At 39.0% G+C, this 288,358-nt stretch overlaps 3 protein-coding genes and 1 pseudogene across 17 annotated transcripts; 1 reads left to right on the forward strand and 3 right to left on the reverse strand.

Annotated features, from left to right (window-relative positions):
* Positions 1-79,153: 79,153 nt before the first annotated feature.
* Positions 79,154-140,629, reverse strand: ZCWPW2 (zinc finger CW-type and PWWP domain containing 2). 3 transcript variants are annotated; one of them, XM_054729688.1, is made up of 9 exons: positions 140,288-140,629; positions 131,796-131,955; positions 117,678-117,795; positions 111,061-111,107; positions 95,826-95,884; positions 94,420-94,487; positions 86,697-86,821; positions 82,495-82,679; positions 79,154-79,219 (listed from the first exon to the last, which is right to left on the reverse strand). In XM_054729688.1, exons 1-8 carry the CDS (start codon positions 140,620-140,622, stop codon positions 82,518-82,520), a joined length of 1,074 nt encoding a protein of 357 aa, XP_054585663.1. In that variant the 5' UTR covers positions 140,623-140,629; the 3' UTR covers positions 79,154-79,219; positions 82,495-82,517. The 3 variants fall into 3 exon arrangements, with proteins under 3 accessions (XP_054585663.1, XP_008155042.2, XP_054585664.1); XM_008156820.3 differs by lacking the exon at positions 79,154-79,219 and having other exon boundaries at positions 82,177-82,679; XM_054729689.1 differs by lacking the exons at positions 79,154-79,219; positions 94,420-94,487; positions 117,678-117,795 and having other exon boundaries at positions 82,177-82,679.
* Positions 140,630-153,119: 12,490 nt separating this feature from the next.
* LOC114228568 (SIN3-HDAC complex-associated factor-like) lies at positions 153,120-157,288 on the reverse strand (annotated as a pseudogene).
* A 1,510-nt stretch (positions 157,289-158,798) lies between these two features.
* Positions 158,799-180,493, forward strand: AZI2 (5-azacytidine induced 2). 6 transcript variants are annotated; one of them, XM_008153768.3, is made up of 8 exons: positions 158,799-159,260; positions 164,785-165,002; positions 167,234-167,359; positions 168,538-168,637; positions 169,735-169,883; positions 173,919-173,977; positions 177,473-177,591; positions 179,825-180,493. In XM_008153768.3, the coding sequence occupies exons 2-8, from the start codon at positions 164,790-164,792 to the stop codon at positions 180,235-180,237; spliced, it is 1,179 nt and encodes a 392-aa protein (XP_008151990.1). In that variant the 5' UTR covers positions 158,799-159,260; positions 164,785-164,789; the 3' UTR covers positions 180,238-180,493. The 6 variants fall into 6 exon arrangements, 4 of the variants coding, with proteins under 4 accessions (XP_008151990.1, XP_054564115.1, XP_054564116.1 ...); XM_054708140.1 differs by lacking the exon at positions 158,799-159,260 and adding an exon at positions 159,290-159,603; XM_054708141.1 differs by lacking the exon at positions 158,799-159,260 and adding an exon at positions 159,675-159,694.
* Positions 159,644-235,810, reverse strand: CMC1 (C-X9-C motif containing 1). Of its 8 annotated transcripts, none has more exons than XM_054708143.1 (6): positions 235,613-235,810; positions 215,793-215,882; positions 186,806-186,896; positions 184,193-184,309; positions 181,539-181,632; positions 159,644-159,725 (listed from the first exon to the last, which is right to left on the reverse strand). In XM_054708143.1, the coding sequence occupies exons 1-5, from the start codon at positions 235,629-235,631 to the stop codon at positions 181,539-181,541; spliced, it is 411 nt and encodes a 136-aa protein (XP_054564118.1). In that variant the 5' UTR covers positions 235,632-235,810; the 3' UTR covers positions 159,644-159,725. The 8 variants fall into 8 exon arrangements, with proteins under 8 accessions (XP_054564118.1, XP_054564117.1, XP_054564119.1 ...); XM_054708142.1 differs by lacking the exon at positions 159,644-159,725 and adding an exon at positions 164,908-164,969; XM_054708144.1 differs by lacking the exon at positions 159,644-159,725 and adding an exon at positions 172,720-172,814.
* Between the last annotated feature and the right edge of the window lie 52,548 nt (positions 235,811-288,358).

Genomic DNA, 288,358 nt, shown 5'->3' on the forward strand with positions numbered 1-288,358 from the left:
GTTTTTTTAAATAAGTATTTACAACAAATGATCTTTAGTTAATTATAACACAATGACCTCATTTTCAGAAGCACACAGCACCTCTTGCCCCCCCGCAAAAAAAGAATTAGCAGGCTCCCAAGTGTTTCCAGGGTTCCCACTGACAGAACAGGGAACATCCAACACAGAGGCAATAACCATGGCAGCACAGCTGGGCCCAAGAGCAAAGAAGAATGGAATATTTATAAAATTGTTTTTACTTGCCTATCCATGGGCTCAACTCCAGGTTGATCACCCTAAAGCCAAAATTAAATATGATCATGAACTCACTCCAGTATGCCTATCAGAGATATAAAATGGCCTGTTTCCATGGCTTAGGGTCGTGGGTGGGAGGGAGGGCATCTGACATCTATTATATATTTATCATAGAGACTAAAACTAAACATGTATATTCAAGTATACGATTTCCTAAGAGTTCTGGGATTTGGTATAGGGAATTTTGCTTTTTAGTGTGGGAAGCACAGCTCACTAAAAGAGAAACCAGTTCACTAAAAGAAGAACCAATTTTTTAATCAACAGGCCTGAGTCTTGATTATCAATTAAACAGATTCTAAAAACATCTAAATAGATGCTAAACATATCTATGCAGATGGTCTCATTCAGTCCACAAATCTCAAGAGAGAAAACTCTCGCTCATTCATGGAAATTTTATCTCCTACAAAGTGAGAGAGACATGGCAGTAAATGAAATTGGTCTTAGAAAAAAATCACACCGATATTTTAAGAACATTAAGAACATTTAAGTAATTTAAGAACATTAAGTTATGATGGTGGCAAATTGGAATGGGGGTGCTGCAATAAGATTTTGAAATAAACAAAATTCGACAGTCTTTTATTGGCAAAAATCCACAGTATCCTTTGGGTAAGTACAAAATATTCAACACTATCTTCAGAACTGCAGTCCTTCCCAAGCAAGATTCCTATTGACCTCAATGGAACTTCTAAAATTGAAGTAACTTTAGGGATGGTACCATATATGTATGATTTAACTTAGTAACTAAAGATTACCAAGCCTTCAAAAACGTCTTCCTGATTGTATCACCAACATATGTTCACAGCAATTTTCTCTTTCAGGGGTCCTTATTATGGAGGAGTCTTGGAAAGTGTCTTTTTAATCATTCATAAGATTTCATATTTGAATTACACTAAAATCTTCCATTTTAAGACCATACCAAAAACTGTTCCAAAATGGTAAGGAATATTCTTTGAAATGTAAAATGTCATTGGCCAAATTAAACAGGTAATCTGTAAATATATAAATGATTAAAACATATTTCCAATAAATGTCTTGATTTTAAACAAATGTGGACTAGTTTGCATAGTAATGAATATTTTTCCTTCGAGTTCTGTATCTGTAAAGTTTGACATGTGGGACAAGATGTGAATTTGGTTATGGACTAATGCCAGACATTGGGCACTATTTAATGCCAGTGGGTCTTGATCCGGCATCTAGAAGGGTTCTGGAATCTGGAGAAGGACTGTGCGAAAATTAATAAAGAGTCCAGAGACGAAACATAATTTTGAAAGGCATATTGGGGGCGCAGAGGAGCCTGGAAGAAGAAACCAGGTTCTCTTGTCTCAGGACCCCTTGCTATTTATTAACACAAATTGTCCTAAGGCAAGGTGGAGATATACACATCAAAGGGTAGGGTTCCATCTACAGAGTCCATTGTCAGAATGGGAAATAGCCTATGGCTGTTCAGGTGTTTGGCCAGGAGGAGGCAATAACATGTGGATTAAGATGCCCTGAGCTGTCTGGCAGCAAGCAATCATCCTTTTCAGGTTTGGGGAAATGTCTTTCAGCCATCCCAGATGATTCAGCCCTTGCTGACATGCTGGAATTGGCTTCCGGCAATGGACTATTCCAGAGCATTTACAAAATAGCTTCCCATGTTTGACTGGCCAATATTTCCTACATCAATAGGTGTTACAGTAGGAGGGATTTGGGAAAGAAGAAATGGGACTGTCATATAATTATAGAACTTTGTTTTTTGGTGCTACCTCCAAGGACCACAGAACTCTACAAGCAGGGAACATTAGCTCTTTCTTTACTGTTTTCCTAAACCTTCACGTTTACTTCCTCCCTTCCCCATGCGGAAGTTGGCTGACATAAGGTCAACAAGAGAGACTTTTTCTATTATTAGAGTCTCATCTTATACCACACACCCAAATAACTTCCAAATAGATTGGAGAAATAATGTAGATATGGTAGAACACAGGGAAATATTTAACTTTTGGAGAGAAAAGGTTTTCTATGAAAAATTGCAAAGAAACAGGTAGGAGGAAAAAAATCTTAAATTATTTTCTTAGAGAATGCAATCCTAGAGTTCTTTTACTACTAAGGTATAACTACAATTAAGATCATTTTTCTACATATAAAAATTTTACACTCTCCTACCTGAAAATTTAGAAGTCACAAAAAGAATGAAACAACCAAAAAAAAAGTTTAAACCACCTACAATGCCACTCCAAGAGACAGCCACTATTAATGTTTCGTTATGTCCTATTATTTTCTCTGTGTTGCATTAAAAGGGGTGCCATGTATACAGTGTGCCAATAGAAATGTCCTTGGAGGTAGCTTAAGAGGGCATGCAAGCCCAAACTCCAGGCATGCAGCACATAACCCAGAGCCCTAGCCAACTGAGATTGATATTCACTTTGGCCACAATGAATCATCCAGTGAAGGATGCATGACCCAGCCAATCAGAGCCAGTGCGACTGCTGGGACTTCCTTAAAGGAACTCACTCCTCTTAACAGGATTGGTGCCATGTGTGGCAGCCATCTGTGACCCGAAAGGGTGGTGCTGTATGAGAATGGAGCAAATGCACTAAAAGCAGAGCCTAGAAATAAAAGAGAAACTAAATTCTAATTTGAGTCCTCAAGTCAACTGAGCCTAAAGTTAACAACCCCAGAACTTCTGAGACGTGTGAGCCAATATATTTCATTTCTCTAGAGTTGGTTATGTTGGGTTTTCTATCATTAGCAACTGAAAGAGAGCTATCAGATTCATTTGCAGGTAGGGGACTAAAATAACCTCCATGAAGTTAGGTCTCCAATAATTAATCTCTTTTTCACAGGTGGTTTCAGTTTTCTTAGTTTAAACCCATCAGTGCCCCATTTCTGGAAATGTGGATTCACACACTCATGTCTGAAAAATAGAACAAGTTACCTGAAGAAAAAAATCACGAGGAAAGATAAACAGATGATGGACTGTTAAAACCACAGCCATGCCCTAAAAGTTACTGATAAAAGTTGGGGACATATGCAGGAATTTCTGTTGCAGTTTAGAATTTGGCCTGTTTCTTTGGAATATAGGCCCATTTGGGCCTGACACTATAACAGAACTTATGTCTTCTAGAGTTTGCCCCATATTCTTACTCTGAGAACCTCCTACAACCTGCAGCTATGGCTAAATGGCAATGTCCTCCAAAGGAAAAGAATCAAAGGAACAAACTCGGACACACTGGTGGTATTTCACAACTTCTATTACCAGCTAATTATTGTCTTAAAGGATGAATAATTATGGACTACAGGTCAATCAATCAGTAACATGAAATTATTGACCTGCTATTATGTGGCTAGCTTTACGCATAATGCTCTCTGAATTGTAATGTGTATTGACACTATATTAAAATGTCAGTTATCTTTGCAGCACCTCCAAGAGCTGTGTGGAAAGCACCATGCAGGCCTCTCCACTGTATCCATTAACCATACAATCCTGTTTGACACCACCCATGACATTGACTTACAATGACACTGAGCATATTTCCTTGGAGAAAAATAAATCACCTCAATGACAGTTTCATAAACATTCCACTATGTATGTGTGCATGTATGGGTTTTGTTTGTTTGTGGGGTTTTTTTTTTAATCCTCACCTGAGGATATTTTTTTTCATTGATTCTAGAGAGAGAGGAAGGTAGAGGAAGAAAGAGAGAAACATTGCTGTGAGAGAGAAACATTGACCAGTTGCCTCCTGCACTCACCCCGACTCGGAATCAAACCCACAACCTGGGTATGTGCCCTGACCGGGAATCAAATCCTCGACCCTTCTGTGCACAGGATGATTCTCTAACCAATGAGCCACACCAGCCAGGGCTGTGCATGTGTGTGTTAACAGCAGTTTTCAAATGCAGGAAATAAGAAAAGACGGATAAGACAAAGATACTAACCGCCAACAGAAGCTCCAAGCATACGTAAAGGCCATTATGATTTGTGTTTTGTTTTGTTCTTTTTTTTTTTTAATATATTTTATTGATTTTTTACAGAGAGGAAGAGAGAGGGATAGAGAGTTAGAAACATCGATGAGAGAGAAACATCGATCAGCTGCCTCTTGCACACCCCCTACTGGGGATGTGCCCGCAACCAAGGTACATGCCCTTGAACGGAATCGAACCTGGGACCCTTCAGTCTGCAGGCCGACGCTCTATCCACTGAGCCAAACCGGTTTCGGCTTGTTTTGTTCTTACAAAACTGAAGGTACTTTGCTCTTCCTGTCTCTCTTCTTGCTTTTTGGGCATATAAGAGATAGAGAATAGAAAAACTAATAAGAAAAATAGCACCATCCACTGAGAAGTTTTCAACAGCTGCTGAGATGGTGGCCTACCACAGAAGGTCAAAGCTTTGGAACGTGAAGCACCGGAAACATGGCAGTTGACTATGCCAAAGAACTTCTGATCCTATGCAAAGAAGCAAGGTGAATGAGAACGTCAGGATGATTGAGAGCTACAGGAAAGTTAGGCTATAGGGAAGCAGCTGTTAATAACAGTGGTCCCTAAATAAAAACTGCATCTGTGGTGGCCATTTATGGATTGACGTTTTGGCTACTCACCATCCAGATGTGCTCTTCAGTCCTAGTAGAATTATAAAGCAGGCATATTCCAACCCATTCCAAGGGGCAGTCATGTAATCCAAGCTTCAGTCATTGGACTCTCTACTATAAGGTCCAATCTTGAGCAAAATGGGACAAGATCATAAATGATGAAACTTTTAGCTAGATCCTGTTGGGGGATGCCAAGAGCTGCCTGTTCCTAATCCACAGCCAAGCATCATCCTTCAGTTTACTATCCAGGTTGCCCATCTACTCAGGATACATTCTCTAAGTGCCCTTTTTATTCCCTAACTTAGATTTGAGATCTGTGTTTGCACCAAAGGCGCTTAACTGATAAATATTCAACTGCACCTCAGTGTTTGCATTTCTTTGGCTCTCACTCTAGAATGCATATCATACTTTTAAAGGTATTTGGTAGCCATTCCAAAGAGCTCAATAAAAGATGTGAATTAAGATTAGGAGTAATTAATGCACCCATTATCCAGACCTTGGGTAACTCAAAATAATGGCTATGGGGATATTTCTTCCATAAAAATATCCCCATAGCCATAATCCACACAAAACACCATGATCTGTAAATTAAATTTTTATAGTAAAAAAACTTCCTTTTCCATACACAAAACCTCAAGCCCAAACCTCAAAACAGATTAACCCATTTCCTTCTAAGAAAGGAAGGAAGGAAAGAGAAAGAAAAGAAAAGAAAAGAAAAGAAAGAGGCAAAAGAAAAGAAAGAAAATAAGAGATCACAGTATCTTTTAACACTATTTTGCAAGGAAAATATATACATGTTCTTGGGTTTTTAGCAATCTTCCTACTCCTCTGATATCAAAAAGTTCTAGTTTTTATCCAATATAATTCTGCATAATTAGTATCACCTTTATTTTAATTAATTCTGGTTATTTCCCAATTCATTCTTTTTCTAAGAAAGGTTCTATTGTGTTTCTAACAGCACAAGCTATATAGTGGGATCATGACCTTGAGTACTAGAAGACAGTCTTTGTTAACAGCAAGCCATAAATGTTAATAATTATGATTTTATGGGAAGAAAAGTATAACCAACTCAAAAAGATATCCAATCGATTCTATTAGTAATGATGATTGCTGATATTTATAGATTACTTACTCTCTGCCGGGCACAAAGCTGACGCTTTACATAGTTCTCATTAGTTCTTCATGACAATCACAGGTAGGAGGGACCATTTTCTCATGTTACTGATAAGAAAATGACGAGAGGTCATTGCAAACCTAAATTCTAATGTCTGTCTTCTTCCCAAAATGCTACACAATTCACAGCTGTCCTTGCTTCAAGGAAACCAGGCCACGCCACTCAAGAACCACTCTCCACTATATGGCAGGTTTCCCAGATGGCAATCGTAGTAACCAGCTAGTAATGAAAGCTCTACAAACCCTTGCATGTGATGTCATCACTTCCCAGAGAGCTTCAAAAGAATCTGGAACATTCTCCCAAAAAGATATGACCAGTCACCGACTGATGACATTCAGTCTGATTCATACCTTATTATTAAACACGATGAAGTACACTATTCAATAAAAAAATTCTATAAATTTAATCCATTAAATCTTGCTAGCAGGTACTGCAAGAAGATGAGAATCTGGGCTCTGCCTGTGCTTCTGTGCTTCTGGTAACTTGGTGTAACTCTACAGAGTATAAACATCATCAGAAATCCTGGAACCAGTCATCCAGAAATGTTAAGCTTCTACACTGCATTACACTCAGATGCTGAGAAGCTGAAAAGGTCTTTGGTTTGCGTCTTAGTGCCTTTCAAGTTCTATACCGAAATGTAAAGGACAGGAAGCATGGCAAAAAGACAGCAACTAAAGGATTCACAGAATTTGACAATCCATTAATACAGATGTTCAGACTCTGTATCACCAAGATGTGGCCATATTAGCCACAGTGCTGATAGACCCTTTGTATGCAAAAACAAAGCTTTCATAATTACCCTGAGAGCAGCCAGAGGGAACCACGGTTAGAATTTCTGATCTACCTGATGGTGTCTAATAAGGTTTTCTTAATTGAGTATGGTTTGTGTAAATTCTTCCTATTCTTTCGGAACCAATGTAGGAGGTGGTGGTTAAGACCTGGGTCTCTAGAGCTATCTGTCCAAACCAGCGGTCGTGAACCTTTCGGACCTTAGGGACCACCACCGGTTGCCGACCGCTGGTCCAAACTACTAGCCATGTGTGGCTACTGAACACTTGAAATGTGGCTACCTGCAAACTGAAAAGCACGAGAAGTATAAAAAGCCCACTGAATTTCAAGGGGTAGATAACAAAAAAAATAAAAGAATATAAAATATCTTGATAACTTTCATATTGATTACATATTAAAATAATTTTTGGATATAGTACATTAAGTAAAACACATTCTTAAAAATATCTTTGCCTATTTCTTTTTACTTTTTAAAAGGTGGCTACTAGTGCGTGGCCAGTGTTGCTCAGTGGTTGAGCATTGACCCATGAACCTGGAGGTTATGGGTTGGATTCCCAGTCAGGGCATTTGCCTGGGTTGTAGGAGGCAACCAATCCATGTTTCTCTCTCATTGATGTTTCTATGTCTCTACCTACCGCCCTTCCTCTCTCTTTAAAATCAATAAAAACATTTTTTTTTAAATCCAGGTAAATTACCTCCCTAGCCTGAACAAAAAAAAATCTGCCCAAGGGCTTTAAAATTAATTGATTGATTGATTAGCAGGTGGCTACTAGAAAAGTTAAAATTACGTTATCTTGCCTTTGGAATTGCTCTCCTGCTCTACTATCCAGGTTTGAATTTGGGGCCTGTCATTCACCAGCAGGGCTGCCACATACACTAGGGCAGTGGTTGGCAAACTGTGGCTCTCGAGCCACATGCAGCTCTTTGGCCCCTTGAGTTTTTAGCAAAGGCCAGCTTAGGAGAACCCGAATTAAGTTAATAACAATGTACCTACCTATATAGTTTAAGTTTAAAAAATTTGACTCTCAAAAGAAATTTCAATTGTCGTACTGTTGATATTTGGCTCTGTTGACTAATGAGTTTGCCGACCACTGCCCTAGGGCACCGGGCAGAGGCTATATCAGGGGCTGAAGTCCATCCTGTGCTCAGCCAGCCAAGCCATCACCAGAGTGAGAGCCTTTTCCTAAATTTCGCACAGCGCCACATGGGCAAGGCGCAGCCCTGCTGAATGGCTGCCTGACTGAGTGACTTACCCTCTCTTTCCCATTTACCTCCTCTATAAAATGGGGAGACAGACCCTCTGGCCCTCACAGGGTCCTTGCAAAGATTAAATGAGTTAATTCATGTCAAAGGCCTAGTCCAGGGTTTAGCACATAGTAAATACTCAATAAATGTTAGTTATTAGTTCTGTATAAATTCCCCCAAAATTTTGAGTCTTCTACAGACTGTTGAAAGTCCTCAGTAACATTTTTATTCTGATACTAGTCCTTTAAGCAGGTGACTGTTCTCTCACTCAGAATTCCATGGTTTAAAGGAACATAGAGTGAGTGGCCAAGCATCCTTTTCCGATAGTTGACTGATGAAAAGGAATCCCTCCCAAGAAGCTGCAAGCTTGGATTTCACCAGAATAAACATTACCACAACAATTGGGAAAGAAGTAAAATGAATGGGGAAAATTTTAACTGAGTAAAATGGAAATCTGAGGAAGGAGAAGGACTACCAAATAAATTATTTCTCATCGATTCCCGGTGACTATATCTTTCCTTCTCAAAAATGAATGCCAGGTGTATAAGAAGGATAAAATTTCAATTAAGCTGCTACATAAAGATTAAATGACCTTTACAACAACTAGGATACTTGAAAAGGCTATTAATCTTCATTAGGGTATGTGTCAACCTACCATCCAAAAGCAAGAGGCCTCAGACTGGGCATACCATTTCCAAGGTGCTAATATTCCACTTCCAAGTGCAAAGTGACAAAGGTCCACGAGACGAAGCAGGAGCCCGAGTTCCCATCAGGGAGGCCCGGTACCTCCGCCTGCTTTCCCACCATGTGGAAATGAGTTACCGGACACAGAGTTCATTAAGCTGTAAGCCCAATTACTATCACATGGCGTCAACCGTATTGCAATTACAGTCCTTCCGAGAGACAGCCAGCCGCCGTTTTCAGGAGAGAAACACTGGTTTGGACAAGGTTTATAAATGGTTTTCATTAACTATCATTTACCATTAGAGCAAATAAAAGCACTAAATGCCCACTTTGCTGTAGAGAACGACCTTTGGCCCAGATCCTCTCGCTAACCGATGAAGGCTAAATGCATTGTGACAGCTCCTAATCATGTTTAGTGCCGCCCGCGATCTGATGGCGCTGGGTGTCCCATCAACAATAGACAGCTCAGGCGAGGCCATTAGATTCCATTTCCTTTCAGAGACATGCATATTAATATCCCCGGGAATCGAGAAATATAAGCCTTCTCCAATCATCCGGAGTATATTTCAATAGCTTCAAAAACTCATAGTTACACCATTACCTCCACAGCATTGCTTGCAATGAGAACATATTTCTCTTCTTTATAATGCAGGTTTATATGCCTAAAAATGTATTAATCCGATCAGCCCAACTCTAGTACTACAGAGAAAAACCTCGTCGTCATAACTCACCAGTCAGAAACAATCCTCTCCAAAGTCCACGCATAAATGTTTTGCGGCTCAGCTTCATCGCATAAAAAAGTTAATGCAGCTGTGTGATATTTAATACCGAGGCATCGGTGCCTGATTCGGTACTAATCCAGGATAACACATTTCACAGAAACATCAAGGGGAACACTGGGACGTCCAGGCTCATAACAGGAAAATGATTTACTTTGAAACTCTAACTCCTGGGTTTGAATGAAAACGTAAATGGCCACCAAACGTTCAAAATAAAGTACTAAATTATGAGTCCGACGCCACATTACCATCGGTGATAGGTTTCCTTTCCCTGAAAGAGACTGGATCAGACATTTCCCCAGCAAAATGCCTGACCCCGAGCGGGATAATGGTTTCTAAGTGCACGGTGTGAGGCAGGAGGGGTAAGAGGTAGAAGATTTACAGGGGATGCAAAGGCTGTTTTCTGTAATAAAAAGCTGAAGCTAAGAGGCAGCTGACTTAAATATTGCCCATGCTGGTGTGGTTATCAAGCAGGTGTCAGTGATTATCACTTGTCTCTGGAACGGGAAGGCTCACTTGTCCTCCCCTCTGTGTTCCCTGCAAACGAATTCTTCACTGTCAGGGGGGAAGCAGCCAGCTCACGCCTGCCCTCTGTTCCATTCCATAGGAAAGAGAAAGTGTTTGGGGGGGTGGGGACAGAAAAGGCGATGCTTTTATTTCCACACAAATATTTCAAGGGGGAAAAATAACAGCTAAGGATATTTTAGTTTTTTGGAAGTTAAATAGATGATTTATTATAGACAGGTCCCCCTTCTACAGACTTTTGGCAGAATGCTTTGTTTTGTATCAACACCAAAAGAGCCTAAATAATTTTTAACTTGGCTACGTGGGCAGCCTTTTAAAAAGCCCCGTTATCATTGTTCTCTTTGCTTGGAACCTATGAGGACTTAGAAGCCAGAGAAAATGTTTTCCTCTGTTGAGTTAAACTTGTAAAATCAGAGCAGGGCAAAGTCACTTTAAAGAAATAGAATAACTTTGGTGTGAAGAATGACTTTGTTGGGCAATGGAAGCACAAATGGACTAGAACAGGGGTGGGGAACCTTTTTTCTGCCAAGGGCCATTTGGATATTTATAACATCATTCATGGGCCATACAGAATTATCAACTTAAAAATTAGCCTGCTGCCCTGGCTGGTTTGGCTTAGTGGATAGAGCGTCGGCCTGCGGACTGGGGGGTCCCGGGTTCGATTCCGGCCAAGGGCACATGCCCAGGTTGTGGGCTCGGTCCCCGGTCGGGGGCATGCGGGAGGCAGCCAATCAATGATTCTCTCTCGTCATCAATGTTTCTATCTCTCTCTCCCTCTCCCTTCCTCTCTGAAATCAATAAAATATATATATTTTTAAAAATTAGCCTGCTATATTTGGTCAGACATTTAATTAACTAACCTCTAATGCCTTGGCAGGGCCAGACCAAATGATTTCGTGGGCCTTATACAGCCTTCGGGCCGGACGTTCCACACCCCTGGATAGAAGATGATGGTTTCTCATGGGCCGAGTATTCTGCTAAACCCTCACTCATACATTTTTATACACTAGGGACTTGACACACAGTGAGGCAGGTAACGTGCCGAGGTCACACAGAGCAATTCCGGTTGACATTGCCACACAACTGCTATTTAAGGTATCTGGTCCTGATGGCAGTGTCACTTTGGCAGAAGTGATGTAACCAACTATCTCAGCCTCGTGCCACTGAATATCTGAATCATGTGACCCCTCCTCATCGTCGCTGATTACAGCTGACTATCATTTGTTGTCTATGTTTTCAAAGCCATGATGGGTTGGCTGATGGCATGGGCTAGTCTTTTGACAAGAAAGGCTTGCTGTATGCCCATCAATTGGCTTTCTGGCTTTAAATATTAGGGTCAGGAGTTTGTGACTTTACGAGTCCACACCTAAGAGAAGAAACCACTGAGAAATGAGTGTTCTGAGCCTGTTGGGAGTGGATCCACAATGTGACACATTCACAAAATATCATGCTATCTTGTGATGAGATCCCCAGTATGTTTGGGGGCCACTGAATGAGTTAGACTAGTGGTCGGCAAACTCATTAGTCAACAGAGCCAAATATCAACGGTACAACGATTGAAATTTCTTTTGAGAGCCAAATTTTTTAAACTTAAACTTTTTCTAATGCCACTTCTTTAAAACAGACTCGCCCAGGCCGTGGTATTTTGTGGAAGAGCCACACTCAAGGGGCCAAAGACCCACATGTGGCTCGCGAGCCGCAGTTTGCCGACCACGGAGTTAGACCCTTTTCCTTTTAGTTACTAAATGTACACAATTATACAACTCATGCTCTCTGGTATCCCACGATTTCCCAAAAATGTTTTAAAAAGAAAAAAAAATACAGAAAACAAAAGCCTAAGGTTATATAGTTAACCTATAAAGAGCTCATTACATATCCTTTTAATACTACCCTTAAAGCTATTCCCCTGAATATAGCAATTCAGGACATGCTTTATTTGTACTTCTTCATGCTCTTCTGCACTTTGGATATGGATTATAGAACCTATTGTGCTGCTGCTTTTTTTTTTTTTTAACTTCAAAGTCACTAAAACTAAAAGCTCTGTTCCCTTCCTTAATGTCATGCATTTACGAACAAGCCACCATTGGAAATAAGATATTCTAAATGCTTCTTCAAATAGACGGTGCATGTTTTAGCCAAACAGAGCATTTTCACTTAATCCAGTTCCCTTTGAAGACAAAGTGCTTTTAAATTCGATCTTTAAAAATGGGTCACCTGCAACTGTGTCAATTTCCTAATTTATTCATTGCCTTAACCTTGACTTGCCCAGGCACACCAGGCACCCACTTCATAGACAATCCATGCTGGAGTTGAAATCACAGAAAAAAGCATCCTGAATAATCCTCAGAAAACAGAGTTGTGAGGCCAAACCCCAGGAAGGCATTACAGCAGAAGGCTTAAGAGCCAAGAATGAGGTTTGAAGCTCATTGATATTAGAATCCCAGATTTGCTACATTATATATATGTGTATATATATGACATATATACGTATATATGACATATACATGTAGCCCTAGGCTAGTTACTCAAATTGGAATAAGATAACATTCAAGCAATTAATATGTTCTCAGCATTATTCTGATTAGCAATTTAAGCATCACCACCTTATGATGAAGGTGGTATTATTGTTGCCATTTTATACACAGGCAGCTGGAGTTTCAGCGAAATTAAAAGACTTGCGAAGGACACCCAGCTGTACTGTTATATGGTAGAGCTGGGATTAGAACCCAGACAGTCTGACCCTGACTTGCCTCCTTCACCATCTTACTTAATGACTCCTAGGGTTGATAATAGAATTAAATGAGATGACACATCTCATTTAAGTCCTCAGAAACTGTGGTTGTTACTTTATTAGTAGTTTATTTGATACCGAGGTGAAAAGAAATGTAGGACCTTAAGGTTACATGTTACTCTTTGCATCAGTAATACTCCCCCATTTATTGAGTAAAAATACTATAACACTATAATAGTAGCAGCAATAATGCCATAGTAGAAACAGAGTAGTTCAAAGCATGGCTCCAAGCTCAGAAGGTCTGGGTTCAAAATTCAGGCTGTAAGCTGTGTCCCCCCCAAATCCATATGTTGAAGTCCTAACCTCTAATGTGATGGTATTTGGAGGTGGGGCCTTTGGGAGGTAATTAGGCTTAGATGAGATCATGAGAGTAGGATGAGTGTCCTGATTAAAAACAAACAAACAAACAAACAGAAGGAAGTCTCTCTTCATGCTTAAGCACTGAGGAAAAGCAATGTGAGGACACAGCAAGAAGGTGGCTGTCTTCAAGTCAGGAAGTGGGCCCTCACCAGGAACCAAGTCAGCCAGCACCTTGATCTTGGACTTCCCAGCCTCCAGAACTGTGAGAAATAAATATCTGTTGTTGAGGTCACCCAGTGGGTGGTATTTGCTAGAGTCCCAACTTTCTAAGACTGTAGTGAGAATTAAATGAGATGATACACCAAAAGCACTTAGGACAGTGCCTGGCCCAGCGTAGGGACTCTAAATGTCAGCTATTATTTTGGGTATGACCCCCTTCTCTCAACAGACTCCAAGTCTTTCTGTGTAAATAAATCAAATATAGATGCTCCTTGACTTATGATGGGGTTATATCCCAATATACCCACCGTACACTGAAAATATCGTAAGTTAAAATGCATTTAATACACCTAAACTTGCCAAACATTACAGCTAACCTAGTCTACTACAAACATGTTCAGAACACTTACATTAACCTACAGCTGGGCAAAATCAACTCGCTGCCACGGCCCAGCATCACAAGAGAATATCATACTACATATCACCAGTCTGGGGGGGAAAAATAAGATTCAAAACTCAAAGCATGGTTTCTACTCAATGCATATCTCTTTCACACCATCGTGAAGTTGAAAAATCCTAAATAGAACCATCATATGTCAGGGACCATCTGTATGTCCATTGATATGTTTGCTCATTTGGGGGGGGTCATATACTAACAGATGCTTCTAAAAACTATCTTAGGAGGTATTACTTATAAATCCCCAGAATGTTTCCTCTTATAAGCCCATTCACTACCATTATCCTAGCAGTGTTCACAAATACAACGTAAGAGCCACATAAGGCTTTTCTGCTTTCCCATTTTGCTTCCCAGGTCCTTTGACTAAGCACTTTTTCATTTTCACAAACTCCTTACTAGATGTAGATTTCTTGGATTGTTCATTTAAAAAAAAAATTTCTAAAACGTTTCTCTGTGCTTCTTCCTATACAACTTCCATGCATAATGCTCCCACCATGAGTGCAGGCTGCATAAAGTTGTCCCTTGACAACACTCAGCAAACACTGAGTGCCTGCTCTTAGGAGCACAGCTCTGAGATTTTCTTTGGTTCCTCACTTGACAATGATTCCATCCCTTCTCCTTTGCCCATCCCTGGCCTGTGATGAAGTCCATGTCATGGCCTGGAGATTACATATTTCCCTAACCCTATAATAAACATCTTAAGTCAAAGATGCCAAATTATAGTTATATTTTGCAAAAGGAAGGAGAAAAGGATGATTTAGAGAAGGTTATTTGCTTTGGCGCAGAAAGAAACAACCTAACATTTAGGCGAAATTTTTCAACCAGTTGAGTCAATATGGTTTAAAAGCCTTAAAACTGTCTTTATTTTCCCTAGCTATTTCAGATTATTAAAAAGTCTTTACTATCCCATTTTCTTTTTGCCCTGTAGTCTTTGGGCCTCATTAGAAACGTTTATCCTGGAGAATGTCAGCTTTTGCCATACAGTCAAAAAATACTGAACTCCGCTCCTTTAATCACCAATTAGCTTTTTTTGTTTTGTTTTGTTTTGTTTCGTGTCTCTTTTCTGTTGTTTATGCACTTTGGGAGTTAGACTCTTATTTCTCTGAAATGAGGCTAAGCCCTTTCACACCAATTTCAAATGGAGAAAATGAAAGGGGAACATTTCAGCTTTCTCCTTCCCTGTCGCTTTTTAAATATTTAAGACACAAGCACCAGTCCATTACAAAGGCATTTTATCACATGCTATCCTCTCTCCCAGAAAAGTAAGAGCATTATGCACCTTCTAACCACAACACCTCGACAACAAAACTACACGTTCCATACTGGGTGAGGATGGGTCCTCGGGAGGAAGAGAATGAGAACGATTTCATGCTCCAAATGCTTCCTAGAGAGCAAATGCTGGTCCCAGCCTGTGGACTTGCCACACCTACGGCTCCCTGCTGAGGGGGCTGCGTACTTAGGTCAAAGACAATGATGTTCCCAACTGATGTGTCCCCATCTCCCCTTCGCCCCATTTCGAATGTGGACTCAAAGTCATTGCTCTCTTCAGGTGCCACTCCACCAAGTGTTACTCAGAAGAGTCACATTTATTTCCTAATTGTTTAAAGCAAATCACTTTGTCCCCAGTGGTGAGGAGGGCATTCGAAGGCATGTACATTTTGCCTTTAGAGACTGTTAGCTCTTCTGTGCTTTGTTGGTAAAGGTTGACTCTAAAAATGGAAAACTAACAAAGAGTCCTTATAATGTTTATAAATGCGTAGATATTATACACTTTAGAAGCAGGAAGAGTGATCCATAAGGAATCATCCATAAATCACTTCCAGTTGGAGGTGAGGATTTCAGGTGCTCACTCCAACTGACCTCTGGCCTTCCTTGAATTCTCTTACGCCTTATTCCTTTCTCATATTGCTGAAATACTTCCTACTGCCATCTTTTCACAAGCTTCCTAAATTGTTGTGCATCCAAAAGCCTTCATGCTTGATTGGCAGTTGGTGACATATAGAATTCTAGCTTCAAGAACTTCCCCTGCCCTCCCAGCATTATTCTGATACTGCTCCCTCCTTTTCCACCATCCAGGGCTGCTGACAGAAGGTAGGATGTCACTCTAATCCTTATACCTTGATAAGGAATTTGTTTTCCCTCGTCTCTGGAAGCTTTTAAAATCATCTCTTTATCCTTGGAGTACTAGAATTCCCCTATATATTAGTATATTATTATGATTTTTGTGACAAAACCCAACTCAACCTATTCTGTTCTTAATGGAAAGCCCAAAGGGTAGTGCTAAAATCAGATGTGGCCACACAGATGGTTTAAACAATGTTATTAGGTCTGGATCCCTTTCTTCCTACCTCTCAGACCTGGCGTCTTATGTGTTGGATTCTATCTCAGGCTGACACTCTCCTTAAAAATGGTCCCTTGCTGTTTCACCATCACTGGATCCTTAAGCACTAGAGACCTCAAAAGGAGTAAGGGTCAATCTCTCCCAACTTCAACAATGATTCCCCGAGAAGCATTAATTGGCCAATTGTAGCATACGGTAGAGGACATCTTAGTGACTAAAACGGCCCCAAAAAAGCTGAACAGACAAACAACAAAAGTCCACTAGGCTAACAGTGGGTTTCCTTTTCTTTCATTCTGTTTGGCAACTACTAGAAGCTGTCAACCTAAAGAGTTATATTTATTTTGCTAAAGAAAATTTTCTTCTAGTATATTTTAGCTATGTCCTCTCTCTTATTCTTCCTTATTCTTTCCTTCTGGAACTCCCATTAAAATCATGTTGGATGCCTAGACATCTGCTTCTTTTTCTACCACTGTTTCCCAATTGCCTGACTTTTTTTACTGTACATGTGGAAAGTTACCTTGACTCTATTTTCAAGAACACCAACATGGTCTTCCGTTCCATTCCATTTATTATTTAGCCCATCCATTGTTTTTTAATGTCGTGACCTACTTTTTGGTTTTCAGAAACTCTGGCCTTATTTTATGAATGAAAGCTCTTGATTTACTCTGAGAACACATTTGACTTTTCCCCCCATTACTTAAATTATTTCTATTTAATTTAGATGCATGGTTCTGATTATCTTTGTTCTCAGGCTTTTCCTCATGGTTTTCATCACATATCTGCTAAAACTTTGTCCATTTATATTTTGAATATATGGTTTAAGAGAGGCACTGTGGATTAATATTTTAGGAGAGTCAGTGTGTATTTACTCTAAAGTCTTCAAGTTAGCTTACACAAGCATCTTTTCCTTAGATGGGAAGGTTGAGTACAGGTTCTTAGTAGATCATTAGTGAACAGGCATGAATCCTGGATATGGGATCATTCATGATTACTGTAGGGATAGTTTGCTATACTTCCTTCCTGGCACCATAGTGGTAGTTTACTATACTTCCTTCCTTTCTTTCCTTTTTTCAATGTCTGTTGTGGAGATCTGGATTTCCTGCACACACTTCTCCACTTCACCCTCAGATGCCTATATTCTCCTTGGAATCTTTTCCAATATAAATCACTTTAATTAGGAAAGTTCTTTAGTTTTAGTTCAAGGGCTAAAGCCCATTTCTCTAAGCTGTTCCGATGAAGGACTAGGGGGAGTGACCAAATGTGAAGGCTGTGAGAAACACTGGTCTATACAGGAACAACTTTGATTATGCTCCACGGGCCACTCTAGCTCCTGATGTTGACCCCAGGCTTAGAATTGCTCTGGATTGTGGTTTCTATTGAGCTCTCTCCATCAGTTCAATCACATATGTTCTCTGTCCCCGACAAATTCTTCAAAAGTTCTGGCCACTGACAGTGCCTTTACTTGCTCTCTTTACAATTTCATTCTTTTTAGAACTTTTTCCTATAACTTTAATGGATGAGAGAACAGTTAGATGCATATCATCAGTCTACCATTTTGAGCCCAATGCCTCTAGACACCAAGAAAAGCTTATTGGACTGACACAAATTAAAATGATTAATCATGTTGGGTGATGACAAATGTGTGAGAAATGGGCACTCTGCTCTTAGAGGAAAGGAGGCTGGGGCATCCTTTTTGGAGGGGACTTGACAGTCACTATCAACATGTTAAATGTCCACAATCCATGACTCTGTAATTTCACATTTATAACCTACCCCCACTGAAGCACTGGCATGACTACTTAAAGATATAATGTGCAATTGTGTTCACCAAAGCCTTCTACCCAAACACAAATAGGTGACGGCATAATGTAACTATGACGGGTTGGACAAATTGTTGTCTATCCATAAAATGGGTAAAGAATGAGGCAAGTCTATTTGTGATGGCCTGGTGACTTGGAAAGATGCCCACAATGTATGATTAACAAAAGCAAGGTACATAAGAGCATATTTTTTGATGATCCCAATTTTTACAAAATCAATATGTTTATTATGTGCCTTGCTACTATCCTAAATATTTTTAAATGCTTCTAACATATTTCTTTTCTATTCCTACTTTTTTTTAGAATTTGCAATCTCTGAATAAATCAGACATAGTTAATGGCTATTGTCAATTAAAATCAAGCAGCCATGATGCATGAAATGCAAGCTTTCTCAGGAAAAAGATGTGAATACAACATACTGACCAAAAAAGTGTTGCAAATCGTAAGTAAAATATTTTGGTATTTTAAAACATTTTATTTCTTGTCATTTTCATAGTCACACCTCCCCGATTTTAGCTATCCAGATTCTATGGCTAATGTCAGAATCCTTCACGCCAAAATCTGAATTTTTCTTCATTATAGTAAAAATATATTTCACCGAATAATTTCCCCACTGCACATCTTGTATCCAAAGTCACTATGCTATGCTCTCTTCTCCTTCCTATTGCTTCATAAGCAATCTTCCTTGGACATTGCAGACTTCAAGAACATCATAACCAGGTCTGAAATATATTAGGTAAAAAGCCAGGTTTTTCACAGAAACAATAACGTTTGGACTTGTTTATAATTTCAAAAGTGACATTTGAATGCACTCATAACATTTAGACTCACTTAGGCAAGTTTTCCCTAATGAGTCCATCAAAGGCATCTTCATTTGTGTCAATGTTTTTGATTTGTAGCATTTCTTAGTGGATTCTTCCTTAGGATTTCCATCTCCCTGCTTACATTACCCATCTGTTCTTGTATGTTGTCTACTTTTTCCCATTAGAGCCCTTAGAATATTAATCATAGTTATGATTCCCAGTCTGATAATTCCAACACCCTGCCAAGTCTGAGTCTGATTCTGATGTTTGCCCTCTCTTCAAACTGTTTTGTTTTGTTTTTGTTTTCTGGCTTACAGTATGCCTTGTCATTTTTTGGTGAAAGGTGGACATGATGCACAAGGTAAAAGGAACTGCAGTAAATAGTCCTTTGGTGATGAGGTGGGGAGGGGGGGGGAAGGGGAAAAATTCTAGAGTTCTATGAGTAGGTCTCAGCCTTCAGTGAGCCTGTGTCCCTGACTGTGACCTTTACACATGCTTCTCAGTCCTCACCCCACCCCTCAGGTGAGGCAGAAAGGCAAGAGGGGCTTCCCTTCCCCCAGGTAAGCGAGGCTTTGAGAAATGGTTTCTCTTGAGGGCAGGCCTTGCTAAGAAGAACAAAGGTGACATATTTTATGTGTATTTTCAAGGACAACATAATTAGAGTAGATGCCTATGTGGAAGAGGAGAGTTGAAAAGGGTTAAGGTGTGTCCAGGATTAAAGGTGGAAAATGAACAAAAAACAAGAGGGAGGCCTAACATGGGGAAAGAAGAACACTCACACACTCTAAAATAGTCTACATTTCACCCAAATTTTCGACTTTCCCTGAACCTGCCAACTCCCTGCAGATAGGGGCCCTACCCCTAATTTTCTGCCTCTCACAGCTTCGTTGTTCCCACATGCCCCATGTCTACCTGCTGCGTCCTCAACCAAGTAAGTATTTGCTTCCTATGAGTTGGTCTCTGAGTGATTCAGTTAAAAATGCAGAATTGTAGTAATCATTAACTCCCACTTCCTCATTTCACAACTTTGGACTTATTTCACGGTTTCAGAAGTGACACTAAATACACTCAGCCAATTTAGGGGCCTTTAAGACAATTTTATATCCTGATACTAAATGCTTACTTGAGTGTGTCTGTAATTTGGAAGTATGCATTCCGATTATTACCTAGGAGAAAATGACAGGAGTCTTGCTGAGGCAGATGGATCCAGTAAATTAGCCGCAGGCCATAACTGAGAAGTTAGGACCCCTGACCCTCAGACTAGCTCCTCCACTAACAGGGGGAACCCAGGATGAGGAAGAGTCACCTAAGGCCTCAGAGCTCCTTCCAGGCAGTCAGGAGCCCCATGGGGTTCCAATGTCCCAGGTCAATGGGCTTTCTTCTTTCGTCATCCTGCATATTTGCACGGATTCCAATTGACCAACCAGGTTGTTCCCACCATGGTCTCTTTCTGGTGAAACCAGTATTTTTATTTTAAGTGAGGGTATGTAGCCCTCTGATGCCCTTTGTAAATTTTCAAGGGAAGAACACCACAAACTCACCTATCAGTGTTGGAAAAGGATACAGTCAAGGGACAAGAAATTAGGGACTTGGTGGGGGTGGAGGGGGGGGGCGGAGAGGATTGGCAGTTGCATACTTCCGTATTTTTCACATGAAATCCAAAAAGACAGAAGAACTTAGTTACCTTTTAAACATTTTTTCACATCTAAATAAAGGCTTCAGTCCTGAAAACCCCACATGAGATGGTCATATTTCCCTGAATTAAAACCCCTATCTTCATGTGTTAATCTCACTCTGTCATCGTTGTAGCATTAGAAAATTAAATTAGTTCTCACTGACAAAATACTGAAAGGATAGGAAGAGGAGGCTCACAGAGGACCCCCCAAAAGTAAAACTGTCCCAGAAGAGTGAATAAAAATGCTCGTTTTACTTTTGCTGAGGTCTAAATCTCCCGAGGCACCTTCTGTGATCTTTTATTTAGAGGAAAAAAATATTCCGCTGGCTGCCTATACTTTCTCCTTCAGGCATTTAGCCCGAAAGAAAGAGGAAACAGGAAAATATTTCTAAAGAAAGCCCCAAATATAAAAAATGAAGAAACAGATGAGAATCGAAGTGAGTTTTGCAGGAGGTTGAAAATGGTGTCATTTAGAGTAACCCTGGACGTACAGCTTACATGTGACTAAATCTGATCTTTCATAAAGAACTGGAATCTGTATTGATAGAAAAAGCTTCCAGCTATAAGAAAACAAAAGTAGCAACAATAAACAACACTGATCTCTTTTCTCACAGAAGCACTATTCGTGGACAAAAGAATTGAAGTGGAAAAATAACTTCAGATTTCAATCTACTCTATGGAATGAGTCGCACAAAACATACACCCGGGCTTAAATGATAATCACTTGAACAAAGTACAATAAACCTTGGGTAATGGCACATCTCCCAGGTTGAAGAGTGACTTCATACACTTAGCAATCGCCCAGAGAGGTCACCGAGGGGAGCATCTCATTCTAACACAAGTTCACTTACCCACTTCTGCCAAAAGAGATTCTGAAAATGCTTAAGGATCTCCAGATAAGACTCTGAAGTCACAACCAGGAACGCATTTCAAAGCTCAAGAGCCTACACTCCCAGGAAATGATTTCATCCAGGTAACTTAAGATATTTCACCTCTTTCTGTTGTTGTTGTTGTTGTTGTTGGTATTGTTTATTTCAGAGGCTAACTACTGATCCTGCTTCAGTGAGGAGCTCATCCCTTATTAGAAATGTATTAGCAAGTTGCTCTTGGGGATGAGCCACTGTTCTGTTTGTTGCTTCTGGTTCTCCCTTCACAACACTCCAAACCCTGGTGACTCCTCAGGGAACCCGCTGTAGCATGAGAATAAGTCACGTGCAGAGAAGTGCAAAGAGATGTCTTTGTAGTAACTGTAAGGAGACTAGGAAAAGTCCACCATGAGCCTCCGAGATAGCCCTGTGCAGAGTGGGAGGAAACTGAGACCACGTCTCAAAAGGATTTCGAGAGACCCAGTGATTCCTTTCTAAGCATTTATCCTAAAGATGCTTCCTAACATTGACATTCATCTACTAAAGTGTCCAAGCATGTATCTGCGAGGATGTTCACTGCAGTCCTGTTTATAATAGGGTACAACTAGGAACAACCTAAACATCCAACTTTAAGGGAATAATTGTTTAAAATTACATGTACAATGAGTGGACTCTTATTCATCCACAGAAAGTAATGCTGTTAGATGCGTATTAACACAGAAATATTTTTATGATACAGTATATTGTGTTATTTAAGAAAGTAGGCTACAATACTACTTTATTAATTTACAGGGTATTTTAATTTATGTTGAATTGTGTGTTTGCGTGTGTGTCTAACAATACTGGTCTATAAAAATACATACCAGGATCCTGGTTGTGGTGATTGCTTGGTGGTGGGATTGTGAGAGTATTGCTCTTTTTACTTTCTGTCTATCAGTATTTTCTAACTTTTCTAACAATGCGCATATATTGCTTTTGCAGTAGAAAAAAAAATCTAGTCGTTACTTCAGTTTTGAAAACTGTCTTAAAGAAGATTGCTACTTTATACAAAACTACAAAGAAAGGTGCAGCACCTCAGATAACAAAGAATTAGGGTTTAGACAAGGGTACCTTCCAAAATGGGGGACATGTCAGACACATGGCAAGTGAAAAGTTAGACGAGGGCTGAGAATCCCTTCTGCTCTGTATGACTTCTCTAAAGCATTTGGCTCCTCTGGAATGCCACTCCCTCTCAGTTTCTTCCATCTGATTTTTCACTTTCGGTTTTCACCACTGTATATGTTGCCTTAAGCTAATCTCATGTATCACTCTGTAACTTCATCTTCCTGACCTTCAGAATTAAGTGTCCCATCTCCAGAAGTCATACAGAACCTTTCAATTCTATACAGTACATCTAAGACCAAAGTCATTATTACCCTCTGCCCTCCAGCCTGCTCTTTTCCCAGGATTCCTCCTCTTTATTCAATGGCATCATCATGTACCCAAGCTAGACTTTTCAACTCCTCCCTCTCTGTCAGTCTTCAAGCAATTCAGGAAAAGTTGTGTCATGTCCACCACACAAATACTTCTGCTATCTGCTATCGCCTCATTTTTCCTTACAGCCTTAACTCAATGTGCCACCACTGCTAATCTGCATCTAATATTTCTTCATTCCAGTTCAAAACGTAAGTTCATTATCACATCCTTATGAAAAGCCATCTAGTGTACACCCCACCTGCAGGATCAAGTCCAAACTGATTTTCATTAGGCACAAGGCCCTTTAAAGTCTAGTGCCAACTTATGCTCCAGTCTTAATACAATATTTCCCACCACCACAACCATCTCTCTCTCTCTCTCTCTCTCTCTCTCTCTCTCTCTCTCTCTCTCTCTCTCTCTCTCTCTCTCTCTCTCTCTCTCCCCTCACCACCAACTTTCTACCAAGTCCCAAACATGAAGCACATGCAATGCCCATGTATCACTGCATCCCATTTCATTTCTACTGCCTAGAAATTCCTTTTCCCTGCCCATTATCCATTCTCTAGCATCTTTCTCAAACACTCTTTTCTCTCTAATTAAGCCTCAAGCTCCAGTCCTATGTAATCACTTTTTCTACCATGTTTTCACAACATCACACACATTCCTCTTTTATACTCCTTATACCCCATTCCCATGCTACCCCTACCCCCAAATGAGGCTACAAATAGGGTTCTTGTCCAAGTCCTCTGTTGGAGCTGAGAAAGCTAAATAGTCCCTTCCCCAATCTCTCTTGCAGCTAGAGATGCTCATTTGGCACAGCCTGGCCTATGAGATGTCAGAGCAAAATTGCTACGGAATCTCTGCACAGCTTTTGTGTTTTCCTAACAGTAGAAAAAAGCATAGCTGACACCTCCCTCTTCCCCTGACCTCACACAGGGATATGACGTCTAGAGCTGCAGCCGCTATCTTGCCAACATGAGGTCTGAGCCAAGAGAATCACAGAGATTCCAGCCCTGAGATCCTGCCTTAACATCTCTAGCAGCCACCAATCTCCAGAATTATTAGGTGAGAAAAATCAACCCTGGTTTTTCTAGCTATTTTTCACACTGTCTGTTGCTACATTCTAACTGCTATTTTTATGAAAAAGTTAATGTAGCAATAACTATCCGGGGACCTACCAGTCTCCTGAAACTGTACTGAGTATTTTTATTTCTTTTGCCTTATTTAATCTTTAGGCATCATCATTTCTATTTGCAGAATTGAAGACCGATGTACTGAAAAATTAAGTAATTTCTCAAACATCACACACAGCTATGAAGTTTCTGAGCCAGAATTCCAAGTCAGAGCTGAGTTGAAAGTTTGTTCTTTTCACCACTTTTGAAGACTGACTCAATAAGGCTAGACTGAGAAAAAAAGCTGTTGAAGACACCTTGGGCTTGAAAACCCAACAAATGAGAAAATCCGTATCAACTGCATCCATTTGCCAGTTTACTGAAGAGTGGGTAGTGCGGGATAGAATAAAAAGCCTTGGGAAAGGTGGTAATAGATGAAGTCTTTCTAAACTGACAAGAGTTATCCATCCTTCACTCTTTGTTACAGGAGATTGGAGTCTCCTCTCTAAAGCCAAAGTGGTTACTGTCCAATACTCCATTTTCCTCAAGACGCTTGCAAATTCATTTCTAAAAGGAGACCCACGTTCAAAAAAAGGAAAAGTTTGCTTAATGTATCTGTGAGTTTGCAAAGACATCACACGAAATAAAATGCCTCTGTTTGAAAGTGAAGAGGCCAAGTTTGGGATCACAGATGATTGCAAAAGATAGGAAAATACCTCCAGTGTGTGATTTAAGGATCAAGAAACATGTCATTTAATTAAGCCTCAAGATATGAGACCAAAAGTCAAATGTACTTATATGACTCTAGTCTGATGTACATCATATTGTGGAAGAAAGGGCAAGAGCCATGTACCAGATAGAATATATTTAAATCTCAGTTCCACCATTAACTGTCTCTGAAACTCATTTAGCTTAATTATCAAATGAGGGTAATATACTTACTTTATAAGGTTTTGTGAGTATTATTAAATGAGATAAGAGAAAAGCAAAACACTTAGGTCACTGCCTGGCCCCAGTAAGTGCTGGGTAAGTGGTGTTGCTGATGATGACAATGACAATTAGAAAAGCAGTGTCGACAACAATGGCTCAGAAGTCCCTCAACTAGATGCTGACCATTTCACATTGGGGTCAAAAGAAGTGGTTGAGATAAACAAGCCAGAAGATTAGAAGGGGCAGTACCATGAATATAAGTCCAAGAACACTTTAGGTAAAAGAGGCTGATTGTGTCTTAAGATAATGTTGGTATCTCCAAGACCTCACATTATTCTAGAATGATCCTGAAAAAAAATGGTGGGCATTTATGTTGATCAGTGCAAAGTGGTGCCCACCCATTCATCAATAGTGTAAACAGTTTACAATGCACTTGGCCACCAAGTGTGAAATTGTGTGCCTCTTGTTGAAAAAAAAATTTAATATATTTTTATTGATTACAGAGAGGAAGGGAAGAGAGAGAGAGATAGAAACACCAATGATGAATGAGAATCATTGGTCAACTACCTCCTGCATGCCCCCCTCTGGGGATCGAGCCAGCAACCCAGGCATGTGCCCTTGACCGGAATTGAACCAGGGACCTTTCACTTGAGCCAAACCATCTAGGGCTCTTGTTGAAAATTTTACTATGGGAATTGGTTCACATTATTTTAACTTTTACTTATCAGGTGAAGTCATTTTGACTTTTGTCACAAAATTTCACATCCTGCATAATTTCAGTTCTCATAAAATGTCAGTCCCCAGGAGCATGAAAATCTCAAGTACAGATGGTTGCCTCTTTATCAAAATCCATTTTGACCCCAGACCCCCCTCCTTCAAGAGAATAAACTTGTATCTGGGAAACAGCCGCCGCACAAGGGATCACATTTCTCAGTCACCTTGGACTAGTCGATGCCTTGTGACAAGCTCGCTCCGCAGAACATAAGTGGCGTTGTCATCTCCACACTCTAACCCCTTCCTCAAGCTGCATGCAAGTGGTAACTTGGCCACCAGGGATGGCAGACCACATGATGGAAGGAGTCTAGGTCCCTGGCTCAGCGCAGGAAGGAAAGCCACCACTGATCCGGAAACATAGAGCTTCCACTGTCACGTGAGTGAGAAATGAAGTGGTATTGTGTTTGAGACATTATACATCTTTAGCTCTTTTTTCCCTTTTAATAGCAGTTCAGCTTCTCCTTACTAAAACAGATTCCACAGAGGAAAGTTACATGAAAAATATAAGTCAGTAAGACCTTGGGATACTTAAGCAAGAGATGAAAAGAAAAGCAAGATACATGTAAGTATAACCCTTTAGGAGAATTTTTTTTAAATTGGACAACCAGCATCCACTGAAACATCCAGAGAATGTATCTGAAAGATGTTATTAATAGAAAAATAAATAAAACTAAATAAACATACGAGCCCATCAGATATTTGCTAAGTTTAACATCTCTGTTTTTGTGAAAAGCCTAGCTTAATTATGGCCTCCACAGGTTTAAAAAGGAAGTTTGCTGGAGTTTCTATCTCCATGCTCATAAAAACGAAGGACAGGTACTAAATCGAAGAATCTTTTCAAACCACTGGATATAGAAGCTCACCTCCAAGATTCTCACCTCTTGGTATGCACACCCATGTTGTCTCCTGCCACACTGAACAAGGCTGACCTGTGTAACAGTAGGGTACTGCAAACATGACAGAGTGTGACTTCCCAGGCAAACTCAGAGAGACATGTGGCTTCTACCTTCCTTTCTCTTGGATCACTTGTTCCGGGAGAAATCAGCTGCCACATCAAAAGGAGAGATTCAAATGGCAAGGGACTAAAGCCACCTACCAACAACCAACACCAACTTGGCGGCCACATGACGGGACCACATTAGAATATGATCATCCGGCCCCAGTCCAGCCTTCAGATCACTGCAGCCCCGGCTGACATCTGTGGACTGCGAATTCATGAGAGCCCCTCATGTGGAACCACGCACATATGCTGTTTGAATCCCTGACCTACAAAAATGTGTGAAATAATAATTTATTGTTTTTTAAGCTGCTAAATTTGGGGGTAATTTGTTACATAGCGATAGATGATTAATTCACTAGCTTGTTTTGTGTGAGTTTATCTATTTAATTATATGACTTATATATAGTTGGGGAAGGGAAGGAAATGGAAGAGAAGAGAAAGTCAGCTCTACCTGAGGCTGAAAAGCTTTGTCTATTTTTCATGCTTCCTGGAAATAGGAGACTGGACTGCACCAGACATGTAAGCATTATATTGAGTTTTCCTCAAACAAGTCTGATGAAATTAGTTCTTTATGCATAACAGGCTCTTTTTAATTAGACGGGAAAGCTTTTACTCATGAACTTGTCACTGGATCGTGTGAAAAGCAAATTTTTAACGTTGCTTTCTTTGTGTAACGTGTGTGTGTGTGTGTGTGTGTGTGTGTGTGTGTGTGTGTTGACTGGTAGAATTGAAGAAAACCTGGCTAATTGAACATAGGAACATAGTGACTATTTCATTCAAGAAATCAGAGACTATTTCTTAAGAGCCTCACATTTCACATAAAATGAAGACTTCGGGGCAATTTTACGCTTGTGCTTTCCACGGCACACTGCGCCTCCTGCCCCGTGATTGAGAACTCTCACACAAAACTACTTCGGTTTTATCTTTCTTGACTGAGGGCACTTAAGAGGGGGGGGAAACCTCTCATTGCCTCCACATCGTGACTGTCTGGCTTGTTGGAAGTGTCACAGTGTTTGATCACAGTGGCGTGATTACTGAGGAACAGAGAGCAAGGAACTCCTTCTGGTGGCTCATTTCTCTCTTTACAGTTTGTGCGAACTGTCGCTCCCTCTTACATTACATTAGCTGACACATTGACAGGGCCTAATAACAGAACCCACATTAGAAAAGCTATATCAGGAGGACCCAGAATACAGGGAATGAGACAGTGCCATACTTATCATATGCTACCAAGGTCAGAGCCAAGCAACGTCTGATGACTGTGGAGTGAGACCCACTCCTCTGACCAGCCCACCGCGCAGTCCAGCCTGCAGGGACCCCGTGTTTCTGCACCAATTCTGAAATCTAGCAAATATTTAAAATGATGTAGTAGCCCTGGCCAGTTGCTCAGTGGTTAGAGCATCAACCCACAGACGAAAGGGTCACAGGTTTTATTCCCAGTCAAGGGCATGGACCTGGGTTGCAGGCTCAATCCCCCAACCCTGGTCAGGGAGCATGCAAGAGGCAATCAATCGATGTGTGTCTGTCACATTGATGTCTCTCTCTCTCTCTCTCTCTCTCTCTCTCTGCTCCCTTCCTAACTCCCCTCCACTCTCTCTAAAATAATCAATGGAAAAAATACCTTCGGTAAGGATAAAAAAATAATAAAATAAAAAATCACTGGTATGTTTATAATAAACTAACAGAACCTGTTAGACAATTTCCATGAACACTGCTGCACTTTTCAACAAAATCCATTTGTGAGGGGGACAGGGGGGAAGCAGTCTTCTCTGCCTATTATGTTGTTGAGGGTGTATGGACCAACACATAAGTGCATCCTGCAGTCATTCCCAACCTAGAGGCTTTGAAGATCGTATTGGGCTTCCATAAATACTCCTCACCATTGCAAAAGATGGAACAGGAATGATACCTTTGCCCATGATAAAACTGCCTGGGTTCAAGCAAGCAGAGGTGGGGACACTAGGGCTTGAGGGCCAAAATGGGACCAATGCCTGTTTTTATAAAGAAATGTTATTGGCATGCAACCACATCGACTCATGTGTGGATTGTCTACAGCTGCTTTCACACTGCAACAGCCAAGCTGAGTAGTGGAGACAGAAGCCGTATGGCTCACAAAGCTGAACTGTTTACTATCTGGCCCTCTGCATTAAAAGTTTGCCAACTCCTGAAAGAAAGTATTACACTTTTTGTTCTGAGCTCAGAATGTGGAGACTGATGTGGGACCTTTCTTTCCCTGGCCATCTCATGCAGACACAGTTAATTTCTTGTTTCAATAAAGTTAAAAGAACAAATTCGGTAGATGAAATCTTGCAAGATTTGGAGTGGAGTAAACAGAATGTTCCTTCTTAAGCAAGTATGTCCTTTAAAAAAATGACTTTGGACTGCGTGTACCTTTGTTTAACAGTTTTTAAACCCATTGGGTGGGTTTAAGTAGTCATCTCTCTTTCAACATGATTTATTTAGTTGGTCAATGATACTTTACAGGGATAAATATTCTTAGCCTTATTTTTTTTAAAATGTGTAAACTACTTGAAATACAATGTTTTTCTTGATTTGAAAAGTCATGAGCATGGATTAATCCATATTGTACAAGATAAGAACACGCTTGTAGCAAAATTTAATAAGAGTATAACAGCTATAGGATTTGGATTCACTGATTTGGAAACATGAAGCGTATATATTTTGGCACTGAGAGAGAAAATCTTTTTTATAGTCTAAGAAAATTATGTTTAGGGAGGAGAATTCCCATCGTCTACCTTCAAGGCAACAGAAAGAGTCTAAGTGAGTGTCCATTTTGTTAAAAGCAAAGACAATGCTTGGAATTTTGGCTGCAAAGAACTTTCTTCTCAGACTCATCTTTTCAAATCAGATCTGGTGAAAGGATGAATTCACAGATTTGGGGGTCCTGAAAACTCCTTAACAAGAAAAAGCCTTAGATATTTTCTGCTTAACCCTTCCCCTCAAAATATTATCCTCATGAAGTATATGCAAACCTTCTAGACCCACAGATCTAGAACATTCTCTAAACGTGGGTTTTTCAACCTTGGCACTACTGACATTTGGGGGCCTGACGACTCATTGTTGTAGGAGGCTGTCTCGTGCATTGCAAGATATGTAGCAGCATCCATGGCCTCGAGCCACTAGATGCCAGGAGACCTCACTCCTGGTTAACAACCAAAAATGTCTACAGATATTACTGAATGTCCCCAGGGGTGGTGGGGGACAACATTGGCCCCAGTTGAGAAACACTGCTCTGGAGAGCAGTAGACCTTAAACTTGCCAAAGGCAGTTATTTCATTCAACCTCTGCAAACCAACTATCCATACGATTGGAAGCTAAATCTGGTCCCTTCCACGATGAAGTGGCTACATGTCCCTGTCACAGTTATCACTGCCACGCTGGAAAGGAGACCCATCCTCTCCTCAGAAAACTCATCTGTGCTGGTTTCTCTGATTGCCATCTTGTGCTGTCGTACCCCGATTTCCTTCCCAGAATCTAATCAGCATGTAGAAGGCATCTCAGGCATCTCCAGGGAGACATGCTTTTCAACTCGATATTTTCCAACCCTGCTTTGATTCAGCAGCAATGATGGACAGCCTCTTGTAACTGATCAGGACGAAAAACTAAGTAGCCTGCACTGGCTAAAGAGACCACTGCAATGGAGGACTGCCTTACCTACTGCACATTAACAGAATTTCTTACGGCAGCGCCAGCAGTTGAACGCAGTTGTTTTCCTGTGATCCTTTTAAGTCCCCAATTCAATTACCATGCTCATTTTTCTGATGAATCATCAGCAGAAAGCCAGACAATTTTTCAGAGAGTGGTATGACCCTCAGCTGGAACATCACTTTGTAGGACTCTGCTGTACCTACTTGGCACTAAACAGATACCCAGTCTAGCCCCGAAGAGGGTTAGGTCTCAGTACTTAACGCAGCATGAAATTAACCCTTTATAGATATTTCAGTTTTTTGAAGATAGCTGTAACACAAGGGACACAAAAGGGGAAAATGAAACTAAATAATGAAGTGTGTGGTGCTACTTTATTGTTGTAGCTCTATAGTTGATAGCCTCAGAGATGCAAATCTCAGCTCTAGGCCATCATTAAACTGATGCATCGAAATAATGAAGACTTCACGTATATTTTCAACATCACAGAAGCAGTGAAACGTTAGATCTTCGATATTGCTTTTTCCTCAAGGATTTCCTTTTTTCTCTACCTCATCTTCCTTCACTAGAGGGATACACACCAGCAAAGCAACAGCTGACACATTGACATTGCCCCAGATACCAAATCCCCGCAGAATTCGGGGAATGTGCCATAAGTGAGGAGCTTCCTTTGAATTCCAAAATTGCCTGGAAGCTGAAAGTAGAAGAGGAAATGGACAAGTGACTGTCCAGCATTTCGGCTGGGACCCTGAGCTAGCATGGATGCCGTTGTAATAACCTGGTTATTATTTAACAGGAAAGGAGTGAAAGGGGAGACCAAAAGATACAGACATGCCATTTACATAGCTTTGCCCAAAAGTCCCATTAAACATTCTCCAAGTTTATCCCCCATCTGCCCCCCCTACCCCTACCCCTCCTCACCCCCTCTGATTAATGGGGGAAGGAACTAGACAAAGGCAGTTTAGACACATGCCCAGTAAGGTCTGAGTGACCTGGGAAATGCTTTCATGTCAATCACTCCTGGAAACAGGTAATTGACCAGGATGGGCATGGCCACTGCAAGAGTGCAAAATCTAAATATATAAACTTCTAGACCAGTGGTCGGCAAACTCATTAGTCAACAGAGCCAAATATCAACAGTACAACGATTGAAATTTCTTTTGAGAGCCAAATTTTTTAAACTTAAACTTCTTCTAACGCCACTTCTTCAAAATAGACTCGCCCAGGCCGTGGTATTTTGTGGAAGAGCCACACTCAAGGGGCCAAAGAGCCGCATGTGGCTCGCGAGCCGTGGTTTGCCAACCAATGTTCTAGACGAAGAAGCCACTATCTCTCTCTTGGCTCCAGGGCACCTGGCTTCTGTGACCCCTGCTTGACCCCTGCTGCAGGAACCCAAGAAATATAACCCTATGCCAATAAAGGCTTCTTCCACATTTCATCCTCCCATGGGGGCTTCTGAAAATTCTTATTTCAGCTGCACCCCAAGAACCTTGCTTCCCCCAAATGACAGGCGAGTTTCATCCTCTGACAGCAGCATGAGCTGAGTGCCTTTGTTAGCTCAACAGACAGGCAATGCATCCACATTTCTGACTAGTGAGAATGGGAAGATCCAATGGTTAAGGCAAGGAGGTCCCCAGGGATTAAAAGCCCATTTGTACTCTTACTCTTTGTACATGCACCTTTCTAGGTTTCGGGTTGCTTGAAGCTGTTGACATCACAAACACCACAATTCCATCTTTTTTAAAAAAAAAAATATGTCTTTATTAATTTCAGAGAGCGGAAGCGAGAGTGACAGAAGCATCAATGAAGAGAGAGAATCATTGATCGGCTTGCCTGCTACACACCCTCTCCTGGGTATCCAGCCCACAACCTGGGCATGTGAGCTGAGGGGGAATGGAACCATGATCTCCTGATTCATAGGTTGACACTTAACCCTTTGCACTCGCTTGCTTTTTTCTCGATTCCTTTATTCTAATGCTAACCGTGTCGAGTCACACTTGACATCCGAGTGCAAAAGTTTAAATACTGAGCCACACCAGCCAGGCCACAATCCCATCTTTTCACCCGCAACATCTCAGTGGTGAAAAGTGAACTCTCCCTGATTCCCAAGCCTCTGAAATGAACTCCAGCTTCATGTACTTAGCTCAAACATGAAGAAGAAAAAAAAAAAGGGTAATGACTAATGGGCAATTGTGGTTGCCTTGGCTACAATTCTAATTTTTGGCTAATGTACCTCTGTGTGCTTAATATTTCTTTAAATGGTACATAAAAAGACCAAAAGGGGTGTCATTATTATAGGCTTGGCCATATGCCTTTTTCTCTCTTGGTTACTGTTCTCTTCTATCACCTGCATTCTCACACCCTGGTCCAGATTACCTGCCACAGCTGGGATGGAGGAAGGTGAGCTCACATCTTTCACTCTCATCTTTCCCATGCATTGCTACATTCTGAATGTGATGCCTAGGGGCCTTCCAGCTAACTGGATGTGTAAATTAAAGAGTTTTAAATCACTTCAAGGTGTCATTCAAATTTTCATCCCAGCTAACAGGGAGGAAATTCGCCAAATCCACCCTGGGGCCATTTTCCCATCTCTTTCCCTACTGACACTCATGTAAAGTGCTAGACAAAGGCACAGCAAATCCCATATTAGAATCTTTTAGGACTAACTCTCAGTCCTTCCTCCTGCCTTAACAAAGATCACTTTTCTCACTCGTGAAGTAAAAAAAGAAATATATAAAGGGCGGAAAGGTAGTTTTCATTATCAGACTTTTGCTTTTTCACATCCTCTCTTTTTCTTATTTATCCAGATGTGAAACCAATAGTAACCAAAATGTTCTTGGAAATTTATTGAGTGCGATATAATAGAAAACCTTAAGGGTAGAACTTAGTACTCTTTATCCATTACATACTTTTTAAAAATGTAATTCTTTTGTTTGTTTGTTTTTTTAGAGAAAGAGGATGGGAAAGGGAGAGAGAGAAAGATCGATAGGTTGCCTCCTGCAGGGGCCCCACCAGGGATCGAAAATGCAACCTGGGTATTTGCCCTGGTTGGGAATTGAACAGATGACCTGTCGGTGCATGGGACAATGCTCCAACCAGCTGAGCCACACAGACCAAGGCTATTCATTACTATGTGATTTTAAAATTATTCCCTGTGTTGTTACAAGCATAGGGGCTCTGTGATGATATCCAATTTGGGCTTTCAGCAAGATTCTCTGCCTGTGAACGCTGACAAGTGCCATCATAGTGATCCCCAGGGTGTGAAGGCAATCATCAGTAAATGGCAAAGGGGAGGAGTCAATGGCCCTTCAGCCTGTGGTTCAACCGCCCACTAATGAAGACTCTGAACTAGGATAACAGAAAAGCCATCTCTTGAACCACTTTACCAGAGACTATTTTCTGGAATGGTCAAACACAAATACCAAGATTCAGTGGAACACCTAAGGAAAAATAGCAACACCACTAGCCAAAGTTTTTGAATGAGAGCTTGCTCTACACAGCCTGTATACACAATATGGGTCATTCAAAAACAATTTGTAAGTAATTCACCAAGAACCTAAAAGCAAACCCCCAGGAATTTGGAAATGCTCCATCCCCGTCAACGGATTAGTTTCAGAGCATCTCAGAGAGATTTCAATCAGCAATGGCTGGGGCAGACAGGAGAGGTGACTTCCCAGTCTGGAACACTGTTGTTCAGTAGAATTGTCCTCAATGATAGGACTGTTCCATATCTGCACCACCCAACATGGGAGCCATTAAACTAAGGGCTTTTGAACATTTGAAGTATGGCTAGTTCAAGTGAAGAGCTTAATTTTTAATTTCATTTAATTTTATTGACATTTAAATAGCCACACGTGTCCACTGACTACATACTGAGTAATACAAGTCTAGAAATGGAAGCGGGGAGTGCTGAGGACTGAATGTCTGGCCCAGGCATTGCCAGGAAAGCTGTATGCTCAGAGCAAGAATGGCACCACAGTTTCATCTTGCAGGCCATCTGACTGTTAATGAAAACCTGCTTCCAAAGCTAAGGCTAACTCGTTGGGAAAGAGTGCTGTGATTAATTAGCAATGTCTGAGTTGGTGGCATATGTGTTGTGATTTCTCAATGCCAATATGGTGAGCAGAACTTCAATTCTGTAGAGAATGTAGAGGAAAGTAGAGGAGGCGACCAGGTTCAAGGCCATGAGATAGATGGTAATTCAAGAAACTGGATTATGGTTATTTATTTACTGCACTGAATTCATGCTCTCATATAAATATGGCTAGGCAGTGGTTTTAAATGTATGCCTGCAAACAGACAACCAAGGGGCTACTGATGTCAGATTATTTATTTGGTTGTTTATTTATACGTTGCATTTATTTAGTTGTTTACTTATTTAGTATGTCTCCCCCACTAGAATGTGAGATATATAAGGTCATGGACCATCCTGGGCCAGAAAGTAGGTACCAGATAAAAGATTGTCAAATGAGTATATTCATACCAAAATTTATTCTCCAGAAATATATTTGAAGGTCTACTACATGTAAAGTACTATGTTAAGGTTGGAAATTAGCCAGGAAAAGGCGGACCCAGTCCCTATCCTCATGGCTTATATTAAACAGCTAATTACACAATTTAGAATGTATGATACGTAGCAGCAAAGACCTAACGTAAGGGCTAGGCAGGGAAAGGTCCAAGGAAAAGCTTCCTTGAGGTGTGGAACTGAATTTTGAAGCTAAGTAGGAATTAACAGAGTAAGATGGAAGCGAAGGGGTAAAGAGGAAGAGCAAAGGAAATGGATTGGGCAAAAGCTCTGGGCAGAGTGAGCTCCAAAAACTTAAAAAAAAAAAGACCAGTATCACTGTCATCCAAAGAGCAAGCAAGGCAGAGGGGCTGGAGAACAGGTCATCAGGGTCAGTCAGTGATGTAATGACCACCTTTAAGTCTATTGAGATACTTGTTTGCTCGTTTTCTTAAAAAGGATATAGAAGACCATGGGAGAAAACTCATTTATCCAATAAAACCAAAGAAACTTAGACACAAACACACACACACACACACTCAGCCTTTTGTAAGAGTTTACAAAAAGGCTTTGCCCATGTACTACTGAATTTGAACTTCCAGTCTAGACAGTTCTTAGAAAGGTAAAAATATTATCCCCATTTTACAGTTGACAACTCTGAGGCTCAAAGAAAATGTGACTCATCCAAGACTTCAGTTAGACAGGACACAGCCACGATTCAAAGTCACACCACCCAAGTCCCATTACCTCCTCTACAGTAGCAGTTTCTTCTCAATTGAGGGTCCCATGGGAAATATTGAGTCTGATCAGCAGACCCTACCAACTAGGCAATTTTCAAAAAATTATTTATTGAGGCCATTTTTGTCCTGCAGGTGCAGGCACTCTCCCAAAGCACCTTCCCTTCTCCAGCGAGGGAGGCTCAGCTAGCGGTCTAGAGCACACTTACTTCATGGTTGGAGGCCTTGGGGTGCTACCTTGGAAAGTTCTACAGCCACTTCTTCAGAAAGGTAATGCTATTTGTCCAATTCAACTCCAGGGCTTTGCTCTGAACTATTTTTTAAGTCAATTCGGAGAACCTGGAATCATTCACAGAGCCTCATTAGTTCTGAAATGCTATGAGTCATTTTCAGACTCAGGGATCAAATGCCCCAGAGCACTTTCAACAGTGACAGCTCTCATATCCTGAGAGTCTGTAATGGTCCAGATACTGTCCATGTATCTTGTAATTAGGGTGACCAACTGTTCCGGTTCATCTGGGACCCAGGGTTTCCCGGGACTGAAGGAGTTGGTTACCTTACTGATAAGAGAATCCAAATCAGAGTGTTCGCATGGTTTGCCCAAGGTCCTCACAGACTGTAGGAAAAAACTGGAGTTTGCACTCAGATCTTATTCCCAGGGGTTAGCCCTACCCTGGCCCTCTGGGTAACCATAGCACTGCAATTTAGCTGAGAAAGATGGACATCTTGTGTACTGAAATGTAAATGAACACCTCAAACCTTCTACTTCTCTGGAGAATTCCGCCTTTTCTACCTTATAAAGTGGATCAGATTTTTTTCAGGACTGAAATAAAACTGGGAGCACTCTTTTTTTTCCCCCCAATTTTTACAGGTATGCATGCTTTATTCTTTTTTAAAATGGCAAATGTCTTTGTTTTAAAACTGAATTTCTTGGGGTGGCATTGCTTAATAAAGCCATACAGGTTTCAAGTGTACAACACTGTAACCCATCTCTGCATGCTTCACGGTGTGCTCACCACCCAAAGTCAAGTCTCTCTGCCGTCATTTATCACTCTTTTGCCTTAAGCTCAATGTCCTGATTTGCATGTCAATGCCAGCAGTGCTATTTCACCCGAGGGCTGCTTTTAAAACACCCAAAGCAGTGCAAGCAGTTTGGGCTGGGAAACTAAGCAGTGAGTGGTGGAGAACAGGACTTGAGTCACGCCTGAAGAAGTGGAAATAGTAGGAGTAGGGCAGACTTAAGTGGAAATCCTTCCTCTGCCATAGACCAGCTGTGTGATCTCATGGCTAATAACAGTTATTTCGAAGGTTTACTGTGGAGCACAAAATGAGATCACTCAATGTGAACCTACCCGGCTCCATGATTGGCACATGATAAGTGCCCAATAAATGTTAGTTCACCAACAGGCCCCCAAAGAAAGGAAACTCAAAATGTTCCTTGCTTCCTAAGCTCCTCAAACTTCCACCAGAGTTTCTGAAACCTAAACCTATAATAGATTGCATCATAAGAATACAAACAGCCCGATTTTGTTTAAAATAAGAATGGGTCCAATATTTGAGCAGACATTTCACCAAAGAAATACAAATGGCAACTAGGCACATGAAAAGGTCTTCAACCTTATGAGTTAATACAGATTAAAGCCACAATGAGATACCATCACACACCTACTAGAATGACGAGAATTAAAAATACTGACAATACCAAGTGTTGACAGTGATGTGGGGCAACTGGAAACTGCATGCACTGACAGTGGGAATGTACCAGTATGACAGGTACATTTTGAACAGCTGCTTTTGAAAGTAAATTGACAGCTTCTTATAAACTTATCATAAAACTCAGCTGTCCCATTCCTAGGAATTCATCTAAGAGAAATGAAATGTATGTCCACAAAAAAAAAGAAAAGAAAAAGTTTATAGAAGCTTTATTTATAAAAGCCAAAAACCTGTAAACAATCCAAACGTTCATCAACAGGCAAATGAATAGATAATGTGTGGTACATCCATACAAAGAGATTCTACTCGGTAAGAAAAAGGAACTACTGAGACCCCAAAATGAGTGAATATTAAATACATGTGTTAAGCAAAAGAAGTCAGATGCAAAAGATATACTTTTTACTCCATTTATATGAAATTTTGGAGCAGGCTGCGGTGGGGTGAGGGGATGGTCTACAGAGACATAAGGAACTCTATGGAAGTGACGGAAACATTCCACTTCCTGTTTGGGGTGTAGTTACACAGGCATACACATTTGTCAAAACTCACTAAACTGTACACTGTAGAAGGATGAATTTTACTGCCAGTAAATTATATGCCTGTAGATCTTCCTTTAAAAAGAAAAATAGGCCCTGACTGCTTTGGCTCAGTGGATGGAGCGTCGGCCTGCGGACTCAAGGGTCCCGGGTTCGATTCCGGTCAAGGGCATGTGCCTTGGTTGCGGGCGCATCCCCGGTGGGGAGGTGTGCAGGAGGCAGCTGATTGGTGTTTCTCTCTCATCGATGTTTCTGACTCTCTATCCCTCTCCCTTCCCCTCTGTAAAAAAAAATCAATAAAATATATTTTTAAAAAAGAAAGAAAAATAGATTATAATAAATACCATATGACTTCTCTTATATGTGGAATCTAAAGAACAAAATAAGCAAACAAAATTGAAACAGACTCATAGATACAAAAACAGACTGATGTTTGCTAGAGTTCAGCGGGGGTAGGGGGACTGGGGAAAAAGGTGAAGGGATTAAGAAGTACAGATTGGTAGTTTCAAAATAGTCAGAGATGTAAAGTACAGGTTAGATAATACAGTCAATATAGCTTGAAATATAGCGGAAGGGACCACCTTGTAAAGTATATAATTGTCTAACCACTATGCTATACACCTGAAACGAATACAAAATAATACTGAATATAAACTGGAATTGAAAAAAAGGGTTTTTAAAAACTTTAAGACATATAACGTGATGGAATTGTGCCACTGACTTTCAAATCTATGACTGCTATATAGGAGTTCTTCTGAATATTTTTATAAATATTACAAACTGTGCGTAACTATTGTTTAAATAACTACATGATTTAAAAAAAAGAAAATAGATGGTAAAATATAGGGAGTCTAGTCTGGGAAGGGGATGCAATTCTGGGAAAGAGATGGAGGTGGAAGCTTGGGAGGGTGGGTGGATAGGGCAGATCCCGCCACTAGTCGTAGTGAATGGGACATGACCTGTGCCTTTGGTTACTGGGTGAGCAAACCAAGAAAAAGGGAGACACTCATTGGCCAGTGTCCCCATGGTTCCCACAGTATCATTTCACTTGGCTACTTCTAATGCTTGTTAAATAGGTCAGCATTTTACCTTTAAAAATGTGTTAAGTGGCCCCACCTATGAAGAACACGCTAGCAGAGGCACTACTCCTGCTGCTGCTCCCAGTTACATTTCCTGCTGAGCTTAAGACTGCTTTAAAAAATTTACTAGACAACAGCCTAGTCCAGTGGTCGGCAAACTCATTAGTCAACAGAGCCAAATATCAACAGTACAACGACTGAAATTTCTTTTGAGAGCCAAATTTTTTAAACTTAAACTTCTTCTAACGCCACTTCTTCAAAATAGACTCGCCCAGGCCATGGCATTTTGTGGAAGAGCCACACTCAAGGGGCCAAAGAGCCGCATGTGGCTCGCGAGCCGCAGTTTGCCGACCCCGGGCCTACTCTAAGAAAACAGATCTTTCTTCCAACTGATTTCACATCTGCCAAAGCTGCACCCATGAGAACAGGAAGACAATCTCAAAGTTGATGCACGGGGGCCCACAGCAGTTCCCAGAGCCCAATGCATAAGTCCACAGAGGTCCACAGATGGGATGGGATGGGATGGGATGGGAACATGACAAGAGTGTGGGGTGTGTAAGGGAGTGTTGGGTAAAGGCTGCAACCTATTCTTTCTCAAGAAAGGCTACTTTATTCAGAAAAAATATTTATTTATTTGTTTGTTTGTTTGTTTGTTTTTTCTTTTCTTGTGCTTAAATGGCTACACTTAAGCAGATATCTGACCAATAAGAAGATATCTGATCCAAGCAAGGCCAATTAGATATCCTTTCCATGGACTCTGACACTTGAGCAGAGTGACATGAAGGCAAAAAATGGTTGGAATGTATTCTTCTGTCAGAGCACTTGAGAGACCATCCATCACTTTCTACTACTTACATCTAGATTCCCTGGCTTCCTTATAACCAGTTGCACCTTTTTTCCTTTGATTCTGAAATTACCTTACTACTTTACAAGAAAATACTTTCTTGCTCAAATTAAAGTCAGTTTCTGTTGCTTGCGATCAAAGAGGCCTACAGGATACAATTGTCTAGCCACTACGCTCTACACCTGAAACTAATACAAAATGATATTGAATATAAACTGTAACTGAAAACATGTAGCTCAATCATTTTTAAGTGTTAAACGTTGCTTCCCACTCCTCTTGAGAAGCCATAAATGTGATGTGTAAAAAAGCAGGTCAATTCACTGGCTTTAATAATGTCTTGCGTGTACTCCAGGGGCCTAGGCTGGGACCCAGGGGCCTTCCATCCTGGTCCTCTTGGTTTTCCTGATGAGAGAGGAGCAGTCTATTGACAAGTCAGAATAAAGGATAACCCTTTCCTAACCTCCTGTCCACCAGGAAACGACACGGGAACATCTCAAGGCCAGCAGGGCAAAATTGGATCCCTGTACACCAGCTTGGTTTGATAGTAGAACAATGCGTTTGTATCGTTTCCAGCCCCATGACCTACCGGAGCAATGAAAAGTCTAGGTCAGTGGTCAGCAAACTGCGGCTCGCGAGCCAAATGCGGCTCTTTGGCCCCTTGACTGTGGCTCTTCCACAAAATACCACGGCCTGGGTGAGTCTATTTTGAAGAAGTGGCATTAGAAGAAGTTTAAGTTTAAAATATTTGGCTCTCAAAAGAAATTTCAATCGTTGTACTGTTGATATTTGGCTCTGTTGACTAATGAGTTTGCCGACCACTGTTCTAGGTGAACTTAGAGCCCCAACTCATTCTCCTTTTCAGGACCCTGGGCCACAACAGTAATAACAATAAACACAATTATTATTAACAGTTACTGAGCAGTCAATCACTGTGAAGCACTGAATCAAGAACTTTACATGTTGTGTCTCATTCAAGCCATACCTACAACAACCGTAAGTGGTAGGCACCATAATTATTCTTATTTTACAGAAACAACAAACTGAGGTTAAAAAAGGTTAGATCCTTATCTGAGGGTAGCAGCTGGTGAAAGAGCCAAGATCAAATGCAGGTCGTTCTGATTTCACCCTTAATCAGAAAGCCCAACACGCTTAATCACAAATGGCATCCTATCTGATATGGGCAAGTCTCTGCTGCTGTGCTGGAAATCAGAGTTGTCCTGGCTAACACAATGCAAAAACAAAAGGGCTTCCATTATTTGTCATGCCAGGAACGAACACCCAAGGGGTTAGGCATCAAAGTGAACTGTCTTGATTTTATCAATTGCCTTTTCTCCTCTACTTGCCACATGAGACTTGGCTGTCCTCTGCGTGCTGACAAACCCTATCCTACCTGGAACAGGAATGTTTCTCAGGATAAAATAAAAAAGAAGACTAAAAAAGAAGACTCCCCATAAGTTAACAACACTGAAGAGCATTGCCAAAGTTGTCGTTCTCATAGGGCTCACTGCAGTGCGATGAGGAGCTCCAGGGACCTCAACTTTTGTACCTCGCAAGCTGTGTCTGCCCACCAGGAAAAGTGGAGGGGAAAGTTAACCCAAAGTTAAATTTGGCTCTTAAATATCCTCTCATAGAGCCTTTCAGGTGTGAATAAAGTGTTAAGTCCTAAGAAGATAGAAATGGAAAACATCAATAGGTTACACATTCACTCAACAAAAACTGACTGGACAAGTTTAGTGATATACGAACGATAATGTCTTCATTGTCATATACATACAATGATTATGTAGGATATTAACATTAAGGGAAGTGGGGTAAAGGACATATGGGAAGTCTCTGTCTTTATCTTGCAACTCTTCTATAAATCTGAAGTTATTTCACAATAAAAGGCTTCTACAGATGTGCTGGGCAGGCTGGGTAAGAAATTCCCTACAGCATCCTCGGTACAACTGACAGGACAGCATCACTGAGGGAATGCAGTTGAGGTGAGAACCTGGAGTCTAGTTCATCAATGAAGTACCATTGGTAGCAAAGGCACAGGGTCTCTCTCATCCCAAACCACCAGAATAACACATCTTGCAAACCAAGGCTTAAATGAGAGCTAAACGAAAAAGAGAGGTTATTCATGATACCCCACATCTGGGCCATAAACACACGGATAATACACATAAAACATCATGGTAAATGGTAGGAGAGGGGTGGGCAATGAGTGTCTGTGTGTGTGTGTGTGTGTGTGTGTGTGTGTGTGTGTGTGAAACATACAGACAAACAGAGAGGAAGAAAATGAAAAAATATATGAATGAATGAAGGTAAAGCAGACAAGAAAGGATCATTTATGTCACTCATCTGAGATCCAGGGAGGAACTCACATTTGTATAAGTAACTTGGTAACATAAATGAAGTAGATACTGGGGTGCTGGTCCTCAACACAAGGAACTTTTTTTCAACTTTTCCAAACAAAGTTTCAGAACTACCCACCTAAGAATTATTTCCCATAAGCAAAGTATTTCAGAAGGGTTTTAAGTGGCCCAGAAAGAATTAGATGTTTAAGGCCTACAGAAAACTCTGCAAGAAAGTTTTAAGGAAGATCAAACCCAGGGTCGAGAAGACTTCCCAGAATTTGAAGGTCTCTTATTCAGTGGCCATTCAATCTTCACCTGTAAGATTAGAAGAAAAGAATTTGTCCAGTTTAGACAACCTCTTTTCAGATGTGAGGAAGGCGTTCCTGGGGTAATGGGTGAGGAAATATCCCCTGAGGTGCCCCAAGGGGTTACACACTGTCTTTGGATGTCATTGCAAGATCAGGAGACTGCTTTCGTAAGGGTTTAATATAAACCTGCCTTAAAGTGCAGAGGACGAACAAATGATCGATTTCAGATCTTCTCTAGTTCGTGGAATCACAGCATACTAGGTGTACCGGTTAATAATGCGGATTTTTTTTTTCAATAGATGGAGTTACACATATACTTATATATATGCAATTTGATATGTATGCTATTTTGTTGTATTGATAACGAGCTTCAAAACTTCATATGTCAAATTTTCTGAAGGTGTTAACATCATAGATATTTTTACGCTTAAAAGTGTCGAATTTCGTGCCAAAAAAAAGAGCAGTTGCAGGAAGTTTTAATTCATTACTTTATTTTGAAGAAAAGTGCTGCTGAAAGTTATCGTATACTTCGGGAAGCTTATGGTGAACATGCTCCATCTCAAGATACTTGTGAACACTGGTTTAAACGCTTTAAAAGTGATGATTTCAATGTGAAAGACAAAGAACATCCAGGTCGACCGAAAAAGTTTGAAGACCAACAATTACAAGCATAATTGGATGAAAATGGATGTCAAACTCAAAAACAACTTGCAGAAAGATTAACCGTTGCTCAGTAAACAATTTCCAATCATTTACAAGCAATGGGAAAGATTTTAAAGGAAGGAAAATGGGTGCCACATCAACTGAATGAAAGACAAATGGAAAACCGAAAAGTCATCAGTAAAATGTTGCTTCAATGGCATGAAAGAAAGTCTTTTTTGCATGGAATCGTGACTGGCGATGAAAAGTGGATTTACTTTAGAATCCCAAATGCACAAAATCATGGGTTGATCCAGGTCAACCATCAACCTCGACTGCAAGGCCAAATTGCTTTGGAAAGAAGACAATGCTCTGCGTTTGGTGGGATCAGGAAGGTGTGTTGCATTATGAGCTTCTAAAACCAGGTGAAACCATTAATAGTGATCGATACAGACAACAAATAATCAATTTGAGCCATGTTTTGATTGTGAAACGACCAGAATAGGCCAGAAGACACGGCAAAGTAATTTTGCTTCATGATGACACACCATCACACACTTCAAAACCAGTTAAAGACACGTTAAAAGATCTTGCCTGGGAAGTATTAACCCACCCGCTGTATTCACCAGACCTTGCTCCTTCAGATTACCACTTGTTCCGATCCATGGCACACGCACTTTCTGAGTAGCACTTCAAAACGTACGAAGAAATGGAAAATTGGGTCTCTGAATGGTCTGCCTCAAAACAAGAAAAGTTCTATTGGGACGGTATCCACAAATTACCTGAAAGATGGGAGAAATATGTAGCTAGTGATGGACATTACTTTGAATAAAGCACTTTTGATATTTCTCTTGAAATTATCGTGTTTTCTTTGATTACAAAATCTGCATTTTAACCAGTACTGGTTAAAAATTAGGATTGACCCTTAACGGGTTAAAAATGTGGATACTGGTTAATAATGAGGATTGACCCTTTACCAGGTCAATGACATATGAAGTTTTGAAGCTTGTTGTCAATACAACAAAATAGCATACATATCAAATCGCATATATATCAACATATGTGTAACCCCATCTATTGAAAAAAATCTGCATTACTAACTGGTACACCTCATACATAGCATGTGGCTGCTTTAATATGTCTCTGAAGAGTACTTGCTAGAGAGGAATCGGGCATCGTCATTCTAGGAACAGAAAGTGCCAGTCACGTCACAAAACTCTGGCGTAAAAAAATCCCCTGACTGATCCAGTTTTCTAACCTTTCTTCCCATTTCAGAGACTTTCTGAAGACGTATGACCGTGAACCTGTGATTCAGGAGACAAGTGGATCGGGCACTAAGCTCTGATTTCTTTTCCAATAAGACAACTGGGATAAATTCATGAGAAAATAAATCATGGCCCCAAACCCGAGTCGGAAAAATTAAATAAATAAATGCCATTACTCCCCTGACACTTGCAGCAGGAAAGGGTATTCATATCCACTGACATCCTATTTACAGTGCCCTGCGTGGGGAAGATTTAAGACAAATAATACAGTATTCAAAATTCACGTTATTTTACTATCATGAGTGAAAAGAACATAATGGTTCAATACATCACATTCATACATTACTGTGTTGAAATGCGACGGTGATAATCTCCCAACCTCACCCCAAACAGCTTGGTAAAAACCACATTTCACTTTATCCCAATTTGTCTCCCACTTATATTTTAGTAGAATCATTTGGTTAGACACCCATAGGCCTCTCTCGTAATGAAATCAGCAATTGCTAAAGAACATCAGTTTATAACCTGCCTTAGTACCCATCCAAGACAAAAGGAGTTATTAAAATCCGAAACACAGTAACCGCCCTCAAACTCTTAGAAGAACCAGTGGGAGCAAACCAGAGACAAGCAAAGGAAGGGTTAAGCACAGCTGATTTCTGGGTGAAGAGAGGGATGCAAGATCATTTTCTAAGGCAAACACCTGGAGGGGAAAAAGTAGTATTTTGTTTCCACCTCAAGAAATTGCAGACAAACATAAAGCAAATCACATCAGTGGAATACTCAATTATCTGAACATGCTAATTAACGAACTGTAATCAACCGGCTTTCAGTCCTCCCTTCACCTGCTGTAATATTTGTAGTGCATTGCCTTCCTTATTCCTCACAACCGGTAGAACATTAGACAGTCTGCATGGTGCATCCAAGGGAAACAAATAAGCACAGATTTTTGCTGATGGCAGGAATTTCTCATGCTCAGGGCATATGAACCAATATTACGGAAATGGCAGCGCTGGCTGTATATTTTAATTATTCCCCACACCTACTTTGCAAAGGAGACTTATAGTCCAATTAGGTAATATGATGCTCAGTTATGGTTATTTCCGAAAACTAAGCACAGACAGTCACTTAAAGTAGTAAATATGCAGTCATGACAGAATTAAATATTCATGAAATCAAGAGCGACTGGGAAAGCTGAGGGTATCAGAATATTAAAATCCATCATAGCTTTTACAATGTAAATCTTGTATGCATTTGTAAGGCACCCGGTCAGGTCTAGAATGTGTTGGAATTCCAGTTCCTTGGTAGACTGCCATTAAAATTACAATATTGATTTTGGTAGATAAACAACAATCTCAATCCTGAGCTCAGTTTCAATTCGCAAAACAATTTTGAACATTTGCAAACACCAACTTGTGAAGTGAGCCTGTCTCCAAATACAGAACAACAGCATTCGATGTGATCCCAACACGTTTCCGATCTTTGTTCAGTCCACCAGTACCTCTCTTGGAAGAACCAGTAGACCAAGGCAATCGCCTACTAGGGACATCTCCTGACACGCGGTCCTTTCCCCGGGGGGAGACGGGACTGTGTGCTTGTACCCTCTCCCTTACGTGAGCAAAAGGGAGAGAGTCTATTGACCGACCCTTCTTTGGTTCCAATATTCTGATTTGTTGAACCAACTTTTCCCCCAACCTGAGCAGCACGTTTCAAAATGTATCCACAAACACGTGTGTCCACTTGATACAGACACAGCTCTGAGCACTAGCTTCCATCCACAAAACTGAACTCGGAGTTTGCATGGAGAAGCAAGACTGTACTTGGACACAAAGCTGTCATGAATACACTCTAATCATATTGCCAAGGCATTCTTTTCCATGGCATTAGCACCTACTTGACAATTTCCTCAAGCCCAGAAGCACCAGCACCATTTCTTACTGGGATCCAGTGACCCTGGAGAGCTCTCTCTCCACAGGCAGCAGTAGCTGTCCCCTGGTCTACAATGACACAGCAGGGCTCACCTGCGGCCAGTGCACTGGGTCCCCACCCTCCCCCTCCGAGGTAGGAGGGGGGTGCCGGGTGAGGAGTTTGGAGCTGGGCTCAGCAGTGACCTGCATTCTACAAAGGAGCCAAACTTCGCTCCCATGGTGGTCCTCTTTAGGTGGATGTCACATTCCTCCGAGGAGTCTCAGAAGCCACTGGGCAACTCCTGAAGACATGTGTCTCCCCCTGACCTAGATCGTCCACATTAGCTTGGTCTGCTGTGCGGAAGCAAAGGTCTCTGGGCACTGCTCTCCCGAGGTGTGGGCTCTGCCCTGGCATCACAGCGCACGAACCAGAAGACTTTCCCCTGCACACACCGCTCAGTGGGGAAACCGGGGCAGACTTCGGCTCACGCCTTCCAGTTCAGAAAGTCGCTACCGCCCGGCGATTCCCTGAAACCTCACGCCTTCCCCGCAGCTGCAGCCCCCACCACCACACAAACGAGGGGAGGGGGTGGGGGAAGCGGAGGGTTTAAAGTGACAGCCACTACTAGAGCTCCTCGGTTTTGTTCAAAAGGTGTCACAGCGCCAACACTGTGGACCTACCTTGCTCTCTCCTTTCTCGCCGCGGGGTCTCGCCTCGGGGTCGTCGCTGTCCTCGGGTCGCGCACTCTCGCCGGGCAGTTCATCCTGAGCCAGCGGCTGCGGCTGGGGCTGGGGCTGGGGCTGGAGCTGGGGCGGCTGTGGCGGCGCCTGGCAGGCTCCGCCAGCCCCCTGGGGCCGGGGGATGGGCTCCGGGCGCGGAGAAACTCCCTCAACATCCATCTCCATCTTCCCATTCACTGGAGGGCAAGACAAAAGCGGAGCGGGGACTTGGCAGCGGCGCGCGGCGGCTCCTCAGCTGCCCGCGGCACGCATGGCTCGCCGAGGAGGGGCCGCCTCCCGCGCGCCCTCCCTTCGCCCGCGCTCCCCGCAGCTCCGCTCGCCGGCTCGGCTCCCGGCACTGGCGGCGCCGGGGCCGTGGAGCGCGAGCGCGGGCGGCCGCGTGTCCTTGGAGCGGTGGCCTTCAGGCGCCCCCGGCAGTCCCGCTAAGCAGAGCGCATCCGGCGGCGGCGACGGCAGCGGCGGCGGCGACGCCTCCCAGCCGCGCGCCCAGCCCGGGGGCACTCGGGGACTTGCTCTCCAGCCTGGCCTCCCGGTCCTCGTCGCTTTTCCAGTCGCTCTCCCGGGGCCCCTTGGCGCTTCCCTTCCCCTCCAACCTTCTGAACAAAGTTACGGGAAGAACAAACCAGATGGCCGGGTTTTGCCAGGCGAGACGGGCGGCAATAAGGGAATGTCAGGTGCAAGTGCAATCTGCCGTCCCCGCCCGCTGACCAAGCGCCAACCCCTCACCTCTGCCCTCTCCCCGACGCGAAGGAGCCGAGGAGAGGAGGGTTCTCCGACCCGTGCTAGGCGGCGGCGGCGAGGATTGGAAGAAGAGCATACGGAGGGCTGGTGACTGGTGCGCCCACCCCCCGCCGCAGGCGACCCCCACCTCCACTCTGGCCCGGGTCTTCCTCGAGCGTGTCTCGGGGTCAGCCCCTCCGGTGCGCGCGTGTGGGAGCCTGAGCTCCAGCTCCTCGGTCTGCTCCGCCGCCGGCCGCGCGCCCCGCAGCCCCGCACCAGAACCGGAGTAAAGAGGGGCGAGCCGTCAATTCCCGGCAGGAAATCGACCTCCCCTCACCTCCGGCCCCCGACGCGGGCTGGAGCCGGGAAGGGGTGGGGCCCCGCGTGGATGGCGTGGACGCGAGTCTCGCAGCGCGCCCGAGTTTGGCGTCAAGGTTGGCAGCGGAGGGTCGATGGGGGAGGCGGAGGGAAAAGCGAGAAGTCAGCGCCAGGCATTGACTGCAATGTCCCCCGGGGTGGGCGCCAGCTGGGCGCCGCTGCTCCGGAGTGGCCGGCTCTCAGGGGCGGGAAGGGCGTCCTCAGCAGGCCAGCTCTCCAGGAGGTTCCCGAGGTGACCCCCAGGCCAGGCGGTGAGCCGCGTCTATAAATACAGATATAGGGTGATGACAGAGGGAGACTTGGAAATTCTGAAATCGGGGCTCACCGACAGTCAGGTGATTGGGATGACTTCTAAATTTAACACCACTTGGTCCTGGGAGTCGCTTCCAACTTCACGGGAACTGTTCCTGCAACTCTGCCTGTCCTGGGGAAACCCAGCAGCCACGGAGAGGAAGAGCGAGTTATTAAGAACCTGTTCAATATTAAATAAAGCCTATTGTTCTGGGCTTTGAGTTCCATAATGCCCCCAAATGGATCAGGAGATAAATGAACAATTCATGCATTTCTTAGCAGAGGGTGGCTGTTTTCCCCCTAGCATACAATGTATCACAGATAACACTTGCCTAATGAAATTAGAAAATTGCATTGTTCATCTCGTGACTGCTTTGCATGAACGTACAACTTTTACACATCAAGACATACCCCCTTCCCCACCCTCCCCCAATAAACGCAGTCCCACAAGAACACATCATTAGGTCTTGTCCTTCAATGCAATCTCTCACTCTGCCTGTATGACAGAAATTAATTGCCACTTTAATTTAATCAGCATAGACAGCCAATCTGGATAATGCAATGTGAACATGCTTTTAGAAAGAAAAAAGTTTGGGGATGGAATTAGTTGCTTTTTCTTCGGATTTTCTAAAAAACTAGACTCCAAGCTCATTGTCAAAGTCTACACTTTTAAAATAATATTATGACCCTTTATGTTTATGCATGAAAACAGAAAATAGAGGTAGGTGCCTTTAAAGAAGTTACTTAATCTCTAGTTCCTCCTCAGTACATTGTACTAAATAAATTCTTATAGTATTTTTACAATGGTAAATTAGATTATCTGTATAAAGGGCTTAGCAAAGTACCCTAGTGCATAGTGAGTTCTCAACAGTCACTGCCTGCTACGCTGAAAACAGTAAGATAATACAGATTCACATGAGCACTCATCTGAGGACCTGGATTTAGGAAAAAGAAATTGCCAGCTTAATTAATCGTTTTATATAAATTATTCTAAAAGATACTTGGCATCTTCAAAGAATGAAGCTTCTGAAGGCAGAAAGAAAGTCAATAGTGTTTTGCCCAATAAAGTTTTGAATTTGACAGATTTTCTTTCTACAGTGTAGGAATAAAAATTACATGTCAGTTTCCACAGGAGCTAGAACAGCTGACTGGTAAGTTACCATTCTTCCATGCTTCTTACTTCCAAAATGTGTTTGTGAACTTAAAGCTTAAATGAAGATTAAATCAAAATAAAGATGCAATGCTTCAGCTATATTTGTTCTAAATTTAGGCATATGCTTGTAAAAACTCCCATTGTTAAATGAAAATATTTTTTCCTTTCTCTGCCCTTCTATTTTTTGGGGACATTGAATTTTTTTTGCATCTGCCATAAGTAAATATGGGCTCAGAAAATATATTACATTTCAAAACTGTTGATTGCACCTAATTATGCATGCAAATTGCTACTTCAAGCATGCAGACAGCTTGCAACATTTTCAAAATTTTGCCCCAGTAGTCATTTGAGGTATTTGTGTTACTAGTTTGCTTTTGCCTTAAATCACTTCATTTCCCAATTAGCTTTCAATTAATGACGGGTCTGTGAGTAATTTTGACCTTTTGATGTCCATGGTTTAGGTGATTCCAATGAACAAATCAGCACTTTCAAGAAAATCATCCTTCTTAATTTTTGAGTCATTGAGATGAGTGTTTACACAAAGGTGTCCTGGAGGAGTCATCTAACTCAAAATATGGTCAATGGACCAACAGCATCACAACACTTGTACTGTAGAAATACAGTCTCAGGCCTCACCCCAGACTTCATTCCTCAGAGTCTGCATTTTAACGAGGGCTGCAAGTGCTTTCAATCACATTCGAGCTTGAGAAGCACTGCTCCGTCCCATCACATACTAGTTGGCCTATATTTGGGACTGTACCCCTAAAATAAATACTCAGAGAGACTTACTTGGAAAATACAATCTAAGAAACTTTGTGTGTGTGTGTGTGAAGAAAAAGTCCCTCTCCATCACCCCCCCGCCTCAGGATCTTAGTGTTGCATAATGAAAACTTACATAAATTAAGAATGCATCTGTGTTGGAATCTCTGTAATGAATGAGAAGCATACAGTTTTCAAAAAATCAAAAGGCATTAACCTAAAAATGGAATAGTGCTTTATCTTGAGTAATAAGTTTTATGCTGGGATTTTTGATGCCTTCTGTGACAATGCAAGCAGAAACTGCCAAATTTGTGTCTGTGCAATGACAAGTATAATAAACCTTCAATGATTTGACATAAGTATGGTCTCAATGATATGACCTAATATTTTTAGGAACTAGCAGAACCTATTACTTTTGAAGAATTTCTGGGAAACACACATAAATCAATAAATTATTACTTTAAAGGGCTATCTATCTAGTAGCAGTTCTCACCTTAAATGTATAAGAACTCACCTGGGGAATGTTGAGGAAATGCAGATTGGGCCTGAGTCCCTGCATTTCTAACTAACACACTTCCAGATGAAGCCAGTGCTTCTGGTCCTCAGATTTCATAAACTTGCTTTATCACCGTCTGTGGTTCTCAAGTAGCAATCACTTGGGGAGCTTTTAAAAATCTTTAATGCCCAGACTGCACCTCAGGCAAATTAAATCCAAATCTCTGCAGGGGAGATCCAGGCATCAGTAGTTTTTAAACCTCTCCAGGTGATTACTATGTGGAGCCAAGATTGGGGGATAGTGCTGCACATCATTGATTCCCCAAGTGTGGTCCTCAGAACAGCATCAGCAGCTTCACCTGGGAGCCAGGTATGAATGCTGACTGTCAGGCCCAACCCAGACCTACCGAATCCATATCTGCAGTCTGAGATCTCCAGGTGATATGTATACACATTTAAAGATTGAGAAGCATAGCTCTGGGGTATCCTCATGAGATGGGGAGGTGGCACTCAATCAGCAGCAACCTGGCCCTAACCCCTGCAGCTCTTGGCTTTCTACCCATCTACACCCAATTCTGAGAGGTTCTACAAACCCTTGTGGATAAAGTTCCAGTTGGTAAGAGGAATCTACATGCATCCCTAGCTCTATTTTAATACCACGTGGTTAGCAGCACTGTCTGATAGAACTTTCTCCGATGGGAATGTCCTATATCTGAACTCTTCTGTTAGTAGCCACTAGCCACATGTGGCTATTGAACACATGAATCATGGCGAATATGACTGAAAAACTTTTAATTTTAATTTTAGTTCATTTTAACTGATGTAAATTTAAGTAGCTTCATGTGGTTATTGGTTCCCCTGTTGGACGGAGCAGCTCCAGAGTCATCCTCCTTCCTGTTGCTCATCCCTTATTCATGTTTCCAGGTTGAACACCTCCCACTCGGTTTCTGTGTGTATTAATCCCCAGTGAGTGCACCGGGACGAAAAACATCTGCCATGCCACTTCATTTACATAAGAAGCAACATTGTGCTTAATATTTTGAATGAGAGGAGTTTCACTTGAATTAAGAACCACCAAGAGTTGTCAAAACCTTTTTCATAGCATTCATGACTATGTAGCTTTAATTTTACAGACTTCTCAGACATCACACACAAGGGGTAAGTTTAGAACTGTCTTAAGAAGAGACAAAAGACTACAAATGAATTCTGGGTAGAAAACAAAAAGACAGCTCCTTCCCCAGCATCTTACTGATGCACAATGGAAAGTTGAATAAGTTAAGTGTGTATCTATGTGGGAAATAAATATAAAAACTTGAAGATTCCTCTCAAAATGGAAGATGAGACACAAAACAAAGGAGGGATCAAGGAGCTAAGATGCCAGAAGATAGCAAATAAAATTCAAAATTAAAAAATGTACTCATTAATTGCCTTGAAAGAAAATATCTGTGGAACCAATGAATGGAATGGGATAGGAAATGTTGGGATGGGATGGGATGGGATGGGATGGGATGGGATGGGATGGGATGGGATAGGATATGTTGGGATGGGATGAGATAGGATATGTTGGGATGGGATGGGATAGGATATGTTGGGATGGGATGGGATGAGATAGGATATGTTGGGATGGGATGAGATAGGATATGTTGGGATGGGTGGGGTGGGATGGGGTGGATGAGATGAGGTGAGATGAGATGAGTGGGAAAGGAAAGGATGGGAGGGGAGGGGTGGAATGAAACAAAAATACTAATGATATAAAGACAGGCACCCGCCCCCTTGAGTCTTCCGTTCCCTGGGTTGGGAACAACAGCAACCATGATTACAATAGCAGAGCCACCATACATCACCTCCTGCATTGCTCCCAACAACCTCGAGGTGCGAATGATCAGGAAAGAGATTATTTGAGGGACATTATTTAACAGGTACACCTCAGAATAAAAATAAGCAAATTTCTGCTGGAGAGGGAAGAGGACAGTGTTAAAATAGAATCAGCCATTTTCTTTGATTGAAAGAGATGTGTGTCATTTCTAAGCTGAATTAACCACAACCTGTCTTAGAAAAGGAGGCTACCACCAGGGAACTATTTCTGCAGGGCCGGTGCCTTGCCCAGCTGCTGCTGATCTGCTACTGTGTGATACAAGATTGTGCCCACAAAGAAATGTGTAGCTAAGGGAAACAGCCTCACTTCTGAGGATGGTCACTTCATAGCAACAGAATCCAATAAATAGACTGCCTTTGTTGTCCTCGGGAAAGAAACTCCAAGGGACTTCAGACAATACAATTTCAGGGTTGTGAGCTCAAAGGCCATTCAGAACTCATCCTGACTCTCATGCAGGCGTCTTAAGACTCTCTTACCCATGCTCTCCTTTTCTTCAGAAAGTGAGGGCAAGTTTTTTCACAATCCACGTGAACCCATCTCAGAAGGCAGGGGGCAAAGTGACCAGGAAAGAAGAAGAAAAGATTTACTCCCCTGGGGATGGACAGAAAAGGCAGAACCCAGTTCTATCCTATATAATAAAAGGCTAATATGCAAATTGTCCCCTTGGGAGTTCAACAACCAGGAGTTCGACCACTCGCTGTGACATGTGCTGACCACTAGGGGGCGGTGTGAAACAAAAGAAGGCCCTGGCCAGCAGCTGGGGGAAGGAAGGCCCCGATCAGCCCTGATCGCCTAGGGACCTTACCTGTGCACGACTTTCGTGCACTGGGCCTCTAGTGTTTATATAACCTTGCTGATCTCATGTCTAACAACACAGCTTATTAATTAAACCATAAGCCCTAATTGTTGTTCTAGGCAATGTTTGAAGGACCCTCCCACCCTACACTTGTTCAAATATACCCATGATTTGTAGCTAAAGTTATAGGTGTAGTTTACAGACACAGGATTCCCAGGGTTTCTGAACTTTACCTTCTGAGGCACCTGAAAATATTCCAGGACCCTGCAGTTTCACAAGCAGCCCCATTCTGCCCCGACAATATTGGAGCAATTCTACCTAGTGGCTTCCTGAATCTTGTACAGAATGCCAGATTTGCTGAGCTGTTTGTAGACTTGAACAGTGCCAAAACATCACCTTTATTACTGATAAAGTCTAGGTTGGAGGAAGTAGGTTGAATCGGTAGGCAAATGGTCTTCCTATTTTATTTTTTTATTTCAGAGAGAGAGAAAGAAAGAGAAGCATCAATGATGAGAATCATGGATCAGCTGCCTCACGCACACCCCACACTGGGAATGGAGCCCACAACCTGGACATGTGCCCTGACCGGGAATCGAACCGTGACCTCCTGGTTCATAGGTCGATACTCAACCACTGAGCCATGCCAACCGGGCTGGTCTTCCTATTTTTGAACACTTGGATCAGGCACACAGATCCACTCAGTCACAGCCCCATGGGGCTGATGCAGCTTTGCCTGCAGGCACCCTATAGGCAATTAGCTCCCATAGGGTACAAGCAAAGAGGCCAGGAAGCTCGGTTCATTTTCCCCAAATTCACTAGGCCGGTAAGACACCTCTCCTGGGGAGAGGGAGTGAAAGAGTAGAAAGATGCCAAAAGTGTTATGTTACTTGAACTTGCTACACATGGAAAGAAACGTTTATCAGATGTTTTGGGGGAAAGTGTTAATCCCCCCAAATGAATTCTGCTTCAACATCAGCAGATCCCATGTCCCTTCTCTCAATGCCCCTCACTGCCTGGCTCCCCCTTCGGAGCATTCCATTTCCTGCCTCTTGTATCTGCTCATTGGTCCTGTGCTGTCACCAGGCCACCATCAACTCTACAGGCCGCACTCTCCTCAATTATAGAACTAACTTACTGGGTCTTAGACGGGGTTGGTGAATTAACATCCCTCCTACAAAGCTGTCAAGAATTAAACTCCTGACCTGGCTCTCGTTAGCATCATACTTGTATCACCTGAGCCAACCTGAAATTGTAAGGAGGCGTGAGGCTTGCAGAGGGGAAGCCTTTTATCTTACAAATGCCTAATAAATATTGCATTTTCATAATTTGGCTTTTTAAACCAGAAATTACCTTTCATCCCCGCGTATAGTATATTTTAGAAGACCCACTGAATGCAGTGCCTCCCACATGGTGGGAACTAAATAAATGTTTGAGGATGAATATTAAAAACCTTTTATGGGAAGACTTAGAAATGACTTTGCATCTCATCTTGGAAAGTAAAACAAGAATAGGCTATTTGGGCCATGTCTAAAAGCAGCCATCTTTCTGCAGGATTATGTGGAATTATAGTGTGAGGGGGGAAGAAGCAGAGAAAAGTAAGAAATGTTAAATGCCCCTGTTTTGTCCATTCTGGATGAATAGGATTTTCTATCAGATATGAGAAATTGTAGCTCTGATATCTAGCTGCAGCCTCCTTGATCTGCTGATTACATTGTTTTGATTTGCTTTTGTGGAAAAGCATTTTTGCTTAAAAAAATATATACAGACTTTTCCCTTTCTATCTAGCAGTATAGGATAGCTTTGTGCCATGCAGCGTTTGAAGACTGGGTTTTTAAAATTACTAATCTGTGGCTGACTTTATTGTGTCAATTCCTATTTCAATAGCCATTTCTCTTAATTCAGGATATAATTTCTTGTGTACATTTCCACACACCATTTTTTTTTGTGTGATATGGGGTGGATGGGGGAAAAACACAGCTTTTTAATTTTTTAAAATAGATCTTCTGCCTGTTCCATTTTGTGCTCTTAACCAATTAAAGAAGCCAATGGCATTTTCAGCTTCTTTTTTTAAAGAATAGACTATTTGGAAACTAGGTTTTCACCATGAATTACGGTGATCACGTTTGTATCAGTTTTACGGAACTGCTGTAAGAAGAGAAATAACTGTACCTTTGCACAAGTATGTTTTCTGAGTCTCTGTCTCCTTTTTTATGAATTGAAGAACCTGTAATTCCTTTCAGCTCCAAGACACTGAGATAACAACATTATAGCTATTTTCTGACCAGTTAAGTGCACGCTGAAAGGATTCAATAATCAAGCGAGGGTAGGAAACTCTGTAGTTTGTAATGGCATGCTTTCATTTTCATCTATTAAACAGCAAATCTCTTCTATTTCTAGATGTGGCCTTTGGTCTCCTGGTCATTGTGTCCTTTACCTGTACACTTTGCTTTCCATTTTGGAACCAGAATCTAAGCGACATGTGCAACTGCAGCAATAATTTGGCAAGACATTTTGGGAAACCAGGAATTTAAATGTAAATATGAAACATACAATCCACAGAGACAGTGATAAACATAATAAATGAGCTCATAGGGAGAACCAGAGCGTGTGGGTGATGAGTGGCAAAATTCACCTGGATATATTTCTAGAGAAAAGAGAGGGACCACTGTAGTGGGGAAAGTGACAATTCAATGGGTAATATATACCTTTTCTCTCATGTCACTTAAGAATATCGTAGATGCTTAGAAATGAAGGCACATGTGAATACCAACTGTTGATGTCCCTCAGCATGCAGACTCCCAGCCCTCTGCTCTGTTGACCCTATTGTGTTATGTGTCACTTGTCACTTCCCCACTGCTGAAGGCAATGCCTTTTTCCACTCTTGATCCCAGCGGGCCTTCCATCCTGTATTTCACTTCAAGCTCCCCAAGAAGCTACTCAGACTTGATTTCCTCCTCATCCTCTGACTAGTCCCTCACCACTGGTTTTTTTGTTTGTTTTTACTCTTCTTTTCTTATCCATCTCCAAGTGACTTGTTGTAGTCTATGTATACTCTTTATTCAAGGAACTCACAAAACTTCCACCTCCTCATCTTGGGAATGGTGCTCACTATCAACCACCAGAGAGATTAAGCATTAGGTATTTACATATAGCATCTCTTTTCATTATCACAATAATTCTCTGCAGTAGCCATTGCTAGCATCATTTTATACATGAGGAAACAAGGTTCTGATTGGCTAGGTGACATGACTAAGGACACAGAATCAGAGATTTGAACCCAGTACTTTCTGACTCAATTTGCATCATCCTTTCATCCACCTATGTATATCAATTACTGTGCAACAAACCACCACAGAACTCAAAGCCCTAAAACAATAATAAGCATGTATTTTACTTCACGTACCTGTGACACAGACAGAGCTTAGTGGATCTGACATGCCTCTGCTCCATGTGGCATCAGCCAGAGCAGCTCAGCTGGGCTGGAGGCTGCACTTGGCAGAGGCTCACCCACAGGGCTGGCAAGCAGGTATTGGCTGTTGGCTGGGAGCTTAGGGGCCTCAGTTCCTCCCTATATGGGCCTCAATAAAGGCTGCATGGGCTTCATCACAGCATGGTGGCTGGGTTCCAAGAGCAAAGGACCCAATAGACGGAGGTAGAAGTACAAGGTGTTATGACTTAGTCACACGGTGTCATTTCTGCTATATTCTGTTGATTGGGGCAATCAACCAAAGGCCCACCCAGGTTCAAGGGGAGATGACATAGACTCCACTTCTTCTTTTTTTTTTTTTTAATATATTTTTATTGATTTCAGAGAAGGGAGAAGGAGAGATAGAAACATCAATGATGAGAGAGAATCATTGATCTGCTGCCTCCTGCACACCCACACTGGGGATCGAGCCCACAACCCAGGCATGTGCCCTGACTGGGGCGGGAATCGTACTGTGACCTCCTGGTTCATAGGTCAGCTCTCAACCACTGAGCCACACTGGCCGGGCTGGACTCCACTTCTTGATGGGAAAGGAGCAAGGTACTAGAGAGCACGTAGGACAGCAGGAAGCATTGTTGCAGCCATCACTGGGAGAAAGAAGCTGCCACATCATTTTCCTCTATAAAGCCCATCTATAAAGATGACTTTTTTTTAAGATGACTTTTACATCTTTTTTTTTTTTTTTTACTTTTAAATCTTTACCTCCACGCCCTGACTTCCCCTCTGAAGCCAGTTCCACAGTTCTGATGGTCTATTAGAATGTTTCAAAATCCGAATTCACCGAGTTCTTTGTCAACATCAAGCCTTCCCTTACTCTTCATTATTTACATTATCAGCAATGTTCTTCCCAATCCCAACACTCGGCAGCTCACATGCAGATCTGCTCCTCTTGTTCCAATCTCTTCACATTCATAAAACCTACTACTTCTACTTCAGCTCATACACATTTAGCATTGAGTACCTACTTTGTAATTGGCCTTATATTGGTTATTGTCAGTTATTAATGATGGCGATACAATAGTATGTTCACACACACAAATATGTATGAAAAAATACATACCTTTGCTCTCAAATAGTTTACAGGCTCATGCAGAAAGAAAAGACAAATCATCTGCAGAAAGAAAAGACAAATCATCAAAAAGTTATCATTGTTTCAAGTATCATATTCCAAAGAAACCCAGGATGCTGAGGTTGCAAAGAAAAGAGCACTAACCTAGATTTGGGTGAGTGAAGAGAGAAGGAAGTGAACTCTGATCCAAGTTTAAAGGCACAGTAGAGTTTTATTCCATCTGAGCTCACACATTACAAACAGCAGCCAAGCCCAAATTGAACAGAATCCCATTTAGCTCAGGACGGCTTTTGGTGGGTCGGCCAAGCGATTGTCTCTGAAGCATTGAATGATACCCAAAGGTACACCTCTGTTCAAACACATTTCTCTATACTCTTTGAATGTGGCCAACGTATAGAAGGTAATTAATCTAGCTGAGATTAACCAGTTTTGCTAAGCATGTAATGTTTAAAAATCACCTATATAATTTTATTAAACAATGTCACCCCAATACATTCAATACAATTTTTAAAAAAGAAATGAGCCAGGCACGAAAGGATGAATACATAATTTCATTTAAATGAGGTACCTAAAATAGGCAAATTCATAAAGACAGAAAAATAGAATGGTGGTTCCCATCAGTGGAGGAGAGGGAGGAATGGGGAGTTAGTGTTCAATGGGTACAGAGTTTCTGTTAGGGAAGAGAAAAAAGTTCTGGAGATGGATGCTGGTGATGGTTATATAACATTATGAATGTACTTCATGTCAGTGAAATGGTAACATTTATGTTAAATATATTTTACCACAGTAAAAGCCAAAAAAAAAAAAAGAGTCAATGTAGAGTACTTTTAAACATTATTTAAAGGAATTCGCGAGAGCTTTTTAACTGACAGGGAAAGGAATTTTACATGGCCCCAGGTGCTGGTGTTTTGCCAGCTTGTGGTCACACGTATGACCATATGTTTGTGGTGTCCTCTGTCCCTTGTTCTGCTCTGCGTCTCTGGACTCTGTATTCCTGGGCTCCTTGCACACTTGTCTCTGGCTAGTTGAAGTCCCTGGAAGGCACTGGTGGAAAACAGGAGGGTACAAGGAAGGGAGAGGTGGGGTTACAGTTGCAGCCTTCCCTCTCTTGGCTGCAACTGGAACCTACAGCCGCAGCATCCCCTCCTGTCAGGTGTGCCCAGCTGTCCTGTTGGGCAGGGATACACCAGGGATGGGACCAGCCTCCTGCTCTTGTTAACCTCTCGTGGTCTCTTCATCTTCTGGCTACCATCATAGGCATAACCGGTTTGATCACAGCCCTTTCCATTTGAAATAGTAGAGTGGTGTCTGTGACTGGACCCTGAATGATACACCTAGCTAACTCATTTTTTAAATTATTTTCAACTGTGGCAAAATACACATAAAATTTATCAACACAATCATATTTAATGTGCAATTAAGTACATTCACATTGTTGTGCAATCTCCACCACCATACATCTCTGGACTGTTCTCATTTGCAAAACTGAAACTCTAAACCCACTAAACAACTCCTCCTTTGCCCCAACCCAAGCCCCTGAAAACTACCATTACATTTTCTGTCTATAAGATTGACTATTCCTCATATTAGGTGGAATCATACATTATTTATTGCTTTTTTTGTAAAAGGTTTATTTCACTTAATGCCCACAAGGTTCATCCATGTTGTAGACATGTCAAATTTCCTTCCTTTCAAATACTAAATATGATCCATTATATCTACACACCAGATTTTGTTTACCCATTAATCTGCTGATGGACCCTTAGCTATTGTAAATAATATTGCTGGGAACACGGGTATACAACCATCTCTTTGAGTTCCTAATTTTGGTTCTTTGTGGCATATACTCAGAAGTTGAATTGCTGGATCACATAGTACTTCTATTTTAAGTTTTTGGAAGAACTACCAGATTATTCTCCTTTGTGACTACACCATTTTACATTCTCACCAATAGCACAGCAGGGTTCTAAACTCTCCACATCTGTGCCAACACTTGTTATTTTCTGTGTTTTTTTATGGTGGCCATTATAATGGGTAGGAGGTGATAGCTCATTGTGGTTTTTAGCTCATTTTAATACCAGAGCAGTTGACTTTGAGTGGCAAAAATCATTGACCCAACCTTGTCTTCTAGTCATAAGCAGGGTGTCTTCTAGTCATAAGTTTACTGCTCTTTGTTTCTATGACAAGTTTAAGAGCTTTAACAGTGCCCACCAATGGAGGCCCAAAGAGGATATCAGAGTAAGATGGCTCTTCTTCAAATCCTACCTCAGCCACTCTATGACCTTGGACACCTCAGCCCAACTCTTTCTCTGATCTGAGTTTTTTCATCATTACATTGTGAATAATAATCCATGCTTTATTCAGATAGAATTATATCTCCTCTATATATTTACTTATATTTCAGATTCTTGGTTTTAAATATTTGATGCTTTGTACCTTGCTAGCTTGTTTGCATAGTTAAAACATCAGATGCTTTTGTTGACACCGTATCAATAAAAAGAACTGAAACTGTGCACACGTTGCTTTCCCTGGTGGCGGAGCTTCGCCAAGGTGATTAATTAAGTGTACAACTCCATGTCATCTGACAGCAGGACTTCAAATCCTGACTCCACCACCAGGAAATGTGTGACTTTCAAACTTACCTAAGTTATTCAATTTCTCTAAGCCTCAATTTTCCCATCTGTAAAACAGGTATAATAATAGTTCCTCCACCTTTGGGTTGTTGTGGGGATTAAATGATAAAATTACCTCAAGTGCTTGCTTATCACATTTATAAATATACATTATGCATTACTAGACTGCATTTTAATTTAAATGGATCTATTCTTAAAAGATCCTTTGAAATATTTTAATCGCATACAGGGGACTCTAGTTTGGGTATATTAGGACACATTGAAAAAGAATACTTCTGCCTCAATTTGCAGCCCTCACTTGCCTTTCCCACACTCCAGGGTGCGATGTAACTTTGTATTAAGTTAGGTAACCTGCCTGCATAGGGAGGGCAAGTTCTAGGGGCCTGGTCTTCTTTCAACATGCTTGACTAGTGGAACTCCATGCCAATGAGCTTTTTATGTGGTACAGGAAGTCAGAAGTCTAGATTTTTATTAAAAAAATCAACAGGGCCAACTATGGTCTTCTTACAAGAGTATAATGAGCCTGTTATAATAAACCTGAGTATAATGAGCCTGTGTAAAATGAGCCTGACTCATTCACGTCTTCCCTAGGAGAAAATAAAGCATAACATCTACCTCATTCATTCATCCATTCATTTCAGCAACCTTTCTGGAGGACTTGTGCAAGGCCCTAAGAAATACAGAAACATGAGACCCAGATCCAGCCCTCCAAGATCAGGAGACTGACAACCAGCACACGATGCTGTGGGAACCCATAGGGAATCTATCTCAGTCTGAGAGATCTCGGGGTGAGGCGGGGTAATAGAGGGCTAAATCTGGAAGGATGAGGAGATGTTAACAAGGAAGACTAAGAGGGAGGGAGGGTGCTGTTCAAGGTAGAACGAACAACAGGTACAGGGCATGGAGAATGAGAGTAACGTAGCACATTGAGAGAACACGTGTACAAAGAGATGAGAGGTTGATGCAAAGGTTGGCTGGATCCAGATTAGGAAGGAGTTAGATAGCAGACTATGCACACTATGGAGGAATGATGGTGGTATTTTAAGTTGGAAATAAGAAGAGATAGGAGAGTTCTATGACAGCTATGTGGAGAAGAACCAGACTAGAGGGCAAGGAAATGAAGGAGTTCATCATAGCAGGAACCAAAGCAAGAAATAAGATCCCAAATAAGTCAGTGGCCACAGGAAGAAAGAAAAGCACTGGATTGTAAATTATTAGAATGAGAAAGCATGATCAAGAGGACAGGGTGAGTCATTAGATGTACCTGTTAATTCTAAATTAAAAGTTCCAAGAATATTGAGCAAACTATAAGTATCCTCTGACCATGTATGAGAATACCACGCAAGATTTCAAAAGATGGACAAAATAAGAGAAAAACCTATGTGCAATGTAGTTGTCAGACTTCAACCAAAAGCTGACCTATTTTCCTATCCACTATACACTGGAATATCAAGGGCCAACAAAGTCTATGAAATTATTGTTGAGAGGAAAAAAAGAAACTTCAACATGCTGCAAATGTTTGCTTCTACGTTTACAGTGTTTCTTACTCTGAAGGTCCTCATGAGTCTTTTGTCATAAAACTAAGTATGTACTTCTCTGTGTCGAGCATCAAACATCCAAAGATTATTATTTTGCACTATCTTCACTTAACAATGTCTAACCAATGAGAATCTATTGGTTCTATTTTTGAGGATATCTAAATGAGTACGTTCCCTAACCTCCAGTTCTAAAAACGCTTCCCATGATGAAAACCCTGCTCACTTACTATTGTAACTCTCTCATAGGGCCAGGTAAGTCTCTTTCCTCTCATACTATTTGGATTGCATTGAAGAAGAGCTGTTGTGCCAAAGGCAAAGATCTGCATTTCACTAGATCTTATGAATGGAATTGACTTCTTCCTCAGAGATCAATGCCAGGTGAGCTACACTAAATATGACCTGCTGAAAATTACACTTCCTAGGTTCCATAGCTAATCACTCACCATTTATGAATAACTGAATTTGGGTTGCAGTGAGAGTAATAACAACCCTGAACACCACTTTCAGAACTAAGCTTACCTTCAATTTTTTCTTGGCTCAAGGTTTGTATATATATTTAAAACAAGGCAACCATTTTGGAGCAAATACCTGAAAGACACTCACTATTACAGTATGTTATTATCATGCTTTGTAGTAATTGCCCATGCCTCAGAAGGTCTTAGTAAGCTGGATCACTGGCTCTTTTTATGGCCAAGTATTGGCCACATTTTGAGAAGATATTGGCAGGCTGGGCCATGGGTTTTAGATGACTAGAATCCAGAGTTGGAACCCAGTGAAACAAAAAGGGGATCAGGAGCCAAAGAGAGGGTCAATGCAAGAATGCACAAGAAAGGAAGTATGAGCTATCTGTTTCAGTGAAGATGTTTGGGGCTACAAGTAACAAAAACAACAACAACAACAAAACAACCCTAAAACTATTTTAACAACAAAGGGGTTTATTGGTTTGTGGAAACAAAATGTCTCATTTCAGGCACAGATTGAACTGGGCTTTGGCTTTATTTCACTACTGTTCTCTTAGATCTGTCTTTATCATATCATCTATGTCCTCAGGCTGCCTCCACACTTATTAGACTAAATTATTCTACATACCCTCCCATGAAGTAATCACCGTGGCTAACAAAATACAATAATCTGATTGATATAAACCAATCCTGTCCTGTCCCTGGATCTGGGTGAGGATCGGGGTGGGGAGTTAATCCCACCAAACCATATGCCTGCTACAACAGAAGAACAGGAGTGGGAGAGATGCTACAGAGTTATAGTGCCCACTGAATCAGTGGTCAATGAGAGCAGGGGGTGAAGGCAGAGAAGAGGGCAGCAAAAGCACTTGAGAGTAGAATAGTCATGGCACCAGCGTCAGACTCAATCCATTAGGCTCAGGACAACCCTGGAGCAAAGCTAGCCTCCTATGTAGGCTGTTGTATTCTTCCTGTTCTCGTGGAAGAGAACAATTCAGGGAGGACTGAAGCCAAGACCTAAGAATAATTCAGGGAGGACTGAAGCCAAGACCTGTATTCATGACGGTCACTTTCTGATTTTAATGATTAAGAAAAGAACAATGATGGTTATAATGCCAGATAGCTCATGGCAGTAAATCGCCACTCTAGAATAAGAAAAAAGAGGTATTCATTCTTTCAAGCAACTAATGGGCTATTTAGTAAATGTCTGCTCTTAAGGACAGAGTAGAACTCTGAAACACTAAGCATTTCATTAAATAAAACAGCTTGTTTCCTAAGAACTGTACAGTGACAGGATGTTCTAGGACTGACTGATTCCTTTGATAGGAACAAGAAGTTTACAAGCTAATATTGAAGAGGGAAGGGGGAAGGGTCACAGCCTCTGGGAAAGGATTTTATAATTAACCAAGATTTGTGTTTAAATACCCCTTGTTTTGTTTTTGTTTATGTCAAGAAAGTCTGTCCAAGGATAAATCAATTAGTAAATGTATCTTACACATTCCTGGGTAAGTGGTAGGTACCCAACAAATGTTCTCTGAATTTAAGTATTTATTGAGCACTTCATAAGTTTTTGACAGGCACTGATGATGGTCCTTTAGCAGACCCTGTACATAATCCTGGGGACTCACCATGGCCTAGTACCTGGGTGGCTTTTTTATCTCAAGCACCTGAGGCTCTGCTTGAGGGAGATGCTTTGTTCATCCAGATAGGCTGGAGGTGGTAGGCAGTTACTGTGCCTGGGAGGAGCTCCCAACTTCTTTGCCTCTCAGGTGGGATAGTTCTGAGGCACGTTCTATGCTGTTTCACAGAGGGCTTGAGTAGGACTGAGCCCCAGTTTCCTGGAGCACTAACCTGCTCATTGATAGACATTGCATTGGCTTCCTTCCATTCCTTTTCTCACTTTTCCATTCTCCTGCTAATGCTTCCTAGGATCACCTCCTAAATAAACCAGTTTGCTTACAACCTTATCTCATGATCAGCTTCTGGAGGAACAATAGCCTAGGACAACAGCCCTCTTAACATCCATTCTCCCTTTCTTCCTTGCTGTCAGATCCCTCCTACTTTGGGGAGAGGCAGTAAACTGAGTTCCAGGAGATGGATTATTATTGGGATATGCCAAACATGACAATCCAATTTTTAGCTACAGATGGTGGCATGATCACTTTAGCCAATGAGATGTAAGCAAACAGATGATGGGAATTTTCTGGAGAAGCTGTTGTTGTCTTGATAAAATGTTATAGATTCTACTTCCGTCTTCCTACTTTGAATGTGATCATGGTGCCACTTGACAGTTGCTGCAGCAAAGAGATCCATAGGAAAGATTTTGTTGGCCCAACATCATTCACCCACTGAACCAATAAGAGCAATAGCCATCTATAAGACTCCTTGTTATGGGAGAAGATAGAGCCCTATTTGTTTAAGTCAACTTCCAATTTTCTGCAGCCAAAAGCAGTCCTAACCAATATGAACACTTAGCAGTATGTTAAGGGTTAAAAAAGTCCAAGAAGGAACAACTCAGGACTGCTTCACTGTGGAGTGAAAAACTAAGTTATAAGATAATTGGAACCATCTTTATTAACTCTAAGCTAATGGGTACGATGTAATCGTTTGTTCAAGCAGAAGTTGAACAACTAGTTGGCCCAGATTTGAGTAATGTAGATTGTTTGAGGCAAGAGAATCCTTCAGGTCCCTTCTAATCTCAAGTTTCTATCACTCTTTTATGGGAGGAAAGGGAAAAGTCATAGTGGTATTTCCAGAAAGGCTCAGGGAAGAAGAGAAGAAAAAGATGAGCCTTGAAAGGTGGATAGGACATGAATAAAGTGAAATAAAGAGCATTGCAATTAAAGCAAAGGGGTGGATATACCTATTGCTGAAATACCACTTACAACTTGGAAATTTCATAGCTGAGAGCCCTAAATTTGGATCACTCCCCCCGCCCCGCCCAAAAAATAACCACAACAGTGAAAGGGGAAATGCAGCCACAGTTGGTGAATTTCAATGCAGATATAAATGTAGACACCAGCCATTTCAGAAGAGCATGTTTCAGCTGAAATATTTGCCATGACTGCATCCAGATGATCTTGCTTTTAAGTCCTCTGAAGAATCTCAAAATCAGCTCAATGGATAATGACAAAAGTGCTAACTTCTGCTACACCACTCTCTGAAGATGAGACTGCATGTCATCAGGTGTGGCATTAAATGCCAAGATGAAAAGGAAGTGGAAGAGACTGATGTGATGGAATTCAATGACACCGGACCCCTGAGAGAAGCCTGTCATTGCTTGACATTTATAGCATCTGTAATTCATTAGCTATTCTTTAGCAGAATCCTGTGAACTAGAAAATTTTTAAATGAAGAAACAGAAAGAGGATCAATGGATAAGTAGCTAAAATATCTTTTCCAGTAGTAATGTAAACACACGTTACCATGAGTCTGAAAGCTAGAGAGTTCTATGTGGGAAGAAATATATGGTCTCTGCTAATTCTAACCAGGATCATTGACTGTGTATTACAATAATAATAAAAACTAATGGTGTCTACATTTTACAAAATGTTTCCCTGGCCAGTGTGGCTCAGTTGGTGGGAGCGTCATCCCATACATCAAAGATAATGGGTTTGATTTTGGTCAGGGTACATACCTAGGTTGTGGATTCAGTCCCTGGTTGACGTGTGTACAAGAGGCAACCAATTGATTTTTCTCCCTCTCTTTCTCTCTCTCCCTTCTTCTCACTAAAGTCAATGAACATGTCCTCAGGCAAGGATTAAAAAATAATAATTAAAAATAAATTAAATTAAATTAAAAAAATAAAATTTACAAGGTGTTAACATAGACACCACAGCATTCAAACTTCATTTTTAAAAACCCAAGCTGTAGATAAGTCAAAAATTAAATCCCTGTTTTATAGAGGAGGAAACAGGCTCATAAAAGTTAAGCAATCAAGGTCACCTAGATGGTAAGGGACTAGAATTCAAGCTTTTGAATGAAAATTCCCACTCTGTTTGTTACTCCACCCTGCCATCTAGCTTTCAGCTATGTGAAACCAGCTTAATGGTCAAATCGGATTAGTTTTAGAGTGTCCAAGGTACGGGCCAACACAGAAATGTAATTTTTTTGGAATCTCTATAGATAAAAGAATTGATTCACTTGCTCATTGAACAATTATTAAATGATGCCCATGTGCCAGGCACCATGCTACGTGCTGTGGCTATTTACAGAAGGAATTTCCAAGTCCTTCCAAAGGCCCTAAGCACCTTCGAATTACACTCCTCAAACTGGAGGCAGAATGCCTTTCCCAGAGACACCTTTTCAGCTGGCCTTGGGGTTGAGGGCAAGACCTGCTATGGTTTGCTAACTAAATCATCAAAAACAAGGAGGTGAATAGAAGTGAACAAAAGAGAATGGTGAGAGAGGTCTAGGGACCCAGAGAAAAGGATACGTCAGAAGCGATAAGATACCCCTGGCTCACGGCTCCTTTGGGTCTATTTCTTACTACTGCTATCTCCCTAATGGCTTTTATTCCTGTGGTTTAAATTTAGTTAGAATCGTTTTATCAAACAACTGAAAATTTAACTGAAAAACAGATATTCACACATTTATATAAGTAGATGGTCATTAATATTTTTCATGAGCATAAAAAGATGTTTGCTATTATGAACAACTAAAACAATAGGAAATTATTACATAAGTTATAGTGTAGCCATTAATCTATATTTTTTAATGATATGAGGGAAAGTTTATCATATAATATTAAATGGAAAAACATGTGTCACTGTGTGTGTGAATAACCCAATGGCAAAAATTTTATAAAATTGTTCACACACAGAAAAATGGTTAAAAGGGGGTTTACCAAAACCCAAGTGTGTGTGTGGAGGGGGATGATTTTTATTTTCTTCTTCCTTTATTTTTTTCTGAGTGATTACATAGTCTAACTTTAACTTGTTTAGTGTGTGCCATACATTTATATAGTCTCTTTTTGTTGTTGTTTATTTGCTGATGTGTGTATGTGTTCTGTCTTATTACATAAGACATTGACAATTAAAATTTCTGGCCCAAATCCCTATTTTTAAAAATATTAGGTTGACTAACTTATTAAAGAACTAAAGAGGAAAATTTTAAATCTTTGTTCATTGTCTCAAATGAGATGAAGGAGCTTGGAGTTTGGAGGTCACAGCTGATCCCCTGTTCATACCCTCAGTAATGCAACAAAAGGGGCCAGGACAGTTCTGCTCTTGGAGTGGTCAACCATGGTGCTGTTTCAACTTCAGGTAGGAAGCACCAATGCCTTCTATTCCTCTCTCCCCTGCCCTCCCCACCCAACCCTTGCAGGCAACAATGAGTGAACCAAGACAATCTTGAGGTTCTGGAACATTCTCACCTTCTATTGGGTCATGTTTGAGTGTGGGTTGGCATTGCTTTTTCAGGGAACAAAGAATGACCAGTCTCTCACCTTCAACTCTGGCTCTATCCTGGTGTCCTAAAATTCCACTTCATTTCACCAAAAGGAATTCATTGGGTTTTTCTAAGTCTGATGTCCATTATGTTGGTGGCCGTGAGAGAGCAGTTTGATGTGCAGCAGGCAGATATTGTGGAATGACAGCCTAGTTATACAAACTGGGAAGTGCCAATGGGTGGCTCCCACATTGGTTCACTGGGGAGGTGACATGTGGAAGGTGCCTAGGAATGCAGGGAAAAAAGCAGAAGACTCAAGCAATCAAGCAGAGTTTTATCAACATTGGTCAAAGCCCTGACCTCCCTTCTTTGCCCACTGCTGCATCCATGCTACGTGTGAGGAAGCTGTATGAAAGTGGTATGTGCTTAGAACTCTTTCCCCGTGTAGTCTGATTCCTACACATTTCGTTGACCTGAAGGTTTTAGTTCTCCCTCAATAAGGTCCTCATCCAATTTCAGAGTCTCTGCCCAATGCCAGCTCAGTTGCTCACTTGGGCATCTTGGAATAACACACATTTGGCGCAATCGGCTAAATCATTTTCATCTTCTTATCAGCAGGTTCCAATCATGGCAACCTAATCAATCTTCTGGCCATCTACATTAATCCCCAAAATGACCCAGATAATCTGATTGGCTGCAGTGCAGCCCAGTCACAATTTACATCAGACCATCTGGTGACTCTGTCTCCTCCAAGGGTAGCCCAGAAGGACCATCTGCTTCGATGCTCCGTATATCCTGCTGAAGAGGCAAAGGTTGAAACTGACCACACACCAGCAAGCCATTCTCCTCCTGCCTTTGACTGAACCAAAGAAAGCCTGAAATGCACTGTAATTTAGCTGCTCACATCCTGCAGAGCCTGCTTTGCATTCTCAGTGAACACAATGTAATATTCAGAATGCAAATTAAACTTTATGGGTGCCATAACCTTGGCCATTTATTGCAGCAGATTCGGTAATTGCCTGATGCTGCTAATAAAGCCAAGACTATTTTGGCTTTAAAAAAAAAAAAACTTTTGCAGATAGAACTTCCATGTTAATTAAGCAATCCCGGTGTTTCTTTACATTATTTCTTAGACTAATGAATTAGTTAAGGTCCTTTTGCATACAAGCACTCAGCTAGAGATGGACAGTAAAACTTAAGATTAAATATATTAGTATGCTCCAATTCTAGTGGTACTTGGAAAATGAGTAGAGTTAACATTGTGAGGAAAAATAAGTTTGCACCAAAATACAAGGAGCATTAAAAAGAGAAAGACAAAGGTCACCTGAAGACCAACTGGTGGCTACAAGTTATACTAGAAGGTGAAAGTTGGTTCTTTGCATAATTTTAAAGGCATCTATGGTTTGCACTAACTTGGAAGAAAATTACTCAGCATTAAGATTATCACCGAATAAAAATTAAGAAAGCCAGAGCTACTGTTGACTTATGTTGACACCTGTGTGTTAATTAGAAAACGGTTCCCATTTTTCCTGACAGGTAAATCTGATCCTGACTAGGTATATTCCATTGTTATCTTCTGCTGTGGGGAAGCCACCACCAAAGAAAATGTCTCAGGACAGCAAACGGCCCCCCCCATATTTTAATGACCTGGCAATATGAGGAGGTGGATATAAAAGCCTAATTTAGAAATGAAAGTAGACAGCATTTCTGGAATGTCCTGGGGTATGGGCTTCCATAGGGAAAATAACAGGCAGAAACTTGGGTAGAGTTAAAGGAAGAATTGGGAGATTTGAATAAAAACTGAACTCCAAGCATGTGTTTGGGGATGTCCTGGGTTAAGGAGACCTACTGCTCCTCCCCTGTCCCAGCGGACTGCCATTATAAATACATCGGAGTTGGGTTCATTGGCTTTTGCCTCCTCTATGCAATGTCATTGCCATGGAACTGTTTCTTTAACCAGGTTATAGTAGAGCTTGCTCCTTTGGCCATGCTTATGGGCTTAATTGGGAATGCAGCAATCTCAAATGTGCTTCCTACTGGTTACTTGTGAGGCAAGGAAAAGAAGTAATGCATGGAACAGGTATGGGGGCTAAACAATCAATATAACCCATATTCTGCCACAGCATGGCAGACTGTGAGAGGCCCCAATGCTTTACCTCTCCTGTGTCACATGAACTTGTCATTCCTCTCACTAAAAAGGCAGAGTCCATTTTCCCACCTTTATATCTGTGCTCAGCCGTGTAACTTGTTTGGGCCAAATAGAATGAGATGGAAACAGAAGTGTGCCTATTCAAAGCCTACACCTGCATGTTTCTGCTTGCTCTCTTGCACTGTGCCATTGCCATGACAAGAACATGCACGAGCTAGTCCTCTGTCCCATGAGTGGATAAGAAACAAGGAGCAGAGTTGTCCCAGCCAAGATCAGAGCCTCCAGCCAACCCTAAGATGCAGGAGTGAGCCTAGTAGAGGTCAAACAACTCATAAATGTGTGCATTATAGGAATAAGTGATGTTTTAAGCGACTGAGTTTACACTATTACAAATATCCCCACCCTACCCGCCTCTTTTGTCCACTTCCACCCTGCCCTCACACTCCCTTCCCTGTGGCCAACCACACTGTATCTATGGGTTATGCATACATATTCTTTGGCTAATCCCTTCACCTTCTTTCACCCAGTCTCCACCTCTGACAGTTGTCAGTCTGTTTCATGTATCCATGCTTCTGTTTCTATTTTGTTCATCAGTTTATTCATTAGATTCTACATATAAGTGAGATCTATTATAGGGTATTTTTCTCTGACTGATTTCAGTGTAGTAATTTCCAGGCCCATCATGCTGCTGCAAAAGGTAAGAGTTCCTTCTTTTTTATGGCTGTGTAGTATTCCATTGTGTAAATGTACCACAGCTGTTTTACCTACTCACCTACTGATGGGCACTTGGGCTGTTCCCAGATCTTGGCTATTGTAAATAACACTGCTATGAATATAGGGGTACATACGTACTTTTAAATTTGTGTTTTGGGATTCTTAGGATATATTCCCAGAAGTGGGATCACTGGATCAAATGGCAGTTCCACTTTTAATTTTTTAAGAAACCCCATACTGTTTTCCATAGTGGCTGCACCAGTCTGCATCCCAACCAGCAGTGTACTAGGGCTTCCTTTTCTCCACATCCTCTCCAGCACTTGTTGATTTATTGAGGGCAGCCATTCTGACTGGTATGAGGTGATATCTCATTGGGGTTTTAATTTGCATCTCTCTGATGACTAATGCCTTTGAGCATTTTTTCGTATGCCTATTGGCCATTTGTATGTCTTCTTTGGAGAAGTGTCTTTTCAGCTCCTTTGCCTATTTTTCAATTGGATTGTTTGTTTTCCTGGTATTGAGTTGTATAAGTTCTTTAAATATGTGTTTTAAAACGTACTTGCCTCCAAATAAAAAAATTATTAAAGCACGCACCAAGCAAATTCAAAAAATTCCAACTTACTCCACTTTGTGTATAATTTGTTTGAGGCCTTAGATATTTAATGATTTTAGAAATTTTTACTTCTTTTCAATATATTTGGCTCAGAAATGCTGTCACCCAGTGACCATTTCTACCCTTTATTTTAATCTCATTTGAGCAGGAAGAATGGCTTTGACTTTATTTAGGGTCACTTGAACTCTGTGAGCTCCAAACTAACGTTTTCTCCTGCACCCGAGATCCATTTAGTGCCAACAAAACATGATTCCCTAGTTCAAATCAAAATACCTTTGAAAAAGCTTATAAAAAGGTGCATAAAATGTGTTGGTATTTGAAATGGCTCTGAGATACATAAGTGAATCAGGCACACAAAGATGAACTTTCCCTTGAAATACAGAATTTCCGAAAGAAAAAAGTCCTTTGGAGGAAACATTTATGAGGACTTACTGTTTTGTTTTGTTTGTTGTTTTGTTTTGTTTCAACATCAGGATTGTTGAGATTTTCTCTTCAATAAAATTACCCCCTGAATTCTCTTGAAATTAATGTTAATAGATCATTTTTCTGGGGAATGAATATTTTAAGTTCTTGTTAGAGAACAAAAATGTTGATGTTCTGTCAATTTGGAAAAAGTTGTTTTAATGTCCTTAAATAAAATATCTTTAAGGATTGTGTGATTTAACATGAATGGACTTCAGCATGTGTTTACATTTATGCCAAATTTATAAGGATACCAAGATTACAATCCTGGAAAAATGATTTGAAAATTGTCTACATTTGCAAATTCATTTGCTTGTTTTCCATCAAAGTTTAATTTTTTTTCTTTTTGGTAAATTTTTATCATATCCAGGAGTCTGTATGTTTTAAATAGTTCATATTAATTAAATATGCACCAAAGTAATATTTTTTAAAAAATGTTTGCCTATGCATGACTAAGCTGATAAATAAAAATTCTGTTCATACTTAAAGAACTAATTGTTTTCCTAACCTATACAATATATATCAAAGGCATTTAGAGCTGAAAAACAAATTATAAATGATACTATACATGGCTGGTCCTTATATATTTTAAACTAGGGGCCCAGTGCACGAATTTATGCACCTTGAAAGGAACTGTGGGCTGCAAGGCTGCAGTGGGCACAGGTGCGGGTCTCAGCCCACCCTCTGCACCCCTGCCCAGCCCCTCCTGCTACGGTCCCCTGTCCCCTATCTGCCAGCAGCCCCACTCCCGCCATTGCTGCTCCCATGCACTGATGGTGTCAGCCCCGCTTGCACCTGCTGACGGTGTGAGCAGGGACAGAGTCATCAGTAGGTGCGAGTGGCGGCTGCTGCCCCGATCACTCCTCAGGTGCAGGGAGAGGTGGAGAAGCCCGCAGTGGCGATTGGGGCTGGCAGCCACTGCTCACACCTGCTGACGGTCTGAGTGATTGGGACCGGCGCCAGGCGCTGACAGCAGGTGCGAGCAGGGCTGTCGCCGGCAGCAGGTGCAAGTGCCTGGTTGGACTGTGGCGCACAGGAGCAAAGAATTTTCAGTAACTACCAGAGGCTCACCCTGATGACAGTGACCGGTGCCCAACCTTGGTCTGGTGCCCCCACTCACCTGCTCCACCATCTAGCCGTGGCCGATGCCCACCATGTTCTGCGCTCTACTGCCTGCTGCCAATGCCCACCATGTTCCATGTGCGCCCCTGGTGGTCAGCGCACATCATAGCGACTGGTTGTTCGGTTGTTCTGCAGTTCAGTCTATTTGCATATTAGGGTTTTATATATACATATTAACATGCTTTAATAGAAAGGTACAGTAGTAGGTTTCCAGGTGAATTATTTATTAAGTATATTTCTTTTTAGTTATTTCAAATATTTTGCCTCAATTTAAAATACCTCTTATTTTTATTTGAGAAAAATACATACAATAATTAGTTTTTTAGGACTAATCTTTTTTAAAATAATATATTCTTCTCTCCTATAAACAAATCCTAGTATTTAAATAGTTGTTCTTTTTCCTTTCTGGTTGTATCTCAGTGGTGATCTCTCCACTCTCTTTACTTAGACACACACACACTATAGACTTTATCTCTCTTTACATCTCAATGTCTGTGTCTCTCTCTGATTTTCGCTCTGATTAATTCCAGCTATGCTACTCCCCACTCCCCCCATGTCTCCCTCTTTATGAAATCTACTCCTCAGAATTAAAGCACAAAGAAAACAATTCATTAATTTGCCAAGATTATGTTCATAAAAGGGAGCAAGCAAGCAAGCAAATCACTCAGCTTTATAGAGAGAACACCAGCTGCTGCCATGGAGAGCCATGCAGGAACCCTTGTGCCACGATAGTTTACAATGTTAAATGTGAGCTTAGGTTCTGTGTTGTGCCTCTCAGAGGGGCTTTTACATATTAAAGTAAGCATAAACTGGTTTATCTGAGGTGAAATGCAAGATTAAAAAATTCAGATGTCTATGAAATTCAAACACAATCTCACTTATGATCAGCAACATGCTATAATCAAGGCTGAACTCATTTTTCAGTGATCATTCAGTTCATTGTGACATGTGTTTCTTTCAGCAAGAGAGGGAAGAGGTGAAATCCACAGCACGGAATGACAGAACAGTTAGGAAACAGAATTTTATTTGTTCTTCTGTTGGGAGAGCTAATTACTCATCGATTTGAGACCTTATGTCTTGATAAACATATATTGATTGAGCCTGATTATTTCCTGCCATGTCAGAAACATTCAAACATATCTGTGTTAGTCCAAATGCTGTATAATTTATTGGTGGGCACTAATAGCTTCAATGAAGTCAGAGAGCTTCAAGTGGCAAACGTAATGAAAGGAAGATTGCAATCAGTGAATTTTCCAATTCTTCATTCCGGCTACAAATATCAGCCTATTTCGACTCATTAGTCATGTTTATATGTTTATATGATGAATCACATTAACAGGCCTGTTTAAAGTATACCAATATCTGGTGACCTTTCACATTCAGAAAACAAGGGAAAGAGGGATCCAAGTCACCAAGTGAGATTAAAATGTAGAGTTGTGAACCCACTAGTGAAATCTGTGACAAATAGTGAACGCGGCCTTAGCCATACTGACTTTATTGAATGTGCCACACTTTCCCAGTCTCGTGGCTTTGAACTTGCAATTTCCTCTGGCTGGGATGCTCTTTCCCAGATACCTGCATAGATCTCTTCTCAAATGTCTTATCAGAGAAAGCCTTCCTGACACCCTGCATCAAATACATAAAATAGCATCTCCCATCTTTGTTTTATTTTTCTTCTTAGCCTCATGTCATCATTGACCTGGTTCACATCTGTATTAAAATTACTATGTGTCTTACCAAGTGTTACTGACTTTACTCCTTTTTGTTTACTGCTTTCTTTATCTCCTAGACCTAGAAAAAGTACCTGGTGGGTATTAAAGAAATATTTGTTGACTTGAGTAGAAGGCAATTGTGAAGCATTAACAACATTTATTTTGACTAATATTATCTTAATACCATGTAAGTGACTATGAAAGACATGGTTCTTTTCTTCAAGATACTTATAATCTACTAGAGGCCGGGTGCACGAAATTCATGCATAGGTAGGGTCCCTAGGCCTGGCCGGCGATCAGGGCTGATTAGGGCCTTTCAGCTTCTGGCTGGGGGCCCCCCTTCCTCAGCTGCCAGCTGCCGGCCAGGGACTCCTTCGATCCGTGCTGTCCCCTGGTGGTCAGCACATATCATAGCAAGCCATCAAACTCCCGGTCTCCCAGTCGAACTCCCGAGGGGACACTTTGCATATTAGCCTTTTATATATATAGATTTGATGAGACAAGTCTGTCACACATTCTATTAGCTATCTAATGCTGTGTAACAAATTATCCCAAACATCAGTAGCTTAAAACAATGAACATTTATTATCACATATGGTTTCTATGGGTCAGGAATCTAGGAGTGGCTTATCTGAGTGGTATTGGCTCAGGGTGTCTTATGAGTTTGTAGTAAAGATACCAACCTGGGTTGTGGTCATCTGAAGGCTTGACTGGTGCTGGAGGATCACTTCCAGAGGAGCTCCCTCACACAGCTGTCAAGTTAGTGCTGGCTATTGGTAGGAGGTTTTAGGTTCTCACCACATAGACCTCTCTGTAGGGTTGTTTGAGCATCCTCATGAGATGCAGCTGATTTCTTCCAGTTGAATAATCCAAAAGAGAGCAACGTGGATGCTGCATAGTCTTTTATGACCTAGCCTTGGACGTCACACTCTGTCTTGTTTACAATACCTTAATGGTTACACAGATGAGCCCTACTTGATATGGAAAGAGACCACACAAGAGTGTGAATACCAGAGGATGAGAATCATCTTGGAGACTGGCTACCACACACATGAAAAAGTAACAAAGCATACATGCCTGTGTATAATTAAATATTAAATTTTGAAAACATTCAAGGTTCAATCAAGTTTGAGAACTTGGACTCATATCATTAGAATGGCTAAGTTAGATGGCAAATATAATCCTTATTTAGGAAAGGGTGTTTGGTCCAGATATTTTTATAACATAAATTTCATTCATTTGTTCAGCAAATATTTATTAAATCAATATTTATAAACAATATTTCTAGGCCCTTGCTTGCTGTGCTAGGTCATGGGTTTATGAATAAAGCCCAGACTCTGGGAAGGAGGTACTTATTGTGTCTAAGGTCAAAATTTTATAGCAATAATAGTTTTGAATAAATGTAAATACTTTGTGCAAGGGGAGGGAGGGGGCAGAGGACAAGAACCATCATCAAAGCCAGTTTTCCTCTGGGCACTCACAACAGAAATTACAATATACAAAATAATCACATGTGTGGATGGAAAATAAAATAGTCTTTATGCTCTCCTTATAAGCAACTTCAATTTAATACAAGAAAGGTGGATTTGGGAAATAATCAGCTTAAGTATTCTAGAATCCAAAAGTTCACCGATCATGAATATAATACATGAAAGAAAGCCACGTGACCACCTTAACAGCAATCAGTAGAAAGTGATCTTCTCTAAAGCACCTCTATTTCCCTGTCCAAATTGCAATGTAGCTTCCTAGATTTTTAAATCTGTCCACCAAAACATTTTCCAGCCCAAAGACTCTCCACTAGTATTCATCATAACAAAGACTGACCAAAAGGACATTTATTCTAAATCATGTAACCATTGCTTTTTTTTTTTTAACATTTCTCTTCTCCCTGCCATTACCTGATATATTATTGTTTTTAAAAAATATATTTTATTGATTTTTTACAGAGAGGAAGGGAGGACAGAGAGCCAGAAACATCAATGAGAGAGAAACATCGATCAGCTGCCTCCTGCACACTCCCTACTGGGGATGTGCCTGCAACCAAGGTACATGCCCTTGACCGGAATCGAACCTGGGACCCTTCAGTCTGCAGGCCGATGCTCTATCCACTGAGCCAAACCGGTTAGGGCCTGATATATTAATCTTACCTCAGTCACTTTTGGGCCCAAGTCTATGGCCTATGTTAATGCTAATTTTCATCGCCTCTAAGGAATTAAGAAAAAAACTACCATCTTTTAGTCATTTAGTCAATGTTCTTTAAGACAGAGATTAACCCAATGCACTGTAATAAGTAACATGAAATTCAAGTAGAAACCAAACCACAATAGTAGAGAAATAGGTACTCTCATACAGGTCTGGTGGAAGATAATAAATGATAGACGTAGAAAGCCTTACTACTGTGTAAGGCTCTTATTTATTAACTAGAGGCCCAGTGCATGATTGAATCATGCACGTGTAGGGTCCCCTACATGCTTTCGCTTTTCGCGGTGGAGCTGGGTGCCTGTCCCCTGGTGCACCAGGCCTTTCAGAAGCCTCTGGCTCAGCGAAGGCTTCTGAAAGGCCTGGTGCCGGAGCAGACAGGCACCCAGCTCCCCCACTTTTAATGGTCCGCTGCCACTGAGGGGGGCTACCCTGCTGTTGAGAGGCGCAGGGGGCGGGACTTCCGTCCCCTGCGCCTCTCAAGGGCCGCTGAGGGGAGCTGCCACGGACACCTGGCTACCCTGCCGTTGAGAGGCGCAGCTGGGTGTCTGCAGCAGGCCCCCTCAGCGGCCTTGGATCTGGCCGTTGAGAGGCACAGGGGGCGGGAGTCCCGCCCCCTGCGCTTCTCAACAGCAGGGTAGCCCCCCTCAGTGGCAGCGGATCCGTGCCTCTCAATGGCCGGATAGGCCACCCGAGTCCCGCCCCCCAGCCTCCTGCCGCCCAATCGTGGGCGTAGCGGAGTGATGGTAATTTACATGTTACTCTATTATTAGATAGGATTTCTAGTAGTGTACACAAAGATGGAAGGAGGAAGATATTCATGGTGAAGTGGTTTATAATTATGAAAACAATTAATTAAGAGAGTATTTCATTGTATAAATGTAAATATAATAAAATACTAATAATTTCTTAAAAACCAGGTTGTAGAACAATATTTCATGGCTTAAAATGTGTTTACAATATATAGTTAAGAGAGAAAAGCCCAGTTTGGCTCAGTGGATAGAGCGTCGGCCTTGGGACTAAAGGGTCCCAGGTTTGATTCCGGTCAAGGGCATGTACCTTGGTTGCAGGCACATCGATGTTTCTCTCTCATCGATGTTTCTAACTCTCTATCCCTCTCCCTTCCACTCTGTGAAAAAATCAATAAAATATATTTTTTAAAAAAGAGAGAAAGAAAAGCAATGTGATTGATATTACATATGTGCTTTCAAAAGTATATATTTACTACAACCACCACCTTATGTTCAAACAAGCAGTGTTTGCATATAGAACTTTTTGGAAAACATTTTTTAATAGGGTAGGTTGGCATAAAATTTAAAATCAATACAAATGCTGTAACCATCAAGTCACTATGCTATGGTCTGGGTGGAGCACAAAGGGGAGGACATGTGGCCCTTACTTCCTGGAATTCACACTGCAGGAGCGGAAATCCCTTGACACAGATACCTAAGAGAGTTACCAATAACTGAATTAATATGCTACAGCACCTAAGAGCTTTAAATTGCTGGAGCTGGTTAAAAATGCATTAGCTCTTCCCCAACAAGATTCTGAGAGCACAGTAAAATCAAAAAAGCTGCTCTGGCTGCCCGGCGAACTTGAAGTAATGAGGTCTGTGAGTTGACTCGAACAGAAGAAAATGATATTAAGCTTTCATGGAGGACAAATGAAAGTATCTACCTGTAACTTCTCTGACAGCCAGAGATCCTTTGCCATTTAAAACTCTGTGGTTATGGTGCATTATTTCCAGGCAGCAAGTTTAATAAGACTTCGCGGAGACACCTAACCTTCCAGTCACTGGCTGCCTGCTGGCAACCCTAAGGCACTCGCTGTGGAAGCTGACAATCTGAGCTAACATCAGGGCATCGTTTTCTCAGACACAGGGGCACAGGTTGGCATAGTAATGGCTGCCCGTTGCCCCCACCCTCCTTCTGCAATCATGCACATCGCAGAATAGTCTGATTCCAAACCAATCGCAGCACCCAGCACTCTTGGGCGTTTAAACCAGCAGATTCTGGTGATCACTGTTCCCATGACTGCATAACTTGGTTTCCCTATTGAATGAGGTGCTGACTCTTTAGGATGATTTAGAAGGATTTCTTTGAGCAGAGCCCAACCTGCTTGGTGCAGCCTTAATCCCTACCCCCTGCACTCCCCATTCCCTGCATTCTAGTTACTGGGATTAGGGGCTGGGTGTTTGTGTTCCTGCTTTTCTCATGTGTTCCTGCTTTTCTCACCTCCATGCTTTGTTCGGCGTGTGGCTTTCACCCTTTCCAGCAAGTCCACTCTTCTCCCTCCCAATTCTGGCATTGCTTCAGAGGTCTCTCTCTTACTAGACTGTAAAAATAGTAATGACAGTTACATAATGTGCCAGGCATTTTGCTAGGTGCCTTGCATGTCGGAACTCATTTTATTCTGTTCAACAACTCTAGGACATTAGTATTGTTAAGACAATTATTACCATGATCATCACCATCATCCTAATTTTTCAGATAAGGAACGTGAGACATGGAGAGACTAAAGCAGCTTGACCAAAGTATCACTTCCATGGGGTTGAAGGCATCAAGAATGGGTTCAGCCCTAAAGAAGCACTTAGAATTCTTTAATTGTGGTATGCTATAGACTTTTGCAAGTACATAGTGCATTTCCTTCTTCACTTCACTGGTGGCAACAAGAGACTAACCTATCAAAAGTGCACAGGCAGCCTACAATAAAGATAGAGCTAAGCCTTTTACCAATGGAAATCCCTGCATAAATTCAACTTCCAGCAAGGACAAATGGACCAAGACTTCCTGGAATGTAGGACAACAGAGCTGGATCTGATGCTCAACTCTCCAGGATCTACAGATCTAACCGAGGACACAGCTTCTAGTGGACTCAGACCTTCCCTAAGTTCATGGAGAATATAGACAGATAGGCTTGACCCAACTCGTTCCAAAGAATATCAGTCAGCCACTCCTCAAACCGAAATGCCTGGGCACAAGGCCCTGACATATTGCCTTATACCTCACATACCAAACTTGATATAATAAGTGTACTTAGAATTTAACCTCCCTTGGTGGGCAGATGCAATTTCCTTATGATGTCCTCCTTGGGCCTAGCAAGAGGTTCTAGCTATAAATTGTAAGGTATTGCCTACCACCAGGCCTGACCTACACGTCAGCTAATCACACACAATCCTTGGTCTCAGTCCCCCAAAAGCAGATGTGTTACTTCAGGTTCTGTCCAAAGGAGCATGTTAGTTCAATGGGCACAGAAGAGGCATGGCAGGGGTGGTCAGAAAAGAAATGCTCCGAGCCAACAATAATCATGGTCATAACTTGCATAGTTTTCCACATGTTCTCTGCTTTCTAGATGAAAAGCCAAAAACCTCGGCTCAGAGAAGTTGAGTAACTTGCCTCAAGTCTCCTACTCAGTAGATGGCAGCACCAGGATCTGAAGGCAGGCATTGTTTCCACAGCCCCACTGCTATGCCACCTCAGCATACAGCCTGCCTTGGAACATTGGACATTTACCAGCAGGGAGGGTTTGCCAGCCAGGCAGCATTCTCAGCCCTGACTATCCCTTCATCCCCTTTCCTGGGGAGATTCTATCTGAAAATTTGAAAGCCTTCATTCTCACATGATAGAGGTTCCTCCAGCCTCTTCTTAGAAGGAGTCTGCGGTTTCCACTGAAGACAGAACCAACCCAAATAATTGTTCTCAGAACTATTTTGAGCTGCTCAAGTACACAATGTCTTCAGTGGAAATTCCAGACTTGTAACACTCAGAACGTGGCAGAAATAAATTCAATCTGGATATTTCAGCATCTGATCTGAGAAATCGGACTCTGATGAGCATTGACTGTTCCACCAGCAGGAATTAGTTACAAGTGACCTAATTGATCTTCTAGATGGGGGTTTATATCAAACACTTGAATTGCTGGTAAAGTCTTTCAAATACAATTGTAGTCATTTTTATAGTTGATTCTAAGCAGTAACAAAAAATGGGACTAATTACTTTGAGACATCTTGTAGGCTGTGAATATAAAATCATAATGCCAAGAAAAAAAGGAAAAGTTTTTCTAAAATGCTGTGAAGCAAATTCAGCTGGAAGAAAGAAAGGAAGCCTTAATCTTCACTGTTTTATACCACATAGAATTTAAATATGACATGTTGAGACTATTCTAGTCACTCCGTTCTCAGAGTGGTATTGGGATGCAGAATTTGTCAAAGCACGAGTAGCGTAGAATCTCTGCTAAAGTCACACAGTTTGGCTCAAACTTGGTATTTGTCCAACATTTCTAATCTGCATGTATTGTGAATAGTAGAAACCTGGAGTCATCCTTGACTCCCCCGTCTCATCCTTATATCTAGTCCCTAAATCCTAATAATTCATTGGTATAAATACAGCCTGAATCTATCCAATTCTCTCCATCACAGGACCATCATACTTCACATTTGAGTAACATCTACATTTGAATAAAGGGCTTAAATAACTATTGTAAAGCATCTATTTGTGCAGTAGGTTCTCAGAATCTCACAACTGAATACCCAAAGTAGTCTTCTAACTGGTCTGCTGACTCCAGGGTTACTCTCTCTCACTCTATTCTCCACCCTGACGCTCATGAGATCTTTCTGAAGTAGAACAGGGATTCCACTGTTTAAACTCTTCCCTTGGTCCCTACAGTTATAAGCTCCTCCACCTGTCTACACAGCCCTCATCTGTTGTAGCTTACTTTCTTGCTATCACATGTCACTCCAGCTAATTCAACTAACAGCAGGTACCAGATACTCTCTTGCTTTTCTTTGGAATGTCCTTTTCCCTACCCTTATAATCCGGAAGAGAGGGGGAGCCGGGGCTGGAACTAGAGGTGGCTGTGCACAGACACACACCATGATGTGTACAAAACTCTATCTAGACCAATGCCCACTAAGGCAATCCCTAAGGAATGGGTTTCAGGGGAGATGTTGAGAGTGGTATTGCATATGGTTTAGATTTATTTTATAGTGAATGTGTTTAACTTATCTGTCTAGATTTTTAACTACATTTGACCATCCCCATTTCCAGATTTACTGATTCAGTGGAAAAGGGTCCTGGATTCTGATCTTCCAAAGATCCCCAACAGAGTATTAGCCAAATTTGAGCACTGTGGTTGAAATAATTATTTCCAATATAATAAGGCAATTAACATTTTTGCTTTTTAAGAAAAGCTCCAACTCTATTATATAACCATTTTTACATTTTATTTTGTAGTAGCTTAATTCTACTACAAATACACGTTCTCTAAACATATTAGATTTGAATTATCTGTAAGAAATATAATAACTTGTCAGCCACCTTAACATCCACATTTGAATAAAGGACTTAAATAACCATTGTAAAGCATGTATTTTTGCAGTAAGTTTCATAACCCATTTTAAACTTAGGGCAAACAAGAAAAACAAACTACAAACATTAGGGTTTCTTAAATTCTAAAATTGTAACTTTAACTTTAATATCATTTGATTGGATCTCAAAACAATGTATAGCCTCAAAATATAAAGTAGAAAGTTATTACAAATATCAACTTTGGTATAATACATACCTATTTCACTAAACATTTTAAGTTTTTGAGTTTGTTTTTATAATTACCTTTTGAAAATATTGATAAGGCCCTATAATTCAGATATCAAAGCATCGATTTCTTTAAACTTGTTAGTTATATTTTCAATACATTCCCCAGCTTTTAATTTTATCCCGTCAATTATAACATAGTCCTCTTCACAATGGTTTTCAAATGGACTGCTTGCAGGAGCGTCAGGGCCCCACTGAGGCAACTGTAAAAATAACCACACAATTCATCAGTACTACCTCAACTGTATCTGAAGACTAGGTTCAGTTATTTGAACAAAACATAAAGTAATTGATAAGTCTTGAACGATAGCAGTTACACCAGTGATGGCGAACCTATGACACGCGTGTCAGCACTGACACGCGTATCCATTTCTGATGACACACGGCCGCATGCCGAGGATGAAACATTTGCGACTAGTCTTGGAGTTAGTTTTTTCCTCAAAGTGACACACTACCCGAGTTATGCTCAGTTTTTTGGCGAAGTTTGACACACCAAGCTCAAAAGGTTGCCCATCACTGAGTTACACAAAGTTTTCTATTAAGGTGGTGGTCAAAAAATGACCCCTATATATAGTATAATGTATAGTAAATCCTATCTAATAAAGAGGGAATATGCAAATTAACCATCACACCATCACAAATATGGTGGCGCCCATAGCCACAAGATGGCAGCACCCAGTCCCTCAGCACTGCCAGAATCCTCCAGTCCTTTCACAGAAAATGGGTTGCCTCAAAAGTTGGTTAAGCTTCTTAGGACAAAAAGCATTCAAAATCTTTGAAAAGGGAATTCCAATATTTATAAAAGTTTGGGCTAGACAATTCAAGGTTATTTCCACTATAACCTTCTAAGATTTTGTGATACTAACATTCTGAATTCACATAGTACCAGCTGTATTGTATGTAAGCAGATATTATTTAAAGGAATGGCCATTATTATTAAAACAACTCATAAAACCACACTGTTTGTATGTCAAGGACATTCTGTGTGATTTTCCTAAAGGCTGCAGTTAATGCCCCTAAACCGGCAGTTGGACATCCCCCAAGGGGTCCCAGATTGGAGAGGGTGCAGGCCCAGCTGAGGGACACCCCTCGTGCACCGGGCCTCTAGTGTTAATATAAAACTTAGGTCTTGTCTGTTCCCCAACACTACACTTTTAGTTTTAATTTTGAAAAAATTGGATCATTTTAATTCTGTGAGTTTTCTATATTTGTTTACTTTTAAAACTACTATTATAGGAAGTACAACTTAAAGCTATTTTAGTCACATTTTCTGTGGTCATCTTCTCACAAGCATCTGCATTCCTCACAAACAGTGATAGTTTTCTTAAGCTTGTTTAGACAGGACACTGGTAAAAACAATGTAAACATACCCACACATAGGAGATTTATAACTTCAAGGTTCATTCGAGTTAACTTCCCAGGAAATTCAAGGAAAAAATGTAAATAAGTATTTTCATATATCAAAAGTATACTATAATATAAATAATTATTAAGTAAATGGTTTTCTTTGTAAATGGATTATCTAATTTGTAAATTACTCAGATGGATTTTATAAAAATCTGAAATGAATCCCCGCCCACTGCTTGCCAAGTTAGGACATGTCGACCCGTTTTAATATCAGCTAAAGAAGAACATAATTAGGAAGGTGACTCCACTGAGGAAAATAATCTCAAACTATTACAATGACAAATAGAAATAAATTCTGATTTTCCATATGTATGCTGTTTTCATGTTGCTACTCTCATCCATTAGTATAGACGCTTGCGAGAAATCAACTTGAAAACTCATGTGAAGTGAATGATGAAAATATCATCAAATTTATAACTTTGAAAATAGCTCAGACAATATTTGCTTAGAGTATGAACATGCTCAGAACTTTAAAGTTATCAGGTGATTCGTTTTGGTGGATTAGCTTATAAGAGGCCACTTTTTCCTAAAAACAAAATGCAGCTCCCATTTTAAGTGGGAAAGGAAGGAAGGGAGGGAGGAAGGGAGGAAAGGGAGGGAGGGAAGGAGGGAGGAAGAAAAGAAACCCCTGAGGTGGTCACTTCTTTGCGTTTAAAGTGGAAATTACTCCAGCTTTGATCATTGGTTTCACTGCTATTCTCCTTGCTTAAAAGTGAACAAGGCCCTAAATATCTTGAGCCTGGTGTGAATGCCAGACTTACAAAGCTCAGTGTGGAGAGTGGCTTATAAACCAGTCGGCAGGAGGCCTTCCCCTGCCTGCCAGCGAGTTAAAATGGTTAATTTTTACAATTCCTAAATGCCTTTTGAAAGCATATAATATTACAAGAATCTAAAAAAGCAAGCTCTTGCCTGGTGATGTATTAAAACTATGTGTTGTACCTGAAGAAATAAAAATCAGAAGTAATTTTCTGTTTTATCAAGTTACTAGTTATAATGGCAAAACAGAAGCCAGTTCTGTGACTGTAAAAGCTCCAGGACATCTCTATAAAAATCAACCTGGCTGTATTTTTGAAAAGATGAACTGCAAAGACTGAAAACACATTGTACAGAACCATATGGTGCTCAAACAAAACACACATTTGCTAGAAAAGAAAAATGTACAGTAATCTATAATAAAAGGGTAATATGCTAATTAGACCGGACGTCCTTCATGATGAAGCTGGGGCTGGAGGGAAGCCAGCCCGGTCCCTGGTACCCGCGGGCAGCCCGAGGGAAGCCAGACTGGGTCCTGGATGCCGGAGGGAAGCCGGTGCCGGCAGCCGGGGGAAGGAAGGCCTACTCTTGCACGAATTTTCATGCATCAGGTCTCTAGTTATATATAAGATACATCACCAATCTATAGATCTTGTTCTATAAAAGGTGAGATACAGAAAAGAAGATTTTTGAAAAAAAGGAACTCTAAATGGAAAAATAGCATTTTCAACTGATTAATAAAACCATCATGTTTTTCAACTCAGTAAGAGTTTTTAACATTAATTTTACATATTTTCTTTTAACACACTGATCTCCTTAATTGTAAATTCTGTACATTCTCTTGATTTCAAAGTCAATAAAGGAGGTGTTTAAGAATCTTCTTTATTCTTGTTGAAGTTCTGAGTAAAATCATGCAATTGGGCAGTCTTCCAAAGTGTGTACACAGTATTTTCACTTTGGGGGGGATGAGGAGTAGTTACTCAAAGTGAGAATGTGGGGAAAGAGATAAAGACATCTCTGTACTCCTTCTCTCTAGTGACCGCCATTGCCATTTCTCACCTGTAGTAACAACTAACCGTAGGTGTCACTACGCTGAGCACTTTTCCCAGTTTGTCTTATTTAACCCTCCAAACAATCCTCTGAGGCAAGTGATGAGCAACTTTGCCAAATTACACAAGTTGTCAGTGGCAGGACCAGGGCTGGGATGCAGGCTATATTCTAGAGTCAGTGCTCCTAACCACTGTGCTCTGAACTCCAGACCCACTACCTATCTAAATGATTGAATGAATAACGCCATAAAGATACCTGACTCCTCGCTGCCATTCTCCTTCCTAACCACTCAGGCAACAGCTATGCTGCCTGTGGAAGTGGCTGCCTTATGACTTATTTTTTTCACACCTACCACATCGCTGCTCTGTATTAATGACCTGGAAGTTAAGTAAGACAAACCAGGAAAAGATACATGGAGCTCATGTGCTGAGCAGTTTCTCAACCAATTTAAATTTCTGTTGTCATATATAAGTATTAAATAAAGTTAAGGACACGTGGTCTTTCTCAGCCCAACATGTTGGCCAAAAGGAAAAAAAGAACAAGTCTAGATATGAATGGTGAAATGTATTACAATAAAAGATTCTATCTAGTATTTTAATAATGGAACCTGTCCCTATAGAAGCTATCTTTATGCATGAAATAGACAGGGCAGATTTCCCCAGCTGCCCTAACCCCAGTGCCCCTCCTGACTGTGGAGACTGGCAGTGCGGAGGAGGCCTCTTTAGTGGCATTCCCTTCACTACATTAAGCCCCTTCCATCTCTCTTCAATTCCAACCTCAAAGATCTGAAACAAAAAGAGCACCTCTGCTGAAACTCAGGTATTTTTTCCAAGACTGATAGATCTATTCTGATTTCTCAACAGGCTACTAGTTTATCATTCAGCTCATGATAATCAAGGGCTCAAATTTGAGAATTGAGAAAGGTTTTCCATATACTTAAAATGCCCACCCAGGAACAATCTCTGCCATGTAAAGAATTTGAAATTGTTACTTATAACTATCAATATTACCTTTTCTCCTGTATTTATTTCCTCTCCACGTTCTTCTTCGGGCTCATCGGGTGTTGCTGTGGGTTCTAGAGCTTGCTGTAGCATTTGCTCCAGTTCTTTTAGTAAAACTTCTGTCTCAGAGACAACTAAAGAAACATAATTAATATAGTAAAATATGCTACATCTTAATTCAATCTAATTCATAATCTTAGCCACCACAAAAGAGGAAATCTTCCAAATGTTACAAGATAAGAAATAATATTTTGTATAAATTTCACATATGCCCTCTACTTGATACAAAATTATTAATAGATTTCAAGGTGAATATTTTACAATTATTCCTTGAAAAATGTAGATGACATTTTTGCTATGTGTTAAGTACCCCAAAACAATAAAAGCTCACTAAAATGTGTGCTTTTTTAAAATCAGGAGCCAAGGACACTAAACTAAATTATGTTATTAATAGACCAGGGGTCAGCAAACTTTTCCTGTGAAAGGCCAGAGAGTATATTTCAGGCTTTGTGGGCCAGATGGTCTCTGTCACAACTACTCAATTCTGCTGCTGTAGTGCAAACCATAGACATGTACACAAACAAATGAGAGGGGCTATGTTCCAATAAAGTTTTATTTATAAAAACAGGCATCCAATGGTAGGACTGAGGGCCACAGTTTACCAATCTCTGCAATAAACCATTAAAATTACTCTTTAAAAGGGAGCCATATGATGAAGTGGCTAGGCTAGACACAGGCTAGTCTATTCCTAATCCAAATATCAACACATCTTAATTGCCTAATCTGATATTTTTTAAAAACACACTTAAAAGTTTCTTTTGTAGGTGCTACTGTGACAGGAATATATTAAATTGGCAAAAAAATCTGATAATTCACTGAACTTGCTGTGATAAAACAATACCCCCCAAAGAAATAAACACCTATTATAACTCTAAAGACTCAACTACTGATTAACAATATGCAACTGAATTTCTGATTTAAATAAAAAAAGCATTTTCATTTGCTATAGAGTCTTGTTGAGGTAATGATCAAGGAAAGGAGGCCATGTGGAGCCTGCTGTCCTGCACAAGAGACAGATGGAGCACCTGAGAAGTCCTTCCAAAGGCAACATGATTCAAAGAGAAAGGCCATGAATATACATCCCATCACCTTCCACTCTGGTTACAAAAATCTGACATACCACCTCCTATTATCCACCGTTCATTGGCAGACCACCACAAATCACACTACATAGAACAGCTGAAAGTTCATGGAACATGAAAATAGACCCAGCAAGATACACACTACAGAGCTAAAATATTATCATTGAATACAGAAGCAAGGTGTTCTCAGCAACAGCATTAATTTTTAATGTAACTGTTGAATGCATTTAATTTTTTTCTTATTAATACTGTTTAGGAAAAGTGAGATATATATCCACATGAGATTATAGCCACACATGCGCACGCACACACACACACACACACACACGAACTTGTAAACTAAGCATGTTGTAAGGTAAAAAACAAAAATTATAATGTGAAAAGTTTTATGCATTGTTTCCTTTTCTCGATTTCAAAAGAAGCTATACTTTATTATCATCTTTGTTGATAATTTTCTCTTACCTATTATTTGTAAGAAAGAAATTTTAAAATTCTGCTAAAACATTGTTTATTAAATAATGGTGTTAAATAAGGTCATGGGAGATTATTAAATAGATAATATTTATCCTTTCCTGGTTGTCCCTAGAGTACTGAAAAAACAATTTTTAGTTTACATTTTTCACATTCCAATTTTCAATTATTTTATTTTATATTTTAGAGAGGAGGAACAGGAGGGAGAGAGAGAGAGAGAAAGAGAGAGAGAGAGAGAGAGAGAGAGAGAGAGAGAGAGAGAGAGAGAGAAACATCAATGTGAAAGAAAACATCGATCAGCTGCCTTCTCCATGCCCCCTTACCAGGGATTGAGCCCGCAACCTGAGCATATACCCTGACCAGGAATTGAACAGGCTACCTTTCATTGCTTGGGATGACGCTCAACCAACTGAGCTACACCAGCCAAGGCACATTATAATTTTGTCTACAAAAGAAATTTTTCTGTCAATATTTATTGCTTTCCCCAATTTTCTTTATATTAAATCAACAAATATTTATTCTGTGCCTACTAAGGGCCAGGGACTCAAGAGAATAGGTCTAGACCAGGCGTCCTCAAACTACGGCCCGCCGGCCACATGCGGGTGTTTTTGCCGTTTTGTTTTTTACTTCAAAATAAGATATGTGCAGTGTGCATAGGAATTTGTTCATAGTTTTTTTTTAAACTATAGTCCGGCCCTCCAATGGTCTGAGGGACAGTGAACTGGCCCCCTGTTTAAAAAGTTTGAGGACCCCTCAAAAGGGGGGTCCAATAAGACTTCCTGGCCCTCGTATCTTCACAGCCAATCTTAGGTTTTCTCAAAACAGCTTGAAAACAGCATTCTGATAAGCCATTCCACACTTTAGGACCAGTTCCTATGTTCAAAAATAAAACAAGCAAAAATTATAATTGATATGTTAGTTTCATCCACATAGATCTGTGTTCTATGGTAACTGCTAAAGCCTAAGAACATGAAGTCTGAACTATTACATTCTAGAACGATGGTATTCAAAGTTTGGTGGGCATAAGAATCACCTGGAAAGTTTATCTAAAAATATGAAAGCAACCCTATGTCCAGAATTTTCTAGAGGAATGTACATTTTTGCTGAAGCAATTTTGTTAATGAAATTGACCTCTATATATGACAAACTTTTCACTTCGTAACCTGTTACCTAACAGACCACTACTTGTGGTTCCTTTACACTGATTCTCCAGCCCTACTCACAGGTGTTGTGTTTTCCTGCTTTACATTCTGAGTCTAAGGCTATTGACACTGACATTTAATGCATGGTTGAGAAGATGGATTTTGAGCTATGCTGTAAAGGAAAAATGGCACAAAAACATCTTTATATTTCTAAAGCTATGCTAAAATACAATCAATTTATGATAATGAACATCAGTGCTGAATGGCATTGTAGGCTCTCTGTTTTCAAGTGATCTGGAAAAATATGTACACTGCTTTTTGAACAAGGGTAGATAAAGTAATGGATGACTTCATAAGTCAACCAGGGTACATAATACCAACTTGACGGATGTCAAATCCTGTTTCCAGAGCCACGGGAGCTTTGCTTTTCTAAATAGGTACTCCTATTTTGTGAACTGATAGAGTTCAAAAATAATTCTCAAGAAAGAGCAGTTACTGTAATCTACAAACTAGGTTATCAAAATTGGTCAATGATAGCTTCCAAAGATAGAGACAGAATGAATGCCTTTGCTGATTGTGTGACCAATCATCTTCTATCAATACTGATTATCCTGTAGTTTCCCTGACTTCTTTGAATTTGTTGTTCAGAGTAAAATGATAGCATTACAGCTGCTCCATCACTCAGAGAAAGTGAAAAAGAAATCTCATGCTGAAGTCCATATCTGGCTTTTAAAAATGAAGTTTTGTAAAATAAATCAAATTGTTTTTCCATTCCCAATGAGAAATGCTGTTTGTCTCAATAAATCAGTCACTATTTTAAAAGCTTTCAAATGCATATTTATGAAGTTTTCTTTCAACTCTACTTCTCTATTAAATGTTTAAAGAAGCTGTTTCCTTCCTATATAAAGAGGCTACTGGTTGGGTCACCCCAAAGCTGGCACTAAAAAATATCATATTAAGTAAATTTGCAGGGACGTTTCAATAAGGACGTTTAGAAGGCATTCTTATAGAAAACTTGGTTTTGTTTGGATTTTGAGTAACCACAAACACTCCTTTGTCTACTTACAATGAATATAGAGATGAGTAAAATACAGGGTAAAATGTAATGGAGAAGACAGCATCATTCCTGAGGACACAAACAGAAATTGGAAGCACAAGGCTTTGTACCAGGGGCATGAAGACCAATCACATCTTACCAAGAGGTAAGATTTGTCTTGAGTAGTAAGATATCACCTCTCTCCTTGTCACCCCTTCTACTTCCCTGACCCAAGCTCCAAGCTCTTCATGCTCTTGATAGGACTCACCCCACGATGCAGGCCTTTTCTATATTAACCATTCCCTTCCATGCTTACATGTCCCAACTCGATTATGAATACATCGTTTGCTAATTTAATAATGAATGCTAACAGATTATTAGTTTGCCCTGGGTAGTTATTAATATGTCAATATCTTTTTTAATCAAACTTTTATAGACTGTCTATTCACCCAAAAGAAATGAGCTATTTACCAACAGAAAATAGTGATATAATTTGAAAAATGATAAAAACTCAAAGATTAAAAGAAATAAAAATCAACTCATTAAAGGGGATACTAATGGCAATAATTACATTTTAAAATGCTTAGACCAGTAGTTGTACCAGTGGTGTACATTAAAAAAAATAGCTTTAAGGTTCCTGGTACTTAAAGCAACCAAAGAAATAGCTGCACACTTTGATTAATTTTAAGAAAAAATGTGACCTTAGAAAAGTCATATAACCTCTTAAGTGCCTCAGCTTTCTCATCAATAAAATGGGAGATATAATATCTACTTTATCAACCTCATACAGATCTTATAAGGGTTAAACTAATACATAAAATACTTAAAAGAGTGAGGATATATAGAAATTGTTATAAGTATTGGTTTTCATTGCTATTATTATTGCTATTTATATTTCATCATCATAGATGCATTTTCTTATCCCTAAACACTGGGGGAAATGAATTATAGGGATAATACAAATATAGGGTGGGGCAAAAATAGGTTTATAGTTGCTCATATGGAAAAATAATACAATAATTAATAAATAATAAAACAAGAATAAACTCTGTTTCACATACTCACAACTGCAAACCTACTTTTTGCCCCACCCTGTATAATACATGATATTCCTTGTATCAATTTTCCAAAAAATACAGACATGTTCCACAAATAGTTGTATCTTAGATTAAATCTTTACATAGTAGTGGGTATACAGTTTAAATTATTTAATGATTCCTCAACTTTTTCTTCACTATTCTGTCCTTTTGCCTCACAAGAATTAATTTATTTCCAGAAACAGTCCTCTCCATGTTGGATAAGCTGGCTTTCACTGCATATCTCTCTTTTTTTTTAAATTATTCTTTCATGCCTGTAACTATTTATTGAGCAAGTACTATATACATCAGGTACCATACTAGGAAAACATCAAGTTAGCAAAATATATAAAAATTTGTAGCCTCATAAAACACATTATTTTTGTGACTACAGATGGCTACTAAACACATATATAAGGAAATTATTTCACGAGGAGATAGTGGTGGAGAGAAAATTAGAGCAGGTAGTGGGGATGGGGGGGATATGGGATGAGAGTTGCGATTTAAAATGGGGTGATAGGGAGGATGGTTAGGGAAGGTCAGGAAAAGTGGCCCTTGAGAAAGATGAGCAGATATGGTAGCAAATGATGAGTATTTCTGTAGAAAGGACTTGCCAAACAGGAAGACTGACAAATGTGAAGGTCCCCAGATTAGATTGTCTGTGGGAAGAACTGGTTTCTGGCAGGAGCGAGGGAAATCATGAGTTTAGTATTTATTTATTTATTTATTTTCTTTTCCACTTGTTTTCTCACAATTCTGTTGCATTCATTATTTTTTTATTTATTTATTTTTATTAAGGTATTATATGTGTACATATCTTACCATTGCCCCCCCCCCACCTCACTCCCATATATGCCCTCACCATCACTGCATCTCTTGATTACAGATGAAGAAACTGATAGTTGGAGAAGTAAAGTAGCTGCACTTAATTAGTTCTCCTCCTGATCTCTAGGGTGTGTGTGATGGTGACAATTGGTAGAGAATCTATATATATAAAAAGCCAGTGACTGGAACGCCGTAAGGACCAGAATGACAGGTCGCTATGACGCCCACTGTGGCTAGCGAACCCGCCCAATGGGGGGGTGGGGCTGCTGCCGGCCAATCTCATGCAGCCCCAACTGGCCTGGCCCTGATCAGGCCCTGATCGAGGTGGGCCTGCCAGCCAACCTCCCACCGTCTCCTCCTCCAGACATGCCTGGCCCCGATCCGTCCTGATTGGGGCCTGGCCAGCCAGACCCCACCCATGCACAAATTTATGCACTGGGCCTCTAGTAACTTCATAAAGGAACAGCAAATCTGGAGCAGAAGACCAATAGGAAAGCTAGTCCAAAAAGTAGGGCTTGCAGAGATTCCAGAAGAAGATGGTATAATTTTCCTATATTACTTGATCTAGGGTTGATTCTGCCTTAAGAATAAATGTGAGATATTGGAGGCTTGCATTTAGGGATCCATAGAAATATAGGTATCAGGTAAAATATCTGAAGAGGGTTAGACTACTGTTAAATAACTACTCTCTCAATATGTAGACAGCTCTTGCAAAGAAAACTGTAGGCTAGATGTTTCTGCTCTTCAGATGTTCAAATGAGATGGAGGAGTAAAACACAGATTGGGCTATTTTAACCATTAACATTGAGACTTTTAAAGCCACACAGAATGTGAGACTCCTAAAAAGGCTTCCCTTCCCATGGATAAGTCCTGAGATGAATTCACTCGTTTACACAGAAGAGTCACTTCCTGTCAATGGGCTTCCGACTGCACTGGGTTTCTTGTGCAGTACCCCTTGCAAGTTGGAGGGTAGAAGGATCCCAGCGATGGAGCCCTCAGCTGCAGTGCCAGGGCTTCCTCGTGGGAACTCAGTCAGGGATAAGCTACAGGAATATTTGAACTGATCTTGTGAGGCAAAGGGACAAAACAGCCCTAAAGGGCACCTTAATTAAAAGGAAAGCAGCCGCTAAATAAGAAGAGACAGAAACAATAGAATTTTGTAGTAGTTTAGGAGAAGAATAAAGGATTAAAAGTAATAATAACTATCCCAACCTTTCTCTGCCTGTTTTTCTTTCTTTCAATGAGACTATAAATATGTGACTATTTAGCTAATTGAAACACAGTGCCATAGGAGCTGGGGGTGGCTACAAGTGAAAGGGAGGATGGCATGAATAACTTCTGGGGGGTTACTGCGCTTTGAAACCTCTGTAAGGCTGACTAAGTTCCATCTTGCAAATAAGCATTTGCCTGCTTTTCAAGACACAGAAATGTACAAAGGGTAAAGCACTTTTGAAATTAAAACCTTCTCCCTGCATTCCACTCACCTACTGTGTTCTAATACCAGCAGCTATTCAGCTGGGAGCCCCAGGCTGCCACTTTTCTTCCTTCTCTCCCTTTGGCACTCCACTCCATTTGGAATGGAGAGGTCTGGATTGAAATGTATTGTTGCTGATATTTCTTCCCACAACTGCTGGTATTTTATTTTTAAAAAATTTATTTCCAGAAACAGTCCTCTCCATGTTGGATAAGCCAGTTTTCACTGCATCTCTTGATTACAGATGAAGAAACTGATAGTTGGAGAGGTAAAGAAGCTGCACATAATTAGCTCTCCTCCTGATCTCTAAGGTGTGTGTGTGGGGGGGGGGGGTGACAATTGGTAGAGAATAACTTCATAAAGGAACAGCAAATCTGGAGCAGTAGACTAATAGGAATGTAAAGACAATTGAAAAGCCCTAGAATGTAAATCAATACCCAAAATAACCCACTAATGTTTCTCAGATATGTATATATGTACATTATTTTTCTTCAAAGGACTACAACTATATTTGGTAGAATTAAATAGAAGTAAAAGAGCTAAAAGCAGGACAGGGCTTCACATACCCATATTTTCCTTTGATAAGGCATCATCTGAACAAACATTTTCAAAACAGCATTTTAAAATAGCTTTCCTAGAAAAAAATGTGACATAGTTAGTTTCAAATAATCAGTCATGTATATTTAAATCATTCATGGATATTCATTGGTAATAATAAATTATATCTATATATAAAAGCCTAAGCGACCATTATGACTGGATGACCAGCAGTAGCTATGATGTGCACTGACCACCAGGGGGCAGACGCTCAACGTAGAAGCTGCCCCTTGTTGGTCAGTGTGCTCCCACAGCCAACCTCCTGCGGCCAGCCAACCTCCTGCAGTCCCTCTCCCCTGCCAGCCAGGGTCCCTCCCCCTGGCTGGCCAGCCCCGACTGGCCCTGATCGCCAGCCAGGCTGAGGGACCCCACTCGTTCACAAATTTGTGCACTGGGCCTCTAGTGAGTATATATTTACCTTAAAATACTCTTTCTTCATTGTTTTATACTGTAAGACAGTATGATACAGTGAAAAACCAAAGGGGAATAGTATTCATTTGGGCTCTCTCTAGGTGAAAAGCACTAATAATCTACCAAGCACCTTACATAGGCTTTTTCATGTAATCCTTCCCCAGAAACCTACTAAGTAATTGTCACTCCCATTGTGTAAAGAAACCAAGGCTCTGAGAAGTTGAGCAACTTGACAACACAGGTAAGTGGTTGAGCATGACGCACTAAATTCTGTCTGACTGCAAAATCCATGCTATTCCACTACATGGTGTTGCTGATTAAGAGTCAGAAAACATTTGTCCAAACACATTTTCTCTAACCATAAGATCTTGAGAAAGCCATTTAGCTTCTCTAAGCCACAAGTTCTTCACCTTTTAAATGGAGATGACTGTGGTACTCCCCCTACCTATTTTGATGGGGTTACTGGGAAATATAAATGAGATAAGACAGCTAAAGTCATTTTTAAAACTTTATTCATTTTCTGAAAAAGGACTATCAGAATTAGTCTTTGAGTAGGACTCTCTTTAACACAGTACTGATTACCATTCATTAAAAATAAACAAACAAACAATGGCTGGTTCAATGATAAACACTAAAATTTGTCATCAGTGCTTATTAGTTCATTATAAATACCTGTTTCTGGTTTCCATTACCTATTTTAAACTGAAAACCTGCTTCTCATCTAGTTGCTCACATGATATTAATCTTTGAAAGTCCTGGTTCAACATATTTGTATAAACACCAAACTTTCTCCATACTTCTAAAACTACTACTTATCATTTTATTAATTCTTTTAGAAAATTTTAAACCCAATTGTCTCCCTAGAGAAACAGAATCAAGAGCCAGCGGGAAATGCCATATAATAAGTAAACCCAATATATATTTCAATTTTATTATAATACTTTTTAATTAAAAAAAAACATACCTCTTCCTTTTTCTGAATTTGGGCTTTTTCGTTTCAGTATTATTTTTGGAAACTGGCAACTGTAAATAACAACAACAAAAAAGATGAGATAATTCATATGGGACTGGATGAGCTCAGTAAAATAGTGGATCCTATATGGGCCCAGTAATTTAGCCCAGAAGAAAAACTCTGGACCAGAGCTCTGAACAACACCCTAGGTCAACTCTAAGTCAACCACTTCACAGTCCCTGCAATTGCACTGATCTGCTCAACTTCCAGGAACAGCAGGCTGATTCAGATGAATACTATACCCTGCATCCAGGTTGTCACCTTCACATACACATAAAAATACTAAGTAAAACAACTTTTTAAGTCTTAATTCATATATGACCATTAAAGAAAGGAAAAGAAATATGTATGTGCCAGAAACATGAGGAATGCAACATTATATAGGTGGGAATTAGCATGGTGAAGGCCACAAGGAATTTGCACCAGGATAGGGCACAAAGAACTTGGGACTGGGGTTTTAATGATTCAGCAAAGATACAATGAAGAATGTGGGGAAATTAGAACCTTCATACATTGCTAAGAATGTGAAATGGTGGAGCCACTTTAGAACACAGTTTGACAGTTCCTCAAATGCTAAATGTAAAGTTACCCTTTGATCTAGCAATTCCACTGCGAGGTATACACCCAAGAGAAATAAAAACATATGTCCACACAGAAATTGTACATGAACATTCATAACATCATTATTGATAATAGCCAGAAAGTAGAAACAGCCCAAATGTCCATCAGTAGATAGATAGTATGTGGTATAGCCATACAACGGAATATTATTCAGTCTTTAAAAATAAGAAGTAAAGACACATTCTACAATATGGATGAATCTTGAAAACATTATGCTAAGTAAAAAGAAAACATTATGCAGAAACAAAAGGCCACATGTCTGTTACATTTATCTGACACATCCAGAAAAGGCATATCCATAAAGACAGAAGAAGATTAGTAGTTGCCAGGGACTCTGGAAAGGAGAGAAATGGGCAGTGACTGCTAATGAGTATGTGGTTTCCTTCTGGGGTAATGAAAACATGTTCTAAAATTAGATAGTGGTATTGGTTGCCCAACTGTATCTATACTAAAATTCAATGAATTGTAAGAGTGAATAAATTATATCTCAACAAAGGTATAATTTTTAAAAAAGTGGTGACAGAAAAATTGAAAGGAGATAGAATGTACTATATCAATAACTATTAACAAAAGGAACCCAACGTAGCAATATTGCTGTTAGAAAAAAATTGGATGTTAAGTCAAAAACATAATCAGGGATAAAAGGGTTATTACTCAATGCTAAAAAAATCCACCCATAAAGTATAATAGTCCTGAACCTGTATGTACCTAAAATCTTATCCTTAAAACATACAAAGCAAAACAAAAGTAGAAATTGATGAATCTACAGTTAAAATATTTTAATTTACTTCTCATAAAAATTATAAAGCAAACACAAATTGTGAAGAAATAGGAGAATTCAACAAAACAAATAATAAATTTAATCTAATAAACACATCAAACCTGGCACTGAGTAATTACAGAATACATATTGTTTTCAAGCCTAAGACATTTGCAAATTTGACCACCTATTGAGTCACAAAGGAAGTCTCAAAAATATTAAAATAATTTCTATTTCACAGACCATATTCACGGACTAAAATGCAATAAAATAAGAAAGGAAATGATAAATCAAAACCCAAAATATAGCTGAATAAATTTGTAATCAAATCATAGATATAGAAGAACTCACATTCTCCCATGGACCTTCCTGTGATAAAAGTTATGATCTATGTCAGGATATGATCTCACATTTTAATTATTTGTATACAAGACTTACCTTCTCTCTGGGTAATGCACATTGTCTCCATGTCGCACCTTGCATACTGTAGGTGCACATGAAGTGTATGTGGAATAAATAATTATTGGGAGAAAGATAGGATAAAGGCTTATCAGCATAAAGAAAAAATGGAGTTGATGTTACTGTCCATTCTGTACTGCCATTGTTGGTGACTTAGGCATTTAACAAATTCATTCCATTTATCCTCAGCTTCTAAGACAGCTCAGTGCAACTTTCACCTCAATATATTTGTTAGCTCCTTTTGTCTTCATTTCAACTTACTAAAGTGAGAATTTCTTAGCCTGCTTTGTCAATTCCTTCACAGTTTTACTGATCTTGATTTTACTAATTTTGAATCAAGCATCTAAACTACAAAGGTAAGAATAATTTTTTTTTAATTTACTATATGTTTAGCATTTAGCAGAGTGATATTCACATTACACATTCAAAAGCATTAACTATGAAATGAAGACTGAATTTAATAATTCCTCAAAGTATTATTAAACAACTTAAATAACTTAATAATCATTCAAGGGAAGTTTTATGAAACACTCATGAGGCTGAAAACTAAGTAATTGTTCTTCTTTTTGTGATCTTCAATCTCAAGGAGTAATTCAAATTTTTTTCCAGGCCTGGAAATACATATACATACATATATATATATACACACACACACACACATATGTATATACATATGTATATATATATATATATATATATATATATATATATATATATATCCTATATAATAAAGAGGTAATATGCTAATTTGTCCGTTATGGTATCCAAGTCACGACCAGTCAATGGGTTGCACAAGCACAGGAGCTGGGGGGCGGGGATGGGGGCGGGGACTTCCGCCCGCAGTGGAGGCACGCCCAGGCCTGCCCAGCACTAAAGTCCCACCCAGTGCTGAGGTGAAGCTGCCTGCCTGCATTGCTGGCCAGGGACGTGACACTGTCTGCCTGTGTCCCTGACCTGGGACATGGCACTGCCTGCGTGTGTCCCGCCCCAGCGCAGAGCTGCTTCCGTGTCTCCGTGAACTTTGCAACTGACCCAAGGAGGAAACCGAGAGGGGAGAGGCCGGGAGCTGTGGATTCCCAGCGCTTTAGTCACTTGAAAACAGCCCCACTTGGAATGCGAGGCAGCTGTACGTTCAGCTGAGAAGTGAGGGGGCTGAACACCACCATTGCTGGGCTCTTGTCGGTCCAAGGTCCAAGCGTCCACCACGAGAAGGAAAAAACGGAGGGAGGGGCCCGAAGGAAGGGAGGACTTTCCCCAGCCCTCTCCCTCTTTCCGCTGCCTACAAAAGCCCCAGGCCCGGCCACAGTTCTGTCTCCTTTTAGTCCCCTGTTCTCCAACCACAGAGGAAAGAAATAAGGAAGGAGTCTGTGCTGCCTCCAGAAAGTATCTATATACCTGATTGGCAGGTCACCTCCTGGAGAAGGGAGCGAGCCTAAGCCATCAGTAAGACATCCCGTGAGGGCTCCCGGACTAAGAGGAGGGGCATGCTGGGCTGAGGGACCCCCCTCCCTTGTGCACGAATTTTCGTGCACCAGGCCTCTAGTATAATATATATATATATAATGGTGTTTATATCAGATTTATGTAATCTGCATAAACTGACTTGACATTGTCTATTTTCTTAAGTCATTATTCACCAAAATGAAAATATTTTTTATTTTTAAACAAGAAGAAGTTTGTTAGTTGTGTTAAATCTGAGGGTATAAAATTCTGATTCAGCATTTTATGCTCATAGAAGACAAATATATTTCGTAACCTTCTTTTGAGAATAACTGTCAGTCAAATAATCACTACAGAGCTGCTACTTTTATAGAATTTCTAAAAGTGTATCTGTGCCTTGAATAATGTACACAAACGCTTTGTCAAAAGTTATCATACAAAAGAACAGCCAATGCTCTCATTTAACTGGAAAATCTGCTGGGAAAATAAGTTTAGCATAAGGATGAAAACTAGTTTCATGGAGCATTGTAAATGATGGTTATTACTTACACTGAGTATCTGGAGAGTACAACAATAAAGTCTTCAGGCCTAGATAATGATTGTTTTTAACACTTCTTTGAAAAGGGGGAAGGTTGAAATGAGCATTTTCTAGCTGTATTTTCAACATGATTTCAACAGAGAGAATACAAATCTGCATAAATGTCCATCAGTTACCATATGCTCCAGTCTAGCCAATCTTTAGAAGAGTTCAGAATTCCTGTGATATTTGAACAATATTACAGATAGTCCCTGGCAAGATGACTTATAGATATCCTGCTGTCCCCTGCCCTATTTCTTCAGCCATGTGTAAGTTCACACTAAAGCGCTGTGAATTTCTCTGCTTTGAGGGGCTTACTAGAGAAAACACTGAAGTGTGTATTCAAGCTGTGAGCTGAGACACAGAAAGTATCTTTCCTAAAAATAGAAGTTGGCCACAAGACCACCTTAAACAGAAGGCATGAAAGACCTTCTATTAAACACCTCCCAATCCTGGGTGACAGTAGAAGGAACAGGACACTTCAAGAAGCTCTATGATTATGTACTTCACTTGATAATTTTTAAAGCCTTCGTCTTAATTTCTATACCAGGGAGAGAACATAGAAATTCAGGAGGTTTTTGTTTGTTTTTAAACTGCTCAAATTTCACTCATATCTATAAAGAGCTTAAGGATACTAAGGGTTAATCAAAACAGGGTGTCCTGGTAGGAAAAATGCCCATGAAAAGCAGAACTTATGTCACAGTTGTTTACCTGACTGAATTAAATTAGATTATTTGACCTCTAATTAGAGATGCTCTAAAAATCCAAGTCTATTGAAAATAATTCCTATTTGTGTATAGTTTTTATCTAAAGTCACTGGACATTTTAGCAAGATGAATGCTGGAAGAAGATAATGTTTCTAAGGAAGGCTTTCTAGAATATACCTATTTCAATTAAATTTTAAAAATCTGAAGCACATAGAACAATGGTTATAGTACCTATATTACACATATTTTCTGGACAAAAGAATGAATATTGAGAGCTTCGTTACCTGTTTTACCATTTTGTGCTCCATCAACTAGTAAGGATCACCAGTCTGATTCTTTAACCCATGAATTACTGTCAAGTGTTCTCAGCATTTATTGCCAGCAATGTGTAAAAGATTATCTCTCTCCTACAGAGAAATAGACAGACTGTATCTACACAATAGCAACATTTTAAAAGAAAGATTATTCTTTAAAAAAATATTGTCTGGATCCAAGTCTTTACATCAAGTTTCTGATGATTCTAGAGGTTGAAATGGAGGACAGTCTTAAACCCAGGTTCATCTATACCTCTCTTTGTCTAATCTGGATAACCATGTCCCCCATATGTATAGGAGTATAGCTGTAAGGTATGTACCTAATATACATATTCCATGGTATAGCAAATAATTTTTGAAACAAAGTGGAAATACGAAATACATAAGCAAAAAGAAAGATAAATAGCACCTCAAAGTCATTATAATTTTAAAGCATTAAAAAGTAATAATTTATAGGTCTTCAAAGAAAGTAAATAGGTTTATCTTCTCTAATATACATGAAAAGTTGGAAGACTGGTGGGCAGAAAGCAAATGTTTATAAATTTGAAGTTATAGGTGAGTTATAAGTTAAAAGGAAATTCTACTAATTTTCACTAACACTGTATTTTTACACTTTCCCTTTGCAAATAGGAAAACAGTAGTAATTACTATTAGGTTTAGAAAGATCATTTAATATCTATTGCAACAGCTATAATTTATAAAATAAAAATTCATTATTCAAATTCCAATGGTATGATATATCAATAACCACTCTACTGATGAGTAATATTGTTTTTAGTTTTAATGTAATGAATGAGGAAGATGGTGAATGAGAACTATTCTAACCTTTAAAAGAAACCCAGATTCATTTTGTGTATAGCTTGATGTTGGAGACATGACTTATGTGTCGCTGGATCAGAGAGAAAGTATTATGCTTGTAATGAATATAATCAGCAAAATATATTGAAGAGCCTTTAGTCCCAAATAACAAGGCAACACCTAGACATTTCTTTTATGTGATAACTGGGCCTGGAGTTGAAGAAGTTTTTGTATTTTAACAAAAAAGCGATCATATTTGGTAGAATTCTCTTTATTGCCTTCTGGCTCAAAGTTAAAATATAGAATATAAAATGTGGAAAGTTATAGTTGAAAAGTTTTGAATTGCTGGAATCTGTGGCAACCACTTGGAATTTTGTAAACTTGAATTCCAAGGGGGTTTTAAAATAAGTATTATGTATCGAGAAACAAAATTAATACAATATTCTATTATTATAAATGGTGACATTTAAAATGGTATGTATTTGTTTTTAAGTAATTAGGATGAAAATAATTCTTAAAAGAGAAAAGAAAAATTGCTGACAAACATGAATTTCCATTTACTAAGCACCAGATCAGCGTATCTAAAATGAATTTTCTCAGATAAATCTCTGCACTGAGACAAATCACTGATTTAGGAAGGCAGCACTAACATCCCTTCCCTGTTCACATCCACTTTCTACAGCACCCCTTAGGGCTGCAACCCCACAAAAACAGGCTGCCCAGCAGCCATGTGGATAGAAAAACTGCCCTCTATCACTACTCCTAGGCAACACATCTCCCACCACAAGCCCTGTGAACTTGGAGAATAGCATGCTCCCCACACTAGGACACTGCTGTTTTATCTCCAGGGATGAAAACCAAAGGAGATTGCACCTCTGCTGCTCTCACTCTGATGCACATTTCTCCTCTATCCCCAACTCCTCCCAATGCCCTGTCCATCTTAGGAGAACAAGAAGGTCAATCTGGCTGAAGTCAGATCCACTGACTGAAAGTCAAATCAAACAAGGGTTAAACAGTCCCAAAGTAGACTTTTCTTTTGTTTAAAGATCAAATACAATCATCCACACCAGAAAACAGTTACTTTGAATCAAAGGATCTTTGCTTGCTCTCAGAATGGTATATTATAAAAGGATATCAGAGATTAATCCATTTTGCCTAATTTTAATATTTTACTATTAACAGTTATCCTGTAGAATTCCTATAGATTGTAATTTAAGATAAATATAGGTAAATTTTACAACCAAATCAAGGTTGTTTAGTTATTAAGTTACTAAAGAGTATTTTGTTAAAAATTATTCTCCTGGAAGGCTATTTCATTACAGTGCTTTCTGATAGTACAGTTTTCCTCTGAAATTAATATGAAAAGAACTTTCTATTTTAAGGTTCCCACGAATTGATTTAAAGTAATAAATGGACAATGTTCTATATTAATGTGTACATATTTATAACTATTTGAAAAATGCACATCAAAGACAACATTTATATTTAAAATTTATAATAAGAAAATTTAGGGGGTGATAACAATGGTCTTTATTTTGATCGGGAATGGCAGTTACCTAAGTGCATAACATAGGAAAAAAAAAACCTCATCAAACTCTATGCTTAAGATCTGTGCATTTCACATGTTTAACTTTGACCTCAATAAAAAATTAAACTAAGGCCCTAGCTGGTTTGGCTCAGTGGATAGAGCGTTGGCCTGCGGACTCAAGGGTCCCGGGTTCGATTCTGGTCAAGGACATGTACCTTGGTTGCGGGCACATACCCAGTGGGGAGTGTGCAGGAGGCAGCTGATCGATGTTGCTCTCTCATCGATGTTTCTAACCCTCTATCCCTCTCCCTTCCTCTCTGTAAAAAATCAATAAAATATATTTAAAAAAATTAAACTAAGGAAAAGATAAGTCAAATGAAAGATCACTATAGTAACTATGGCAAAATGGTGATAGAATACCTGAATGATACAAATGTGGAGAACAGTGGTCCAAGGAAAAGTGAATAATGCTCACAAAGTACCAGGAAACTTAATGAGTTTGAAGCCTGACTGAGACTCTTTCCAAGGGTTTCCTCTGCTTACTATTCTTTCTGATATTTCTCTCTGCCTGGGGCTAGAAGCCAGCAGGAGGGATCTATTATAATATTTATCTTTGTGGAAAGATGAATATAAAGCTAAGTGAATCAAGTGAATTGCAGTATATGAATTCCATATTAGTAAGCAAGCTTATTAATTAACACAAATATCCAGACATCTAGTCATAAAATGTAAGCAATTTATCCTTCCATTGGGCTAATGAAAATGTCCTGCTTATTATGAAGAATTTTTGTAATAATTTCAGGAAAAATATTTTTTCATTGGAAAAAATATAGCCTAAATTCCTCATACACAAATGTATAAATCAAAAGAGTGGTCATTAATTTTGCCTTTCAAAGTGTATCTACACTGCCCTAGCTGGTTTGGCTCAGTGGATAGAGCATCAGCCTGCAGACTCAAGGGTCCCAGGTTCGATTCCGGTCAAGGGCATGTACCTTGGTTGCTGGCACATACCCAGTAGGGAGTGTGCAGGAGGCAGCTGATTGATGTTTCTCTCTCATGGATGTTTCTAACTTTCTATCCCTCTCCCTTCCTCTCTGTAAAAAATCAATAAAATATATTTTTTAAAAACCAAAAAAAACAAAAACAAAGTGTATCTACACTAATAAAAGAAAAAGATGCAAATTGACCGTACCTTCGCGATGCACACCAGCCAATCAGGAGTATGCAAGTTAACCCAACAAAGATGGTGGGTTAATTTGCATATGCAGGCACCGAGCCACTGGGGGTGGGATGCTTATGTCATCTCCATGGCGACGACGCAGGCATTCCGCACTGCCCCAGCCGCTCTGGGCCTCTGGGCAGCATGGGAAGGTGGAAAGGCAGCTCCAGGCCTGAGCCAAGGCAGAAAGGTGGCTCCAGGCTGGAGCGAAGGCGGTGCTGGCAGCCAGGGGAGGAAGGCCCATTCTTGCACGAATCTTCGTGCATCGGGCCTCTAGTAAGTTAATAAAAGTAAAGTGTTAGGGGGAAAAATGCCCATACATACACACATAATTTTTATATATAAGCCAAAAAATTATCAAACAGAATGAAAAAGAGATTTTTTTGCCATTAGTAACACATTCTTGGGGTAGCCTTAATTAGAAATATGTAATATTCTACACTGAAAAAAAAAACTGAAGCAAAATGATCAGAGAGAATCCTGGCTCTATCACCTAACTTGTCTCTTTATTCATTTTTGCTCTAGTTTTTTCATCAAATTGTTACCAGTAGCAATAGGAGAAAGGTTAAGTGAATTGTAATATATTTTGTTTTAATGAAAGAGCAATCTTTTAAAACATATCACAAAAGCTCTAAAGCCCCAAGAGAAAAGTTTTACTATATAAGTATAGCTAAAGAATTACACAAACTTTAAAAGAAAAACTGAAAAAATGTTTGTAACATATTGACAAATTATTAACTTTTAAAGAAAAAAAGACTGACTGTAAAATGGCTAGAATTGGCAAGTTAAGCCACTCATTCCCTTAAACTAATGATGGGACTGTAACTGGTACAATAATGTTGGGGGGATTTTTGGTAAAGGATGTTAGGCAAATTTGCAAAATTTAAAATGTGCTTATTACTAGAAGCCTACTTCTAGTAATCTTTCCTGTAAACATCTACAGAGATTTGTGTACAATGATGTTGTTGTTTTTTATTTGTAATTTTGCAAATCAAAGCAACCTAAATGTCTAGGAGATTGTTCAATAAATTAAGACATTTCCATAAAATAAAATGCTCTGCAATCACTTAAGATTTGGCAGATTTGAGATGTCAATAAAATATTATTAAGGGAAACAGTAAAATTTGAATTCATTCATTTATGTTAAGAAAGTATATATACTTATACATGTTATATTTAGACATGTGTATAAAGAAATGTGTAAATAAATGCATTAAATTAATAAAACTTGGTTTAATTAAGTGATGACTCTTAGATGATTTTTTTAAATTCTATCCTCCAAATATAATGTTATAACATTACTTTGAAAAAGTAAATCATGATTAAAATGTGGGACTTCTTTAAAAAAAAAAAGACTCTACATAATCTTAACTATCTAATAGAACTATGATGCTATTACAAGTCTGAGAATTTTAAATGTCCTTAAGTCCTCACTTCCTATCTCTTTTTAAGGAGAAATTAGGGAGAAAAGTGCTAGCATTTATTATACAAGCACTTACTAAAATATACTAACTATATGCTATTATAATTGCTTTTCATATTAACCTTTAGAGCAATCATACAAGGTGATTATTATTGTTCCCAATGCAGAGATTAATTCAATGAGGTGCAGAAGTGTTAACTTGCCTAACGTCCCACAACTCAGTAGCAGAATTAGCTCTTGAAGGCAGATTTGGCTCATTCATAAATCTGTATTCTTTCCACCATAATTTTCTGTTTCCTAAACACAAACACACACACACACACTCTCTTTCCATAATCTATGGTAGGCTACACCATCAGCTACTCCTGGCATACCACTGCTATTATTGATTTAAAATTATTTTTATTTCTAGGCTAATTGACTCAGATATTTACTCTGGTCTACACCAGCCTTTTGACATTCTGAAAGTACTTATTGAGCTGTTATAAATATTTTATAGTTCATGGAATATTAGAGCAGGAAGGGACTTAGAGCAATCTAGATCTTCCCCTTCTTTTTAAAAATAAAAAACAATTAAGTGTGACTTATTCTCTTTCATTCTGACTGCTGCCAATGAGCAGAGATGTGGTCAGGTGGGTGCACCTACACAACTCACATCTATCTTAACAGTAGCCACATGGATGAAGAGCTGAAGGAGGGGGGCTATGAGATGAGCAGAGACTTGTAGACAGAGCTCTACAGAGCTCTGAGTAACTGCATTTCTACCCTTTAAGGCTAAATATATAGTTGAAATATTACAATATGTTGAGTAGAGAATAAGTAAAGTATTCAATGATCTCAAGAACAGTATGTTTATTCCATTTCAACTTCTCTCTCCATAATAAGCCTTATAAATCCCTTGCCTTCTTGTCTAACATGTTACCATATTATTTTGTATTATGTCACTACACAGGTATATCTGAACTTTGTTGAGTCGTCCAGTGGTGTATTCAAAAGTCATGCCAACTGTTGGGCAGTTCTTATTATACAGTTTGTTCCATTCATTGCAAGATATTCATTGTCCTTAAGATTTGCCCTAAAAATGCCTTGTATTCACCCAAATTACTATATCACAATACATACTTTTCCACAAATTCCTAAAAGAGCCCATAGAACAATGTCTTTCACACTATCTATGGAACAGGTGCAGTTTTCCATCCAATCTGTTCAAGTCTATACCTTACAAACTTTTTTCAAATCACCATGGGGAAAAAAGTCACTAGAAAAAAATAAAATAAAAAGTAAATACAAAACACAAGTTCCATTTTATTATTACATTCAACAGACAAAAATTACTGACAAATTATTATACAAATTTATAAATTCTTTACTCTCATTTTTTTGTTCTTATCTCATTACAGACCAAAAGTAAATAGTGCACAGAACAGCTATGGTCTCTTGACCACACTTTGAATAACACTTTACTAAGCACAGTACCACCATCATTGAGAATCACTGGTAAAGATAAAGCAATATAGCGGGATAAACCAAGATGGCGGCATAGGTAAACACCTGAAATTGCTGCCTGGCACAGCCACTTCAAAACTACAACTAAAAGATAAAACGGGTATCATCCAGAACCACAGGAAGGCTGGCTGAGTGGAAATTATACAACTAGAAGGAAAGAGAAAAGCACACTGAGACTCGGAGGAGGTGCAGAGGTGCAGAAGTGAAGTGGAGAGGTACGGAGGCGCGCACACATGCGGAAAGGGCTGGCAACTGAGTACGCTGTTGTCTTTTTCAATCAGGAGGGAGATACAAGCACCCAACTGCTCTGAACTCCAGTTCTGGGCGAGACTCTGGGGACCCAGACTCATATGGAGAGAAACTGGACTGTCTGGCATCAGGCGGAACTCGAGGGCCACTTTCTCTCAGAGGTGCTTGCAGCGATCATTGTTCCTGCACAGTGCCATGGGACACAGAGACCCAGGGACCTCTTCCAGGCAGGGCTGATGGTCAGCCATTGCTGTTTGCTCCACCCTGGTGATTCCCTGAGACCCCTGCCCCACCCAATTTACGACCCCACCCAAGCTGTGCGCAGAGGCTTATGCATATGAATGGCCGGGCCCTTTGCAATCTGAAACATAACATACTGCAGCTGGGTCAAAGAGCCCCAGAGCCTCCAAAAGAAGACCCAAGGCTCCATAGCAGCTTGCATTGCTTCACAGCTGGGCCTCATCTGGGCACCTCCAAACCCCAAACAAAGAGAAGGAATCTGCAGATCTCTCTGTAGCTCCTGCTGGGGGGCCTCTCTCCTTGGAGATCCAAGAGCCAGTGTACCCAGGGGTCAGAGAGAGACCATCCAGACTACAACTCTTCAGATCCATAAGATAAACACTCAGGGGGCAGACTCAGTGAGCGCCAAAACCCCACTGAAGCAAGTCTTGCCCCATAAGGGTGTCTCCAGCACAGAAGTTCTCCCATTATAAACACAACTGATCCTCACAGCCAATTGGCCTGGAGGTCAATTCCTCCCAGTGATACCAACAACAATCAAGGCTTAACTACAACAAGACTGTGTACACAGTGCACAAAGGGGTGCACCAAGAGTGCCCACCTCAGGTAACTGAGGGGAGGTTGAGCCAATGGGTCCTGTAGGACACGTAACACATAAAGCCACTCTGTCAACTCAGGGAAGCAGCCAAAATGCAGAGACAAAGAAACAGGTTACAAATGAAAGAAATGGAGGAAAGCAAACTACTGGATATAGAGTTCAAAACCACGGTTATAAGGTTACTGAAGAATCTTCTAGAAACCGCCGATAAGTTTAGTGAGACTCTCAAGGATGTGAAAAAGGACCAACTAGAAATTAAGCATACACTGACTGAAATAAAGAATAATATACAGAGATCCAACAGTAGACTAGAGGATCCCAAGAATCAAGTCAAAGATTTGAAATACGAAGAAGCAAAAAACACCCAAATGGAAAAGCAAAAAGAATCCAAAAATATGAAGATAGTGTAAGGAGCCTCTGGGACAACTTCAAGCGTACCAACATCAGAATTATGGGGGTGCCAGAAGAAGAGCGAGAGCAAGATATTGAAAACCTATTTGAAGAAATAATGACAGAAAACTTCCCCCACCTGGTGAAAGAAATAGACTTACCAGTCCAGGAAGTGCACAGAACCCCAAACAAAAGGAATCCGAAGAGGACCACACCAAGACACATCATAATTAAAATGCCAAGGGCAAAAGACAAAGAGAGAATATTAAAAGAAGCAAGAGAAAAACAGTTATTTACCTACAAGGGAGTACCCATATGACTGTCAGCTGATTTCTCAACAGAAACTATGCAGGCCAGAAGGGAGTGGCAAGAAATATTCAAAGTGATGAATAGCAAGAACCTACAACCAAGATTACCCAGCAAAGCTATCATTTGGAATTGAAGGTCAGATAAAGAACTTCACAGATTAGAAAAAGCTAAAGGAATTCATCACCACCAAACCAGTATTATATGAAATGCTGAAGGGTATTCTTTAAGAGGAGGAAGAAGAAGAAAAAGGTAAAGACAAAAATTATGAACAACAAAGTGACAACAAATACATATCTATTAACAAGTGAATCTAAAAATTAAGTGAATAAAAAGTCTGATGAACAGAATAAACTGGTGAATATAATAGAATCAGGGGCATAGAAAGGGAGTGGACTGACAATTCTTGGGGGTAAGGGGTGTGGGGGGTGTGGGAAGAGACTGGACAAAAATCATACACCTATGGATGAGGACAGTGGGGGGGGGTGGTAGGGGCAGGGGGGGAACTGGATGGAGGGGAGCTATGGGGGGAAAAAAGAGGAACAACTGTAATAATCTGAACAATAAAGATTAGTAAAAAAAAAAAAAAGTAAAGCAATATATAATAACTAGAGGCCTGGTACACGAAATTTGTGCAGGGGGAGAAGGGGTGTGTCCCTCAGCCCAGCCTGCATCCTCTCCAATCTGGGACCCCTCGAGGGATGTCCGGCTGCTGGTTTAGGCCCAATCCCACTGGACATCCCTCTCACAATCCAGGACTGCTGGCTCCCAACCGCTCGCCTGCCTGCCTGCCTGATTGACCCTAACCGCTTCTGCCTGCCAGCCTGATCACCCCCTAACCACTCCCCTGCCAGCCTGATCAACGCCTAACTGCTCCCCTGCTGGCCCGATTGCCCCTAACTGCCCTCCCCTGCTGGCCTGATCACCCACAACCACCCTTCCCTGCCGGCCATCTTGTGGCGGCCATCTTGTGTGTTGGAGTGATGGTCAATTTGCATATTACTTCTTTATTATATAGAATGCTAGTTATTATTAACTCTGTCATTTTTTATTCTAAGTATCCTTTAGCAGAGACTGAAATAAACAATTCCATCCACATTAACAATCCTATACTACCTCAAATAATCCTGTCCAAATCTTCAGACAGACACACAAGTCCTATTTCTTTTCTTTTTCAAAGGGCACCATTGCCTTCTATGATATTGCATCCCTCTCTGCAAAGGTACATCAATATCACTTAACAAGTAAAAAGTCCATATTCTTTTTACAAGCCCAAAGCAAAGGAGTAAAATAAAATCTGATTTTAAAAGGACTCATTAAATATACATATTCAGAATACACAACAAAAAATGTTCACCTCATTGCCTATTCATCTTGGTTCATGCCCAACATCCTTTTCTGTTCCCCCAGGTTACACTCAACCTTCCCTGGATCCACTCTGCACCAACACAAAAAATACTACAGGTATAGGCTTTCCTTTCAATCACAATTCTTTTTCTTATGACACCAATATATTATTTGTCCAGAAGAATTTAAGCATTGACTCTGCTTTTTTCAGTGGTATCCTATTAAGAATATTGTCTCTTGAAGACAATGTCAAGGTTAATCCTATCCCTATCATAGTTTTGACAGTAAGTACAGTTAAACATCTCTCTGCACACAATACACTGAATGACGTGTTAAATTTTTCAAATTCTTTAAGAATGCTAGTGACTTTATAAACCCCCCCCCCACAAAAAAAAAAGAATTATAGGTTTAAATTCATTCAAATGGCTGCTGTTCTCACTTAACTTTAAGGTAAATATCACTTAAGCTGTGAATATGAATTGTTTATATTTTCCATGAGATTGCCCACATTATAACATGGCATATAAAAAATAAAATATTTTAGTATATGAGAGTATACTTGTGAACAATAATGTAAATAAAATAAAATTTGTATTTAAATTAAAATTTTCTATTCTAACTTCTGATAATTCTGTAACACTGATATAACCATAAAATTAAATTTCTAGAAGTCTGTACACTTTACATCATAAACCATCATCTTACCTTTTTGTTGGCCATGACAGCAATTTTGTCATCTGCTTTGGATTTATCTGTAAGATAATAAAATATGGCTGCTTCAAAAAAAGTACCTATGCTCCTGTTTAAATAAATGAAAAATTACACAATCAGAATGTTCCACTTTCTAATACTGTGATATGTGTTTTCAGTGGTTCTTTTGATCGGAATGCTAATACACTCAGCTTACCAGATTTGAGTAGAACACAGTAATTCAAAACTAATAATAATAACATCAGGGATTTGTATACTGATTTAACAAACATGTTTTCTTAAGTCTGACTGGTTGATTGGATGTCCTTTATTTAGCATCACATATATCTTATTTCTAGATTCTGGTCTGTTTGTGTGCTCTAGAGCAGCCATCACCAACCTTTTGGACCTCACGGACCACCAGTGGTCCATGGACCACCCGTTGGTGATCGCTGCTCTAGAGTATGTAGGATCTGAAATCAAATCTCAGCTACCTCTACTTGCATATCTACTACATGCCAGACACGAGATAAAGACTTTATATAGACATTACTTTATTTAATCCTCATGATAATCTTGCAAAGTATATAGCCCATCCCACCTTCACAGTTGAGGACATTGAAGTTAAATACTCTGCCTGAGGTCATGAAGTGGGGCCAGACCCATCTGACTATAAGTCCCAATCTTTCCAAGATTTCTGCCAAAAGTCACACAAGAAGAAACAGCCAACATTACTTTTAAAATTGAATCAATATAATAACCTTCCAAAATAAAAAGTATCAAGCCCATAAGGGTTCACTGGTAAATTCTACCAAACATTTAAGGAGGAAATTATATCAATTCTTTACAAACTAATTTAGAAGACAGAAGCAGAGGAAATACTTGCTAGCTCAGTCAATGAGGCCATTATTACTCTAATACCAAAACCAAATAAAGACAAAACAGGAAAACTACAGACTAATATCTCTCATGAACATAGATGCAAAAAATCTCAACAAAATATTAGCAAATTAAATTCAACAATGTATAAAAAGAATTATACACCACAACCAAGTGGAACTTATCCCAGGTGTACAAAGCTGGTTCAACATTCAAAATCGATTAATGTAATCTATGATGTCAACAAGCTATAGAAGGAAAGTTACCTGATCATATTAGATGCAGATAAAGGAGACAAAACCCAACATGCATTCAGAATAAAAGCCCTCAGCAAACTAGGAATAGAGTAAAATTTCCTCAACTGGATAAGGAGAATCTACCAAAAAAAACTATAATTAACATCATACTTAATGGTGAGAAACTCCAAGCTTTTTGGCTAAGGTCAGAAATAAATAAAAAATGTTCCCCCTCACTACTCTTTTCAATATTGTACTGGAATTCTTAGCTAATGCAGTAAGACAAGAGAAGAAAAGAAAGATTACAGATTGAGAAGAAATAAAAGCGACTTTGTTCACAAATGACATGATAATCTGTGTAGCTTTTAGCAAGGTTAATACATAAAGTCCTATTTACCATCAATTTGAAATTAAAAACACATTACCATTTACATGAAATAGTTAGGCATCAATCTTACAAAAATCAACAAGATCTATATGAGAAAAATTAAAGCATTCTGATAAAATCAAAGAACAAAATAAATGTAGATATAGTTATAGATATTTGTTGATAGGAGGTCTCCATATTGTCAAGATGTGAGTTCTTCCCAACTTGATCTATAGATTCAATGCAATCTCAATAAAAATCCCAACAAGTTATTTTGTGGAAATCAACAAATTGATTCTAAAGTTTATATAGAAAGGCAAAGGTCCAAAATAGCTAAAACAATAACGAAAAGGACAAAGTCAAAGGACTGACTCTACCTGACTGAAAGACTTATAATCTATGTATATATATAAAAGCCTAAGGGACCGGCCGACCGGCCGACTGGCCAGTAGCTATGACACGCACTGACCACCAGGGGGCAGACACTCAACGCAGGAGCGGAAACCACAGGCATGGAAACATGGAACAGACTGATGAATCTCAAAGAGAAGGAGGGAAGAGGGGAGGGCGGAAAGAGATTAACCAAAGATCTTATATGCATACTAGAGGCCTGGTGCACGGATTCATGCACCGGTGGATCCCTCGGCCTGGCCTGCGGGGATAGGGCTGAAACCAGCTCTCTGACATCTCCTGAAGAGTCCCAGATAGTGAGAGGGCGCAGGCCAGGCCGAGGGACCCCACCGGTGCATAGGGGCCTCTAGTAAAACTATAATAATCAAGACAGTGCGTATTGGGAAAGCTAATAAAAAATTGAACAATGAAATAGATTAGATAACCCAGAAATAAACTTATATAAATACAGCCAACTGATCTTTGACAAAGAAGCAAAGGCAATATAATGGGGAAAAGACAGTATTTTCAACAAATGCTGTTGCAACAACTAGATATCCACGTGCCAAAAATTTAATCTAGACACCGACCTTACATCTTTCACACAAAATAACTCAACATGGATAACACATCTAAATTTAAAATGCAAAACAATAAAACTCCCAGAAGGTAACATAGAAGAAAATCTAGAAGACCTTGAGTATGCTGATGAATTTTTAGATATAACACCAAAGCAAAGTCCATAAAAAATAAATAATAATCTGGATTCATAAAAATTATGAATCTGCAAATGACATTAAGAGAATGAGATGATAAACCCCAGAGTGGAAGAAAATGTTCGCAAAATACATATCTGATAAAGGACTGATAAATAAAGTATTCAAAGAACTCTTAAAACTTAATAAGAAAATTAACAACTGGATTAAATAAAAAACGGGCAAAGAAGACTTACAAATGGCAAACGCATATGAAAAAGGCTGTTCATCAAATGTCATTAAAGAGTTTCAAATTAAAACAATAAGATACCACAACACTCCTGTTAGAATGGTCAAAATCCAGAACAATGACACCACCAAATGCTGGTGAGGATGTGGAGCAACAGGAACTGTCATTCACTGCTTGGTGGGAATGCAAAATGGCACAGGCACTGTGAAAGATAATTTTCCAGTTTCTTATAGAACTAATCATATTCTTGCCACATGATCCAGCAGTTGTATTCCTTGTTATTTAACAAAGGAACTGAAAATATTTATATCCACCCAAATATCTATACATGGGCGTATATAGAAACTTTATTCATAACTGGCAAAGCTTGGAAGCCACCAAAATGTCCTTCAGTAGGTCAATGGATAAACTTCAGTGCTAAAACAAAGAGCTATAAAGACATGGAAGAAACTTAAATGCATATTTCTAAGTGAAAGAACCCAAACTGAAAAGGCTATATCCTATCTGATTCCAACTATATGACATTATGTAAAAGGCAAACCTATGGAAACAGTAAAGAGATCAGTGACTGCCAGTTATTGGTGGAGAGATGGGGAAAGAGGAGGAATGGAACTCAGGGTACTTTTAGGCCAGTGAAATGATTCTGTATGATATAATACAATGGTGAATACATGCCATTATACATCTGCCAAAACCCATAGAATGTACAGCACAGATAACGAACCCTAATGTAAACTATGGACTTTGGGGGATAATGATGTGTCAAAGTTGGTTCATCGATTGTAACAAATCCACTACTCTGATGAGGAATGTTGATAGTGATGAGGTAAGGAGCATATGGAAACTGTACTTCCTGCCTAATTTTGCTGTGACCCTAAAACTGCTCTAAAAAATTAAGTTTATTTTTAAAAAATAATTCTGAAAAAAGGTAGAGATAGGAACATCTACTCTAAAATATAGAGCATGTAAGAAAATATTAATTCTATAATAATACAAAATCCTAAGGCTCAATTATAAAGAGACCACTCGTTTTAAAAATATAATTATAATGAATGTTCCAATATAAGAAAAAGCTTCCTAATCCCAGCAGAAGAATCACTCATTGGGAGTAATAGTCAATACAACAGATACAGGACAACCAAATCATGTGGACAGGACTTTAAAATTTGTCAAAGTCTGACTGGGTCTATATTTACATGTCATTTACTGACTGTGTAGATGTCAACAAAGAAAGAGCGGCATCAAACATAATCGTGAGCCAATTTCTGCAGGGCAGGAAGAAATGAGGCCCAAAATTTAGTAGTAATTATTTCTGGGTTGGAAGAAGACATTTTGGAGTGAAGATATCCTCAAAGTTGCTGGGATTAAATAAATGGTTTGCAGGTGAGTTACTCACCTTTTGTAAAGTATCTAAATAGTAGCTAATTATCTCTCACACTACTTTTAAACAGAATAAGAAGCTAAATGCATACTAGAATTCACCCTGAAAGCAGAGCAGACATAGGACTAAATTGTCTATTACAGAGATAGTGAAGGGTGAAAGAAAGGGAGGGAGACAGTTATGGCAAAGACTGCACTCATAGTAGTCTGTCCCCGCCCCTCCATTTTTGCTACTTCAGAGAAAATGAAAGGCTTTAGACATAAGGCTCTTAATAATCAGGCTGAATCACATCAGATTCTACATGCAAAAATCATCAGACTTCCAGTAGAAAATGTTCTGTTGCTGCAGACCTGAGAGAAAATAACCTGTCTCTCTGGACAAGCGCAGAGAGGACCCATGCTCAAAGACTCAGACATAAATACCCCGCCATGTACAACAACGGCAAAGACAGTTCCATAACTTACTTGAAGAGTGGGTCTACTGCTCATGTGAAATGGCTGTAGTATAATTTTTAAAGTAAATGACTATATTACTTCAGGCATTAATGTTTTAAAAAACTAAATTATTCAAATATTATTTTGGTTACATATTAGAAATCTATAGTCCATGCAAAGCATATAATTGTATTTGTGACAACAGAGTGAATTCAACCCTTGTTGCTAATAACGGAGACATTATATTTACAGCACAAGGAATAAAATCACATTTATGATTATAAATGTCTCTTTTCCTGGTCTTAAGAGTAAGTCAGAGTAATGTCTTGTTATTCTTTTTCTACTCATTTCTAACCTACATTTTTGCTTTAAAATCTAAAGTTAGGGGGCTGGATTGATATTTAAACACTAGAGGCCCGGTGCACAAAATTCATGTACAGAGGGGGGTCCCTCAGCCCTGCCTGCACCCTCTCATAATCCGGGACCTTTTGGGGATGTCCAACTGCCGGTTATCTCTCTCTCAATTCGGGACCACTGGCTCCTAACTGCTAGCCTGCCTGCCTGATCACCCCTAACCACCTCTGCCTGTCTGCCTGATCACCCTTAAATAGTCGCCCGCCTGTCTGATCACGCCTAAGCACTCCTGGGGGGCGGGGGCAGGGCCAGCCTGGGCGAGGGGCCACAGTGTTCTGGTCTCTGGTCATTCTGGTCATTCCACAGTTTTGGTTGCTGGGCTTTTATTATATAGGATTTTCTCAAATAAAATGTTTTCACATGTAAGTTTTAAAATGTATATATTAAACTTTTCCAAAGGAGAAAAAAATTACTGTGATAAAGTGAAAAGGGGCCTTCATAAGACAGAAAATTATTATGATTACTAAGAAGAAACATTTAAAAACATTTAAGCTTATTGAAAATCAACATTTTATGTGATAATCATAATTTTTTAGAGTTTAAAAATGTTATACCTACTATAATCCTTATTATGAATCCATTTAAAAAGCTATGTATAAATATTTATAATTTAAAAAAACTTTCTTTGAAAATATTATATTTTTTCACCTAATTAAAAGGATAATTGAGCCCTAACTGGTTTGGCTCAGTGGATAGAGCATCGGCCTGTGGACTGAAAGGTCCCAGGTTCGATTCCAGTCATGGGCATGTACCTTGGTTGCAGGCACATCCCCAGTAGGGGGTGTGCAAGAGGCAGCTGATCGGTGTTTCTTTCTCATCGATGTTTCTAACTCTCTATCCCTCTCCCTTCCTCTCTGTAAAAAAATCAATAAAATACATATTTTTTTAAAAAAATAAATAAATAATAAAAAAATAAAAAGATAATTGAGGATTACCTTTCATCTCTGTCTTGAATTTATTTAAAAATACTTTATTCTGAAATACTACAGCACATCCAATGAAAGGTTCACCCCAGGAATATATTTTAAAGCCATAGTTTCCAATTTTGAAATATATGGTTTGAAATATACAAGAGGACCTATATAGTTAATCTAAGAGCAAAGATGACAGACACACCAATTAAAATCCCTGTATTAAATAGAGTGTATGGCCCTAGCCAGTTTGGCTAGGTGGATAGAGCATCAGCTTGCGGACTGAAGGGTCCCAAGTTCGATTCCAGTCAAGGGCACATGCCTGGGTTGCGGGCTTGATCCCCAGTGGGGGGGCATGCAGGAGGCAGCCAATCAATGATTCTCATCATTGATGTTTCTGTCTCTCTATCCCTTTTCCTTCCTCTCTGAAATCAATAAAAATATATTTAAAAAATAATAAATAAGTAAGTAAAAAATAAATAGAGTGTATGTATCGTCATTTGAAAATAGTTTCAGAGAGTAAAATATATACTATTAATCTACACAAAAGTAATTTTTCAGTGGACAAAGATGTACTAGTAAAGAAAAAGATTTTTACATGAGCATACACATTTTGGAAAGCATGGATCTGAGTAAATCTTTATTTGGGGTGGCAAAAAATTAAAAATCATATACCCTGTTTTGATAGGCAGCACATTTCCAATCTTTGCTCAGGAGAATATCCATAAAGATGGTATGCTTCTTGTAGCGCACTTATATACCACTTCTTCTTCTTATTTTCACATTTTCCTGGCTACAGAAACATAGAAAAATAATATTCATTGTAAATATATAATTGTGTTTGCATATGCACTTGATTTAGCTGTTGAGCTGGACCCAAATCTAATTAAAGCATTATACAATATATTATTTAGGTTTTGATATCTGATTATTATTGTATTATTATTTTAGAATACAGAAAAGTTGTAGAAATTTTGCATGTTAATAGCCAAAAGGGTCATATTCTTGATTCAAGATATTTGAATATGATTCACATAAAACTTAGAAAGTTATAAAAATTAAGGCTACAAATATAACAAAGTAGTCAATGTTAACACATTTATTAGAATAATGTTGATTCCCTCTTAATATAGCAATGATGCTGAAGTGGCAAAAATTGAAAAGCTAATTTTAAGAAAATTAATTCAATTCACATCTAGTTTTGGTGTTATGGAAGACACCTGACATATTCATACAAGTTCCTTAAACTTTCTGTGCCTCAAATTCTTCATCTATAAAATGTGGATAGCTGTACATACATCAAAAGGTCTCATGAATATTCAATGAAATAATAGATGACAGTTTGGTAGAGAAGGAAGCACTCAATAAGTGTTATTCTACTTGAATACAGAACTTTTCTCTAAATGTTTATTTAGTTTTGTCAAAAATGTATTTAGAAAAGAAAAACAACTGAAGACTCTCTAGGTAAAAAATGACTGTAAGAATTACTTGGGCTCTTCTCAAATTCCACTTTATTCTTGGAGTCTCCAAATTAATATTTACTATCTAGTTCTCATTACACTTAATATTTTCATTTAATTATTTACTACATTCTGAATCATATTATAGTTAATTTGCATTCACGACTATCTCCTACCATAAAATGAAAGATCCTTGAAGACAGAAGCAATACATAATATTTCATTTTTGTATTCTCCACAGTACCCATTTGCCTAATCTCTCTGCATATTATAAAAGCATTCAGAAATTGGTTCTTAAATTGCATGTGGTCCTGGACATTGATTTATTTGGTCTAAAAGCAGCGAAGCAATATAATCAAATAAAAATCTACTTTGTACACAGAATCTTTAAATTTCATTCTTTAAGTTATTTCACATGAAAAATATGAAAAGTAGAGATATACAATTCAATATACATTAGAAAATTTACACTAAATTAAAGATATCTTAGCTAGTATTTGCCTTAAGACATTTCTGCAACTCAAATGCTGTAAGAATGCTAAGTAAGAAGTTATAGAGAAAAATAACCAAAAATCTGATATAGCACTAAACAATTGAAGGTAAAGCAATTTCTTGAGAAAAATCAATGCAATATGTAGTTACAGTGAAGTTTGCTAAGTTTGGGTAACTGAAGAGCTTTTTGGAAAATCTGTCTGAGGGTCTTTAAGAATTTATCAGTAAGTATGTGCCATCTAGTGGTAAAACAATTAAACATTTAAACTCAAAAAGTTGACTCAGAATTGCGAATTCCAGAATTAGTGTCAGTTTATGGATTGCATTTTCCACGAGTTTGATTTTTAATTGAAGAAGTGATAGGTGAACATTCTAAATGTATAGAAGGTACCCATTATTTCCAGTTTCTTTCAGTCTTCCAGTGATACTGTAAGCAATGGGCATCACTGGCCAAGCTGTCCTCAGCTTTTGTAGTTTTAAAGATCTATGCCTTTCACTTAGACTTGACCATACCTAATAAATTTAGAACTTCCATCTTATCTCTCACCCCAAAACAAAACACAGACAAGTTTTTAAATACATTCGTTTAATTAGGACGTTTTCAAGGTAACTAGCAAATTTTCAAGGAGCTAAAAACTTATGAAGTCAAGAATTAAGATCAATGACTTCAGATGAGACTATAGAAAGGGCTGGGCACCTTCATATTCCAGTTATCAAGTCCTTCATTCTTTTTATATTACTGTGGCAACCTGAGTTTTCTCAATCAGTTTCATTAAATTTGGGGTGGAGGGAAATAATAAGCAATCATCAAGGAAAGAGAAGGAAGATAAATAGTCTAAAAATTTGTGTGAATTTATGAAAGTAAATAATACTTGACAGATATATTCTTAATAGATGAACAGCATGCAAATATTTGGAGTAAGCATGAGGTTGGAGACTAAACAAATGGTTAGACAGGGGAAGATAGTGCACTATGTCTGAGAAAATTCCTGGCCGTGTCCAAAACTGCAAAGTTTGTAAATTACTGTCCTATATGGTCTTGTTTCAGTCAAGTGTTATTGGCTGACAGAAGGCCTTAATATCATTTTTACATTCCCCAGGATTTGAGGAAGAAGCTGAATGACACTTCTCAGTAACTTTCGACTCACTGAATAAGGTTTGTGTTATCACCATACACTGATATGGAGTGTCCAGTTCAAGGAAAAGAATACATATGTGTTTGTCCACCCAGTAAAGCCAGTGGAGAGAAACCTGTAATCTGGCAGAAATTCATGTCTTCTGTTGCTTTGTATTTTTTAAATAACTTTTTAATATGTTTTTTACTGATTTTAGAGAGAAGGGAAGGGAGAGAGAAATACCAATTGGCTGCATTCTACATTCTCCACAATCCAGGCATGTGCCCTGACCAAAAATCGAACTGGCTACCTTTTGGTGCATGGGATGATGCTCATCCAACTGAGCCACACTGGCCAGGGCCTGCTGCTTTGTATGTTAAGATTGCTTCTCTACATGAGAATTAATCAAAATATAATAGCCTGACATTATAGCAGGATACATTTTACTCCGCAAACTTGAATGTGTACGCAATGTCACAGTATCTTATTTTTGCTAAGTTGAATGAGAAAGCCCTAATCCAAAAAGGATGATTGATATTAGCCATTTTTGGAGCCATCCCTTACTTTTCCCAGGTTCACATAAATTGGAAAAAAAAAATGTGGTGAATGAAGAGTGAGGACAGATCATTACTTTGCAACCTACAGTGGTTACATGAATAACATCTTTGTTCAGGTCCCTTGAAGTCAGGCAGTCTAACAGCTGCTGGACAAAAGAATCTTTAAAGAGGCTGGGAACCATGATGGCATGGGTTCAATCTCCCTGAGTGCACCAGACTGCCATCCTTCTCTGAGGTCCTGCTACTACCCAGGGCACTGACAGACTTTTATCCTCTTCCAAGTCTGACAGAATCTCTTCTCTGCTGTGCTGCTCCTGCCTGTCCCTCTCAGAAGCACTGGCCTCTCATTCCCAGTCCACCTTTCCCATCCTCAAGGAACTCAGGTCAAGAATACATACAAGCTCTGCTTTTGTTCCCCACAACAAAACTCCCAGGAGACATGGGAATACTAGGGGCCTGACCACTTTCTGGAATAAGTGAAAGGGAAAAATACAATCAAAACAAATTATTAACCAACCACTGGTATTTGATTGGTAGGGCAGGATTTCCTAGCTAAGGGACTTTGAAGATTAGAATAATAGGCAGGTGGTAGTCTTTCCACCCCTTGGCACCCTACTCCTTTATCTATCGCTTTTTCTTAATTTTTCCTCCTAACACTCAGCAACAACCAGCATACCATAACTTTATTTACTTAGCTTGTTTACTATTTCTCATCCCACCAATTTAAATTTCATAAGGGCATTTAAATTTTGTCTGTTTTGTTCACTTCTGAGCCTAGAAGAGTCACAAATAATAGGAGCTCAGTAAATATTTATTGGGTATTACAAGTAGGCTTTTTTTTCCCCCAGGGTAAAACCCAGTCAGGAAATTGGTGATGAAAGTGAGTGGTTGCACCCTGGCCAGGTGGCTCAGTTGGTTGGAGTGTGTCATCCTGTATACCAAAAGGTTGTGGGTTCAGATCCTGGTCAGGGCACATACCTAGACTGAGGTTTGACTCCAAACCAGTCAGGTGCTTATGGGAAGCAACTAATTGGTATTTCTCTCACATTGATGTTTCTCTCTCTCAAATAAAAAAAAATATATCCTCGAGTGAGGATTAAAAAAAGAAAAGGGAAAGGTTGCTACATTTTAATCCTGAATTATGTGATTATGCCTAGGAAGCTAAAAGAAAATTTTATTAACATGGTGACTACCTGGCCTTATGAATGATATGACGATACCAGAGGCCCGGTGCACAAATTCGTGCACCAGCGGGGTCCCTTGGCCTGGCCTGCAGGATCGGACCGAAACCGGCTCTCTGGCATCCTCTGAGAGATTCCGGATTGCGAGAGGGTGCAGGCCAGGCTGAGGGACCCCACCAGTACACAATTGGGGCTGGGGAGGGACGTGGGAGGTTGGCCAGCCAGGGAGGGACCGCAAGAGGGCTCCAGGATGTGTCCAGTCCATCTTGCTCAGTCCTGATCGGCCAGACCCCAGCAGCAAGGTAACCTACCGGTCGGAGCATCTGCCCCCTGGTGGTCAGTGCATATCATAGCAACTGGTAGACCAGTCGACTGTTGCCCCCTGGTGGTCAGTGCACATCATAACGAGCGGTTGAGCAGCCTTAGCATATCATTAGCATATTATGCTTTGGTTGAATGGATGACCAGACACTTAGCATATTAGGCTTTTATTATTAAGGATTACTCCTAAAATAATATAGCCCTTCATTCTGTGTACAGAATTCAGATCTATAAAGTGTTTCATGGACCACTGATTTATTCTATTACATTGGATCATATAAAAAATGTGTATTTAACTTCAAATACTTCAAATAGTATATAAAAAATAGTACCGTATTTTAAAACAAATCAATCAAATGTTTCTTTATCTGCCCTAATTGGGGTATGGCAGAGCCTCACTACAATCCTGTTGGTACAATGATAGGGTCTACAATCCAAAATTTTAATTCGAATTTTTGTTATATCAATATTAAAGTTAACTGCAAAATCAGTACTTACAATTTAGGAAATTTTTCTTTTAGAAACAATGTTGAGCATATGATAAAAATCTGGAAAACCAGAATCATAAGTACTTAGCCTGCTTTATTGGCTTCATAAATTCACTGAAATGACTTCAAATATTGACCATTACTTTAAGTTACTTCTTAGATAATATGTCTCTTAAAATATGGGGATATAAGTCACAGATTTCATAATCTAAAGAAGTATAAAATAATTTTCCTTTGGAATGCACCCCCACTAAATGAGGATGGGCACCACTGCCTTTTATAAAGTGCTCTGCCTGGTGATTTATGTCAATTGCTGCTACTTATACATTCAAACTTGCAGTGTAGCTCACTGACTAACTATGTATTGCCCTAATGCATCGTTCTATTTACTATCATGCCAAAGCTATCGCTCTTCTCCTCTGTTGAGCAGATCGTTTTCACTTAAAGCAACTCAGTAGAAAGTTAATCACAAAGATATCTTGTCTTCCTTAAATTGGATTTCTGCAACAGCAACTGGTAATCTAGACAGTAAGAGCACTCCTGTTCCTTTGATGCCAACTAGAAGATAGTCACATCACACCTATGTGCACCACACATTCCTTGGCTTCCTAATATCTACCTCCCTCTCATCTGTCACCTTTAACATAAATTCACATAATCTTCAATAATCAACTCTGGAATATTTACACAGCTTACTCAAATTATTGAACACCTGAAGCAAACACTGCTTTCAAAGAAGCATTTTTTACCCTGTTTAAGTTTCCTTAGACATAAACAAGAATATTTGCTTACTCTGAGTCAGCAAGATTTTAAGATCAAAATAACTTCTGTGCCCCATCCCACACCACTACAAAGTATGAACAGGTTAACCTGACCACCCGCCCCCCCCCCCCCGAAAAAAAAAAGAGTACTAGCTCTATTTAGTCTGATCTTTTACATCAGTCTGAGACATATGCCAAGAATGCAATGAGTGTCAGGGGAGAAATTAGGCAGAAAAGAAAGAATAAAGAAAATTGAAAGTTAAATCTTTACAGTGTGATTCCATTACTTGGCTTAAAATACTGGGATTTTATATTCAAATTCTATACAAAAATTACCAATACAGGAACTGAGTACTCCCTGCAACACTGGATGAGAGGAGAAATAGGAAGTCAAGCCGTTTATGATAAAAATAACCTCAATGGACAAATCAAAAAAAATCACAGTATACACAAAAATAAAGTCAAAATGGATAAAGGACTTAAACGTAAGACTGGAAACCATAAAAATCTTAGAGGAATCCACAGGCAGCAAAATCTCAGACATATGCCGAAGCAATATCTTCACTGATACAGATCCTAGGGCAATGGAAACTAAAGAGAAAATAAACAAATGGGGCTACATCAAATAAAAAGCTTCTGAACAGCAAAAAAAAACCATCAACAAAACAACATGAAAGCCCACAGCATAGGAGAACATATTTGCCAATGTTATCTCTGATAAGGGTTTAATCTCCAACATTTACAGGGAACTCATACAACTTAACAAAAGGAATATAAACAACCCAATCAGAAAATGGGCAACGGACCTAAATAGATACTTTTCGAAAGATGACATACAGAAGGCCAAGAGACATATGAAAACATGCTCAGAGTCACTAATCATCCGAGAGATGCAAATCAAAATGACTATGAGGTACCATCTCACCCCTGTCAGAATGGCTATCATCAACAAACGACAAGTGCTGGCGAGGATGTGAAATAAAAGGAACCCTCGTGCACTGCTGGTGGGAATGCAGATTGGTGCAGTCACTGTGGAGAACAGTATGGAGTTTCCTCAAAAAACTAAAAATGGAACTCCCATTTGACCCAGTGATCCCACTTCTAGGAATATATCCCAAGAAACTAGAAACACCATCAGAAAGGATATATGCACCCCTATGTTCATAGCAGCACAATTTACCATAGCTAAGATTTGGAAACAGCCTAAGTGCCCATCAGCAGATGAGCGGATTAAAAACCTGTAGTACATCTACACAATGGAATACTACGCTGCTGTAAAAAGGAAGGAACTCCTACCATTTGCAACAGCATGGATGGACCTGGAGAGCACTATGCTAAGCAAAATAAGTCAGTCACAGAAAGATAAATATCACATGATCTCACTCATTTGTGGAATATAATGAACAACATAAACTGATGAACGAAAACAGATCCAGAGACAGAGAAGCATCCATCAGACTGTCAAACCTCAGATGGAAGGTAGGGGAGAGTGGGGGTAAAAGGGAGAGATTACCCAAAGGACTTGTATGCATGCATATAATCATAACCAATGAACATAGACACCAGAGGGATGAGGGCATGAGTGGGGGAGTGGGGAGACATGGGGGGCATAAGGACACATATGTAATACATTAATCAATAAAGAAAAATATGATTTTTTAAAAATCACAGGCTACATATATTTACTAAATATTTTAAATATCTAAGCTCTTTAAAAAGTCGGAATTGACCTAAAGGATGTTCTTTGATCTAAAGGATTTTAAGCAACAACAAATGAGGATATCAAGACCTGAACCTAAAAGAAAGTTAACATACTTGACTGCTATTTTCTACTCCGCATTTGCTCATTTTTCATGGAATATGAGTTCATGAGAAAACAATGGTTGTATTTATTACAGACAGATGCTCAGATAATGTTTAAAGATAGAAACATGGAGCAGGTGGAAGATCTAGAAGAAAGGGATGGTTAGATATGTGACACAGAATCAGTACATATTCTGTGAGATAAACAAAATGGTAAGGAAGTGATTCTGAAATTTAATTTGTTATTTTAATAAAAAGTATTTAGGTTTTAGGGATATGGGTTTTGCCTGAGTCATGGACTGGTTTTGACCCTTGGCTAAAAGATACTTAAAAGCAAAGCAAAGCAAAAATGGTGGAGGAATTAAAGAAAATGAAATGAAAAAGAAGTTTATATATCAATTGTGCACTCATCTGATTATGAGTTTTGGACTTCACCATTCCCTAATGGAAGAATGTACCAAAAAGTTACACTACAACTCTTTACTTATTTAAGAACCCCAATATAAAAGGCCCATTACAGACGTACTTATAAGGGGTATGACTCTGAAGGCAATTTAATGAGCCTTGTATTTTGGCTTAAAAACAATGATCTGACTCTGGTTTCTTTAACAGAAAATAAGCACTTCCAGAAAACTGAGAAAGCTACACATTGGAATTTCTTAGAAAAGATGACTGCTATTCCACTGAGGAGTCAATATGAGAAACCTAGTTGATACTTAATTGATTTTTCATGCATTTGGTGATGTAAAAGGTAGCCACCCGTTCCATCCTTTATAAATGGAATAAAGTTGGTAATTTATTTGGATTTGGACTTTTAACTTCAGTAGAAGCTCAAAGCTATCTAAATTTATAAGAGATGAAGGTGGGAGATGACAGAGGTGAATTCAAAACTTTACTTGAAACACCAAAGTCAGCATATATAAATGTGAGTGAATCAAAAAGCAGAATAGAGATAGGGGGAAAAGTGGTTTCATTCAGTTGCAAAGGACCTGAAAGATAATATTTTCTATTCTCCGCCCAAATTCCATCAAACAAATCCAAAGTATTCTTGGGGCATTGCTGATATTGAGGACTATTCATTCATTCACCAAGAAGTTAGATTCAGAAGGTTCTAAATTATCTCCTGCTTTCAAAAGTTCTTAGCACTTCCATTTACCTTAAACTAGAAAAGCATTACAGCAATGGACTCTTTCTTTCAGCCATGTACTGAAGAATCAAAGGATAAGACAGATGATCAATTCAGTCTATTTCGCTCAATTTCTGGGAGCATCATGTTGGTTGGTTTTAAAAATTCCCACTAAAATCATGTCATTTGGACATATGATCTTAATCAAAAGAAAAAATATTACTCTCCACCTTTTCATTCTTGTATATTTTTGGTGCTCCCTTCTACACATACTGGTTTCTAGGGGAAAAAATTAATTATTTAGCTATGTATTTCACCTATATTCCCATTGTAAAATATCAACTAATGTTTATTAAGAGCCTACTAGGTGACAAGCACTGTGCTAAATGTTTTATATATACTATCTCAGTTAACCCCTACAACTTTATGAGACAGGTACTCTTTTTTTTTTAATATATTTTATTGATTTGTTTTTTTTTTTTACAGAGAGGAAGAGAGAGGGATAGAGAGTTAGAAACATCGATGAGAGAGAAACATCGATCAGCTGCCTCTTGCACACCCCCTACTGAGGATGTGCCCGCAACCAAGGTACATGCCCTTGACCGGAATCAAACCCGGGACCTTTCAGTCCGCAGGCCGACGCTCTATCCACTGAGCCAAACAGGTTTCGGCGACAGGTACTCTTATAACCTCCATTTTAATATGAGGAGTGTGGGATTTGCCAAGTATAAGTGACCTACCTGAGTTCAAATATCTAGTAAATAGTACAGCTAATCTTCAAACCCAAAGAACCTGGCTCTAGAGACTGCCTTTTTAACCTCTTTGACAACTTCATTCTTTTCCTAATATACATTACTACAAATGTTTCCTTGGCAGATTAGATTATTCACAAATAGGTCGCAGTTATAGAAACATGTTCTAATTCCCCTATCCTTTCTCCAGGCCAAAAACTAAAGGATGCTTAGAAAACAAAAAGTCTTAAACTAATAGCAAATTATAGAAAATTTTACATCAAATATAGAATTCATATGACAAAAAATTTTGAGAGTTTGGTAGCTCTACAGATTTGGCTGCAAATGTGGTTTTCCACTGAATGTGCTTAATAGATTTGTATCCAATTTCACTCCATTACTCTAAGAGCAAAATGCTGCCTGATAATCTAGTCTACAAACTAATGGGCTAATCCTTATTACATACTACATTCTTAGTATCTGGATCTTAATGAATATTAGAAGCAAAACACTTGCTTGAATAGATGTTACTCCAGATGCACTTGTGTAATGACTAATACTGCATATATAATTTGAAAAGTCAAGAGTTCTGCTTAAGCAAGTCTACCCAAGACTGTCATTCAACATGAGTATCTACATATATAAAAGGCTAATATTCTAAGCGTCCGACCGTCTGACCAGGCACTATGACACGCACTGACCACCAGGGGGCAGACACTCAATGCTGGAACTGCCCCCTGGTGGTCAGTGCACTCCCACAGTGGAAGCCCTGCTCAGCTGACTGGGATGAGCAGGGCTGGGATGAGCGAGAGCGGCTCCTCCCTGGCTGCCTGCCGCTTCGCACACTACTATCCCTCAGGGGATGTTGGATGCTGGTTTCAGCCCAATCCCCACAGGCCACGCCGATGGACCTCTAGTATAGAGGCCTCTAGTATAGAGATAACTCCAATAAAACTCTGATGCTTCATGATGTGAAAACTTAGTCAGTAGTTCTCTCTGTCTCTGGACTGTACATCAGATCTATCTGAGGAACTTAAAAATGCTGAGGCCTGACCCTACTCCAATACATTCTGATTTAATCAATCCAGTAGAGTAGAACCCTGGCATTGCTGTATTTTTGTTGTGTGGTGGTGTTGTTACTGTTTTGTAAAGCCCTCTAATGCACATCCAGGCTTAAGAAATGCTAAACTCGTAGTCTATCAAGTAGTAGTCTATCACATGGTAGTCTATCAAGCTAAAAAATAAATTTGCAAATAATGAGTTCTGCAGACATGTACCTACTAAATATAGGAGAAAGATTTGTGCCAATGGGGAAAGAATTTTATTCCATGCATTGACTCTTTTTTTTTTAATCTCTTTTTATGCATTGACTCTTAAAAAATATATATAGCCATCTAGCCCTAGACAGTTTTGTTCAGTGGATAGAGTGTCGGCCCGAGGACTGAAGGGTCTCAGGTTTGATTCCAGTCAAGAGCATGTACCTCAGTTACAGGCTCCAGCCTGGTCGTGGCACATGCCGGGAGGCAACCAATCGATGAGTCTCTCTCTGTCTCTCCCCTTTCCTTCCACTCTCTCTAAAAAATCAATGGAAAAATATCCTTGGGTGAGGATTAACAACAACAAAAAATAGCCATCTATTACATATTCATGTCCATTTTATCTGAGTAATTATCAGAGTGATATATATTTTAAATACTAACTTTCAAAAGAATCAAGGTTTCTTTAAAACGGAGGGGGAACTTCAGCTTTTTTTAGAGCTACTGATTTTATGGTAAATGAAAAAATAATGTATGAATAAACCAATATAAATTACAAATATGCAATCTAAATATTGCCTTCAACTTTCTTCTAAAGTACATTGCAGTGTATCTGTAAGTTTTATTTATTGGAGAAAACCCTACCATTTGTATGAATAGACAATAACAGAGTTCTTTTGCACTTTCAACAATAAAATTACTAATTCAGTGGTCCCATAAACATATCTACCAGGGGGAATTATCTATTTAAAAAAAGAATAGACAAACATGAAATAAAAGAGTTAAATTTTTTATAATATAAAACTAAAAATATTCCATTTTCTTGTAAATACATGGAATGTCTTTCTAGAGGAGCTTATTTCTCTCCCACCTTAACAAACACTGCAAAATTTATGTAGTCATATTTAGTGAAAATTTTGAGATATTATTTAATCACTTGTTAAACTAAGCTTATACAAATTAGGAGAAAATGATGTTGAAATAATGTATGAAGTAAGATTTAGACAGCTTAAGCCAGTAAGAGTCATATGTGCCTATTAGACACATATGTATCAGACAATGTGTATCTCTTCTCCACCACTTCTAGAAAAATCTTAAAGAAAGTCTACATTGTCTACTATATATTACTTTTTGTGTAAGTGATCTTTCTTATGGGGGAAGGAGGTATGAATTTAATATCTGGATCACTGTGGTACAGTACAGAGATAGCATCTGAGAATATAGGAGCTCCAGTACAAAAAGGACAAAAGAAGATTAAACCCCTGGAAGTCTAGGTAATAGAACTACAGGTTGGAGTCAAGACTATCTCCATCTCCAGGGGACAGGGACATAAATCCCAGCTATCTCCAGGTAATACATAGTTTGGAATGAATACTTTTCAACCAATTTCTCATACGTATCATTTTTTACCATTTTTCTTCCTTGGTTGTCTATATTCCCTGAGTCAACCACCTTGCCTTGTGTTTCTTGAGTGGACTGGGGCAAGGAGGCTTCAGTCACGGGTTAATCTCCCCTCCCTGGCATGCTGAGATCTTAGGTAGCCAGGAGTGGGGAATCAGAGCACAGACAGACAGTCTGGCATGTGCCAGCTCAACTGAAGTGAAAAGGAACTAAAATTTCAGACTTGAATGAAGAGACCCACAGAAGAAGGCACCCCAATCATACACACTGTAAGGGAACAAGTGAAAAAAAAAAAAGGCACAGATAAGAAAAAAAGAGTATAGGCCAAGAGCAGAGCCTGCAGGTAGGTACCCTGAATGACCGTAGAGGACAGAGCCTGCCCCAGGGCCTGTGCTCCACCCAGAGCACCTGGCTAGTTGGCAAAGGGGGAAGGAAGAGCAGAAACAAACACTTTACTCTGCTCTCAGCCTTTCATTCATTTAAGCAGCCTTGAATTCCTGATCTTTGCAAGACTTTCTAAGTTTGCTTTAATGCTTTCATTAGGTTAAAAAGTAATGTCTACTGATTCTTGTGTTTGGCTTTGTTTTGCATCAGATTTTTTTCCTTGTCCCAGGGATTAATGGTATGCTCACTGATACCAAACGACTCAAATTAATCATGACAGGAGTCAAATCCTACAAGTACTACTAGTTCTGACAATTTTAAAATACACTTTGATTTTTTTAAACTTATATTTACATATAATTTCTTAAGAGTGTCCCACCCGCCCTAGTCAGTTTGGCTCAATGAATAGAACGTCAGCCTGTGGACTGAAGGGTCCCAGGTTCAATTCTGGTCAGGGGCACATGCCTAGGTTGCAGGCTCAATCTCCAGTAGGGGATAGTGCAGGAGGCAGCTGATCAATGATTCTCTCTTATCATTGATTTTTTTTTTATCTCTCTATCCCTCTCCCTTCCTCTCTAAAATCAATAAAAATATATATTTTTTAAAAAGTGTCCCACTCTTTAGCATATTATCAAATATCTAAGTTTCTAAGGTCTGCTTCATGAGAAGCTAGGCTTCCCCATCATTCAGAAAAGGGGAGAGGGCAGAGAAGGGAGAACACTCCTTCCTGTATTCGGTGACTGTCAGTAGAAGTACCCAGGCATACATCCAAGAAGTCAGAGTCCAGAAGGTGCTCACATAAGATGACTGGTTCACAACTATTGTGACATGAATATAAGCGATGTTATTCCACACTGAAATAAAACAGCCTTTCCTTCCGGCTGTTTTCAAGCTGAAATGGGCAAATATACTGCTTATGCCAAAGACAGAGTAAAAGCCCATTTTAAAGTACTTCAAATCTCCACAGATTTACTTATAGTGTGGATTAAAGAGCACGCCTTAAATGTACATACACTCATCTGTATATTTGAATACATAAGCTTCTAATTAAAAAGTAGACACTATCCAAACTGAGGAAAAGAAATCCACATTTCTGACATCTACTATTCAATCAGATTTCTTATGAAAGCATGATTTGCAGATGAAAAGTTTTAATATTAAAATACAGATAGCTGAGCTAATTTATAATAATTAAACCAAATCCATGGAAACAGGTCCAGTTTACCTATTCTCATCAACCTGAGAGTCCAGTCTATTCATTAATTGTACTGTGTGATTTAAAGTTTAAAAGGAATCAAAGATATACAGATAGAGTTAGTATAATGAAATATTCCATTTGAAATTTGAAAATCTGGCTGCATTCCATAATTAATTTTCCCTGTTAGCTACAACTTAGTTTTCTCAAAAGAATTGAAAAACTTCCAAATAATCTTAAAATTATTTCAAAAAACAATTATGTGAAGTCCTCAGTTAATTTATACTATATTTCTATTAGAAAAATAAAATTTTAAAGTACCCCATAACTATTTTTATATCCATACTTCCTTTGAAAAACTGCTTTAAAAATAAAAATATGAGTTTAAAACAAACAGTATATACTATTTGTTTATATACATATAAAAGTTAATCATTATGTATCTTTTAAGATCTGAGACAAAAATGGCAATAATTAAAAACAAGTTCAAGAAGAATAAAGTTTTGATGTTATTCTACTTACCTTTAATGTGATACTATAATGTCCAACAAATGTTGCATTTATCCATGATTTTGAATGGGGATCACCCAGGAATTCTATGTGATACTGTTCAACATTTCCATCCAGGTCATAGGTCACATATTTACCTTTAAAAGGATCAGGGCAAAGTATCCCTGGCCAACTTTCAAAGAAAATTATTTTTAATTATTTTGATGCTTTTAAAAAGGCAGTCATCAATATATCTATCACAGTTGTATATCAAACTTTCTTCTTTGAATTTAATAAATTATTAAATAAACTTTAACATATTCACATTTTAAAAATAGGATATTCATTTGATACAAGTAATCAGTTGTGCCTTTGTAGATATAGAAAGCTTTGAAATAGTGACACATTTAAGATATACATGAGATATGAGAAAGAATTATAAGACAAAGGAATGATCTCCAGGGTCTGTAAGAGACACTTAGGTATTGTTAAGAGGAAAAAAGATTCATCAGAATCATGACAGGACTGACTCAACTGTAACCAATTAGAATGACTAAGTACTAAATGTTAACCCATTGACAGGGCTTCTGAGGGGGTAGGAGAGCGTTGGCATTTCCTGAGCCAGGGCTGCCAAAAGGGTACTGTTAGCTCAGGCTGTGCTAACTCTGGAGATTGTAACTTCTGTTGGACAAGCAGAAGTAAGTTCAGCAGTCAATAGTGTCCCTCTCTCCCCACCCCCATCTGCTCCATTTGCAGGTTACCACATTGCTAAAAATCCTCAGTGCAACAAATAAAATTTATCCTTTACTAAAAATAAATCTTTAGGGTTTTTTTTTCTTTTTAAATAACATAAACCTCTAGAAATTCCTTGGTATGTTTTATTTTTTCATTTGGCAATTAAGTTGTAACTAGTTTACCAATCTCTCTAGACTCTGACCTAATACTCTTCAGAAAATAAAGCAGGAAAAAAGGTACGAAATAAGGTCAGGAAGCTGTGACTAAATAATGTACAATAGAAATCTGAAGTTTATAGCTCATGATCCAAAATATACATATCTATTATACCCAGACATTCAAAGATCTGTACAACTGTCAAGTTCTATTTCAGTTTGCAGCACTATAGAGTAAAAAGATAACAAGGTTCAAATCAGGAGACCCAGGCTCTAGTTCTGCCTTCTTCCAAACAAGAGGCCTGCAGCAGGTAATGAGGCCTCACTGTAACTCTGTTTCCTCACTGTGCGGTTACAAAATTGAAACAAACATGTGTTTTACACATTTTAGTTTTTAGGCAAATTAAAATATTTTGAAGTATCATCATTATATACTGAATTGTGTACAATTCAATTTATATGTTCAAGTCCTAACCCCCAATACCTCAGAATGAGATTGTGCTTGGAAATAACATCTTTAAGGAAGTAACTAAATTAAAAGGTGGGCCCTAATCCAATATGAGGGAGGACCATGTGAAGCCACAAACCCATCTACAAGCCAAGGAGAGAGCCTCAGAAGAAATTAACCTTGTTGACACCTTGATCTCAGACTTTTAGTCTCCAGAATTGTGAGAGAATAATTTTTTGTTATTTTTAAGCCACCCAGTCTGTAACGCTTTGCTATGGGAGCCCTAGGAAACGAATACAACCATATACTGTATAGTTAAGATAACTGGTACCATTGAGAAGTAGAAGGAATAATACAAAAATATTTTTGCCTCATTTCAATAATTATTTTAAAGCTAAATAAATCAAATAGATCAGTTTAAAATCTAAAGGATGCATACAAATCATGCTGCAAAGAATCTGAAATCACAAAAATACAAAATCCATATATTGTTTGGATTTGGGGACTGTAGATTATTAATGTCCTACTAAATTATCAATTGATATTAAAGTTATGAAGTCATAAATATAGAAATATATCTACCATAGCCAACTATAAAAAAGTTTCACAGATTATAGATTAATGAAAAGAGTTTATGCTTAGTATTATTAAGGTAAAAACACTTGATCCCAGGAAGCTGATACTAGTAAGTCCCGAGAAGAACTGCATGGAGGTGGTGACGAGGTGGTGACTTAGGTGTACCAGTCATCAGGGATGGTGGAGTGTGAGAATGGAACAGCTAGCCACTGTTCCCTGATGCTGAGCAGAGTCCTGTGGCTTTGGGCCTCTAAGGGTAAGGGAGGTAGAAGGCTGCCTTGGCCACCTTCCATCATGGAAGAAGAGGGGCTAGAGGATTACAGATTGAGTCACACTATCTGGAACCCAAACAAGCCTCATACTTTGGAAGAAAAGGAAACGATAATGGAAAGCAAATTGAGGTTCAGGACTTAAATGAAGACTGTCTGGTTATTATCAGGTTCACATAACAATATGTGAAAGCTCTTATTGGGCTGTGCTTAAGAGTAAAACTCGAGTTAATCTTTTAAAACTAAGTTGGAAATCCACTTTCTGAAGAAATCCACTCAAAAGAAGACTTCAATGGACTAAGGATAAGTGGCAGCTGCAATGGAGACCCCCAACTTTCTGAACACCAAGGAACAAGTAGGTGCTTCAATTTAATTAACAGCTTTTTACAAGAACCAAACTGATTGTTACATCATATTTGTTTAATATTTTTGTAAAATATAAGGGGCTCATGTTTAATACTATTGATTTACACCTCAAAGCAATTTTAAAAAGGATCATTGCCAAACAATAGCAAATTTATGCATAGCAACTACTCCATTCAGTGTCCGTCTCAGGATTTCTAACACTTAAGATATGAAAGAAAGAAATATTTTGCAATTATGTGTAAGATGAGCTGCTATTTTTCTGACACAAATTCTGATATAACTGTTTTTACATCAAACCTATTGGGCCCAAGAGTCTTCAATCTAAGTCACTACTCTATAAAATATAAATAAAAAAAGATGACTAAAAATTATTGAACGCCAACAAAAGAAAAAAAAAGCTTCTGTTCATTAAAAACATGTTATATTACAGAAAATATTGCATGTTGATTCTGAGATGAATTATGTTAAGTACTGTCAAATGTCTAAATAATTCTGGCACTTTTGTATTTCTTCAGGCGGTGCAAAGGAATCATCTGACTCCTAGTCTATATCTCGGCTAACTCAGAATGTTCCTAACAGTAGGAAGAGCTGAGCAGAGGCAATAGATGTAGAAAACATGATTACTTCCCTGCAGCTGCTACATCTATCATCTTCTCTGACTTGCTGTGATTGAAAAAAAGCTGCTGATGTCCATTTTTGCCCTCACTCTGACTCCAATTTCAGTTCCAAAACTGTCAATGATGACAGCACATTGTGCACGTCTACTTCCCAATTTTTCACTTTCATATTGATGAGAAATTGTGAAGCTTAAAGGTGAAGAGGGAGAGCAAGAGTAGGCAGCCCAATGGAAGTGTATCAGAATTACAAGGGAAGTGTATGATCCATTTTAGAATCTGTGAGTGTAAAATGTACAAACAACAAGGTTAAAAGGTATCTGGTTTTATAATCCCCTTGGGAGGGAAGGAGAACATTTTGGGAGAACAAGTGGTAAATTCAAGGGGAAGTGCAAATCCTATATAATAAAAGCCTAATATGCAAATTGTCCCCTCAACCAGGAGTTCAACCAGGAGTTTGTCTGCTCGCTATGATGTGCACTGACCGCCAGGGGGTGCGCGGAACATAGCGGGCGTCGGTGATGTGGTGCTGGCAGCAGGTGGCAGTGGAGGCACTGCCAACCCCAATGGGCTCCAATGAGAGCGGGATCACAGCGGGATGGTGGAGCACATGAGCAGGCAGCGCCAGGCTAAGTGGGTGCGAGCAGGGCCTGATCAGCCTGCCGACCACCCTGTAGATGGTGACCAGCAGCGGTGGTGGGGAGCGGGGCCGCCTCCTGGTTCCCAGGCACTGAGGGAGCCAGTGGGGCCTGATCGCCCTGCTGACTGCCCCACAGACAGTGACCAGTGGTGGCAGGGGCAGGGCTGCGGCCGGGATCCCAGGCACTGAGGGAGCCAGGCAGGGGCCCGATGACTCGGGCAAGGGGAGCACATGAGGGCCCAGAGGTCAGCTGAGACCTGCCCTTCCATGCCAGACGCTCACACTTTGAACACCGACCAGGCCTAGGGACTGTATCCATGCACAAATTTCTGGCACCGGGCCTCTAGTATATTATGAAGAAACTGCTAGCTTACATGTTTCTTATCCAGGAAAGTGATCTTTAATATGCTAGCTATTGCCCTCAATAGGAATTGAAGCTTAAGCATGTATTTATTTATTTCCAATGAGAAGAAGTACATAACTTATTTCTACTAGCAACTGTGGTTTGGATGTTTAAGGGGAGAGCAAATTTTACTTGGGCCTCATTCCTAATCCATGAGAAACAGAATAGATGAGCTGGAATCATCACTAACATTATATTTGCCAATAAATTTCTGGGCTGTGCCTAACTGCAGGGGTTGTTGGAGAGAAGAAATTTCCCATCCATACGCACACATGCACACACACGCACACACACACAGAGTATATCAATCCATAGGCAAAAAACACAAATTAAATAATAATTTGTTAATACTGAAAGGATCTAGTAGAAATCTCAATTTATAAACTTACATACTATATCTAAAAAGTATCACTGGGTTGGTTTGTTAACCTAAAGACATATTTTATTACTAAACTGTTTTACTATATTACATTAGGATGCAAATATATTTTCTATAAATTAATTTTCATATTCATGAGAAAGCTTTGTATGTCTGTGTAAATATGCCCAAGGTAGTTATCCTAAACAGAGCCTAGCATCTGTTTGACAATGTGTCCTACTATACTAAATAAGATATGCACTGTTCTCTTTTACTTTTAACTTCTATGCACTTTTTAGCTGAATACAATGATATTTGCAATTTTTAAAAATCAAGGCTGCTTAAGCATTATGGAGATAGTTTTTCTCTTCCTAGTACATGCAGATATCTCCACCTCAAAGCAGAGAGACATAGTCCAAAGGCAAGAGGTTGCATAAGTATTTTTACAAGTACATAAGTGTGTGCTAATTTACAAAGTGGAGGTAAATATAACTGTTATAATTTGATTTTCCATAGAGTTTGCTGTAGGAAAGAAAGTATTATTTTATTGGCAGGTGCAAGCGCCAGGCAGGACCGTGGCACACGGGAGCAAAGAATTTTCAGTAACCACCAGAGGCTCGCCCGGATGACAGCGACTAGCACCCTGCCTTGGTCTGGCGCCCGCGCTCACCTGTTCCACCATCCCGCCGTGCCGACACCCACCATGTTCCACTCTCTGCCACCTGCTGCCGACACCCGCCATGTTCCACGTGACCCCTGGTGGTCAGCGCACATGATAGCAACTGGTTGTTCGGTTGTTCTGCCATTCAGTCTACTTGCATATTAGGGTTTTACATATATAGATATACAAATATATATACACATATGTATATATATATACACACACAGAGAATATTTCATATTTGATCCCTAGAAAAGCTCTCAGTAACAAAATGTACAAATCTCAGAGCGATTTCCACATTTGCAAAGATATTAAATGTATTAGTTTGTTATGGCTGCCATAGAAAAATAACACAACCTGAGTGGCTTAAACAATAGAAATTAATTTTCTCACCATTTTGGAGGCTAGAAGTCCAAGACCAATGTGTCAGCAGAGTTGGTTTCTCCTGAAACCTCGCCCTGACTTATAGATGACAGCTTCATATGGTATTTGTTCTGTGCATCCTTGGTGTCTCTTTGTGTATATAAATCTCCTCTTCCTATAGGATCACTCAGATTAGATTAGGACCCACCCTAAGAGCCTATTTTAACTTAATCGCCTTTTTAAAGGCACTAATTCCAAATACAGCTACATTCTGAGGTTAGCGTTTTAACATGTGATTTTGGGGGACATAAATCAACCCAAATCTAGGTACATGACTTGAAGGTCTCTTGTGTATGTGATAGGTGTATGTTAGAATAAGCTCACCACAGTTTATGAAAGCAAACATATTCTTCATACAAAACAGTTCAATATGAATGCAAACAAGGTAACATGAGCCAGAGTATCCCAGCTTTAAGAATGTTAAGTGAGAGAATGTAATATAAAATAGCAAGGGATTCTGGGAAGAAGGCAGCAATGGTGTTATAGTTTTAGAATCTCCTGATTTTCCCATAAATACAGGCAGAACAATTATAACAGAAAGGCAAAAGCTGACACAAAACCTCTATAACAAAACCAATTGATAAGCTATACACATGAACACCAAAATGCAGGTACAAACTATCAACACTCACAAGACCCACATTATTAGCATCTTTATATATGAGAGAGAACAAAGTGGGAGGGGGCAGGCAACCAGAGTTCTGATGTGTTTGTGACATAAGAACCTTAAAACCATAAGAAGTTCTCTTTGGAAAGTCAAACTGAGTACAGCAGCCAAAATTGTGAGACCAAGAATGAAGGAGTTAGAGCAGCCTGGGCCCTATGAACACTTAAAACTAACTGACAGAGCTCCTTTTCAGAGCAAAAGCTCATGCTGAGGAGAAACTGCTGGGAGCATAATCCAAGTTTAATAGGGCAGGACTATAAGAATAAAGAAAAGAGATGGTACAAATAAAAGTGGGAATACAACACTAAAGGTTGAGTTAATACAAATTAAGAAAATAATGTAGGTTGTGAAAAAATATAAATTAGAATTAGAAAAACTAAAAGAAGTAGGTTTTGAAGAAAAGGAAGATTTGAACAGACAGGTGACAAAACTCATAAAAACATTTTAAAATTTTTCAATAAAGACTACCCTGGAGCCCTAACCAGTTTGGCTCAGTGGATAGAGCGTCAGCCTGCGGACTTAAGGGTCCCAGGTTTGATTCCGGTCAAGGGCATGTACCTTGGTTGCAGGCACATCCCTAGTAGGGGGTGTGCAGGAGGCAGCTGATCAATGTTTCTCTCTCATTGATGTTTCTAACTCTCTACCCCTCTCCCTTCCTCTCTGTAAAAAATCAATAAAATATATTTAAAAAAAAAAAAGACTACCCTGGAAAAAACACAAAAGACATTAAGTTCAATTGATAATACCTTCAGAAAGATAAAAGATGGAAAATAAAAAATAATTAAAATTTTAAAGATGAAAAGAGTTGAAGAAAAAATACCAATGATAAACAAAGATCTACCATAAGTAATATATATAAGCCCCAAAATAAGAAAATCAAAACAATGTAACAGGATACTTATAATTTTTAAAAAGTAATTGAAAAAAAAAAAAGACTTGAAACTATATACTGCACGTTACATTCTTGGAAAAAATAAACCCAGAATGGGAAACACTGAAGTAGACAATAGTAAATACACAAAAATCTAAAGAAGAAGAAGACAAAAAAGGAGAAGAGGGGGAGGAGAGGGAAAAAAGGGGGAGGAGAAGAAAGAGGGGAAAGAGGAGAAAAATCTAATCTAATAATAGAGGAATATGCAAATTTGTCTGTTACAGCATCACATCACCACTGGATCAGCAGGCTGTGTCCCCACCCTCTGCTCAGGCAGCTGCAAGGCCTGGGGCAGGATAGCATACAATAGGAGGGGCTAAGAAAGGAGAGGGAGAGAAGGCAGGACTGCATGCAGACAGGCCGAGAGGAGAAACAGAAATACAGAAAGGGAACAAGAAAAAGATGCAGGAATGGAAAAGGGAAGGAAACTGCACGCAGAAGTGGGTGGCGACTGTGGGGGGTGGGGGGGGGAGGAGGGGTTGGCAGAGCAGGTGTGTCCAGCGAGGGGCAGGACGCAGGTGGCGCTGAGCAGGGAGCCCCGCCCAGACGCCCCGCCCACCAGCAAGGATGGTCCGAGGCCTTCTGGGCAGAGGTGCTCCTGCTTCAGGGCAGCAGTGCCTGGGCTGCGCGGGCCTCGGCCATCCTTGCTGGGCCAGGTGTCCCAGGCAGGGAATGGGAGTAGGACAGCAGCAGGGAGGCTGGGGAGGCAGGGGGCGGCAAACACTTGGCCAGGGCTGAGCCCTTGGCTGGGGGTTAACGCGCCCCCACCCCAACGGTAGTTTTAAGAAGGGAAGGAAGGAGGGAAGAACTTTATAAAGGAGTCAGTAGAGAGCAGTTAAAGAAGGAAAGAGGATGTGTGAGTGAACTGTAGGAGCCATAATGAAAATCAAGTATAGTTGTGTACTAGGGACAGATTTTAAAAGTAGGAGTCAGAAAAGAAAAAAGATAAATGATAGTGAACTCGGGGCGGGGGGGGGGGGGGGCGGTGTCCCCTTAGCCCGGCGGCCTGCGCCTTCTCGCAATCTGGGAGCCCTCGGGCCTAAACCGGCAGTGGGACATCCTTAGTGCTCCCGCCATCGCTCTGCCTGGCTCAGGGCTTCTCTGGCTGAGCAGTGCTCCCCCTGTGGGAGCGTACTGACCACCAGTGGACAGCTCCTGCGTTGAGCGTCTGCCCCCTAGTGGTCAGTGCGCGTCACAGCGACCGGTTGTTCCGCCATTTGGTCTATTTGCATATTAGCCTTTTATTATATAGGATTATATAAAATAGCAAAAATCTTACCTTGGCCAATTCTTCAATGTTACCAAAACCAGGCTACCAACAGGTAGCTGTGAATAGACAATCTTAAATCCACTTCGATGAAACTGAGACTCTTCAGGAAAATCTTCTTCAGAAATAGAGCACTTATTATATTTTGAATCCGTGTTCATGTAGCAATACCATGATTCATTGTGATCAACTCTGGCTGCATCCTCACTTGACAACAACCTCCATTTCAAACAACTTTCACATTGAACCCACATTTTGTTTATATATGTATTGTTTTCCACGGAGGAATCCATTGCAGTGTTAAGACAGTCTACTATTATCTTACTGTCAAGTTTTTCTTTTTTCATAAATGAATTTAATCTGGAAAATAAGAGGAAAATAAAAGAATAAAGATTCAAGAATATAAGAAAAGTTCAATCCAAAATCCGAGAAATAGCTCTTTAAATATCATCTTTGCCACCTACTCTCTATCCTATAAAGATTATACATGTTGAGCATGTTGTGTTTTCACCTACCCAGAAACAAAATAGATGCATCAATTCCTTTGGGCACAAAATGCTCCAAAATTAAAAACAAGAACAGTATGATGGAGCAGAAGACTAGAGGTTAATATCTATTAATCTACTATATCACACACATCTGGTAGATATCCAATACTTTTGCCATAAAAAATAGTTAAGGCTTATTGAATGCTATGATCCAGGTATCATTCTAAGTGACTCATGCACACAACTTATATAATCTTCCCAACAACCTTAGTATAACCATTTTTAAAGAAATAATTTTAAAGAAAAAACTGAAGCAAAGAAAGGTAATTTATTTAAGGTTCCAGAGCTTATATATGGTAGAGTAGAATTAAGATGAAGGCAGTTTGGTTCCAAATTCAGTGATATTACCTACTAAGCAGTACTGCCTCTGGGTATATATTATAGCATGACTTGATAAGCCCATTCTTTTTCTAATTCTGAGGAAAATCAAATGCAGAAAAACATTTCATCATATGAAAATGTGAAATGCTTTAAGAAAATTAAAAAATTTTTGCATGTATAATTTTACCTTTTATTAATTTAAGTGATTTGAAAAAGAACATTTCTCAGAGCTTTCTTATTATAAAAATGTTAAACTTATAAGAAAAGTTAGCATTGTATGATTAAGGTCTCAATTTCTAACTTCAACAATAATTGCTATGTGCATACTACTAAAATATAGTTAAACTAATAATTACTGTAATGAATAAAATATAAGTAAAATATTAGCATCTTATTTTGCAATGCAGAATCTATTTTTTAAATTTAAAAAACTTAGATATGCTATATTAATGAGTTAGTAGAACACTACTAGCCAAGAATATGCACCATTTAAAAAAGCTCTTAACTCATGATTTAATTTTATGTTTTGAAACTCACTTATATGCCTTTCCAGGATAACTACAAATAGCTTTAGAAAAAAACTGCCAATATGTTACAATTGATACAATTCACAATTTTTGACCTACTAATTCCACTCATGTGAATGCATCCAAAGAAAATTTTCCAGTTTCTCTCCTGTTATTGATTTCTAGTTTCATACCATTGTGGTGATAAAAGATGATTGATATCATTTCAATGTTCTAATATTTGTTAAGGCTGGTTTTTGGCCTAACATATGTTCTATCCTGAGGACCGTTGCATGTACATCTGAGAATATGTATTCTTCTACTATTGAATGTTCTCTATATGTTAGATTCTTTTCATCTAAAGTGTAGTTTAAGTCAAATGGTCCTGTATTGATTTTGTCTGAGTGATCTATCTATTGTTGATAGGGGCGTATTGAAATCCCCCATTATTATATTGCTATCTATTTCTCCCATTAATATTAGCTTCTTTATTTTGATGCTCCAATACAGGATGCATAAACATTTTCAATCCTATTGATAAATTAACACCTTTATCATCTATCTATAAATAACGTAATACGCAAATAGACCGAACAGCAAAACTGAACAACCAGTCACTATGATGTGAGCTGACCACCAGGGGGCGTGTGCAGAACATGGTGTCAGCAGCAGGTGGCAGAGCGCAGAACATGGTGGGCATTGGCCGTGGTGGGATGGTGGAGGTGAGTGGGGGTGCCAGACCAAGGTGGGGCACTAGTCGCTGTCATCGGGGCAAGCCTCTGGTGGTTACTGAAAATTCTTTGCTCCTGTGCACCATGGTCACACCCAGCACTTGCACCTGCTGCTGGTGCCAGCCCCACTTGCACCCGCTGCCAGTGCTGGAGCCCAATGCCGGCACTGAGTGATTGGGGCTGGTGCCAGGCGCCGGCAGCAGGTGTAAGCAGTGGATGCTGGCCCCAATTGCCCTTCAGGGCTTCTCCACCTCCTCCTGCTCCCGAGGGCAATTGGGGCAGCATCCACCGCTTGCACCCGCTACCGGCGCCGACCCTAATCACTTTGCACCATCAGCGGGTGTGAGTGGGACCAGCATCATCAACACGTGGGAGTGGTGGCGGCGGGAGTGGGGCTGCCAGCAGACTGGGGACCGGGGGGCCATGGTGGGAGGGGCTGGGCGGGGGTGCGGAGGATGGGCCGAGACCTGTCCCTGTGCCCACTGCAGCCTCGCGACTCACAGTTCCTTTCAAGGTGCACAAATTTGTGCACTGGGCCCCTAGTTATATAATAACCTTGGCTTTTTTTCAAGTTTTTACTTAAATTCTATTTTGTCTTGATATTTAGTATAGTAACCTCTGCTCTCTTTTGGTTTCCATTTGCATGGAATATTATTTTTCATCCTTTCACTTTCAGTGTATGATTAGAGAATTAGTCCATTTACATTTAGAGCATCTATACTAATAATAGTGGAATATGCAAATTGTCTAGGACGCCATCACAGTAACAGTAATGACTGAACAGCAGGCTGCGTGGGGCAACAAGGCCGGCAGGGGGGTTGGTGAGGGGCAACCAAACAACTGAACACCAGGCTGTGTGGGGTGACCAGGCCGGCAGGGGAGTTAGTGAGGAACGACCAAACGACTGAACAGTAGGCTACGTGGGGTGACCAGGTCGGCAGGTGGGCAGTTGGAGGTAACCAGGCCAGCAGGGGGGCAGTTGGGGGTGATCAGGCTGGTGGGGAGGGAGGGGCAGTAGGGGGCGACCAGGCCAGCAGTGGGGGGCAGTTAGGAATGATCAGGCAGGCAGGCAGGTGAGCAGTTAGGAGCTAGCAGTCCTGGATTGTGAGAGGGATGTCAGACTGCTGTACATCCCCCAAGGTGTCCCAGATTGGAGAGGGTGCAGGCTGGGCTGAGGGGACCCCTCCCTCCTGTGCATGAATTTCATGCACCGGGCCTCTAGTTTTTTTTAATAAAAAAGGGCTATTAACCTTTTCTTTTCTGGGTGTATAGATCCTTTGTTCCTTTTTTCTTCTGTTGCTCTCATGCTTTGTGACTTTCTGTAGTGATATTCTTTGATTCCTTTCTCATTATCTTTTGTATATCCAGTATAAACTTTTGCTTTGTAGTGACCACGAAGTTTACATAAAACATTCTATAGTCCATCCTAAGCTGATAACTTCAATGGCATACAAAAGCTCTACACATTTACTTTCCCCCACATTTTGTTTTTGATATCACAATGTACATATTTTTATGTTGTGTATGCATTAAAATGTTTTGTAGCTAGACAAAATACTTGTCTTTTAACATTTATGAGAGTAATATGTTATTTACACATCACTATTACATAATATTCTGAATTTGACCTTTACAAATGAGTTTTATACTTTCATGTTTTCATATTACTGATTAGCATTCTTTCATTTAAACTTGAAGAAAATTTTTAGCATTTCTTGTAAAGATTGTATTATATAAACTATTCCTCATAAAATGGAGCAACTCTATAATGTAGAGGTTAATAGTATGGGTTTTATGCCAGTCAGACCTACATTAAGATCTAAGAATATCTACTGAATAGCTGTGTGGCCTTGAGCAAACCATTTAAGATATTTTTACCTGGAAAGTGGGAATACTACCAGCACCTACCTCGTAGAGTGTTCTGGATGTTCACTAAAATAATGCATGTATGGCATGAACCAAGAAGCACAGCACATAGTAGGTGCTCATTAAATGGTTGCATTACTTTCTTTTCTTAAGCTTTCAAACTGCATCAACTTACATTATTTGATATATCCCTAATATATCCAATGTGTTCTGTCTCTACTAGTATGTCTTTGCTCATGTTACCCTCCTTACTCTATCATAATCTGTAAATTTTCCACTTTTAAAATCTACCTCAAATACCATCTCTTTTAAGAAGTTTTTCTGGATATCCCCAACCAGCTGCAATTTCTCCCTGCTTGACCTTCGTGTCCTCTTAACTTCTGGTATGTATAACATTCTGCTTCGTATTATAGTGATGTGTACTGACTACTTCCTATCACTGGACTGTAAGCTATCTGATAGAAGAGGTATTATTTGTGAGTTGCCAGCAATGAATTAATTGATGATAGAAAAATTGCCCTTTTTATATTGACTCCAAAATGCCTAAAAATGCTTTACATGCAGGGATTTTTCATATCACTTACCTAATTTTATTCAATTTCTCCTATACTTCTGTGAAGCATCTGGAACTGAATAAATATTCTAACAGATGGGGAAGGGATTAGTGAGCAATTTTTATTTGTAACAATACATTACAATGCATTACTAGTTAAATTGAATTTATTAAAGAAACCACCAAGGTCTGCAGAACTCCATTAAACAGTTCTAGACAACTTAATACAGTATAATCATTATATATAATTTGTAGTATTAAAGTGAAAATCATGAGCTAAAGAAGAAAATAAGAAAATTCCATATAGATTTTACATAAATTCTCCAAAGACTTTTGTATTTCATGAATGTTATTTTAGAATGTTATAGCAGAGCCTGAAAAAAAATAAGATCAATTTTTCTTGAATAGAAATATTACATAGTTCCATTGTTCAACAGAACAAAGGTCTTTAAGATGGAGTATAGCCAATGTGAATTCTTGTGAAGCATCAGTTTTTATTACAATGTATATACATTTTATGACTGATGCATCCCAGATGGTAAAATTACAACATACCCAAGGAGTTCTGAACAATATCAGAATTTAATGAGACTGTGTGAATACATACATACAGACGAGGAATGAAGATAAATGGCTACTTATAATAGAAATTGTTTTTATTGTTTGTATGTGAATGAGAAAAATGACTGTTCTTCCAAACAAACAAAATTGTCATTATTCTTTTGCTCTCCAACATTGTTGTTATAGGAAGTAATCCATTTTTAACCACAGGCTATCCCAGACAATACAACTCCTCTAGGTTTGAGAAAGTAATGGTATCTGAATTGTTGTATTCAAAGTTGGAGCATTTCAGCCTTATAATTTCAATTTCAATCACTTCTATTTTCTAGATAATATCTCACCTGTAACCAATGTGTGGCCCAGCAGTTGAGCATCAACCCAGGAATCAAGAGGTCATGGGTTCCATTCCCAGTGGGGGGCATGCAGCAGGCAGCCAATCGATGTTTCTTTCTCGTCGATGGTTCTCTCTATCCCTCTTCCTTTCTCTCTCTCTAAAAATCAATAAGATCATATTTCTAAAATTTTACTAAATTTTAAATTACTAAACCCGCCTACTTTCAAAGAGAACTTGAATTAATTTTAATGTTATAAATTAACATTTTATAATAGTCAAGAGACAGTAGGAAAGGATGAGTACTTGGAATAAAAAAATATAGTTTCTAATCTTGGTTATGCAACTTTCCAGCTGTGTAATTTTCAGAAGGCCTCAATGTTCCCGTCTGTAAAGTAAGGAGAGTAGAGCTAGATGACCTCTGAAAAGTTGTCCTGCTTTAATGGTTCATGATTGATGCATTCTGGCCATTTTTCTTCAAAAATCTCTACTCCCTGCACTGGATTATCAGCTCCTCTATGTTCTTTTAGCCACATATCAGAGTTTAAATTTCACCAGCCCTCCTTTCATCACTGTGTTAGTCTTGTTAGCTCTGAAGACTTGCTAAACTTTATTTGCTTTACAGTAAGTGTTGGTTTTCAGTGTTTATTCTGTCTTTGGTTCAATATGTAATCTCCCTTACGTAGGCAATCATATTAGGCTACAAGGTGTATTTCTTGCCAGTCATTAAAATGCGGCACTCTTCTTCACCTTCAATCCCCATCCGGAGCCTTCAGACTGATAGCTTCCAGCATCTCTCATGAAAGATGCTTTTATCACAATCTTCAAGACAATTAATGATAGCAGATATAAATTCGAGTCCATATTCTCCCAATTATTGGCTGTATAACTTTGAGAGTCATTTAAAGTCTTGTAATTTTATCTGCAAAATTATTTCATAGAGAGGTTGAAAGGATGATTTTTTAAAATAAATAAATATAATAGTGAACAGTAATAGAAATAAAAATGCATCTGTAGCAAGGACAGTCAAGTTTGAAAGTTTTGCAGTACTCCCAGAGGGGGAATTTTAAAAAATTATTCTTAGAAAGATTTTATGAAGGAGAAAAAATACTACAGAGAAGAAAGGTGAGGTCTATAATAGCAAAAGGAGATAGGGGTTCCACTGGGATGGATCTGAAGAAGTCACATATCAACCTAGCAAAGTTTAAAAATAATATACTTACAATTTTAAAATGATAAAGAATTATTTGACATTCTCTTACACTATTCAACATATGAATTTAGGGGCACATAACAATCAGTAAAACCAAAACCTGGTTCCTTAAAAGAAAAAATTCAGGAATACGTCATATTAGATATATAACTATAGGACTTTAAAATTTTTAAATTACTAGAGGATACCTTGTATATATTTAACTCAAAAGAAAATTTTAGTTTCCTTTTGAGCATAAGAAAACAATGACTATGTTAATCTCATTTTAAAAAGTAAACTTTTAAAAACCCTAGCTAAAGCAGATCAGATCTGTGAAATGAATCAGATCTGTTAGAGAAAAATTAATCATGGCCAAATATGCAATGAGAAGTAATTAATGAGTCCAAGACTGGTCCCCTGAAAGATGGCCTCCCAAATGTGACGTCCTACAAAGGTCCATGGAAGTTAACTATGGCCAACAATTCTAGCCAACAATGTTTGGATCTCAGTGCCACCTCCACCTCCCATTATGCCAGCAAGGGGGCTGGTGCTAGCCCAATCATGTATACTGATGGGGCTTACTGTGTTACAATCGCACTACTAACATGCAACATCTTGAAGCTAACTGTAATCACAAGGCTTAGATTTTAGTTGGGCTGGGACTGCCCATCAACCTCAAATGCCATGCTCTCAGAATTGTGCTGGGATCAAAGTTCTGCCACATTATATTACTACTAGAGGCCTGGTGCACGAATTCATGCATGGGTGGGGTCCCTTAGCCTAGCCAGTGATTGGGGCTGTCTTGCCCAGTTCCAGTCCTGATCAGGGCTGGCTGAGGGGGAGGGACTGTGGGAGCTTGGCCGGGTGTGGGAGGTTGGCTGTGGGAGCGCACTGATCACTAGGAGGCAGCTCCTGCACTGAGTGTCTGCTCCCTGGTGGTCAGTGCACATCATAGCTACTGGCCGGTTGTCCAGCTATCTGATCATAATAGTCACTTAGGCTTTTATATATATAAAAGCCTAAGTGACTATTATGATCAGATAGCTGGACAACCGGCTATATATATATTAGAGGCCCGGTGCACAAAATTCATGCACTCGGGGGAGGGCAGCCCTCAGCCTGGCCTGAGCCCTCTCACAGTCTGGGAGCCTCGGGGGATGTCCGAATGATGGCTTAGGCCTGCCCCCCGGGAGCGGGCCTAAGCCATCAGTAGGACATCCTTAGCACTGCCACAGAGGTGGGAGAGGCTCCCGCCACCACCATTGTGCTTGCCAGCCATGAGCCCGGCTTCTGGCTGAGCGGCGCTCCCCATGGGAGCATACTAACCACCAGGGGGCAGCTCCTGCATTAAGCATCTGCCCCTGGTGGTCAGTGCATATTATAGCGACTGGTCATTCTGCTGTTCAGTTGATTTGCATATTAGCCTTTTATTATGTAGGATACATTGTATTCTGGTCCCTGGTCATGCTAAGGAAGTAGCTGGTGTTTCTCTAATATTCATTAAAAGCTCCATAGCTCATGGTCAAGGTCCTTTCACAATGAAGTTTGTCATAGGCCTTATTAAATCTCTATGTTTTGATTCAGGTGGAATGAGGCAAAGGAGATTCATCCACTGAGCTACGGATCCCTGTCTGTGAGCTCTAAGAAATGCTACTCCAGCAGGGTTGAAAGGTATGCTGCTTGGCCACCTGCACTGTTTGCATGGCATGCCACTTTACAGATTAAAGAAGGAAAACCATATAATATTAACATTTGCCACCCCAAAAGCATGTGAGAAAATCAATATTCATTCATGATTTTTACAACAAAAAATAAAATCTCAATCTCGCACCATTTATATAAAGAAAAACTTCAGAGTGACTAAATAATAATGTAAAAATATATAAAATAACATATATAACACTGAAATAGAAATGTATTTGTATGTAAAACACAAAAGCCATAGAAGATTGATAAACTCGAACATGTTGAGATTCTGTGTAAATAAACTATAAAAACTCCATAAAATAAGTTGAAAGGCAAGAAATATACAAGGATGAAATATTTTCAATATACAGACATATGGATCAATATTCAGAAATACCTTAAAATATGAGGTGAATGTACTCAGTAGAAGAGCTTTAGGAAAGCAGGGAAGCCTCAAGGTTGCTTTTGTTTACAGTCATTAAATTTTTTAAAAAATATGTTTTATTGATTTTTTACAGAGAGGAAGGGAGAGGGATAGAGAGCTAGAAACATCGATGAGAGAGAATCATCGACCAGCTGCCTCCTGCACACCCCCTACCAGGGATGTGCCCGCAGCCAATGTATATGCCCTTGACTGGAATTGAACCTGGGACCTTTCAGTCCACAGACCGACACTCTATCCATTGAGCCAAACCGGTTTCGGCTAAATTGTATAATGAGACTAAATCTATTTAATATCCTAGTAAAAGTCTGATAATCAGAATCTAACAACATAAAAGCATAAAACAGACTTGTGATTTCAAATATATTAATACAAAGTATATGACTACGTAATACATTCCTTGACCAAAGAAAGGGGGAAGGCAGAAAAGACAACTATGAGTGGGTATAGTAAAAAAGAAATACAGACATAGAGATAATCCATATTGTAGTATATTCTATCATCAATACTAGCCAAAATGTACAAAATAATACTAGATGTACCGGTTAATAAGAGCGGATTTTGTAATCAAAGAAAAATGATAATTTCAAGAAAAACATCAAGTGCCTTATTCGAAGTAGTGTCCATTGCTAGCTACACATTTCCCCATCTTTCAGGTAATTTGTGGATACCATCCAAATAGAACTTTTCTTGTTTTGAGGCAAACCATTCAGAGACCCAATTTTTCACTTCTTGGTATGTTTTGAAGTGCTGCTCAGAAAGTGCGTGTGCCACGATCGGAACAAGTGGTAATGTGAAGGAGCAAGGTCTGATGAATACAGCGGGTGGGTTAATACTTCCCAGGCAAGATCTTTTAACGTGTCTTTAACTGGTTTTATAGTGTGTGATGGTGCGTCATCATGAAGCAAAATTACTTTGCTGTGTCTTCTGGAATATTCTGGTCATTTCACGATCAAAGTGTGGTTCAAATTGATTATTTGTTGTCAGTAGCAATCAGTATTAATGGTTTCACCTGGTTTTAGAAGCTCATAATACACCACACCTTCCTGATCCTACCAAACTCAGAGTGATTTGGCCTTGCAATCGATGTTGATGGTTCACCTGGGTCAACCCATGATTTTGTGCATTTGAGATTCTCAAAATAAATCCACTATTCATCGCCAGTCACAATTTGATGCAAAAACGACTTTCTTTTGTGCTGTTGAAGCAACATTTTACTGATGACTTTTCGGTTTTCCATTTGTCTTTTCGTTCAGTTGATGTGGCACCCATTTTCCTTCCTTTAAAGTCTTTCCCATTGCTTGTAAACGATCAAAAATTGTTTGCTGAGCAACGTTTAATCTTTCTACAAGTTGTTTTTGAGTTTGACACACATCTTCATCCAGTAATGCTTGTAATTATTGGTCTTCAAACTTTTTCAGTTGACCTAGACATTCTTTGTCTTTCACATCAAAATCATCACTTTTAAAGTATTTAGTCCAGCATTCACAAGTATCTTGAGATGGAGCATGTTCACCACAAGCTTCCCGAAGTATTCAGCAGCACTTTTCTTCAAAATTATGAATTATAACTTCCCACAAATGCTCTTTTTTCGAGCTTGAAATTCAACATTTTTAAGGTGTAAAAATATTTATGATGTTAACACCTTCAGAAAATTTGACATATAAAGTTTTGAAGCTTGTCAATACAACAAAATAGCATACATATCAAACCCATATATATCAACATATGTGTAACTCCATCTATTGAAAAAAAAATCCGCATTATTAACCTGTACACCTAGTATTCAAATAAGGCTCATGAGAGAGATGATAATGACTAAGACTCTTATACATATCAAAGTCTAAGGAGAGATCCCACCCAACTCACTATGTAGTTTGTGTATATGGTGGCATGTGGTAAGTAGGTTTTTCCAAAAGAAAGTATACAATTTTAATTTTAGACTAATAAGTATAAAATTACAGGATACCCATAAAAATGATTAATTGCTTACTGTTATTTAGACTATCCAATTTTTAGAAGCCAGTTTTAAAAATCAGCATTGAGTCACATTTTAATAAGGTAGGCAAAATGTTTTTTCCTTATTATAAAAACTCTGAACTGGTGATGTTTCATTCCTGAACTTTTAGAAAAGTGACAATGACAATACATTGGTTTGGGCTCAAATGAGAGAGGCATTTATTTATTTATTAAATATATTTTATTGATTTTTACAGAGAGGAAGGGAGAGAGAGAGAGTTAGAAACATTGATGAGAGAGAAACATCAATCAGCTGCCTCCTGCACACCCCCTACTGGGGATGTGCCTGCAACCAAGGTACATGCCCTTGACCGGAATCGAACCTGGGACCCTTGAGTCTGCAGGCTGACGCTCTATCTACTGATCCAAACCGGTTAGGGCTGAGAGAGGCTTTTAATAAAGGCTTTAGAACTAAAGAGCTTCACACTCAGGATTCACTAATCACTTAATATCACAATGTTTCAAAAGCCTGACTAAAAGATCCACCCTAAAACCAACCCACTCAGCATTAATACACACCTTTTTCTTCCAGAAATTTTATTTAATATGAAATGAAAAAAAAATCCTAATCGGTTAAAACAAACCAAATGCCCACACTGTATACAGGTAAATACTTCACACAATGGTCAACTGAATCCAGAGTTAAAAGTAAATTGTGCAGGTTTTCAGTGAAATAATCAGTCATATAATATAAACAAAAGCCAACTATTTACATATGTGGTAAACCCTCTAAGAAATGTACCCCAAGAAGCATTAACCTTTGTGCTGTGTCATCATGACAACCTACACAATTTATTTTTCATATAGTGTAACATTTTAATAGAGTGTATTAGCTACTGCATGGTAGTACTTTGGTATATTCCTACAAGATCTCTTATCTTAAAAGTTTTCCCAAAGAGGACCTTTGGTTCTGCTTTAGAAGACTCATATAAATTAAACACCTTATCAAATATTAACACACAGGGAGGTAACACAGGATGCAACACAGATAGTCAAGTTACTTCTTTGTATATTTAGGAATTACTTTCTCCTTCAAGGTGTTGACACTAGAAAGCTTAGTCTGTCCTGTATATTTCAGTAGTAAAGGTTTGAGTGATTAGAACCTTGGCAAAACCGTAATTCAAAATTATTAATACTTCCAGTGACAAGGCTATGTGACCAAGTTACTACAAATTTATATTTATCAGGAAAACAAATATAGGCAATGAGGTACCCCAGTACCTCAGAATTTAACTATATTTGGAGACAGGGTATCTAAAGAGGTAATTAAATTAAAATGAAATCATCAGGGCAGGTTTTAATTCAATATCATGGTGTCCTTATCAGAGGAGAAAATCTGGACATAGAAACCTGCAGACGGAAGATGATGTTAAGACCCAGGTGCAAGACAACCACCTATAAGCCAAGGAGAGAGCCCTGGAACAGATCCTTAACTCAAGGATCTCAGAAAGAGCCAACCCTAAAGACACCTTGCTTTGACTTCTAGCCTCCAAAACTGTGAGAAAATAAATTTCTGTTTAAACCACTTAGTCTGTATTATTTTGTTACTAGAGGCCCGGTGCATGAAAATTCATGCACTGAAGGGGAGAGTCCCTCAGCCTGGCCTGCCCCCTCACAGTCTGGGAGCCCTGAGGGGAGGGAGGAGACCTGGTGATCAGGGGAAGGCAATACCCCCATCACCCATCTGCTGCTGTCACTGCCAGCAGCGCAAGCCTCAGCCGGCCCTGGTTACCTGAGCCACGGGTGGCCCTGGGCGGCTGGGCAGCCGCCATCTGAGTCTTGTCTGAGCCTCGGGCCCGCCCTGGGCAACTGGGCAGCTGCCATCCGAGACTTGCCTGTGCCTTGGGCCGGCCCTGGGCGGCTGGGGGGCTGAGCGCCGCCATCTTGTGGCTATGGGCGCCGCCATCTTTGAGGGCATGACAGTCAATTAGCATATTCCCTCCTTATTGGCTGTGGGCGCCACCACCTTTGTGAGGGTGTGATGGTCAATTAGCATATTCCCTCTTTATTAGATAGGATGGTAGCTTTGGTGAACTAATGCAACCACTTTTCCAAAATTTGGTTCCTCTTCTATATAAACCTCAGGCACTACTCCTCAGTGGAAATGGTTAGAGGCTCTCCCCCGCTGTTCCTTCAGCTTCTCAGACACTGCTTTCTTATTGCTGCAGCAAGGTTTAAAAGGATTTCTCCAAATTGCCTTTTAAGATAAACCCACAACATATTTTCTGCCTTTTCCAACATGTGAGGTTAAATGAAAAAGACAGGTGTTCTTATTAGAACCGGAAGCCATCTGCATGAGAGCCACCATCTGACTGGTAACTGCAATAGGAGATGGGGCTAGAGAAGTACTTGAGGTGGTACCCTGGGCATCAGAATCGTGAGGCTGAAATTCTTCTCACAGTTCACTGATCTGGTTGCTTCTTTATCCTGTTTCCAGATAAACTTTTCACTTTCTTTGGTGTCAATACAGAGAGTTCAGGCTGGGTCCTGCCCTTGTATCTACCACATGATTCCAGTTTTTGTTTTGATTTTTTTTTTATCCTGCCAGCAGCTTTTTCTTCCTTTTCACAAGTAGCACTCAGCCACTGTGAAAGTCTTCTGTAGTCTCACGTAACCGCAAACAGCCCTGAAAGTCATTTCATCATTTACTGTCACTAAATTGAGAATTGGAGAACCTAGCTCTGCAAATACAGCAACCCTCTCTACTTCAGTATGTCTTTGGCTTGTAAAACTAAACATCTTTTCTTCTAGAAATAGTCTTCCAAAGCAGCCATTCCACACTCATCTTCTCTTTTTCCTCTTGCACCCTTAGTGATTATTCGAAACGTTTATAAATCTCAGGCTATCTTCTTCATTCTCAAAAGATAAACTTTCCTCCTGCAAGAAAATCTCCATCCCTTTTCACGTCAATACCTAAAAGCTTATCTAAAACTGTTCTCTCATTTATTTGCTGCAGTTTCAGACCACTGTTTCTTTGTTTTGAAATACTTTTTTTTTTTTTAAAGGGAAGAAATATTTCTTGATTGCCCAGCTGGCATGGTTCAGTGATTGAGGTCACGGTTCCAGTCCTGGTCAGGGCACATGCCCGGAGTTGCCCGCTTGATCCCCAGTGTGGAACGTGCAGGAGGCAGCCAATCAATGATACCCTCTCATCATTGATGTTTCTGTTTCTCTCACCCTCTTCCTTCCTCTCTGAAATCAATAAAAATATATTAAAAAAAAAAGATAAATTCTTGAGGGTTTGATATGATCCAGACAATGCTCAGGCAAAGACAAGATGCCTCTCCTCAAGTAACATTAAGTACTATTATAAGACAACTACAAAATGCTGCGGAAGCACATAAAGCACACCTGAGACTTTCCGATAGGCTAGGGCAGTGGTCGGCAAACTCATTAGTCAACAGAGCCAAATATCAACAGGACAACGATTGAAATTTCTTTTGAGAGCCAAATTTTTTAAACTTAAACTTCTTCTAATGCCACTTCTTCAAAACAGACTCATCCAGGCCGTGGTATTTTGTGGTAGAGCCACACTCAAGGGGCCAAAGAGCTGCATGTGTCTTGAGAGCCACAGTTTGCCAACCACGGGTCTAAGCCAATCTGAAAAATGATTAAGTAGGAGTCAATGCCTCTACTATGCGCCCCAGCAGTCTCTACACCCTCTACATACCACTTATCACATCGTGAAAATCCATTTAGGGAAAGATTAATTTCTATATTGTTAGCATCTAAAACATACTTGCCAAAGAGAGGCATTGAATATTTATAATATTATGAAATAATATGGACCTCAGAGTTAGACTGACCTAACCATTGTTGATATTCAAAACATGTAGCAATGAGGATGGCTGTATCAATGGAATAACTGTAGTTCTGGATTTAAATTCTGGCTCCATTTCCGATGATATTTTTAAGTGAAGACAAGTCATTTAAATGATCTGAACATAATTTTATCATGTGTACATGACAGTAATAATAATTTATAGGATGAAATTTTAATTTTAATGATGAAACAGCATATGAAAAAACCCATTTCAGTGCCTGGTACACTAAAGACCAATAATAATTTTTTTACTTCGTTGCTAAACTGCTTTAAAGTGAGTTATAGTTGTAGTTACATTAAAAAATTAAAATATGCAGAATCCAATGCAAAATGAAAGCACTCTAATTATTTTGTCTTACCTTCATGATTTTTCACCAGTGCACAGCTTAATTATTTGGCTTCTAAGCTTTAAAATGCATTTATCCTTAATCTTCTCTATGATATAAATTTAACATTGACTGTTCATTCATTTATCTAATTAACAGTGCCTTTATGTCAACTGTAGACCATATTTAATGATTCAACAGAAATTTATTAAGAGTCTATTATCAGTGCAAAATCATATTTATCTTTACCATTCAGGGACTAGTTTGTACAGATACTACTGGATAGCTTATAGCTTAATAAATGTTCCAAGATGCTTAATAAATATTTTTTTTGTTTTAATAATGTATATAATTGATGGTTTTCATCTAATATCAGCAATCAAATCAGAACGAAAAGAAACAATTCATTTCCATACTAAAAGGCTTATATCTTTTGCAGCAACTATATTCTTCTGCTTTACAAATTTTCAAGGGGAATATTAATAATTAGAAACCTGATTAACTGTGCTAAATGCCAACTTCAAAACTTAGTAATCAATCTATATATTTTAGGTCTATATTAGATGGCTGTGAGTATCCAGCTTATTCAGTATATTGAAAATAACTGATCCAACAAAGATAATTAAAATTAAGCTCTTCAGACTGTCAACCAAATGTAATAGTGCCATAAACGGACTAGAATTATACCTGTAGGTTGAACAAGGAGAGTATTAATTTCAGGCTGGCTTATTTATTTCTCCTTTACATGTGGCCATTCTCAATTGACCTTTATGTAAGCTGTATTAGCTTGGAAGTCACATAGTTCATTTGCTTAAAGATAGAATGTTGTGGAAGAACAGTCTTTATTAAGTTTACCACTTCTAATCATAAGACACAAAATTTCTAATCATAAGACATAAAAATAGAACCTCAAGCCAATCTAATTAGATAATTTCAATTGATTATTCAAAATGATTTATCTGTTGTCATTTATTTTCCTTATTTTAAAAATGTGTCATAATTCTAATAAGTAAAAAGTGAAAACTTTCTTACTCTGGGTTCTAGTGAGTAACTACATAATTATTGTTTCAAGAATCACTACACAAATATTAAGAAAAGAAACCTTTCACTTACGAGTTTTGAAATAAGAATTTGTAAATGGAAGTAGTTTTAAATTGCATAATACAAAACTGAAAGCATGATTCAACATGTCACATCTTAATTTGCAAAGCAAATATGACATATATGAGTAAGCTGGAATTATTACTCTGGAAAGAAACAAACTAAAGGTTTTGACCCATTTGTCCAATTTTCTTTTTAATTTCTATAGAGTAGCCTCTCCTCTTTTGGCCTGGGAGGAAACCGTGGACTGCCTGTCTTTCTGCATGATGAGATGGGAAAGACAAGGAGACACCTTCATTTCATAAAATACCTCCAACAACCTCATATTCACCCTCCACCTTCTATTTGCAATGGTTCTCAACCTTTCTAATGCCACGACCCTTTAATACAGTTCCTCATGTTGTGGTGACCCCCAACCATAAAATTATTTTCGTTGCTACTTCATAACTGTAATTTTGCTACTGTTAATGAATCGTAATGTAAATAATCTGTTTTCCGATGGGCTTAGGCCTGTGGTCGGCAAACTGCGGCTCGCGAGCCACATGTGGCTCTTTGGCCCCTTGAGTGTGGCTCTTCCATAAAATACCACTGCCTGGGCGAGTCTATTTTGAAGAAGTGGCGTTAGAAGAAGTTTAAGTTTAAAAAATTTGGCTCTCAAAAGAAATTTCAATCATTGTACTGTTGATATTTGGCTCTGTTGACTAATGAGTTTGCCGACCACTTAGGCTCTACAGCAGCGGTTCTCAACCTGTGGGTTGAGACCCACAGGTTGAGAACCGCTAGCAGGGTCGCCTAAGACCATCGGAAAACACAGATATTTACATAACGATTCATTAACAGTAGCAAAATTACAGTTATGAAGTAGCAACGAAAATAATTTTATGGTTGGGGGTCACCACAACATGAGGAACTGTATTAAAGGGTCGCGGCATTAGAAAGGTTGAGAATCAATGAAGAGCCTTCAGAGCCCGCCCAGATGGTTCAGGAAGACTGAGCCCTACCGCCATGGTGGACACCTGTCCAGCCTGCTCTGTGCTGAAGCTCCTGGGCTCCCTTTGACAACATGCTCACACCCAGTTCCTCTCAGAGTATTTGCCGAAATCCGTTGTTCACTCATTATTCTCCAACCCTCTCCTTTTCTGTTATGTGCATATTTTCTTCTCTTTACTTTTTAATTGTAGTTTTAATAGGAAAAGATAGAAATAAATGTCTGTCATCTTGAACAGAACTTGACAATTTGCTTTAACAATATTATAAACATTTCCCCATGTTATTAAATGTCTACACTAAAACTGTAATTTTAGTTTTGAAGCTAAACATATTCTTTATTTACTCCGATTTAGTTTAACATTCTTCAGTATTTTACTAAAACAAACCGCTTGGTTTTTAATTTTTCTCCCCTTCCGCTGCCCTGATTGGCTATGGATGAACTTCAGGAATTAACTATTAAACTTGTACGGCGCACTACCGAAGCAAACAAACAGGATTCTTGTCCACTAAGGTAAAAACACGGGTCTCTTCCGTGCCCCAGCAAAGACACATTGAAGCGAATGAACTTTCTAAATGAATACACGAATACCGATTTTTAAATATTTTAAGCACACCGTAACTAAGTAGTGGTCGTTATTCCTAACAGCTGGGAATTTTTCAGAAGCCTAGCGTTGAATCCATGCTTTGATGAGCTGACAGTTGGCCTGATGAGTTACAAGGCGATGCAAAAATATCGCCAACAGCACACACCTGGACCAATATTTAAGCCCTCCGTGGACAAAACGCTAGGCGAGGGAGTGGCGAGGAGCGTCACTGATGCCGGTTGGCGGTTAATGAGGGATATCTGCCTGTCAGGACCGTTTTCTTGTTTATTCCTTTAAACCGAAACAGCCCTGGAGCTTGAGGGGCTCCGTTGGCAGCTACCCCCAAATATAACAACTTCCATTATCCCTAACGCCACAGCTCAAGAATGTCATCCAGGAAAAACCAAAGGTGGTAGCAATTCCAGGGCAGCTGGTACAATCCCGAAATCCGAAAGCTTTGTCCTAAATGCAATCAACTTCATCTTTTAAAAGACAGCTGTGTGCGGAATAACTAGGGGACGTTCAGCGATGCGCCGAGTTTGCTTCAAATGATCTCCGCCGAAGGGTTCGAATCAGCGGGGGAGGGGTAAACGGTTCCCCGCGCGCGCCCCCGACTCCCCACCCGCCACCCGCACACTCCACGCGCGCGTGGTTACAGGTTTCCCAGCCTCCGCGAGGCGTCAGCTCGGTAAGCTCGTGAGGGCGCTGCCAAGCGGAGCGAACACGCAGCACACGCGCTCGGGGACCCCCAACTGGACGCGCTAGACAACGGTGAAAGGCCTCCCGAGCACCCTTCGCAGCGGAGACTAACGCTCTTACCCAACTCCTCAGCTCCGCCTCCCCTCCTCGCGTCGCCGCGGCCCGCCCAGGCCCGCCGCGGAGGCTCACGGGACACGTAGTACGCCACGCCCACCTCCTCCTCTCCCCACCCCTCCAAGCTCCGGCTCCCTGGGGCCTGACTTCCGGTTTGCTGGCGTGGCCCCGGCGCCGAACAAGGACCGCGGCAGCCCCCTTCCGGCCGGGTGCTGCTCGCCACCAGCCCCTCTCGGCCGCGTTTCCCTGCCGCGGGGCGGCCCGAGTGGGTGCTGAGGGGGCCGGGCGCCAGCGGTCCTGGGCCTCGCGCGCGTGTTGCTGGGTAACGGGCCTGCTCCCGGCGGCGCCTCGGCCCCTCCTGCGCCGGCTTGCCACTCCTTCCCGATCCTCCGGGCCCCCGCCCACTGGTCGGCCCTGGTGCAGCGGAGGCCAAAGCAATGGGAACCCCTCCGCGGTGTACCCGGAGCGGCGGCCTTCGCCGGGGAAGCGGCGGTGTCTTCGAGGAAACCGGAAGCCCGTGGTGACCCCTGGTGACCCGTTTCCGAACGCTGGGGAATCGAAACTCCGCGGCCCTACGTAGCCGGCCTTAGGGGTGAGTGAGTGACCGGCTGTGGCCGGGGGAGGGTCGCGGGCAGTGCCGGGACCAACGGCCGCCGCTGTGGCCGCCCCGGAGACAGGTCCTTTTCGGTGGCTGGGGAGCGGCCCACGCCTGGGCATCCCTTCCCCCTGCCGGCCTCGCACCCTCGCTGTTCCAGGCCCATCTTGGTCCTTCGCTTTACTTCTCCTTATTTTCGTTCCGGACTCTGATTTACGGGGGCATCTTCGGTTTTATTTCATTCATTGCGACTGCTTCTATATCTAAAACGTAAGAGGGACGTACTGCCTGGGGCATCCGAGCAGTGGACTTCACCCCCTCCTAGTTGTCGAGGTCAACAGTAAGTGTGTATCGCTTCGCCAGTGTCACACCTGTGCGTTGTATGGTCTTCGACCTTGTGCTGAGGTAGGCAGAGACCCCCGTTCCTACAGGTAGGGAACTCAAATAAGAGACTCGCGAAAACTGCAATACAGATGAAAAAAAGATTGCTCCAGGATGTGCTGTTAGAAATATGCTAAGATGATAAAAGACAGTGACGTACGAGGTTTGGAATGGACCCGCGCCTCTTAAATGTGGAAGGCGCTGTTTTATTTTTGTGATTTTAAATTGGATTGAGCAAGATCCCGTGGCATAATTTAAATTCCAGTTCTCTAAACATGCCATATCTAGTTTCCCAACCTGTTGTGATCACTCACTACAAGCATGTGTAAATTAGGAGTTGTGCATCCCTCACGGGGTTCTTATAAAGTTTTAATGCGCTCTTGTTTCTAAAATCGGAAGTTGTGTACAAATGTAAAGTTTTAATTTAAAGAGACAGTCTAGTGCCGTGGGAAATGCACTGGAATACGTCAGAACATTCACTCAGGATCTGAGTGTTGATTTTCCTATTTATGCATTTGACACTGGGTAAGAGATTAAATCTCTTCGTTTTCTCTGTCTCTCCAATGGTATTAAGGATTACTCTCCAAGGTACCAAAGCAAGGTTTCTAAAAGTTTTGCTGGCTCTGGAGTCAACTAGTTGATTTTCATTTCTGGCTCCCACACTTTCTACTTTTGTCTTTCTCAGTTGCTCCACCTGTGATAAGAGGTCTTAATGTAGATTTAATGAATCGTTAAAAATAAATGAGTTTCCCTCAAAGGCAAAGCATATTGCCTAACATACTAGAAACGCTTGGTAAATATTACCAACACAGAAGCTGTTATGATTAATAAAATGTGACATTTTTCATAATTCATGAAGTAACAGAGCCAATGTGGTATTTATATTCTGGATTATAGTTGTCATATCACTATTAGAGAATACTCATTGCTAATACTAGTAACATTTAGTGTACTACATAGGTGCTCAATTACATTGAGATGTATTATTTTATGAAAGGAATGAAAAGAAGTAGACTGCTCTTTATACCGATGTTAACCCTGAAAAATTCTTATGATTCCTGGTCACACAAATTCATTTCTGGACTGACACAGTTAGTGAGATAACTCAGTGAGGGTTATAAAAATGAGAATGAAGTTTTTCATACTATATATCTGGTGCTAAGTACATTTGGGGGCACTAAGTTATAGGACAGTTGAGTGCTGTAGTACATGGATAGAATAGTTAGGCCATTCCTGCATTTAATTATTCATTAAAATAGAGAAAGGAGCGTTCGTCTTCTATAAGACTTAATTCTTGCTCCATGTATCTTGACTAACTTTATGAAGGGATATTCTGGCTTTTCAGAGGTAGAAACATGATGGAAATGCTAAGTGAGATAAGCCAGTCAGAGAAAGACAAATGCCATTGATCTCACTAATATGTGGAATCTAATGAACAAGAAAAACAAGAATGACCAAGTGTAGAGGGTGGGAGGGGAACTGGATAAAGGAAGGTGAAGGGATTAGCTAAAGAATATGTATATACATAGCCCATGGGCACAGACAATACCGTGGTGAGGGCAGCAGGTAAAGGGAGGAGGACATCTGCAGTATTGTTAACAATAAAAAAAAAAAACCTGCCCTGGCCGGTGTGGCTCAGTGGATAGAGCGTCGGCCTGCGGACTGAAGGGTCCCAGGTTCGATTCCAGTCAAGGGCATGTACCTGGGTTGCGGGCACATCCCCAGTAGGGAGTGTGCAGGAGGCAGCTGATCGATGTTTCTCTCTCATCGATGTTTCTCTCTCTATCCCTCTCCCTTCCTCTCTGTAAAAAATCAATAAAATATATTTAAAAAAAAAACTTAGGAAAAAAAGAGGTAATGTAGAATAGAAAAAAGAAAGTAACAAATAGGCCTTTATTTAAACCCTGTCACATACTGTCAGTGATTTTAGGCAAATTTACCTCACCTCTGAGCCTCAGTTTTCTCATCTGTGGTAGTCATTCTAGCCAAGTTTGGTGTGGACTAGTATTACATACCTTTTACTCAGTTCCTGGCAAAAATGTGCATTCCCTTATATCTATCTATAGGTTGCCATTCCATGTTCAGATTAAAATTTTGCCTTCACAATTTAGGAAGGTGGCATCTTAGTGATGTAGTTCAACCCTATCATTTTATTGGTGGGAAAATTTACATCTGGGGAAATAAAGTAATACTCAGGGCATCAGATTGTATACTAGAATCTAGATTTCTGAATCTTGGGCCAGAGTTCTTTCTACCACTGAGATCTGCCTTGTCCAGATTATTTTTGGGAAAATCAGAATCCACGCTATATTGCCTCTAAGAATGTTGTATTAAGAGCATAAATTTGGCCCTAGCTGGCTTGGCTCAGTGGATAGAGTGTCAGTCTGGGGACTGAAGGGTACCAGGTTCAATTCCAGTCAAGGGGACTGCCCAGGTTGTGGGCTTGATCCCCAGTAGGGAGCATGCGGGAGGCAGCCGATCAATGATTCTCTCTCATTGATGTTTCTCTCTCTCCCTCTCCCTTCCTCTCTGAAATCAATAAAAATATATTTTTTAAAAAAAGAAAGCATAAATTTGGCCCTGGCTGGGTAGCTTGGTTGGAATGTTGTCCCCATATGCCTGGGTTGGGGATTTGATCCCTAGTCAGAGATAAAGCAGCAGCCAGCCAATGAGTGCATGTAGTGTTCCTTTCTCTCTTTCTCTCTCTCAAAAAAAATTCAATAAATGAAAAAATTTTAAAAGGAAATAAATTTGGAAGCTTATATGGGTTCACATCCCAGTTTTGCCACTGATTAGTTATGTATCTGTAACTAAAGTATTAATGTTTCTAAGACTTTGTTTATAAATTAGAATAATAGTACTAAATAGAAAAAAATGCATGTGGAAGCACCAGTGCCTGACATACAGTAAGGGAGCAATTAATGGTAGATATTATGATGATGAAATATGAGAATATAATCATATTTATTCTAGAAAAAAGACCAGTCTGTCAGAAGGTATTTCTTTGTTTTCTAGTGTCTCGCACCCAGCTCAACTGAGGGTCCTCTCAGTGTTAACTGTAGTGAAGACTGAAATTTAAGATTTTAAAAAATAATTCTGATTAACAATATTTGAATCTATTTTTTTCTTTATGTCTCTCCCCTAGCCTCAGGAACTACTGTTTCCTATCCACCTGATCTGGCAAGTTGTGTCCTTTGTTTCTCCATTATTATTGCAATATGTGATTTTATAAGAAATATATATATTTGGTCATTCAAGGTAACCAAAATATTTCTTATATATCACAGCTCTCAAAACTCTTGGAATTGACTGAGGGATAAGAGCTATGAGAGCATCTTTTGTCATAATACAGGAGTGGGCAAAAGTAGCTCTACAGTTGTAATACAAATGAATACTACAGTAATTAAAAATAATACAAGAATAAACTGTTTCACATACTCATGAATGTAAACCTACTTTTGCCCACCCCTGTATTTGGTCTCATCCTCAATTCCTGAAATCACATCAGAGCCATAAAAGTGAAATGGGTGTCTTGTTATTTACTGGTATAACAAGCCCTTTCCACCAGGACTGGGTTTATGTTAATGAGATGACTTTTGGACAGCACCTCAGGATGGTGGCTGGTTGCCAGGAGAACCACCCATCTGATTAGAGGGTTGGAACGTATAGTCCCACAGATCTCAGGGTAGTGGAGAGGAGCTGGAGTTTGAATCAAATCAATTATGCCTATTATGTAATGAAATCGCCATAAAAACGCAGGCATAGTGAAACATTCTGCACCTGTGTTTACATCCCAGCTCTCCATTTACTATGTTACTATGGAAAATTAAGTTCCTTCTACATCAGTTTCTTCGCCTATAATACTTTTAGAACAGTGACTGACACTAGTAAGCAATCAAATGTCATCTCAAGCAAGGACTGGTAAATAAAAACATTTTTTCAAGCATCAATTAATTACTAATCTAAGATACATAAAACACCATTGAGAGTCTTCATTTAGAGTGCTGTATTTGGTATCTTATTTTAAAAGATTGTTTAGGTTCTCTTATGGTCTACAGTCCCTGTTACCCTGTCTTTCCCATGAGATCTTAAGAGGTTTCAGCTACTATTTTTCCTTCCATTGTGTTTTTTCAGGAACATAACTCAGGTGGGTAAGTAATGCTGAATGAATCTAACAAAAGTAGATGTAAAGAGTGAGTATATTTTAATTAAGTAATTGGCTTCTCTTAGGTTTTAGACTCAGAGTTTGATTTGAATCCTACCTCTATCATTCTTCACTCAATAATCAATATTGAGTATCTTCCACACAATGATAGATTGGGGACACGATGAGCAAAAAACAGACATAACCTCTGCCGTCACAGAGCTAATGTTCTACTAGATTTAATTTTGAGCAAATTGCTTTACCCTTCAAATTCCAACCAAATGTAGATGATGCCTACTTCATAGAATTGTATGGAAGAATTTAAATAATATTAAAAGAATGTGGTACATGGTACTGGGACATAGTGGACACTCAAATGTTAATTCCTTTGTCTTCTACTTTGAATATATAACAAATATAATCAGTTACTGGTATGGAAAGAATATAGTGGAGTATGCATTAAAATATGTAATAATAAGGTAATGAATTATACTAAAAGAGTTTTTGAAAATTTATAATTTGGGAGGCTATAAACTTGCTATTTATATCTAAGAATGGAAATGTTGATGAGGAAGAAATACATGGGTATAAAGAGTTTAAAACTGTTTATTCTTTGACTGAAAATGGTGTTTCAAACTTCTTATAAAACTTACTAATAGCTGAAATTATGGTTTTATATGATTTATAAATATCAACTATTTTAATATTCTTAAAAACTCTATGAAGTAGTTGCTATTATTTCTTAAGGAAACTGAGGCAGAGAGGTTAAGTAACTTGCCCAAAGTCACATAGACACTAAGTAGTAGAGCTTGGATTCAAACCCTTGGCAGTCTGGTTTCGGAGTCTGTGCTGTTAACCATATACTATACTGCCTCTAAAACAAACAGGAATTTTGAAGCATCCCCTCAATATTCACATTATTCTAAATATTCCTTTTTTTTCTGTTCATTTATTCAGTGAGACATTTATATTGTACATATTTACTGTTTTAAATAGCTGTCATGGATACACTGGTAGAAGATGATATCTGCATTCTAAATCATGAAAAAGCCCATAGAAGAGAAACAGTGACTCCGGTCTCAATATATTCAGATGAGTCTGTTGCTTCACATTTTGCCCTTGTCACTGCATATGAAGACATCAAAAAACGACTCAAGGATTCAGAAAAAGAGAACTCTTTCCTAAAGAAAAGAATAAGATTTTTGGAAGAAAAGGTAATTATTTATTACCTTCATTATGTTTTGTGACCCAAAGAACAATTGAAAATATTAAAGTATTAAATATTTTTCTGTCCTGTCTTCCATGGTTGTACTAAATTTCCAAGGATAACTCACTGCTAACTTCAAAACCCTGAGTATTGTACTGATAGCTAGCACTGTTTTACATACGCTGTGCTGGGGGAATATTTATAGAATAGGATTTAACAATTTGGAGGAATATATGCCAGATATTTTTCTTAACCTCTTTTTCAGATTGCCTTACCTTCATAATTGTATGTTTTTTATTCAGGATTTTAAAATCTGTGCAAAAGTTATAGCCAATCAAGGAAATTAAGTGTCAAAGGAGAAAGCGCCTGGAACAGTGTTCTAATATGCTTAATAATATCTTCACCAGGACTTACATCTTCTTTAACTCACTATTCTCTTTTGCTTTTGAACACACATAACAAGAATACTGCTTTTTAACTGATAAATTTCATCTACTTACCTTTCTCCTGAAGAAATCTGACACTTTTAAATGTTGTAAAATATACAGCAAGGTAGATGATTCAATTATGAATCATCAGTTCTACTTGGCTTTGTGTATTAGGAAATTTTCCTCACCCATTTGTTTTTGAGTTTTAAAGTTTTAGCTTAATTTGTTTCTTCAGATCAGTATATTCATATTTCACAAGCAGCAGCTTCAGTGAAGGGGGAAGGAAATGGGTTCCTTAGCAAACAAGGAAATGAATTATCTGCTTGTGAAAACTCAAGGATGGAGCTTGATAAAGTTAAATTCTTTTGGAGGAATAAGAGAAGAGGAGTCTGTTGTAAAAATTATTCATAATTTCTTTGTATTCATATGAATTATCTTTAATGGTGATGAAATGAATTTGTGACATTCTGGGATAAAGTGAGAAAAAGTAACATTTTGGAGCTTACAGCTGTGTGTGTTTTAAAGTTCAGAATAATATTGTGATTTGGTCTAGTTAACATTGGAAATATTTCTGTACTTTGTGATCAATAATCTATTAATTCCCATTTTTGAATAATATAGGATTTAATGAACTAATCCATCCTTTCCTTGACACCTTTTGTGATAATGGAAAGTAAATACTATGACTTGGAAAACACCTAAAGACTACAAAAAAATGATGTACTGTGTTTTAGTATGATAGATGAATATGCTATAAAACAGATACTGCAAAGTATAAAATATTTTAATAAGTACAGTCAAACCTCAGATCTCAAACATATCCCATCTTGAAGAATTCGTTTCTCAATCCGACAATTCTTTCATGCTGATACCTGTATGATCAGTCACTCATCTCTCAGGTGACAAAGGAGAGAATGTGTGGTTATGAGTCAGTTTACCACTAAACCTTACGTTGTAACATCTCAAGAAATGGTGCTGTGAATATTGTTTGTTTTTTTTTGTTCTTATAGCTGCTTATTATGATTAACTTTTCATTTTTAGTGTACATTTCATTTCCTTTTTGTTAAATTTTCATTTATATTTCATGTCCTTTTCCTTTTTAAAGCATTTATTTATAGTATTTATAAAGCAAATAGTACATTAGACATTTAATGTGTATAATAAAGATTAAAACAAAAGAGGGAGTCATTTGGGGGTCTGGAAGAGATTCATTCAATTTACATTATTTCTAACTAGGAGCCCAGTGCACGGTTCGAAATCGTGCGGCGGCGCCCACCCTCAAGTCACCGGTCGGCCCTGCCTTGCTCTCCAGGCCCTGCGGCCACTGCTGGTCCAGCCCTGCCTCCCTCTTTGCCCCTTGAAGCAGCCATGGCCGCTGCTGATCAGGCCCTCCCACAGCGCAGGCACGCGGAGGCCCCTGCCGCCCCACCCCCGATGCTGCGCATGTAACCTCCTCCTGTCTGGTCGACCCTTTATGGCATCCTGGTTAATTAGCATATTTCATATATGGAATCATTTCGATATATATATGGAAAATGATTCCTTTTTCAATCAGCCTTCCGGAACAAATTGAGTTTGAGAACTGAGGTTCCACTGTAAAAGCATAAAATAGAATATTTTAAAAAATATTCTGTACTTTTTTGCTTTCTTAATCAGTAAAGGTTAATTGTATGGAAGTGAAATGTTCAGATAATTACAGTCCAGGCTTTATCCCTGTATTACAATGATTAAAGTAAGATGTGATACCATGAGAAGACTAATTGTTTTATGTAGATACCCTTTTAAACTTTCTCTTATTCTGTATCATTAGCTTACAGGAGCTTTATTAGATGAAGAAACAAGTTCTGTGGGACGAGAACAAGTAAATAAGGCCTATCATGCATATCGAGAGGTTTGCATTGATAGAGATAATTTAAAGAGCAAATTGGATAAAATGGTAAGTTGGTTTGAAAAGAATGATACTATATATTGCAAATGAGTTTTCTCATTCAAGATGTTAAAGTTAGATATACGAAATATTAAATAAAAATTAAAAATAAACATGCTCAAGGCAAAAATAAAAAGTATTAATAGCCTTAGCTGGTTTGGTTCAAGTGGATAGAGCGTTGACCTGCAGACTGAAGGGTCCCAGGTTCAATTCTGGTCAAGGGTTGATCCCCAGTGGGGAGCATGCAGGAGGCAGCCAAACAATGGTTCTCTCTCATCATTGATGTTTCTGTCTCTCCTTCTCCCTTCCTCTCTGAAATCAATAAAATATATATTTTTAAGAAAGTATTAACAGTAATGTTTGCAACTTAATTCTATGCAAAATAAATCTCTATATATAAAAACCCAAAGTGACCAGAATACCTGAACGACTGCAACAACCGGTCATTATGACGCCCACTGCAGCCAGTGAACCTGCCCATCGGGGTGGGGCCAACCAGCCAACCTCCTCACCCCACCCAGCCGCACCCCAGATTGGCCCCCTCACCCTGATCAGGGGCAGGGTTGGCCAACCAACTGCCTGCAGCCCTTCCCCCTGGCCATCCCTGCCCCTGATGGGCCCCCACCACCCCAACCCCCCCACTCCAATCAGGGGCAGGGCCAGCTGGCCCACCGCCCACAGCCCCTCCCCCTGGCCGTCCCCACCCCCGAGCAGCCCCCATCACCCCGATTGGCCTGCGGCCCCTCCCCCCAGCCAGCTCCACCCATGATTGCCCCCCCTAATCGGGGTAGGCTGACTGGCCAACCTCCCACCGTCTCTTCACAGGCCCAGCCCCTATCTGCCCCATTGGGGCCAGGCTGGTCGGACCCCACCCGTGCACCAATTCGTGCACTGGGCCTCTAATAGTATATATAATGATGTTAGGACTTAAATATATCTAACACCACTCACTTATTTTGAAAAATCAGGACATGGTAGAATTTGTCAGTATTTTTTTTTTTTTTTAAGGCCAGTGAATAATATGTCCCAAGTTAGAAAAAGAAAAAAAGAGTGAAAAACTGAGTTCATTTTCCCACCTTGCTTTTAAAAGGCTAGAATCAGTTTTTCAACATCTACCTGAAAATTAATATATAATATCACCTGCAGATTTTATTGAATGTAATTTGTCATTTTCCCTACTTAACTAGAATAAAGACAACTCTGAATCTTTGAAAGTATTGAATGAACAGCTGCAGTCTAAAGAAGTAGAACTCCTCCAGCTAAGAACAGAGGTGGAAACTCAGCAGGGTATGCCACTTACTTGTTATAAATATTTTAACGGGATTAGTACATTTTTTCCGTTCATGTGTTATATCCATGATCACTTTACTTTGTCTGTATGCTACAGCTTTAACTTATTTAATTTTTAGGCTTATATTAATTTATTCTGCTTTCAACTCCCTTTAACTTTTCCTTAGATATAAATTGCACTATTCCTGGGGGAACGGAGAGGGAAGTTTTTAATTCAGGGCTAGTTTGTGATAAAGTAGATGAAGAAAGGAGTAGAACCCCATCCTTGTCAAAACCTCTTGCCCACTGGTATGTTCTGGCTTTTCTTTCCACTAATCTTTTGTCCACTGTTAGACATACTGTCGTGGACTGGTTACTATTACTTTTTTTTTTTAAATTTCGGAAGGTTATTAAAATGTGCAGATGAGCAATGAGTTGCTAGGGTGAAAAGTTAGGTCTGTGGGATATGAGTATAGCATGTTTGCATGAACATTCTAATGAAACAAGGTGAAAAGTAGGCCTCTGAGAGACATTTTGGTAGGAGATTGAGATGAGATCTCTTATGGTAGTTTAGGGGGACTTTTTCTAGGTAGACTAAGGAACAAAGTCAGGATAAGTCAGTATTCAGTTGTATCAAGGGGTCTACAGTGGAAAGTTTATGAATAAAATTGTTTTGACAATGTTCTCAGTTTAAGGGTCAAACTTTATACTCTGAAAGGACTATGTGGAGTGATTAGCAGAGTGAGCCTCAGTTTACTCACTTTATTTAATTTTTGTCACTGTCTTAACCTTGACTTATATACAGATTATTGATCTGTCTATAAATTTAAGCATATGCTTGCCTAGTATATATCTTGAAGTTGCATACTGACCAATTTGTACTTTAACCTAAACAGAAAATCAGAGATAGGGGTGAACAATACATTCTAAAACAAGGCTTGCTAGATTTCTTATTCTAATTAGCACAGATTTTTTAGGTAATTACTGTTTTTAAAAAACTACTAACTTTCCATATTTTATATTAGTTTTTCTATTATCTGCATTTTACTAGCATAACTTTTTTGAATTATAAGTAGAAGACAGAAAAAAAATTGTGATGTCCCTCTTTTTTCTAGTGATAAGGAATTTAAATCCACCTTCATCAAACTGGGAGGTGGAAAAGTTGAGTTGTGACCTGAAGATCCATGGCTTGGAGCAAGAACTAGAACTGATGAAGAAAGAATGTAACAATCTCAGAATAGAGCTACAAAAAGCCAAACAAACGGTACTGCAGAGTTAAATTGAGAAATTCAGATTCTGTGTGCATTATATGAATGACTTAACTAGGTTTAAAATCACAGAGTTAACAAATTCTAACTACTTAGAGTTACATTCTCTGAAAAATTCACCTTTATCCTCCCGTTTGTGCTAAAATCTGATATACTGTATACTTTTAGCATAATCCCAGAATTATATAATTTTGTTGTATAAAAACTAACTTTTATAAAGCTTACTATTTATCAATTTATTAAAGCTATTCAAACTCCCTTTCCTTCAACTTCCTTAAGTCATTTTTTCTCTGGTTTAAAGAGAACTCGGTTTTAAGTTTCCCTTTTATTTTCCTTAATAACTTAATACAGACACCACAAGAGACAACTTGATTTTTAAAATTTTTAAAAAAGACTTTACAGAGGCCACTCATTTTCAGAAGTCTGATACTTTGGGGCAAGTTTAATTTTCAGCAAATAGCTGAGAATTCACGGATTTGGGGCGGGGGTGGGGGAAAGCAAACCCAAAACACCCTGCTTAGCTGCTTAATTGTGGTTAGCTTAAAGTCATCCAATAAAACACAGCTGCCTGTCTGTCGTCACCAAGAGTCTATTTACTAATACTTTACATTGGGTTCTAACAAGTTTGGATACATGTTTTCCAATGTCATGGCAAATAGTGCTGAAGATAAAAAGAAGAGATGATAGAGAAGCAGGGTGGTGTGAGAGCAGTGCAGCAAATGCAAATTTTAAAAGTTATTACGAGAAATTTAAAAACTTAGTAGTCTGGATTCAGATAGCCTTTATATGCATCATATATACAGTCATGTATTTCAAACTAAGGTACCCAGTTGGATAATTATTTCTCAGCTCAACCATTTTGCCCATCTGAGCATTTCAGCACTATTGAGGAGCTGTGTCACCTACCTGAGGTGCCTCTGGGATGTCACTAACTAAAAGAAGACTACTTCCAACACTTCCTGACAGACAGCCAGGATGTGCCTCTGAATCCCAACTGTCCTTATATAGAGCTCATTACTATAGTGCAGTCTTTATCGAAGGTGACCACTGGTTAAGAATGAGCCAGGAATCAAGAGTAATACAGCATCCTGCCTTGGCCTTGACCAAATGAATTCCTGTGAACTGAACAAAGAACTTGTCTTGGAGCCCCCAACCCTGATAAAGGGGAAACAGTACAAAAATTACAGTCAACTCTTGTTACAGCCAAAATGTTTTCTTTTTCCTATTTTACATCTCAAGTTGATTTTCCCAGCTTTGAACTTGTGACTATGTTCCACAATTCCTTCAAAGGCTTTTAGCATCCTTTCCCACAAGCCCTGGTGCCAGTAGCCCTGAGAGACTTCTCAAAAAGATGTACTTGCAACTAAAGATCTGCACCTTGAAGCTCTGAATTATAACTGTCAGAAGCTCAGTGTATTATACATTCTACTTCAAATAATTTGATAGCTTTTATACATAATAGATATTTCCTTATAGAGTAGGAAGCAGTACCATGGAATCAAAAAACTTGGCTCCTAACTGTATGTATGTGAGTTATAGTTCAATTATTACTCTTTTCCACTAGATGGTGCTAGGGGATAAATTTGCTTTTAGTTTAATTCATCTATCATAAATCACAGAAACAGACTTGAAGATAGAAGAAACTTTATCACTTCTTACTACTGATGAAACTGAATCTGAGAGACTAAGAAACTTTAAGAGTCTAAGGTGAGATGGGGTGAATAATTTTTTTTTAAAAAGGTCCCTACCTTCATTGGTATTTATTTGGCAGGGAAAGGTGAGATATAAAGTTAAAAATGCTTACAACTAATATAAGAAAATAAACCAGGAAAAGGAAAAGTGGAAATGCTTAATTCATCAAGGGTTCCAGATTAAAATCTTATCTTGACATTGTGGGATGTGTACTTTTTCAAAGGTGGTGTTGGTTAGTCAGCATGAGAATCAAAAAGCAAGCCAAAGAGAAATATATGTTCACATTAATCTTGCTTATATCTACTATAGCCATATTTATAAACATTTTTAAGATAGTACTTTCTGTGAAACATACAACACCTTCTGAAAAGTGATACAGCATCCTACGTGAACATAATAGTGTTTTTTGGTTTGTGTGCTTAAATATTTAGTGAATTCATTTGATTAGTGTTTGGTATTAATGAGGTCAAGGTTCCAGGGTCAGTTCCACTATTAGCCTTTTAGACCAGTGGTACCTTTCGGACCTCACGGACCACCAGTGGTCCGCGGACCTTCGGTTGGTGATCACTGTTTTACACTTTCTGTAGCCCCCAATATTCCAGCCCTTGTTATCCAGTATAGTTGATACTTTGAGAAAAACAGCCACCATTGCCAAAGAAGTATAGGAAACACTGGATCAGTAAAAGGGAGATGGTGTAGATGTCTAAGGTATCTAATAATAGCCCATTTACAATGTACTATAGTGTACTGTAAGGTCTGAGAAGTCCTATCTAGTACAAGAAGCTGTTTAACTTGAGCAATGTTTCCTAAGCCATGGGCCTGGCCCCTTTATGGGAAACTCCCACATCATATGGCACCAGTTAGGGAACAGACCCATACTGCCTTTTAGAAAACTGGTAAACTAATGACTGGCCAGGAACTGGATTTTTTAATATTAGAGACAATTCATTTGTGCTTAATGCTAGTTTACATTAAATTTTTCTGAATTGTTAGACAATAGCTGAAAAAATATTTTCCAACCCAAACTGTCATATTTTTAAAAATATATCATTAGCTTTAAAAATGAAGGTTTCCAGCCCTGGCCTGTTGAGGCTCACTCAGTTGATTGGGCATGCGCCAGGAGGTTGCTGGTTCGATTCCCAGTCAAGGGCACAGGCCTGGATTGTTGGCTCCATCCCCAATGGCAACCGATGTTACCCTCTCACATCAATATTTCTCTTCCTTCCTCTCTCTCTCTTAAAAAAAAAAAAAAATCAATAAACTATTCTTTAAAAAATGAAGGTTTCAATTCTACATATATGTTTAAGTACACATTAATTTAAATGTATATTTTTAATTAGCGATACAAAGAAACTAAAAGTGACCTGATCTGATTCTTTTATCTCCTATGGAGAAGAGGAAAGAAAAATGTCCAAGGTCATATGCTATGGACCTTTTGTGAGTCTTGGGCCAGTTCTCTTTTCCCCTATCATGCTTACGAAGATAACACCTTAAAAGTATTTTTAGTTGGTATTTTCTGAATAATCAGAAATCCAAAAATGCTTTAACTCCTATAATAGAAAATATTTTAATATTTTACTCTCCCAAATTCACAGTACTCACAAAGTCCTTATACAGCTTTTTAATGTTCCACGTTAAAACATATTTAGATTATGTAAATAAAAATACTAAAATTAAATTTTGTTCTCTCAGCTTATACTGGCCACTTCTGCCAAGTGAATTAGTACCCATGATAGTGATTTTTATTACAGATCCTTAAATGAGGATGCACTGAAAACAAGTATGTTACAGAGTTGTCTTGAACATACCTACTTTTTAATATCTGTTATTTTTTTTCTGTCATATCTATAATCTACACCACTAAAACTTAAAATATATAAAGGATTTTATAGACTTATTTATGTGGAACGAGGAAGTTTAGGCTGATATATTTTTAAAATAACTTGTTAAATTTTGGTACTTTTAAAAAATATCAAAAAGTGAAATACAAATAAAACTTCATTTTCTCGTGGAATTCATTCACATGTACCTTGAATGAGCATTACTTTGTTGTTACCCTTTTTAGAATGTAGACTTTAGATTTCAGAAGTACATTTTGTAAGATTCCAAATTCTTTTACATAAGAGCATTTTTTTTAAATTAAAGCATTAATGATTAAATAATTAGAATTGATTTTGAAATATTTTGTATAGGTTTGGAGGTATTTTCATAAAATTGAATATAAAATCCAATTTATGTTGTAGAGTTATAGACATATTCTACCCATCTGAAAGATGTCTCTGGTATTGAGAATAAATAGACTGTAACAACTTTTAAACTTTTTTAAAACAAATTGACAGGATCCATCTCAGGAAGACGATCTGCAGAGCAGAGATCTCCAAAGACTAAGCATTTCAAGGTATGAACATTATTCAGCATTCAAATATAATACATATTTGACTATTTCCATAGACTATTTTGTATATAGGTACTTAGGTTGTTGTTGTTGTTTTTATACTTAGCCTTAAAAACGGATATTATTTGGGTACTGCATGTAATGTCTGATCACAATATATAAAACACATTTAACTGATGCTTAAATATGCTTGAACTTGAATAGTAGAAAGGTGCATAATGTAATGCCTTAAACAAAATTTTTGAACATTCAATAATATTTTAGTTAGGATATTAGAGAGTTAATTGTGTAGAAGTGTTCCGTAATAAATCCTAATTTATACATAAAGAATTATGCATTTCTTACACAGTAGAATCACTTATCTTAAGGATAAACGTGGACAGCCTTAGTGTTTGGTATAACATAAATTCTAAGAGAATTATCCTCCTGGGATAAGAACAAAAGTAGTCTGTTAGGTGTGCAATAAGCATATGTCTAAAAAAAAAACCAACTATGTACATACTTTAAGAAATACGTTATTGCTAAAAAATGCTAACCATTAGAGGTAAATGTATAGTGTCAATTAAGAAAACTGGGCTTTTACACAATTTTACTTTGTAAGCATGACATCTACCCCTTCTTGAGATGTGGATAAAAAGATTTCATTACACTTAAGATTTAGAAGTATGAAATATTATAGTGGGGTTAATAAGGTTGTGTTGACAGTATGCATATGTGGGTGTTTGATAAATGTATGGTGGTGATATGAAAAATATTACCCCCCTAAAGCCAGTCAGTTACTAGACTGGATAACTAAAAGGTGCCTTTGAGCAGCAGCATGTTGAGTGAAGTAAATTCTTCTTGGACCTGTTTCCTCAAGTAAAATTCGGTAACCTAGTTTGTCAAGTTGGCGTGAGAATGTAAATGAAGTGCCCAACACTCAATTTTTTTTGTTTGTTTCATCTATTGTTTTTAGGGTTCTCATTTTGGATGTTTTAGTGTTGCATCTCAGTGTTTGAGTAGTTTTATAAGTTCTTTATAGAAACCATATATTTTACTAGGATTTTGCTTGCATGGCATTTAAAGCAAAACTTAACTTCAATCCCTGTCGGGTGGGCAAAGGGGGTCAGTGTTGCAGTATAATCTCAAAGATGCCTTGATAAGTGAAGATTAGTTGGAACTCTGCTAAAGATTTGTGGGTGACAACTTTCCTTTTCCAATCTCACTTAAGTAATATTTAAACATTTTATTTAAGTAGATTTATTTAAATAGATAAAATTAAAAATAAATATGTAACACCTTGAAGACTATAGCACTTTAGTGTTAGTTGTAAAGTAACTGCCATTACTTTGTTATCCACAAGAGGGAGAGCTTGTTCTTAGTAATAATTCCAGATATTTATATCTGTAGTTTTCAATCCAGGTGACATTAAGGACAAAAGAAAAAGACTAGATAGATGTTCAACTTTGTGACCTAGCTGTTAGTTTAACATAATTTACTAGTATAAGGAGTCTTCATTAAACTGAAATGGAAAATCTGTATCAGACATTGTTTTTAATACCTCCATGATAAGTCTCTTTTATTGTATATGCTTAGCTATTTTGAATGTTTATAAATATGTTTGATATTCCAGTATCCAAACACTATCTTGGGTATTTGCTTTTCTTTTCTACAAGTCAGGTACTGATTTACCATCTCATGACAATAAGGACACACTATTTTTAAGCAGTATGATTCATATTATGACTGTCTGCATGAATTATTAGCACACATACAGTGTTTATACGTACTATGTAATGAGTAACTCTGGAAAGCACACCAAATGCCCAGGATTGCACCAAGGACCAACAACTCTCTTCACAATGAAGATAGGTTCCTATGTGAAATATTCAATGTAGCACCATCTCAGATGTTTACTGGTGAAGTAGAGGTGATTAACTAATTTTTGTGACATAATTATTCACACCTGTCAAAAACCTGCAAAAAGCCCTGTGATTTAAATATATATATATTTTATTGATTTCAGAGAGGTAAGGAAGAGGGTGAGGGAGAAACATCAATGATGAGAGAGAATCATTGACCAGCTGCCTCCTGCCCACCCCACGCTGGGGGCGAACCCCAACCTGAGCATATGACTTGACCGGGGATCAAACCGTGACCTCCTGGTTCATAGGTCAACGCTCAACCACTGAGCCACACCGGCCGGGCAGCCCTGTGATTTTTAATAGACTACTGGTTAACAAGTGATGTTTACAACAGACTAAAACCTGTAGATTTCTCTCAGAAGCAGTAGAAAGTATTCCACTGCTACTATTGAAAGCATTCTGAGTAGAATGGAATATTTTGAGAAAAATATGTATGTAACCTTACATAATTCAAAATAATTGTTTTTTAATATATCTGTTGCTTCTGTGATTAAAATAGGACATGAGATTTAAGTATCAAGAGTAGTATTCCTTGAAATTTGTTTTAATAGGTTTTCATTTAAAGCTAGTCAGAAATTAAAGCATGAAGTGACATGTCTGTCCAATTTGATTTCATTGCTCCTAAAGTTACACTAACCTGTACGAAACAATAATGGTCATTTGAACACTATGGTAACAATTATTCTTACTCTAATATTCTATGTATTCTAGTACAGCAAAGTAAGAATATATGTTGTAGATTTTGATTTATTTAGTTAATAAAGAACCTAAAAAGGAAAAAATCATGAATATCCAAATAAGAATATTTAATTGAAGATGAAACTTATAAAAAATTAGGTTTAAAACAACTAACATAATTTGTCAGATAACTGAGGTAAAAATACTTTTAATCATAAAAATGAGAGGCATTTGTGAAGTTTTTTTTCTGTTTCATATGATCCTCTCTCCTTAGTTTTTCCCTCCAGTACCAAGAAATCATCTGGCTTTTCATGTCTTATGCTGTCATGTCACATTGGTTTAGTAACAACAGTATGAGACAGCCCAGTCAAACAGAAAAGAATGGAATACATGAAACCCAAATTTTATTTTAATGGGGCTTGGGTATACATTCAGCAATTGATATGAGTATTTCAATTCACAGTGTCAAAACAGAATAATCATAAGATAAATACAAATTTAGAACCCATACATGAATATCACTTTAGTTTTGATCAGTTATAAATGAAGAACATATTCCTTACTATTAAATGTTTTAACACAATTGCACTGTAGTCTATGATAAAAATCTCAATTCTGAGACAAGAACTATAGGGAACTGATTGGTTAGAATACTTTTTTCCATAATACTCTTTTTAGTATAGTTCTGTTAATTGCTAGAAATTAGGTCAGTGTTATTATTATGAATAAAGTCTTTTCACTTGTTATAATGCCCTAATTAAATATCTTTCAATTATTTCATGAGGAAGTTTTAATTTACATCATCTCAAAACTAATTCAAGCAGAAATGCAGATATGAGCATTTCTATTTTAAAGTTATTCTCTTCTGTTCACAGAGAGAATAACCATTAACTTTTTTTAAAACTCTGTATTTCAGTGATGATGTGCAAAATGTATACTGGGAGCTGAAGAGAGAAATGTCTAATTTACATCTGGTGACTCAAGTACAAGTTGAACTACTAAGAAAACTGAAAACCCCAACTGCGATCAAGAAAGGCAAGTCAATGTTTGCCGGAAACCACTGATTCCAGCCAAAAGCTTGAAGAGCAACTAAGCTATCATATCTTATCAAAATCTCATCAAAGGAGTTTGATAAGCCCAAGTATATATAGTATGTTCACAGCCTACCCAGTCTCTGCTTTGGCTTCGGTCTCATACTGGTCAACTTCACACATAAAGGTGTTGCTGATGTGTTTTTTCTTCAGTACTGTATTCTTTCCCCTTGTGGCTTTTTTTCTCAGCCAAGTGTTGCTTATGTGTATAAGGCTGAGGTGTTAAGTTTGCTCTAGTTGACCTTTTACCACAACTACTTCATATATTTGAAAAAAAAAAAAAAGACACCAAGATACCCAAAACTATTTTTCATTACAGAGTATACCAAAGACCTAGCTCTTTCAATTGTTTTGAAAAAAGTAACTTTGATTCATTATTTGGTTTTCATGTTTTGCAGTTATTTTTTTCTGTCCATAAAAGATAGGTTATTTAGAAGAGAGGCTAGATGCTTATCCCCTTCAGCCAAACAAAAATTTTCATTGCTTTGCCTTTCATATTTTACCTGTGTTGCTGACTATAAACTTCTAAGAGTTTTGTGTTAATTAGTAGTGGTTTCTTTGCCAAAGCTATTTTTATACCTCAGAGAAAAATCAGTGCATTTATACCTTTTATTACATAATAGTTGTATATCTGAGACGTGTGATATAAATTTGAATGCCCTAAAACTTACTTTTTAAAGTAATGATATGACTTTTTATAAAAAATATTATCCAGTTTTAAATTGTTTATACTTCAGATTGTCCCTAGAGTGCAAAAATAAAATAAAATTGTATTTTATAAATAGCTCTCCTCAGGAGTATACACTAGTGGGCGGAAATGTTGCATATTGTGAAGGAAAACTAAATTCAGAATTTGTTTCATTTTCTACAGTTAGTGACTTATGAATCAAAACAAAATAATAAGGTGCTTTGGCAGGCCCTCACTTAATTTATGGTTCATTTTGTCTTTGAGTGTTCTAGTGGCCAGGGTTATATATAAGGGAATATAAGTTGAGGGTAGAAATAAGACTTTTCTTAAAAGGGACTAATACAGTAATTTTGCAGTGAGTTTTCAGTGTGGCTCTTTATTTATATAATAAATATAATTTCCAAATAATAATAAAGGAGAAATGCTCTTTCCTGTTTAGAAATGGTTCATTCTTGTGTCCAGAGCTGGTGATAAATTTTTAGTGCTCCCTAGGACATTTCGTGTAACAGTGGCAGGCTTGAGGCCACCACTCCTCACTACAAAACTCAATGCTCTGAGGAGTAGACAGAGACGAGACTAGATTACCTTTTTCCTGACTACAATATCACTGTCCCAAAAGCTGAACAGTGTTACTTCCAATTCTCCCACACTCCTGTCTCTCCTCCAAAGTAAAAAGACAGAGCTTATTTTATAATGTGGTTCAATTGCTTTGTCCTAAAACTACATAGAGTCAAACTCAGTTGCAATTGGCATCTTTTTTGGCTTAGGATAAATGATCTTTCTGCCCCGGGAATTGGAAGAGTAACAAAAGCTCCTACTACCATTGTGTTGGCTGTGACTAAACAATAGCTTCAGAGCAGTCTGTTTTCTAAGCCATTACATGTTTACTGAAGACATTTTTTGTTGTTTTATTTTCTTGGCCTATATTGTAACAATAGCAGAACTTACATTATATGTATTTCATAAGATACTGGATTATTTTATAGCTGTTACTTAAACTATTAAATTCATAAAAGCCTGAACACATATTATTTAGGTCTCACTAATTCATAATATAATTCTTCCTGAAAAAACTTGCTTTTGGACCATCTATGGAAAAAAAGATTTTAATAAATAAAGGAATATGATATTTAATAATAAATACTGAAACTTAAGGAAAGCCTTCTTATTCTCTACTGAAGTAAAATGTCTGCAAGCCTTCTCTAGCCCCATTAAAAGCCCAGAAGAGAATCTTTACTTGTATTTTAGCTTTATTGGTTTCCCACTTTTTAAAATTTTAAATTCTTCACCTTTAATGGTACAGGCGGGATAGGATTACTATGCTTTGTCCATTTTGCAAGTGAGAAAAGTGATACCTGGGACAGTGCAGTGACTTCTCTAACTTGGAAATGTTCACTTTACTTCCAGTTATAAATTCAACCAATTAATGTTAACTTTATGATAAAAAATGCCATGACAACTGACATTTGGCCTATACTTTCTCTTTTAGCCTGCACTCCTGTAGGATTCATGGAAGACTTTGGGAAAGAAAGCACAAAACTGCACTTGACGAATTTCACTGCAACATACAAAAGACACCCCCCTCTCTCACCAAACGGCAAAACTCTTTGTCATACCACATCGTCCCCTTTACCAGGAGATGTAAAGATTTTATCAGAGAAAGCAATTCTCCAATCATGGACCGATAACGAGAGACCCATTCCTCATGACTGTTCAAACTTTCAGGAACACTACTCGTATGGCAGAAATTCTCTGGAAGACAATTCTTGGGTACTCCCAAGCCCTCCTAAATCAAGTGAAACAGCATTTGGGGAAACTAAAAATAAAACTTTGCCTTTACCCATCCTGCCACCCCCACATAACTTGGATCAACGTAATCAAAACTGCCTTTATAAGAATTAATTCTGAAGAAATCTGTGACTTGGTCATGAGGTTGCTATACCTCCCGCAAGTATTCTTGAGAAATTATTTAATAAACTGAAAGCAGGTTTTGAATAAACTTTTGCAAAGTTCTTCAATGTACACATTTGCACATACTGTAACGTTATTATGTAGTTGATTTTCCAGTATGAGAGCAACCCTCCAGCTTCACATTCTGGCTAAAAATCAGATATATACTACTAATAAATTAATAAACTTGAGGTGTTTCAAAAAGACAGTTCTGTCTTTGATAATGTTTGTACATTTCGGCCTCACATAAAGAATGGAATTGAAAGTTTTTAGATATGGTTTTACAAAGCATGTGAAATGTCTAAATAGCTGTTCATTAAAAATAGAGGAGGCCATTAATATAAGTTGCTTTAAGTTACATAAAGGAGCAAATGGCAATGTGAATAGTTGTTTCCTGTTGATAAATATATGAAAAATATAAATAGTGGAATAATAGTATGTAGGTTTTTCCATCTCTATATGCTATTGTGTTTCAAAGTTTAAGATAATTTTAATCACAATGTTTTTGATAAAGTTTAGAATTGCAATTTGAATTTTAAGACTTGAAGTAACCTGACCATAGAAGCCAACTTTATTCCAGTACATCTCAAGTCCTAATTAAAAAGTGATGAAATAGTTGAAAGCTTATGTGGTGTGTGAGTAACTATTATAATCCTATACATCAACCAGTTAGAAGTAGAGCATCAGAAAGGTTTCAGTCTAATCTGTCCCTTCAGGGTCCATAATGAAAATCTAAAGGTATAACTGTATAAATTAATTTTCTTCAAAGGGTCTACAGTACACTCACTTGTTATGTAGAGCAGATTATAAATTATTAGATTTTGGTTTGAAATGTAATGTGTTACTTATTGAGTGATTTCTAATTAATTGATTTAAGGATTTTAATTATAGAAACCAAATTCTGTGCCATATCGATACAGTATATAAAATGTCCTCAAACTTTATTATTCTAAGTGGCCTATCATTTATAAACAAGGAAATAACAAGGATTGCTTCACATGGAAACTTATTTAAATTCTTTCAGGGCTGCAGTATTAAGAATATTAGTAATAAAATGTATTACTTGATTTCATACATCCTTTGCCTGAGATAAAGTGTTTCATGTGGGAAACCTTTTTAATAGACAGTTTCAAACATCCACCTTAAACTCAAAAGAATATCTCAGATCTCGTCTATATTATCTGAATAGCATACATACATAAACAATGTTCACTGTTCACCATATATTTTTGTCTTTCTATTATCTTACTCACTTATTCAGGCTTGTCTGTGATTAATGGAATTGGTGTCAGATGCTGGAATTTATTCTGACCAATGAACACAGCTGACTCAAGGGAGCAGAATCTCCTGCCAAGTAACAGAACAAAACACAATATGCATAAAACAAATACAAGACTCCAGGCTTTAGCTGAAGGAAGCAACTACCTATGTAATATGAAAGCAGCAGAAACTATTTCTCATGTTGCTGCATAGGCTGTATATTACATCTAATCTCTAATGTAGCTGACTGGTTTGCCTTTTTTAAAACCAAGATTCAAAATTTTACTATGTAAAGAAAATAAGTCGTATGAGATAATGGCTTGATTAATGTTTTGAACAATGCAAAGAAATTATTTTTATTTGAAGTGGAGGTGAAATTTGTCAGTTATATATTCCAAGGTCTGGTACTAAATGTTTATTGTTAATCTTAATTCATATAACAGACATTTGTCTTGTTAAACTAACTTCTTTTGAGTGGAGAAAATGCTTTTCCATCTAAACAAAAGGGTAGCTATCAAAACAGAAAGTCAGTGGTTGATGTTCTTGGCAGTTTAAAGTGCTAAATAAATGTTGTGTAAGATTACTTAAGAAAGATTAACCAAAAATTATTTGTACCCAGCCTTAAGTTTTGTTAATGTATACTTAAATTTTTAAATGTATACTTTATCATCTCTGTTTTAGGTAAGATTCAAAAAGAAATGAGAGAATGGCCCATCTTAGCTTATAAACTTGCTCCAAAGGGCTTCTTCCCCTGAAAATTTCTTAATCTTCAGATTTTTATAACAATATCCCAATTCTGTATATCCATACCAATGAAGAGAACACAGCTAACAATAGCCACTCATCCCTTCCTCTTGATCCCCTATTAGCTAAAACAAAATTTACAACTTCTCTAAAAGAAAACTGAGGTTCTGTCAAAATGGAACCTAATTCATAAGCAGAGCAGGGACACCTATGTGAAACATTAGAAAACCAAAATAGGGGGAAATTCAGATCTTAGAAAGAACTGAAGGACTGAATCATGTGAAAACAAAGGAATGATCATATCCAGACAGCCTACTTCGGGAAGGTAGATCTTATAGGACGGAAAATCTGGATTGTCACAACAAAATAACACCAAGAGGCACGAATGAGCAAGCAAGACAAGAACTGAGGCAGATGTCTAGTTGTAGATGTAGACTTGAGTGTGCATAAGCATGGATAGTCTAAAAGCTATGATGAATAGTTTAGTTTTTGACATAATAAAGAAGGATGAATTTCTATATCTAGCACGTAGGGGGAAAGTAGCACCTATAAGTGTATTTTCCATATAAAATTGAAGTTGGCCCCTCTGATTCTAATCAAAATTATAAAATAGCCACAAATTCTATATTTCACTAGCTTTTTAAAGTAAATGTTCTGCCTTTTCTTTTTCTAATTAAAAACAAAAGCTAGTCCTGTGCTTTAGGAAATGTACCAATACAAAGGCCAACCCTATGCTATGTGACTTCTAGGTTTCTATATTTGTTTTGCTTTTTTCTGCTCTAGTAATCTCCCTCCTTTTGATCTGTGGCCTGGGAAAATGTGGTTTTAAATAAGAGTAAAATAGTTCTTTGAGTGACTCAAGAAAAGTGTGGAACTTGAACTATTGGTTCTTTAGAGTCCTCTTTGCTATTTGCTTTAAGTTCTTTAAAAATGTCAGATCTATTTCAGTGGGGTTGGGGACAAAGTTAAATCTTGTCCTTGTAGGTAGTCATTTCTATTTGGGATTTTAATGAGAACTGTAAATATATATAAAATGTACTTACCTGGAAAGTGGTTGCAATAGCTGTAGTAAAGTTAATAGTTCATGGGGGGAGGGGGGAGGGCAACTTTTAATATAAAAGCTCAACCTGAGTCCATATTATTGCATTGGGACAGAAAAATTTTACATTAACACCTGAAACCATTACTATGTTATAAAATGGTCATTTAGGTTTATAAAGACCTTTTTAAAAAGATTAAAGTATTTTCAGTAGCCAGATTAACAGGTCAAGGAGTACAGTGATACATTTAGAAAAATTTCCATCAAAGATGTTAAAAATTAATTTTTACATACTTATCTACCATCTATATTTCCAAATAAGCCTTTAGTAATCATAACAATAACTAGCCATTAAAGAGCATTTACCATGTCCAAGGCTCTATGTACTTACTTACACTACCCAATCCTCACAGTAACTGTATGAGACTTATTTCCAGTTGTATAGCTAGTAAGTGGAGAACAAGGAAGGATCCTGTTTCATAATCACTCTGCTGAACTTCCTAGTTACTAACACCTTTGACGGTTGTCCATTCCTGTTTTCCTTTAGTTACGTCAGGCCCCATGATTGGCCTTCACTCTACACTGATAGAGAGTAAGATAAGATCTATATGGAACCCTAAAAATTAGAACTACAGTTGTAGAAAATTTTTTTGAAAAATCCATAATGACCAGGCAAACTATATCCCATTTCACTATTCAATCTCATTTAATAAACCTAACTTTATATTTAAAAAAAAAACTTTATTTCAGATAAAATTAATATTTCCATAATTTAGGATAAGCAGACACACTTCCTTGAGTCCATTATTTTAGGTAATTGTGATTTCCATGAATAGAGTTAGTATCATTTGAGTATTTGCCTACATGCTTGTTGGAAGCTTCTGTAGCCTTTTCTTGGTAGGAATTCCAGTTTTTCTGAATTCTTCCCTTTCCTTCAGGTATTCCATTTTACATTCTTCATAAAAGGCAGGATCAGTATAGCTATAAGAAAGAAATGATTATCTTTTAAAGTGAATCACTCTGCAAGTATTTAGTATAGGCTTCCTTGAATAACATTCAGATATCCAGTTCATCAGGCACGAACATTAGAAGTAGATTTTAACAGCTGAAACTAAAATAATATTGAATGTCAATTGCAACTGAAATTTTAAAAAAAATTTTTCAAAAGAAGATTTTTAGTAATGGTCATAAATTCACTGTAAACATTACTCCACCAAACTAATTAAAGACCAGAAAAATAAAAAGACCTAATGGTAACGACACTATCCCAGGATATAATGAGAAGCACACTGCTTAACCTCAAGGAGCCCATGGTGTTACAGAACAGATAGGTAAAGAGTGAATTATAATTAAGTACACAAAGTGCTGTGGTAGAGGTATGGCCCAGTGCACCATGGAAAGATGGGGAAGAAATGGGGAAGGGGGAGATGTCAAAGGGAAATGCTTAAGCTGCAGTTTGAAGGCCCACCAGAAATCCCTATAGAAGGCACATGTGCAAAGGCACAGAGATGAGGAAAAACTAGGATGCATAAAGAACTGTAGGTAGCCCTAGTTGGTTTGGCTCAGTGGGTAGAGCGTCGGCCTGCGGATTGAAGGGTCCCAGGTTCGATTCCCAGTCAGGGCACATGTCCAGGTTGCGGGCTCGATCCTCACTAGGGGGTATGCGGGAGGCAGCGGATCAATGATTCTCTCTCATCATTGATGTTTCTCTCTCTCCCTCTCCCTTCCTCTCTGAAATACAAAAAAATAAAAAATAAAAAGAACTGTAGGTAACTTGGAACCACTATGGCAGATTATGCACATAGGAGAAAGGGCCGGAGATGTAGCTAGAAAGGGCAAGAAGCAAATCATGATGGTCCACTTATGCCATAGTAAGAAGTTAAAAATCTATCCTGAAGACGATGGGACACTATTAGGAGAGCAACTGTAAGGTCAGCTTTGTGTCTTAGATGAATCTGACAGCATGCAGCACATAGGCTAAAAGGGGGTAGCAAAGTTAGAAGCAGGATATCCAATAAACTATTATAATGACCCAGACAAGAAATGATGAGGGCCTAGGCCAAAGGAGAAGCAGCAGTGATGAAAAGGATGAAATGGATCTGGGGGAAGATTTGGGAAATGAATCAATAGGAAATAACCGATTAGAGTTAGGAGACAAGAAAGATACTAGACAACTGTACTAGTATAATTCACAAAGACACATAATGCAGAGTAAAAGCAGCTGAGTTCAGTTTTGTGCCTGAAGAAAGAAGCATAGAAATGTCACAGTCAATAGGAAGTAACTGAATCTATGAGTGCAAACAGCTTTCTCAGATTTAAGAATGAGGAGAGAAATAGGGAAGCAAATTTAAGGAATAGGTTAAGGGGGGGGGGGAGGCAAAGAAATAGCTAGAGACGTTAGGAAACAGGAAGCCAGATAGAAGAGCATTTTATGAGATTTTCAGAGAGGTCAAGTAAAAGAAAGGACTGAAAACAGATTCAATTTGGCTACCATGAACCCACTAGAACCTTTAGGAAGAGCAGCTTCAATAGAGTGAGGACAGAAGTCCGATGACAGTTTATTGAATTCATGAAGATGAGACAGGCAGAAACAAGAGCACAAACAATGCTTCAAGATGTCACTACGAAAAGATGAGAGAGCAGAGTGGTTACATCCATTGTAGGGAATGTCAATAGTAACTAAGGCAGAGCACTTTCTTACTCAAAGATGAAAAATACTATTTCTTAACTATAAACCCATCTATAATATATCCTATAGATCAACCTCTTCGTGAAAAGAAATTGGTTAAATCACATGAAAAACATGCTTTTCACAATGGAATACTACGCTGCTATAAAAAAGAAGGAACTTTTACCATTTGCCACAGCATGGATGAAACTGGAGAGCATTATGCTAAGCGAAATAAGCCAGTCTGAGAAAGATATGTATCACATGGTCTCACTCATATGTGGGATAGAATGATCAACATAAATGGATGAATAAAAATGGATCCAGAGATAAGGCGGCACTGAGCAGACCGTCCAACCTTGGGGAGAAGGCAGGGAAGGGGGGGCTAGAGATCAACCAAAGGTCTTGTATGCATGCATATTAGCATGACCAATGGACACAGACACTGGGACAGTGGGGGCTTGCCCTCGGGGGTGGGAGTGGCAGGGGGGAGGGGGTTAATCGGGGAAAAAAGGAGATATATAATACTTAAAACAATAAAAAAAAAGAAAAACATGCTTTTGTTTACTGACCTTATATATTTAATCAGATACAATGCTGACCCACATAACTTAGACACTTTATAAATATGTTGCTTTATTTTCAGAATAATGTTTAACAAATTGAAATTTTAGACTAGCTAAAAATATGATGGATTGGGGGGGGTACAGAATATATTACATTGAATGAGTTAAATAATACACTCTTACCTACTACGTATATTCCATACACATACACACAGAGGCACAAACACTGAGATAACTACTTACTAAGCGGTTAGACATTCTTTTAATGCAGAATTTTCTTTCCGGCATTTTACTACCATAAGGATTCCAGATTCCTTGCAACATTTGGTAAAATCTGAAATAAAACATTTGGAAAGAAAAAAAATAATTTGTAATTATATCCACACAATTTCTGACAGATATAATTTAACATCTATTACCTAGTCTGTGTTTGGCACACAGCACATGCTCTGCCAAAGACATGTACAAGAATGAAAGGCAGAATGAAATAAGTGTCACTTACTTTGTGGAAATAAAGAGATTTGAAAGGAGGGAGAGAGGACAACCTCTAAGATAGAGTGAGGAGACAGATGGGATGTAGAGAAATATGATTTCTAACAGAGAAAAAGCTTTTTCTAGAAGAAATGAGTAAGAAGAACAAAAGAGGAGCTATTTCCACCCAGCCGTCATGGCTCAGTGGTTGAGCTTCAACCTATGAATGGTCATGGTTCAATTCCCAGTGAGGGCTAGATCCTCAGTGTGGGAGGTGCAGGAGGCAGCTGATCAACAATTCTCGCTCATTATTGATGTTTCTACATCTCTCTCTCCCTTTCCTTTTCTCTCTGAAATCAATAAAAATATATTTAAAAATAAATATGTTAAATAAATAAAAGAGGAGCTGTTTCTAGACATGGGCATCTGGTGTCCAGCCTCTGCATGTCTTCTCTTGATGGCATAAAGGCACGCCCTTTCTTGTTTTTTTAATCCTCACCCAAGGATGTGGTTTATTGATTTTTAGAGAGCAAAGGGGAGAGAGGGAGAGAAACCTTAAATTATATCATCCTCCCAAAGAATTAACTAGGTAAAATTAACTTTTTCTGACTATCTTTTATAACTCATAATACACAGTTATCAAGATTTCCTTCTTTTCTTGAGCTGTGTATTACCCATTTAGTTACTAAGGAATATAATTTATAATTATTTTAAAGCAAGCAGGTAATTTCAGGAGACTCCATGAAAACACATAATATGTCACAAAAATATTTTTTAAACCACAAGCAAACTGGAAATGATTGAGATTTGTTAAATGCATAAAAACTCATTAGAGGGACTTTGCTGGGACAAGAGCCTTACAACAGAGATATCAGTATGTACCTGCAGCATCACAGAATACTTTGAAGGATATGTGGTAGAATAGGAACAAAGGCAATAGATACAGGTAATGACTTTAATGCAAAAATTTAGTGCATCTAATCACGTTAAATTATGGGTGACATGTAATACTCCACTTCAAATACAGGATTAGCTTCTTTTAGTTCTTTGTTCACTAGTCTCAGCAGTCCCAACAACTGCTCTCTGATTCCTGAACCTACTCAGCTACCTTTTTTATTCCAACTACGAAATGTTCTCTATCCTCTCTGTGCAAATGAGCTAGATACCAGGCCAAATCAGACCGAGGGATCATTTTTTTGTGTGCTTTGACTAAGGACTTCCTACAACTCAAAAATGCAAAGCAAATTTGTAATCAGCTCATTATCAGTAGAAACCATGGCTATCAGAAACTTTCACTCTGGAATGTCATTAGCATGCCTACACAAGTTAATTTTTCTACCTATAGTATAATAAAATCTACCTTCCTAGAAGCAAGAATTATCCCAAATAAAAATTAAGACATGAGCAATACTCAAAGGGAATATGTGCATCAAGTTAACCCAGAAGTGACTAAATCTTGCCAAGGGCTTCTTGAAGAAAACTGCCATGGTGACAGTGGTGATGAACCATGGGCTGATCTCCCTGCACCACCTCCCCTTCCTGGAACCTCAGAGACATACTCCGGACCAGTTCACTCAGTTAATGTCTATAAGAAAGACTCTGCCTAATGAAATTTTATAGTTGACCAATCCTAGTCCTTTTCTGGAAAACACAAACACAATGGCTATTATCAAAAGTCCACTTTCTGAATTTAGCAAACACAATATTTTTACACTGAGAAATTCACAACAGAATGCTTAGGCATTTATTATTTTAAGACTTCTTTCCCTAATATAAATAGAAATGCCCTTAGTAGGGAATTAATGCGAGATAGCATTTATGTGTTCTGATCACAATAAAGGCACATTTCTATGTATTTTCACACTTGTCCAAATCTCTTCAGGAATAACTGTGACTGGCCTAAAGCCTCAAGCTGTTTGTAGGGTTTTTGTCACTTGTTTAGCAACAAGATTTTAATGAGGGTCTTTCTTTCATACCACATTAGCATACATTCATATAATAATGATGTTGCTAATACTGCCAACTGATTTCTAAAATGGTATTCTGAAACAAATCCAATTAAAATTGCTTCTTTCAATATTATGTTAAATGTTAAAGAGCTCTAACACCTCTATATAATTTAATTACCATTAAACACTCTACTAGTAAAAATAAAATTTCATTCACTTAAGTAAACCTTAAGGTAATGCAAATGAATATCAATAAATAGTGAGGGTAGAGAGATTATTAAAAGTTATTCTAAACTTTAAAGAAAAGTCATTAAATATAGAATTCAAGAATTTCTTCCTTAAAAAAAATCAAGAACATGAGAGAGTATCTTTCTTTTGTAAACCCTCATTTCTCTGAAAACAAAACAAAACACAATGCCATATAAGAAACTATTGGTAAAAATATGTTTTAGGTATAATAAAATTTAGGTCAAGTATATTCATAAAAAACAGAAAGAAAGTCTTCTCCTAACTTTAGTCTAAGGTAATGGGCAAAATAATCACACCGTAATTATGTACAAATAGCCTATATAATTTCCAGTTTCTGTAGGAAAAAAACTTTGGGGGAACCTCTGTATAAAAGCAGTAAGAGAAATAAGTCATTTAGAATTGTTTTTAATTCATTTACTTTATGGAACTTTTATTATATTTTAATATTTCAATAAACCCCAAACATTATTTGCAAAATAATTGAGTCATCCAGTTACAGCTAAAGCATTCAATGAGAGATGACACTTTGAAAACATACCAAAGTAAAAGAAATAATCCCCAATGTCTCGTCTATGACTAGAAACCACTCCATTTATATCTCCACTAACCTACAATTTTTTAGAAATCCTAAGCTTATAAATTATTACAGAACCCCTTTAGACACAGCATTACTTGTAACTTTCTATTTCATTAGTACTTTTATTTCATTAATGAGTAAAATAGTTATAAAGTACCTATTTTTCCAGCTGTATTATAAAAAAATATATAATTTAGAATTTTAACATACAAGCTATGTGTAATATTTCTGTAACTATACCATCATCTTAATGGTTTCACCTTAAAATCTAGAACTTCAATTTTATCTAAATGAAAAAGATTTATGGAGGTCTTGCTTATTAATTACATGTAGTAAGACAGATTATAAAATCGCCTTAAGTTCATAATGTATCATTAACTTTACAACTGGAAATCTTAAGCATAAAACCATTTGCTTTTACAGAACTGGATAAGAACAAAAACAGATATACTTTAAACATGGTAAGATCTTTTGACCAGTTATTAAATCAGAAGAGGTTTTAAAAATGTGGAGCTGAAAATGATACAATTTGGGGAGGGATTATGTAGGTGGCAACTTTTAGTAAGATTTTCTTTCAGACAAAGGTGTCTGGAGTGTTAAATCTGTAATATAAATTTAAGTCTAAAACTAATTTTTCCCAGGAAAAGCTATCTTTTAAGTAAAGACTTCTGTTGTGAGCAGTCTAATGCCAGGTCCCTGTAGACCATGCCTAAGTGCTGTGCTGATCTCAGTAATCATCCTCCCTTCTGGAAGCTGTGAAGTAAAAAGTGCCTGCAGACAACAGGAGGTCACCCTTGGTTCTGAGCACACCAACCCCAAGTGCAGTAATGAAGGCCTGAGGCAAGGCAGAGAGAGACCATGAAGACAGTAGTTTGTCTTCCAAGGCCACAAGGCCACCAAGCACATTACTCTGTATAACTGACAGCATGAACAATGTCATGAAGTTCTTGTGAAAGATTTTGTAAACAGTTCTGACTCTACTGTACTTCCATTTATACAGTCTATATATATAAAAGGATAATATGCTAAGTGTCCGTCTGGGTAATGACGTCACGTAGTAGCGCCCAGCTTCCTCTCCCTAGCGACTAGCCTCCTTGCAATCTTCAGCCCAGGAACATGACTTGCTTTATAGCCAGGTGGGAACATTTTACACTTTAACCAAATGTCTGTGAAGCGTTTTCCTGTGCCTCATCTCATTTGATCCTCACAGAAGTCCTGGAGTAGGTAGATAGGAGACTCGGTGGAATCCTATTTTCTTTTCATTAGCCAAAAAACGGAGATTTAGAAAGCTTAGAAACTTGACCTGACTGAAAAGAAGAAATGGTGGACCTTGAAAATGACTTCATGTTTTCTCACTGCGCAGAATATAGTCAAACACTGCTGCAGTTAAATATTTTACCCTTCATTCTCCCTGCATGATCTACAATAATAATCTGCTTCGTACTGATATTCACTGCTGCATTGCTGACAATTATCTGAAAAAAAAGTTGGGGTGCTTCACTGGGCTGGAAAAAGTTTAGCTAAATCAGAAAGCAGGTCCAATTAAGTAAGTTTATTCTACACTGAGTGGCCAGATTATTATGATCTCTGAATTCATAATAATCTGGCCACTTGGTGTATATCCTATATAATAAAAGGCTAATATGCAAATTGTCCCCTCAACCAGGAGTTCGACAAGCAGGCAGGCCGGCCAACCGCCCATGTCCCCTGCCCCTGGTCAAGCTGGCCAGACCCCACCCATGCATGAATTCATGCAGTGGGCCTCTAATACACACACACACACACACACACACATACACACACACACACACACTGAGTGGCCAGATTATTATGCGCTCAGAGATCATCATAATCTGGCCACTCAGTGTGTGTGTGTGTGTGTGTGTGTGTGTGTGTATGTGTATAGATATATATATATATATCTATATATATATAGGCTAAGTTTACTAGTGCAGGTGCGATACATATAAAGCTCTCACTGGCGCCAATTACACGTGTGTTTCGATCTGTCATTGTCAATCGTGAATTTGGTTGACACTTCTATTATAGAGAAAGGGCAAATATTGATATTAAAATATTTCTTCTAATTAATTTCCTTTCAATGTGCATGAATTCGTATACCAGCCCACTAGTAGGAAATAACATTCCTACCTTTTTCCTTCTCCTGGTTCAGAGCCAGTGTGAACACTGTTCCCTTCCTTCACTAAATGTGGTTTCCAGAGTACTGATAAAATCTGGGTTACCCTCCCCATAATCTGCTGGTTTGCCAATTTATATATTTAGCACCTTGCTTTGCTCCATACAAAATTTGAAGTAGCTTGGTAACTCCCCTAAAAAACAGCATTCATAAAGGTTTGATAAGTTCTTGAAATCCAAACACAGTAGGCAGCAAGCCAAATATAAAAATAACAATGGTGCCCTAGCTGGTTTTGCTCAGTGGATAGAACGTCAACCTAAATGGTCCCAGGTTTGATTCTGGCCAAGGGCACATGCCCGGGTTGGGGGCTCCATCCCCAGTTGGGGGCGTGAAGGAGGCAGCCGGTCAATGATTCTCATCATTGATGTTTCAATCTCTCTCTCTCTCTCCCTCTCCCTTCATCTCTTAAATATATAAAAATATATTTAAAAATAATAACAATGGCTACGTCTTTCCGAAACAAAATATATAAATATGCATATATATATAATACAAATCACTTGTAGGGAATCATTAATAGAATAACATGTTACCAGCCATTCCCTATCCTGTCTTCTCTTAGCTGAAGCAAAACAATATTTTTACATAAGTAAAAAATAGCCTTTGACACCATTAAAACCCACTTACCAGCTCTCTTTTTTTTAATCTAACACAATCACCCCACAACCAAAGTACAAACAGTATGCCACAGAATACTACACAGCCACTAAAAAAAGTATACAGATAAGGACGATTTCCAAAGATTTAAACAGGAAAAGCAAAATGCAAAAGAGTCTATTAATAATATGTTGTAATTTCAGTTTAGAATATACACATGTAAGTATGTTTATGTGTGTATGCATGTATCTAGAAAGATAGATTGATGTTTGTGTAAGCAGAAAATGGCTGTGGAAGATGTAAGAAACTGGTTGTCTCGGTGGAGGAAAAGAATTGAAGAGAACAAGAATTGAAGAAGCACATTTGTACTGTGTTTTGGTATGTGTGTTAAACTTACAAAATGGATATTTTTTAAAAGTAGTAACTTTGGTGGAGGAGGTTTGGGGGAGTGGAGTCCAGATGAGAGGAGCTTTGGCTTTATAAATAAAGAAGTCATCTCCGCCCCAGCCGTAGGCAGCTGCCTAGGTTGCCTTGTACCTAGGTAAGTGTTACACTGCTGGGAGAACAGCAGCCGGAAGCTGGCTGGCATCCTGGGTCTGGTTCCTACCAACTCTGTTGTTACCTATACCAGGATGCCCGCATAATTTAAAAAAGAAGTCATCTCCTTCCATTTTTTCCCTAAACAAATTATTTCCCCTAAATTGCTGATAAGCAACAAAACGGAGGCAGGGAGATACAGGGCGAAAGGGGGACAGAGAGGGAGAGAGGAAGGGAGGGAGGGAGTGATTGAGAGAGAGAGAGAGAGAGAGAGAGAGAGAGAGAGAGAGAGAGAGAGAGAGAGAGAGAGAGAAGGAAATCCCTCTACATCTCACTAAGAACACCCCACCCTCCTCATCACACTCTAGGGGTATTTCTGCATATATGGCTTAATTTCATTAAATGCTGATTGCTATAAAATACAAATCTGGACATTTCTTTTCACAGAATATACAATTACAGAGATCCTACTCTCTCTATATACCCAGGCCAAGTGAAAAACACTCTTCCAAGATGAAATGATACCATAAAAGTCACACTATTGGCTTTCTTTTCATTTAACATGGTCACACCAACTGCCAAAACGAAAGAAATCTGACAATGATAACATGGACTACCTTGCTAATAAGTCCAAATTCTCAGCTTTTAAGAGCAAAAAAGAGAATAAAAGGCATGTTACGCTAAATTTAATTAGACATTTAATAAGTGTAGTATCCCTAGTTAACAAGGCAAATCGATCCTTTCAGTTCTGGCTGCAGTTTATTTAAAGACTTTACAATTTTACTACTTAGAAGCAAGTCCTATGGAGGTGTCATCTCACCATTTATATTTTCACAACACTTATGATATTGCTATCACACTCTTAAAATAAATGAAAAGCCCATGCCACATTTCAGACCAATATAATGCTACAGACTCTATTTTTATTTCTGGAAATAAACACTAAAATAGTTCTGTATTGCTCACTTTATTCTTACAATGTTGAACATTAAAAAAATAAAACTAACTTTTTTTCAAGTACCAGGTACACTTGGAAAACAGAAGTTTTAATCACTTGGTTTTAAAATTAAGCACCAGAAAATATATCATTGTAAAATTCTGACAACAACAACATTATTATGCTTTTAATTTTGTATTAAATTATGATTTATTAGCTTGCTACTTTAGAGATTAGTCTATGTATAGAATGAATTTAGTGGTGCAAATAATGAGACAAAGAAGGTAGAAGGATGAACATGAAAAGATTATTTTACATTGCAGTGCATGAGCTATTTGATAATTCCAACATAGTACAAAAGAAAGCCTCTCTCTAGATTGATCATGGTTCAGTTAACATCACTGAATATCTAATACCTCCAACTCAATTAATTCTCACTTGATTAAGATCAGACTGATATTCAAACTAAATCATCTCTCCAGTCAAGTAGAAATCAATATTTCTGATTTTACTTTTAAATTACAATAGAAAATAAAATGCACACATCTTCAATATGCCAAGAGTAGCTTTCCCATTCTAGTCTACCATGGCATGGATAACACAGTTGATTAAAGAATTATTCTAATTTGAGCACCAATATGTAGCAGAATCTGATTAATTTGAACACAGAGATGGAATAAAGTAATTAAATATATCTTATACAGGGCAAATAGAATATTGACATAAAATAAACTTGACTTCTTTAAAACAAACCTCACTATTTATCAGCTCAACTAGTTAGGAATGTGGTTTTATCAAAGATTGATTACTCTCAGAGAAGAGTATTATTTCAGGCACAAATATTTATAAGGTGGGCAAAGAACGGTTCTTTTTAACTCATACTCTTTCCACCACTGCCACCTCCAAAAAGCAGGAACATACCTAAAACAACCAAATTATTTCTATAGACTTTTTCAGAAAAAGGAGGTCATACTAACCCACCCTTGCTAATCAGGGTAAAACGTGGTGAATCCTAAAATAACAAAATGCTTTCATATTTGTAACTCTTACTACTAAAGAGAACATGAAATAGATTTTCCTCATTTCCTTCCTTAATTCCCTTCTAATTAAAGATGGAGAAGAGTAAAGCTAAATTATTTGTAGTATTAGTTGAGTAGCAAGTATTATTTTACTTGCTAGTAAACTCAATAATTCAGTGAAAATAACAAAAATTTTAAATATTATATAAAATTTTCAAATATATTTAAGAAAGCAAAATCACAGCTAAATGTACTATTAAAATTGAAAATAATACAACTTAGAGTACTTAGTGTGTGTCCAACAGTGAGCACTATATATATTATGTATATATTATATGTAAAATACTTTATATATAAAGGTATAACTTATATATAAAATATATGAAATATATATTTATCATATATGACTTTTAAACCTCACAAAGTAGGTTACTACTATGCACTAAATAATTCATAGTATTACTCAGATGTGCCTTTCCTGGTGTCTTAGATATACCACTTTACAGAAAAGAATATGAGGAAACAAGAATTACACAACTTAATTTGGAAATACAGATTTCCAAAATTTATATCTGATGATAAACTGCCTAGAAGTTAGTTATAAACCATAAGTAAGGCATGAAAAAGAAAACTTGCTAAAGTATGTAACTGTCCAAGGACTTGTAACCTCTGAGGCTGTGGCCACCTATGCAACTTGGAAGGTGGGCCATTTACATGTGAGACATACAAGGATATTCTTTACTTGCATGAAAGACTCCATCCTATTTTTCTTTGAACCATGCAGAAATCTTGGTTTTATTTTCTTTCTTATGACTGAAGTATATCTTTGGAAAAGTATTTCTCTTATACATTATAAAGGGTGGGGCAAGAGTAGGTTATAGTGAGTATGCAAATAGGTTTATTCTTGTATTATTATTTATTAATTATTGTATTATTTTCCATACAACTTTAAACCTACCTTTGCCCCACCTTGTATATATGTTTCTCTAATATGTACATTATAAATTTATACATGCATATTATATAAATGACAGTGAAAGCAAAGACTAAGAACCAGTGTGCATGCCCCATGTTTGAAGGTGCAGCTGTTACTTTATTCCAGATCATTGTTTGCTTTGCAGAAATGAATTTATATATTTTTAAAGCTGGAATTTCTGTTTTATGTAAAATCTTACAATTTTAAATAGTTTAGCTAACTTTGTTTACTAAGACACTGCACAGAGGAAAACCAAAATATGTCTGCACAATGGCTCTGAGCTGAAGGCTGATTCTGGTGTCATTAGCTTGAAAGGCTTTCTTGAACACTTCAAGTCTGAGATAATTATGCACATGTGGTTATCCCATCAAAAATGTCCATCACTCAACTTGTCAACTACTCAAGCAGAAGTCTCATAATAATTCTAAACAGCATCTTAGCCTAGAAGCAGAGGAATTAAATGGAAATGTTCCCATCTCTAACTCCCCAAACTCTAATTCCACAGGCCTCATAACTTTCCAGGGCCCTGTGAGGCAGTCAGTCATGATGGATGTTGACATCCTTCAGGAACCTTAAACAGGGAATCAAATGGATCCTCACCCTAACTGGTTTGGCTCAGTGGATAGAGCGTTGGCCTGCGGACTGAAAGATCCCAGGTTCAATTCCAGTCAAAGGCATGTACCTTGGTTGCAGATACATCCCCAGTAGGAGGTGTGCAGGAGGCAGCTGATCGATGATTCTCTCTCATTGATGTTTCTAACTCTCTATCCCTCTCCCTTCCTCTCTGTAAAAAAATCAATAAAATATATATTTTTAAAATGGATCCTTAACTAAAAGTTTAGATTTCCTTCGAGCCCACACTGAATTACTATTTATCAGTTGCCTCTCTTACCTCAAGAAGCACATCAGCCCTCACCCCACTGTTGTCTGTGTCCATTGGTTAGGCTTATATGCATGCATACAAGTCCTTTGGTTAATCTCTCCCCCTTAGTGGGGGTGGAGGGGACAATGGGGAGATAAGGACACATGTAATACCTTAATCAATAAAGAAAATAAATTAAAAAAAGAAGAAGCACATCAGGTAAGAAGAATGTTTTGTTTGAATGGATGCTACTTGACAAAATAAAGGGGTTTCTTTTTCTCCTCTATTAAATTATCAGACATTTAGTAAGCTAACAGTTTGCTGCTCTCAGAGGTCTCCAATGGAGCAGCAAAGCAATGACACACTTAACATTAAATAATACAAAATAAAACAGCAATTACGGGAGCCCTTGCGTTGACTGAAGCATCATTCTGTACACTAAAATGTGGGTTTCATCCCAATCCGGGCGAGTAGGAGAGGCAACCCATCAATGTCTCTCTCACATTGATGTTTCTCTCCCTCTCTCTCTCAAAACAATGAAAATATATCCTTGGGTGAGGGTTAAATAAAAAAAAACCACAGCAATTATGGGAAAATGACAACAAGTGTCACATGGACATGGCAAAAAAAGACTGACTGCCTAAGGAGGTCACATGAAATGACTAAAATAAGAGACTGAAGGAGGAAGAGCTCACTACAGGCTACTAGAAAGGCAGCACAACTGCTTACATAAGACTCTTCCTACATTTGCAAAGATGGATGGAAGAAATCCAAGAAGTGTCAAACAACAATCTTTGCCTTTACCTTCTACTGCACAGTCTATTAATCAACCTGTGAGTACAAATGATGAAATGAATAATTATTTTAAATATTTCTAATAATTCTACATGGTCAGAATGCAGTCTAGTAGCTGTTAATTATATACATTCACAAAGCATTGTGGCAAAGTCTAACAGGTCAGTATCATGGGGCTTGGTCTTAAGAAGCTACTTATAATACACTGCCAAATAAGAATTTCACTTTTATTGTATATTTTATTGCTAACTTTCATTAAAATAACAAAAATTAATTGAAATATATTTAAAACATAAAAATTTTTAAAAGGTTTTTTAATTTTCTATCATGACTGAAGAAAGTAGAAAAAGTGACTGTCACAGTCTTATTTGTTAGATTCCACAAAGAATATTTTTAATTTTAAAACAGAATGTCAACAGGGTTGATTGAAATAAAGAGAAATAAATTAATGCTAAATAATTACTAAGGAAGTTTTGTTTATAGAAATGAATAATTCAGTGTTTTACAAAGTAAATTCAAACAGCAGCTGCTTTGCTGACTTTAAGCTAAAAAGAGCTTTCTCCAAATGTACAAACTTTAAAACTAGAGCATCATCATATTTTTTGTGTAACAGAATTTATTTCCCAGGTCTCATGTTATTAGTATAAAATATTCCAAAGTTACAATAATAATCAACAGCCAGTAAGGAGTCTCATCACTGATTTTTCATGGGAGGTATCTGTCACTTTCTAGTTAATTGAATATATGCATAATTCCTGCCCCGTTAAGTCATAACAGCTGGGGGGAGAAATGAATTAAGATTTCTAACAATCTGTTCCCAACCCACTTGATCCTGGATATTATTCAGATCTCAGAATGGATCTGATGGCTGCCTTTTAACTCCACTGCAGTTCCATTTCTGCCTCCTTAATTACTTGCTCCCATATATCAGGAATGAGCCCTTCCTCCATCAGTAAGAAATGAGCCCAAACTTAAAAAAAACAAACACACTTGAGAGAAATTGCACATGTTACAAATTAAGTTCATTTTCACTAAACAACTGATCCACAGTTTTTGAAAGAATCGGTTTCGTATCACAGCAGCTAATAGATAAACTTGAAAAACAAACGTTGTAAGTACTCGCAAATTAAATCTGAAATAAAACACTTCCAAACAGCCACATAAGACAAAGGGAAAATGGGTTCTATTTAAAATTTTACATTTTAAAATTTTGTGGTTTATCTATTGCCCAATGTAAACTGGGGTCTGCAACTCTTTCGTGGATCACCTACTAATAGCACCTACTCCACCCAGCCTTAGCACCTATAGGAATCACCATTTTCATACCTCAGATCACCAGAGACATTGAGGGGTAAAACAGAACTGGATGAGATTAATAGGATGCAAAAATAACGAAACTACTGCATTTACCTTCTCACAAAATTCCTATTTCTATTAGAGACTTATAGGAAACCACTAAAGGCATAATTAGCATATACAGGTATAAAAGAAGATTGAGATTCAAAACAATCTCAACAATATGGACAACCAAGGCAAAAAAAAATTTAAAGGATAAATTTCTCAGGGATAAATGCAAATTTTTGCTATTAGGTTTTAATTTTTTTTTTCAAATTTTAGAACAGAATGACAGATGAAATCATGTGATCCAACTATGTGAAACATGACAGACCACCTAAACTAATCTCAATCACATGGCAAGAAGATCACAGCATATCTGTGTTCTCCTCTGAGGGCCACTTGTATGTTATAGATGGATCTAGACAAATGAGCAAGTTCCTACAGAAAGGTGATGAGGAGATTGAGAGGTCTAAAAACCACAATGAATATATACCATATTATGTATTAACCATATCTTGGAAATCTACCCAGTGTAGCCTTAAGTAAAATCCTGGAACACATTAAATGTAAGAATTTAGATTTAGGCAGTGGGGAAAGGCATGAACTAAACTGCACACTGCAGAAAGCTTTACCTAGCAACAACTTAAGGTAAAGTTAAGGAAGAAGAAGGAAAATAAATTTCTAGTTTAGGGAAACTAGTCTATATGCTAATAAAACAATTCAGGCAACAGATATTCTCGGTAAAAACTGAAGGGTATTGCAGGCTCATAAACCTTAACTCAATAAGCTAAACAAAAGGAGTCTAACAAGAAAAAAAACTAGCCAACTACAACATTGAGCTTCATATCATAAACTTCCAACAGTAATAGGAAAGAAAAAAGGATTCTAGTAAGGTTCAGCATGGCTAGGCTCCTAGTCCCAATTCCTTCCCATGGAACACTCTGGGGAAAGAAAATGAGTTTAAAACCCTGAGAATTCCCACTAATGGCACTTTTAATTCTTGAGAGAAGCAGATTGAGGGCACAAATAAGAATTCTAGAGAAAAATCAAAACAAAACCCCTTCGAATAAAAGCCTCTACCCAACTTCAAAGGATAGATACCTCAGCAGGGGCAGAAAAGCCACTAGGGTATGCATTTTTTAGGGTTCCATACTCAATACAGAGGATTAGCCAAAAGTAACCTCACAGGAAAAGAGGAAACATCCTAGAGGCCATTTAACAAAAACAGTGCATTGGCCAGTGTGCTCCTTCTCCCCCAACTTCCAGGCTTCAGAAAAATACATAGAATAACACACTTCAGCCTCCAAACTACAGCCCACCAAGGAGGACAATCATATCAGAGAGGGATGGCAGGAGTGTTAAAGAGAATTCACCCACAATTTTTCAGAGATATAGCGGGACAACTCTGAAAACACATTCTAATTGAAAAGAAAATTCACCTCAAATGTCACATTATATAAGAATTTAATAAAAACATAAATATAAGAAAGCTCGACTTCAATAAATAGTTGATAAAATTGAGTGAGAAGAAGAAAAAAATGCAAGGTGAAGACCAAAACAAATCCATTCAGTGCTAAGTAAATACATTGGAAATATATAAGAAATAGAATAGACACAGCTATATGAGAGACTTTACAAGAATGACTTAACGATAATCATAGTAAATATAGAGAAAATTAAAAAAAAAAAGGGTTAATGCAAACAAGGCAACTATTATGGTAGGCAGCTTCTAGGATGGCCTCAAATGATCCCAGCCTCCTGGTATCCACACGCTTGGGTAAACCATTCCCTTTGAGTGTAAGCTAAACATAGATATTTCCTTCTAGTTCAAGAATATGAAAATGTGGATGGCATCTCACTGCCATGATTAGGTTACAAAAGACCGTAACTTACGTCTGGTTAGCAGATGCTCTCTATTGCCTTCCCATTTTTCATGCTTTGATGAAGAAAACTGCCACATGTGGGAGAGACTCATCTGGTAAGAAATGGAGGGTGGCCTCTGGCTAACAGTCAGCAAGGAACTGAGACTGTCAGTACCACATCCTCTGGGAAACTGAATGCTGCCAACAAGCACTGAGTGATCTTGGAAGCAGATCCTTCCCCAGTCGAGAGTTCAGATAAGACTGCAGACCCTGAGCCAACACCTTAACTCAGTGGTCGGCAAACTGTGGCTCGAGAGCCACGGTTTGCCGCTCTGTTGACTAATGAGTTTGCCGACCACTGCCTTAGGGAAAAATACTTAAAAAACACTTTAATAATGTACTAATGTCTTTAACCTGAAGTCAAAACTTCTGGGTAAGGGTAATGCCTTACACAGTGATCGGCAAACTCATTAGTCAACAGAGCTGCAGTTTGCTGACTACTGCCTTAACTGAAGTCTTGTGAGAGACTAAAGAAGTGGACTCAGCTTCGTCATATTGGATTCCTGACCCACTGAAATGGTAAGGTAATAAATGTGTGCTGTTTATAGCCACTAAATTTTGGGGTAATTTGTTATGGAGCAAATAACATCAAGTGTTAATCCCATTTCAAAGTTCCAAAGATGACTGGTACCTCTAAGAGAATTCAAAAAAGAAAAAGAAAAAAATATTTTAAATGACAATTTAAGAAAAGTTTTGACATAAAGAACTGAATCTGCAAAGCAAAAGGACACAGTATGTTCCAGAAAGAACTGATGAAGAACAAGCAACACCCAAAATATATGCTAGTTAAGTTCCCAAACTGGAGGATAAAGTCTTTTTCTAATATCCAAGCAGGAAAATCAAGTCACATATGGCAGAGTGGTTGCAAGGTAGGACAGGCTTGTCTCAGAATTCCCAGATCAACATTCAGTGTCATAAAAATACTAATGCAATATGTACAAAGTTCTGAAGAAAGGAAAATATGACCTGACAATTTTATACCCACCCTATATGACATACATGTACAAGGCAACAAGCAGTCTTTTCCAAACATGATAGATTATCTAGGATTCTAGAACCCAAAGACTCTTCTTAAATAAACTATTTATTTGACAATAAATCTAGCCAATCAAGGAATGGATCAAAACAAATAGAGGAGAAGATGTAGTAAAAAATGAATTTATGGTTATAGAAAGAATACGTATTAAAAATCTTAACAATGTAAAAATACAACTTACAAAAACTGGGACCTTAAAGACAGGATGTAGAGAAAAAATAATAATATTATCAAGGAGGGAATCAATCATTACTGTTCAAAATTAGAATCTGAAGAATATGTTCCTTACAGTTTATAAATTAAGTGTTTATGATTTTTATTAAAAGAATGATGTTTTCTAAAAACCTAACAATAAAATTCAGGGGCAAGTAAATGAAGAAAGCCTGAAATGCAGTAGCGATCTCACATATTGAAAAAGATTACTGAACTGAAACTACTTAACCACAACAGGTCCATTTAATATTAAGTTTCTAAGATCACTTACTTTCCCCTAAATAAAAGTATTTCCTATAAGGAAATCCCTGTTTTCTATTGTATCAAGTACAGACTTCTTTGCGTGGCCTTCAAGGAGCACCAAAATATGACCCTAAACAGCAACTAGTCTTACACAATTAGACTAATCTGCTCACTGTTCTGTCCCACAAATATCTTACACTATATTCAGCTTTCATGTTTAAACTCCTACTTGAGATATCTTCTAAATAAATAGGTAATTTAGATGCTACAAATTTAAAGGCTCTTTTTTCACCAAAACTTATTACTAAGATAAATAAACTGGTAATCAAATTACAAAATAAACAAATTTTTTAAAGGCTATATAAATCTAATCTAGCTGGAAAGTCTATTTGCTGCATAAAATTCTTCCTAAAATCTTAGAATTTAATTAAAATATTATTTAAGGTTCCCAGAGCAATCACAGAACTTTCTATATTAAAAATGAACTCTAAATTAATATTGCTTTGTAAACAGTATTAGTGTTAACTTAAAAAACTAAAATAGCCCTAACCGGTTTGGCTCAGTGGATAGAGCATTGGCCTGTGGACTCAAGGGTCCCAGGTTCGATTCCGGTCAAGGGCATGTACCTTGGTTGTGGGCACATCCCCAGTGGGGAGGGTGCAGGATGCAGCTGATTGATGTTTCTCTCAATGTTTCTAACTCTCTATCCCTCACCCTTCCTCTCTGTAAAAAGTCAATAAAATATATTTTTTAAAAATTAAAAAAAAAAACTAAAATAACAATTTAAAAATATTAGGTCATATATATTTCATCATAAAAAATTAAAAATGTTTAATTACAAAGAAAATGAAAGAGATATATCTGATTTGAAATATGTTCTTAAACCTGTGATACATCATATTTTTAAAAGGTAATTTTATGTATACAGAATGCTACAGTTTACTAAGTATTTTAATGCTAATTTTTTATTTATTTCAAAAATTAATTTTATAAATAGAATCATCCACAAAAGAGTTGTGAGCACATTAAAAAAAACTAGAAACTATAAAAATGAAAATTATTGCCCAGCCAGTGTGGCTGGGTGGTTGAGTGTCAACCCAATAACAACAAGTTGCCCGGGGACTCTTCCTCCTCCCCACCTGGGAGTCTGTGCTTATTTCTCAATCAACTTCCACCTTTGCTATACCAAAAAAAAAGAAAGAGAGAAGAAAAGAAAAGAAAAGAAAAGAAAAGAAAAGAAAAGAAAAGAAAAGAAAAGAAAAGAAAAGAAAAGAAAAGAAAAGAAAAGAAAAGAAAAGAAAGGAAGGGAAAGGGAAAGGGAAAGGGAAAGGGAAAGGGAAAGGGAAAGGGAAAGGGAAAGGGAAAGGGAAAGGGAAAGGGAAAGGGAAAGGGAAAGGGAAAGGGAAAGGGAAAGGGAAAGGGAAAGGGAAAGGGAAAGGGAAAGGGAAAGGGAAAGGGAAAGGGAAAGGGAAAGGGAAAGGGAAAAGGAAAAGGAAAAGGAAAAGGAAAAGGAAAAGGAAGGAAGGAAGAAAGAAAGAAAGAAAGAAAGAAAGAAAGAAAGAAAGAAAGAAAGAAAGAAAGAAAGAAAGAAAGTTAGTTGCTGGTTCTATTCCCAGTCAGGGCACACATACCCAGGTTGTGGGCTTGTTCTCTAGTACAGGGCATGTAGGAGGCAGCCGATCGATGATTGATGTTTCTCTCTCATCAATATTTCTATCTCTCCCTCTCCCTTCCTCTCTCTCTAACATCAATAAAAACATTAAAAAAATACTTTAAAAAACTATTTATGTCTGTAAGAAACAATTTATGAAACTTCATTGATGTATGATAGAAACCTTAAAGTCCTCTTTAACAACACATAATTACATTTGAAAGTAAGCAGCTTTCTTATTTGTTTTTCCTCTCAACCATGATTAAAATGTTTACATTCTTTATTTGGATATTCTGACATATTCAGAATGCCAGATGCAGGTCTGGATTTCCCCCTTAATAATGATTACAAAGTCTAAAATTATTTTTAATTGGATCCTTGAGTAAGACCTAAAACTTTGTTAATAAACAACACCTAATGTTACATTTACAGTAATGAGAAAGAATAGGATTTCCATATATTTCTACCACAAGATGGAGATAAAGTAGATGTTTTTATATATTTCAAAAATATATAATTTTTATTAAAGCAATTGATAACATTAGCTCATAATCCAAAATTATGCTGGTTTTTAAGATAAACAGGTAAAACTACTTCATATGTGATCAGTTTCAATTACAGTTGTTTCCAAAAATATTCTTTTGATAAAATAGAACAAAAGAGAAAGACATGTTTTCATGTTTCAGTTCATTTTGCAGAGAGAACTACCAGTATTAAAGTCTTTTTAAATATACACTTAAAAAGATGTCTCATGTCTCTGTACCAGTGCTATCCAACAGTACTTTTTGCAGTGATGGAAATGATCAATATCTGCATTATCCGATATTGTAGCCAGAGACCACATGTGGCTATCAAGCATTTAAAAAGTGGCTAGTGCTACTAAGAAATATTAAATGGCTAATATGAATAGTGCCTACTGTACAAGACAGCACAAATTTATATAATAGCCAACTTAATATTTTAATATATATCAAAATCCAATAGAAAATTTTGGATATTAAAATAATTAACAGATAAAACCTAAACTATAAAAATAAAATAATTATAAATTAATGATAAAAAAGAGGTTCTGAGAATTTTAATAGACATTTTTCCATAACCATGAGAAAATAAATTGGAAAGCTCAATATAACTACGGGGGAGATAAACATATATTAAAAGAAATAAAGCTTTATAGCATCCTAGAGGTAATAAAAGAGCATTATTAAAATATATACACAAATCTTTAAAAAACATATCAATAAATGTGAATTTTCATAGTTGATATTAAAATGTGCTCAAATATTCAAGACATTTAAATATCTGCACACAAAATAAACTCCATATTTACCATTTACTCAAGTCCAAGTTAAACTTTTCGATAACAAAAAAGAAAAAATTCCCTCTTTCCAAACAGAAAGCCTAATGCTCTTACAAAGTATAGAACTTTGCATCACACACAGATTCCAACAGGAATCACCTAGACCTCAAGTGATGCAAAGCTGGGCACCATTTAGGCTAGAGAGCCAACAGTCAATATGTTTCAAATTAGGAGAAACATTCTCACCAATCCAGACAAAAAAACCAATCAAAGATGCTAAACGTAAAAGAAAAAAATTTCAAGATCACATCCTGAAAGCATAAAGATTTTTATTGTAGAACCTCTTCTCTGACATTATAATTGGAGTGCATCTGATGTTCATCTCTCACACATAGGCTTGATCAGCGGTCCTCAATCCTTGCTATACATCAGAATTATCTGAGGTATAATTCAGGCTTAGGCTCCTTTCCACAAAGAAAGGTCTGTACTGAATTTTGGCAGAAGAGGGGAGGGACCTGACATAAAAGTACTCTACAGAGATGACACTGAGGAGACAAAAGAGTACTAGAAAAGGATTTGTAGATTGTCGCCAAGTAATTCTTGAGACTATGTTGATAGCTGGATTATTCTGGCACAGGTACTCTGGCTTTAAAAACAAACCCCCAAAAGGATGTTTAATTAACCTGTATTTAGGTTACAAAAGTGAGATATGCTCACTTGTAATAAATAGTCAAAATCAGCTTGCTGTTGACGAGTCACACAGTACCAGAAAATGAAAAATAAGAGTTTCTCTATTCAGATCCACCCCTCCCAGAAAAGATCTCATTAAATTTCTTTGACATGTGCTGTGTTAAAATGGAACCCCTAGAGGGCAACTAAGCTTCAATTTTTACTTCATACTATACTTCAGTTCCTCAGTTCACAGACACCATGACCTATTTCCTTATATCTTGGAACTTTTGCTTCAAAACAAAAGGGAATAAATGAAAAGAAGAAAACTGATATATGCCACCCACTAATAAAAAATACTAAGGAGTGTGTTCTTTAACAATGATAATTCAAAGATCAAGAATATGGCATATTCTTATAGGCATATTCCTGAATAACACACATAATAAATGAATAATTGAAAATTAACACTCTCAGTGGGAACCATGTAGAAGATAGGAAAGACATACTTAACCAGTCTATTTAATATAAATGCTTTGCATAACTTTACATTTATTAAATGGCATGTTAAAATGGGTAAAAAGGTGAAGAATCCAATCTCAATAACCATTAACCCTATATAAACTACCTGATATAACCAACCTACTATAGCAGTGGTTCTCAACCTTTCTAATGCCGCGACCCTTTAATACAGTTCCTCATGTTGTGGTGACCCCCAACCATAAAATTATTTTCGTTGCTACTTCATAACTGTAATTTTCCTACTGTTATGAATCATAATGTAAATATCTGTGTTTTCCGATGGTCTTAGGCGACCCTGCTAGCAGTTCTCAACCTGTGGGTCGCGAATTGACCCTGTATAAACTACCCAATATAACCTACTATAGCAGTGGTTCTCAACCTTTCTAATGCCGCGACCCTTTAATACAGTTCCTCATGTTGTGGTGACCCCCAACCATAAAATTATTTTCGTTGCTACTTCATAACTATAATTTTGCTACTGTTATGAATCGTACTGTAAATATCTGTGTTTTCCGATGGTCTTAGGCGACCCTGCTAAGGTATATACATATTAGACTTGTATATGCTCAGTTTTTGAGTGTCACTAAGGAAATGCTGATTCAAATATGATGTTGTTGAGTTGTATAGGTTAGTAGTCTAACTAACATTGATATAACAACTCTATAAATAGACTGGTTAAGTATGTCTTTCCTATCTTCTACATGGTTCCCACAGGTCGCGACCCACAGGTTGAGAACCGCTACTGTAGAGCCTAAGACCATCGGAAAACAAAGATATTTACATTATGATTCATTAACAGTAGCAAAATTTCAGTTATGAAGTAGCAACGAAAATAATTTTATGGTTGGGGGTCACCACAACATGAGGAACTGTATTAAAGGGTCGCGGCATTAGAAAGGTTGAGAATCACTGCACTATAGGAAAACCAATGTTCCTTCAAGGTCAAAAATATGAAGAGGCATCTAAGTTAACTCTAAATCATGATGTACAAATGTTGATATTCATTTAGGCCCACTCAAAATACTTATACAGCAAAAATCGAGTTGTTATATCAATGTTAGCTTAGACCACTAACCTATACAACTCAACATCATATTTAAATCAGCATTTCCTTAGTGACACTCAAAAACTGAGCATATACAAGTCTAATATGTATATACCTCCAGAGTAACACAATAGAATGAGCTGAGAATTTACCTGGGTGATATACAGGATTATTCTAATGAATTGATAATGTGATAAATCATGAGGTTTTCTTTTCATCCAAATTTAAGATTTCTAAAAGATCCACTCTCATATTTGTATACATACACTGTAATGTGTACTTGCTAACTGGAACAAAATTTTAACTGAACCCATAAACAGTTTTTGAATGTGTCACCACAGGAGGCCCTCCTTCCCAATAGGGCATGTCACCTGAGGCTCTTTATCTACTGTGCTCAGCACCAGAACCACCACCTTGGGGAGGGCAAAGAATACACTAACGTGCTGGTCAAAGACTTTTTCTCTGTCATAACTTTCTTTGCTAATCTTGTAAACTAAGTATTCACATTACATCCTGTGGACTCAGGGATCGAAAACAATCACAAACCAATCTCTGCTGATGATTAGAATCTATATATGAAATTTGACAACCCAAACCATGTAATGATAGAACACAAAAGAGAAGGACTACGGAAAAGAATGAAGTTTGTGTGCCATGCACGAGGTTACTAATTTTCAGAACAGGAAAAGGGGAAAGGAAGTAGACATATAATTTACAGGGGAACAAAGGGGTCAAGGTTTAAGAGTACAAGAGCATACTTAAGTTCATTATTTCCTTAGAGTTTGCTAAGAATCTCTGGCTCACTGGGAAAAAAACTTGAAGGCTGGCATAGATAATTTGGGGCTCAACTTCCAAGTTGAAAGTAAGGCAGATAAAGTTTTAGAAAATAGAAAACACATAAAAACTAAAAATAGCACCAACAAAACAACCAAAACCTTAGAGTTTATATGAAAAAGAGCACTCTAAGTAATGAAGTATATAACTTTAACATATACAAACCTCAAGTTATAAAATAAATAAGTCCTGGGAATGTAATGTTCAGGACAGAGAATATAGTCAATAATATAATTTTGTATAGTAACAGATGGTTTCTAGATTTATCATGGTGATCACTTCATAAACTGTATAAATGTCAAATCACTATGTTGTACACCTGAAACTAATATAAAAAAGTATTGTCAACTCTACCTCAATTAAAAACATATATATATATATAAAATGTGCTGGGAACAGGAGTAAAATCCATGTGGCCTGTTACTGTGAGCTGCTTTAAGGGATAATTTTGTGCCTTTGGCTAATCCCTTGTTTCTCAAACCCTGGTCGTATATTCAACTCACCTTGGGAGCTTACGGAAAAAACAAACAAAAAATACCTTTCTTTGTGAAAAGGAGCCTGAATTATGCATCAGATAATTCTGATGTATAGCAAGGATTGAGGACCGCTGATCTAGCCTATGTGTGAGAGATGAACATCAAATGCGCTCTAATTATAATGACAGAAAAGAGGTTCTACAATAAAAATATGATTTGAATTTCATCATCTGAATAAATCTGACCAGGGGCAATGTGGAAGGAGAAGGTAATACAGAAGAAATTGCATGAATCCTTTATCACTGAACATTGAGTAATTATGTCCACTCTAAAAATCATGGGGACTAACAAAACTAAAGAGTTCCTTAATAAATCAACCATATGTATGTTGAACATATGGTCTCCTGAGGCCAAAATAAGAGAAAAACAGTTGCAATTTTTCACACTAGCACATAAAAAAGTATCGTTAGTCAAACCTTCTATATGATCAGAAATTCAACTTTTCAAAAGTTTAAAGTTTATGAGCTAGGTATAAAATAAATATATAGGAGATATGCCAGGCATAGAATAGGATGCAACATATCTTAAAATTGAATTTGTACCCTGTACTGACATAATTTAGGGTTCAATGACTGTCTGGCTCCCTTGAAAATGAGTATGAAATTTCCAAATATGGTCTTGACTCTTCCAGGATGGTCTAGAGTTCAGTCTGTATATCTGAGTGATGAGAAAAGTAATCAAAGGTTGCAGCTGCATTAATCTGTACTGAGTTGGAACAGAATTGCTACTACTAATCATAAAGGCATCCTCCAGCACAATAAAGGGCTACTGTCAGAATGGAAATATCACCTGAGCTCAAGGATCCAATAGGCTTAGAAAGACAACTAAAAGTGAGACAATATGTTTTTCAAAGAGAACTGGATTCTAGTCATGTGTTTGATATTAATCTATGATTTGACTGGAGGCTAATCAAGAACTTTGGGAAAGAAGACAGACTTTGGCAGGTTCTTTGGCAACCTCACTGATTGTCCCTCCACCCCAATCGAGGGCAGGGCTGGCTGGCCAACTGCCCGTGGCTCCTCCCCACAGCCGGCCCCACCACTGATCGGCCCCCTCACCCCAACTGGGGTTGGGCCAGGCAGGCTGTGCATGAATTCGTGCACTGGGCCTCTAGTGAATAATATATGCCTAAGGTCACCTGTAAGAATGAAAGAAAGACTGTCTCAGTTAACTATGTAGAAACACTACACTGCAGTTAATGCTCTTCCTCACACAGCAGCATGACACTTCATAAATGCCAGAGGTTATGCCATTGCAGTCTGAGAAGAGTGTCCCTTCATCTCTGGCAAACAAACATCATTGCCTGTCAAGTTCATGAACAACAGCTTCTAGTTTTAAAAGAATGCCAACATTTAGAAATGAAAATAGTCCATTTGTTTCTTAGAGTACATAACATACTCTTTATATTTTTTAGAATACATACATAATATGTACTGTAACAGATATCATATTTGGTAATTTTATGTATTATCAAACCAGTATAAAGATATTTTACATCTCCACTTCAGTGTTGGTTAATGTTGGTGAACTGGCAGGCGCGTGGAGCGGCCGAGCCCACCTGCGGGTGAGACCGGCCTTGCCACGCGCCTGCAGCCCCAGCGGGGCTGAGGGGACTGGGCGCCACCATCTTGTGGCTGTGGGCGCCGCCATCTTTGATGGCACGGCAGTCAATTAGCTTATTCCCTCCTCATTGGCTGTGGGCGCTGTCATCTTTGAGGGTGGGGCAGTCAATTAGCATATTCCCCCCTTATTGGCTGTGGGTGCCACCATCTTTGTGACAGCGTGAGGGTCAATTAGCATATTCCCTCTATTAGATAGGATAGCTCTTTGATGTTTCAGAAAAAAACAAATATTCCTTGCTTTCTTATATTATATATAATTCCTTTAGAACCAAGCCCCACCTGTTGGTCAGAAGATCAAAAACATGGCAACAGAAGAAAATGATATAAAAGAAACATTAAAACAATGTAAAAGGCCCAAAGGATGAAAGGAGTTGGTAAGTAGGAGAATATAGCTAGGTTAAAGAAAGTTCTAGGCCATCCCTGATGACAATGTACTTTTTTGGTCTTGATCTGTCATTGCAAAAGGAAAAAAAAAAGGTTATTATTTTTAAAGCAAACTTCATTCTTCAGCATAGAGACAATATCAGATGTCAACTATGCAATCCAAAAAAGCAAATATAATGAGGATTTTTCACAAAATACAGCAATTCAGTGACTCTCTTAATGGAGGCTCTATTTCCAGAAGTGAAATTTATAATTACTAGAATGCATAATTTACCAAAATACATGACAAAAATTATTTTTAAAATATTACTAACATAGAAAATATAAATCATTAAGTTAGCAAAATGTCAAAACACATGGGATCCATGACTGGTTTGGCTTAGTGGATAGAGTGTCAGCCTGAGGACTGGGGGGTCCCAGGTTCGATTCTGGTCAGGGGCACATGCCCAGGTTTTGGGCTCGATCCCGGTGTGGGCCGTGCAGGAGGCAGCCGATTGATGATTCTCTCTCCTCATTGATGTTTTGATCTCTCTCTCTCTCTCTCTCCCTCTGTGAAAACAATAAAAATATTTAAACATGGAAAAAGTCACAGAGTGGAAAGTAACCTCCAAAGGTCATCAACCACATCCCTAAAGACACAAGTTGTTAACTCCCAGACCCAAGAAAAAAAATGATTCCACCATCATGTTTGGTGGAAGGGGACTTCTGTTTTGGCTTTCAGGAGGGCAAGACTATAAAAATTCAATGTAGAATTAGAATCATGTCATTGTAGATAAAAATTAAATTTTACTGTACTGGTGAGATATTCTAAATATTATCTGCTACTAAAGATAAATTTTATGTTTAAAACATAAGGTGAAATGTGCAACTCAGACTAAATCAGTGTATAATGAAAAACAATAGTGTATGTATAGATAATGAAGGTATCATGGAAGCTGGTTAAACTTTATAATGAAGAGAAAACTAGTAAGTATATAGCAACCTGGCTGAAATTGATATTCATTAGGGTACTCTTCACATCAATAGGGAGCATTTGGACTCTGTGGTCTTTATCAGTGTCCCAGCTGGTAATGGTTGAAGGTTAATGCCTTACCCCATTCTGTTCAATTTTCTATCCTAATTAGCCCTCCAAATCTATAGCTGTGAGCACCAAGTGTCTGTGCTCAAAAGAAACTAATTAATGCTAGCAAATTAGATCAAGTCCAAAGATCCAACAGCCAAACTCTTAGTTAAATGCTCCTTGTTAATAGGAAGTGTAGCTGTCAATAACTGCTGTTGGTGACTATAATGAGGCATCTTGCTTTCATTGAAAGTGATTTCATTTCTCTTTGTCCCTCAAAAAGCTGTTCCATTCCCTTCACAAACCTAAGTTGCTGGCAGCCTGACCCAATTCTTATGATCAACTGGGTTGCAATGACATGAGAAAAAAAAAAAAAATCAAACAGAAAAGCTTTCCTACATAATCATGTTTCAGGCATTTAGCAGAAAGTCAGATCACTTATTAAAATTCCTATATCTTTATGTAAGAACTATACAATGCGTAATGCTTTTATATAAAACCCTGTAATTATTTAATAAAGCAAAGGTGATAAATAGTAAATAAATTATAACGGAAGTATTCTGACTCTAATTTGCATCTTGTTGTTCAGTTTAAATATAGCTGTTGCTCGGCCGCTTAAGTAATACCAATGTATGTTCTTTCTTAATTCACAAGGTTAAACAGAAAGAATACTAAGGATTATTCCTTTAGAAAATAATCAATTTTAGATTCTAAAACACTGTTCTGGACCATATGGCCTAAAAAAAAAATCAATATATGATTATCTATAAAATTTCAATTGTTAAAAAATCAATTGTTATAACATGTTCTAATAATTACAAATGCATTTAAATAACCCAAATTTTAATATGCTTTCAATCTTCAGAAGATTTTAAGTATGTTAATAAGAGAAACTGAACCATGTCAACAGCCTAAACAAAGTAAATTTTTATGAAGAAGCAAAAATTAAACATTTTTTTCTGTACCCATTACAAAGTGGTAGTTGTGGAACACAAACAAATAAATACTTTAAACTTACACTCTCCTACATTTCAAAAACAAAGTTTCATCATCTATGAGTAAGAAAAGACAGTTCTAAAACCCAAAGCCACACAATCATTCTGCATTTTCATCTGAATCATGGGAGTAAAAAGTCAATCTATCACTCTAGATATCAAATTAATGTGTTACAAGACTGCATAAATACAACTCATATTTATAACTTTAGACCAGTTACTTATTAAAGTAGATTTTCCTGGTAGTGAAAAGTTAACCCTAACACTATAATTTTATTATCCATTTTTAAGTTATAACTGCCCCACCTGAATCAGGATATATATATGTTAAAGTTCTATGAGGCAAGTGAAGGATTATCTCTTGAGACTATCAGCATACCTGCCAATGCCAGATGTGCACTGAACCCTGCCTGAGACTATCAGCATACCTGCCAATGCCAGATGTGCACTGAACCCAGGTGCCAATGGGTTAATTTTCCCTGACACATGGGGGAGTCGGGGTGTGTAAAAGGAAAGTGCTCTGATTGAGCAACTACTTTATAATTGAGCAACTACTTTATAAAGTGCTCTGATTGAGCAACTACTTTATAGTGCTCTGATTGAGCAACTACTTTATAAAGTGCTCTGATTGAGCAACTACTTTATAATGAAAGCAAGAGCAATACCACAGAATGACACTAATAAATTATTGGTAATTTATAAACAAATTTATTTATAAACTAGAGGCCCGGTGCACAAAATTCGTGCATGGGTAGGGTCCCTAGGCCTGGCCAGTGATCAGGACCAATCGGGGCCTTCTGGCTGCCAGCTTGGGCCTCCCTTCCCTGGCTGCTGGATGGGGCCTTCCTTTGTACTGTGCCGCCCCCTGGTGGTCAGGCACATCAAAATGAGCGATAGAACTCCTGGTCTCCTGGTCTAACTCCTGTGGGGACACTCTGCATATTAGCTTTTTATATATATAGATTATATATATATAGATGGATTTAATTTAAATCTAATTTATAAATGGAGTTAAACTGGAATATGTCCAAATAAGTCATATAAGAAACAGAAATGACCATCATACAATGTCAGTTCTGAGGAACTATTCTTCTTTTTTACTGCCTCCATCCATTTATCACAAAGGTCATTCTCTAAGGAGAGACATCAGAGGAACAGAAATATTCCCAGGATCCAAAGTCCCAAAACTACAGTTGACACAGCCTGACTTCCCTAGAGAAACCTGTAGTGAAGTGGCAGCGCATCACTCCCGCTAAGAATTACTGTGGTCCATCAATGAAGATGGGCAAAGTAAGGAAGGGGATCCAGGAAAATAGCCTACCTTAGCAAAATTTTACACTCTTTCTTTTAGCTGCCCATTCCAAGAGGTAGATTATTTTTAAAAGACATTTCTACAGTAATACTGCCAACTGACTTTTTAATAATTATAGCCTAATTTTTCACCTCCCACTGATTTGCTTACATTTTTCACCATGTTACATATTAATCAACAATACATCTCTAGGTTTACAGAATATAGCAAGGTTGTATTAAAAATATTTTAAAACATTCTCTAAGAAAGCATACATCCATTTTCAGGGGTGGGGAATGTCTGGCCTGAGGGCCATATAAGGCCAGCAAAATCATTTGGTCTGGCCCTGCCAAGGCATTAGGGGAGAGGTAAATAAATGTTTGACCAAATATAGCAGGCCAATTTTTAAGTCGATAATTTTGTATGGCCTGAGAATCTATAATAATAAAGGCATAATATGCTAATTAGACCAGACAGCTGAATTTCCTTCTGGAAGACCTTCTGGACGAAGCCGGGGCTGCAAGGGAAGCCCGGGTTCCGGGTGCCAGAGGGAAGCCAGTGCCGGCAGCCTGGGGAAGGAAGGCCTACTCTTTTTTTTTTCTTTTTCTAAACATATTTTTATTGATTTCAGAGAGGAAGGAAGAGGGACAGAGATAGAAACATCAATGATGAGAATTATTGGCTGCCTTCTGCACACCCCCTATTGGGGATCAAGCCCGCAATCCAGGCATGTGTCCTTGACCGGAATTGAACCCTGGACCCTTCAGTCCGCAGGCTGGCTCTCTATCCACTGAGCAAAATTGGCTAGGGCAGGAAGGCCTACTCTTGCATGAATTTTGTGCATCGGGCCTCTAGTAAAGTTATAAATATCCAAATGGCCCTATGCAGAAAGGGTTCCCTACCCCTGATTTACATAAATAGCTTCTACTCATCAAGATAAAACATTAAAAAAGCAACAGACTCATAATAAGTACTATGGAATTCCATGAACAATTTAGCAATAGACAATGACACCAGAGAAAATCATCTTGAAATATATTCCTGTATGAATATGTTGACAGATAAAAATAGGTACATGTTTTATTTTATGTTTCTTCTTGCTCTATCAAAACCACCAGAGTGATTTGTTTCTCCAAAATACTCATACTAAGTCTCTATACATAACTATACTTTGGGGGGAAAAATCGTTTTTTACTAATAATTTGAGAGAATATTTTTAAGTTGTAAATGAATTCAATATTATCTGGAAGTTCTGAAAGCTGAAACCCTGGTATCTCAGTGAAAGGGTGAGAAACAATTCATACATATTAATTCATTGACTACTTGACTCTAAGGCTAAGGATTAAATTCAGATCATATTATAAAAAATGTATTTGATCTTCATATGAATATTTGAATATTACCTTGAACTTGTTCAGAACATCTCTCTCGGGCCTTTTCCCTCATTATTTTAGGGATCAAAACATCTTTTTCAACATGTCTGAGATGCTCCTCTGAAAAAAAAAGGAGATATTTCTTTAATATAGGTAAGTCTCAAGTAAATCACCTGTATGGGGGGAAATAAGCACTGTGGTTTACTTAAATAAAAGCCTATGCAAATATGTTAAAAACTGTTTTATAACTTCATAAAATTGTGATTATTTCAGTCACTAAAAATCATTCCAAATAATTTTTATATACAGCAGAAAAAAAAGTAAGACATAGGCAACAACTTTCTAAAATTTCTGCAAACTATAACATATTTCATGTAATCTTGTCAAAATTAAGTCATAGACTAAAAGATTATATTTTTTTAAATTAATATAATCCACAAGAGGAGTTTTTATCAATACTAAGATCCAAGGATAGATGATGATGATGTTTATCGATAGTGAGATCCAAGATTAAGAGACACACGAATAATGTATTTAGTAATAAGAGTGGTTTAAGAAAGCCAGAACTGGCAGAAGAAAAAGTAGAACTATTATGTGCATAAAAAAAAAAAAAGCCTGTGAGATTTCTGTGCATTTTAAACACAACTTCCACAATCAGATTAAAGTAGTAGACTGAGAACCTGCTACAGAGTCCCCACCTGCTCCTTAAATTCCTAGAGTCCTGAAAAACAAATGGAAAGTGTCCTGGCCAGGTGTTTCAGTTGGTTGGAGCGTTGTTCATACACTGAAAGGTTGCCGGTTTGATTCCTGGTCAGGGCACATGCCTAGGTTGCAGGTTTGATCCTGGGTTGGGGCCTGTGGGGAAGGAAACTGATAGATATTTCTTTCACTTCCATGTTTATCTCTCTGTCCCCATTCCTCGCTTTCTAAAATTCAATAAAATCATGTCTTCGGGTAAGGATTAAGAAAATAAATAAATAAAAACAAATGGAAAGTGTCCTCAGAAAACTAAAATGATCAAGAATCTCTAAAAGTAAGGTGACCAGATCATCCCGCTTTTTTAAAACGCCGTGGGACGCGGGACAAATTGTTAAAAATCGGGACTGTCCCGCCAAAAGCGGGACGATCTGGTCACCTTACTAAAAGACAAAGGGCAAATGAGATCAGATTCCAGGAAGTAGTTTTTCCCCAGGACAAGTAGGTGTTGCTCCATGCTCAGAAGCAGCAAAAATAAGGAGCAAAAGACTTGCATTGAGGAAACTAAAGTTTTATTGGTTGAAATACTTGAGTAGGAGCCAAGTGAGTCACATCTGCTGCTGCTTTCAGACTATGGATAAAAGAGGTAAATAACAGGTAATTATCCCCAAAAGTTCATCAGGAAGTTTCCCAGTATCTCAAAACACCTAGGACCAGAAACCCCTAAACTCTTCCTGGTAATATGTGGTGACCAACAATCTCTAAATGCAGGTAGCTTAGAGAGGGTAACAGGGCATATCAAAAAGCAAACAAAAACAAAACAGCCAAGAATCACCTTAATTTGATGAAGGACAACACACGGTAATTAATCAAGAAGTAACCAACTCATAAGAGAGTTCAAAGAATAAGGAAAATCCTATTTTAAAATTCCTATGATACATATACTGAAGCAAATAAAAAGACCCGAGTCCTCGGACAGAAATGGACTATAAATTACTTACACGCACTTAGATGAAATCTCTGAAACTCAAAAATCCTAAAAGCTTCAAAAGGGAAAATACATTTCCCACCCAAAGGAATGAGAATCAGATTACATCATGTTTCCCTGGCAAGACCTGGATGCAATAATGGAGAAGTAACTTCAAAGTTCTAAGAGAGATTACTTTATATCCAAGAATTATAGAACCAATTAAGAGTGAAGTTAAACATATTTTCAGATATGTAGAGTCTGAAGTTTACCTCCTTCAAACTCTACTGAAAAAGAATGTATCCCTACAGATGTGTGACAAGCCACGAATGGATCTCAGTGATGTAAAACACTGTATAGGGATCCAAAAGGTCAGGAATTCAGAAAGGTGAAGTGGAATAGACTCTTCTCTGCTTCACAGTGTCTGAGGCCTCATCTCAGTAGACTCACATGACAGGTGTTGATTTCAATAGCTGCTGGGGCTAGAGGATTTATTCCAAGATGCCTTCTTTCTTCACCTATGTATGTGACAACTGGGCTGGCATGGCTGAAAGACGGGCTCGTTGAGGACTGTAAGCCAGAGCACCTATGCATGGCCACTCCATTTGGTTTGGCTTCTCACACAGGGCAGGTAGGTTATGTATGAGAGGGGCAATCTGAGAAAAAATGGCTAGAGTAAGTCTTCCAAGATAACCCAGTGAAAGCAGTATTGCCTTTTCTGGCCCTGTCATGGAAGCCATGCAGCATCTTTCTAGTGTTATGCCCAGAGTTCAGGGTCCCCAATAATCAACCACTAGGGAGCCTTTTCTCCGATGCAAAAGCAAAGAGTCTTTATTCAAACCCGGGTTTGGCTCCCAGCCTCCTCCTGACGCAGCAGTGGGGCCAGAGAGAGAACCCCGGGGGAGTGATGAATTATAAAGGGTTGGACATTTGGGTGTGCTTAGGGAAGTGACGTGGGTTACAGAGATTGCCTAATTTGGACTGAATCTACTTCTCTACATTCCTATTGGCAGGTTCATGCAATTGTTACATTCTCGCGGTTTTCTAAGAAAAAGGAGTCATATACATAGTTACACAGGATGGAGGGTACAGTACATTTTGTGCTGTCCTGCTCTGCCCTTTCACTAGCTACATTATATTGATTTCAAATCACTACGAGCAGCCTATATACTCAAGTGGGGGGAACTAAGGCTCCATTCTTTGTGGCAAGACCGTGTCACAGAGAGTATTGGGGATGGAAGATAATGTCATGACTTTCTTTGTAAAATAAAATCTGCCACAAGGAGTAACAGAGAATATACTCTGATAAAATAAAAATGAATCCACGATGTGCGAATGCAAAATATATAAAGCAGATTAGAAAAACAGACATTTAACTTACATATTGAAAGTGTAAAGTACTTGAACATCATCATCGACTAACAACCTAACATTTATAAATATTCCACTAAATGGGCTGGACTATGAAACAAATCTCAATAAATGTGAAAGAATTTACCATACACCTTACGATATGACCCAGCAAACATACTCCTCAGGATTTATCCTAAAGAAATAAAAACTTAGGTTCACGCTAAAACCTGTATATAAATGTTCATTGCAGTTTATTTGTAACAGCCAAAACATGAAAATAATCCAAAAGTCCCTCAACTGCTGAATGGATCAACAATGGTTCATCCAGAAAATGGAATTACTCTAATAAAAGAGTAATATGCAAATTGACCGTACTTCCACTACAACCACAAGCCACGCCCACCAGCCAATCAGGAGAGAGTGTGCAAATTAACCCAACCAAGATGGCTGCAGCCATGGAGCGAGCAGGAGGCTTGGGTTTCCCTGGCAATGGAGGAAGCCAAGCTTTCCGCACAGCCTGGACGGCCCTGGACTCCACTCAAGGCTACAAAGTTTCAATTATAGAAGATAAATAAATCCCAACAAAAATGGTGGCAGCCACGGAGCTGGAGAGAGCAGGAGGCTTGAGTTGCCCCCAGCAATGAAGGAAGCCAAGCTTTCCACAGCCCTGGCCTGCCTTGGCCTCTATTCAAGGCTACAAAGTTTCAATTATAGAAGATAAATAAATCCCAACAAAAATGGCTGCAGCCATGGAGCAAGCAGGAGGCTTGGCTCCACTCAAGACTACAAAGTTTCAATTTTAGAAGATAAATAAATCCCAGATACCAGGGCCTTCGCTTGGGTCGCCGGGGGGCATGGCCGGCCTGCAGACCACCACAAGCCCCTCGCCCAGGCTGCCCCACACCCCAAGGGAACCCCCACCCTGATCCTGGACACCCTTCAGGGCAAACCAGCTGGCCCCCACCCGTGCACCAGGCTTCTATCCTATCCTCCTATCTAATAAAATAGTAATATGCAAACTGACCGTAACTCCAACACACAAGATGGCTGCCCCCATGTGGACACAAGATGGCTGCCACAAGATGGCCAGCAGGGGAGGGCAGTTGGGAGGGACCAGGTCTGCAAGAAAGGGCAGTTGTGGACAATCAGGCCAGCAGGGAAGGGCAGTTGGGAGGGACCAGGCCTGCAAGGAAGGGCAGTTGTGGACAATCAGGCCAGCAGGGAAGGGCAGTTGGGAGGGACCAGGCCTGCAAGGGAGGGCAGTTGGGGACGATCAAGCCTGCAGGGGAGGGCAGTTAGGGGTGGCCAGGCCGGCAGAGGAGGAAAGTTGGGGGAGACCGGGCCTGCAGGGAAGAGCAGTTGGGGGGGAGGGGGGGGCAGTCCAGGCCTGCAGGGGAGGGCAGTTAGGGGAAAACAGGCTGGCAGGGGAGCAGTTAGGCATCAATCAGGCTGGCAGGGGAGTGGTTAGGGGATCAGGCTGGCAGGCAGAAGTGGTTAGGGGCAATCAGGAAGGCAGGCAGGCGAGCAGTTGGGAGCCAGCAGTCCTGGATTGTGAGAGGGATCCCAGAATGGAGAGGGTACAGGCTGGGCTGAGGAACACACCCCACATGCACTAATTTTGTGCACTGGGCCTCTAGTTACACTTAATAAAACAGAATGAAACTACTGATATATAACAGCAGCAACTTGGATGGACCTCAAGGGCATATTGCTGAATGAAAAGATCATCTCAAAAAGTTATTTATTCTATGATTCCACTTACATAAGATTCTTTTTTTTGGTAGTAATTCTTTTTTTAAAAAAATATATCTTTATTGATTTTACAGAAGAAGAGATATAGAAACATCAATGATGAGAGAGAATCATTGATTGGTTGCCTCCTGCACAGCCCCCATTGGGGATCGAGCCCACAACCTGGGCATGTGCCCTTGACCAGAATTGAACCTGGGACCCTTTAGTCCACAGGCCGATGCTCTATCCACTAAGCCAAACCGGCTAGGGCAAAGATTCTTAAAGTGACAAAATTAGTGATGGAAACAAGTCCCTGGTTACCAGTAGTTAAGAGTTGAGGAAGTAGTATAACTTATGACTTATTAAGGGGTAACATGAAGGATTTCCTTTGTAATAATATAACAGTTCTGTATGCTGACTGTGATCATGGTTACTTGAATCTTCACATATAATGTCATATAACTACACACACACACATACACACACACACACCTACATGTAAAGAGTGGTAAAATTTGATGGTTGAGGATCAACCCATGAATCAAGAGGTCACCAGTTCGATTCTGGTCAGGGCACATTCCCAGGTTACAGGCTCTATTCCCAGTAGGGAGCCTGCAGGAAGCAGCCTATCAATGTTTCTCTCTCATTGATGTTTCTATCACTCTATCCCTCTCCCTTCCTTTTTCTCTAAAATCAATGAAAACATTTATTTTTTAAAAATTGGTAAAATTCAACTCAGATATGTACCTGAGTAAATAGTATATTAATGTCAGTTCCTGGTTTCCTTAGTTACACTGAATTATAGCAGTATGTCCCAACTGTTTCACTATTTCCCGCCTCCTGAAATGTTACTATCACAGATACACTGTATATCTGTTCATGTACTGTATGTATAACAGTGCTTTATACATTAAAATAGTATGATTTTTCTCCCCCAACATCAATCTTTGCCCCTTTAAAGGCAGTATCATGCTCACTGAAGACATGTATTATGATTATTTAAGATAGTATCATTAAGGAAAGCTGGAGAATACATTGAAATTGTACTAATTTGCAGCATGATTTGTTTAAACTATGTCAAAATTAAGTTATAAAAAAAGCTTTAAAATATATAAGGAAAAGCAAAGGACCTAGGATAACCACAACGACACTAAAATAAAAGAACACATTTGGATGACTTCCACTACCTAATGAGAAAGTTGTATTAAAAGCTACAGCAATCACAGTAGTGGAATAGTGACATAATTAGGATAAGCAAATAGATTAACAAAATAGAGTCCAAAAACACTTCTACGTATACACAGCCAATTTAATTTGACCAATGCATCAAGACTAGGCAATGAAAAAATAAAAGTACTGTCAACAAAGACCTGGATAAACATGAAAATAATCTATCTGAACCCTCTGACCCACAACTTCACAGAACCCACAAAAATTAATTTGCCATAGTTCATAAACTAAAACTATTAAACAGCAAGCCATGGATCAGAAGAAAGTGTTCACTATCCATATATATGTGACAAATTGAATCAAATATACAGGGTGTCCGCTTAAAAATATATAACACTACGTCTGTAGATTCTATTGCATTTTGAAAATGAAATGTATTTTAATAAACACTGCCTTTATAATTATTCAAGGTATGTATACTTTTTTTGGGACACACTGTATAGAGAACTCCTGCATATTAATAATAAAAATACAAACAACCCAATAAAAAATAGGGGCAAAGGCTTTAATGGACACTTCAAAAAGAAGGTATCCAAACTGTAAATACATACATGAAAAGATGTTTAAAATCATTAGTCATTAAGAAAATGCAAATGAAACCCATGATATCATTTACACCCACCAGAATGACTAAAATTAAAAACACTGAGAACACCAAATGTTAGGGAAAATGTGGAGAAACTGGAACTTTCGTAAACTATTGCTGGTGGGAGTGTGAAATGATAAACTTCTTTGGAAAACTGCTTGTTAAGCTATGAAGTTAAATATACACCCAACCTATTTTCCACTGCTAGGTATTCATTTACCAAAGACAAACGAAAATATATGTCCAGAAAACAATCTGTACAAGTCTGTTTAAAAATCAGAAACAACCTAAATGCCCAATTGAATACTACTTAGCAATACCAAAAAAATTAAGTACTGATACACTCAACACGAGTGAATCTTTAAAATTTTGTTGAGAAAAAGAAGCCAGACACAAGACTACATTACTACAGGATACAAGAACATGCAGAATTAATCTCTGGTGATAAAAATTAGAACACTGGTTATCTATGCCAGTTGAGAAAGGTACACTTCAAAGGATGTCTTAATTTGGGCATTAAATAAGAAATAACACACTTTAAAAGATATAAATAAATTCTGCAAAGAATTTGGTAGCATATCAATCATTAATTATGATTTTATACATATTTCAGAGCTATCTTCCATACTACAAATATTATAGATATAGCACTTTTACTCATAAAATTACAGTGATTCCCTCAATGCCAATGTGATGCATATATATTATCCATTTATACAAGAGCCTGCAAAAAAGAAAATTCAAATATTGAGTTTGCTACTATATAGTCACATGAATTTATACTGAGATAAAGAATCAGAATAATGCCACCAGGAAAAATTTCCAAAGCTCTAACTTCTCAACATTCTATCATCACCTGAAAGTCAATTTTCACCTTTTCCACTGGCTGAACTTGTTAGCTCAGATTTTGCTTTGGGGCTCACGTGTTCCTGCAAATATGGCAGCACTAGATTACAAGGCTACTGACAACAGTACTTGCTTATGAATCCACAAAGATAACAGTGAGGCAAGTCAGAATATTACAGGTGTGCCTTTTCAATAAAAAAATGTTTTCATGTAGCTAATTTGATTATTTAGATACTGCCACTAATGAAAATTTTAACTTCCTAGTTCCATTTACTTGCTCCTAAAGACATTTCTATACTACTATTTACTCTAGAGGAACAAAAAAAAAGTGTAGCAAATTTACAAGTCTTCCCAGTAGCATCAGTTTTGATTGTTTGGTCCTCTTCTTTATTTCACACCAACGGTCTCAAAATGAAGAGCCCCAGGCAGATATCATGTATAGTACAAGGCCAGAACTCTCAATCACTACCTTCACACCAGGAAGCTAGGCAGATTCCAATTCTCCTGAAAAGGACAAAGACACGCATGCTCCTGAGCAGATTTTCATGTTCTTGCCAGCTCTTTCATACCTTCTTGCTATGACAGTAATAAAATGAGGAAGGGGGTGGGGTGGGCAGAGATCCTTAGGGAAAATTAAGACAGTGATAAGTGTTCCATTTACCTTCTTTCCTTTAAATCATACTTGAACACACACACACACACACACAACCCCAGAAAATCAGTAGTAAGAGATCACACCCCCATCCTCAATATTCCAGCCTGCCTGTCTATGAAATCTCAAGATGAGGGCAATGAATGGCCCATAGTCTTCATAACAGCCCTTTCAGATAAGTATTTTGATTCCATTTTGCAGATGAAGTGGATGCTCACAGAGGTGAAATAACCCAAGCCTCTGATAAAAGGGCAATGTCAAGATCATGGAAGACAGGTTCCACATCTTCTTCAACAGCACTATTACATACCTGAGATGGTGGCCAGTTTAAGGGATTTTAGCAAACAAGGTTATGAGAGCTTCCAGTTATGTTGAAGCATGGAAACCTTTGCTGTTTGTTTCAGAAGCATAATTTTGAACAAGCAAAATTCACAACTGCATACTTCTCAATTTTTTATCAGAAAATCAAGTTAAATGGAAATCTGATTATCTGATACATACCATGAAGAAAATCATTCTTTTTTTAAAAAAGCAAGTGGAATGATTTATCAGTTGAAAAACATCTTCAAAGAATTAATGAGTAAGAATCTATTTTTTTATAAGTTCAAACTCTTACAAAATATGAAAAGCAGATCAATGAAGTAGATGTGCTTATTTCTGCTCAGCGTTTGGCTTAGATACCACCGGTGTCCCACAATTGTAAGCTTCATTTGAACTTCTTTGTCCTACCAGCTTTCACTGCTAATAAACAGAGTTTACACTAGATGTGCCCATTTCCCAAAAGCATCTATTTCTTGGACCTCAGATTCTGCAGGTTGCTAGGTATGAAAACTTCCTCTTCCACCCACATTACTTTAACCAAAATGAGGCCAGAAAGAGACAACAAATCTAAAATTATACCAAAGCAGGAAATCAACTTATGCAATAAGTCATGCCAATTTTAGAAACATGCTGCAATCCCCATTGAGGCCGTAATTTCTTAAGTAAAAGGGTTTCACATTTATTTATTTGGTAAAACTTCAAAACTATCTTTTCCGACAAGCAGAGTTTCCCATTGATATCTAATAGAAATTCAGCAGTGTTATGGGAGACAGAAGTAAATATCTGAGAAAGCAGCAAAGGACAGCATGCCCATGCCTTCTCAGCAATAATAGCCTGGTTATTTTTCCTCTAATGTACATTAGTACATGGTAGACTAGTCTCAAAACTATGAATGTTCCTCAATGCCTCTGGCTACCCTATCTCTACTGGTTCTTCTTCTACATCTTACAATATTTCACTAAATTTTGTACTACTTTTATAACGGAATGGGGAGATTATTTTTCTATTAAGTTATTCACTTACTTCAAAGACTCAACCTTTGTTTAAGTAACTCACAATATCTTTCCTGGCATGGCCTTCAGAGCCAGTCTGAGTTAACATGAAAACCAGTTCCATAATATAACTTTATAGGGGAGTAGCATTTCCCAGGATGAACCTCTACATCTTCCCCAGACTGATTTTGGCTAACCTTGGTTCAAATTCAAGTTCACCTTCTGAACAAAAATTTGACAAAAGGAGGACATTGAGGTGAGTGTACGATAGTTGCTAAAAGCAAATTTTAAAGGAGTTTCAAAAATATTCTGAATAATGGCAGTAATACCAGAAAAAGTGTAAATACTTCCAAGATAAAGATCTGCTCCTCTTCCTTTTGTGGCAATCCCACAAGGTTCTATCTTTAAAGATTGGGTTTATTATGCTGAGTTCTCAATGCTTGTCTCTACCTCCAAATCTAGTCTACCCATATTTTCGAGCATATATTGGTAATTTCCATGTCCCACCAGCATTGCGATTCCAACTTAACATTTCTACAATTTAAATCTTCATTCTGCCATCCCAGTGGTTATGTTATCCTCCTCACCTAAAAAAAAATCAGCTTACATTTACACAGTACACAGAAGAAGCACAACAAATATTTGCAGAATATAAGAAGGAGGGGATGTAGAAGAAACTGTTTTACAAACATCATCACATGCATGAGCAGATATTATGAAGAAGCTGAGGTTCATAAAGCTCAAAGCAATCTTGCAACATGATCTAGCAAATAACTGGTGAAGTTCAACTCCAGCTCTATCATCTGTCTTTATTTTCTATCTTCTACCTCTTATTTTCTTATCAAAGTTTACTTACCTAAAATCAAAGCCAATAATTACTTTTCCATCCCAAAGTTCTCCCTCCACCCATCACCTGAAAGTGACTTCTCCTTCCTTTAAACCTGAGATTTTGTGGTCACCAATACTATTGGTTCTAGTCACATCCGGACTGACAAATGTATCACACATCACATTATCTGCAAATTCTTCTCCTAAATGCTATGGATTGAATTGTATGCCCCACTCCCAACCCCCCAAATTCATGTTGAAGCCCTAAACTTCAATATGACTGTATTTGGACATAGGGTTTTTAGGAGGTTAAGATTAAATGAGGTCATATAGGTAGGGCCCTAATTTGATATGAGGCCTTACAAGAAGGGGAAGACCCAGCAACAAAATTGGTCAGCACCTTAATCTTGGACTTTCCAGCCTCCCAAACTATGAAAAAGAAATTTCTGTTGTTTAAGGTAACCAGTCTATGGTATATTGTTATGGCAGCCCAAGCAGACTAAAAGAGGTTCTGGTACCAGAGTTCTCAATTCTGGCTGCATCTAACAACCACTGAGGGGCTTTATAAAATTCTGATGCCTATATCCTACCACAGACAAATTAAATCAGAAATGCTGGGGTAAAACGCAGGCACTGGTATTTTTTAAATGCCCCCCAAATAATTCTAATATGAGGCTAGATTTATAACCACTGCATGAAACTTAAGTTTAATGAGTTAAGAGGCCATGTCTAATTCATCTCTATGACTCCCTCTAACTTCTAGCCTATGGTAACTATGCACTAAAACTGTTTAATAAATGACATATTTAAAAGAGTTTCAATACTTGATAATTACAGATATTCATTCTGTTATCAAGTATTTATTACTTACTTACTATGTACCAATCATCATCCTAAGGTTTGTATATACAATGATGAGTAAGATAAGCAAGGTTTCTTATTCTGCAGCATAACATTAAAAATGATATATTTCAATTAATCATGCTTAATTAATGTTTAGTTAACATATCTTTTGAGCTCTAAAAACCTCCTAGTAACAGTTCTTTAGAAAAATACAATGAGGGGTAGTAAATACCCCATTCTTAAATTTTCTTTTCCTTCAATCTCTTTATTTAAAAATGTAAAAATATAATTGGGGATGGTGGAGAATGTTAATTTGAGAATCAACATTCTTATTTGGGCACAGTTTTGTTTGATCCACTTATATCAGGTATAAGGTAATATTTCTTGCATATCTGACATCTATAAACATAGAGATTTCTACAAATATGCATGCTACTAACACCCCTGTACAAAAATAGCAATAGTAATTCAGTAAATGAAACATAAACTTGAAGTTACTTTTTCCTGTGGTGAAATTTCTGTGCTGAGTCAAGAATCCCCTGAGACCAATTCTAAGTATTTACAATCATAAAAGTTTAAGGGGTGAAGTAGCCTGAGCAGTTATCTGATATATCTCACTCTCCCTACCCCTCATCTTCAAACCTGAGATTACACCATTTAGAACACTCTAAGGGCCTGAGATTAATGGCAAAGTCTGAAACAAGCAGTCAGTCCTACTATCCCCCAAATTCAATTGGGTGCTGTTTCCGTAAGAGTACAGTGATTCCTTGGGGTTGGAGGGGAGAGGGATCTCTTACTATGTAGGTGTAATTAACTGTCCTATGCTTTCTAATCACCTAGTCTTAATAGATTTAGTTAAAGTGAAATCATATGAAAAATATTTACAGGTAGAAAATTCCCATTTTCCCATCATCATTTTCTTTATCTCAAAATCATTTGATATAGACACATCCCATCTATACATTTCATTTTCTTTCTCAAGAAAAACAAACAAACAAACAAAATCTCTAGATCTAGAAGGAAAGAAACTCTATACCCAGGTTATTTGATATCTTGGTGTGTTTTTTCTAAATTCCAAGTTTTGTGGGTTTTTTTGAAAGATTGGGGATGGTGACAATCAGAAGAAGCTTCCCATGAAACTGATTTTAAAATAAGGTATGAAAAATGAACAAGAATTAGGCAGATTTGGGGATGGAGAAGAGAAGGAAAATTCCAAAGTAAAAACAGCATGTCAAATTGCCTAGAGGCAAAATAACAAAGCACAATTTGGCATGGTAAGTTTACCTTAAGCCAGTGTTAATGATATTCAAACTTTTTTGGACAGAGAGAAACATAAATATGAGCGAGAAATATCCACTGGTTGCCTCCTGTCTGTGCTCTGACCTGGGATAGAATCTGCAACCTGGGTATGTGCCCCAACCAGGGATAGAACCAGCCACCTTTTGGTGCACAGGACAAAGCTCCAACCAACTGAGCCACACCAGCCAGGGCCATCTTTAAACTGTTTTACCACACCCCCACCATACTTCACACCTGGATGCTATACACCCACTTGTGTGAATGTATGGATTTGTGCAAGTACCCCTTTCTACCTGACTTAGCACTATCTGCCAGTGATGGCGAACCTATGACACGCGTGTCAGCACTGACACGCGTAGCCATTTCTGATGACACGCGGCCGCATGCCGAGGATGAAACATTTGCGACTAGAGTCTTGGAGTTAGTTTTTTCCTCAAAGTGACACACTACCCGAGTTATGCTCAGTTTTTTGGCGAAGTTTGACACACCCAGCTCAAAAGGTTGCCCATCACTGACTCTCACTACCCAAAGTACGGTACAGTTCCTAATAGATTCAGATAAATTAGTTTTAGGGTAGAGCTGGTATGCCTCCTGTAGGAGAGAATGCAGAAGCATTCTGCACCCTTCTCAGGACTGCCCTTGCACATGGTACCACTGTGTAGTTTATCCTGATGCTGCCCCTCTCCCACTTCCTGCCGTGGACAAGGACTGACAGATGGCACAAAACCATTCTCCCTTGCCTCCAAAGCAGGACAAGCCTTGGCCTTTGTTGTGCACCAAAGCTGTTTAGGCTGAGACAGGCTTTCCCTAAAATCACATCTTGCTCAGCTTCCTTCCTCCTTCCCTCTCCTGTTCCCTTCACATGATTTTTCCTAAGAGCACTCCAGTAATAAATCACCTGCATGTGATAACCAAGTGGTACCCAGACTTGGCACCCTGATCTTGTTCTCTAATATCATCCTCTTTAATAATAGACAAATATGCAAATTGACCATACCTCCGACACACCCACAAGCCACGCCCACAAACCACGCCCACCATCCAATCAGAGCGAGTATGCAAATAAACCCAAACCAAGATGGCTACAGCCAGAGAGAGCAAGGTTTCCTAGGTAACAGAGGAAGCCAAGCTTTCCGCCTGCCCTAGCCAGGCCTAAGCCTCCACTCAAGCTACAAAGTTTAAATTATAGAAGGTAAACAAATTCAAACAAACGGCGGCAGAATGGAGCTTGAGAGAGCAGGCCAGGGTTGCCGCCGGCAACAGGGGAAGCAAAGCTTTCCACATACCCTGGCCGGGCCCACCCGCTTAAGGCAACAAAGTTTCAATTATAACCCCAACACAAATGGCTGCCGGCCAGCCTCAGAGGGAGCCCCAGGCTTGGCTCTGCTCCAGGCTACAAAGTTTCAATTGTAGAAGGAAAATAAATTCCAGATACCAGGGCCTCTGCTTGGGTCGCCAGGGGGTGTGGCCGGCCTGCAAACCACCACAGGCCCCTCGCTCAGGCAGCCCCACACCCCAAGGGAAACCCCACCTGATCCAGGACGCCCTTCAGGGCAAACCAGCTGGCCCCCACCCCTGTACCAGGCCTCTATCCTATCTAATAAAAAAGTACTATGCAGATTGATCATCACTGCAACACCCAATACAGCTGCCCCCATGTGGTCAAAGATCCTGCCCCCATGTGGACACAAGATGGCCACCACAAGATGGCCAGCAGGAGAGGGCAGTTGGGAGGCACCCGGCCTGCAAGGGAGGGCAGTTGAGAGTGACCAAGCCTGCAAGGGAGGGCAGTTGGAGGTGATCAACCCTGCAGGAAAGGGCAGTTAGGGGTAACCAGGCCGGCAGAGGAGGGAAGTTGGGGGCAAACAGGCTGGCAGCAGAGTGGTTAGGGGGTGATCAGGCTGGCAGGCAGAAGCGGTTAGGGGCAATCAGGAAGGCAGGCAGGCAAGCAGTTGGGAGCCAGCAGTCCTGGATTGTGAGAGGGATGTCCGACTGCCCGTTTAGGCCCGATCCCGGTGGGATCGGGCCTAAACGGGCAGTCGGACATCCCTCAAGGGGTCCCATATTGGAGAGGGTACAGGCTGGGCTGAGGGACAACCCCCCTCCGTGCACGAATTTCGTGCACCGGGCCTCTAGTCTATCTATATAAATAAAAGCTTAATATGCTAAGTGTCCAACCGATCGCTATGGCGTGCACTGACCACCAGCGGGAAGATGCTCTGACCGGTAGGTTGGCTTGCTGCTGGGGTCTGGCCAATTGGGACTGGCTGAGAAGGGCTGGACACACCCTGGAGCTCTCCCGCAGTCCCTCCCTGGCTAGCCAACCTCCTGCGGTCCCGTGGGGACTGGGCAAGAAGGTCTCGACACACCTTGGAGCCCTCCTGTGGTCCCTCTCCAGCCTCGAAAATATTTCTTCTAATTAATTTCCTTTCAATGTATACGAATTTGTGCCCAAATAAAATGAACCAGAGCTTGTCAGAGAAATGACTAGCCCTGGATGGGCTAAGCCAGGTAGGTGCAAGCTGAGCCAGGGACATCTTGTGTGAGAAAAAAAGATGCTCAAAAATGCTCAAATAATCCTATAAAAGCGTAGGTGGCATCGTGCGATGTCATCACAAGATGGCCGCCACAATGTTGTCACAAGATGGCCAACATAAGATGGCTGCCACAAGATGGCCAACAGGGGATGGCAGTTGTTGGCAATCAGGCCAGCAGGGGAGGGCAGTTGGGAGCGAGATCAGGCGGGCAGGGGAGGGCAGTTGGGGGTGAGATCAGGCCGGCAGGGGAGGGCAGTTGGTGGCGACCAGGCCAGCAGGGGAGTGGTTATGGGGCAATCAGGCTGGCAGGCAGAAGCTGTTAGGGGCAATCAGGGGCAGGCAGGTGAGCGGTTAGGAGCTAGCAGTCCCAGATTGTGGGAAGGATGTCCAACTGCCGGTTTAGGCCTGATCCCACAAGGGGACAAGACCTTGACTACGTGATCAAAATTCATACCACCTTTGAGAGGCAGAGACACATCATGTGCCTCCAGATATGATATCCTGAGAAAAACACACCATACGCAGTATTTGCTGAGAATGCATAACCTCTATCTAATCAAAAGTCAATCAATACAAAATGAAGTTCTACATGTCACCCCTTACCTAAAAACTTGCAATGTCTTCCCACTGTTCTTAGAATATAATTCAAACTCCTTAAAATGTTCACAGGAGATTTCATAACTGACAACCCCTCCAATGCCACAGCACACTTCTCTTTGATGTCAACTCTTTCTTGTGCTTTTTACGTAAGCTAATGTTTTTCAGCTTTCAGTGAACAACCCATTAGAGGGTTGTTAAATTAATCTAGTGAGAAAAACAATGTATTTTCTAGTACAAACATACTTTGAGTTTAGAAATTTACAAAATGTAGAAGTTAACCAGATTTTTAGTTTTATGAATACAATGTATGTCTAAGAAAATCCTGTGGAGAGATAGAAGCAATAATAAAATCAAAAATTTTCTAATCAACGACATAACATATCAACCACATAATGCTCAAAAAAATTTTTTCAAATCTGTTGAGATATCTAACTCAAAATTTTAAAATTTCCAGTAAATGTAAGTGCTGTACCCCTAATGCTAATCTACCCACATCCCCACTGGAACCACTGAAAGAACTCCTGTAACCCAGACTCCAAAAGCTACTAGAATGACATCTTCTCAAGATACATATACCTTAAACATCTACTAATACAGTGTCATAAAATATCTGATCCCATGTCTACCCCCTGAGCGCTATCACTGTCCCATCCTCCTCCCCTAATTAGATTTCTGGGCTAAAACACGAATGGAAGGACAGGGACAGACACACAGATGAGGACACGTTGATTTAAGGAAACTTCTCATGCTGCCACTGCCCTACTGTGCAAAAGTAGAAAATAAATCCCCATTAATTGAAGGGGGAAGGAAAACTTCTTACCCTAAAGGAGAGGTGGGGGAAAAAGGGAGAAAGGAGTCTCTTCTAGTTATTAGAGAAAATCAGAAATCAAAATTATCAGGCCCATTCCTGTGAGTTGTCATCTGGGTATATAATCATGTTAGAATATTTATTGGGAATCTGAAAATAGCAAAGGCCTAACAGGATATTCTTTCAGGACTAGCACTGGGCTTGACTTTCCCTTATTGGGCTTTTTTACAACTTGTTAAGGGGCAGTTTAATTTCTAGATGTCAAACAGAGATAGAAAAAAATTTTGACCAGTGAAAGAGAAAGGCCCAGAAGATTATAGTTTATGATCCTGTTTTAAATAAACCAGCTTTCAGCTAAGCCAGCAATCTATGAAATTGTCTATGTATCTAACTTCTCAAATACTTTCTGAACTGTTTTTTACATTTTATTGGTTCCCTCACTAATTAACAAGTTGAAGAAAATCTTCAACACGTATTCATTTTAAATTTGCATGAGTAATAATTTTATCTTTTCTAAAATTCTACTTTAACAAGCACCACTTTTAACACTGTTTCTAGAGATGATCATGGGCTATACATTCAAAATAAGCCACCTTTCAAATTTTCAATCACCTACATTTGACTAGATTTTTAAAAATATACAATATTTGTAGAAAGGGTTATAAATTGGTAAAGAAGCTATAACTTGGAATAAGATTTACTACGTTTAAGTCTTGGTACAGAATAAGTTATACTGTATATTTCTCGATTATTACTATGTAATCAGAGGTCCAATTTATGGCTAAAGATGCAGAGAATTTCTTCTGGGAATCAGAAGATTAGACTTATAACAAAACAAAGCCAAAAGAGTAGTCAATAAAACGGGGAGAGTTCAAAACAGTGGTTCTCCTCTATTCTGCATATTGTCTACGGAGTATTTTTATATGCCAGAGGCTTGGGCAAAGTAAAATCTGAGTATCCGGGACAACGCAGGCACTAGTATTTTTCTCAAATGTCAAGTCTTTCTACAGCCACTTTTCCTGGGTGTTTTGGACTCTCTCCAGCTTTTCCTCTCAGCAATCAGATAGTAAGGGGAAATAATGAACACAATTATGGATGATAAACTTACAAAGAGTGCTATTATTACCTCTACGCTAACATAAAGGAAAACAGTTTAAATAAAACTATGTATAAAAATAAATATGCCACCTGCGTTTATTTCATTATTGTTCAGAGTTTTTTGAGAAAAGTGGGCCCTCCCGTTACTTAAAAGCTACTGATAAATGAATATCAAACTTATGATCTCAAAAAATGTAATATAAGCCAACGGGAAAATAAATTCGTTATATAAACCTCATTTAGCATAACTATCTACTCAGTATGGGCACATACCATTGTGGACTGTAAAAAAAACAAGAGAAATATCAAAATGTGAGCCTATGCTTCAACTTCTGAACCAAATAAAAATAAAGTTTAAAAAAAAATAGCAGCTGACTTCAACACATTTGTATTCTGGAATTTAAACAGATAAAGAATTTTTTCCTCTAAGATCTTTCTTCTTGCTGACTCCACTTTCTTACTTCCCATTCCAATCTTGCTTCCATCCTCACTTTTGTCGAAGTTTCCAGTGATCATGTCATTAGATTGACCATTACCATCCACCCAGTTGTTCAAGTAAAAAGCCTGAGGAATTACCCTTAATACCTTCCTTTCCCTCACCAACCTCACTCACGCAACAAACAGCAGGTCCTATCAATCTCTAACATCTCTTAGTTGGTCTCCATGCCTCTACTCAGCGCGTCCCCCCAGCCAGGGTAGTAAAGACAACTGACACTTCCTCATGGAGTTCTTGATTGACCACTATCTAAAATAGTCCTCTCTTCACCATCTACCACAGGACACTGCTTATCTTCTTCGTAATGTTTATCACAGTCCGTACAAGTATGTGTCTAAGGTGGGGAAGTGGTGGTTGTCTTATTTCTTCTACCACCAGAATACAAGCTCTGTTTGAAGCGGGGATCTTGTTTGTTCTATATACCAGTTTTCTAGGGCCTAGAACAATACATGACATATAATGGGCACTCAACAAGTAGTTGTTTAATCAATACTCAAATGGGGGGGGGGGGGGTGTCTGCATCTACAACACTGGGCTGGAAAGGAAATTATTTGAGTTCTATCTAGACTTGGCTCTACCAGCAATTAGCTGTGTGGCCTTGAACACGGCACAAGATTGGAGTGGGCTAAGAGTCTCTGGACAGTAAGAAAGTAGAGACAGCAGGTATGAAGATTTTTTTCTAAATTTCCCTGCCTGTCTAAATTCAAAAATAAAGGCAAACGAAAGCCTTTAACCTCTGAGTCTCTCTCATCTGTATGAGATTACTATGAATGTCACTTCCAGCTCAGAAATAACTAGAATTGTATAGGCCTCCATCTACTTTCCAATCTGAACTTTCCATACTCATTCCTCACTGACACTCCTCCTACCCGCACCAGCCAAATCAAAGTATTCACCCTGCAACCAAATATCCAAGGTGCACTTTTCCTGACTCACATTTGCTTATTCTGCCACATCTTCACCAACCCCAATCCCTAGAAATTCTATCCTTCAAAACACAGATCAATTGTTAACTGCTTCATAAAGTCTGACCCAATCACCTGGCCCAGTATTGGTATGATCAGTATGTGTTCTTTTATGCTTCAAATTCTTTTATCCTCTCAACCTCAGTTTCCAAATCTGTAAAACAGAGATCATGGCATCTACCATACCACGCTATTGCTGGATAATTGAGAATAGTTTGATAATAAAGTGTTCAATAAATCTATTGTCAGCAACACGTCTTTTTCTTTCTCCTTGAGGTCCATCAAAGTGACTTTTTTTTTTCATTTCTGACTCTCCAAAGGTTTGAATCCATTACTCCCCCCAATGCCTTGTGTTTTCATGCCCTTAAAATGAAGGTAATGAATTATACCAATCACTATTTCCTCCAAAAATCACGTTGTCTGTACTATGTTCTTACATAAAGAGCCTAAAGCAAAGATACCACAGGTCAGCTTCCGAAAGGGCGGGAATTCGAGGGAAACTGAAATTACTGTTGCAAATGGGAGTGGGGTGGAAGCATTTACGTTAAAATAACATTGATGGTGACTTTGGTGATCCTTCCCAAAGAAACTGCCTCTTCCCACCGGGATCGATCCTGTGTATTGATGTTTTTAAGTTAGGCTACAGATATTTAAAGGAGACTGTTGTCTCAAAAGGGCGAAAAAAAGAGAATGAGGATGAAGAAACCAGTCGCGTTGAGGAGGAAAATGTTTGTAAGCCACAAATGGACTAGAGCCTAGACAAGAACCCCGATGCCGTTGCCTAACCCTAACCACGAGGAGCGGGGAGATGACCTGGCGCCCAAGGGAAGAAACCGGGGCTGACCAAAAACTCTAAGCAGCCGGCTGGGCGGGAGGGGACGTCTGCGGAAGCGGTGCAACCTCAGAGCCAGCACCTTTCCTGGGCGGCCCCCTGCCCGCAGGCCTGCGGTTACAGACCCAGGCCGAGACTTCAGCAACAACCCCCGCTTCCCGCCCGCGTACCTGCCGGGTCGAGCGCCATCTCGGCGACGGAGAACGCAGCCGCGAGGCCACACCCGGGCAGGGGGCGGGGAGGGGAGGAGCCTGGGCCAGGCCGCACGTGCAGCCGCCCCGAGCTTCCCCGAGGCGGAGGTCGGGAGTTTGTGCGCGTTGCCCTTGGCGAAGCGCAGCGGGTTCCTTTCCCTCTTCCCGAGTCGCTACTTCCGCCTCCCACTGCGCCTGCGCTCTCCTGGCCCCGCCCCTAACTGGTACAGAGTGGAGCGCAGATCGCAGTGGGAGTGACCGGGAAGGGGGCGTGGCCGCGCGCGCCTTGGGGGCGGAGCTGTCTCAGACCCACTTTGGTCCGAGCTGGAGCACTCGCCCGCGGACTTGGGTCTGCGGTGCCGGGAGCAGAAGCTGTGGACCTTTGGGACTGCGCCTTCCTTAGTGACACGGTCTAAATCCAGGCCCCAGTCTCCACAGCCGCTTTGGGAGAACCAAATGAATTATCCTCTTCATTTTTTCTTGGTTAACGTTCTTTCATTTATAAATGTCTATTTCATGCTTGTCAGGTTATACAACCAGGGTTTTGAATACGAGGGGAAAATAATTGAATAATAATAAGGTCCCCATTCTCGAGGAGCACCGTGTTGAAAGGGGAGTGAGATGCAAGCAACACGCTGTTAAATGTGATAAAAGCCACACGTGCGAGATATGCAGTGTAGTATACCATAAAGGTGGTACAACGTGTGCAGTATCATTATTTCTTTCCCAAATCAGTAGCCTGTGGCTCCCCTGGAGGTTAAAATTTTAAATTGGGCGCTAAGGGTACCTCTGTTTAATGAAATAATATCCTCAGGCCGCATAAATCCCGACTCTTGATCATTAAAGCTGTATGTTTTGTGAGGAAAATGAAGGTGGTAACCATCCTCAAGAACTCCAATTGCCCTCTTCCCAACAGAAGAAACTTCCTGGTGACAATTATGCTAATTTCCACTCACCAACCGGCCTTCAGAAGTGCTTACTTGTCATCCCCACGTTTAGCTAGCTCAAGCCTCCAAAGGGTGACGTGCAGCCAGGGACAGAGGGGACAGATGTTCGAGAAAGAAGGAGCAGCTGCTTCTTCCCTGCAAGGGATTTGGGGCTTTCAAAATGATCCCCTCCCCACCTACCTGCAGGCCCTCCTCCCCTGCTGCCGCTTCCGCCTGGTCAGTTGGCAGAAAAGCTGACGGCCTTAGAGCAGGGCTGGGAAAGTGGGTCTCTGCTCAGCACGTCTTCCGTTTAAGGGCCTATTTGGGCATAACGGGCCTTATTACAGCTGTAGGTTAAGGTGCCAAGGTGAAGAATTAATGTTTCACTCGGCCAGGCAGGAAATCGGCTCCTTTTCCTTGTGTGTGTTATAAATGTGCTTAGAAACACACCACTTTCATTCTGGTTCCCCTTTTATATTTCTGGAGGTGAAGGACTTAATTTAGAAAGTAAACCTTTCTGAGGAGATGATGTGGGGTGTAAAAGCACAAGTCAGACACACAGTTAATTACATGAAATCTTCCTATATGCAAAAGAGCATCATGGTAAAGGGGGAACTTGGAGAGCTTTTGTCAGAGACCTAGGTACCAACATCTGAACCTACATCACCACCCATTAGCTTTCTGACTTAAATAAGTTCCAATGTTTCTCTGGAGTTTAGTTTCTAATTTGCAATGTTGTTCTGAGAAATAAATGTGTTACCATATAACACTGTTTTAGTAATTGAAGGACCACTTCTATAGACTTTGCCATAATTTTGTTATAACCATTATTAATATCCTATATAATAAAAGCCTACCCATCTGCCTACCTATCTTTCAAGGCCTAAGTGTCCGACTGTCCGTTCGACCGTTCGACCAGTCACTATGACGTGGACCACCAGGGTGCAGACACTCCAACCAGTAGGTCAACTTGCTGCTGGGGTCCGGCTGATAGGGACTGGGCAAGATGGGCCAGACATGCCCGGGAGCCCTGGAGGCCTCCCATGGTTCTTCCCCGGCTGGCCAACCTCCCGTGGTCCCTCCCCAGCCCCGATTGTGCACCGGTGGGGTCCCTCGGCCTGGCCTGTGCCCTCTTGCAATCTGGGACCCCTCAGGGGATGTCGGAGAGCTGCAGGCCAGGCCTAGGGACTTGTGCACCAGGCCTCTAGTTTTTTATTAAAATCAACTCACTTTTAAAAAATATTTAAATGGAGACTATCCACTTTAGTCTTATCCTAAGTAACATTATTTGTAAAACCATGAGTTTTGTGTGTCCCAGAAAATGGACTGCTAGCCATGTCACACTATGAAGAACCATTAGCAAAAGTAGCACCTCATTGACTGGTATGTAATGGTGTACCCCTCTCTCAAACTAGATCATTTGGGGGAAAAGTCTTTACTATCTAAATGGGAAACATAAATCATTTCTTAAAAAGTTAAATCATAGAAATTTAATTGGCAATTCAAAACAGAATTAATTTCCTAATATATCACATTGTTAATAGACAATTCTTTGGGCATTAACTGCAATAGGCACATAAAGAAGAAGGAGAACACCTTGTCCTGGAAATGGGGAGCTATGTATGTTTTATCAACCATGATCCCTAGGGCTCAGACAGTATCTATCACCTAAATGCTCCACAGTAGCCTTTCACAAAGGATTAACTGCCAGGATGGTTAGAAGAGATTTCAAGATGTGGTAGAAATTATGGTAGGCCTTGAAAGATGGGTAGGCAGAGAAGAGGATGTCACACTAGGAGAAAAACAAGATCAAAAGCATCTGGGATTTGAGATGTTCTCAGCGGATAGGAAGGGCACAGAAAAGGGGGTAGGTAAGAGGTGGAACCATATGACCAGTAGTGTGGGGTGGAAAGCACAGGGCTGCATGGAGGCATGTGGAGGGCAATGCCTGAAAATACTTTAATGAATTTGAAGATTTGGAAAGCTAGGGTAGATGAAAATGAGATATAAATATGTTAGAGGGGGCCAGATTCCCAAAGCCTTGAACATTAGACCCAAGGAGTGTTGACATTTGTCGCTATACACAATCAGGAGCTGTTGGAGGTTAACAAATAGAAAAATGGCATTGTGGTCAAAGTGATGTTCTCTAAAGATTTCCTGCAGAATAGATTTAGGTGGTGAGGAGAGACCCAGGAGATAAGCAGGACAGTAAAGAAGCTATTGCAGTAGTTCAGGCAGGATGGGAAAACAGCCTAAACTAGGATATGTAGAAATGTAAAAAGAAAGGATGGATGTAAAAGTAATTGCAAAGGAAGAATCTAAACTTTATCATTGAACTTAGGAGACTAGAACAAGGAGTTTAGAATAATTTCTAGGTGATTCCATTCCTAGACAAATGTATACAGACAATGGAGAATATCATGGCAATGCATCTATTCATGCCTCATGGTCTACCTTGATGCTCATTACTGGGGAGCAATACTGAGACAGAAGCTGCAATAATAGAAGCAAGCAAGGATAATGGTTGATCCACTGAAGAGGATATGAAATGAAGTATGTTGACTAAACATTAGTACACATATATTTATATGGATTTCTTCGTCTAATATCCAAGGAATGTGCAAGCACAAATATCTAATTTTTTTATCAAGTATATCTTGACCATACCTATCATTTATTTTTGCTCTATGTTGATATCCAGTTGGTTATTTTAAAATATTGAGATGATCAGTCAACCCCTGCTTGCTTCTAACTCTGCCCAGCATCAGAACTAAAGACTTTCCATGTATAGCTCTGCTCTGCCTTATCTTTGAACCAATGAGAATTAAATTTGGGAAAATATAAGGAGCTCCCATCCCTACAGTAGATGGAGTTTGGAATTAATTCCTGGCTAGAAGATCACTATCCAAAGGGCCCCATTGGCCCTGCTTTCTAAGCTATATAATTTAGCCGCCCCCCCCCCCCCCACCCATATGGCCTGTACCCTCTCTGATTTGAATGGGCTTAAGTTCAAGTGGACACATATTAGTTTGCTAGGACTGCCATAGTGAAGTACCACAGACTGTTGCTTCAACAACAGAAATTTATCTTCTCACAATCGGAGGCTAGAAGTCCAAGATCAAGGTGTCTGTAGGTTTAGTTTCTTCTGAGGTTCTCTCTCCTTGGCATGTAGATAGCCATCTTCTCCCTATCTCTTAACACGGTCTTCTTTCTGTCTGTGTCTATGTCCAAACTTCCTTTTTTATTAAAATAAGGAAACAACTCATATGGATTAGGGGCCTACCCTCGTGACCTCATTTGAACTTAATTACCTCTTTAAAGACACTATCTCCAATAGTCACAATCTCAGGCACTAAGCTCAGAACTTCAACATATGAAATTTCTGGGACACAATTCAGCCTATAACATTCTAATTCTTTTTTTTTTTACAAGGACTAGAAACCTTCCCTGAATCCCAAATCACTTGGCTAGAATCCTGACACCCTGCCTAACATTAGTCTCTCCCCAGAGCAATATACTTTGTCCCTGTTTTCCTGGTGTTTGAATAGGACCTGCTTCAATATAGATGAGTTCACCTGGCCACTTCAGTCAGCTCCTATCTGTCCCTCGTCACCCACATCCAATTGATCACAAAGACTTACTCAGTTCTCCCTTAATATATCTTTATTCTCCTGCCAACCACACTGTCATAATCAATCCAACACCTATCAGCAACAGCCTCCTAACTTTCTCTTTGTTCCTCCCTTTATTCTTTCTAATCCATTTTACCCACAACAGCTAATATGGTTATAAAATTTTTAATATAAAATCTTCAAATATTCCCCATATAAATAAAATCCATACCCGTCACTTTTAAGAGATTCATAAAACTCTTTATAACTTAGTTCCAGTTTACTACTTCATCATTTCATGACCAGCCTCCTATACTCTGCAATTTCAACTATATGAATTTACTTGCAATAGTTTATTATGAACTTTTTTGTGCAAAAATGGGTAAAACTGTGTGTTTAAAAAAACTGGAGAAATTGCAGAAAGACTGTGTAGTGCAGTGGTTGGCAAACTCATTAGTCAACAGAGCCAAATATCAACAGTAGAACGATTGAAATTTCTTTTGAGAGCCAAATTTTTTAAACTTAAACTTCTTCTAACACCACTTCTTCAAAATAGACTCGCCCAGGCCATGGTATTTTGTGGAAGAGCCACACTCAAGGGGCCAAAGAGCCGCATGTGGCTCACGAGCCGCAGTTTGCCGACCACAGGTGTAGTGGAATGAAAAGACCTTTGGAACTAAACAGCTAAATTCAAAATTTCCTTCACCTTATCTACCTTTTAATTGTTTTATTGAGACATAACTTATATACAGAAAAGGGCACAAATTTTTGTGCAGCTGAATGAGTTTTTACATATGTATGCATTTTTTAACTACCATTGCAGTCAAGATGTAGAACATTTCTAGTCATACACAGAATGTTCCTTGATACACCCTCTTAATCAAACCGCAGCCAACAAAAGTAACCAGTCTCTTGACATCTATGAGAATTGATTAGTTTTGCTTGCATTGGAACTTTATATAAATGTAATCATACATGTTTGGCTTCTTTGGTTCAACTTAATAGCTATGAGACTCACTCACTCATGTATCTACGTAGCTATGAGACTCATTCATGTATCTACATATCTGCTCTCTACTTCTAACTTACATTTGGTAAATCATTTCTCCTCCTCAGCCTAATTTCCTCAATAACACCACCCTGCATGATTGACTGAGATAGATAAACACTGAGAGTGGTTTCTGGTAAATGGTAGGCTGTTCATAAATTCTACCTATTGTTATTGTGATAAATATCTTTTGCTTTTAGAGAACTGTCCTTTTGAACTGTTATTGCCCTATGTTCAGTTTTTGGTTTTTTTGATGTGATGGTTCAGAGCTATTCTGCCTTCAAGACTGAAATGTATGTTTAAATCAGGATTATGTGAAACACCCTTCAAATGAACAAAGGAGATTTAACAGTGTGCCCTATCACTTATCAGGTGAGAAAAAAAAGTGTGAAAAAATCACCTCTCACCTCTGCAGAAGGCTTTCTATATTTCATGTTTTGTTTTTACTGTGTATTGTATTCTGGGTGGCCTCCTTTGAGACAGACCACAATTTTCTCTGGGGTCAGAGACTTACTTCTAAAAACATGCAATAATAATAAAGATAATGATAATACTATGACATGGCTTTCATAGAGTTCTATTACCTTGGTCTTATGCAGATGCTGTGACCCTTTATGGAATTTCTCACAGGAGCTGAAAAACTTGACAAACAGAAACAGCAGCATGTTCTATTGTATGCTGAGTCTGAAATATCAGTGATATTCCAGCTAGAGACCAGCTGCACTGAAAGAATCTCCAGGAGCTTTTGCTTATTTAGAGGAAATAAAGTTTGTGAAAACATTTAGTGCCCAAGTGTCTCTGCACTGTTCATCTGACAGAGAGAAAGCTTTCTGAATTCATGATCCACATGGAAAGCCTACTAGGTGCCATGCATTGTGCTGAGTCCTGGGGAAACAAAGATAAGATTAAAACTCTATCCTTAAGGAACTCAGAAGCTAAAGAAAGAGAGACAATATGTGAACAACTAATTACAGTCCAACACGATAGAAAATGATGTGGGACCCTAGAGGGAGGAAAAATTCATTCAAATTACATAAGACTTTATATAAATGCTTGTGTTTGAAGTAAGTCCTACAGGATGATTAGGTATTCGACAAGAGAAAGACAAATGGAGTCCTAACTGACAGCATTATATGCATAGAATGGGTGTAGGACAACGGCCAAGAACCACAAATATGGTTAAAATAGCTAGATTGGCTACTATTATTTGCAGCCATATAGAAAAGACCCCGGGGGCGAGGGGCGGAATGTCAAATGTTGAGAATTGCTATCAAGTTTCAGTGCTTTCTCACTAGTGCTATGGCCAGACAAAATGACCCCATGTCATTGATTGTGGTACCTTTACCACAGCTTTGAAGCAATAAGTCCAAATGAAGAGTTACTACAAGCTCAGGCCTTGACCTTCTGTAAAGAAGAGAGCTTACACTAATATATTCCATTAATCAGATTCTATGTCATGGATTCAGTGATCCCAAGGTGTGGATAAAAGGTTTCCTACACAAATGAGGTATTTATGTTGCCAAGTCACAGGACTCTGCTCACGAGGGGAGATGGTTTGTCTTATGCACATTTGCACCTTCAGCATCTGTCACAGGACTTGGCATCTGACCATGTAAATGTTTGTTGCCTAAGTTCCTGTTAACGTAGAATGCAAGGGCCCCATGGGAAACTAATATGTGTCACATGGTCCATTGATTATTTTTTCCTTCGAATCACTTCTATCTTCCTCCTTGTCTCTAGCTCTGCCTTAATTCAGGCTCTAGTTTGTCCTTTCTGGTTTGGCTAAAGATACATGCAGACTCTACATACTTTAAGAGATGTTTTCTGGTCCAGGCACTGTCTTATATAGAACACGAGACACACATTTCTGGCATTATCTGCTTGGCATCTGGCTCTTCTTTAGGAAACTGCTCCTCTCCTACTTTATTATATAGTTTCTACCAGTGTCCTCATGTCTGTACATGACTCCCCTCTTTAACCACATTCATTTGCCCAAGAATGGATGCCTGACCTAAAATTGGCCAATAAAGCTTTGCCCTGGGAAATATTAGATGTGGGTCTAAGTATACCAGCAAGTTTGTCTTCTGAGGCAGAAATTATAAAATACAAAATGTAAAAACTATTAAGAGACAAGTTTTGTGCAATGTAGAGAAAGCTATCTCTAAGGAGAAAGAAAGGGTGATATGCGCAACCAAAGAGAAACAGAAGTTCAAGACTGGGGGGCGGGGGTGGTGAGGGCATGTGCCAGGGGGTAGGAGAGGCTGGGGGGAGGTCAATGGGAGGAAAAGGAGACATATGTAATACTATTTGTAATACTTTAAACAATTAAAAAAAAAAAAGAAAGAAAATCCAGATGGAGTTTGCACCTCTGGTTGTAGTTGCTCTCAGGCTCAGCTCCATTCCTCCCTTTCTGGTTTTTTGCTCTTCTTTGGGTCACGAAAGACTTGTATGTAGGTCATGTCTTGTAAACTAGTCCTGTATGTGGCCACGAGTTCTTTGAAGACTTCAATCATCATCATGTAGGTGCATGTGGCGGCACCTTGTACCTCTTACCTGCTTCTCTGACACTGCTGCATGGAACACCCTCAGGGACACTCTCAGCTGTCACACATACACAACCCAGAAGTGCAGGGAAATTAAATAATGCCTGTGGGGCCACCCTGATCAACACTAAATGGAATCCAATGGATAAATGAGTCCCGCTTTTTATTTCCTGGGAAGGCAGTTCTGAAGCACATTTTGTAAAATACCTCCAAAGGTCCCAGGGTATTCAGCACCAGTCATCTGCGAAGAGGAAAACTCAATAAAACAGCTATGTATTTATCTTTCCCTCCTCTCCTGTTTCACTCTTCCTGATCCCTCACTCCCGCTTCCTGGATTATATTCCAAGACAATCCACTTGCACATAATCTTGCCTAAAAGTACTTGCTCACTGATTCTCATTTTTTTGTTTAAACTGATTCAAGTTGGTTCCTGCTCCTTGCTACTCAAAGACATTGTCCTAATTAATACAAAGACCTACAATGGTTCCCTCATTGCCCATAGAATAAAATCATACAAGCAACAGAACTGAATGGGAACACATGGAAATCTGATCCAACGTTTATGTTCTTAGCTTCTCCAGTGCTATGTAAATGTCTGTCACCTTCTCCCTATCAAATTCTCTCTATGCACCATGCCTTTGGGAATACATAAAAAGCCAGGCAAACACACACACACACACACACACACACACACACACACACACACACACACACAAAATCAGCCTACTGTCTCCAGTATCATATGCCAGTCTATTTGCCTGTTCTTGTCCTATTGTGAGCTGTGTCTAGATACCACATTTTACTTGTTTATCGTTCAATTTTGAGGTTGTTTCTAATATTTTTCTTTTAAAATTAACACTGAGATAAATATTTTAAAAATAAAACTTTTATCTCTAGCTGTTTCATTCTGAAGGATGATTCGTTAAAGTGGAATTATTGTGCTAATTACTATGGATTAATTGTCAATTTGGGTAAAGTTGTTTTAAATACAATTGCTAAACTGATATAAACAGGCACATGGATACAACTTAATTTTTATTAGTAGTGATAAATATTTTGCATGCTCGACACACTGTTTATTGTCCCTCTATAAACTAACTTATTCTTTCCCATTTTGAATTAGACTATTTTTTATTACTTTATATATTGTTCTATATAAAACATTTTTCTATTCTCTTTGTGACATTTATTGTATTTATTTTTTCTTTTACTTTTATTAATAATTTGACAGTCTTATAGACATATGGGTTATTTATCTTTATTATTTATTCCATAATTTAATTCTTAGTAAGTGATGATACATCCTATCCTCTATATTTCTTCTCTTTTTTATCTTTTTTAAAAAATTGATTGCTATTTTACATCTATTTTCTTTTCTTCCTCTTCATTTTATTATGGTGGGAATTGAATATCTAACTTTATTTTTTCCAAATAACTAACCAATTTTTCTAACACTTTATTCCCAGAAGGATTTACTGAATAACCTACCTTTTCCTTTTCAGTTTTTTGTTTTAATCTTGGATCTATTTCCACTGTCCTTCTCCCTGCCCATTTCTGTGACTGTATCATAGTCTTGTCATTTCCAACTAACTCTTAAGCTTTGGATAGGTAAAGTGAAGGTACAAATGATATTTTCATCTCCTCCAATTTCAGATCACATCTCAATACATTCATCATTGGACTTACTGACAGCTCAAGACACTGTGATTGGTCAGTGTCAGAACAATAAGCAATGTCAACTGTTCTGTCCTTCCTGGTTCTGTGCCTGTGGGCTCCTAATCTGTGAGCAGACAGATGAGAGATGAGTTGTGGGAACCCATATTCCACTCTTCAGATTCAGCTAAGGAATACTGACTTCCCACCCTTGGTTGCTGAACATGTTTATATTTACTCTATAAAACCTGCTGCATTTCTGGGAAGCAGACTTTGAGGTGGAGATTAGCACACAGGAAGTTTATTAGGGAGTACTCCTGTGGTAGTCAATGCTCTTTCCACTATGATAGTATCTTAGTCAGTTCAGGCCATCAAAACAAAATACCATAGATTGGATGGCTTAGACAAAATAAATTTACATTCTCACAGTTCAGGAAGCTGGAAGTCTAAGGTCAAGATGCCATCAGGGTCACTCTAGCCAGTTTGGCTCAGTGGATAGAGCATCCGCCTGTGGACCAAAGGATCCTGGGTTTGATTACGGTCAAGGGCACCTACCTCGGTTGTAGGCTCCTCCCTGGCCTGGGCCCTGGTCAGGGCACATGCAGGAAGGCAACCAAATGATGTGCTATATCTATATTTCTCTCTGTCTTTCTCTCTCTCTTCCATTCTCTCTAAAAATCCATGGAAAAATCGAGTGAGGATTTAAAAAAAAAAAAGATGCCATCAGGATTGATTTCTGGTGAAACCTCTCTTCCTTCGTTGTAGAGATGTTTTCTTATGGTACTTTGTCCTCACAGGGCCTCTTCTCTGGAGAGAGAGAGAGAGAGAGAGAGAGAGAGAGACAGAGAGAGAGAGACTGAGAGAGAGAGAGATCTGGTGTCTCTTCCTCTTCTTATAAGGACACCAGTTCTATCAGACTAAGGTCTCACCTTTGTGATCTCATTTATCCTTTATTACCCCCTTACAGGCCCTAACTCCACCAGATGCAGTCACATTGGGGGCTAGGGCTTCAACATATGAATTTTGGGGGACACAATTCAGCCTGCAACAGAAAGATTTCCAGGGTTTATTATAAAGACACAAAGATTTAGGGGAATCTACCCTAGACAGTATTGCGGGGCCCTCCAAGGGGCACTCCTGCTATTAAATGCTTCCATTCTTGCCCATTATAAGAAACTAGAGGCTCAGTGCATGGATTCGTGCACCAGTGGGGTCCCTCGGCCTGGCCTGAACCCTCTCACAATCTGGGACCCCCCGGGGGATGTCAGAGAGCCAGTTTCAACCCGATGCCCATAGGCCAGGCCGAGGGACCCTACCAGTGCATGAATCCATGCACCAGGCCTCTAGTATGCATATAAGATCTTAGGTTAATCTCTTCCCTCCCTCTCCCCTCCCCCTTCCCTCTGAGATTCATCAGTCTGTTCCATGTTTCCATGCCTGTGGTTTCCGCTCCTGTGTTGAGCGACTGCCCCTTGGTGGCCAGTGCTCATCATAGCTACCGGACGGTCGGCTGGTTGCTAAGGCTTTTATATATATAGATAAGAGAAGAATAGAAAAATGTTGAAATGAAAGGTATGAGAAACTTTAAAAATAGACAGTAGTACTTCAATATTAGGGTTTGGTCCTCTCCTAATTAGTGACTCCAAATTGCTGCCAGAACATGAAACATTTTCTTAAACACTTTTAAAAAATCAAATTCTGACCCATGTTTCCTCATTAAAGATATCTGGCTTTCAGCCTCTCTTTCTTATACTTTGAAATAGCTGTGGTCTTTAGCCATTAGTCTATCCATCCTCCATACTTGGGCTAGTTTTTATTCTAAGAGGAAAATAGGACCTTGTCACTTCCTTGATAAACAATTCCCTATAATCTCACTTTTCCTGAAGCAGTGGTTCTAAAACTTCATTGTGCATCAGAATAAAAGCACAGCTTGCTGAGCCCAGTGTGTCACCCCCCTCTTAATGCCCCTCTCCCCCCCCCCCCAGTTTCTGATTCTAGGTGATGCCTGAAAATTGATCCTAATTGAACCTCCCTCCTTACTTTCCCTAGTGCCCACTCATCAACACTTTCCACTGACCTGATTCATTATTTAGGCATCACCTAGAATGTGATGCTCCCTCCTTACTTTCCCTAGTGCCCACTCATTGCAACTGATCCTGGGACCACACCTTGAGAATCACCACCCTACAGGTAAGGCTAATCATAGCTCTTGTCTCTATCTACCTCCAGTTTGCTTATTCCTCTCCCTGTCATCTTTCTGTACCCCTCCGTCTAACCCCAGTATATCTTATGATCTACTCATATATTTTCACCATACCTGGAACACTTTAGGCACTGTCATATTTCATGCCCCTATATCCTGGCAAAGTTGATGTCCTACCCAGGTCACATCTCTCCTCTCTCCAGCCTTTCTTTACTCTCTCAGTATTGTAATGATGATTCCACACACTGTGTTCATATCTCTTTTTTATATTAGTGCTTTCTTTTTATTGTTTTCAAGCCTTTCTCCTTTAGTAGACTACGTGGTTTGGCTTTACTTCCTTTTGTATTTCGGATGATTCACACCGTGTCTGGGAAGTATAACTGCTTGGTATATGTTGAATTTGTGCTTAATTTTTAAAGTTAAGCCCATTTAGTTATTCATAAAAGGTTTAAATCCTTTGTGGGACCTAACTCTAACATTTCATAAGATTCCTTTTATTCTATTAGGATCTGAGACCCTTCCAGGAAGCATTTCAATTTCTTTCAGCAACTGCCCGTAGCTTATTCATTAGTTCTTATATTCAACATGTATGGCATGTAGTGACCTCTATTCCAGGTTTGATGACTGTGCTCTTGTCTGGCATCCTACATAATTCTCTTTAGCTTACACATTTTCTTCTTAAAGTTCAGACTAGGTTCTCTCTCAGCTCACTGGTCTCCCTGGCCTCTACTTCCTACCACAATAGCATAACCACTCGGCTTAATCCAATTTGGCTCACTGAAACTGGCTATAACCACTAGATTAATGGCCCATTCAACTGCACTAACTATGACATGGAAAGAGGATCCTAATTGAACCTCCCTCCTTACTTTCCCTAATGCCCACTCATCAACACTTTCTACTGACCTGATTCATTATTTAACTATAATTTAATGCATTCTTCTAATAATTCTTCGACTCAGGGCTTGCATGAGACAAGGGGTTTGACATCATCTACTATACTTTTGCTTCAAACTATTTATTATTACACTCTGAAATTGTAAAGGCGGAAAGAACTCTGGGCTGAAAAAGAAAAAAAATCAATCTCAACCCACCTGTGAAATATTGTTAATGACAGCTTCTTCAATTTACCATTAAGAGGGCAACCTAAGCTGAATTTTCAGAACATATGAATAACCTAACTCTTCATTAATTATACTAGAAGTATATAGTATCCCAATTATAAGAATCATTAGCCATGAAACCTGCAAACCTTATTTACTTTCAGGGTGAAATAAGCCTTCTCAAATTTGTAGATTATTTTTACTTTGCAGGTTGGGTTTAAGTATAAATGATAGTATATTTCTCCCACCCTCGGTAATAATTTATACTTATAGTGAAATAATTTTATGTCAACTTAACAATGTATAATAGTATAAATATATATTTTTAAATTTCTGAAGGGGGGTTGTAAGCACACAAAAATGTAATGACTACTGTTTGGGACAGTATGAGAAGGAACAGGAGGAGATAAGACTGGATGCAAGAAGACTAGCTGGTAGGGTATTGCAATATATGAGGTAGGATAATGGTTGTTGCCCAGAATGGGGTAGCGCAGTGATGATAGGTAGAAGTAGATGAACCCGAGAAATATTTGGGAGATAGAATTAATAGGATATGGTGAGAGGTTAGATGGGGGGTGAGGGGAGGGTGTCAGAGGGAAGTGTGAAGGATGGCACCACTTAGATAACTAAATGAAAAGCTCCTCAGTCACTGGGAGAGGGAAACAGAGTGAAGGAGCAGGCTTGGGGGACAAAGAGTGGTGCCCAAGAGTGTGAGTGTATGTGTGCACATGCATACATTCATATATGTATATGAAACTAAAGGTGAGAAGAGAGGTTTGGTCTAGAGGTTTAAACCTGGCAGGCATAAGAATATATACATAGTAACTGAATCCAAGGAGTAAATGAGATCGCCCAAGAAAAGATGTAGGAGGAAAATTATGTGTGGTGGCATGGAAACCTAAAGAAGGTAAGGTTTCAAAAAGAAAGGAGTATGCAGTGGTAGCAAATGTTATTGAGAAGTCAAGGTAAAGAAAGATGGGAAAGACCTTGACCAGAGTGGTTTTAAAGCCATGGCATATTTTTAAAGCCATGAAGATGGAAGTCAGTGTTTGTGTGTGGAGGGGTGAATAGGTGTGTATATACACCTACACTCACATAAACATTCAAGGTGGGGCAATAGCAACTACAATGTTGAATATTTGACAGCATGCTCACTTGGTGCTAATAAACTATTGCTAATTAATAGAATTTTTTTTCTATAGAAATATGTAACTAATTTATAAATTGAAAAATCAAGGTTTTTATAATTTAAAGAATAAGGATTTTCCATGAAAATACAACTTTATAACAACTTGTTTCATCATTTAGTATTTAGCATTGATTTAATAGACAAGGATGTCTAGTATAAAGCATTGGGCTAGTTTGGGGTTTGGTAATGAGTCAGATATGTAGTCAGATTTTAAGGTGTTATGGGGAAGTTAATATGTCTTTAAAACACTACACTATAAAGCAATAAGTAATAAGTACCACAAATATACACTATTTACCTTAAAATATACAGATAAATATTTTTATCTAAAGGCTTTTAATAAAATGTACCGTATTTTCTGGCGTATAAGACGACTGGGCGTATAAGACGACCCCCGACTTTTGAGAAGATTTTCCTGGGTTAAAAAGTCGTCTTATACGCCAGAAAATGCGGTATATGGAATACTGCTTTTAAATCTTCAGTTATTAGATTTGTGGTTTTCCAACAATATCATTACCTTTTCCCAATTATCATTGCTTTAAGAGAACATACCAGTAAACTTAGAAAATTAACTAAATAATGAAGATGGGGCCTATCTCCCAATTTGGACTTTTAAACATCAGACTACCAAAAGAGAACTTGCTGTGATAGACTGGATATTCAATTATGCAGTTGGATTAGTCTGCATTTTAAATGGAAATGACAAAGTCCGAGGAAAGAAATGACTATTTCACTCAAATACAATTCTCCTTTCTTGGCTCCTCCCTGCCAATGGTCTTGAACTATACTTTTTCTTCTTAACCTCTTGCATTTAAAAATGCTTAATTTGGGGATAATCTGAAATTTCTTTATTCCTTTCTAAAAAGTCAATGCAATTAAAAAGTTGAGAATCCGCTTAGATATTTGAAGAGCACAGATTACATTGAACATTCTACCCTTAAAAATGAAATAGAATGCTATAATCATAAATAGCTCTGCCTTGCAGTCATTTCTGTAATTCTGTCTAACATTCATATTGTCATTTGATTAGTTAATCATCCATTTTCAAAGGTGTGAATGTGTTTTCACACTTCTGCTAAGACAGTGTTAACTATGAAACTATAGATAGCAATAGAGATTAATTATCTATTGCACAAGTTTCCACACCTTGTGCTTACCAGATAGAGGAAGAGAGTACATGTCTTAACACAGGTGTGATTTTAAAAAATGGGGAAAAAAATACTTGGTCAAATGAGTTCAAGGAGTACTTTCAATTGACATATTTTTAAAATGTTAACTGCATTTACACTTCTAATTTTATTTCATAAAACAATATTTGAATAATGTGAATAACAAGATTTGTTTCCTGAGTAAATTGGTGCATATCTTAGTTATAAACAAATGAATAAAGTGGAGGCATTTTACAAATGAATTAGTCTTTCATGGAATTGGAAAAGGGAGCAGACACTATAAGATTTTAACAGTAGCTGTAACTTCAGAAGGACAAAGCCAGAATTTTTTTTTTATGTTTTGAAACTTTATTTGCTTTTTTAAAATATACTTTATTGATTTTTTACAGAGAGGAAGGGAGAAGGATAGAGAGTAAGAAACATGGATGAGAAAGAAACATCGATCAGCTGCCCCCTGCACACTCCCCACTGGGTATGTGCCTGCAACCAGGGCACACGCCCCTGACTGGAACCGAACCTGGGACCTTTGAGTCCGCAGGCCGACGCCCTCTCCACTGAGCCAAACCGCAAAGCCAGAAATTTTAGATTTGTCCTCTGAATAGTTAGCTCAATACACTGAGTTGCCTGAGGACTGTAGTAACTCAAAATAATAATTGTAACTATTATTATAACTATAATAGTAATAAGCTCTCCAGCTGGCTTTTGGTTTTGCTGCTGTTCTCTTACCCTAATGATGAAATCTGTTCATTTATAACCTGGCTTAACATCTTTTTGGGCACTTGATTTTTCAATATCAATAAGTTACTTTGATGTATAGGGTATCATGATCGAAAAGAGGGACTAAAGGATAGAAGTTTATCTGTGACCCCCATTCTTTGTTGAAATAAAGATAGGCTAAAATGTTAACCCATTGTGATATGTAATAATTCCTCAGCCCTACATCAGTATTAGCTTTGGTCCTATACTAAAGTGGTACAATTGATCATTAATGTCCTAAGTCTTCTTTAGGATGTAAACCAAGTACTGAAAATGAACAAAAATTCACTTCTCTCATTCAGAAAATATCTCTTCTACCTCATATGCTTTCTTTCTTTAGACATGTGGGTGAAAGCATTCTCCCAGGCATGGTGGTGTGTATACACACAAGCTAGCAGACCTCTGAGCAACAACCTTGTTCTTTAAGTGTTTCCCATTGTAAAAACATAGCCCCAAATTGCTTCTCCTTTTCTTGGTTTGGATATGACATCAGGCAAGCAAATGGCAAGCCATTAGAGTATTTGATAACAGAAAAATGAGACAAAAACCAAAATAACATTGGGTTGTTGTACAAAATAGCATAACATTCCTATATCCGTAGCCAGTTTACTAGTAGCATACTATTTTGCATCACTGCAAATGGGCTGGCTGACTTATATTTAGTTTCGCTTCCCTACCTAAATTCCCAGCTTCAAGGTAGTGCACTCTCCATTCAGTGAATCAGAATGGCCATCACTTATCACTAGGGTCCCACCTAGATTTAGGATATTTTAGTTCTCAGGCATATATTGACTAGGAATCAAACTGCGACCTACTGGTTCATAGGTCGATGCTCAATCACTGAGCTATGCCAGCCAGGCTCATTTTGACCTTCTTGGAAGATCCAAGTTAACAGACACTTCCTGAGAAAGCTTAGCCCAAGCAGCATCACTGACCAATTTGCAATATTACAACAGCAACATCTGGGAGAAATTGGTTGAAGAGAGTGAGATATGATTAAGGTCAAATATTTGACTTAGAGAATTCAGAAAAGTAACTTTCATATTAAAGAGTGTCAGGGCTCCATGGACTTATTCCAACCCTCCTACTTGCCCTCCCTGCAGACCTAAGAGAGAGAAAACACAAATGGGTTGAAAGAGAGGGAGTGTTTGGGATTTGGGAAACTAAGAAGTCTTTCCCTGGAAACCTCAGATCTTAAGGTTTAAGATTTTGAATGCTTTGACTGGTCCCAAAAGTAGAGCATGCTTCCCTATCAGCACCACACACGTTTTAAAAAGCGTTCATTAGAACCATATATTGACTGGCCTTATTGTCTATAGGTACTCTAATTTGAGGCAAAAAAAAAAAAATACAGTAATGCTGAAGTTTCTCTTAAATTCAGAGTTGGTTCTGAAACAGGGCATGAAGCAGATGACCTCTCCATTCTTTGGAGAATTCTAAGCCAGAGAAGTTCCTATAGATGATATTAATCTCCTCTTCATCTTCAGGGACAATTTAAGGTATACAAAGTTTTAGGAGTATAAGTCAGTATAGACCTGTGTCAATGCCTTTCAGTTTTCTACTCACCATTTATAAATACCATTAGATAGTGGGGTGAAGGCCTGGTGGGTTTTGGGTGGATGGGGGTCAATGGGAAAAAAGGGGACCTCTGTAATACTTTCAACAATAAAGATACATTTTAAAAAATACCATTAGATTCTGGCTTAGCATCTTTATATTTGTATTTATAAAATACCATTATAAATATCTAAGGCTCAAAAATAAAATTATTTCAGTTAATAGATCATAAAACTTTCTCATGTGAGTCTGCTTTTTGTTTATTCTATGTTACAAATAATTCCTTTGCAGTAGGGTTTTTATCAGAAAAGACACTAATAATATTAAATATTTATATTGTTATGCCTAATATTTACTATGTGATAGACATTCAACTAAGCACTTTTATCATCTCAATTAAATAATCACAACAAATGTATGAAGTGTAACAAATAAGAAAAATAAAGCATAGAATCTATATATATAAAAGCCTAAGTGACCGTTATGACCAAACGACTAGTCAACCAGTCGCTATGACACACACTGACCACCAGGAGGCAGACAATCAATGCAGGAGCTGCCCCCTGGTGGTCAGTGCACTCCCACAGCAGGAGCGCCGCTCAGCCAGAAACCGGCTCACAGCTGGCAAGTCCAGCTGCGGTGGCGCCAGCCTCTCCCACCTCTGCGGCAGCGCTAGAGAGTGGCAGCAGCAGCAGGCACAGTGGGGTGGGGATGAGCAGGTGCCTAGCCCCAGCTCGGGCTCCTCCCTGGCCGCCTGCTGTTTCGCACACTGCTACATCCCCCAAGGGGGTCCCGGATTGTGAGAGAGTGCAGGCCATGCTGAGGGCCCCCACCGGTGCACGAATCCGTGCACCAGGCCTCTAGTTATTAAATAATTTACCCAAGATTATATAACACAGAAAAGGTTGGACATGGAATAGTTACATTGCAGTGTTTCTCATTAGTCTTCAAATGACATACTACACTTTTGTACCATATATGCTGTCAAGTGTCCAACGATGATCCCTCAGTGAACCATACCTCTTGGCTCTTTCTCAGGTCTTGTGACTTTCTCATAGCTATTAGAATGTGGCAGAAGTGACACATTGTGTGTCTTCCAACACCAGGTCAGAAAAAGCTTATAGCTTCTGCTTGGATCCCTTGGAACACACTCTTTGGGAACGCTGATGTGCTGATGTTAGAAGTCTGATATCCTGAGACCATCATGCTGGAGAGGCCATGGGTAGACACTCCAGTTAATCCCAGACTTTCAGCCATTCCCACCAAAGTGCTTCGGACATATGTGAAGGCTATCTTGGACTGTCTAAACCGAGCAATTTGTCACAGCTGAACACCATGGAGTGACCTCAGTCAATGGCACATGGAGCAGAGAACACTCTGATAAATCCTGCCCAAATTCCTGACCCAGGAAATAATCAGATATAATTCAATGGCTATTGTTTGAAGCCATTACATTTTGATGTAATTTCTTGTCCAGCAAAAGGTATCTGGAATGGTGGTGCTTCCTAACGAACATTTTAAATATGTGACATTGGCTTTGCGACTGGGCAGTGGGTGGATACTGGTAGTGCTTCAAGAATATTGTAAATGTAATTTCAAAGGGCCTCAAGAGGCCTTGGCTGAGGGTTCTTATGATAATGAAGAAAGTGTTATTTGAAGGTGGGGGAGAAAGGGATCCTTGCTATGTAGTGGCATATAGTTACCTATGACAACAGGGACAAGAGAAAGGGTACTTAAAGTACTCATGGGCTTGGTTGTGGAGATTTCAGGCAAAAAGAACAAGAAAGTGCCAACTGCCTAATTCTCCTGATTATGATAAATTATAAGAAAGATGAAATAAAGAAGAAACTTAAGTTTTTAAATCAAATTTAGGGGAATTACATTCAGGACTTGCTAGGCTTGAAAATAAAACTGTTTTCTATCCCCAGTGTCTCCCAGTAAAAGATTTTTCAAAGTCATAAATGGCAAGATCAAATCCAGAGCCAAGAGTAGAACATGAATTCAGGGTAAATATCTCAAGTATGTAGCTGTAAGACCCACTGTTAGGATCTGAGAAAGACTGAAGGAGACTTTTATAAACCCTCTCTGTTAAACATTAAGGTGCTTAAGAACTTTAAGGGTATTATCCCATAGCAGCCTTACACATGACCCAGATATAAAAGAACTTCTCTCAGAAAGAAATGTGGGTGTGGCTTTATTTGTTGGAGTTTATTGTAAATTGATTTAAGAAACCCACAAAGTTGTTAAAGGAATGAAAACAGTTTGGAATGAAAGAGACAGGATAGTATATAATTATTTCTATGGCCAGGAAGCAGGAAGAAACCTATCTTGCTGCAAACAAACATTTTTTTAATGGAAAAAATAATGATTCAGAGGGAAGAGCCAACAGCTGATAAGTCAAAGCCAAGAGTCAAGAATAATCCATTCACAGGGTGAAGAATTGGGCCTAATGAAGGGGACATGTGCCTGAGTGGATTTCAGTGGACCTATGATTGCTATGTACCTTCTTCTTCTTCCCTTTAATTCACAGGCCTTAAAATCAATATGAACTATATTCAATGACCTATGCTCAGATGAAAACATATCCACCCAAAGACTTTTAAAGAATACTCATAGTAGTTTTATTAATTATGATTTAAAGATGGAACCAATGTCATTCAGCAATGAAAGAAGCCAGACACAAAAAGAGTACATACTGTATGATTTCATTTACATTTAGTTGAAGAACATGAAAATTAAGCTAGTGTGTAAGGGGTTGAAAGAATGTCTGGCTCTATTTAAAGAAGAGGAATTGACTGGAATGGGTCATAACAAAAACTTCTAAGGTGATGGAATATATTAAATCTTGATCTGGGTTATGGTTACAAGGATGAATGCATATGTAAAAATTAATTGTGCTATACAATTAAGATTTGTGAATTTTTGCTGTTATCTATTATATCACAATTGAAAATAAACAAATAGGCATTGTACTAAGTTGCAGTCTAAACAATCAGGGTATGGCTATCCTCCCCACTGGTAGGTAGGCATACACATGCACTGAGAGAATTCTCTTAGTGTTTATTGTCTTCCAGTCAGTCATTAGGAGGGTCTAATAGGGCTACCATCTCTTCCATATATTAGCTATTAAAAAACTTTATTTTAGTACCAGTGAATCCTTATACCAATCAGTGCGACTGTATTTTTTTTTTCAGATAGAGTATCTTTTCATTTCTTACCATTCTATTTGTAAATTTCGCATTAATTTTGCTCTTGACATTTCACTTTTGACTTATCCTTTTTTGTAATCTATCACTTTTCATCATCACTTTTATAATCTTTCAAGGTCAGCATTTCCCAAGTCAAACTTGAAATCACAGTCTAACAATTCACAAACAATTAGAGCTATGTTTATTTATGGCAATCATTGGCATAATGCAAATTAACTCCATTTATAGCACAATAGCTTTTATAACTAGAAAAATAACATTATATATTAAATTACTTTGTTTTCAGTTGGGTAATATGAACTTTTGTTTCTTCCCCTTTTTCTCTTCCTTTGCCTGAGATAAAGTCACTGCATATTGCATGTTCCAAATTTAAACCTGACACCTAGATAGAAAACTGACAAACAGGAAACTACTAAAGGAAGAGGCTCTTCCTACCATGTTTGATACCATCAAAACAGACACTTTGTGTAAAATCTTTTTCTTTTCCTTTTTGGGGGGCAAAAGGGGTGGGACAGTAACAATGTCAGTTTGCATACTTATCTCTTTGTGCCTATTAATAGAAAAAAGTGATGGTACAATTCTTGTATTTGCTTTATAATTTGATCTGGGTCAAATTCTGATCCAAAATTTGGTTCAGATTATTTAGCACTTTCACCCTTTGCCTGAAGAGTTATAAACCAGAAATGATCAATTTGTTTTCTGGGGAGACCAGGTTTCTCCTTTTAGGTGCACCAATCCCATCATGAGGTTCCCACCCTCATAATCTTACTTCCCAATGGCCCCCACCCCCAAAATACCATCACATTAGCTGTTAGGGCTTCAACATATTAATTTTCAGGTGGGGATAGAATGTAATTATGTTTAGAACATCTGTAAATTCTTTCAAAAGTTTGTGTCTTTAATTATGCTGGGAGCACTTGAAAGCATCTCTATTTATCAAGAAAAGATCACCTACATGAACTTTCAAGGTTGTTTCTAGCCCTGAGGTTCTGTGAAATTCAAAATGTACCAATTAAAATTCATAATAATTCAATCTTGTAAAATAGAGATAATAATAGTACCTGCAACACAGGGTTGATGTAAAGAATAAATAACTCAGGTAAAGTACTTATAACAGTGAAGCACTATGAAGCATTGCATAAATACTAGCTATTATTCCCTAATTTTACAAAATGATATATTATGGTATTAAGAAAAGAGAAAGATCTGTATTCTAGACACTCATCTCTGTGGGATTTGAAGTGGAAGATGAGAGAGGCAAGGTGGATGGGGATGAGAAAGCAACACAACATTCAGACTAAAAAAAAAAAAAAGAAATGGCAAGCTAGAGAGTGTAAAAAGAAGGAAAAAAAAACACAAAAGAAATGAAGTGGCTATCTAATTGCATTCCCTGGTGAATCCAGTTCAAATGGATAAGACATATTGAGTGCATAATAGAACAAATGAAGCACAGTTTGAAAATCCCTGGGAATTCTGAGATATCTTAGGCTGCTTTGATGGAGCTGAAAATGTAGTAAGCAGAATGCTGGACCCATGGTGTATTATCAAAAGACAGGGAACCACTTATTCAAGCTAAACATTTAATGCTATCACATTGATGTGACAGAGAATGACATTCAAGCATAGATATGGGGCTATGTAAGTCAAGATAAATACTCTACTGTGTTATAGTCTGCAAATCTGCTAAGGCCTACAGACCTTGTTTGTAGTCTGGAATGACAACTTTTCTATGCAACTTGAAAGAAGTACTGTACTACTAATTAGTAGGTAGGGTTTAATCAAAATTATTCTAATTTAAACTGCCTTGTGTTGGGTTTCCTCAGAATAGACATTGGGACAAGGATTTGCGTGAAAGTAGCTCATTTGGGTGGTGATCCCAGGAAGTCCTAGCACTGTAGGGAAGGAGAAAATAAGACAGGGAAGGGAAATCAGCCAGGATAGGGTGAGCTAATGAGCAGCTTACTGCTGTGGTCAACTGAGGTCCAATTCCACCAAAGACTTCTAGGAGTTGGCACAGAAACTTTCACCCAGGGTGAAGAAGCCATGGTACTTATATCTGTGATTGGCTGAAGACTTCTTGGGGGAGGAGAGGCAACATTTTTGGACCAAGCCCCCTCTTCCACTCTTTCAGTCAGAGAAAGCTCTCATGCTGTGCTTGAGGTAAAAAGCTGTAAGCATGTACAAAACAGAAAGTGACAATATGACATGGGCATCTGCTATATCTGTTTCAAATTTAACATTCTTGGCATCTACAAAACATATTGAAATGTACATAACATGACTCCAATGTCATGATCAATTCTCTCTTGCCTACCCAAGCAAGGATACTGCTTCAACAATTTTCTCTTCTCTCTGTGGCATCACCAAAATTTTCCTCTGAGTTGGATTTGTTTTGCATCATTATAAACACACTAGTAGCCCTGTGCACGAATCTGTGTGCCAGTAGCTCTCTGCGGAGCCTGGCTGCTCCGCGCCCACTGCTCAGAGGCTCTCCGTGGCCCAGAGGCCCATCAGTGCCCTGGCCTGGCCAGAGGCCCATCTGCGGCCGGGCTCAGAACGCTTGCCTCGTCACTGCGGCAACAAAGCAAGCATTCTGCTAGGCCGCTCATGCTGCCCGCTCTCCATGGCCGCACCCCCCCCAGGACTGGGGGACTCCAGCGGAACTGAGAGGACTGGGCACCACCATCTTGTGGCTATGGGTGCCGCCATCTTTGTGATGGAGTGATGGTTAATTTGCATATTACCCTTTTATTAGATAGGATACTCTGCCATTTTTTTCTATTGTGATTTCACTTCTCCATCTAGTTGATGCCTATTTTTTTTCCTCTTTCTCTTTATAGGAAGCTCATGGAAAATATTTTTTGTACTCCATGTCTATATTATTTTCCTTCTTTTATTTTTGAAATCAATTAGAAACATATTTTGCCCCACTCTATAAATAGATAATGTCAGAGTCATCAATAGCTTCCATAATAATAAACCAAATGATCCAATCTGAGCCATTTTGACTTATTGACAGTGACACAGTTGTATACACCCTCTTTTTTTATAAACTTTTTTTTTCACTTGGATATCACATTCTCTTGGTTTTCCTCCCACCTGACTATGCCTTGCATGTTTTTGTTGTTCAAACTTTACTGGTTCCTTCTTGTCAAGTAACAAGAACAGGGAACTAAAGATGAATCCAGCTGGAGAATGTTGGGAATCAGTGTAGACATTTCTCTGGATTATCCCAATCAAGTTGTGAGGCAGCTGAAGCACTCAGCTACCGACTCCTATCTGCCATTGGCCGAGGGTTCCTCCAGTGGTGTTAACTAGCCCCTGGCACTTCCAGATTACACTTCCTGCAGGCTAAAGAAAGCCCTCTGGCAGACACAGGTGCTTTTGGTAGGACAAGTCCTATAGGATATGGCGGAGCACTGGCAGCATCTGCCACAGCAAACAGCAGGTTTTGCTACTCATGTGAACTGTTTAAATTTGTAATTTCATCTTCAGACTTTTAGAACAACAATGGCAGCCCCCAGACTAATCTAAAATAAATGTAATCTGCATCATACCGTGTGCCTTATAAACACAAACAGTTGTTCCAACTGAGCAGTGGAGATTTTCAGAACGAATTCCATGTTCTTGATTACCCTTAAGACTCAAATGTCAACTTTGAGAACAAGTGGTGGCAGGGGTGGGCCTGTGGGGATGTCTGCATGAAATTCTCCATTTTAATTCCTTGTCATAATGCTGTATATGTTTTTAACAAGGCATAATATTTTCAAAGAAATACCTTTTTTAGAAAGGATGACAAATAGCTCCAAGATCTTTTTATAAGAATCACATTTTTAAAAATTAAGATTTTTTAGAGCAGTTTAAGGTTCACAGCAAAAATTAGGGGAAGGTATAGAGATTTCCCATATACTTCTGCCCCACACATGCATAGACCCCTCACCCCAATTATACACCTCCTCATTCCAAAGTGATACATGTGTTATAATTGATGACATACATTGACACGTCATAATTATACAAAGTTCATAGTTTACATAATTGTACACTGTTAGTGTTATACATTCTATGAGTTTGGACAAATGTATAATGAGGATTCATATCCATTATTATGATATCATACAGAGTACTTTTATTGCCCTAAAAATATTCTGTTCATCCCCCTCCCCCGAACCTTGCCAACCCTTGGCAAACACTAATCTTTTACTCTTTCCATAGTTTTACCTTTTCTACCAAGTCATATATACACCTCTAGTGTATATATATAGAGAGGTACGGTGCACGGATTCATGCACCAGTGGGGTCCCTCAGTGTAGCCTGCGGGGATCATGCCAAAACTGGTAGTCTAACGCCACCTGCCGCTCCTGCCTGCTGCTCCTGCTGATCCAGGCCCCGCTGCGCCTGCTGTCGCTGCCGCTGCCGCTGCCGCTCAGTAGGCTTGCTGCCGCTCCACTGTGATCTCCAGGAGTACACTGACCACCAGGGGGAAGCTCCTGCATTGAGCATCTGCCCCCTGGTGGTCAGTGCACGTCATAGTGACCGGTCAACCAGTCATTTGGTTGTTCAGTCGCTTAGGCTTTTATATATATTTATAGATATATATATATTTTTTTCAGATTGGCTTCTTTCACTTACAGTTTTATGTATTTATGGTTTCTCTATGTCTTTTCATGGTGTAATAGCTCATTTCTTTTTATTGTATAGGCATGTGACCTATACCCTTTCATAGCCTTCAGAAGGAACAACTTTGCCAGTACCTTGATCTAAGACTTCTGGCCACTGGCACTGTGAGACAAAGTCCTGTTGTTTATGCAGCTCAGTTTGTGGTACTTGTTTTTGGCAGCTCTCAAATTCTAATGCAAGTGTCTATGATAGATTTACTATGACTCCTTCTAGAGCTACTCTAATTACATACTACTTAAGATTTCTGAGAAAGGCTGTTCCTTTAGTTGTTGATAAGTGTTTGTGGTCCTTAGCACCAGTGATAAATCACAAAGATTTGGGTCGCCTTATACTAGTTACAAGAGTGAAGGAGACAATGAGAGTGTATATTTCAGGAATAGTCAGACTTGTCCTGATTTTTTAGGACAAAATCAATAAAAGAAAACATTGCTGTAGTAATTACTGAAGACCTTTAATAGTTTTCTTCTTTATTATTATACTGCTTTCCTTTCATGTGTCTGATAGTCCCTTGTAACCTACCCATTTGCTTAGTGAGGTCAGATAGACTAAGGTAGAGAGAAATATAAGTAACATAGGGGAAAGATTTAAGTCACCTTCCTAAGAAAGTTGGAATATGGAGGATAGGGCTTACATAGAATTACAGTTCTGTGACTGCCAGCTCAGTTTCTGTTTTAAAAGGCCCACCAACAGTTTTGCAAAAATTGTCTCAGAGCTTGCAGCTAATAAATGTTTGCAAAATTTCATGTGCATATCAGTGTCCATTAGTTTAAGGAGAGAATGGATTGCTTTAAACAAAGGTTCAAAGTGAACTAGGAAAAGTGATGTCTTCAATAATTTGAAAATCACTTTGTCAGGTAGAGCTGGCATTTTGAAATATCATTGAAGAATCTTTATTATTTATTTTTATAATATTAAATTACTATTCACCAGGCAGTGCTTTACATACCTTATTTTTAATACTTAATGGCAGCCATGTGGTTATTATTATTTCTATTTTTCAGATGGCAAATCAAAGGCTCAGAGAGGGTAATTTGTCCAAGGTCACAAACCTTGTAAAGGGTCAGGACTCATATCTGGCTCTGTATTGCTCCAAAAACTGTTTTTACTCTGTGTCCCAGCTCTTTATTTGATGACAGTTTTCTCTTTAAAACCTGATGTTTGTTTCCATTTCATTAAGGCCAGTTGTAAGCATCTACTATTGTAGAAGGCATTCTTCCATGATAAAGGAGTAGAGACAAAGTCAACTTCAAGATTCTTTGCACAATCTAAGATTCTGGAACACCGTGAAAAAACCAGGAAGTTCTTAGGGTATCAGGGCCATTAGCTGAATAAATGGAAGTGTGAGGCCTCCTATTTTCCCCTCACAGGACTTCTTTAAATTGCAGCCAGAGAAACTTTCTAAAGCATGAATCAGATTGTGTCCTTCTCTTGCTTAAAAGTTCCCAAAGGCTTTTATCTGAACTGCAAAATCTTAGCTCTGTATTATATTCTACTAGAGGCCTGGTGCACGAAATTTGTGCACTGGGGGGGGCAGTGTCCCTCAGCCCAGCCTGCACCCTCTCCAATCTGGGACCCCTTGACAGATATCTGACTGCCCATTTATTGATCTTTAATCCAGTTTAATTTATACAAATAAAAGAGTAATATGCTAATTAACCAGATAATTAGCATAACTGGGATCGGGCCTAAAAGGGCAGTCAGATATCCCTCTCACAGTCCAGGACTGCTGGCTCCCAACTGCTCGCCTGCCTGCCTTCCTGATTGCCCCTAACCGCTTCTGCCTGCCAGCCTGATCACCCCCTAACCACTCCCCTGCCAGCCTGATTGATGCCTAACTGCTCCCCTGACAGCCTGATTGCCCTTAACTGCCCTCCCCTGTAGGCGTGGTTACCCCTAACTGCCCTCCCTTGCAGGCCTGGTCCCCCGCAACTGCTCTCCCCTGCAGGCCTGGGTCCCTCCCAAGTGCACTTCCCTGCAGGCCCAGTCACCCCCAACTTCCCTCCTCTGCCAGCCTGGTCACCCCTAACTGCCCTACCCTGCAGGCTTGATCATCCCCAACTGCCCTCCCTTGCAGGCCTGGTCCCTCCCAACTGCCCTCCCCTGCTGGCCATCTTGTGGTGGCCATCTTGTGTCCACATGGGGGCAGCCATCTTTGACCACATGGGGGCAGCCATCTTGTGTGTTGGAGTGATAGTCAATCTGCATATTACTCTTTCATTAGATAGGATAGAGGCCTGGTGCACAGGTGGGGGCCAGCTGGTTTTCCCTGAAAGGTGTCCCGGATCAGGGTAGGGGTTCCCTTGGGGCATGGGACAGCCTGGGCGAGGGGCCTGTGGTGGTTTGAAGGCTGGCCATGCCCCCTGGCGACCCAAGCAGAGGCCCTGGTATCTGGGATTTATTTTCCTTCTACAATTGAAACTTTGTAGCCTTGAGTGGAGCCAAGCCTTCTGCTTGCTCCGTGGCCGCAGCCATTTTTGTTGGGATTTATTTATCTTCTATAATTGAAACTTGTAGCCTTGAGTGGAGGCCAAGGCAGGTCAGGGCTGCGGAAAGCTTGGCTTCCTCCATCACCGGGGGCAACTCAAGCCTCCTGCTCTCTCCAGCTCTGTGGCTGCCACCATTTTTGTTGGGATTTATTTATCTTCTATCATTGAAACTTTGTAGCGTTGAGTGGAGTCCAGGGATGGCCAGGGTGTGGGGGAAGATTGGCTAACCAGGGAAACCCAAGCCTGCCTCCTGCTCTCTCCGTGGCCGCAGCCATCTTGATTGGGTTAATTTGCATACTCACTCCTGATTGGCTGGTGGGCATGGCTTGTTGGTATAGCGGAGGTATGGTCAATTTGCATATTACTCTTTTATTAGATAGGACTAGAGGCCTGGTGCATGAAATTCAGGCACTCAGGGGGTCCCTTAGCTTGGCCTTCACCCTCTCATATTCCAGAAGCCCTCGGTGGGTGTCTAACTGATGGCTTAGGCCTGCTCCCCATCAGTCAGACATCCTTAGTGCTGCCATGGAGGCTGGAGAAGCTCCTGCCACTGCTGTTGTGCTCACCAGCCGTGAGACCGCACTGATCACCAGAGGGCAGTTCTTGCATTGAGCGTCTGCCCCCAGTAGTCAGTGTGCATCATAGTGACCAGTCATTCCACCATTTGGTCAATTTGCATATTAGACTTTTATTATATAGGACTAGAGGCCTGGCCCACGAAATTCGTGCATGGGTACAGTCCCTAGGCCTGGCCTGCAATCAGGGTCATCTTCCCCAGCTATCTGCAGCCGGCCCTGCCCCCCATAGCCACCCAACCCTGGTTCCCCGTTTGCCATCAGGTGATCAGTGCCTGACAGCCAGGGGAAGGGACCGAGAAGTGGTCAATGGGCCTCATAGTGATTGGTCCAGTGGTCATTCTGGTTGTTCTGTGGTTAGGGTCAATTGCATATTATATAGGATAGAGGCCCTGTGCATGGGTGGGGGGCGGCTGGCCTGCCCTGACGGGGGCCCCAGATTGGGGTGGGGGTCCTCGCTGGGGGCGTGGCTGGCCTGGGCAAGGGGCCGCCAGAGGTTTGTGGGCCGGCCACGCCCCCAATTGGGGTTGGGTTGGAGTCCCTGCTGGGGGTTGGGGCCGGCCTGGGCGAGGGGCAGTGGGCAGCTTACAGGCTGGCCATACCCCTGATCAGGGTGGGGGGTCCCCGCTGGGGGACCGGGCTGGCCTGGGTGAGGGGCTTTGGACAGTTTGCAGGCTGGATATGCCCCCGGCTTTGTCAGGAAGGACATATAGAATAACATCCAGAAGACGTCCAGTTTATCTGGTTAATTAGCATATTACTCTTTTATTAGTATAGATTAAACTATATTAAAGAGCAATAACTGGGGTTATCTTGGGTCAAACTCAACATTTGATCACTTTTCCTTTAAGACTGTACCTAATCTGTCCACTACTCACCTCTCTGATATCATCTCCCTTAAACCTCCCTTTATTCCTTCTTTTTGGCCAAATTGGACTAATTTCTGGGCCTTGACACACACCTGTTTGCTTCCAGTGCAAGGTATTTGCTGATCCTTCTGCTTGGCATGCTGTCCTCAGACTTTCACATGCCTCCTCTTTTCTCGATGTTCAGACCTCAATTCAAATATTTCCTCCCCAAGAGAGGTCATTTTTGACCACGAGAGTTAAAGTGTCCCCTGCCCCTTTGCTCCTGCTCTCCCCTAGCCCCTTACTTCATCTTTTTCCTTAGCAACAGTAGGTATTTATTTGTATTTATTCTTCTATGGGTTTCTTATCTGAATCCCTCCACTAACAGATAAGCTCCTTGATGGCAGGGACTTTATCTTATTCAGGGCCTAACATACAGCTGTTTCTCAAAATATGTTTCTTAGCTGGCTGCTTTTAAAAAAGGGTGGCTATTAAAATAACTTTTCTGTCTGTAAGAATAGAGATGTTTTTGTATAGAGTCACCTCTCCATCCTCCCTGGTTACTCCCAGCACCTGCCATCTCTGACCTTCTTACATACAGTGCCCCTGTTTATGAGACTTCCCTCCCTATTCACATTACTCCTTGTCCTGGGCCTGTACCTCCACTGAAATTTCTTCACATCTATAGACCATGGCCCTCTAGTATCCTACCTATATTTATAGTAACCCAACACTCATCACACTTTATAATCTTTATCTGGTTCATTGTTCCTTTTCTGTGAGATTATAAACTCCATCAGGAAAAAGCCACCTCTTTCTTGTTAACTTCTGTATTCTGAAATGTGGGATGCTACCTATCACTTCGTACTTGCATAGTGAATGAGGAAATATACAAACACGCAGATCTCTCAGCACATTTGCTTCACTCTGGCACGCTCTTGGATTTTTACATCTTTGCCTTTATCCTAAAAATATAACAGTTCCACACCCCAGGCATCAACACAGGATTTATCACCATCTCCTGATTCATTCTCAATTTCTAGATGTTAGGATATCCTGCTGTCCACAGCATCAGTGCTAAGCTAAAAATCTTCACCTCTTATTAGCTCTCAACATCTAATGAGTCACCACATGTGGTACTTGTTTAAAATTGTCTTGCTTTTTTTCCAGTGCCTGATGCCAGATATCTGCTCTCTTGTCCCCTTTAACAGAAAGTCTCCTTATTGCCGTCATTATGGTCAAAATTGGTGAGTACACCTGCTGTCAGATTTTAGTGGATCTCATGGTGTGCAATCAGCTGTTGTTTGAGCTCTCTAATTTCAGCATTAGAATATTGGTGGATCTGATTTTGCTTGGCACAGAGAATTCTTATGGCACAGAAAGACTGATAGGTGGTTCTAGGCACAAGCTAGATGCCCTGACTACCGCTGAAATAGTGTGATGCCAAAATCAAGATCATGGGCATAAATGTATGCTTAACCTCAGCTAGTTGTACCCCACATGATAACAAAAAATGGGTTTTAAATAGTGAAAACTTTTAGTTATCACTCTTTCTTATTTTAATTAGGATAGGGCTTCTAATTCTTTAAGGGTGTTTATATACTGAGCCCATCTATCATTAATCCTATGGAGAAGCAGTATAACAAGGACCTCTGGACTTGGACTGCATGAGGACAAATCTCAGTTCCCACAATGTGTGACCTAGCGTGTCAGTTCCTCTGTTGCAAATGCAGATGATAGAAGTAGACAACTTATAGGATTGTTGTACAGGTGATGTGCTTATACACAGCCCTTGACATGTACTATGCATTATATCTTCATCATCATCATCATTCCATACTGGTTACTACCCAATCAACAAAAAAGAAAAGAAAAATTTATCTGGTAGACCTTTTGTGTGTGTGGCAAAACAGATGTAATTACCACTTGAAATCACATTTGCATTTTGCCTAGGACAAGTCACATTCAGAGGAGAAAGAAATTATGAAAGTACCTTTTCATGCTTTAAAGCTGTTTAAAAAGTTATTACAATAGATTGTCCTGCCACACTTCATGTCCTCATATTATTTACCTTACTTGTCATCCTTCCTCAACATAGTGTTTTGGCAAACCACACTCAGCATTTGCTTAATTGAAACTGTTTATAGGTATGTACAATGAACTTAAGGAGACTTCTGAATATTTTTTCTTTTTAAAAAAACCACAGAGGTAACACATGCTAGTTTTAACAAATTTAAAGACTATGAGAGAGAAAATAAAAATTATGGTTCAAACTAAACAAAACAACTTAAAAAAACATGTTCCATTCCAATCCTATTCACAGTAATTACAACTGATAACAGTTTAGAGTATATTGGAGTATATAATTTTAAATAGCCCTCTTTGTCTCTCTCCTTATATGTGGGTGCATGTGTATACATACACACATAAGCACACACATATATGTATATGTAAAATGTATACGTGTAATTTTTAAAATTTTTATTAAAACAAATATGATCAGACTGAGAATACTGTTTTTAACTTGCCTTTTCTCTTCAAAATCCTGGACAGTTTCTATCAAGAAATACGTGATTGATTTCTTTTTTTTTTTTCTTCCCAGTGGGTGTGTCATTTTCTGTTTCCTGTTCAGGAGATTGTTGCATTGGTGGTCCCTTGTTGGGGAGCACACGAGACTTGGATGGAAAGCTTGTAAGGAGGATATTCCGATAAACAGGGCAGGCGGCCTTCCACACACTTCCCTTTTCTCGGAATATCTTCCTTACAAGCTTTCCAACCAAGTCTCCTGTGCTCCCCAACAGTCCCTAAAGGACCGTATCTTCTTGTACACATGCCTTTGTGCAGTTCCTTCCCACACTGGTACTGAGCTTGGCCATGTGACTTGCTTTGACCAATGGGACAGCAGAAGCTTGATAGGTGTTTCTAAAATGGGGCTTGTCCTCTTGGAATGTTGTCTCTTAAAAACCATCTATCACCCTGACTGGTGTGGCCCAGTGGATAGAGCCTCGGCCTGCGGACTGAAGGGTCCCGGGTTCGATTCCGGTCAAGGGCATGTACCTTGGTTGCAGGCACATCCCCAGTCGGGGGCGTGCAGGAGGCAGCTGATGGATGTTTCTCATCAATGTTTCTAACTCTCTATCCCTCTCCCTTCTTCTCTGTAAAAAATCAATAATAAAAACCATCTATCATGTAAGAAGTCTGACTCCTGTGTGACCACCGTGCTGTGGGGAGGTCCTGGTTGGCCATGGGAAAAGAGAGGCCACGTGAGGAGCACTGAGGCACTAAACAGGAGTGAATCCTTTTGAAATGTCCAGCCTGGGCCAGCGATCAGCTGTTGTAGCATGGGATTGGCTACTGTCAAAACTACATAGATCAGAAGAACTGCCTATATTCCCACCCCACACCATTGTGAGAAATAATAAATTGCTGTGTTAAGCAATAAGGTTTGGGGTGGTTTCTTATATAGTAACAGATGACTGAAACACATAGATACACTATAATTGATTTTTTTCTAGTGTGCTTTTAATAATTATGGATTAGTACTGATTTTCTTGTTATTTCAAACAAAGTTAAATAATCCTTCTTTTATAGACATGTTTGCACACTCATGCCAGTATTTCCAGACGATAATCTCTTGCTGGGTCAAAGAATATGTGGATTTAACATATTTATATAAAGGCTATATAAATTTATACTTTCATCGACAGTGAATTACATAGCCTATTTCTCTACATCCTTGCTAATACTGTTATTAAGCTTCTAAATGTTTGCCACTATATGTCATTGTGATTTTACTGAGCACTTCTTTATTACTGTGATTAACTTCTTTATGTGAGTTTAACACCTACATTTATCTCTTCTGGGACCATTTTTAATTGGATTGTTTGCTTTCCTCATTATTGATTTGTAAAAACTATTTATATATTAAAGATATTAGTCCTTTTTCTTAGCTAAGTTTTCAAAATATTTTTTCTAATCTATTAATTCAAATTACATACCTTTGTGTTTGAAATCTTTCAGTTTACAAAGGCAATGAAGTTGTAGGTCTTACAAATTTTCCTTCAGAGTTTCTACATTTCTTAGTAAACATTTTAATGATCTACCTCATAGTAAGATTATAAAACTATCTTACTATATTTCCTTCTATAACATTTACAATTTAAAAATAGATTTCAGTATTTATTTACTTACCAGGAATTTCATGGTGTGATGTAAGGATATAATTTTTTTCCAAGTAGATAGCCAATTGCCTCCAAACTAGTTATTGAATAGCTTTCCCTTTGCCTGCTGACTTAAAATTCTATTAATTTCTTCATGGTAACCTGGGTTTGTTTTTGGACACTATTTTTCCATTGATTTTTTTTTTTCTATTCATACAGTAGCATAGTTCTTAAAATTGTCCTGAGGTGTGTTTTTTTTAATAGCATAGCAAAGTAAACTCTTCAGTCCACTCAAAATTGAAATGAGTAAACTCTATTCATTAAAGATTAGAATCATTGTAATAGATAAAGGCATAGCTTAAGAAAAACAAAGTAATTCATTGTCTCAGAACACTGACAAGTCTAATGGGCTTCAGGTATGGCTGGGTCCAGAAGTTCAGCTCTGCTTATCTCACTTGGCTTTATCCTTCTCATAGGCTTTTTTTTTTCACATTCTTTTCACTGAACAATTTCTTCTGAAACAGTACCTCTTTCTTGATAAATATGGCAGAGAAGTCCCCAATAAGGCTCTTATGAGTCTATCTTAGATCATTTATCTGTCCTGAACCTATCACACAAGCCAGATGAAGAAAACATTTTGATGGGCAGGGCTGGGTCACATGTCCCATCTTGTAATTGAATATGAGCAATAGAAGAAAGCAGAGAGGAATGCAGGAAATCCAGAGATATATGCTAGTTATGGGATCCTTATTTGATTGGCCTTGGGGCACTTTATGGTTCTTAGTTGGTGCCTTGCATATAGTAAGTACTCAATAAATACTTGGTGAATGAAATAACCATATCTATTAATCACTTTCCACCCAGTAGGAAGTGAAGGGAGGGGCATTAACATTTATTCAGGTATTTTGAGTTTTTGAGATCTGTTAACATAATTAAGAGGACCAAGCTTGTTGTTTAGAATTGTTTCCTAAGAGTTCCATTAAATTGATTTTATATAAAAGGAAAAGACAGTTTAAGGAGAATAGATGTCTGTCTTTGCAGTAAAAAGTGGGGAGAGAAAGAGGTACTTATGTAGGATTTAAAAAAAATAGATAGCTTCCATTTGCCTCATCTGATTTCCTGTCCACCTGCTCTGTGCCTGGGGAGGCTGAGCTGGAGGATGGCATCAACAGCTCCCCTCTCCTTTGGTTTTCAGCTGAATGTAGCTAATGGGGCATCTGCAGAAAGCGAGAAGAGTGTTTGTTTCTCTAACTTCTACTTTACCTGGTCATTGTGGGTTGGCTATAAATCTCTTCATAAAGCCACAGTTCAGCCCAGCCAGTATGGCTCAATGGTTGAGCATTGACCTATGAACCAGAAGGTCATGGTTCAATGCCCAGTCAGGGCACATGCCTGGCTTGTGGGCTCGATCCCCAGTTTGGGTCATTCAATGATTCTCTCTCATCGTTGATGTTTCTACCTCTCTCTCCCTCTCCCTTCCTCTCTGGAATAAATTTTTTTAAAAAACACACACCACCACAGTTTATGTCACACAACTACCTCTCTAGATTTTGATAATGGTTCATTCTTTTTGCCACTTCATGCCTAGGGATGGTAGTGGCTACCAATATTACATACACCTTGTTGCCTTTTCTAAACCCCTTTCATACCTTCTTTATAAACAGTCCATTTACTGAACTCTCCTTAAATTACCCAGTTTGAGTATGCTCTGCGTTTCCTGTTGGGTCGTTGATACTTGGCCAATCAAAATGGAAGACAAAATAAATAAATAACGCCCAGATTCTGATAAACTTAAAATGTTTACTTTATGGGGTGGAGTGGGGAGGAAGACTGAGGTTGGTTTCTTGAAAACCATGTCTTTGGAACCCTCAGCCTTCCCATTTTGTAACATTTGCCAATATCAAAGCTGCCCTTGATGGTCAATCTCATGGAATTTCACTGATACAAAACACTTTTTTTTAAAGAGTAACCCTATTCTAGGCACAATAGCCAGGTGGTATTTACTAGTATGAATCTTCATATTTTGAACACTAGAGTTCTGCTTCTAGGGACAAGGATAGCATAAGTTCTTTAGCCCTTTACTTATACAGAGGCTTTAATTAATGAACTAAGAAAAGAGAAGGCAGAAAAAATACTACATTCATCATCACGGCATCAGAACATTTCTAATGAACCCATTTTAAAGAAAATAGTTGAGATATTTCACTTGGCGGGTGGCTCAGAACTTGAAAAAAGAAAAGTGTTTCATTCCAATTAAAGCCAATCATGTAAGACTCTTAATATTAAGCTATTTCAAGTGGCTATCTGCCAGCATTATTAGCATGTGTGTACTTTCATGATGTTCTTTGGTTTTCAAGAGAATTACTTTTGCAATGAAGGGAAAATGTATTATTCTCCTTTCATTGTGACATTTACTGCCTGTGTGTTTATACCAATGCAGCTGCCGTGTAAGTCAGAGCTTTCTCTTTTTCTTTTCATTTGAAGGCATATATGAGAGTCATCTGACCCAGGTTCTGCATGAGCTATACAGCATATGGTTGGGGTAAAGAACATCATATCTTTTGTTCAACAGTTTTTGTATTTCTTTCCAGTCTTTTTCTTTTCTGGTCCTCAAATAAGGCTAATTACAAAGTAGGGAGAAAAGGTGGGACTGGTGGAGAGAGAGCCTTTAAAACCACTCCTTTTGCAGCATGGAACAAAAGAGAGTACCAAGGGCATGGCGAGGCCTCCGCAAAAAAGAAAAGAGAAAAATCACCTAATGAGGATGTCAAGATAAGTGCTTGTGAAGAAAACTGGCAAAAAAAGAGCTTTTAATCTAAAATCCATAAATAAGTGTGCATCAGATGGGTACTGGAACATTTTTAACAAGACAGGCCATGAAAACTATGTCCTTCTATGCAAGAGCTGCACACCTGAAAAAAAAAATCTTCTTTCTTTACAAGATATTTTTCTTTCAAAATTAATTTAAAAAGAAATACTTGAAAATTAAGATGTTTTATTCATGTGTCTGAATCCATTATAGAGTGGATACCATATAAAGAGTTGTTTTTGAGACATAATTATCAGTGCTGCTGGCTTCTTGCAGGTCAAAGGTTTTTCATGAGTATATGAAGAAGTTGTTCATTGAGAAGAGCTGAACAGAGGAGGTCTTGACCTTGTAGACGTCTGTTGCATTTTTACTTTTAAAATGGGAAAAGCAGCAGATTTATTTGAAGTCTGTTAATTCTACACAGCTCTTCTTTCTGTCTTTCCTGATATGTTTGAGCATGGGAGTCGAAGAAATAGAGGTCAGAGATTTGAGCTTAAATTAATTATAAAAATAACAAAGAAACATAGTTTTTTTTTTTTTTTTTTTAGAGTTAGAAGAAACCTTAAAGTACCTATGTCTATAAAATATAAGGGTTAATAAAAAGGAGTTCAAAGAAAAAGAAACTCTTATGACCTTAAGAAAAATTTAATTTTGTTGTGTATCTGCTCTGAATGTGTCTACCTTTAGTTTACATGAAGAAGAATATAGAAATCTGGCATCGTAACCTTAATATAATGCTGCCATATGTATAGTGCTGTCTGTACTAATTTGAGGACTTAATTAGTTGATCTAAAGATTTTCTTTCTCTTTTTTTTTATGTTGCCACTTGGTCAGGTAAAGCTACATATGCTATTATGTTTGTGAAAGTTTACTTTCTCCTTTTTTCTCACTAATCATCTCTCAAATATGGATAATTGAAGATCATAATCAATCCTATTTTATCTTTTTCATGCCCCATGATTTTAATAGAGAAATGATGTTTTTATCTTTTATTTTATAGATTACTAGGGGCCCAGTGCACAAATTCATGCACCTTGAAAGGAACTGTGGGCTGCGAGGCTGCGATGGGTACAGGGGTGGGTCTCGGCCATCCTCTGCACCCCTGCCCGGCTCCTCCCGCTGTGGCTCCTGGTCCGTGTGTGCCAGCAGCACGCTCCTGCCACCACCGTTCCCATGTGCTGATGGCACCGGCCCCACTCGCACCCGCTGATGGTGTGGAGCGATTGGGGCCAGCTCCAGCAACGGGTGGAAGCAGGGCTGGTGCTGGCTGTGGTTGTGAGCAGGGCCGTTGCTGGCAGCGGGTGCGAGAGGCGGCTGCTGGTCCCGATCGCCCCTCAGGAGTAGAGGGAAGTGAAGAAGCCCTGAAGGGTGATCGAGGTCGGCAGGCGCCACTTGCACCCGCTGATGGTGCCAAACGATCAGGGTTGGCGCTGGGCATCAGTAGCAGGTGCGAGTGGTGGCTCCGGCACCAATAGCGGCTGTGAGCGGGACTGGCGCTGGCAGCAGGTATGAGCGCCGGGTGGGACCGTGATGCATGGGAGCAAAGAATTTTCAGTAACCACCAGAGGCTCACTCCGATGACAGTGACTGGTGCCCCGCCTTGGTCTGGCTCCCCTACTCACCAGCTCCACCATCCCATCGTGGCCGATACCCACCATGTTCCACACTCTGCCGCCTGCTGCCAACACCCGCCATGTTCTGTGTGCACCCCCTGGTGGTTAGCGCACGTCATAGTGACCGGTTGTTCGGTTGTTCCACCGTTCCATCTGTTTGCATACTAGGGTTTTATATAGAGATATTATAAAGACTTTACACTTTTCCATGAAGTTTATTAACTTCCAAGTCTTACTGCTGTTGTTCAATGTTATAGGTTGTTTTTATTTTCTCAGTATTGCAACTATTCTTGCTGCTCCTCTGCTCAGGACCCTACAATGGCTCCACATGACACCCAGAGTGAAAACCAAGATGGTCCCTGCCTACCCCCTCACCCTAATGCTGACCCACCTTGCCCTTCCCTGCTTATTTTTTCTACAGCACCAATCACATTCTAACATACTATCAAATGTTCTTATTGCATTTCTTTTTCATTGACTGATTCCCTTGCAGAGAAGGGCAGAGATCTTCATCTTTTTCATTCCCTGATGTGCCCAGGCACCTACAATGATGCCTCATACATAGACCACAGAAGACATTCCATAAACATTTGTTAAACTTAATTAAGCCCTAGATAAGAAAAGCTTTAAAAAAGTCCTAGATAAGAAAAGCTTTGTGTGTGTGTGAATTGTATTCTCATGGTAAATCCTTTGGTACTATAAACAGCCTAGCATAAGAGGGATTTTTGATCATAGAATATGAACATTTCATAATTTTAATAAAAATTATCATGTTATCTGACATAATAATCACATTTTTTAATAATGTAACCATAAATCTATATACATAAAAGCCTAAGCGACCTTCCAACTGTTCGACCATCTGACTGGTAGCTATGATGCACACTGACCACCAGGGGGCAGATGCTCAATGTAGGAGCTGCCGAGCTATGGTGACTTGGCAGTTGTGGTTCTCAGATGATGCACCCGAACCAGAGAGGAGGGAGCCTGATCCCGGAGTGTGTCACCCGAGAACCACCCTCTAGCAATCTGGGAACCCTCGGGGGATGTCAGAGAGCTGATTTCAGCCCAATCCCCACAGGCCAGGCCAAGGGACCCCACCTGTGCATGAATCTGTGCACCGGGCCTCTAATCCTACCTAATAATAGACAAATATGCAAATCGACCGTACCTTCGCTATGCCCAAGCCACGCCCACCAGCCAAGCCACGCCCACCAACCAATCAGGACGTGTATGCAAATTACCACAACCAAGATGGCAGTTAATTTGCATATCAAGACAGCATAGAAAGAAGCAAAGAGCTGCAGAAGGGAGCAAAGCTGCAAAGAAGCAAGCAAGCTGGGGGGAGGAGAAGGGAGGAGCGGAGGCGGGGTTGGGGGAGAAGGAAGGAGAGCGGGCGGGCTGGTGGAGAAGGGAGAAAAGCAGGTGGGCTGGCGGAGAAGGTGGGGCGGGAGAGAAGGGAGGAGAGCAGGCGGGGCGGGGTAGAGTGCAGCAGGAAACCCTATTGCAGGATTCTTCCTGCAATGGGAACGCTAGTATATCTATATTTCCCCCACAATCTAACTAGCTTTATATTAAAACTAGAGGCCTGGTGCATGAAATTCATGCACTTGGGGGATGGGTCCCTCAGCCAGGATTGCAAGAGGATGTAGGCCAGGCCGAGGGACCCCATTGGTGCATGACTGGGGCCAGGGAGGGATGCAGGAGGTTAGCCAGCCAGAGAGGGACCGCAGGAGGGCTCCAGAGCATGTCTGGCCCATCTTGCTCAGTCCCGATTGGCCAGACCCCAGCAGCAAGCTAACCTACCAATTGGAGTGTCTGCCCCCTGGTGGTCAGTGCATGTCACAGTGAGCAGTTGAGCATCCTTAGCATATCATTAGCATATTACGCTTTGATTGGTTGAATGGCCAACCAGACGACCATACACTTAGCATACTAGGCTTTTATCATATAGGATATTGGGAGCAAAATTATGGCTAATTACTTGTTTTTAAATCTTTTTTGCTCTAGCTGGTTTGGCTCAGTGGCTAGAGCGTTGGCCTGTGGACTGAAGGGTCCCAGGTTCTATTCCAGTCAAGGGCACATGCCTGGGTTTCAGGCTCCATCCCCAGAAGGGGGTGTGCAGGAGGCAACCTATCAATGATTCTCTCTCATCATTGATGTTTCTATCTCTCTCTCCCTCTCCCTTTCTCTCTGAAATCAATAAAAATATATTTTTAAAAAAGTTTTTTCAATAAATAATCTATCTATATAAACCCCTAATATGCAAATCGACCAAACAGTGGAACTACTGGCAGAACAACTGGTCACTATGATGTGCACTGACCACCAGGGAGCAGACGCTCAATGTAGGAACTGCCCCCAGCCCACATGCCCCGACCAGTGGCGGTGTCAGGGGGTGGGGCTGGCAAGCAGGCGGTGCCAGGCCAGCCAAGGTGAGTGCGAGTGGGGGGGCCCTGATCACCCTGCCAGTAGCCCTACAAATTGGCCCTGATTGCCGGCCAGGCCTAGGGACCCTACCCATGTATGATTTTCATGCACCGGACCTCTAGTGTTTAATATATTTACAGTTAATCAGTTATATATTTTATAATTTCACTATATATGTGATAGTATATTGGCTAAGTTTAATATCTTATTATTTACATTTTTCAATGTAAAATATCCATATATTTCCAGAGCTTATTATAGTTTTTGGAATTTTGGTGAGGCTCCTAGTTGTGCATACCAGTTCTATGTTATATTTACTAACCTCTCTTATTTTTTCTAGTATTTTCTCATGTTTTTCCTTTACATCATAATAATGCAGATTTTAATTTATGGAAAAATTGAAAATGTTGCTTTTTTTGCATTTTCTCCTAATGCTTCAATTGTATGAAAATTAGCAATTTTCTATACTCAGGATTCATTAATATTTGAAACTTATTTTTAGGTCTTTGCTTCCTAAAAAGTGGTCTCTAAACAAAGAGCAACCTACAAATCAGAGTCTGCATTTTAATAAGATCCCCAGGTGAGTATGTACATTAAAGTTTGAGAAGCACTACTTTAGGTAGCCTCCCTTCTATCCTGAAAGTAAGAAACTGGTTTTGCTGTATTGGAAGCAAGGATGGTTGAGGCATAGAGCTATCACCTACTTTTGGTAGTTTTCTCAGCCAATGCAGCAATCTTTTCTGGGTAGTAGGCACCCCGGCTTTGTGCTCAGGTAGACTTGGGTTCAAATGATATTCTGTTATTTATTAACTGCATTGGCCAATTCAATTAACCTCTCTATGCTTACTTATAAAATAGAGATAAAAATAGCACCTATCTGAAAGTTGTGCTGTGAGAACCAACTGAGAATATATTTTTAAAGTGATTAGCACACTGCATGGTGCATGGTAAGCAATCAATAAATGGTAGCTATCATTATAATTAGGATCTCATTGTAATCCTGGAACCCTCTGCTGTGCTAAACAATGGTTCTCAATCCTCTCAGACTCAATGACACAAAGGTTTTGTGAGTCTCCCGATATTCACAGATTTTATATATTTCAAAGCACATTCATTAATATATATGTACCAGTATGTATATACAAACTCTTACCTATAAATAAGAGAGAAAAGGAATGTAGTTTATAATAAAACAATTATGAAAGTTCTGGCATGACTATGCAAGCAAACATAAAAAGTGGCCACATGTTCATCAAAAATTAGAATGCACACAAATGGGCAAGCTACCATGCCGACTGGTATTGGTGGTTCAAATACCATAACCAGCACTGCATTTAGGAACACTATTTTTTGAAATGGTGAATATGTCTTTGTAAAATTCTGAAAAAAACAGAGGACACACTTCCATGAATTTACATGGTGGTAACCTTTCTGGAAATGTCAGTGAATCTAAAAATTATACAGAATATACTTTGTGGTAGTACATAAAACAGAGTTAGATAACAAAGATATTTCCTCTTCATGAATGTCAGCATGATGCTGAAGCTGTGTTCACTGCTGAACAATTGATTGCTACTGTTGAGCACACTGTCCTCCAATAAATAGAATGTTCTTTTCTAAATATAGTATCTTTTTGTCTTTCATCATTGTCGCTGACAAGTAACACAACTTGGTGTAACATGACATATGAGGGTACATCAAAGAAACAGTTATACACTTGTAATTTTAGGTAAAAACAGACAGAACTATTATACAATTAAGTTATGCCTGGACCTAAATGCCTTTCAGGCTGAGTGACCCACAGTGGAAAGATGAAAACTTTCTCAATTTAACTCTGGAGACACTGTGACATGACAAATTCTAATTGATTTTCAGAGAACAGTCTTCAGCTTTTCAATGCCCCCAAGGTATGTGATCTTACATTAATACACACTTTGTCGAATCTGATTGCTTAATTAGGATCCAGAGTTCCTGTGATAGTTGGAAACTTCTGGGTTTTTTATCCCTGGCAAAAAATTTCATAATACAACATGATCCACACAATTTTATGATGAACAGTTCAAGACTGCAAAAGCCATTAATGCATTTTTATGGTTGCTGTTAACATATAATTAAACACCATGACAGATGTTCATCAAGCAAGTTTCCAACAGCATGTTTATTTATTTATTTATTTATTTATTTATCCATCTTCCTCTGAGATTATAGTAACAAATTCAGGAAGGGAAAGTTTTGAGAAAACAATGAAATGATCTAATAAAAGTGGTAAAATAAAGTTACACTAAAAAAAAAAAAAAGAAAAACTATATTAAACTTCATTTTGTGCATCTGTGCACTTTTCTACTTTTGCTTTGAAAGCACCTATGGCTTATATTCAGAGGGTTCTATACAGCTTAATAAAATTTACCAGTGACCCTTTTTGTGACAGAAAATGTGAACATCTATGTACTCTTTGACCTGCTTACTTTTTCAGAACTTGCTCAAATATTTATGCATGCAATTGTTAATGGGGTCTCACCTTTATAGGGAAGTGTTACCGAATGGGCAATTGTTTGGCATGAGTTTATGCTCCCCTTTAATAGCACAGAATTGTTACAGAAACAGGTTTCTAGCCATAGCCACTATTGCTCAGCAATCCTGCACCTAGGTGGGCCACAGGACTGAGTTCTAGCCAATGGAATGTGGATGTAAGTGAGGAATAGCTCTTCTAGCCCTGGCCCATAACAACCCTGGACCATCCTCCATGCTCTCTTATCCCTCATCTGCTAACTCAGGATCTTTTGGAAAGCCATGTATAGCAGCCTTTATCATCCTAGTCCCTGAATCACTACATGGAGCAGAGTGCCCCTCCCTGTTCCCATATATTGTACTTTACATAAACCTAAGACACATTTATTGGTTTAAACCAATGAGATTTAGATGTCTGGCCAGTATGACTCAATGGCTGGAGCATCATCTTATGCACTGAGGTGTCACAGGTTCAATTTCCAGTCAGGACACATACTCAGGTTGCAGGTTTGATCCCCAGTTGTGGTGTGTATGGAAGATAACTGCCATGTTTCTCTCTCATCTCTCTCCCTCCTTCCCTCTCTCCCTCCCTCTTCTTTCCCCTCTCTCTAAGATCAATGAAAACATCCACAGGTGAGGATTTTAGAAATTAATTTATTAGTTAATTGAACCAATTAGATTTGGAATTGTATTAGTTATATCAGTTAGTATTACCTTAAGAAGTACTAATGTTCACTACTGTGCATTCAAATCCTAGAAGAATGTCGGGCACATAGTAAGCCCTTAATAAACAAATAAACAAATAGTTATTGAGAGCCATAAAAATAATGGTTAAATCAGAAATACTAGTACAGTTTCACAGAAATGCTATCATGGAAATTAGTACTAATTTTTTAAAAAAAGTCAAGTTGTTGTGTCTGTGAGATAACTCTGGATTATCTCACCCGTTACATATAAGAAAAAAATGCAATATTTTACTGTAAGAATAATCACTACTATTTATGGAGAGCTTACTTTGCCAATATCCATGATTATGATAAAATCCTTTATGATAGATTATAGTATTCTGTTCAGCCTAGTCAAAGATATGTTTATTGATTATGCCAAACACTTTCAGATATATTTTCTTATTTAAGTTTTTACATATTACTATTCCCCATCTCACAGGTAGAGGTAATAGAGGCCCAAACTTGTTTGTGAACTAAATTGCCCAAAGGCACCCAGCTGTGTACTCCCCACACTTTTCATTCTCTGCTCATCACTTCCTAATATCTCTGGGTCTCACACTTCAATAAAGGCCCAGAGCATCAACCACCCTGTCACCAAAAAATGACTAGTTTAACATGAGAAACAAACTCTAAGATAATTCTTTCAGGGGTAGCAAGCCTGGCTATGATCTAGGATTGCAATAATATCCTTTGGATACTTGCCTCATGAGTTCACTCAAACTGAACATCGCTGTTGTTACTAGTAATAGACTGTTTCCCTTCAGGCATGCATGTTTACCTTGTGACACTACACCTTAATTTCTTTCCTTCTTATCTGGAGGTTCACCTGACATTGCAAAGTATTCACTAGAGATGTCTTCCTGACCCGGGGCAGGGGTGGCAGTGGGGGGATCACAAATCTTTCCCGCATCCTCCTGTAAAGTCATTCTTTTTTTTTACCAGGCACCAGCGAACTTTTTCTGTAAAGGAACGGACAGTAAATATTTTAGGCTTTGTCGACCCCATGGTCTCTGTCACTTTGTCCTTGTGTGAAAGCAGCCAAAAACAATATGTAAATGAATGAGAATGGCTGTGTTTCAATAAAACTTTACAAAAATAGTCTGCAGGCTAGATTTGGTCCATGGCTGCAGTTTGCCAATACCTGTTTTATACATACATCATTTTCATTATCCCCATTTATTTATTGTACAATGTTCCTATTTTGGAGATTTGATATGGGTATGTAAGGGAAAGCAGATACTCTATTGGTATATTTTAGGATTATGAGAGTTTGGTTTTTAAATTTTTTTTTTTTAATGAGGAAAGAAAAGAAAAGGATAATTCCTAACCTGGAACGAAGGATGCACCACAGAAGGAGAAAACAAAATTACTACTGGCTAACTGATATTAAATAATTAACATTGCATATACATGAAGGTCTGAGAGATTTACTGCACGTATTCATTCGCTGAAAAGTGTTTGTCTCTTTGCTCTCGGTCCTGGGATAACAATGTGAAAAAGGTAAGTGTGGCCCCTGCCATACAGAATTTATGGTTTACATTTAACAAGTAATTATTACAAAGGGTCAAGAATATATGGACCCAGCAAATACAGGTCAAAAAGGGAATTTGCCTAGAAAGAAGGATCTGGCATGTGTAGAGGGTATAAGGAAAGTGATTGTGTAAGTGGGAGGAAACTGGCAGATGGCTTTGGAATTTGAAGAAGAATGCTGAATGTGTATCTATATGACTTTGAAAGGTTAATGGCAGACATTGAGATAGGAAGTTAAGGGGTTGGGAGATTTAAAAAAAAATTTTTTTTTTAATGATCTTTCAGATTAACTAGGGGTGGGGTTGGGGGAAGTAAGGGCTGGAAGCATCGGAGAAACTAGGTGGCAATTCTAAATGAGGAGTTTAGGTGTGTTCAGGAAACAATAAGTAGCCAATTTGCCTGGAACATGGAATGCAGGAAAGAGTAGCTGGAGCTAGGGCCAGAAACAAAGGTTAGAGCCAGATGGTGGAAGGCTTTGAATGCCAGGATAAGGACTGGGATTGACTTGAGCAGACTGCAGGGGACCTGAGTAGCCAGGAGCAGGGTCTGAGCTGGGCAAGTTTTGGAAAATACGCATTAGAGAGGGAAAGACTACAGCCAAGAAAAACAGGTAAGGGATGCTCTATGAATAGTCCAAGTAATAAAGGGCCAGGAGATGAAATGGAGGGGGTTATATTGTATTGCGGAATTGCTTCCCTCCTCTATTAACTCCTTTGAGTCAAATGCAGCATCTGTTCAGCTGCCTGTGGCACAGTTTTTACTGGATGAAAAACAGCACTGTATTCACTGGCTGCTGACAATGTCTTTCCTTGTGCTTGGCTATGTTTTAATTATGTTTGACATTCACAGCACACTATTATCCAGTGGCAATGAATTGAAGAAATACAGCTTCATTTGAAGTCAAACAAAAGTGAGGACACGTCATCCTATATAATAAAAGCCTAATATGCAAATCGACCAAACGGCAAAACAACTGGTCTCTGTGACGCACACTGACCACCAAGGGGAAGACACTCAATGCAGGAGCTGCCCCCTGATGGTCAGTGCACTCCCATAGGGGGAATGCCACTCAGCCAGAAGCCAGGCTCACAGCTGGCAAGCACAGCAGCGGTGGCGGGAGCCTCCACTGCAGGTGGGCAGTAAGGAGCAAGGAGTCCCAGACTGTGAGAGCCCTGGACTGCAAGAGGGATGTCTGACTGCCAGCTTAGGCCCGATCCCCCCAGGGGGTCCTGGACTGCAAGAGGGCGCAGGCTGGGCTGAGGGACCCTCCCGCCCCCAGTGCACGAATCTCATGCACTGGGCCTCTAGTTATGTAATAATATATTATGACTTGGAAGCTAGGAGATTTTTAGGTTTGATACACCTGTGGCTTCCTATCACTCCACTTTCATATCTTGCTTTGATTCCATTGTAAGAAGCCTTATCCCAGGATTTAATTATAAATACCCACCCTAACTTCAAAAAGAACAAAGAATCAAAAAAACAACAACACACAAACAATCCAAACCCCCCACCCCCCACCCCCCAAAAAACGAGATTAGGAATCAAGAGAAGGTGGTACCTTTTCCTATGGAGATTTTTAAACATATGCATAAGTAGAGACTAATATAATAAACTCCATGAACACACTGCTCAGCTTCTATAATTATCATCACATAACCTAACTTATTTCATTTATAACCCTACCACTTTTTGCCCTTGATACTAACTTCAGTTATTTCAAAGTAAATCTCAGCATCCTATTATTTCACCTGTAGGTATTTCAAACAGTATCCATAAAAGAGAACTTTTTAAAATACAGACAGGTAATCATTATAATGCCTAAAATAAAAATAACAATAATTTGTCAATGCCATTAAGTATCTAGTCATGGTTTACATTTCTCCAGCTGTCTTATTTTCTTACTTGATAGTAGTTTTGCTTTGTTGTTGGTCAACTGAATATGCAACAAGATAACATGTGGCGTAGTGTGTCTAAGTCCCATTTCATTTAATTCTACCATTTTTTAATTTTTTGCTTGCTATTTATTTATTAAAGAAATCGGGTCATTTATCATGTGGAATTCCCCACTTTCTGATTTTACTGATTAGCTGTGTGTAACAATTTAATCTCTGGGTTTCGTATAAACTGATAATTACACTAGAGGCTTGACCAAATTTGGTTTTTTAATTTATTTTCTTGCAAGAATTTTCATAGGTGATCCTGAGTTTTATTGTCTGGAATTAGCCATGTCCCCAGAAAGCCCTGTTTCTTGTTTTTGTTTTTAAAGTGGGAAATGATATTTAGAAACCACAATCTGAGGATGCTTATTGCCACAGTGTTGCTTTCCCACCCCCCCAGGACTTTTCAAAAGACAGAAATGGGAACATTTTTCCAGAAGAAACATATCATAAATTTATGTAGGAGATAGGCATGAAAACTATATAAATTAACTAAAGCCAAACAAAGTTGTCAGGGGGCCTGCTACATGCTGCCTGACAGGGAACTCAGTTGGCTAGAGATGCAAGCTCACCAGGAGGAGACACCAGAACAAAGAAAATTCTTGTAAAGACTACTATCTATAAAGACTACTATCTATAGCTTGCTCATTCCACAAGTGGTTACCCAACCCATAAAATAAAAACAAACCACAAAATATACCTTGAAAAGGTTAAAGTTAATCCCAACATTTCCTTCTACTCTCTAATTCCCCATATCAGCCATTTTTCCATAGAAACTACAAACAGCGAAAAGCGCAACCTCGATGGTTGGGGTCTCTCTTCCTTCTCTTGTGAGGAGAGTCCGCCATTCTGTGGAGTGGCTTTCCTTGCTTATCTTCTCTGCTCAATAAACTTGCTTCAATTTTAACCTCTTGTCTGGCTCAGGTCTTGAATTCTTTCCTACACAGACATAAGAACCCTCTTGAGGCTTGGGACTCTAGTCTCCCCTAGGGACTCATCCCTCCGGCATCAAGTTCATACTAATATCTCTAACATAAATGTATAATTTTTATTTAACTTATTTTATAGTTGTATCTCCTTTACTGTATGCTGCAAATCTTGACTTCTAATGACAATTAATATAATTCTTTGCTTAATCCTAACAATACTAGTATATGATTTCAAAATAGTCATACCAGTATTATTACTAACAATAAGATTATTAAGCATAGTTTGATATCTTTGTAGTTCTTTTGTCTTTAGGATATATTCCACAAATGCTATATAATTAATACATGTAATAAACTCATAAGTACATATAATTAAAATCATGGAAATAATTTCTGTGTGGGTGGTTAAGCCCACAACTATGTTCTTTTCTTTCATTTTGTTTTTATTTTGTAGGGATTTTCAAATTTTTAGTATACTAATCAGGTTTCTCCAGAGAAACAGAATCATGCAGATATATATACATTTATAAAAATACTAGTGGCCTGGTGCGTGAAATTTGTGCACATTAAAAGGGAATTAATTAGAGGAAATATTTTAATACTAGAGGCCCGATGCATGAAGATTCGTGCAAGAATGGGCTTTCCTTCCTCTGGCTGCCAGCACCGCCTTCTCTCTGGCTGAAGCCACCTTTTCACTCCAGCCTGGAGCCGCCTTTCTGCCTTCCCTCACTGCCCAGAGGCCCAGAGCAGCTGGGGCGGGGTGGAATGCCTGCGTCCCACCCCGCCCCCAGCCACTCGACACCTACATATGCAAATTAACCTGCCAGCTTTGTTGGGTTGATTTGCATACTCACTCCTGACTGGCTGGTAGGCGTCATGAAGGTATGGTCAATTTGCATCTTACTCTTTTATTAGTGTAGATTGCTATTTGCGCTTTATAATAGAAGTGTCAGAGGTGAAAGAAAATTAGTAAAATGTATATGAAAATATCCCTCCTGTCAGAGTCTGGGGCGCGCTGTGGGACCCAGAGTCAAGTCCCTGCCCACCCGCATGTGCCTCGAAATCATGCCAGACCCAGACCTGGCCGGCCCCACCCCCGTCAAGCCCCACCAGGCAGGGGATGCAAGCGGGGGGTAGCAGCCTCAGGTCCCCTGTCAAGCCCTGCCGGGCGGGGGGTGCAGCCTCAGGTCCCCCGGTCTGGCCAGGTGCCATGCAGCAGATCTCTGCTGATTAGTCGTTATGGTGTCATGGCATAATGACCATTTGCATATTAGCCTTTTATTATTATTATATACATTTTGAGGGGACACCCTGTATATGTGGAGATGTATTATAGGAATTGGCTCACATAGTTTGAATAAAGGCAGTGTTTATTAAAATACATTTCATTTTCAAAATTGAATTATCAGTTGTTAAAGTGTGTATGGATTTTTTGGGACACACTGTATATATGGATATTTATTATAGGAATCAGCTCACATAGTTATGGAGGCCGAGAAGTTCCATAATCAACTAGTTGAAAGCTGGAGCTCTGGGAAAGCCTGTGGTATAATTCAGGCTGATTCCAAAGGCCTGAGAATAGAGTGGCTAGTGGTGAAAGGCATGACCTGAGTCTGAAGGCCTGTGCACCAGGCGCACCCATGTCTGAGGGCAGGAGAAGATGGATGTCTCACCTCCAGCCAGGTTGGCAAATTCACCCTTCCTCCACCTTTTTGTCTTATTCAGGCTCTCAAGGGATTGGATAATGCCTGCATTGGGGAAGACCATCTGCTTTACTCAGGTTCACCAATTCAAATGCTAATCTCTTCCACAAACACCTTCACAGACACACCCAGAAATGATATTTTACCAGCTATCTGGGCATCCCTTCGCCCATCAAGTTGAGACACAAAATTAACCATCACATTTAGGTTAATTTGTTTTTCTGTTACCTAGAGCACTTACATGAACCAAAGACACAACTATAAAACTAATTGCATTCAGACAAGTGTAGCTTCCATCTCTTTCATCTTCATCTGTTCCCTCCTTCCCTTTATAGCCATTTATATTTATTTGTGGTATATTGTTTCATTTTTAAAAAATCAAATGTACTTTTATATTCCTTTCTTTAAAAAGAAAGCATAGTTTTCATATTATTTTGAGGAGGACAGTGCTTAGAAAGCTATAAAACAAAGTTCTACAAATCTTAAGTTACTATTCTTATAAAAGCAATTAGTTATTTTTATTATTAAATTCAGGTCTATTTAGACCATGTATAAAATTACTATGTTAACATAGACCTAAGAGAGAAAAACTCATAAAAATGAACTTTTGTTAAGCTAGAACTTTGGTAAAAGATGAAGGAAAACACTTTGCTCACTTAATGATTCAGCATTTACTATGTGCCAGGCACTGTTTTCTTTTTCTTTTTTTTATCATTATTGTTGAGAGTATTACAGATATCCTCCTTAATCCCCCATTGCCCTCTGCCACCTGGTTCCCACCCACCCTTGTCCTTCACCACCCTATTATCTGTGTCCATGGGCAATGCATATAAGTTTGCCAGGCACTGTTTTCAAGAACTTTCCAAACACTAAGTTATTTAATTTTCATGACAACCCCATGAGGTTAAGTTTTATTATTAACCTCATTTTAGAAATGGAGAAACTAAAGCAAGAGAGGTGAAGAAACTTGTCTGAGAGCTCCAGCTATTAAGCAACAGAGCTAGGATTTGAACTGAACATCCAGACTCAGAATCCAGGCTTTTAATTGGTTCACCATTCGACCATCCCCCAAGGCCAAACATTTACCTTGTATCCTTTTGTTTGCTATTATAAGCAGGATTTCAGTGAGCAGCCTTGAAGATAAATTTTAGTTTTCATCAATTTAATCAATACAATGATAATTTTTCTCCATGGGATTTCTGAGTTGAAAGGTAAGTATATGTTAAATTAAGCATTTTGGAATTTATTATTATCTTTGGCTCAAAAAAGTGAGAAGGAATCCTTTTGAGTATACTGATAATGTGTCTCCATGAGTTGTTCTTAACCCAACTTTACTGAAGTATAATTTGCATATAAAAATGTATCCAATTTAATGATATGGTTCAATGTTTTGTTTTGTTTTGTTTTTAGATATATTTTATTGATTTTTTACAGAGAGGAAGAGAGAGGGATAGAGAGCTAGAAACATCGATGAGAGAGAAACATCGATCAGCTGCCTCTTGCACACCCCCTACTGGGGATGTGCTTGCAACCAAGGTGCATGCCCTTGACTGGAATCGAACCTGGGACCCTTGAGTCCGCAGGCCGACACTCTATCCACTGAGCCAAACCGGTTTCGGCTGGTTCAACGTTTTGACAAATGTACAGACACATGTAACCACTACCGCAATGAAGAAACTGAACATTTCTAACACCCCCACAAATTCCCTTGTGCCCATTTGCACTTCCCCTAAGTTTTGAAAACTGATTCCTTTTACTTATAATGTTCTGTTGAGAGGGATAAACAAACTTTAAAAAATATAGGCCATCTTATTCTCAGATGAACTATCTTCAGGCAGAAATTAATTTTTATCCTTGTCGGGGGTTTTTTTCTGCTAGAATCCCTGTCAGAAATCATTGACTTGCAGCTATCAATAGTAAATGGCGCTTTCACTGTGTAAGCTGAAAGCTGACGTCCATTTGTTCTGTTGATACCAAGCCTAAAAGTCTCATCTCATGAGTTACTTCCACCAGACAGCCCTGCCTTTTTGAATGTGTATATTTGACATTCATTTGGATAAGGGAACACATTTAAATAGCTACAGCAACCTATTACCCTAAGGGAGTGTTATACACCTGTCCAAAAGATGGAAAATTTCAGTTTTTGATTGCTCAGGGTATTTCACTTTTAATCAAAAGTATAAAAGTGAATTCTATAGACATGACCAACTCTATGAGCATGTAATCATGAAATATTCTAATTTTAACACTGGCATCTATTTATAAAAAAACTAAAGGTCAAAGAGGTTAATTAAATGGTTTGTACAAGGTGGCATCATTTAAGGCACGGTTGGGATAAAAAAGCCTTTTCTAATGAGGTAAACTATCTTTTCCACATCACAGCCTGCTATCCCAATCTCCTGTTCTTTTCTACCATTCCCCAAGGGCGAATGTTTACCTTGTATCCTTTTTTGACAGTATCATGCTTCTATTTCATATTGGTCTTAGTTAGCATGACTGTTCCCAGACAGAAATTAAAGATATTGTACTCACTGTATCATGAGAAAATTCTCATAGCCCACACTTTGTAGTATCATTCTGATATCAGTTGCATATCAACTTTATTACACTCATTCTCATATTTATTTGGTATAACATACACCTTTTCAAATAGCATTCGGTGCTGGAGTGGGAGATTTTTGCAACATCTCAGCAAAAATCTAACTGTTGTTGCCCATCATCATGGAAAAGAGCCACTCAATTACCAATTGGAAAGGAAGCTGCTACATGCTTTCCATAATGCTCCCTCGTGATATTGTGGAGAATCCCACGATATCGTG

This window comes from Eptesicus fuscus, chromosome 18 (assembly GCF_027574615.1).
Source record: "Eptesicus fuscus isolate TK198812 chromosome 18, DD_ASM_mEF_20220401, whole genome shotgun sequence".
In the NCBI taxonomy this organism is placed as follows: Eukaryota; Metazoa; Chordata; class Mammalia; order Chiroptera; family Vespertilionidae; genus Eptesicus; species Eptesicus fuscus.

Bases quoted from the DNA above. Each gene is read 5' to 3' on its own strand.
- ZCWPW2 (XM_054729688.1), bottom strand. From the start codon at position 140,622: ATGAAAAAAGAAAAACTTGACAGTAAGATAATAGTAGACTGTCTTAAC. The intron at 117,796-131,795 runs GTAAGTAGAATA...ATGTTTCTGTAG, and splicing joins ATTATAGTATCACATTAAAG to CCAGGAAAATGTGAAAATAA. The intron at 95,885-111,060 runs GTAAGATGATGG...TGTTATTTACAG, and splicing joins CTGTCATGGCCAACAAAAAG to TTGCCAGTTTCCAAAAATAA.
- AZI2 (XM_054708139.1), top strand. From the start codon at position 163,810: ATGAATCTAACAAAAGTAGATGTAAAGA. The intron at 163,838-164,784 runs GTGAGTATATTT...TGTTTTAAATAG, and splicing joins AACAAAAGTAGATGTAAAGA to CTGTCATGGATACACTGGTA. The intron at 173,978-177,472 runs GTATGAACATTA...TCTGTATTTCAG, and splicing joins CAAAGACTAAGCATTTCAAG to TGATGATGTGCAAAATGTAT.
- CMC1 (XM_054708143.1), bottom strand. The intron at 186,897-215,792 runs GTAATATTCAAA...GTTTTATTTCAG, and splicing joins ATGTTCTGAACAAGTTCAAG to ATTTTACCAAATGTTGCAAG. The intron at 181,633-184,192 runs GTAGGCAAATAC...GTTACTTGGCAG, and splicing joins CAGAAGCTTCCAACAAGCAT to GAGATTCTGCTCCCTTGAGT.